General features: G+C 46.4%; 2 protein-coding genes and 4 non-coding genes across 10 annotated transcripts in view; 4 read left to right on the plus strand and 2 right to left on the minus strand.

The window, feature by feature from the left end:
* The first annotated feature begins 5,372 nt into the window (after positions 1-5,372).
* LOC120367514 (U4 spliceosomal RNA) lies at positions 5,373-5,514 on the plus strand. Its single transcript, XR_005581884.1, has one exon. It is a non-coding gene; the product is annotated as a U4 spliceosomal RNA (small nuclear RNA).
* Positions 5,515-6,931: 1,417 nt separating this feature from the next.
* On the plus strand, positions 6,932-134,513 carry XPO6 (exportin 6). 4 transcript variants are annotated; one of them, XM_074381896.1, is made up of 25 exons: positions 6,932-7,577; positions 54,932-55,022; positions 58,407-58,519; positions 59,318-59,515; positions 64,768-64,927; positions 68,033-68,110; positions 75,764-75,856; positions 77,974-78,427; positions 81,743-81,869; positions 88,263-88,372; positions 99,187-99,295; positions 100,505-100,594; positions 102,023-102,092; positions 106,632-106,791; positions 110,673-110,765; positions 115,056-115,200; positions 119,123-119,269; positions 120,182-120,371; positions 124,519-124,674; positions 125,803-125,917; positions 126,066-126,237; positions 127,503-127,664; positions 130,282-130,380; positions 130,540-130,770; positions 133,877-134,513. In XM_074381896.1, exons 1-25 carry the CDS (start codon positions 7,575-7,577, stop codon positions 133,976-133,978), a joined length of 3,468 nt encoding a protein of 1,155 aa, XP_074237997.1. In that variant the 5' UTR covers positions 6,932-7,574; the 3' UTR covers positions 133,979-134,513. The 4 variants fall into 4 exon arrangements, with proteins under 4 accessions (XP_074237997.1, XP_074237996.1, XP_003930273.1 ...); XM_074381895.1 differs by having other exon boundaries at positions 6,933-7,577; positions 100,502-100,594; XM_003930224.4 differs by lacking the exon at positions 75,764-75,856 and having other exon boundaries at positions 6,933-7,577; positions 100,502-100,594.
* On the minus strand, positions 9,824-9,884 carry LOC120367462 (U7 small nuclear RNA). The gene has a single exon (XR_005581845.1). It is a non-coding gene; the product is annotated as a U7 small nuclear RNA (small nuclear RNA).
* Positions 56,802-56,927, minus strand: LOC120367472 (small nucleolar RNA SNORA25). The gene has a single exon (XR_005581853.1). It is a non-coding gene; the product is annotated as a small nucleolar RNA SNORA25 (small nucleolar RNA).
* Positions 134,514-167,970: 33,457 nt separating the features above from the next.
* Positions 167,971-286,969, plus strand: part of GSG1L (GSG1 like) — a 274,849-nt gene continuing 155,850 nt past the window's right edge. The window contains exons 1-2 of one of the 2 annotated variants that reach the window (XM_039478188.2): positions 167,971-168,617; positions 270,648-270,695. In XM_039478188.2, coding sequence (XP_039334122.1) covers positions 168,272-168,617; positions 270,648-270,695 — 394 coding nt within the window. In that variant the 5' untranslated portion in view covers positions 167,971-168,271. The remainder of the gene's footprint in view (positions 168,618-270,647; positions 270,696-286,969) is intronic. The other variant, XM_039478187.2, reaches the window with a different exon arrangement.
* On the plus strand, positions 238,414-238,520 carry LOC120367431 (U6 spliceosomal RNA). The gene has a single exon (XR_005581821.2). It is a non-coding gene; the product is annotated as a U6 spliceosomal RNA (small nuclear RNA).

A 286,969-nucleotide genomic window follows, 5' to 3' on the forward strand; every position in this document is an offset into this window, starting at 1 on the left:
AAAAAAAAAGTCCTCTTGTCAACATTTATTTTTTTGAGACAGAGTCTTCCTCTGTCATTCAGGCTGGAGTGTGGTGGTGCAATCTTGGGTTACTGCAACCTCTACCTCCCAGGTTCAAGCAATTCTCCTGCCTCAGCCACCTGGGTAGCTGGGACTACAGGCACACACCACGATGCCTGGATGATTTTTGTATTTTTAGTAGAGATGGGGTTTGGCCATGCTGGCCAGGCTGGTCTCAAACTCCTGATCTCAAGTGATCCACCCACCTTGACCTCCCAAAGTGCTGGGATTACAGGTGTGAGCCACTGTGCCCAGCTCCCTTGTCAGTATTTTGAATCCTAATTTGAGTTTCCTGATAGAATCTGGCTGATGCAGGTACCTATCCAGCCAAGTAGGTACTAATATTATTCCCATTTTATGAATGAGGAAACTGAGGTCACAAAGAGTTTAAATGACTTGCTCAAGACCACACAGCAATTTAATGGGCTGAGTAAAGACTCATCCCAGAGAGTCTGGCTATAGAGCTGCAAAGGCCTTCAAAGGCCTTGAATGCCAGACTATGCAGATTATGTTCCCGTCCGTCATCTACAGAGGGTGCCAGACTCTCATCCTTTCTTCCTTCTGCGATCCTCACAGAGCATGGTGGGGCTCAGAGAGATCTTGGCTATGGAGGCCAGGCATGGTGGCTCACTCCTGTAATCCCAGCATTTTGGGAGGCTGAGGCAGGAGGATTACTTGAGCCCAGGAGTTTGAGACCAGCCTGGGTAACACAGGGAGACCCCCATCTCTACATTTAAAAATAAATAAATAGGCCGGGTGTGGTGGCTCGCGCCTGTAATCCTAGCACTTTGGGAGGCCGGGGTGGGTGAATCACCTGAGGTCAGGAGTTGAAGACCAGCCCAGCCATCAGGATGAAACCCTATCTTTATTAAAATAATAATAATAACAAAATAAAATAAAAATAAATAAATAAATTAGCTGGGTACAGTGACTGTAGTCCCAGCTACTTGGGAGGCTGAGGTGGGAGGATCACTTGATCCCAGGAGTTTGAGCTATGATTGAGCCACTGCACTCTGCAGCCTGGGTAACAGAGCAAGATCTTGTCCCAAAAAAAAAGGAGTGAGAGATCGAGAGATCGAGGGAGAGAGAGAGATAGAGATGTTGGCCATTGAAAGAGCTACTCTAGCCGGGTGCGGTGGCTCAAGCCTGTAATCCCAGCCCTTTGGGAGGCCGAGGCGGGTGGATCACGAAGTCAAGAGATCGAGACCATCCTGGTCAACATGGTGAAGCCCCGTCTCTATGAAAAATACAAAAAATTAGCTGGGCATGGTGGCGCGTGCCTGTAATCCCAGCTACTCAGGAGGCTGAGGCAGGAGAATTGCCTGAACCCAGGAGGCAGAGGTAGCGGTGAGCCGAGATCGCGCCATTGCACTCCAGCCTGGGTAACAAGAGCGAAACTCCGTCTCAAAAAAAAAAGAAAGAGCTACTCTAGAGCTTTGTGGCACATGTGACCCAAAATTAGCCAATCATGGCATCACATTCCCCAGGCCACAGTGACTGGTTTAGACCCAATCAAAGCCAAACCATTTGGTTTCCTATGACATTTCCTATGACATTTGTAGGAGATGCATATGCCCTCCTCTCCACCAGGCTTCAACCTGGAAGAAAGGAAAGCCTGGATACGCCAGGATCCATGCGGATAAATGACTCCCAGTCAAGGAAGCAGAACCAACAGAGAGAGAGAAACTGAATTCTGTGATATTCACACCCTGAATCCACCGTATCTGAAATTCATCTAAACCTTTGGATGGGGTTTTGCAAAACAATACATTCTTTTTTTCCCTTTGACCGTTAGAGTCCGAACTTCAGGGTCCCCACCTCGTTACTTGCAATGAAAGAGTCCAGACACAGTGGAAGACAGCTTGGAGTGGGAAAAGGAGTGAGGACTGCAGCAGCTGTGTGAACTTCTATTCATCCATCAAGACCCAGCCTGAAGGTCACCATCTTTGTTGCTTCCTTCTCATTTCCTCGTATACTTAGAAAGTCCATACACACCTCACAATGTACTGTAACTATTTGGGTGGCTCTTGCTAACCCAGGCAGTACACAATTTGCTTGACTTTGTTTTTTTTTTTGAGACAGAGTTTTGTTCTTGTTGCCCAGGCTGGAGTGCAATGGCGCGATCTCGGCTCATGGCAACCTCCGCCTCCCTGGTTCAAGCGATTCTTCTGCCTCCTGAGTAGCTGGGATTACAGGCATGTGCCACCATGCCCGGCTAATTTTGTATTTTTAGTAGAGATGGGGTTTCTCCACGTTGGTCAGGCTGGTCTCAAACTTCAGACCTCAGGTGATCCGCCCGCCTTGGCCTCCCAAAGTACTTCACTTTTAGTAAAGGGCCTGGCACAAAGCTAATACTAACTCACTGAGGGTTTGTTGAACGAATAAGTAAGTGCAAGAGATCAGGGCAGTAGCAATAGAAATAGGCAGGAGGAGATGGATGGGAGCCATCCCTGCAGTGCCAACTAAAAGTAATAGCAGCCTTAAATCTTTTTTTGGAATAAGACAGGCTTGTGATTAATATTAATAACAAAATGTTATTTAGTTGACTTGAACAAAATCCCTGGGGTCAAATTTATAATAGCTGTGACTTATCGCATGCCTCATGCACCAGGTGTTTTATGTACATTAAATTAAATCTTCACCCCAGCCTGTCAATGGAGCTGTGACGTGGTGACTCCACAGATCCAGTTTATTCTGAGGAATTGAAAGCAACTCCAGGGGATTCTGTAAGCAAATCACAGCAATTCCATCCTCCTTTGCTATGGCTAGATCAGGGAGGGGCAGGCCTAGGCCAATCAGGATCAACAGGGAAAGCTTCTTGACGTGAGAAAGGATGTAAGGAAAGATGCTCTTTTTTTTTTTTTGAGACGGAGTTTCGCTCTTGTTACCCAGGCTGGAGTGCAATGGCGCGATCTCGGCTCACCGCAACCTCCGCCTCCTGGGTTCAGGCAATTCTCCTGCCTCAGCCTCCTGAGTAGCTGGGATTACAGGCACGCGCCACCATGGCCAGCTAATTTTTTGTATTTTTTTTAGTAGAGACGAGGTTTCTCCATGTTGACCAGGATGGTCTCGATCTCTTGACCTTGTGATCCGCCCGCCTCGGCCTCCCAAAGTGCTGGGATTACAGGCTTGAGCCACCGCGCCCGGCCTAAGATGCTCTTTTTTTTTCCTTTTTTCTTTTTTTGAGACGGAGTCTCACTCTGTCACTTAGGCTGGAGTGCAATGGTGCAATCTTGGCTCACTGCAGCCTTCACTTCCCAGGTTCAAGCAATTCTCCTGCCTCAGCCTCCTGAGTAGCTGGGACTACAGGCGCCCACCACCACGCCCAGCTGATTTTTTTTTTGTGTGTGTGAGATGGAGTTTCACTCTTGTCGCCCATGCTGGAGTGCAATAGTGTGATCTTGGCTCACTGCAACCTCCACCTCCCAGGTTCAAGCGGCTCCATGCTCGGCTAATTTTTGTATTTTTAGTAGAGAAGGGGTTTCTCTATGTTGGCCAGGCTGGTTTCAAACTCCTGACCTCAAGTGATCCACCCACCTAGGCCTCCCAAAGTGTTGGAGTTATAGGAGTGAGCCACCGTGCCTGACCCAAAGGTGCTCTCTTTTGCTGGATTTGAACAGGGAATTTTGTGACCCTGGCTGTTCCTGGCACCCACCTTAACAAGCAGCCTGATAATGGAGAAGAGCAGAGCAAGATAATCCTGGAGGAATGGCCAGGTGCAGCGGCTCATGCCTATAATCCCAGCACTTTGGGAGGCCGAGGTGGTCAGATTACTTGAGTTCAGGAGTTGGAGACCAGCCTGGGAAAACATAGTGAGACATTGTCTTTGTTGAAAATTAAAAAAAAAAAAAAAAAAAAATCAGCTGCGTGTAGTGGCATATGCCTGTAGTCCCAGCTAATTGGGAGCTTGAGGTGGGAGGCTTGCTTGAGTTTGGGAGGTTGAGGCTGCAGTGAGCTATGATTGCACCATGCACTCTAGCATGGAGAACAGACTAAGATCTTGTCTCAAAAAAACAAAAAACAAACAAAAACCAGAACACTACACACAGAAAAAAGAAAAAGAAAATCCTAGAGAAATGGATCCAGCTCTCCCATTACACCCAGCTCGAAGCTAATCAATCTCTCTGGAGGTCCAGTTATGTGAATTATGTAACCCAAAGGCATACTTTCAAGTGAGTCAGTTGTATTTCTGCTATTTCCTTCAATTTTACAGTGAGGAAAACAAGACTTTGAGAGTCAATTACTCAAGATACCGTAGCTAGTAAAGTTAAGAGCTGGATTTCACTCCAAATGAGTCTCATCCCAAAGCTTTCGCTCATCCTAATAAACTGAGCCAAGAAAGTGACTTAGCTTCCGTTTTGATTCATCTGCTTACCTACTGAGATGGCTTCTCTTGTACATGCTGTTTCTACTGCCTAGAATGTTCTATGCCTCCTCCCTTTGCCTAGCAAACTCCTTCTTCTTTCAGGTCAAAGCTTAAATAAATGTCACTTCCTGACTTCCTCCCCATCCTAATCCGACAGATTATTTTAGATCCCTTGGCCTTATGAGTGTATAAACTATATTAAAGTTATAATAGATTGAATTTTTCCTTCATTGTTATCACAGCGATAACTGATCTATTACTATAATTTGTCTCTAAATTCCATGAGGACACGCATATATTTGTTTTGCTCAGCATTGAATCCTTGAAATAGTGATTGTCACTTAGTGGGCAACAATAAAGATTTGATAAAATAAATGTGCTTCAGGCCGGCACCATGGCTTATGCCTGTAATCCCAGCACTTTGGGAGGCCCAGGTGGGCACATCCTTCGAGGTCAGGAGTTCGAGAGTAGCCTGGCTAACATACGGTATCTAGACCTACAGCATCAGCTTCATTTAGGAGCTTTTTAGAAATGCAAATTATTCAGCCACATCTCAGACCTACTGGATGGGAAAGTTTATGAGTGGGGTGAGTAATCTTTGTTTTAACAGTCCTGGGTGTATTGATTCAGATCACACTGAGGTTTGAGAGAAAAGAAAAATAGCTCAGGGCAGTCTGAGTTACGTGAAGTATGCAAAATTTCTCAGGTCCACTGAAATTTGTGTCTGGGAGTTCAGGCACACTCCCACCTCCACATGCCTGGGGACAATTGTTTAAAGATATTTTCAGACTAGCTGCCTCCCCCATTTCCTTCAGGTTCCTGAAATTTGTGATACAAAGAACAGTGCATAGACAACAGCTTATGTTATTTTTCCCCCCACTTTCTCACCATTCCTATTCAACCTTATGTTATGCTGCTTCTTTTTTCCTTAAAAGCCCACTTGAGAAGCTTTGGGCAGTGGCAGTATCGTAGCCAATGAGGTTTATACGAGGCGCAATTATTGCTAATTGAAAACTTTTCCCAATACCCTGCCATGACAACTTGAAAATGTAGTCGGCACTGGCAATTTTTGACAGTCTCTACGGAGACTGAATTAAAACAAACAAACAAACACTCACTTGAGGACAGGCACGGTGGCTCACGCCTATAATCCCAGCACTTTGGGAGGCCGAGGCTGGCACATCACCTGAGGTCAGAAGTTCAAGACTAGCCTGGCCAATATGGTGAAACCCCATCTCTATAAAAATACAAAAATAAGCCTGGCATGATGGTGGGTGCCTGTAGTCAAGCTACAGGCAGGAGGCTGAGGCAGAATTGCTTGAACCGGGAGGCGAAGGTTGCAGTGAGCCGAGATTGCATCACCGTACTCCAGCCTGGGAGACAGAGCGAGACTGTCTCAAAAAAAACCCCAGAAAAACACCACACTCTAGCCTCGGCGACAGAGCAAGATCCTGTCTTAAAAACAAACAAACAAATAAAAACTCTATTTGTAGCTGCTGCTAATTGGAGCATATGTTCAGGGCAACTTGAATCTATGCTTCTGGTTGGCCATCCTCAAGCTTTGGGCTTGACTAAACGCTATACTTAATCCTATTTTCTCAATCTCGTTATTTAGGGTTGACAAGACCCACAGAGTTATATAGTTGCTCCAATATAGTTGCTCCAGTCTAGGTAGTACCCACACCTGCGGGCTCAGTCTCAGCTGTTTGGGGTAGTTTCCTGACTCTGTTTCTTAAAATTAGCACTTTCAGCCTGGCTGGATGACTCACACCTGTAATCCCAGCGCTTTGGGAGGCTAAGGGAAAATTGCTTGAGCTCTGGCGTCCCAGACCAGCCCAGGCATCACAGGGAGACCTCATCTCTGCAAAAAATAAAAATATTTAGCTGGGCATGGTGGTGCACCAGGAGGTTGGGGCTGCAGTGAGCCACGATTGCGCTACTGCACTCCAGCCTGGGCAACAGAGCAAGACCCTGTCCCTAAAAATAAAATAAAGATGAGCACTTTCACGAGTAGGTGGGTTGGAGGCTAGGAACAGGAATCTAATTCGTTCTCTGCCCCCTCAGCACTTTGACTATAGAAGTTTTATTTATTTTTCTCGTCCTAGCACCCACAGCAGCGCCTGGAATATAGTCAGGCTAATATAGTCCACTATATTCCAGTGGACTGCATGAATGTAAGCTCACGAGGCCGCGTAGCCCCACCCAGCCAACGCGACGCTCCGCACGTAAAGGACGCTCAGTAAAGCTTTGTGGAATGAATGGAGCGAAGGAAATGAAAGAGAAACCGCTCCTTTACTAAAATGGCAGCCCGGGCTCCCTTTACCAAGATGGCTGCCGGCCCGCGTGGACAGACGGGCGGTGGGCGCGGCCAGAGGGGGCGTGGCCAGAGGGCGCGTGGCCAGAGGGCGTGGCCAGTGGGAGCCGTCAGGTGCGGCCCCGCCCTCCCCCCCGCTCCCCCCGCTCCCCCCGCTCGCCGCGCTCGATTCCGGATTGGTCCGGTTCCAGCGCCGCAGACCGGCGGCCGCGCTGTGGGGCCGCCTGGCGCTCGCCACTTCCGGCGCGTTGGGGCTGTTGGTCGGGGGCGGCCGCGCGGTACTAGCGGGAGGCTCTGGGGCGGGCGCGAGCAGGGATGCTCTCGGGGGCGGCGGCCGCAGCCGTGTGGGCTGAGGCGGCGAGGACAGCGCGGGCCCCCGGGCCTCTCCCCTGAGCCGGCCGCCTGGGCCGCGCAGCCGAGGCCCCGTCAGCCTCCGCCCCTTCAGCCTCGGGGCCGGGCCCGCCGCCACCTCTGCCCGCGGAGGCCGGGGAGCCCCTGCCTGGGCCCGCAGCCTCCCCCGCGGGGGTCGGGCCCGGGCGGGGGTCCCGAGCCGCTGCCCTCCTCGCCGGCATCCGAGCCCCATTTCCTGCTTTTTCAGTTTCCTTGGGGAGGGGCGGGTGGGTCTGGATGAATTGTCTCAGGGGCCCCGGATGAGGCGACCCGGGTGGCCCTGCCCTTTTTAGAGGGTCCCCACGGGGCCCGGTGGGGAAGGGGTTGTCTTTGCACGGGCGGGGGACTTCCCGAGTCTGCCGGGACCATGACCTGAACTGTGCGAGCGGGACGTGTCCGAAGCCCAAGAACCAGCTCATCTGAGCCGCCCCCTCCCCGGCCAGCATGGTAAGTGGGATCGCAGCCCCTTCCCTCCTGGGGTGTCCTGCCGGAGGGGTGGGAATGGGCCCCGGGGCTGCTGAGCCATTGCTTTTCTCCCTATGGCGGGGAGAGGCGCGTGCCGAGCCTGGCCGGTGACACATGCGTGCAGAGTGTGCAGCCCCGGCCCTGCGCTCCCATCCCCCCAGGGGTGATGGCTCAGGCCTGGGAGGGCCCTGGGAGCACGGCAGGCACAACCCTGGCATCTGGTGTTTGCCTCCTGCAGCTCCTCCGGCAGTAACTATCGTTTATTGAGGGTTTACTACTTGCCAAGGCCCTGCCCGAAGTGATTGACGTGAAGTAGTATTTGATGATCACACCAACCCTCTGTTCGGAAGTGGGGAGACTGAGGCACGGAGTAATTAATTCCCCCGCTCAAGGTCAAGCGACTTTTAAGTAACAGAGTTAAGATTTGAACCTAGGCATTTCTAATACCTTTAGAGAGCTGGGTGATTGTAGGAGAAGCATCTGATCTAGCTGTAGCTTTATATAGGGGGAAACCGAGAGAAGGATTTACAGAGGTCCCTTGCACAGGTGATGGCAAAGTCAGGAATGGTGATCTTTTGACACCGAGGCTGCTGTTCTACAGACTCTGTCCTCTGCTGAAGATACCTTCCCCGTTTTCTAGCCCCATAGATACTTTCCGTACTCCCCAAAATGTGTGCACCCACATCTTTGTTAAGCATTTGTCTTTTTGTTCTTGTGTTTATTTCTGAGCCTTATCTGTCTATTGCGGTAGACACAGCTCCCTCAAAGACCAAATTGTCTGAACCCTTATCTGCCCCAGCTCTTGGCACATAGTAAGCCCTCGGTGAGTACTGGATCACCTCCAGGGGTGGAGCTGTTCTCCTCAGAGGTGTCACCCATTTTACTCTTGCCAAGTTAGTGCTGTAATAGAGAAAGGGACATAGCTACATCTTTTGTGACACAGACTTTAAGGCCTGTGGGATTTTCAAAACATTCAAGGGGCTCGTGGCTAGTGTGTAAGTCCTGAGCTATGGGGCTTACAGCCAGCTGGATAAAGCACATGGAATGCTGAGCAGCACTGTACAGTATATGCTATTTGTATAGTGTATGTATTTTATTTATTTATTTTTTTTGAGACAGAGTCTTGCTTTGTTTCCTAGGCTGGAGTGCAGTGGCATGTTCATGGCTCACTGCAGCCTTGACCTCCTAGGCTCAAGCAGTCCTCCCACCTTAGCCTCCCAAGTAGCTGGGACTACAGGTGCGTGCCACGATGCCTGGCCAATTTTTTTGTGGAGATGAGGTCTCACCATATTTCCCAGGCTGGTCTTGAACTCCTGAGCCCAAGTGATTTCCCCCCCACCCCCAGTCTCCCAAAGTGCTGGGATTACAGGTGTGAGCCACCATGCACAACTGAGTCTGCATATTTTAACATATATATGTACACAGTATGTATTGTGGCAGATCAGGTATCTTAGTTCCAATTTCCTCAACTATGAAATTTGGGGCTAGAAATTGTTTAAAGAATAATCTAGAGTTATGAGGTATAATATTTAGTGGCTGATGAAAGTAGCACTCATTTCTTCCTTCATTTATTCTTTCAGCATCCTTTTTTTTTTTTTGAGATGGAGTTCTTGTCACCCAGGCTGGAGTGCAGTGGTGCGAGCTCCGCTCACTGTAACCTCCGCCTCCCATGCTCAAGCAATTCTTCTGTCTCAGCCTCCTGAGTAGCTGGGACTACAGGCACATGCCACCACACACAGCTAATTTTTGTATTTTTTAATAGAGATGGGATTTTGCCATGTTGGCCAGGCTGGTCTCGAACTCCTGACCTCAGGTGATCCATCTGCCTTGACCTCCCAAAGTGTGAGGATTACAGGCCTGAGCCACAGTGCCCGGCCTTTTTTTTTTTTTTTTTTTTTTTTTGTGTGTGTGTTTTGTTCTTGTCACCCAGGCTAGAGTGCAGTGGTGTAGTCTCGGCTCACTGCAACCTCTGCCTCTTGGGTTCAAGTGATTCTCCTGCTTCAGCCTCTAGAGTAGCTGGGATGGCAGGCATGTACCACCATGCCTGGCTAATTTTTGTTTTTAGTAGAGACAGGGTTTCACCATGTTGGTTAGGCTGATCTCGAACTCCTGACCTCTAAGGATTTACTCACCTTGGTCTCCCAAAGTATTGGGATTGCAGGTGTGAGCCACCATGCCCGGCCTCAATATACTTTTAAATTATTTTATTTTATTTTATTTTATGTTTTTTGGCTTCCGGCCCAAACCAGAAATTCAGAAGAGACAGATTCTAAAAGAGCTGTAACACTTAAATTTTGTTTTTTAATTGTAAAATATACATAATTAAAATTTGCCAGTTTAACTGTTTTTAGGTATACAGTTCAGTGACATTAAGAGCATTCGTACTGTTGTGCAGTCATCACCACCATCCATCTCGGAAGGTTTTTCCCAAAACAACCTATACCCCTCTTTTCTCAGTTTCTCCCCCACCCCACTTTCCTTTCTATTTCTATGAATTTGGCTACTTTAGGTAGCTCATAGAAGTGGAATCCTGCAGTGTCTGACCTGTTGTGACTGGCTTATTTCACATGGCGCGGTGTTCTCTGGGTTCATCCGTGTCGTGGCATGTGTCAGAGCTTCCTTCCTTTTGAAGGCTGAATTCCATTGTGTGTATGTGCCACATTTCATTTATCCTTTCATCCATTAGTGGATACCTGGGTTGCTTCCAACCTTTGGCTATTGTGAATAATCCTGTTATGAATACAGGTGTACAAATCTTCCACGTGAATTTTCAGTAGCCACCATATACCAGGGCCTAGGACACGTACAGATGACCAAGGCCCACGTTCCTACCCTTGGGAAACTGAGAGCATTGCTTTAGGACCCTTGGACAGAATTTTGTTATTGACTGAGCTAGCCAAGCACACCTGTATTCAGGTTTCATTTTAATTGGCAGTCAGTAGAGCATCATGGGAATGACACCTTTGAGTAATGAATTGTAAAGTAGTTGGCTTCATGACCTCCATGTGCATTTTTTCTGAGGTACATTGCCAGTCAAAGTTTTTGTCACCTAGACCTCAGTAATTTAAGTACACAGTGGGTGGCCGTAGTTGATGTGAATAGGATTGTCCTTTTTGTGTCACTGACACAGTGGGTCATCGGTAGGTATCCCAGGGTCAGGGGCTTGCCTGGGGTAGGCCCTGTCCCCCAAAGGCAGGGAAACTGTTTCCTGGCTGGTGTCTTACAGGCGGAGGGTCTTTTCCTTGGGATCCCAGCTCTTTCTTTATTCCAGGAAATTATTTCCCCTCCATTTCTTACTGACTTAACATTTTTACTTTTAAGGGTGTTAACTGGCATAAATTTGAGCCTTTTTAATAAGACTTCAAAAAGAAGACTTTTTAAATCTTCAACTCTAGTAAGACTTGAAATTGGTGGAATGTAATAAAAACGACCACTTATTAAGCATCTTTGATGTAGTAGCTATTCTTCACTCACTGCTTTTTTTTTGAGACAGAATCTTCCTCTGTTGCCCAGGCTGGAGTGCAGTGGCGCGATCTTGGCTCACTACAACCTCCGCCTCCTCGGGTTCAAGAGATTCTCCAGGATTAGCCTCTCAAGTAGCTGGGATTACAGGTGCCTGCCACCTTGCCTGGTGAATTTTTTTTGGTATTTTTAGTAGAGACAGGGTTTTACCATGTTGGCCAGGCTGGTCTCAAACTCCTGACCTCAGATGATCCACCTGCCTTGGCCACCCAGAGTGCTGGTATTACAGGCGGGAGTCACTGCGCCTGGCCTACTTTTTCTCTTAGTCATTCAGTATCAGTAAACCCCACCAGTTCTGCTAGGTTCCACTATCGCTGTTCCTGCCAGCGGGGGAGATGGACAGACCTGCTCTAGGATTCCTAGTTGACAAGTGGAGTTGGCATTTAGACCCAAAGTGCTCTACTCCGGAGCCTGTGCTCTTTGGATGCAACCTCATGGGAAGGAGGCTCGGGAGAGTCCTCCACCTGTATTTTATTTAACTTAGAGACAGACAGTGGTGGGGCATAGGGAGTATGGGGAATTTTGTTTACACTAAACTCTTGGCCTTCACATTTAGAATCATTTAAAAAAGATTTGTAGTTGCAGTATAGAATGACAGGAAGAGCTAGCATACTATAACTAGATTTGATTCAATCAATTTTGATTGTATTCTCATGGGTTCTTTTATTTTTTGAGATGGAGTCTTACTCTGTCATCCAGTCTGGAGTACAGTGGCGCAATCTCAGCTCACTGCAACCTCCACCTTCCAGGTTCAAGCGATTCTCCTGCCTTAGCCTCCTGAGTAGCTGGGATTATAGGCACACGCCACCACACCTGGCTGATTTTTGTATTTTTAAGAGATGGGGTTTCACCATGTTGGTCAGGCTGGTCTTGAGCTCCTGACCTCGTGATCCGCCCACCTCACACTCCCAAAGTGCTGACCCATGGATTCTTAAGTGGTGTTAACATGTTAGAGGTTCCCATTACTTCACTGAGAAGTTGTTAGTGTTGAGTGAACTGTTACTTGATACGAAAATTGTGTGTAAAATTGAGTTTTTGCTTATATGCTAATGCATTTCTTTTTTAGTTGCTTAGAAATTGAATTGCCTACTAAGGTTTCTTATTTTTTTTTAATATCAACTACCATGAGTGCCCCCTGTAATGGAGGCAGAATCAGAACTTAAATTTGGCCTTTCACATGGCATGTCATTCACTTGTTCACCACAGCGTTGCATTATACCCGATGCTCTGAGAGGTACTAAGAAGACATGGGGTACAGGGAAATGGCAGGGAAACGTTCAGCAGTACCCAGCGGTTTTGTATGTCAGTCGCAGCATTAGAGATAGTCTGGAGAAAAAGTTACGTTTTGTTTTTTTATTTTTTATTTTTTGAGACAGAGTCTCTGTGTCGTCCAGGCTGAAGTGCAGTCTTGGCTCACTACAACCCCTACCTCTTGGGTTCAAGCAATTCTCCTGCCTCAGTCTCCTGAGTAGCTGGGATTACAGGAGCAAGCACCACTAAGCCCAGCTAATTTTTTTTTTTTTTTTGAGACGGAGTTTTACTCTTGTTGCCTAAGCTAGAGTACAGTGGCGTGATCTTTGCTCACCACAACCTCCGCCTCCTGGGTTCGAGCGATTCTCTTGCCTCAGCTTCCCAGGTAGCTAAGATTACAGGCATGTGCTGTCATGCCTGGTTAATTTTTTGTATTTTTAGTAGAAGTGTTTCTCCATGTTTGTCAGGCTGATCTCGAACTTCTGACTTCAGATGATCCACCCGCCTTGACCTCCCAAAGTACTGGGATTATAGGTATGAGCCACTGTGCCTGGCCAAAAGTTACATCTCAAGAAATGACTTGAATAGCTTCTGAAACAATTAGTACATGACATGGTTCAAATCACCTGATAAAACCAAAATATGGTCAGCAAAATTAATGTAGTATAAAGAAATAGGTAGATTAAGCCAGAGTTTTTTCAATTGGTTTTAATTTTTATTATTTATTTATTGAGACAGGGTGTTGCTCTTTTGCCCAGGCTGGAGTGCAATAGCAGAATCACAGCTCACAGCAGCCTTGACCTCGTGGTCTCAAGCAATCCTCCTACCTCAGCCTCCTTAGTAGCTGGGACTACAGGCCCATGCAACCATGCCCAGCTAATTTTTTATTTTTATTTTTATTTTTTGTAGAGAGTGGGAGTTGCTCTGTTGCCTGGCCTGGTCTTGGTCTTGAACTTCTGATTTCAAGCAGTCTTCCTACCTCAGCCTCCCAAAATGCTGTGATTACAGGCGTGAGCCACCACACCAGGCCAAATAACCATGAAATAATGTATTGACTTCCTGCTATGAAGTTTATAATCCTAGGTGCTGTGGTTACAATGTAACAACATAGTATGTGTATGTGTGTGTGCGTATACACACATATGGCTTCCTATATGCCAAGCATCTTACATCTATTAACCCATTTACTGTCCCAAACAGCTCCATGAGGTAGAGACAGTTTTTTTTTTTTTTTGAGTCAGAGTCTTATTTTGTTACCCACGCTGGAGTGCAGTGGTGTGATCTCGCCTTACTACAACCTCTACCTCCTGAGTTCAAGCGATTCTCCTGCCTCAGCCTCCTGAGTAGCTTGGACTACAGGTACGCACCACCATGCCTGGCTAATTTTTGTATTTTTAGTAGAGATGGGGTTTCACCATGTTGGCCAGGCTGGTCTTGAACTCTTGACCTCAGGTGATCCACCCGTCTCGGCTTCCTAAAGTGGTGAGATTATAGGTGTGAGCCACCGCGCCTGACCTAGAAGCAGTTTTTTTTTTTTTTTTTTTGAGACGGAGTTTCGCTCTTGTTACCCAGGCTGGAGTGCAATGGCGCGATCTCGGCTCACCGCAACCTCCGCCTCCTGGGTTCAGGCAATTCTCCTGCCTCAGCCTCCTGAGTAGCTGGGATTACAGGCACGCGCCACCATGCCCAGCTAATTTTTTGTATTTTTAGTAGAGACGGGGTTTCATCATGTTGACCAGGATGGTCTCGATCTCTTGACCTCGTGATCCACCTGCCTCGGCCTCCCAAAGTGCTGGGATTACAGGCTTGAGCCACCGCGCCCGGCCTAGAAGCAGTTTTTTTTTTTTTTTTTTTTTTGAGACAGAGTTTCGCTCTTGTTACCTAGGCTGGAGTGCAATGGCGCGATCTCGGCTCACCGCAACCTCCACCTCCTGGGTTCAGGCAATTCTGCTGCCTCAGCCTCCTGAGTAGCTGGGATTACAGGCACGCGCTGCCATGCCCAGCTAATTTTTTGTATTTTTAGTAGAGATGGGGTTTCACTATGTTGACCGGGATGGTCTCGATCTCTTGACCTTGTGATCCACCCGCCTCGGCCTCCCAAAGTGCTGGGATTACAGGCTTGAGCCACCGCGCCCGGCCTAGAAGCAGTTTTAATGTCACGTTTTATAGATGACATTCAGTGCACTGAGAGGTTAGGCAACTCCAAGGTCACACAGCGAGTTAGTGCTCATAAGTTACACTTCCAGGGTAATATTTAATACTGCCTCTGCCCTTTGGGAGTTGTTTAGTGGGGAAGGTAAGACAACATACTGTGAAAATGCAAGAGACTGTGATACAGATGATAGTAGAAGAATATATTGGTGCAAAGGACATTGGTACAAAGTTTGCATGGATACCGACCTGAGAGAGATTGGCTGAGGAGAAGAGTCCCGAAAGGCTTCTCAGAGGGAATATTTGAGTCTTGAAGGATGAGGAAGAGTTTGACACTTGGACAAAGAAAGGGCCTTCTAAGTACAAGTTTCTTGCAGATAGTTACAAAGATCAGATACATAGCAACAAAGATAATAGAAAATAATAGTTATGAAGCGAGAGCGAAGGAAATAATAAACGTTGGTTGAGTGTGTGAGACTTTCTAGGGCTGTGTATGGATTACCTACGAACATAGATACATGCTTTACACAAACATGGTATTTTTTATGTGAAACCTTTATTCCTACTTTCCTGGCCAGGTATTGCCCAATTTTTTTGTTTCCCTTTGCAACCAAACTCCAGGAAAGAGTGGTCTGTACCTGGTCTCTAATCACTTCTCTCATTGTTACTGTTTTTTGAGATAGGGTTTCGTTATTGTTGCCCAGGCTGGAGTGCAATGTTGCAATCTTGGCCCACCACAGCCTCGGCCTCCTGGGTTCAAGTGATTCTCCTGCCTCAGCCTCCTGAGTAGCTGGGATTACAGGCATGCGTCAGTGTACCCGGCTCATTTTGTATTTTTAGTGGAGATGGGCTTTCTCCATGTTGGTCAGGATGGTCTGGACCTCCCAACCTCAGGTGATTCGCCTGCCTCGGCCTCCCAAAGTATTGGGATTACAGGTGTGAGCCACTGTGCCCAGCCTACTTCTTTCATTATTTTTAGACACAGGATCTCTCTCTATCTCCTAGGCTGGAGTGAAGTGGAGCAACCATATCTCACAGCAGCTTCAAACTCCTGGGCTCAAGGGATCCCTCTGCCTCAGCCTTTCAAAATGCTGGGATTACAGGTGTGAGCCCCCAGGCCCGGCCTTATTCTGTCTCAATCTCACATATCAAGGTCCCCCCCAACAGTGTTGCTAAATCCAGTGGCTGGCTGTCAGTCCTCATCTTAGTGGATCTGTCAGTAGCATCAGACATGCTGAGCACCCTTTCTGCAGTTCAGTCTTTTGTCGCTTGGCCTCTGGGACACTAAGGTGTGCTCTTGGTTTTCCTCCTGTTGCGCTGGTTGTTTCTTCCTCATCTCATAGCCGGAACACTCTAGGCTTCGATTAGTGCTTTCTTCAGGATACCTGTAACCCAACATCTCTCTCTCCTCAGTTCCAGTTCTCCCGTCTCCAGCTGCCTGCTTGACGTCCAGGCTGGTTTGTGTGACAGGTTACATCTGCCCTCCTAGCTCGGCTCCTTTGGTTCTTGCTGGCTCTGTTGCAGCTCCCTTGGCCTCCTTATCTCTTCAGATCTTCTGGAGGTGTTCCTGCTCCAGGGCTTTGGCCTGGCTCCCTGCCTCTGCTTGGACCATGTTCTCCCTAAGAATGCTTGACTAAACCTTTAAGCTTCAAGAGTCACTTTCCCCTGGGGCCTACCCTTGCCACGCTGTTTAAAATGGTAATCCCACTTTAGCACTTCCAGTCCTCACATCCTGCTTTACTTCTTTTCATACAATTGTGTAACATTTTATGTATTCAGTGTTATTTATGAGGTCGGTCTTTTGTCGTCTCCTGCTAAAATGTTAACTAGGGAATCTCTCTTTTGTTTGTGTATTCCAAGAGTCTAGAACAGTTCTTGGCATAGGGGGCAATTAAATTGTGGTAGGGATGTTGTTGAGGTCTTGGGTGTTCAAAGGGAGCGTTAGGGAGGGAGTAAGCTAGGCTCCTAGGATGGATGGAAGTTTCAGAAGAGAAGGATGTGAAGAAGTAGCTGGAGAGAAAGCTGTCAGGGTAGTTTGTGGCTAGATGATGGAGGTTCTCCAGGACTATACTAGGGAGTTTGGCTTTCTTTCGTTGGATCGTTTTTCCTTAAAGGAAACTCAGTCTGTCTGGTGTGTGTAGGTTAGGTGAGGGGAACCAGATGCTACACCATGCCTTGTGGATGTGACAGGGCCTGTTCTTGCATGTGTAATTTGTAGTTGAGAGGAAGACCTGGGCAAGGGAGTAGTCACTTAAAACTGATTCCAGAGTTCAGAGATGAGAAAGAAGGAAAAGCACAAGCTGAATTTTGGAAGCCCATAAACTGGTGATTAGGAGTAGTAGAAAGTTTCAATCGGTTGGTGATTTGGATTTGGTAGGAATGGAAATGATAATAGGTAAACTGATAGGAACAGATGACAGGAGATGGGCCATGGCTGATAAAATATGGGATGGGCTGTCTCTGTAGGTAGATGAGCATTTGTGGCACTGTTGAGATGAAGGTAATTGGCCCTGGACAGAAGGATGCCAAAGACCGTAAGTGACTGTCAAACATGTCTGTCCAAGCCAAGGAAGGTGTGGTAGCACAGCCTATGCTGAAAGGTAGGAATTTCTGAAAGTGTAGTTGCTACTCCCCCTGCCTCTACTTTTTCAACCTCCCACCTCTCCTTTCCCCTGTCATTCATTCTACAACCCACTGCAGACTGACTTTTTTTTGAGATGCAGTCTTACTCTGTCTCCTGGGCTGGTGTGCAGTGGGGCAGTCATGTCTCACTGCAGCCTCTGTCTCCTGGGGCTCAGGCGATCCTCCCACCTCAGCCTCCTGAGTAGCTAGGACCTGCAGGTGTGCATCATCATGCCTGGCCAATTTTGTATTTTTTATAGATACGAGGTTTCACCATGTTGCTCAGGCTGGCCTTGAGCTCCTGGGCTCAAGTGATCCTCTGGCCTCAGCCTCCCAACGTGCTAGGATTACGGGTGTGAGCTACCGCACCTGGCCAGCAGACCGCCTTTTTGTTTTCACCACTTTTCAAGATGATGTAAACCTGTGTGTGCTGAACCCAGTATGAATGCATAGTTTCAGTCCTTAGGCCATCTGACCTCTGTGTGTGGCCTTTGGCAGCCACTGATCTCCTTTTCTTTTCATGAAACACTTCTTCTTGGCTCCCATGGCATCTATGATAGGACTTTCTGGGTTTAGCCTCCTGTGGCTTCAGCCATAACCCATGTACCAATGAAAACTAAACCTCCCTCACCAGCCTTAGATATCCAAAATGTCCTGACAACATCAAATTAAATGTGTCTTAAACCAAATCCATCATCTTCCTCTCAGGTTAGTGTCTCCTCTGCCATTCCCTGGTTCCATTAATAAACTCATTTACCAACTAGTCAAACGATGAACCTGAGTCATCTTTTTTTTTGAGATGGAGTTTTGCTCTTGTTACCCAGGCTGGAGTGCAATGGCGCGATCTCGGCTCACCACAACCTCCGCCTCCTGGGTTCAGGCAATTCTCCTGCCTCAGCCTCCTGAGTAGCTGGGATTACAGGCACGCGCCACCATGCCCAGCTAATTTTTTGTATTTTTAGTAGAGACAGGGTTTCACCATGTTGACCAGGATGGTCTCGATCTCTTGACCTTGTGATCCACCCGCCTCGGCCTCCCAAAGTGCTGGGATTACAGGCTTGAGCCACCGCGCCCAGCCGAACCGGAGTCATCTTTAACCTCCTCTTCTACACACCCCACAACCTGCTTCCAGACCTGTTGATGCTGCTGCTAACATGTCTGTGATCTGACCCTGACCTTTCCCTCCATTCCCTCGCCTTTGATCAGGCTGTCATTGTCTTTTGCTTTGATTGTTGCTGTCATGACCCGTCCTCTTCCTCCAGGTTCTGCGTCCCTCTGTCCATCTTCCGTATTGCTGAGCTGCCTCATAGAGCTCAGATGTTCTCGTGCCACGTCACCCCTAGTCATTCAGAGCAGAGGGTTCCCATTATTGTCAGAGACCGAGTTTTCATCATGGTAAAGTAACATGGGCCCTGAATTTTAAGTTTCACTTAAGGTCTTTCAGTACGGGTGAAGATGGTTTATTAAATACTTAAAGTGATTTATTTCGAGTAGCTTTGAAAGACTTCCCAAATTACGCCTTGTTCTCCAGCCACAGCAAACCACTTGTCATTCCCAGAACACTCAGTGCACTTTGATGCTTGTCTGCCTTTGCTCATGCCGTTCCCTCTGCTCCAGTGCCCTTTTCATTCTTGCAAATGAAACTTACCTGACATCTCAAGGTTATCATAAACAGTACCTCTCTGAGACTTCCCAGCTGCTAGTCTAACATAGGTCATCTTCTGTTATAGTTAGGTATTTTTTGGCTTTTATTATTTTGATTTATTTGTTTTTATTGTGTAAGAATGACAAGACTGGCCGGGCGCGGTGGCTCAAGCCTGTAATCCCAGCACTTTGGGAGGCCGAGGCGGGTGGATCACGAGGTCGAGAGATCGAGACCATCCTGGTCAACATGGTGAAACCCCGTCTCTACTAAAAAAATACAAAAAATTAGCTGGGCATGGTGGCTCGTGCCTGTAATCCCAGCTACTCAGGAGGCTGAGGCAGGAGAATTGCCTGAACCCAGGAGGCGGAGGTTGCGGTGAGCCGAGATCGTGCCATTGCACTCCAGCCTGGGTAACTAGAGCGAAACTCCGTCTAAAAAAAAAAAAAAAAAAGAATGACAAGACTACATTCTTATAGTAAGTGTCAGACAATTTAGAAATTTCAAGAGCAAAATGTAGAACTCTTGTCTCCTTCCTTGCTTCCTCCTCCTCCTTCCCACTCCAAGCCTGGGAGTGAAGAGGATTAGTTCTTTCTCTTTAGGAGCCCCTACCAGGGTACATCTTACTCTGCTTTGCCTCTCCAGTGCCTAGTAATCATCCAGCAGATATATGAGTAATTAAGAGTCAGGTGCAAAAATAAACCCAAGCAGGTCAAGGTGGGCCCTTGAGGTTAGTAAGTGATAGTAGTAGTATCTGGAGAGTGTGGTAAGATTGAAATAGAGTATGAATGCAGTCAACACCTTGTTTTTCCAAAATCCATGCAACCAGCAAGCTTATTTAACTGTATTTTTCCCCTGCGCGGGTGGAGATGGGCAGCAGGTGAGCAAGGGGAGTTGTTAGAACAAGTGCTGGGTGGGTGGTGTGCTTACTGGGGAGCCCCAAAGCTAATTGCTACTGGGAGAACCCCTGGGGGACAACGAGGAGTGGGAGTGGAGTGAGGTGAAGTCCTTGTGGACCTTAATCAAAAAAAGACACAGGGCGGAGAAGTGAGGGGTGAAAGAGGCTAATGGGAAGGGAAGGAAATGGGCATAGAGAAAAGGTCTGTGTTATGTTTCATCATTGAACTCTGTGCTAGTCATCGTTAAGGGGCCCTCATGCATGCAGTATAGGGTACTTCATTTAATCTCTTATAGCCACCCTGTCAGGTAGTATTACATTCCCGTTTTATAGTTGAGGAAGATAAGGACACTGAGGCCCAGGGAGGGTAATGCTAAGTAACTACTGTTATCTTCAGCTGGGCTAAGAAAATAAAAAACCACAAAAACAAATCAGAATTATCTAGTGAGTTGACAGAGGCAGGATTCAGTCCTAAGATTCCAACTCCAAGGTCCGTGTCTTTTCTAGGTCACCAGGTTTCTTCTTCTTCTTGTTCTTTTTTTTGGGGGGACATGATCTTACTCTGTTGCCCAGGCTGGAGGTGCAGTGGCACAGTCATGGCTCACTGTAGCCTTGACCTCCTGGGCTCAAGTGATCATCCTGCCTCAGCCTCCCTAGTAGCTGGGACTGTAAACATTCACCATCACACCCAGCTAATTTTTGTGTGTTTTGTAGAGATTGGGTTTTGCCCTGTTACCCAGGCTGAATTAGGTTTCTTCTTAAGCTTATGCACATATACATAGGCATATTTACCTAAAATGTAGCCAAGTGTGGTAGCTCACGCCTATAATCCCAGCCCTTTGGGAGGCCAAGGTGGGCAGATCACCCAAGGTTAGGAGTTCAAGACCAGCCTGGCCAACATGGTGAAACACCGTCTCTACAAAAGTACGAAAAAAATTAGCTGGGCATAATGGTGGGTGCCTATAATCCTGGCTCTTTGGGAGGCTGAGGCGGAAGAATCACTTGAACCTGGGAGGCGCGAAGGTTGCAGTGAGCCGAGATGGTGCCATTGCATTCCAATGGGGGCGAGAGAGCAAGACTCCATCTCAAAAAAAAAAAAAAAAAAAAAAAAAGGTAGTCCAATTGGGTATATTGTCCCAGGAAAAATGGTGAATCTGACCAGCTAGCCTTAAAACTTGCAAAAATTTGCCTTAGTAGAAGGGCCAGATGATAAAGGGCTGAAGATAATAAGAGAAAAACAATTGTCTCTGTGTATCCTATAATGTGATAGAATAGAAAAAGTATGACTTGGCCAGGCGTGGTGGCTCATGCCTGTAATCCCAGCCCTTTGGGAGGCTGAGGTGTGCGGATTGCCTGAGGTCAGGAGTTCGAGACCAGCCTGGCCGACACGGTGAAACCCTGTCTCTAATAAAAATATAAAAATTAGCCAGGTGTGGTGATGGACCACTGTAATTCAGTTACTCAGGAGGCTGAGGCAGGATAATCATTTGAACTTGCGAGGCGGAGTTTGCAGTGAGCCAAGATGGTGCCACTGCACTCCAGCCTGGGTGACAGAATGAGACTCTGTCTCAAAATAAATAAATAAAAAATATGACTTAAGGGCACAATAGTAGCTGGTCGATATTACAGGATATCAACAGAAAGGAAGATTACTTGATCTCTTTGAGTTTTAATTCAGGTAAGTCTATAGCTTAGCATATACAATAGGCTCATTTCCATTAGAGCAGCCTGCTGCTGTTTTATATGAAGGGTATAATGAAAAAGATCTCTGGTCTAGGGCTCTCTGAAAAGTTAAATATATTTTGTAATCCAACTGGAGCTGGAGCAAAAATCATTTGTTTCTAACTGGCTAATAATCAGACCTGAAAAGTTCTTTCTTTTCCCTCCCTCCCCTCCCTCCCTTTCTTCCCTTTCCTCCCTCCCTCCCTCCCTCCCTCCTTTTTTTTTTTTTTTTTGACAGTCTTGATCTTTTGCCAGGCTGGAGGGCAGTGGCATGATCTCGGCTCACTGCAACCTCTGTCTCCCAGATTCAAGCACTTCCCCTGCCTCAGCCTCCTGAGTAGCTGGGACAACAGGCGCAAGCCACCACGCCCAGCTAATTTTTTGTATTTTAGTAGAGATGGGGTTTCACCATGGCCAGGATGGTCTTCATATCCTGACCTCATGATCTACCCACCTTGGCCTCCCAAAGTGCTGGGATTATAGGCGTGAGCCCCACCTTCTTCTCTCTTTTCTGTTTTTGAGATAGAGTCTCCCTCTATTGCCCAGGCTAGAGTGCAGTGGCATGATCTTGGCTCACTGCAATCTCTGCCTCTGGTTTTAGCGATTCTCCTGCCTCAATCTCCTGAGTAGCTGGGATTACAGGTGTCCACTACCATGGCTGGCTAATTTTGTATTTTTAGTAGAGGTGAAGTTTTGCCATGTCAGCCAGGCTGGTCTCAAACTCCTGACCTCAAGTGATCTACCCACCTTGGCCTCCCAAAGTGCTGAGATTACAGGTGTAAGCCACTGCACCTGGCCGTTTTTTTTTTTTTTTAAAGAGACAGAGGCATGCTGGGCATGGTGGCTCATGCCTGTAATCCCAGCACTTTGGGAAGCCCAGGCAGCAGATCACCTGAAGTCAGGAGTTTGAGACTAGCCTAGTCAACATGGCAAAACTCCCTTTCTACTAAAAATAGAAAAATTAGCTGGGTGTGATTGTGGGGGCCTGTAATCCCAGCTACTTGGGAGGCTGAGACAGGACAATCACTTGAACCTGAGAGGCATAGGTTGCAGTGAGCCGAGATCACATCACTGTACTCCAGCCTGGGGGAAAAAAAAAAAAGAGACAGGGTCTCACTCAGTTTCCCAGGCTGGAGTAATTGGTGTGATCATAACTCACTGCAGCCTTGATCTTCTGGGCTCAAGTAATCCTCTTGTCTGGTTTGAGTTGTAGTTTGTAAAGAAGAAAAAAGAAAAAGAATTTTAAAAATTAAAAAAAAAAAGATCCTTTAGTCTCAGCCTCCCCAGTAGCTGGGACCACAGGCATGCACCACCATGCCTGGCTAATTTTTTAACTTTTTGTTAAGATCGGGGGGTCTCACTCTGTTGCTTGGACTGGCTCGAACTCATGGGTTCAAGCAGTCGTCCTGCCTTGGCCTCCGAAAGTGTTGAGATTTCAGGAATGAATCACTGTGCCTGTCCCTGGGAGTTCTTTATTTTAGAGTAACAAAATAATTGGATAATTATTATAACTTATCTGGATAATTTTTATAAAAGTGACATGTGCTCATTAAAAAAAAAGTAAGAAATGTCACAAGGTACAAAGAACGTGACAAAGAAATCACTCCACATTTTACTGTTCTTAACTGATTAACTTTATATAAACATTCCATATATCTTTGTGTCTATCCATAGAGGGAATGGATACCTAAAATAAGTACTTTTATTAAAAAAGTGATCATGCCAATTTTTTGATTGATTGATTGATTGATTTTGAGATGGAGGTGCGCTTTTGTCGCCCAGGCTGGAGTGCAATGGCGTGATCTCTGCTCACTGCAACCGCTGCCTCCCAGGTTCAAGTGATTCTCCTGCCTCAGCCTCCCTATTAGCTGGGATTATAGGTGGCTGCCACCACGCCTGGCTAATTATTTTGTATTTTTCATAGAGATGGAGTTTCACCGTGTTGGCCAGGCTGGTCTTGAACTCCTGATCTCAGGTGATCCATCCGCCTTGGCTTCCCAAAGCGCTGGGATTACAGTTGTGAACCAGCATGCCTGGTCTGGATCATGCTAGTTTTAAAATTAAAAAAAAAAAAAAATCAATGTATTACTCTGTGTGTGTGTGTGTGTGTGTGTGTGTGTGTGTGTGTGTGTGTGTGTTTAAACTTCATTTGGAAATAATTATATACTTACAGGAAGCTGCAAAACTAGTACAGAGTCCCATGCATCCTTCACCCATGCAGCCTTTACCCACATTCTTTGGGAAACTTGTATAGCTGTGTGCAATATCAAAACCAGGAAATAGACATAGACACAGTCAATTATTGACTAGACTGCAGACCTTACTTGAGTTTTCACCATTTTAAACATACATTCCTTTGTGTATGTAAGGTTTTATGCAGCTTATTATACTACAAGTTGAGTTATGAAAATACCACGTGGAGGCCGGGCGTGGTGGCTCAAGCCTGTAATCCCAGCACTTTGGGAGGCCGAGGCGGGTGGATCACGAGGTCAAGAGATCGAGACCATCCTGGTCAACGTGGTGAAACCCCGTCTCTACTAAAAATACAAAAAAGTAGCTGGGCATGGTGGCACATGCCTGTAATCCGAGCTATTCAGGAGGCTGAGGCAGGAGAATGCCTGAACCCAGGAGGCGGAGGTTGCAGTGAGCCGAGATTGTGCCATTGCACTCCAGCCTGGGTAACAAGAGCGAAACTCCATCTAAAAAAAAAAAAAAAAAAGAAAATACCATGTGGAACTGTCCTGTTGTCACAAAAGAACTCCCTCATGCTACCACCTCTTTGTATTTGTAGATACCCCTCCCTAGCAACTACTAATCTGCTTTCCATCTTTATAGTTTTGTCATTTTGAGAATGTTGTATAGATGTAATGTGTAGCATGTAACCACCTGAGATTGACATTTTTCGATAAGCACAATGCCCATGAGGCCCATCCATCTGACTTGAATATAGTAGCAGAAAAATAAACAAATGAAACTGAGAGGAATTGTGAAATTTCATTATGCTTCCGTAATTATTAGCTCCTTGTAAACCTGTGTAGACTAAGGAAAAAGATTGTGGAAAATGTTAAGAAGATGGCCTCTCTCTCTCTCTCTTTTTTTTTTTTTATTTTTTTTTTTAAAGACAAGATCTTACTCTGTTGTCTATGCTGGAGTACAGCAGCACAGTTTTGCCTTACTGCAGTCTTGGCCTCTCCAGCTCAGGCAGTTCTCCCACCTCAGTCTCCCAAGTAGCTGGACTACAGGCACACACCACCACACTCAGCTAATATTTTAATTTTTTTGTAGAGATGAAAGTCTCACCTTTTGCCTATAGGCTGGTCTCAAACTCCTAGGCTCAAGCCATCCTCCGACTCTTGGGAGCCTCCTCATCTGCCTCCTAAGCTCTTGGGATTACAGGTGTGAGCCACTGCCTGGCTGCATCATTTTATTAATAAATATGTGTGTATATTGCACACATATATATATATGTATATTTTTTGTTTTCTGAAGTGACTGAATTGAACCAAATATATTGCATATTTAAGTTTTAGGCAGTGTCAGTAAACTTCATAAAAGGAAAAATAAGAATTCTTTCCACTTCCTCCATTTCCTCGCTGATGATTATTTCACTTGTTTGTGGCTTAGAGCATTTATAGTCTCTTTTATAACCATAATTTCTGCAGTATTTAGTATTTTATATTTTAAAGGATTCATTGTTCTTTGGTTCTTTCGACTTCCATATTCTTTGATTCATCTTTCTGTTGGTTGGATTTAATTGTTCATTTTTAAAGAGAGTGGCTTACTTGGTGAAGTCAGAATGTCTGTCTGCCTTTCTATTTTTTTGAGATGGTCTCTCTCTGTCACCCAGGTTGGAGTGCAGTGGCATCATCTTGGCTCACTGCAACATTGGCCTCCCAGGTTCAAGTGATTCTTGTCCCTCAGCCTCCTGGGTAGCTGGGTTTACAGGCGTGCGCCACCACACCCGGCTAATTTTTGTATTTATAGTAGAGATGGGGTTTCGCCATGTTGGCCAGGCTGTGCCTTTATATTTTGAAAAACGTCTTGGCAAGGTATAACATTCTTGGATTGTACTCTCTTTCACTCTGATTTTATAGACACTGTTGTTCTATCTGGGATTGAGTATTCTGTTGATCCTTTTAATCCATTTAACATTGATTAGCTGGTAAATATTTTAACGAAAGAGTTTATGATTGCTGTATTCCCTGAATTATTGCATGTTTGAAAATGTCTGTGTGGTATCCTTTTCCGTAAATGGTAACCTGGCTGGGTATAATATTTATGTTTCATACATTCTTGGTTCCTAAGACTTCAATAGACATTTCTTCATTGTTTTCTGCCAGTGAATGATGTTGTGTTGAAAAGCCTGGTTAGCCTTATTTAGGTTAGAGTGCAGTGGCACGATAGCTGCTCTCTGAAAGGTGAAAGGTGAAAACGGCACCTCAAGAATTACATGTGGGTCAGGTGCAGGGCTCACACCTGTAATCCCAGCACTTTGGAAGGCTGAGGCAGGTGGATCACGAGGTCAAGAGATTGAGACCATCCTAGCCAACATGGTGAAACCCCCATCTCTACTAAAGATACAAAAATTAGATGAGTGTGGTTGCATGCACCTGTAGTCCCAGCTACTTGGGAGACTGAGGCAAGAGAATCGCTTGATCCTGGGAGGCAGAGGTTGCAGTGAGCCGAGATCGCACCACTGCACTCCAGCCTGGCAACAGAGTGAGACTCTGCCTCAATTAAAAAAAAAAAAAAAAAGAATTCCATGTGCAGTACTTTAGTTATGAGTGAAGTGGAACATCTTGTGATAATTTATTGCCATATATACTTTTTTCCTGTGTCAGCTGACCATTCTTGGTCCACTGATCCTTGTGCATTTTTCTGTTGGGTCAGTAAACGGTTTCTTTTCTTTCTTTCTTTCTTTCTTTTTTTTTTTTTTAAGTAATTTGGCAGAATAATTTTAGAATGTTGATGAAATTGATCAAGTTTGGAATAGCTTTCAAGTTTGGTTGAGCAGTTGCCGGATGAATCTCATGTAGCCAGTTTTAGTTAGAATAAGAGCACTAACATTTCAAGTGTACTAATACTGTGGGCTTGAATAAAATGATAGTCTTGGTGATGGGACTATGTAATCTGATAGTTTTCTAAGCCATCACACATTTACCTTTTGTTTGATGATCCATGTAATTAAGATGTATATTCAGGCCAGGCCTGGTGGCTCAGGCCTGTAGTCTCAGCACTTGTAGAGGCTGAGGTGGGAGGATTGCTTGAGCTTAGGAATTTGTGACTAGCCTAGGCAACGTGGTGAGACCCTGTCTGTACAAAAAATAAAAAAAAAATTAGCTGGGCATAGTGGCTCATGCCTGTAGTCCCGGCTACTCAGGAGGCTGGGGTGGGAGGATTACTTGAGCCTGGGAGGTAGAGGCTGTTGTGAATTGTGATCTCCAATCTGGGTGATAGAGCAAGACCGTCTCAAAAATAGAAAAGAAATAAAGTTGGATATTTCCCTACTTGGCTTCATGTTTATTTGTCATAATGTAATGTAAGAACCCTTTAGAAGTTCTTATAATATGAGAACCCTTAATTGTGGGTAAGCAATTCCACTGCCAGACAGTTGCGGGTGCTTCCTTGATGAAATGATTTCCTGGTAGTTGTGTTGGTTCTGCTTGTTAGGTTTATGAACCAGAGTGTGAATTTAGAATGTTTAAGGCTATTATGAAGTAGCTACATAGAAGATTCTGCCAGTCCACTTAGGGTTTCTCTAATTTTCCACTGAAATTCTCCTCGTGGCGGAGAGTCCATACTTGGTTAAAAGAACACACCTTGTAGATTCTGGATATTAGCCCTTTGGGGAGGGATAACATGGGGAGAAATGCCAGATATAGTATGCACCTAAAGTAAAAAAAAAAAACAACAAAAAAAAACCACACCTATCTTGGGGTTGTAGATCATAGATGCTCTCTGTAACCTGACGTTTCTTGGAAATCTTGGGTTGTACCTTAAACATTTATTGTTTAAAAATCAATGTATATTCCAACTATTCATCCATCTATCCTAACTGTTTGCCTGTCTTCACAAGAAAATGAAAGGTCCAGGAACATATGTTATGTTTGAGGAGCAGTGTGTAGTGTGGCCTTCGTCCCACTTTACTGTGGGGGTGATTGGTTCTTCCTTCTGGAACTCTCTGGACAGACAGTCGCACGCACTGCATAATGCTGCTTCAGTCAGTGAAGGACTGCTTATATGATAGTGAGCTCCTAAGATTATACTGCCGTATGTTTTGTTTTTTTGTATTTTTTGAGACCAGGGTCTCATTCATTCTGTTGCCCGGGCTGAGTACAATGGCACAGTAACGGCTTACTGCAACCTTGCACCTCCTGGGCTCAAGTGATCCACCTGCCTTAGCCTCTGGAGTACCAGGAACTACAGATGTCTGCCACCCTGCCCAGCTAATTCTTTAAAAGTTTTTTTGTGGAGACAGGATCTCACTATATTGCCCATGCTGGTCTTGAACTCCTAGGCTCAAGTGATCCACTTGCCTCAGACTCTGCCTCCCAAAGTGCTGGGATTTACAGGTGTGAGCCATTGCACTAGGCCTAATGCCATATTTTTACTGTACCTTTTCTACGTTTAGATCGTTGTGTTACAGATGCCTACAGTGTTTAGTACAGTAACATGCTGCACAGGTTTGTAGCCTAGGAGCAGTGGGCTATGCCATCTAGCTTGTGTGTTGTAGGCTCTCCTGTATAGGTTTGTGTGAGTTTGCTCTATGTTCTCACATGATGAAATTGCCTAATGATGTAGTTCTCAGAACTTTTATCCCAGTACAGCATGACTGACTGTACTTCACTGAGAAGTGCTGAAAAATCATATCCTGGTATATTTGTAAATGAGACTTTTTTTTTTTTTTTTTTTTTAGACAGAGTCTTACTCTGTCACCCAGGCTGGAGTACAGAGATTCTTGTGCCTCAAGCTCCAGAATAGCTGGGATTACAGGCATACACCACCACGCTCGGCTAACTTGAGGCCAGGAGTTAAAGACCAGCCTGGCTACCATGTTGCCTCCGACAGTGCCTGGCCTGTACATGAGACTTCTTATGAAGAGAAAAAACTTGAAGCCTTTTGAGAAAGCATCCCAGATACTTGGGAGGCTGAGGCCAGGAGTTCAAGACCAGCCTCATCAACGTAGCAAGAACCATCTCTGAAAAGAAAAAAGAAATCTAAGAAAATGATTTGGGAAATAGTAAAGAAAACCCCTTTTTATTTTTGTTTTTTTAGAGACAGAATCCCTGTCGCCCAGACTGGAGTACAATGGCGCCTTCTGAGCCCATTGCAACCTCCACTTCCCTGAGAACCTCCCTGTTTACACCTCAATAGTGAACAGATTGAAAGTAAAAGAGAGTTTTGATTTGACAGCTTTTATTGGGGTACTTGGTGGACCCTTGATATTTAACATTTGTGTTTTTGACTATTTGTTAGTAATTGTCAAAGCTTTTGATAAATAATTTGTGAATTTTAAAAAGATATAACTTGCATTGCCTTAAGTTCTCTGGACCAAGTCACTTAGCTGGCTTGTGAGTGGGCCCAGCTGAAAGCACTTCTTAAAACTGGGTGAGTGCTAGGCCTTTGCAAAAATTGCTGATTATTTAGAGAAAGTTGAAAGACACTTGTGAGTCAGTGTACCAGAATGTATGTACTTTATAATTCTTTTTTTTTTTTTTGTGAGATAGAGTCTTGCCCTGCCACCCAGGCTGGAGTGCAGTAGCACGATCTCAACTCACTGCAATCTCTCTTCCAGCCTCCCAAGTAGCTGGGATTACAGGTGCATGCCACCACGCCTGGCTAATTTTTATTCTTTTAGTAGATACGGGGTTTCCCTATGTGGACCAGGCTGGTCTTGAACTCCTGACCTAAGGTGGTCCGCCCATCTCGGCCTCCCAAAGTGCTGGAATTATAGGCATGAGCCACCGTGCCCAGCCTAGAATTCTTTTTTTTTTTTTTTAGATTTTGAGATGGAGTTTTGCTCTTGTTGCCTAGGCTGTAGTGCAATTGTGTGATCTTGGCTCAACTGCAACTTCCATCTATTGGGTTCAAGCAATTCTCCTGCCTCGGCTTCCCAAGTAACTGAGATTACAGGTGTGCATCACCATGCCCGGCTAATTTTTTTTTTTTTTTTTTGGTATCTTTAGTAGAGACGGGGTTTCACCATGCTGGCCAGTTTGGCCTCGAACTCCTGACCTTGAGATCTGCCCACCTCAGCCTCCCGAAGTGCTAGGATTACAGGTGTGAGCCACCACACTCAGCCTATAATTTTTTACTGAAATGGAAAGTCAAGAACCAGAGGAAGTGTTCTTGATGATTTTGGGGGATCACTTGCAACATAATTGAGAATTATCTGTCTACAGCTATTGAATATAATGATGGAAAGGAGTGAATAGAAATTCTGGAAGTTTCCAACCCTAGATGAGCTGTGCATGTCAGCAAATTTTTATAGTGTTGGGAGAGAAGTGCAGAAATAGAACCTTGTAAAGGTACAGTCGTACTTTACTTATCTTTAGTTTTTAGCACAAAGTCTCACTCTGTTGCCCCGGCTAGAGTACAGTGGCATGATAATAGTTAACTGTGACGTGGCACTCCTGATCTCAAGCCATTCTCCTGCTTCAGCCTCCTGAGTAGCTGGGACCGTAGGCACTTGCCACCATGCCTGGTTAATATTTGCTAATTTTTATGGTTTCTGGCTATGTTGCCTAGCTGGCTTTGAGCTTCTGACCTCAGAAGATCTTCTTGCCTTGGCCTCCCAAAGTGCTAGGCCTGAGCCACCACACTGGCCTAAGTCTCTGTCTTTCCCTGTTTCTCTCTCTCTCTTTTTTTGAGGTGGAGTCTTGCTCTGTTACCCAGGCTGGAATGCAGTGATGTGATCATAGCTCACTGTAACCTGGGTCTCCTGGGCTCAAGTGATCCTCACCACTGAGCCTCCCTGGTAGCTAGGACTATAGGCCCAGCTAGTTAAAAAAAATTTTTTTTTCATTTTTGGTAGAGATGAGGTCTTGCTGTGGTCTTGAACTCCCAACCCCAAGTCACCCTCCAGCCTCATCCTCCCAAAGTGCTAGGATTACAGGTGTGAACACTGTGTGCAGTGTATGAATTTTTATTTTTATTTTTTTGTGACACAGTCTGGCTCTGTTGCCCAGGCTAGAGTGGAGTGGTGTTATCACAGCTCACCGCAGCCTTAACTGCTGGGGCTCAAGTGATCCTCCCACCTCACCTCCTTAGCCGAATAGCTGAATTTACCATCATCGGATTCAACATTTTTATTTGCTTCCTTCTAGTCTTTTTTCCTATTTTCTTTTTAAATATGGTTGAGAGTACACTGTAAATGCACTTTTTCTTCTGCCTTTTCCACCTACTATAGGTACATGCCACCATACCCAGCTAATTTTTTGTAATTTTGGTAGAGATGGAGTTTCACCATGTTGCCCAGGCTAGTCTTGGGCTCCTGAGCTCAAGTGATCCACACTCCTCAGCCTCTCAGTGCGGGGATTACGGGCATGAGCCACCACACTCAGACTTAAAAAAAAAAAAGCCAGGCTGAGTACGGTGGCTCATGCCTGTAATCTCAGCATTTTGGGAGGCCAAGGTGGGCAGATCATGAGGTCAGGAGTTTGAGACCAGCCTGGCTAACGTAGCGAAACCCCTATCTTTACTAAAAATACAAAAATTAGCCTGGCGCAGTGGCAGACACCTGTAATTCCAGCTACTTGGGTGGCTGAGGCAGGAGAATTGCTTGAACCCAGCGGGCAGAGGTTGCAGTGAGTCAGATAACGCCACTGCACTCCAGCCTGGGTGACAGAGTGAGACTTTATTTAAAAAAAAAAAAGAAAAAAAAAAGTCTGGCAAAACTGGAGATTAGAGGCTTGTGTCAGGGACGGATTGATGACTATATTGGATTTCAAAGGAGATATAAGAAGATACAGCAGCAAGGTATGTTGGCTCACATCTGTAATCCCAGCACTTTGGGAGGCTAAGGCAAGAGGATTGCTCGAGCCTAGGAGTTCCACGTTACAGTCAGCTATGATCTTAGATACTTTGGAGCCTGAGGCAGGAGGATCACTTGAGCCCATGAGTTTGAGGCTGTAATGAGCTGTGTTCACGTCACTGAACTGTAGACTGGGCAACAGGGTGAGACTGTCTCAAAAAAGGGGAAAAAGATACGGGAAGTCTTTAGGCAGAGAATTTGCAGCATCAGATGGGGAAGCAGAAGGGTATTTTGAGCAGATGGAGCCACAGATACACATGGAAGGGTGAAATAGTTCAGTGTGCATAGGTCACATGATAAAGATGAATACTTTGAAAGGAGACTTCTTTTTTTTTTTTTTTGTTTTGAGACGGAGTTTCGCTCTTGTTACCCAGGCTGGAGTGTAATGGCGCGATCTTGGCTCACCGCAACCTCCGCCTCCTGGGTTCAGGCAATTCTCCTGCCTCAGCCTCCTGAGTAGCTGGGATTACAGGCACGCGCCACCATGCCCAGCTAATTTTTTGTATTTTAGTAGAGACGGGGTTTCACCATGTTGACCTGGATGGTCTCGATCTCTTGACCTCGTGATCCACCCGCCTCGGCCTCCCAAAGTGCTGGGATTACAGGCTTGAGCCACCGCGCCCGGCTGGAGGCTTCTTTTTTTAAATTTATTTTTTATTTTTTGAGACTGGTTCTCACTCTTTCACCCAGGCTGGAGTGCAGTGGCACAAACATAGGTCACTGTGGCTTCAACTTCCTGGGTTGAAGTGATCCTCTTGCCTCAGCTTCCCCTGTAGCTGGGACCACCTGTCCCATATAGGTGTGTGTCACTCCACCTCGCTGAAGAACAAGGCTTCTAATAGGTGGCATGGTGACTTCTGTGAAGGGAGTTGCTCCAGGAAAGGCTTTTTATTTTTTAGAGATGAAGTTTTGCTCTGGCGCCTAGGCCAGAGTGCAGTGATGCGATCTTGGCTCCCTGCAAACTCCTCCTCCCGAGTGCAAGTAATTCTTCTTCCTTAGCCTCCTGAGTAGTTGAGATTATAGTCCGTGTGCCACCACACCTGACTGATTTTTGTATTTTTAGTAGAGACGGGATTTCACCATGTTGGCCAGGCTGGTGTCGAACTCCTGACCTCATGATCCACCCACCTCAGCCTCCCAAAGTGCTGGGATTACAGGTGTGAGCCACTGCGCCTGCCCAGATTTATTTATTTTAAATATCAAAATTTGAGATAATACAAAACTTACAGAAGAGATGCAAAAATAGTACAGGGAGTTTTTGTATGCTCTTCTCCCATAGGGACTTATTAAAAAACAAAAAACAAAACTGCAGTTGCCAAGTCCTCCAGGCATTTGTGACCACCAATTTATTTTTTTAAAAATGTCTTCTTTTTTCCTTTTTTTTTTTTTTTTTATAAGAAAAAGAATAAAGAAGAGGAAGAAAGAGAAAGAGGAAGAGGGAGAGACGATGGGGGTATTGCTTTATTGCCCGGGCTAGAATGCAATCTAAATATGGGTATGCCTATAATTGTCCTGAATAATGGAGACATGAAAGAAAATGAGGGAAGAGAATAACAAACAAGGAGCCAACCAACATTTCGTTTAAACTTCTAAGTTGATATGATGTGGTACTGATAAGAGTGTATATCTTGTATATTTAAAGTGGAGAGTTCTATAAATGTTAATTACATTTACTTGTTCCAGATCTGAGTTCAAGTCCTGGATATCGTTGTTAATTTTCTGTCTCACTGATTTGTCTAATATTAATGTTGAAGTCTCCCACTATTATTATGTGGGAGTCTAAGTCTCTTTATAAGTCTTGTGTGTCTGCGTATTCCTTTATTGGGTGCGTATATATTTAGGATCTTTAGCTCTTCTTGTTGTTGCATTGATCCTTTTATCATTATATAATGTCCTTCTTTGCTTCTTTTGATCTTTGTTGCTTAATTGTAACTTCTGCTTTTTATTTATTTATTTTAGCTCTCTGTTTGGTTGGTAAATCCTTCTCCATCCCTTGTTTTGAGTCTTTGTGTATCCTTGAATGTGAGATGGGTCTGGATGCAGCATACTGATGGGTTTTAGTTTTTTATTCAAATTGCCTGTCTGTCTTTGGATTGGGGGATTTAGTCAATTTAAATTTAGAATTAATAATAATATATGTGAGTTTAATACTGCCGTTTAATGTTAGCTGGCTATTTTGCCCATTAGTGGATGTAAATTCTTCATTATATTGATGCTCTTTTTGATAATTTTTTTAGAAAGGCTGATACTGTTTGTTCCTTTCTATGTGTAGTGGTTCTTTCAGAAGCTCTTGTAAAGCAGGCCTGGTGGTGATGAAATCTCTGAGTGCTTGCTTATTCACAAAAAACTTTATTTTTCCTTCACTTGGGAAGCTTAGTTTGGCTGGATGTGAAATTCTGGGTTGAAAGTTCTTTTTTTTAAGGATGTTGAATATTGGCCCCCACTCTCTTCTGGCTTGTAGGGTTTCTGCTGAGAGATCTGCTGTAAGTCTGATAGGCTTCCCTTTGTGGGTAACCTGACCTTTCTCTCTGGCTGCCCTCAGTATTTTCTCCCTCATTTCAACCCTGGTGAATCTGACGATTATGTGCCTTGGAGTTGCTCTTCTTGAGGAATATCTCTGTGGTGTTCTCTGTATTACCTGGAGTTGAATATTATCCTGCCTTACTAGGTTGGGAAAATTTTCCTGAATAATATTCTGAAGCATATTTTCCAGCTTGGATTCATTCTCTTCGTCACATTCAGGTACACCTATCAAGCATAGATTAGGTCTTTTCACATAGTCCCATATTTCTTGGAGACTTTGCTCGTTCCTTTTTATCCTTTTTCCTCTAATCTTGTCTTCTTGTTTTATTTCATTGAGTTGGTCTTCGACCTCTGATATCCTTTCTTCTGCTTGATCAATTCGGCTGTTAAAACTTGTGCATACTTCACGAAGTTCTCCTATTGTGTTTTTCAGCTCCATCAATTCACTTATATTCCTCTCTAAATTGTGTATTCTTATTAACATTTCGTCAAATCTTTTTTCGAAGTTCTTAGTTGCTTTAGATTGGGTTGAAACAAGTTCTTTTAATTCACAGAAGTTTCTCATTATCCACATTTTGAAGCCTGCTTCTGTAATTGAAACACACTCGTTCTCCATCAAGCCTTGTTCCGTTGCTGATGATGAACTGTGATCCCCTGCTGAGGGAGAGGCGTAGTGATCTTGGGTATTCTCAGCCTTTTTTGGCTGTTTTCTTCCCTTCGTTATAAATTTATCCATCTGTGGTCTTTGTATTTACCGTCTTTGTAATTGGGTTTCTGAGTGGACGTCCGACTTATTGATTCTCAGCGCCGAAATCTGAGCAACCCACTGCGCCGACTAAATCAGCGGCGTTAAGATTGATGGTGCTTTTCTGACTCTGCACCAAGAACCGACGCCCTGAGGCGCCAGCAAAACCGCCTGGCCGGTCACAAGAGTCGCGCTGGCGACCCGTGGGGCTCCTATGCTGGGAATCTCCTGGTGGGTGAGCAACAAGAATTCATGTGAAGGTGTGGCGTCCTCTCATTCTTTGCGCTTTCACTGGGAGCTACAATCCCGAGCTGCTAGTGAGCCATCTTGGATCTCTCTCTTTCCTTTTTTCCTTTTTTAATTTTAAAATTATTATTATTTTTTTCTCATATCGGGATAGGATCTCACTATGTTGTCCAGGCTGGTTTCAAAAATCTCGACTCAAGCAATCCTCCTGCCTTGGCCTCCCAAAGTGCTGGGATTACAGGTGTGAGCCATTGCACCTGGCCTTGTGACCAATAATTTAGTTCAGTTTCTGTGTCTTCTTCATTTTAATACTGCTAGGCAATTAAAGTAGGTACTGATGCTACTGTAGAAACACAAAATCTTCTCTGCCACCTCTTGATTTTGCCTGGTTGTTATTATCTGGATTGTAAAAAGTGTTCTGAACTCTGTTGAATATTTGATAACCAAAGAAAATAAGAAATTACCACAACTGGATTTAATCTCTAATAACGTTTTGATTTGCTTCCTTCTAGTCTATTTTCCTATTTACTTTTTAAATATGGTTGAGATCACACCGTAAATGCACTTTTTTCTTCTGCCTTTTCTGCTTAAGTAGCTTTTCAAATCATTAAATATTTTATAAATATTTGCGGTGGCTTTATAATACTGCATTGCATGGATTCTTAAGCAGTTAGATTGTTCTGTTTTTTTTTTGCCATGGTAAATAATAATGTGATTCATGTCTTTGCAAAAAGCTTTTTATGTATTTTAGAAAATTGCCTTAGGATAGATTCCCAGAAAGGCCCAAGGACATGAGGTTTCTTTTCTTTTCTTTTTTTTTTTTTAAATAAACTTTTTATTTTAGAATTGTTTCAGATTTAGTCTGAACGGTTTTTTTTTTTTTTTTTTTTTTTTTTTAAAGAGTCTCACTGTGTTGCCCAGGCTGGAGTGCAGTGGTGGAATCTCGGCTCACCGCAATCTCCCATCTTCCTGGTTGAAGTGATTCTCCTGCCTCAGCTTCCCAAGTAGTTGAGACTACAGGTGCCTACCATCATGCCTGGCTAATTTTTTTGTTGTTGTATTTTTAGTAGAGACGGGGTTTCACTGTGTTGGCCAGGCTGGTCTTGAACTCCTGACCTCGTGATTTGCCCATCTCGGTCTCCCAAAGTGCTGGGATTATAGGCATGAGCGACCGCGCCCAGCCAAATCTGAACATTTTTAAGACTTTTTTCATATGTTTTCCAGTAAGATTACGCCAGTTTATTCTTCCCACCAGCTGTAGATAAATATACTCATCAACATTGGGTAATGTTAGGAAAATTGTCATTAATTAAGTAGATTAAATCATGGCTTCTTATTATTGTACCTCAGTGTCTTTTTCTGTGTGTTTATGTAGGAAACTTAACAAGTTAAATTTTATTTTTTGTCTGTTTATAGGAGGCAGATCAGATCCCTTAAGCTTATTTTATTTAGATATCCCCTACGTTTACATTAATGTATTAGAAATGGTGTCTTAACATATTTTTATTTTTTCCAGTCTTAATTTGGTTACTTTTCAAAAAGTTGTAGTAAAATACATACACTTTTTTTTTTTTTTGAGATAGTCTCTCTCTCTCTGTCACCCAGGCTGGAGTAGAGTGGCATGATCTTGGTTCATTGCAACCTCCACTTCCTGGGTTCAAGCGATTCTCCTGCCTCAGTCTCCCAAGAAGCTGGGATTGCAGGCATGAGCCATCAAGTCTGGCTAATTTTTGTTTTTATTAGGGACAGGGTTTCAGCATGTTGGCCAGGCTGGTCTTGAACTCCTGCCTGAAGTGATCTGCCTGCATTGGCCTTTAAATACTACATGTGTTAGTCTGTTTTGTATTGCTATAGTGAAATATTTGAGGCTGGGTAATTTGTAAAGGGAAAAGGTGTATTTGGCTCATGATTTTGGTGGCTGAAAGGTTCAGGGTTGGACATCTGGATTCAGGCTACTTCCACTCCTGTTGGATGGTGAAAGGGAATCAGTGTGCAGAGATCACAGGGTGAGAGAGGAAGAGTGAGAGGCAGAGAGGAGGCACTCGGCCCTTTTAAATAGCCAGCTCTCTTGGGAACTAGGAGAGTGAAAATTTACTTACCCTCACCCCCCACCCACCTAACTCCCTGCCAGGGAGGGCATTAATCTGTTCATCAGGGATCTACCCCCATGACCCAGACACCTCTCATTAGGCCCTGCTTTCAACATTGGGGATCAAATTTCGACATAAGGTTAGGTGGAGACAAACCACAGTGACATTAAGTACCTTCACCATGTTTTGCAAGAGGCCCCACTCTAGTTTCACACTTTTCATCACTCCCGAGGAAACCTGTCCCCATGAAGCAGTCAGTCCCTATTTCCCCCTTGCCCCAGTCCCTGGTGACCACAAATCTGTTTTCTATCTCATGAATTTGCTTGTTTTGGATATTTTATATAAATTAATCATACACTATCTGGTCCTTCCTTATCTTCTAATGCAGGCGTCCCCAAACTATCCGGCCCCACCGCCGCACTTCAGGAAGGGGCACCTCTTTCATTGGTGGTCAGTGAGAGGAGCACAGTATGTGGCGGCCCTCCAACGGTCTGAGGGACAGTGAACTGGCCCCCTGTGTAAAAAGTCTGGGGACGCCTGTTCTAATGCATAAAAACGGTGATGTAGATTAAGTAAAAATTGAATTGAATCTATATTTTGAGAATTGGTAATCCATCTAGGGGAACAGTCTTGAATTCAGTATATTTAATTGGCCAGGATGTCCCATGCACCAGCTGCTAGGGAGAAATAGTTCATAACAATAATTACTGTCAGTGGACAGAGTGCTATAGACCTTAGGGTAGGATGGAACCTACAATAGGGACAAAGATAGGAAAAGTATGGAAAGTATGGGGCTTGGAGTGTGAAAGCCAGTGAATGGCAGGCAGCACATTCCACGGTGGAATAAACAGGAAACTTCCTAGGGATTTACCTTTGGAGTGCAAGTTGGAGAACTTGCAAGTAAGTGCACATTCTTCTGTGTTACCAAAAAATAACCAGCCTCAACAGTGAATGAATAAGTTTGTGACAGTGTCTAGTACATAAGACCTTAGGAAATGTGTGGAGTTTTGCTTAACAGCAAGAGTGGTATTTGGGATGATAGGGATAAACAGAGATCCCCAGGCATCTCTTTCTCAATGTTGGCCATTTTCTTTTTTTCTGAAACGGAGTCTTGTTCTGTCTCCCAGGCTGGAGTGCAATGGCGCAATCTCAGCTCACTGCAACCTCCACCTCCTGGGTTCAAGCCATTCTCCTGCCTCAGTCTCCCAGGTATCTGGGACTATAGGCTCATGCCACCACACCTGGCTAATTTTTATATTTTTAGTAGAGATGAGGCTTCACCATGTTGGCCAGGCTGGTCTCTAACGCCTGGCCTCGAGAGATTTACCCGCCTCGGCCTCCCAAAGTGCTGGGATTACAGGTGTGAGCCACTGTGCCTGGCTGTGTTTGACTGGGATCTTGGAGTGTACAGAAATGTGTTTTAGGTGAGTGATTTTCATGGTTCCACATACATATATGTAGAGAGCTTATTCACGGTTTTTCTTAGTTTAGAAGGTATTCCACAGTGTGGATGTACCTTATTTAACCAGTCCTGCCTTGATAGAAATTTAAATTATCCGCAGTCTTTTGTTTTACAATCGGCATTGACACGAAGATCCTTAACACCTAAACTTTGGAGGAAAAATCACCAACAGCGTATTGCTGAGTGAAGTTGTCTTTGTGTTTGAGATTTGGTAAATACTTCTAACTTGTCTTCCATGGAGGTGGCACCAGCTGTTTTGCCATCACTGTATGAGAGTGAAAGATGTAATTTCAGTTAATTGTGGTGGGTGTCATGTTGAAGCCCAGAAGGAGTGAGGAGCTCTGAGGGGTGGGGATGGGGGGACTGCATTAGGCTTTGCTGAGGCGAGGACCTTTTCAAAGAGTCAAGAACATTCTATACAGGGGAAATGGTGTGTGTGTGAAGACATGGAACTGTGATGTGGAGGGAAAATTGTGAATTTGGGTTTGGCCGAGGCAGAGGATAGGTGGGTGGCTCTGGATGGTAAGGTGGGGACGGTAAGTCAGCTGGGTTAGGGTCAGGTGATGGAATCGTTTAATCACCCTTAGTGGTCAGGTAGCAAAGACCCTGGGCGGCAGTGGCAATGGGGCTCGAAGTTGAAAGATACTTGAGAAAGAATGTACAAACCAGTATTTTTAGCAGCCATTTATTACCCTCCAAAAACTTTCTAGACTTGATAGAACCAGAATCATAAAGCTGGGAAGGGCTTTAGTGTAGGGCTTTTCTTGTGCTCTGTAGGCCTACAGGGATTCTTGGAGGTGTCACAGGTACTAGGTTTGAGAGTACAGACAGGCATTCGAGACCCCCTCCTCCACCGTTAATAATTAAGCAGTTTCTCATTTAGTCCGCTTTATATGGTGAGGTTCTATGCAATATTTCTTTCTTTAAAAAAAAAAAAAGTTTTTGCTCCTAGAATCATGAGTCTAGTCCCAGACTCTTAAACTGTCCTGAACACAGATGGAGGCCTACGGGACACGTTGTCATTCTTACATTCTTCCTTTGCAGCAGTGAGAGGTGATTTGTATAAAAATGAAAGTGAAAAGGCATTTGGCATTCTTGAGATGTCTTTGAGCATTTAGGTGATTTTTTTATGTAGGATTTTTATTTTGTTCCTTCTTTTTTTAAGCTCATTGACTCACCAGTGAAATATTTAGTGAACTAGTTTTTGCTCATTTATGGATAAGGGTGCTAAGGGATTTACATCCATTGATGTCATTCTAACAACTACTTGGTGAGGGGGAGTACTGTTGAAGATTCATTTTGCAAGTGAAGAAACTTGAGAGGTTAGGTAATTTGCTCAGGGCCATGCAGATAAGTAATTAGGAAGTCATCATCAGATATGATCTCCCCTGACTCCACATCCTACACGCATTCCTAGGACCCGGGAATGCAACTACCTGTTGTGGGTGAAAGGGCCCAGGAAGAAGAAGGGTGTGAAGTTTCTGGTCATTCTTGGTTTTGTGCTAGTGCCTATAGAAGGTGCAGAGCTGGGAGACCTACTGAGTCACTTGTAGCAAAACAGGGTGAGAACCGTGGGAAGGGTGATGCGTGCTTGCTGTGTGGGGATGGAAGGCTCAGGGAAAACCACATATAGAGTCATCATCTTCACTATCCAGGGATGTGAGCAAGGCCAGGGTCCCTGGTCAAGTACGTGTTTCATTTCTCCTGTGCACCCTCTCCCTCCAGAAAGGCGCCATCTGCTTTCCTCCTGCTCATAGCCACCACTACCACTGTTTTGCCTTTCTAATCCAATGACTTGCCAGTGGGGAGAAGGGAGGGAACTGTCTGTAGTTGCAATATTGCAATATGGTTTTTTATATTGTACAAGTTACAGTTTTTGAGTGGAACCCAGGGCACATGAGAGTCCCTGGTTAGAGAGTTGCTTTGTAGCATCTTTTCCCTTTGTGGCTAGTCACGATTTGTGGGGATGGGAGGAGCATTGAGAACCTATTGGCCAGGAAGAGTCACTTCCTTCTGACACAGATCTCTGCTTTGCAGCGCCTTCACACTTCCTGCACAACGAAGTGCCCTCAGCTGCCACCCCGGGCATTGTTATCTATATTTACAGGGGTACTTAAGGACCCTTTGGCAATTGGCAATGATATTTTGAGAGCCTTTGAGGAATGTGACTGAACATGAATTTTAAAAAGTATAGAGGTGGCAGTAGGTGTATACAGAGGGACAAGCTGGTGGCAACATAGAGGGACTTTGCCTTTATAAAAGCAGACCCATACATGGAGTTTGCATAAGAAGAACTTACAGCTGGGCTCGGTGGCTCATGCCTGTAATCCCAGCACTTTGGGAGGCGGAGGCGGGTGGATCACGAGGTCAAGAGATCGAGACCATCCTGGTCAACATGGTGAAACCCCGTCTCTATTAAAAATACAAAAAATCAGCTGGGCATGCTAGTGCGTGCCTGTAATCCCAGCTACTCAGGAGGCTGAGGCAGGAGAACTGCCTGAACCCAGGAGGCGGAGGTTGCGGTGAGCCGAGATCGCGCCATTGCACTCCAGCCTGGGTAACAAGAGCGAAACTCCGTCTCAAAAAAAAAAAAAAAAAAAAAAAAAGAAGAACTTACAGTGAGGGAGAGATGACTGTATCAGCCAATGTGTGCACAGTGCTTTATAATCAACACACAGTGTGCACGCCTGATCGTATTCAATACCCAGAATGCTCCAGGAACTTGCAGGGTTTGCCCACAGTTCCACAGACTAGACTCAGTAGAGCCAGGACTGGCTCTAACCTGGTACTTTCTCTGCCTGTCGTGCTTGGCTGTGTCCCTCTCGGTGGCAGCACTGTTTCCCATTAGAGAAAACAGATAAATGATGATTTTCTCATTGCTTATGTGGAGGGTAACCTTCCTCTGTCCTCTCATTCTTGCTTAGCCTACATTCAGAGGGTTGTTGGCTGCACACCAGGTGGGAGCAGTATTGGGGAACATTCTTCTGGGCCTGTTTCCATCCTCTCATTTCTTCCTTTCCATAGAAGGTATTTATCTGATTGGTGCATGGGGGAGAGCGTCACTCCACTGGTCCACATCTACCAGGTGTGAGGTCACTGCATCAGAACACTGCCTGGCTTTGTGCTTGAACTCTCTCCTGTGCTTACACTTAAGAGAAGCCTGTCCTCAGCTGTGTCCCACCTTCCTTTTGTGGCTAGCACTATTCTTTGTTCCTAGGCCTGGAGGTGGGTGGCAAGGCCAAATAGAAATGGGAAAGGAGAGGCATTGCAGCTTTGCCAGTGGCAAATAGGATGGTAGACTTCAGTTTGCTCTTGGTTTCTTAAGACTTTATAGCTACTGGGTGGACCCTGGAGGGGGTGATTATGCTACCCCAGTTACCAATAGTAATGCAGTTTAGAGATTTTTACTTAAATCAAATAATGTTATATTACTTTTAAAATTTATTTTATTTTATTATTGTTATTTAAAGACGGGGGTTTCACCATGTTGGTCAGGATGGTCTTGAACTCACGACCATAGGTGATCTGCCCGCCTTGGCCTCCAAAGTGCTTGGATTACAGGCATGAGCCACCACACCTGGCCGGGATGTTAACTTGTTTAAAACGCCAAGTCTATTTGGGAATAATTCAGGATGAAGGTGGTGTAAGTTTTACAAAAGAGACCGGCTCTTAAATAGCACCAGTGATAATAGTAGCTGAAATGAAATTACTCACCTGAGCCGTAGGGTTAATCATCATGTTAGAATTGCAGCATGCTTTTATAGTGGTCTCTCAGTTTCATATTCATCCATTACCTGATGTCATCCAGTGCCAGGTAAGGCCAGCTCATTCATCATCCTTAAAACCCATGGTGCAGAACTCCTCTGTGCTTCCTCAAGGGGTGGAGGAGCTGTCACTGGGCAGGAGCTCTGGTGGCCTGCCTGTGTCTTAACTTGACCCACAGCTAGCTGACTTTGGGGGGATGCTTTCTCTGAGCTTCATTTTCCTCGTTGTAGAACAAGATTGCACTTGCTGTGCTCTGCGTTTTGTTTACTTCTGTCTTAAGATTCTGTGATCCTGTTTTAGGATTTCTTGGTAGCACGCCTTGTGTTAATGTGCTCAGTATCTTTCGAGTTTAATACTAGGCATGCTATAAACATCCATCCTCCTGGGTTATGTACCTGGGAAGGGGAAGCAGATGGGATTGTGAAGTGAGAGCCTATTCTTGGCTGTATTACTCATTTATTTTAGACAGTTTCTTGCAGAATAACTATTTTTATCATTTACTTTTTTGGCTGTTTAATTAAAGCCTTCTGGCTGGAATATAAATAAGTATATAAAATATATGTATTTTAGCTCCTAGAGGATATGGTTGTTGCCCAACCAGTAGATGCAAACATTTTAATGTCTAGGCTGTGTAACATTCTTTTTCAAAAACTATAGTGAAAATAAACCTGGCATCTGAAAGAATAATGCCCTTCCTATTGTATCCTTTTCTCAGTTTCTCTTTCCTATATGCCCAGCTAGCTGGGAGCAGCCAGGGGCAGGGTGGAGGGTACTGGCCAGTGGATGGTATTTTAAAAACTATTTATTTCAAAATGATTTCAAATGCACAGAAAGATTTTAAGGAATAAGTGATACAAAGATCTCTCATACCCTTTACCCAAAGTCACCTACTGTTAATATTTTGTCCCACTAACTATGATTTGCACATTCCCTCTCTATGTATAGACATACATACATATATGCATGTACATGCATGTACATTCACACACGTATTTTTTTCTGAAAAGTTTTAGAGTAAGTTGCGTTTGTCATGGTCCATGGCTCTATATCGTATATTTCTTAATAGGAGTAGTCTCCTACACGACTGCAGTACGGTGACCATCTTCAGTTAATAAAACATTGATTCAGTACTTTGATCTAAGCTACCACCTGTATTCCAGTTCTGTCAATTGCCTCAATCATGCATTTTACAGCATTTTTTTTCCCCTCCATTCCAGGATCAGTCCATGATCATATGCAGCATTTACTTGCCATGACTCTTTAATATTTAGATTTGTTGTTTAAAGTTATTGAAACTCGGCTAGGTATGCTGGCCCAGGCCTATAATCCCAGCACTTTGGGAGGCCGAGGTGGGTGGATTGCTTGAGGTCAGGAGTTCAAAACCAGCCTGGCCAATATGCTGAATGAAACCCCATCTCCACTAAAAATACAAAAAAAATTAGCTAGGCATGGTGGCAGGTGTGGTGGCAGGTACCTGTAATCCCAGCTACTTGGGAGGCTGAGGCATGAGAATCGATTGAACCCAGGAGGTGGAGATTGTAGGGAGGCAGAGGTTACACTGAGCTGAGATTGTGCCACTGCACTCCAGCCTGGGCGATAGAGCTAAACGCAGTCTCAAAAAAAATAAAATAAAATTTTGAAACCGGTGCACCTCTTCATTGGTAGCTGATTGGTGAGTCTTGTTTTTATGCGTCCTCCAATAGTATGTGGATGAGTTTTCCCGGCATGAAACGTACCATCCTCTGTATACAAAGATGTTTCCTCTAATTGGTCTCCATGGGGACAAAATATGCTGCTTCCACATTATCATTACCACAGTGAGACCAGTTGAACTTCCTGGCCCAGACGCCTGGCAGTCATCTTGCTTCTAACTCTTGGTCCTCAGCAGTAATCAGAGGAAGAGACAGACGATCTGACTGGGCACTTTGTGCAAACCCAAGAAATAATGGTGGAATGTTCTGCCATCAGTCAATTTTATGGTAGTTTTAAATTAAAGCAGAAAAGTGCTTTTTAATGACTAGAATTATGTTTAGATGCAGCCAGAGTGTATGTTTTAATCAAATATTAAATATGTGAAGATACTGTGCAAAGCTGTGTCTAGATCTAAGCTGCAGACAAGACAACAAGAAGCCTTTCTCATGCAAGGGGATAACTTTGTTCCAAGTGTATGTTAATAGAGGGGTGGGTACACCTGCTGGCCTTAGCAGTCCTGACATGCTGTGGTTGTCTGTTTCTTTGCTTCAGTAGAAGACGTTTTTTTCCCCCTGCAACTCTTGTACACAGTGTTTAGAATTTTACATCAACGTATATTTGTAGTCTGGTTTTCAATCTGCTTGGGCTACCCTGTCCCATCACAATCAGGCTAAGGAAAGGAACTCACATGGGTGTGTCTGGGGCTGAGATTCAGACTGGCTGCTCACTGGCTGTGTGTCTTTGAGTGAGTCATCAGGTGTCTCTGGGCTTCCCGATTGCCCTGCTGACTGCTAGACTGTGGAGGGTCAGTGGGCTTCACCACTTTTTTGTTTCGTTTTTCCTTTTTTTTTCTTGTTGTTTTTCTTTTTGTTGTTTTTCTCACCACTTTTTTAAAATAGAGAAATAAAGTGAGATTTCCACTTCAATATGATGTGCTTTTTTTTTTTTTTTTTTTTTTTTTTTTTTAAATTAAGTGTTGGCTGGGTGTCTTGGCTCATGTCTGTAATCCTAGCACCTTGGGAGAACGAGACAGGTAGATCACTTGAGCCCTGGCGTTTAAGACCAGCCTCGGCAACATGGCGAAAACCCAGTTCTAGAAAAAAATAGAAAAATCAACTGGGTGTGGTGGTGCACACCTGTGGTACCAGCTGCTTGGGAGGCTGAGGTAGATGGATAGCTTGAGGCTGGGAGATGCAGGTTACATCACTCTACTCCAGCCTGGGTGACAGAGCCTGAAAACAAAAGGAAAAGGAAAATAACTATGGGCTGAGATGTAAAAGAGCAGTAGTGATGGGAGGGAGAGGCGGAGGAAGCCTTGTTCTGAATGTTGTTCTCCTGACTGGGGCTTCCTTGATGTACTTTTCTATCTTTCTAGTTTTTTAGCCGAAGGACTTCAGGAGGGGGATAGGTAGATGTCACTCGCCTTGGTTCCCACGTATGTTATTTTAAGCTTAGTATTTCATCTTATGTGCAGGCCTACAGGTCAAAGTTTTTTTTTCGAAGCGGTGAAGGTTTAGGGAAGTGAGAGTGTTCCTCTGAGAGTTTAGACATCTATAGTAATCCTGTTAGCTTTCAGAGAAAGCTTACATGAGATTGAATATCTTTGCTAATGGCATGTGTTATAACACACCAGATATGTTTTGCATGCTTTTTAACTTTGGTTGGCAGCAGGGATAGAATCACTTTCCTTGGAAACCTTTATATACAAGCAAATAAGGTAATGACACTGTTCTAGATATGCCACTGGAATATTTGAATGGGACTTTGGGATACTAGTCCTCATTTTGTTGAGGTTTGGCATCAAGGAGGTCATGAATCTGAATATAGGAGGCCCACGTGATTCACTTCCTAGTAGATTATACAAATGTGGCTCTGGAAAAGGGTTACAAAAAGCTTGATAGAAATGTCTTTAAAAAATAGTTATTTTTGGCTGGGCATGGTGGCCCATGCCTGTAATCCCAGCTCTTTGAGAGGTTTAGGTGGGAGGATTGCTTGAGCCTGGGGGTTTCAAGACTAGCTTGGGCAATGTAGCAGGACCCCATCTTTATTTAAAAAAAAAATATATATATATATATGTATATAAAACATAGTCATTATCCCCCAATACTAATTTTGTAAAAAGATTATGTTTAGAGGGGGTTGTTTTATAGTCCATTAGGTAACATGCTACAGATTTAATCAGGATTTGAGGAACCATCTTCTAGCTGCCACAGCTTAGAGAAAAGCACCCTATTATCCACCTTCAGTCTCAGTGTTAGCAGTCTCCTGTTTTTCAACATAGATTGAGTCTGCTTGTGAACAAAAGTCTGCTTATGATCAGAGCCCTTAAAGGAGAAAATTTGAAGAGTCACATGTATCTTCAATTTGGAGGAATTACCAGTATTCTTGAGAAACTGAAAGTGATACCAATAGTTTTCTTGTTCCTTTTACTCTCTTGAATTTGGTCTTTAAAATAGTTGAGTGCCAGCCCATGGTGGATGTTGTAGAAAATACAAACATGCTATATAGAGCATCTTTCCAAACAGTTGATGTTCTGGTTTGAGAGAGAAGCCTAATATCTGTGACATATGAACAGTGACTTTCAGCCCATACTTCATGCCTGACATTGTGTTTACTATGTATTTTACATTTTCTTTAATTATCAGAATGACCCAATACGTTAGGTACTTTTACTGTCCCCGCTTGTGCACAGGAGGAAACAGTGACACATGAAATAACTAGGCCAAGATTGAGTTGCACATTTGGATTCGAACTTGAGGAATCTGACCTTAGAGCCCCCATTTTTAAACTATTTTGCCATTTTCTGAAATAACGAGAGAAAAGTACATGGGCAAAACTTTAATACTGATTACAAGACAAAGACAAAAATGAAAATGATGGGATCTATGCTGTAATCTGTGTAAGAAAATTTACGAAGGTTAAACTGTAAACTGCAGACTCAGGAGCAAATGCAGGTTGGGGCTAGGTACTCACTTATGAGACCATGAGTGTTCAGATTGGAGTGACAGCTTCCTGTGGCGAGTAATGATGAATCAGGCATGCTTTCCTTCTTAGCTTCTTAGTGAACTTCTTTGCTCTTCAAAACCCAAATCACCCCTGTGAAGCTTTCTTTCCTTCAAACAGAGTTAGTTCTCTCTTTGGTCTTCTGAGGCTGTTTATGCGTAGGCCAGGATTACAGCTAGGCCACCTTCTGTTCTTTAAATTTAGGGGCCGCCTTACTCATCTTTGTATCTCAAGGGCTTAATTTAAGCAATATCAGTAACTTAGTGAGTATTGAATTCTCATTTGTTCAACAAATAGCTGAATTGCTTAGTCACTCCAGATTTAAAGCTAGGTTTAGAATAATTGGAGCGGAAAATTAGTTGGGTGTGATGGCATGTGCCTGTAGTGCCAGCTTCTCAGGAGGCTGAGGTAGGGAGGATCATTTGAGCCCAGGAGTTCGCTGCAGTGAGCTGTGATTGTTCCACTGCACTCCAGCCTGGGGTGATACAGAAACACTCTGTCTCTTAAAAAAAAAAAAAAAAAAAAAAAAATTTAGGCTGAATATGGAGGCTCCTGCCTGTAATCCCAGGATTTTGGGACGCCAAAGTGGGAGGATTAATTGAAGTTAGGCATTCAACACCAACTGGGGCAACAGAACAAGACCCAGTCTCTAGAAAAATGAAAATAAAAATCAGCCAGGTGTGGTGGCATGTGCCTGTAGTCTCAGTTACTGGAAGCTGAGGCAGGAGGATTACTTGACCAGTTTGAGGCCTCAGTGAACTGTGATCATGCCACTGCTGCACTCTAGCCTGGCGACAGAGCGAGACCATGTCTTTAGCGCGCACACGCACGGATAATTGGGGCAGAAAAATCTGGTGGTAAAGTACAGGTTGGATTGGAATTGGAAAACCTGGCATGAAGGTGACCAGGTAAAAGCAATTATAATAATGTAGGCAGATGATTAGGGCTCTGTAGAAATAGTGGCGAGGGAAAAGGCACAAATCTGCGAAAGAGTGAAAAGCAGCAATTCCCAGACCTGATGACGTTTGCTGTGGGTATGGAGAATATAGGGAAGAATCAAAGGCGATTTCAAATTATATGATCCTTCCCCTTCTTCCGGTTTTTTATTTTTTATTTTTTAGGTGATTATGGGTCTCGGTTGACTTAGTAGGCCCTTAATAAGTGAGTCAATGGCATAGATCTCTGAACTGCTGACCTGTGAGAAGCACAGTAAATGGAGCAGATAGAGTCAAGGCAGGCACAGTTGCAAGCTTATCACCTTTGTAGATTTCAACAGTTTCTGGAACAGAAAACTTGGGTTTGTTTTAGATCTATGCAGAGCTCTCCAAGAGTACATTCTGAGCCAAGTTTAATTCGTCATCCTGCCCAAGCATTTGAATTTTAAGTCTGTGTGCCATTTGCTATTGAGGTGAGCCAAGTAACTCTTGGGGAAGCATAGTCTTATGGGGTGGTAATACCTGCCACCCTGGCAGCTCTGAAGACAAATAAGTGATGGTTCCTAGAAATCAGGAGCCTTATGCTCAGGCTGTTGTTACCTGCAGGCTTATATTGCCAGTCCCCAGAGCCATGGTTAATGCTGTAGAGCTAAAATGCAGTTTCTGAAAACATCAACCTGGATTTTAAAAATGAGGACTTTAAAACATTAAGTGTTTAAAATTGCAATATATGTATTTGCAGAGAAGCACATAAATAGTAAAGTTGATCATCTTTGTGTAACTAACAGTCAAAGAAATAGACTGTTGGCTGGGTGCAGTGGCTGATGCCTGTAATCCTGATGCTTTAGGAGGCCGAGGTGGGTGGATCACCTGAGGTTGGGAGTTCGAGATCAGCCTGACCAACGTGGAGAAACCCCATCTCTATTAAAAATACAAAATTAGCCAGGTGTGGTGGCACATGTCTGTAATACCAGCTACTGGGGAGGTTGAAGCAACAGAATCGCTTGAACTCAGGAGACAGAGGTTGCAGTGAGCCAAGATTGTGCCATTGCATTCTAGCCTGGGAAGAGCAAAACTCTGTCTCAAAAAAAGAAAAAAAAAAAAAAAAAGAAAAGAAAAAAGAAATAGACTATTACCAGAATCCCTCCTCCTCCAGGGTGTCTGATTATAACACCATAGATAAGTTTTACTTATTTAAAAATTTTTATTTTTATTTTTTTTTAAGAGACAAAGTTTTGCTCTGTTGCCTAGGCTAGAGTCCATTGGTGCAATTATACCTTATTGCAGCCTTGAACTCCTGGGCTCCAGTGATCCCCTTGCCTCAGTCTCCCGAGTAGCTGGGATTATAGGTATGTGCCTCTATGCCTGGCTTTTTTTTTTTAATTTTAAAGATTAAAGTGAATAATGAAAGGTTGTGTTTTGACTTCTTTCACTCTACATTGTGTTTGTGAGATTCATCTGCGTTGTTGCATGTAGCAATATTCATTCCTGTTGTCTTATAATATTCTCCTATATGAATAAGTCACTATTCATCCATTCCAGGGGTGATGGATATTTGGGTTCTTTTGACTTTTTGGTATTATGTATAGTAGTACTGTGAACATTTATGTATATTTTCATTTAGTATACAGGTAGAAATTTCTGTTGGGTGTATATCAAGGAGTAGAATTGCAGAGTTATCAGATATGCATATGTTTAGCTGTCAGACAGTTTTCCAGAGTGGTTGTACCAGTGTATACTCCCACCAGAAGTATATGCATGTTCCAGTTCAGCATCTTCATCAACACTTGTTACTGTCAATCTTTTAAATTTTAGCCATTCCGGCAGATATGTAGCGCTATTTTGTTTTAAATTTATATTTTCCTGATGAATAATGAGGCTGAACACTTAACTTATAGGCTTTTGAATACCCTCTAAGTAATTATTTGATCATCCAAAAAAAAAAGTTTTGTCTTTTTTTTTTTTTTTTTTTTTTTTTTTACTGATTTGTAAAAGTTATTTTATGCTCCAATGTGAGTTCCCTGTTAGTTTTCCATATTGCAGATAGCTCCCATTTTGTTGCTTTTTTTAAAACACTCTCCGTTGTGCCATCTGATGAACATTTCAGCTTATCGGTCTTTTCCTTTATGTTTAGTGGTTTATGTGTTCTGTTTAAGAAATTTTTGGCCGGGTGCGGTGGCTCAAGCCTGTAATCCCAGCACTTTGGGAGGCTGAGGCGGGTGGATCACAAGGTCAAGAGATCGAGACCATCCTGGTCAGCATGGTGAAACCCCGTCTCTACTAAAAATACAAAACATTAGCTGGGCATGGTGGTGCATGCCTGTAATCCCAGCTACTCAGGAGGCTGAGGCAGGAGAATTGCCTGAACCCAGGAGGCGGAGGTTGCGGTGAGCCGAGATCGCGCCATTGCACTCCAGCCTGGGTAACAAGAGTGAAACTCCGTCTCAAAAAAAAAAAAGAAATCTTTCCCTACCCCTAGATCATGAAGATATTCTGTATCTACAATTCAACTGGAAATTTTGTGTGTGAATGTGTTTCAGTAGTTTTTTGTTTTTGTTTTTTTTTTTTGAGACGGAGTTTTGGTCTTGTTACTGAGGCTGGAGTGCAATGGCACGATCTCGGCTTACCGCAACCTCCGTCTCCTAGGTTCAAGCAATTCTCCTGCCTCAGCCTCCCGAGTAGCTGGGACTACAGGTGTGTGCCACCATGCCCAGCTAATTTTTGTATTTTTAGTAGAGACGGGGTTTCACCATGTTGACCAGGATGGTCTCGATCTCTTGACCTTGTGATCCACCCATCTCGGCCTCCCAAAGTGCTGGGATTATAGGCGTGAGCCACCGTGCCTGGCGCGTATTTCAGTAGTTTTAAACTAATCTTACCTTTTCATAGTTTTTCAAGATCTGAGGCTTAAATCCCAAGCACAAGGTGGGTGGCAGTCACATCTATTTGTGTGTTCATCGTAAATCAGTGCAGTATAGGTGATAAAGTTTTTGAGTAGCCTTTGGGATTGGAAGCCTTGCCTCCCTATGACACAACGGCACTTGGTTTTTGTTTTATGTTCTTTGTCCCTTTCACTACTTGAAAGTGTAATCTGCTTGGAATATTACCTCTTCCTCACTTGCAATTAATTCCTTAACTCACCCCAGTCTACATTGTGGCTTCACCACTTGCTTGGAACAGCTGGCCAAGGTTCCAGTGGCTTTCTTGCCAGAAGAGAGCCAGGAAATTCTCCAGTATCCCTGAACCATTTGCAGGCCTTGAATGCGCCTTCCATGTCTTTCCTACCTCTGTTCTGATTGTGTGACCTTGGCAAATTCTCAGCCTCCTATTTTTTTACCCCCTATACATTTACATGGCTTCATTTTGAAATCTAGTCTGAAAAGCTCCGCTAGATGTGATTGGGACAAAGCCCTTAAACCTGAGGGCATGAGTCTCTAGTTTCAAAGTAGGCCTGACCACTTTTGTTGTTTTGCTTTGGTCTGTTTTCATTTTGTATCTAAGACCGAACAAAAATGAGAGCAGCATGGTGAAACCCCGTCTCTACTAAAAATACTAAAGTTAGCTGGGTGTGATGGCGCACGTCTGTAATCCCAGCTACTTGGGAGGCTGAGGCAGGAGAATCACTTGAACCTGGGAGGTAGTGGTTGCAGTGAGCCGAGATTGCACTGCTGCGCTCTAGCCTGATGAGAGAGCGAGACTGTCTCAAAAGAGAGCAGCCACAACTACAGATTAGATAATTTCTTACAGTTTATGTAGCAGTTTACATGGATCGCCTCATTTGATCCCATATCACTCTGTGAGGCAGGTATTATTGTTATAGTTATAGAAATGATTAAAAATGCAAACAGCACTTAATTTGTTCTTGTTGAGAAACAGCTAGTGATGCTCTGGATTAGGTTTTGGAGCTTCCATTTTCATGTAGCCATCGTTTAATGCGGAATGCACTGGGTTTTTTTTTTTTTTTTTGGAAGACGTGTGAAGTACAATAGTGAGAACGGGGGCAGGGGGAAGAGTAGAACAAGGAGTCACATCTGTGACTGACTGCAAACAGCCCATTGAGATAACTCACTGCCTTTGGACCAGTCTATCTGGGACTCTAAGGAGTATTTTGTCCTTCCCCTTTCTGCAGGAACCATTACTTCTTGGGTTGCGGCAGAGAGTAAAGGGTAGGTGGGACTGGGAATGGAGACAAGGTTGGATCCTTTTTTTTTTTTTTTGGGAGACGGAGTCTAGCTGTCGCCCAGGCTTGAGTGCAGTGGCATGATCTCTGCACACTGCAACCTCTGCCTCTCAGGTTCAAGTGATTCTCCTGCCTCAGCCTCCTGAGTAGGTAGAATTACAGGCACCCGCCACTATGCCCAGCTAATTTTAGTATTTTTAGTAGAGATGGGGTTTCACTGTTTTGGCCAGGCTAGTTTTGAACTCCTGACCTCGTGATCTGCCTGCCTCGGCCTCCCAAAGTGCTGGGATTCCAAGTGTGAGCCACTGTGCCCAGCCCAGAATTGGATTCTTTTTGGCTATTTTCAGGAACTTGCCAGCAATCATTTATTTCTCAAATCCCTTCCTCAAGAACTAGTACTAAATACATTTTGGTGGTTGATTGCCTGAGTGTGATAAACTTCAGTTTATTCCAGGATCTACTTTAAAATGATTCAGCACAAGAAATTGTGGAGAGAGATTATTTGCAGATGTGTCCTTAGTTTCCAGGAACACATTTTGGCTCCAGAAGAACTATTAATTTATTTTAACCTGCACTGTTTTTCTTGATTCTTCTGCATCTTCCCACAGCCTTTTTTATTTTAAATAGCAAACCCTTTTTTCAAATGAAATGGCATGCCAGACTCGATTTATGAAACAGACTATGGCGTTCTTTTATTTATGTACGTTCGTTTTAGAAGTTTGTATTTATAGCATTTATTTATAAAGTCAGTGAGAACAGTGAGGCTGTTTTGATCAACACAAACACTTGAAACAGATTTTAGAAGATTGCAGTCTTATTTTAGCTTCACTTTTAAGAATAGGCTTGGATTAAGAGGCTTGGATTTTATTTCTGGGTTTGAAAAAAATAGATAGTTTTTAATAAAACAGCTTGGCTTGCAAGCCAAGGATATTTTTTAGTTAAATCGGTATGGAAGTTTGAAAAAGGAGTAGGGGGTTAATCTTTATTCTAATATAAAGTTCAAGGAAGAAAGTACCTTTAACTTAGAAGCGCTAAAACTGTTGTACAATAATTGATTGTTCAGTGTGTCACAGTCCAGGTGTCATTGCAGAGCCATCATTCTGTGACCTCAGTGTGGGAGGTACAGATGTGCCTTGCACTGTGAGAACATGGCCCTGTGTTCTGTGTAGTGCATCTGCATGTGTTGGTTGGTATGCACACGCTTATGAATCAAGTCTGATTCAGCCTCTGTAATTGGTACTGAGAAGTGCTGGTTTTTCCACAGAGATGAAAAGTTTTTCAGTCTTCACAAGGTCAGTCACCTGATGGAGGTCTCTGGTTTATTACAGTTTGACATGTGACACATTTGAGTGTGGGCTTGTTGTTTTAAAATGCAGTTTTTGCAGTCAGCTCTCAGTCTATGGGTAATGGAGAAGATATGGGGAAGGGAGGTAGTTAGGAAGAAAGAAGTTAAGAGATAATTAAATAGGCCGGGCACGGTGGCTCAAGCCTGTAATCCCAGCACTTTGGGAGGCCGAGGCGGGTGGATCACGAGGTCAAGAGATCGAGACCATCCTGGTCAGCATGGTGAAACCCCGTCTCTACTAAAAATACAAAACATTAGCTGGGCATGGTGGTGCATGCCTGTAATCCCAGCTACTCAGGAGGCTGAGGCAGGAGAATTGCCTGAACCCAGGAGGCGGAGGTTGCGGTGAGCCGAGATCGCGCCATTGTACTCCAGCCTGGGTAACAAGAGTGAAACTCAGTCTCAAAAAAAAAAAAAAATAAATAAATAATCAGAACTGCTGCTGGCTCTTGCTTATTTCTGGGGTAGAATTATACCAGTGATGACTCAGAAATGGTTTGGGAATGGTTGCCTTTTTGCAAGCAGGTTGTGTGAAGGAGTGTTAACTCAAGGTCATGGCCAGGACTGACATCCCCCTACTTGAGTTAGAATAAAGGAATTGGGTTTTGGGGCTCCATATAGAACCTCAAAGGGAGAGGGTGAGCCCTGGGGGTCTTGGGCTCCTTCTCTCATTTCCAGCCTAAGCAGTTATGCTGAGAGTCTGGTTCTCACTGTGGGTCTGTGGTTTACAGGTGCTAATTTTGAATCCCTGTTTAGCTTCATTCTCAGCTGCACTTTAATCTCTGTTGGCTGCTCATGTGAGCTTGAGAATTGACTGTATGTATGACTCCTGCAGTGCCTTCAAAAGACCTCCAAAAATCCATGGTCAGATGCAGTGAGTGACTCCCATTTGTAGTGCCATTGCTTTGGGAGGCTGGGATAGGAGGATCGCTTGAGTCCAGGAATTCAAGGCTGTAGCAGTATGATCGCAGCACTGTACTCCAGCCTGGGCAACAGAGACCCTGTCTCTTAAAAAACATCTGTCCCCGGTCCCCCCAGAAAACCCCTGAGAGTCCATGAAGCAGTTTGATATAAGTGCTCTGAATCAAAATAGAGCAAATTATTCAGACACAGGGGAAATGTTTCAGGGATGGATAGTCTATGAGGAGCGCTTGCCTTTTGGAGTCTACCTACTCTGCCCATTCAGGAAGGGCCAGAGGCTGCTAATTTGCTTTCAACCATTATTCCAGAGTTGAATTTTGAATTTCCCCTTTCCTTAGGATACCTAGTTGCAAATCAGCTGCACAGTAGCATGAATTTATAGAGGATGCAACAGCATTGGGTTTCGAGCCAGCTGGGAAATTCCCTTCAGTTTTTCTGGTGTATACCATGCATTTGAAGAATGTTGAACCAAGATGTTTTGAGGAAGTAAATTGCTCTTGCTGTTGAATGTGATCTAGAAGGAACTGAGGAACAATGGAATTGAAGATGCAGTTTATTGATTTTTTTTTCTCCAAATTTCTTTGTTAGGCCTCTGAAGAAGCCTCTCTCAGGGCACTGGAAAGTCTGATGACAGAATTTTTTCACGATTGTACGACCAATGAAAGAAAACGTGAGATAGGTAAGTGGAGCATTGACTTGAAAGAGAGATTTATAAAGAGGAGGTCCCAGTAGGGAGGAAGGAGTTGTTCATAGCCGTGACTGGTCAAGTCTGCATGCTTTCCTCTTGAATTCTGCTCTTTTTGCTCTGGTTCTGCTGGCTGGTGGCTGGGGAGGTCTGTAAATCCAACTGCAAGGGCATAATGATGGGTTTTCTTTCCTTTGGTCAAGTAGAAATTTCCTTTGGTCAAGTGGAAACCCCTCCACTTGACCAAAGGAAAGGAAACTCATCACTGTGAATCTTAATTTCAGCAATGTTGTTGAGCTTTTGTATAAGAAGCCTGTCACTTTTTTTGGTTGGGGGTTGAGGGTGGGGTAGGACAGAGCTGTGTTGCCCAGGCTGGTCTTGAATTCCTGGCCTCAAGTGATCGTCCCGTCTCAGCTTCCTGAATAGCTGGGATTATAAGTGCCAGCCACTGCGCCTGGATGGTTATTTAAATAAAACCAACAACAACTTAGGAAAGTATAAAAATGAACATGTTCTGCAGTGCAGAGTTTTGATCTGAACCTAATAGTGCCTAGAAATCCCATAGTTGGTATTACTTTTGGGGGCTTCCCACTGCCTGGGCAATAGAGTGAGATCCTGTCTCCAAACTTTTTTTTTCTTTGAGACGAAATCTCGCTCTGTTGCCTAGGTCGGAGTACAGTAGGGTGATCTTGGCTCACTGCAACCTCTGCCTCCTGGGTTCAAGCGATTTTCCTGCCTCAGCCTCCTGTGTAGCTAAGATTACAGGCACCCACTACCATGCCCGGCTAATTTTTTGTATTTTTAGTAGAGGTGGGGTTCACCATGTTAGCCAGGTTGGTCTTGAACTCCTGACCTCAAGTGATCTGCCCGCCTGGGCGTCTCAGAGTGCTGGGATTACAGGTGTGAACCACCCTGACAGGCCATTAGTCTTTGATATTCTGACACTCTACTGTATTCTTTGAAGTCCTTTTTTAAGCTTATAATTGAAATGCTTTTGATTCTTTTAGTTTTTGATTTACAAATCAAATATTGCTCACCCTTCTATGTTCATGAATTGAACGTGAAACCTTCTGGACATGTTCATATGCTAATCTGATCTTAAAACAAACAAGTAGCCAAATGCTGCAGATGCCGAATTTGAGTGCAGGCTGGGGGAATCCTGGGGTTTGGTTCTATACAGTGGGTTTGTCTTAGTTCAGTTCTCTTTGTACCTCGTCATTGTAGCTTTATTTGAGTGTGTAGGCTTGGACCACTTATTGCTGCTTTTCTACGGTCTTAGGATAAACTTAGGCTTTTCCTAGTTTGGCAGAGAAAGAAAGGAAGCGTTTTCAAGGGGCTCCACTCACCCTCTAGCAAAGGTAAATCAGTGCTCTAGAAATTGATAGAGCTGTTAGCAGGAACCTCGAGACTGTGTGGTCACTATAGAGTGGAGGCAACAGAAGCATCAGGGAGGAGCATTGACTCACTTGGGGTCAGACTCAGTCTAGAACAGAGCCCAGAGTTCCTCCATTCCAGTCTGGTTTGACTTCACCTTTGGGGTTCACATAAACCTTTGCCTAATTATTAGGGCAGGCTGTTAGCTTCCTTTTATGGAATTGTAATTAACTTTTATTTTTATTCAAATAATATTTTTGACTGGGCATAGTGGCCCATGCCTGTAATCGCAGCACTTTGGGAAGTCAAGGTGGGTGAATCACTTGAGCCCAGGGGTTTGAAACCAGCCTGGGCAACAAAGCAAGACTCCATCTCTATAAAAAAAAGTTTCCCACCTTTTCTTATATCTCCTTAGGAAAACAGCACCCTTGAGTGCTACGGCATCCTATAGAGAACTTTAGTCTTTCATCATAGTGTTAAAAGCTCATGGTTTCATAGCCCCACGAGCCCTCTTTGGAATGATCTAAAATTAAGAGACTTAGATTTTTTTTTTATTTTTATTGTTTACTTTTTTTTTAATATATATTTTTTTAGAGATAAGGTCTTGCTGTGTCACTCAGGCTGGGGATAGTGGCATGATCATAGCTCATTGCAACCTCGGCCTCCTGGGCTGAAGCCTCAGGCACACCAAAGCATGTTCATTTTGACACTTTCTTGAGTTGTTGGGTTTTTTTCCCTTTAAATAGACATCTGGCCGTAGTGGCTCACGCTTGTAATCCTAGCTATTCAGGTGGCTGAGACAGGAGGATCACTTGAGGCCAGGTGTTAAAGAACAGCCTGGGCAACATAGCAAGGTCTCCTCCTGCCTCAGCCTCCTGAGTAACTAGGACTACAGGCATGTACCACCATGTCTAGTTAAGTGTTTCATTGTTTTATAGAGACAGGGTCTTGCAATGTTGCCTAGGCTGGTCTTTGAACTCCTGGCCTCAAGAAGTCCTCCTGCCTCAGCCCCTCAAAGTGCTGAGATTACAGATATGAGCCACTGTGCCTGGCCTTTTCATGGATTTTTAAATGAGACTGCTTCATTGCATGTAGCTTAAGTTGTAGGGAACTAGCAGAACAATGACTTGAGGATTAGAACAAGCTGCTATGTGTTCTGCTTTTCCAGAGGTTTTCTAGAATCTCTCAAGGGTGTGGGCCTTTGTACTTATACCCCTTTTTGGATTATATTTCTTGATCAGTGCAGCAGGTCAAGGTGACTAAGGGACAGCATGTCCAGAAACATGATGGTAGCCCCGTAATGCTTGCTGCCTTTTGGATTCTGGCTGATGCCTTCAGCAGCCTAAGGAGGAGGAAAATCGATTCTAACCAACGTGATGTGTGGACAGGGCCACTCTCTGCAACACTCGTCATCGTTGCTCTTGCCACAGGTTGATTCACTTTTTTGGTGGCGGTGTTTTAAAATAAAACCAATCCAAATGAAGAGTTAGCCTTTTTGAATTCTCTTGTATTTTTTCCTGTCTTATTTTTGTAGGGTTAGTCTTAATCTTTTCTTTTTCTGCCTTTCTAGCCATCATTTTGTGTGTGTGAACAATGAACTCCACTGAAGATTTGTAGAGGAATGGTGAGGCGCTAGAATGTAGCTCATATCCAGAGGAAGTCAGTTAGCTGGCAGTTTTAAGAAGATGGAATGGTACTCTGAACATTCCAGCCACACATTAGCGTAAATAAGAACTTCAGCAGTGAAAGTTTCTCTGCCTAGAGAAATATCCATAGCAAGGTTATTGGCTTTAGATGGCTGAAGACATTGTCAGTGTCCGTGGTCACCTAAGATGTCAAAAAAAAAAAAATTGTATGATTTATTGTATCTTGAAGAATCACTGGTTTTGACATCATTTACATTATATGCGGAGAGGCATGTTTCAATAATAATAAGACCGCCCAGCCTTGTCTTAATTTCATGTATTTTCATAGTTTTCTTTTGTTGCCGTTTAACTTTTCCAGAGGAGCTTCTTAATAACTTTGCCCAGCAAATAGGAGCCTGGAGATTCTGCCTGTACTTTCTCTCCAGCACTAGGAATGACTATGTAATGATGTACAGTTTAACAGTTTTTGAGGTAAGTTGTCAGTAATTTTATACTCTTCTGCAAAGGATTTTGTAGTTGTGTTGCCATATCATTGGCACCAGGCTGGAGTTGTCCTGTGCTGGGAGAGGGTAGCTCAGCTCCGGGACATTGTGCCACTTATGTAGCGGTCTGGTGTTTGGGGCACCTTCCATCTTCCACACTAGAAAGGTAAGAGGGATGGTTGACTTTAGGGTTAAGTAGGTAGGTCGTTTGTGGTAATATGGAACGATTCCCTGCCTATTATTGTTGGTAAGGGAAAGATAATTAAAGAAAAACATTTTAGGAGGAGAGATGATAACTGTAATACCATCATCCCCAACCACAAAACGTTTTATTTGTATCACCTCTCTTCCAATCCTTGTCTTCCGTGCACACCTTTAAAAAAATCTAACTATAATCACATTGCCCATGCTATTTTGTATTCTGCTTTTCCCCACTTAACTTTATCTTATATCCCCATATGTGATTATGACCTTTATTCACCAAGCCATTCTGTTGTTGAGCGTTGAAGTTGTTTCTGCCATTATATTTTGGTGGCCGTTAGAGACAGGGGTGTAAAAAAGTGTTTGCACATACACCTTTTTGTTTCTGTTACTTGGCAGTTCTTAGGAATGGGATTGTTGTGTCATAAGATTTGAATACTTTTATTGTTCTTATTGCTAAATTGCCCCAAACCTTTCTTTAAAAAGGAGTTCTTGTTTATTGAAGTGGTATAACTACTTTTGGAGTGAAAACCAGTTATTTTTGTGTATAGATTGCTAACTTAAAAGATGTATATTTGTTTTTCAGAATCTGATCAATAAAATGTGGCTTGGGGTCCCATCTCAGGATAAGATGGAAATCCGTAGCTGCCTGCCCAAACTCCTTTTGGCTCACCATAAAACCTTACCTTACTTTATACGGAACAAGCTCTGCAAAGTTATTGTTGATATTGGACGTCAGGATTGGCCCATGTTCTACCACGACTTTTTTACTAACATTTTACAGGTAAGGATATACTTAAGGAAACTTTATCCTGTAAATAGTTTGTTTGTTAAAATGCTTATTTCCTTGTGCTGAAGAGGACTTTAAAGATTAGCATTTTGGAACTGAAGTAGTGAGGTTATTGTAGGACAGATTGTTGCATTCACTTAACTTCGGATTTCTAAGGCATATTGTATCTTTGTGCAGTGAAGAAAGCGGCCGGCGGGTAGAGGGAAGACCTAATTTCTTTGTTAAACTCTTGTGCAATTCTGTTCAGCCAGGATTTGAAAGCCTGTTAGGTGCTGTATCAGATGTTGTGGGTACAAGGGTGAGATCTTCAGCAGTTTCAGAACTTAGTGGGGGAAATAGCTGTGCAAACAGTAATTATTCAACAATATGGTAATTATTGTGGAAGTATATGCAGAATGCTGTGGTAGCGTAGCATGTAGACCTGGTGGTGTTGGGCTGAGATGGGAGATGATGGAGTAGTAGAGCAAGGGGCTAGATTGATGGGCAGAGGCCAGTCCAGCAAGGGTTGGGTGGTTCCATTGTGCAATTCATAGTCCTTCCTAGGGAGCTAATGAAAAGTTTTGAGAAGGGAGAAAACATGGCTACATGTCTATGATGGAATGATGGCTAGTAGCTGGGGTCTGGATTGCAGAGGGATGAGGTGAGAAGGAAGGAGGCAGGATGAAGAGGATCTAAGCCAAAAGGAGACGACCTGGTAGGTGGAGGTGAGGCACTCAGGGGACAGGGGCAGGAGGCCAGTGACCCTAGGTGAGAGGGGACAGAAGGGAGGAACCTAGAATGACTTCTAGTTTTCTGGCTCAGATAGATTTTTCAGGCCAAGGTTGAAAGAAGGGGAATGAGTTTGGGCAGAAGATGGTGAATTCAGTTTGATAGAAAATGCATTTAAAATTTGTGTGTTCCTTCTGGGTAATAACTAGTGAGACATTAGGAAGTGTGGATCTGGGTTCAGGATTTAGAAGTCAGAAGGGAGTAGTTGGGACCTAAAAGCTATGAGGGGATACTATTGCTCATTTCCTGTGATGAAGTTGGAAACATTTTCATGTTATTGAGCTAGTCTTGGGTATGCAGGAAATGGGTATTATATACAGTTTATAGAAATAAAGTTCTTTGAAAATTGGTTATAGTCCCAGTCACTGTAGGATTTTCCAGAAAAATATCATCTTCTGATGTTCTGCCTGCTCTTCAAATAAACCATTTTAATGATGCAGCAATTAAAAAAGAATTCAGTATCCACAGTGCTTCTCTCAGATAGTCACTCAAAGGGGCACAAAAATTCTTCACTTAGTTTTGTTTTGTATAGTGTTTCATTAATCTAGAGATTTATGGGATTGTTACTGTAAAGGAGATTCATGTCTTTATTCAAATAGTCAACTGTTTGTTGAACACTAAGTACCTGAGGGGATATAGTAATGAACACACACCAAACTGCCTTCCTGGAGTTTATTATCTCAGGGCAGGGATGGGGGCATCAACAAACAATAAGCAGGTACACACTTGGTGGCATTTATAAGCATTATGATGAAAACTCAATCCAGGGAAGGGCAAAGAAACTAGCAGGGGGTTGTGTTTAGATGGCATGCTCGTAGAAGGCCTTGCTGGGACAGACATTTGAGCAGAGACCTGAGTAGGGGTGATGGGATGAACCATATAGGTATCTAGGGGAGCAGTATTTTGGGCAGAGAGAATAGCAAGTGCAGAGAACCTGAGGAATGGCAAGCAGGCCAGTAGCCCTGGACCTGGGGGCACGAGGCGGGAGACATTTTCCTGCTGTCTGTCCGATATACTTGCCTTCACTCCAAGTTGAGGGTGGTTATGGTAACTCTCTATGGCTCTCTTGAGTGGGAGCTAGGGAAGCCCACTGGAGACAGGAGAGACCAAGAGGGTTGGGAGTCTAAGTGCATCTTTTCCTGGGTTTGTTAGTGGTACGTCCTGTGACAAGAAGCGAGGGACCTTGAGACAGAGAGTCACAGGCTTGATGATAGCAGGTGTGGAGGAGCTACAGTTCCACCACTGGGATTGGTCCCTTTGAAGAAGAACAGGCTGTTTCCTGGCTACATCTGAAGTATAATTATTTGTAACAAATGAGGATTTGGAAGGGCGCTTTCAGGTGAAGGGTTACTGGAGGTTTAAAAAGATTAGTTGTCCTCTGTTCTCCACTGCCTCCCCCTTCTAACCCCTTCAGAAATGACTCCTGTGACTTCATTTAGCTTTCGTGACTTTGAAACACCATATAGTAGAAAGAGCCAGACTGTGAGGCAGCAGGTTTGAGTTCTGCACCCAACTTTGTGTAAAGTCATCTTTTTCTTTTCTTTTATTATATAGAGATAGAGTCTCACTATGTTGTCCAAGCTGGTCTTGACCTTTTGGCCTCAAGTGATCCTCCTGCCTTGGCCTCTCAAAGTGCCAGGATTATAGGTGTGAGCCACTGCCCCTAGCCTGAAGTCCTCTTTGATTTTAGCAACTCCTCCCACTTAAATAAACTTCTATTTCTTTCTTTGTAAAATGAGAGGGTTGGACTAAGCGATCTTTGAAACCCTTTCCAGTTGTGTTATGTCCTGCTTCTTAATTTATTCTTGTGGACTAGACAATGGCATATAAGCCTTGTCAAGAATGATCAGTGCTCAATTGCTGACATTTCTGTTAATAGAGTGGAGTCATCCCTTTGTATCTGTGGGGGATTGGTTCCAGGAACCCCTTGGATACCAAAATTCATGGATGCCGAAGTCCCTGATACAAAAAGGCATAGTTTGCATGTAACCTATCACATCCTTTTGTATAGGTTAAACCATCTCTAGATTACTTCTGATACCTAATACAATGTAAATGCTTTGTACATAGTTCTTATATGGAATTGTTTAGGGAATAATGACAAGAAAAAACTGTATATGTTTAGTATAGATATAGCTGTCCTTTCTTCTTTTTCCTGATTATGTTCTATCTGTGGTCGTTTGAACCCTTGGATACAGAACTCATGGATATGGAGAGCTAACTGTAAACTTTTTGTTCAGGTATTGGTAAGTAATTCCAAACTGGTTCTGGAACCAGTTTCACCATCACACGATCCTTTGAGTAAATCATCTAAAGAGTTTTTTCTTTTTTTTTTGGCTCATGATGTGTTTGCACTCTGGAGTGCATGGTTTTGTGGTTTTTGAACTCCGACAGTTTGTTGGGTGGTAGCTATGCAGTTTTTGTTATAATTGTAGTGATCACCATAACCAGATAGAGAGGGGTTGATTTGGGCTCCCCTCTGTGGGAGTGGGTTGGTTATACCCTTTCTAGGCTGCTGGAGAGGTAATCAAAATTGAAACTGACCCCTTTCCTTCCCACCTGCCTGCACATATGCCAGCACACACATGACACCAACAGTTCTAGAACCTGTTCTTTAAATTCCTGAAGTCTGCTGAGCAGAACCTGTGGTCACATTGTGCCTGGGGCCAGATACTTAAGGGGCAAGCAGCATAGGAGAGAATTGCTGTTTCTTTTATTGGGTTGTGTATGGAACCTTTTCAGAAGTTCACACTGGAAACCTGAACTTGTTCTTCAACCTACGGGAGCTTATTGCCTGTTAGATTGCAGAGATTACCTATGTTACAAGCTTAAATTATAGATGTGAAGACAGTAAAGGAAACACCATTTTAATAAAAAGCTTTCTGGGTACAAAGCTAATGAGAAGACAAATTAACACATTTTATCAAGCTCTTTTTCAAGTTAAGAATAGCTTTCTTTTTTCATCTGGCTTCTTGCCTGACCTTCTCCCCTTCCTCTAAATGGTAAGAGAAAGGAGAGCTTGCAGATAGATTTTCCATACTGTAGGGGGTATTTATTTCTGGAAAGCACAGCATTTCATATTTATAGGAGAGTGTATATTGCCAAATGGGATATTTGGCGTTGTGAATCATTTCCAGCTGAGAGAGTAAGAATGAGGACTGGAGGGGAAAATAGAGACTAAAGAGGTAGAGAGAAAGAAAGGAAAAGGAGGAAGTAATGGGAATCTTTTAGAATATAGACTGATGAGCCAAAGGTCTCCGAATGAAAGAGGTGCTTACCGAGGATCAATTCTATTTCATTGTGTAAAGAGAAATTTCCTGTCCCCTCTACGCTGCATTATTTGAGTTTAAGTCAGTGTTAGAAATAGTTGCAGTTTGTAGAAAACGAAAAGAAAAATTGTGGAGGATATACGAAGTTTTAGTGTTCAAGAGATCTGAATTTGTTTAGAGCATTTTAGGTAAATCATTCATTGCTGCTGGTTACCTAGTACAGCTTCTGAAGACACTTCAATTTACCTTAAATTCCCATTATTGAGTACTTGTCCTGCTCTTTAGGTATGAGCTTTTCCTTGCTCTGTGATAGGGAGAGTTATTTGTAAGGTAAAGGAATGTACCCTGCATTTCTTTTTTTTTTTTTTTGAGACAGAGTTTCACTCTTGTTACCCAGGCTGGAGTGCAATGGCGCGATCTCGGCTCACCCCAACCTCTGCCTCCTGGGTTCAGGCAATTCTCTTGCCTCAGCCTCCTGAGTAGCTGGGACTACAGGCATGCGCCACCATGCCCAGCTAATTTTTTTGTATTTTTAGTAGAGACGGGGTTTCACCATGTTGACCAGGATGGTCTCGATCTCTTGACCTCGTGATCCACCTGCCTCGGCCTCCCAAAGTGCTGGGATTGCAGGCTTGAGCCACCGCGCCCGGCCTTTTTTTTTTTTTTTTTTTTTTGAGACAGACAAAGTCTTGCTGTGTTGCCCAGGCTGGAGTACAGTGGTGCGATCTCGGCTCACTGCAACCTTTGCCTCCTGGGTTCAGGTGATCCTCTTGCCTCAGCCTCCGGAGTAGCTGGGATTACAGGTGCGTGCCACCATGCCCAGCTAATTTTTTTTGTATTTTTAGTAGAGATGGGGTTTCACCATGTTGGCCAGGCTGGTCTCAAACATCTAACCTCGTGATCCACCCACCTCGGCCTTCCAAAGTGCTGGGATTACAGGTGTGAGCCACTGCGCCCAGTCAAGAGCATTGTTTTCTAGATGTTTTTAAGTTCATGGTGTTAGAATTTTGTCCATAAAATATGATGGAATGTATTTTAAATGGTTAAAAAAAGGCTACCTAAATATCCTCTAAGTGAAGTTTCTAAAGTGTTGATATATGTTCATATAAGATTAAACACACACAGATGTTTCACAGCTTTAATGCTACTGAGTCCTCTTTGTACTTTATGAGTCCAACACTCTGCTCAGAATGTGCTTTTTCCTGGCAGTTGATCCAGTCCCCTGTGACAACCCCCCTTGGGCTGATCATGTTGAAGACAACTTCAGAAGAGCTGGCTTGTCCCCGTGAGGACCTCAGTGTGGCTCGGAAGGAGGAGTTGCGGAAGCTGCTACTGGACCAGGTGCAGACAGTGCTTGGGCTACTGACAGGTGAGCAGCGTGGTAGTGCCCAGAGATTGAGGTCTGCCCACAGATGCCCAGAGTTCAGGCCTTGGCACTCAGCAGTTTTGGGCAGTTGTTTGTGCTACTTCTGAGATAGCATGAAAATGGGAAGCTGCATTCCCAACATCTATAGCCCAGTGTCTAGCACACAGTAGGACCGTAAAATAGATTTGTACCTTATTTTCCTTGTAGTCTTTCACTAATTGCTCCTCCCTGTAACTGTGATCAATGAGGTAAGAGTCCAGGTCATAGGAGTATGCTTACAGTGCCGATCGCTACATGGTAAGTTAGGTGGGTGGCAAGCACTCTGTTTAAAATAATTTGAATTGAAGATCAGGAGAAGTTGGAGTAGGAGGATGTGAACATTTCCCATTCTGGGTAAGGAAGTGAGATGTGGTGTGGAGCCAGCCCCTTGTGCACTAGATTGTAGTTGTATGTAGCATTTTGTCTCTTCTGTTTGATGAGAGCCCCGTGACAAGGTGTAAAGGGTAAGAATAAACAGAAAGCAAACCACGACAGGAGACAGGAAGGAGGAGGAGAGGGGAGTACCTGGGTGCCGGGGGTGACCTCTCTGTGCTGCTGTGAGACCTATGTGCTAGGGAGGCATGTATGCAGTGCCCGGCCATGAGGCCCTGGGGGTGCTGGGAGCTTGGGCTTGCTAGGTGAGAGAATCTTGTAGTAAAAAGAAGTGTTTTTTTAATCTCTTAACTCCTCTATCCAGGCTTCTTCTTATATGTCTAGGAACTTTCTTTTTCATATCTCCAGTTTAGTGCTTGGTATGTGGTAGGCACTTAAAATTGGCTGAAAAAAAAAAAACATTGATTTAAAAAGTAAACTTGGGTTAGTGCAGTGGCTCATGCCTATAATCCCAGTGCTTTAGGAGGTTGAGGTAGGAGGATCACTTGAGCCCAGGAGTTTGAGACCAGACTATGCAACACATTGAGACCCCCATTTCTCAGTGGGGGAAAAATGTTAGCTGGGTGTGAGATGCAAGCTTATAGTCCCAGCTACTCAGGAGGCTAAAGCAGGAGGATTGCTTGAGCTCAGGAGTTTGAGGCTGCACTCCAGCCTCGGTGACAGAGGAGTGATACTCTTTTATTAAATCTTGATATCTGCTGCCCAAACCCTTCCCTAAAGCCCCAGGGGTAAACCTAATCCTTCGGAGTATTTACTCATTCAAAGCACTTTTTTCTTTTTCCTTTTTTTTTGAGCTAGGGTCTCTCTCTGTTGCCCAGGCTAGAGTGCAGTGATGGGAACACTGCTCAGTGCAGCCTCAGATTTTGGGGCCTAAGCTATCCTTCCACCTCAGCCTTCCAAGAAGTTGGGACTACAGGCATGTGGCACTGTGCCTGGCTAATTTTTGTATTTTTAGTAGACATAGAGTCTCCCTGTATTGCCCAGGCTGATCTCTAACTCTTAGGCTCAAGTGATCTCCTTTAGCCCCCGAAAGTGCTGAAACTACAGGCATGAGCCACTGTGCCTGGCTTCAAGCACATTTTTTGACACCCCAACTAAATGTTAAATTTTTAATGTTAGGGACTGTGTTTTATAACTCTGTGTTCTACTGTGCCTAGCAGTATATTAAATATTTTAAAAATTGAGATAAAATTCATCATTTTAAAATGCAGTATTGACTGGCTTTTCGTACATTCTTGAGGTCGTGCAACCTTCACCACTATCTAATTCCAGAACATTGTCATCACTCTAAAAAGAAGCCTCGTACTCATTAGCCGTACCCTCCATTCTCCTCTGCCCCAGTCCCTGGCATTCACTAATCTACTTAGTCTGTCTCTATGGATTTGCCTTTTTTGGAATTCTCATAAAAATGAAAGCATACAATATATGATCTTTTGTGTTTGGCTTCTTGCTTCTTTCACTTAGCATAATGCTTTCAATATTTATCCAGGTTTTAATATGAAAAATTTGAGAATAAGATATTTTCAGAAGTCTTTATGATCACCTTATGTTCCTGGTTCTGTAGGTACAAAGAGGAACAAAACACAGTTCCCACCCTTGGGTAATTTACTCTTGAGGGGGAAGAGACAAGTAAACAGTTAAAGGTGTTTTAAAAGCTATCATAGAGTCATGTTTTATGTACAGCAGTTCCTGGAGGAGGTGACAGCTGAATGGAATTTTGAGGGACAGGCACGTGGCGTGTAGTCTGGTGGTGGAAAGGTCAAGTTGAAATTGGGAGGAGGAGACCAGGTCGGAGGTTGAGGGAGACACATGTAGAAGTAACAGCAGATGGCTGAGCATAGTGAGGCCACGTCTGTGGGGTGGGCTGAATGCTGGCTCAGGTGAGGCTAGATGAGGCCAGCAGAGGCCAGGATTTCTGGCCTGTTTCCTGCATGAGGAACGAAAGAGGATTGGTAGCAGGTTTGTAGGGAACGAAAGTTGCGTTTGGGATATGCACGTAGTGTTGTCCAGGAAGCAGGTGGACATGCAGCCCTGTGATTATGTTGCCTTATTTCTGGGGCCCCCGTCATATGACGCAGAGCTTGGTGTATATAGTGAAGGTGAGTTTGGGCCAAGAATGAGAGACTTGAGAAGCTTCAGAATATATTTTCTTGAAGCCATGGCAGTGGATGAGTCACTCCAGCAGTGAGAGTGAAATGAGAGGAGAAGCAGGCCAGTAAGGGAACCTGGGGAAACATGCGTGTCTAAGTGACTCACGGGCAGAGAATGGAGGTAGCAGTGAAAGAGAGGGAATCGAGTTCAGAGAAACCAGAGAAAAGCCAGGAAAGAGTGGGGCTACGGGCTCAGAGAAGGGTTTAGGCTGTGGCCTGTAATCATCAAGGAGGATGGGGATTAAGTGACCGGTGAGTGGATGCAGCAACCAGGTGACTGGCAAAGAGCAGTGCTGGAGGCAACAGTGGGGAGAGGCCACACTGCAAGGCCACCGTGAAGCATTGGAGAGCCTAAAGATAGCTGTGAAGTCCAGAGGCACAGCCGCTAGCTGGAGGAGGACGTGGTCAAGAGAGGAATGTTCAAATACTGATGTTTGATCAAAGATATCAAGAAACTTTCTCTGAATCTGATTTTTATATACTGGACATTATTCCTCTTATAACTCTGTTTCTCTTTTCTTGGTAGGTATCTTGGAGACTGTCTGGGACAAACACAGTGTTACTGCTGCCACTCCACCACCATCCCCGACCTCAGGAGACAGTGGTATGGTCTGCCTGCCAGCCAAGGCATTCTTCTTTTTAAATGTAATTGGGGGCAGGTGCCGTCACTTGTATCTGTAGTCCTTGGTACTGAGGAGGCTGAGGTGGGAGGATCACTAGAGGCCAAGAGTTTGAGACGAACCTGGGCAACATAGAGTCCATCTCTATTTTTAAAAATCACATTAAAAAATAGTCCTTTTGTTCATCTGCCTCCCCACCCCCCCAAAAAAAAAGTCCTAGGTTGTTGCCCTCATTTTTTTCTTTTTCTCAGATGTCACGTCTATGTGCTTGTGCTGAGATTGGTGTGAGCCTTTGGGCTCGCACATCTGCTTTTCCTTCTGCAGGGGTGGCAGGAGGTGGGCAGCAGCCCGCAGGAGAGGACATAGAAATAGGAATGTTGAGTGCGTTCTTCCTCGTTGGACTCACGTTGGCCAAGCCAGAGTGGGGACCAGGATGCAGTAGTTAGCATTGAATCGACATTGCTTAGGAGTCATTTGGTAAAGCCAACTGTATTTGCAGAGGCTATTAAATAGTTTACTTGTTGCTATTGTTATGGCCCACAGTTATATTAATTAATATCTGCATCAAAATTCAGAGTGCAGTTCATCTAAAGATGACTACTTTCAAGAATGGGTGGAAAGAGGAAATTGCATCTGAACAGGAACTTTAGTTTCTAAATGCTGCTGTTTACACTAAATGATCACAAATGCTTTTCCAGCAGAGTACGTCCTGTGAATTGGCACATATTTCTTCCTCTACTGTAAAGGTTGATGTGGCTAATGAGAAATATTTCCACATCTTCTCCTTTACTTCGAGGAGATAGGCCATTGACGTCAGACATCTATAAGCCCAAGCTGTTTTATGTAGCCTGCTCTTAATATGTGGAAGTTGCCATTCTTGCAGAGTTACTCTAGAATTGGAAATATATCAGGAAGTTTTGAGGAGTGCTCTTAGTGCCCTAATTATTACAAATTTTCTTTATCTTACTTGGATTACAAATTATTAGCGGGCCATTTGTCTTACTGCTTAGATTAAAAAATAGAGTTCTAGAACACATTATGCGCTCATAGGAAATGGAACTTTGTATTTGGTGGCAAACCTTTATTCTTTAGATAGATATTTGAGGTGGCTTGGCAGATTTATATTTTGCGGTATCTGGATGATACCACAAAAGAAACATTTGGAAATGATTCAGAGGTTTGATTTTATGAGCGATTGAATACCTGGGAGTATCCACAGTTAAGTTTGTCATTTCATGTAAATTCTGTTTGCAAAGATTAGTTCTTTTTTTGAGACAAGATCTTCTCTGTTACCCAGACTGAAGTGCAATGGCGGTGATCACGACTCGCTGCAGCCTGGAATCCCTGGGCTCCAGCGATCCTCCGACATCTCAGCCTCCCAAGTAGCTGGGACCACACGTGTGCACCAACATGCCCAGCTAATTTTTGTGTTTTTTGTAGAGATGGGGTTTTGCTCTGTTGCCCAGGCTGGTCTCGAACTCTTGAGCTTAAGCGATCTGCCTGCCTCAGCCTTTCAAATTGCTGGGATTACAGGTGCGAGCCACCAAGATTAGTTCTTTGGAGTTAGATTTGTTTTAGACACTTGAATACTTGGTATGTAGTTTGTTAGTGGCAGCAGTTTATTGTAGAAGAAACTCTTGTTTGTGTTTCAAGTGGCTTCATCCAGAGAGGTTCTGAGCTAACTCAGTTTATACTTTGATAGGCTCTATTTTCTTAAGGCCACGTTGGGGAATGTCAGATAATACAAACCAGAAGTATGTGCTTACCTCTTTTATGTGTTGCCTAGGTTTTATGAGGCTGGGCGGAGTAAAATGTGAACTAACTTGACATTTGCATGGAACAAAACCCAAAATATAGTGCCTATTTCTTGAGAATTGCCTCTTAAAATTTTTTGAAGTGTTGGATTTTTGTATTTAAGAAATAACAAAATAAATTGAGCCTATGGGGCGCCCAGGGAGTTATGTAAGCTTTTAAGCTGGTGTACTTCCCCTTTAAAAAAAATTGCATGTTCATTTGTTAAAATATTTTTTTTTCTTTTTATGGTAATGTAAGTGAAGTCATTAGATCTTTGGACAGTGCTGATGATGTAATCATCATTCATTTTGATGCTTTTGCTCAACTGTCTTTGTGCACTTAAGACACAAAGTTAAGCAGTAAAGCTTCCAAAAAATTGTTTTGCTTTCTTGTCCATATCAGTTTTCTAGAGAAAATTTATTCTGAGAAACCGAAGGGCCCAGTGAAGCAAGCAAACGAACTCCTCAGCACACCCCAGCTCAGCCCCTTGCAGGACTTTCCCGCCCTGCCCTTCAGGTTTAGTAGCCCCCTGAGGCTTGTGGTTTCCTTTTCCCCATATACTTTCTTTTAATACTAGTTCCTGCAACAACTCCTGTCATAGCCTGGATGTAGAAAAAGGTTTAAAGGGGTATGTGTGGTTTATTTCTCAGCATACTTCCCCAGATTGTTCCCTGAACTCCTAAACCAGCTGCAGGAGTGGTCACTCACCTCATCAGACCAGACTGCTGTGAAACACGTGATGGGCCATCTCTTGCTTACAAACAAGGAAGCTTGCCAGGGGGTGCATCGCCAGTGAACAGAGTAGGCACGTGAACCCCTACCAGAACCCTAGAATTCCAAGTCTAGGTGCACGGTCATCGTCCTCGCTGTGCCTTCTTGGTTGCTCTCACCAGTTCTGTCCAGTTCCTTCCCCTGGTTTCGAGTCTTGGCCTTGCCACTTACTCTGTGACCTAGAGTGGGTCCTTTACTTTCTCTGACCACTGATGTCCTTGACTATAGAAAGAGAATAGCTTCCTCTGAGGATACATGAGGGAAGATGTGGACATTGCCCCTGACCTGCTGAGGCTGTCCTTCCTGCTGCACGTGTGCAGCCTCCTCATCTTCCTTTGTCTCCTCTCATCTTCACTTCTTTTTGCTTGGACCAATGGGAAAAAAAGTGCACAGAATGAGATCATGTGACTACAGCAATTCTGAGTTAGCTTTGATTGTTCTGCAGTAAAATGAAGGGACCATATCTTTCCCCCGCACATGGTAGGTAGTTTCAAATATAGATCTGTACATACATGATGATGAAAAATTCTTCAGGGTGAGGATATATTAGAGAGCATGAATTGAGGCCAGTACCTCCTACTTCCTCCCAAACTCTTAACAAATTGCATTATCTTCATGCGAATGTTTTCCTGTATTCCTGCCTATAGAAAGGTGGGACTTGGGAGGGTCACTTACGACTCCTGTGACCTTATTTTCTCCTCCAGGGGCTCCTTGAATAGAGTGTTCCCGCATTTTACTGGACCATGGCTGCAGGCAGTTCTATGGTTTGTCCTGCAGGGGATATTTTACAGTGTCTGGAGACATTTTGGTTAACACCACTGTAAAAGTGCTATTGGCATCTAGCGAGTGGAGGCCAGGGTGCTGCTAAACACCCCACGCCACATAGGTGACCAAAGAATGTTCTAGCCCCAGATGCCAGTAGAGCTGAGGTTGAGAAACCCTAAGTTGGTAAATATTCAATTTTGGAAAACACATGAAGTTTCCATAATTAAAAAGCTTTGCATGAAAGTTTATTACAGGGCTGGGTGTGGTGGCCAAGGCCTGTAAATCCCAGCACTTTGAGGGGCTGAGGCGAGAGGATCACTTGAACTTAGGAGTTTGGCAACTTCTGTGTTGCAGACACAGACACAGACACAGACACATACACAGACACAGACACATACACATACACATACACATACACATACACATATACATATAGGCATGGTGGCTCATGCCTGTAGTCCCAGTTACATCGGAGGGTGAGGTGGAAGGATCACTTGAGTCCAGGGGGTTGAGGCTGCAGTGAGCCGTAATTGCACCACTATACTCAAGCCTGGGTGACAGATCAAGACCCTGTCACCAAAAAAAAAAAAAAAAAAATGAAAAATACCCAACCATGTCTTCATTCCTTCTAAGTCAGTAAATGCACCAGAGTTGTCTACATAGCTCTGTGGGGATTAGTGCATATCACTGCCAGGTCACAGGTTTGTAATCAAGCTGTCCTCTTCCATAGAGAACTTGGTAAACCTGTCTTAGGTTTGCATTGGAAATGGCTGCCACATGAAGCAGTATCTGTTTTGTGGTGATTCCTTCTACCTTGATGACAGTGTAATTTTTGAAAAACACTTTTGTCATCCACTAAAATACCTTGACATACTTTAAGTAAAATCATTTTTATGGAGAAACAGCCTTTTAATAGGTTTTTCTCCCCAGCCCCAACCTTTTTAGGCAGACGAGTTGTGATATAGTTCTTAGCAGATGCTGACTTCCATGACCACGATCCTGCTACGTTCTTTCTTTGAGGACAGAAGTAATCACAGGTCATTCATATCCATCTTTTCACCTTTGCATAATCTTGTTCAGTCTTTGTCTACACATATTTGTCTTTCCACGCTTACAGTCATGGTATACATGTGCTATTTTACGTATGATTTTGGACCATACATATTTTTCTGTATTTATTTTCTCTCTTTTTTTTAATACAGAGGAGAACAATTAAGAGTATTTTTCTGTATTTAAATATTAGCTTTCTTATTGCTCATTTTTTCTGGTTGCATAATCTTTCCAGTGAACTTGCTTTTTGGAAGGGAGCACTGGTTTTGAGGCCAGACCCTAGTTTGGTTTCATTTCTACCTCATGCCAGCAGAGGCACTTGGGGAAACACTTGGTCTGTCTGTGCCTTAGTTATTTTAATGGTCTGCAAATATGGGTAACAATACCTGCCTTACAGTTGTGAGTATTAAATAAGACTGTGCATATAGTTTTCAGTGTAGGGTCAAGCAAATAATCACACAGCAGACTGCAGCTGTTACTGCTTTTGCTATAATTATTATTATGAATGTTTTGCTTTTTTCCCTTTTAGCAATCCGTTCTGGAAAGTCTTCTGAGCCACATACCAGGGACAGCTTTTAAATCTACTTTTCCTTTTTTTTTGACTCCTCATAAATCAACTTGATAAGTCCACTTTAAGAATGGAACTTAAACCCCTTGCTAATAAAATCACAAAATCCTCAGTATAATAGCAGGAGGATGTTGAGGCTGAGAAAGGCAAGCCAACTTATTCATGTTCATCCAGCGTTAGTATTGGGCCTCAGCTCTCAATAAGCCTAGGGACCCCTGGAAGTCCTCCGGACCCTTCTGGGGAGTCCCAAAAGCCAGGTTTGTGTTCATAAAAATACTAAGACATTGTTTGTCATTTTTATTCTCATTCTCTCATGAGTATATGAAGAAAAAAGTTAATTCCAGATTCCACATTGCAGTTAACCCATCAGAAATTACTGTTCATCAGATTTTAATCTAATATTATAGAATAGCCACAGTTATTTGAGAAGGTCACTAAAACCCGTTGTCCATCTGTGTGAAGCTGCATTTTCTTTACATCAGTGAAAAAAGTCTTTTGCAAAAGAGTGAAGGCAGAAGCAATTGGTAGAGTCTAGTTGTCTTTTAAACCAGGCACTAAAGATATTTCAAAAATATAAAAACAGTACTACTCCACTTTGGGAGGCCGAGGTGGGTGGATCACCTGAGGTCAGGAGTTTGAGACCAGCCAGACCAATGTGGAGAAACCCCATCTCTACTAAAAATACAAAATTAGCCAGGCATGTTGGTACAGCCATATAATTCCAGTTACTAGGGAGGGAGGTTGAGGCAGGAGAATCACTTGAACCCGGGGGGCGGGGGTTGCGGTGAGCCAAGATTGTGCCATTGCACTCCAGCCTGGGCAACAAGAGCAAAACTCCATCTCAAACAAAACAAAAAACAGTACTGTTCTTCTCAGTAATTATTTTTGGGTAAAATACAGCTTTTTTTTTTTTTTTTTCCCATTTAAATGTTATTTACGGTTACATGATAGCTTTATAATTAAATGAATTAAATATTGAAACATTTCCCAGCTTTAATTTTAATATGGCAAGTATCACTGGAAGTAACCCTCATGAGAGCTTTCTCTTTGGGATGCTTAGTAGTTTTTAAGAGTGAGGACTTCTGAAACCCAAACATTTGAGACCTACTGCTATAAAGTACAAAATAAAATGTAAATATTTTCCCCAATATCTCATATAGAAAGAACATCAAATGATCACTCCAGACATCTCTCCACAGAGATAAGACAGATTAAAAAGACAAAAATGGCATCCAATTTTATAGTTTTTGGTTTTATTAATGAATTTTAGTTTTACTTGAATTTTTTTTTTTTTTTTTGAGACAAGAGTCTCTCTCTGTCACGATCTTGGCTCACTGCAACCTCCGTCTCCTGGGTTCAAGCGATTCTCATGCCTTAACCTCCTGAGTAGCTGGGATTACGGGTGCTTGCCAGCATACCTGGCTAATTTTTTGTATTTTTAGTGGAGACAGGGTTTCACTGTGTTAGCCAGGATGGTCTCAATCGCCTGACCTCGTGATTCGCCCACCTTGACCTCCCAAAATGCTGGGATTACAGGCGTGAGCCACTGTGCCCGGCCCTTTTTTTTTGAGATGGAGTCTCACTCTGTCACCCAGGCTAGAATGCAGTGGCATGATCTCAGCTCACTGCAACCTCCGCCTCCTGGATTCAAGCAATTCTCCTGCCCCAGCTTCCTGAGTAGCTGGTATTACAGGCACGCACCACCGTGCCCAGCTAATATTTGTATTTTAGTAGAGATGGGGTGTCACCATGTTGTCCAGGATGGTGTGGACCTCCTGAGCTGAAGTGATCTGCCCACCTTGGCCTCCCAAAGTGCTGGGATTACAGGTATGAGCTACCACGCCCAGCCAGGATTTACGTAAATTTAACAGAAGGTATTAAACTTAAGGAACTGCTGACCTTGAGGTGCTTGTTCCACAAGAGATACTAATTTCTAAAAGATACCTATAAGGTTAAGAAAAAATTAAGAAAATCAATTTTGTGCGACATATTTTTATTTTATTTATTCCCTCCCCCCCCACCCCCCCACCATGTTTAATTTTAGACCATGTATTTTGGGACTTCTTGATTGAAAAAGACGGGAAAGTTAGCTAGTTCACCCTATTTAAGTCTTAGGTTTCTTTAGTCTTGAGTCTGTATGTAATATGATGCTGGTGCATCCTTTTGCTACAGCCTCTCCATTCCTTAATTCTTCATTTTGGTTTATCTCTATCTGTGTGGTTTCTTTGTGTAGTATCCTCGAGAAGAATTTGTGGAGTTATCTGAGGTTGCGTGTTTGAGAGAATGTCCCCAGGCTGTGAATGTTACTGTAGAGAAATCTGACGGAGATATTTTCTCCTTTGTATTTGTGCTTTTTCTGCCTACACTGCTTCCTCATTTTAAACATTCTTAGTATTGATCACTCTTTATCATTATTTTTTTTATTTTTTATTTTGGAACTGGATAAACCCTTTCATTTTGTAGAGTTATATCTTTATTTCAGGAAAATTTTCTTCTTGTTGTAGTTTTCTTTTTTTTTATAAAGACAGAGTCTTGCTCTGTCACCCAGGCTGGAGTACAGTGGTACAATCATAGCTCACTGCAGCCTTGACATCCCCAGGCTCAAGCGATCCTCCCACTTAAACCTCCTGAGTAGCAGGGACTACAGGGATGCACCACCATGCCTGGCTAATTTTTGTGTTTTTTGTAGAAATGCGGTCTTGCTATGTTGTCCAAGCTGGTTTTGAATTCCTGAGCTCAAGTGATCTGCCTGCCTCAGCCTCCAGAAATGCTGGGATCACAGGTGTGAGCCACTGTATCTGGCCTCTTGTTATAGTTTTAAATATTTTTCTTCTTTATATTTGTCTTCTCTAAAATAATTTTACAGCTTTTTTTTTTCCTGTTTCATTTTGTTTGATTTCCTTTAGTCTAGTGCTTTCAAAAATCAAGCAAGCATAAGAATCACTTGGAGCGCTTTGTAAGAACACAGATTCCTGGACCCCAACCCCTTTAGGCTCTGCTCCAGTAGGGCGTGGGTTGGGGCCTGATGATTTGTATTTCTGACGAGCTCCCTGATTACACTACTGGTACGGCTCCACAGAGTAGCCCCATGGTTCTCCAGTTTTGGGTTTTGGGGCGCCTGTACTCTTAAAACATTCCTGAGGTTCTTAAAATGCTTTGTAAGTTATATCTGTTGATAGAGAAACTGAGAAAATGTACAAATAGTCATTAATTTATTTAAAAATAACTGATGAAAACATTACATATTAACAGATAACATACTTTAATAAAAAATAACTACATTTTTCAAAGCAAACAGAAAAATTCACTGAGAAAAAGTGGTGGTGTTTTACAGTTTTGCAAATCTCTAACATGTGGCTTAGTGAAAGGGAGCTTCTGCATTTTATCTGTTGCAATATCCCATGTGATATAGCCTCTGTAAAGCTCCATTATACACTTGGAGATAATGAAAGTGAAAATGGAAAAGAACATCTTACTATTCCTTTAAAAATAGTTTTGAGTTTGTGGACACCCTTCCCTGTAGTCAACAGCCATTTTAATGTACCTAACATCTATCCGTTGTTTGATAACATGTTCTTGTAAAAACTTACAGTTTTGTGTCTATGTGTTTTAATATGTAAATGGTATGGTGAAACTACCATTCTGTTTTTTACTTTTAATTTAACTGTATCTTTTTAAGGTCTCTCCAAGCTGTTGCCCGTCTGTGCCTTAGTCCTCTGCTTCTGCTCGCTGTGTGATATGATATCTGCCTCTGCATTCCCTATCCTCTCCTGCCAGGGAGGAGGCCAGACTGCCTCCAGCTCTCCCCTTCACGCACCTCTGCCTGTCCCCTCGTGGACCAGTGTGAGGGTTGCGTAGGGAGCATACAAGGAGAATGGTCAGGCGAAAGGATATGTGAATGTTTAATAGGACCCCAGAGTGCCCGGTCCTCGTCAGAATGCCCCTCCTCCTTCAGCGCCTCATGAAGGTTCCTGCGTCCATTGTACTTGACATCCCACGTTCACCAACATTTTTTCAGACTCTTTTTAATTTGCTTTTTCTGATTACTAATGAATTTGAAATCTCTTCATATGCTTTAGAGTTTCTTTCTCTGAAAATTGTCTCTTCATATCAACTGCCTGTTTTTGTACTGGGGTTGTGTTTACTGATGTGCAGCATTTAAAAAATATATTTTTTAAATAAAATATGTTTTAGCTCTTAGTCCCTTTTGGTGTTAGAAATTGTGAATATCTTCCCACAGTCTGTTGTTTGCCTGGTAACTTTCCCTTAATATTTTTCATTGATTAGAAACTCTTAATTGTGACATTATATGCCTCAGTATTTTTTATTAAGGTTTTCATTTTGGTAGTTTAGTGAGTCTTTTTCTCTCGTTTCTTATATTTCAGATGCTTTTATATTTTCTTCTGTTAACTTTAAAGTTTTACCTTTGGTTTAAACCTTTAATTCATTTGGTGTCCAACTCTATATGTGGTGTTAGGGATTTTTATTTGTTTGTTTATTCATGTATCATGCTTTTCAAAAGCAAAGTCATGTTTTGGGGGAGCAGTAGCAAGGAAATAAAAACTTGAGTGGATGTGGGGTTTTGCAGCCAGAGAATAACCCATCTTCTCTTCCCTTATGTCTCCTGGGAAACTGCTGTTCTGCAAATCTCACTACAACTAAATTTAATTCAAAACACTAAAGATTATCTCCAGACCTCCCTCACTAAGAATCATAATCAATTATCTTATTTTTGCTCTACCGTTAAATTTTCCTAATTAGTATTTAACTTTAAGCATATAGATTATATTTTTTGATTTCATAGGTAACCAAACTGATTTTTTTTTTGAAGTAGAATTACTTAAAGTCATTTATAAGAGATTTGATACAGGAGAGCTTAAAAGCCTTTTTTATTTTCAGGTGACTTACTGAGTAACCTGTTGCAGAGTCCTAGTTCAGCCAAACTGTTGAATCAGCCAATTCCCATCCTTGATGTGGAGAGTGAGTATATCTGTTCCCTGGCCTTGGAGTGCCTGGCCCATCTCTTCAGTTGGATTCCTCTGTCTGCGAGCATCACCCCATCCCTCCTTACCACCATATTCCACTTTGCGCGATTTGGCTGTGATGTCCGGGCCAGAAAGATGGCATCAGTTAACGGCAGCAGCCAGAACTGTGTCTCGGGTCAGGAGCGCGGCCGGCTGGGGGTCTTGGCCATGTCCTGCATCAATGAACTCATGTCCAAGAACTGTGTGCCTATGGAATTCGAGGAGTATTTACTGCGTATGTTCCAGCAGACTTTCTACCTCCTGCAGAAAATCACCAAGGATAACAATGCCCACACAGTGAAGAGCAGGCTAGAAGAGCTCGATGAGAGGTAATGAAACCAGGCGTGGAGCCGGTGTGCCCAAAGAAAGGGCCCTGACTGTTTACCATGCTGTGCCGCATGGCATCTGTAATCCTCTTTGATTTCAGAATATGGGGCTCCTGGTGAGGAAGAGAAAGGTAGGTGTGTGCCAGTAAGTCTGAGATTAGCTGGAAGGGCTAGGGTGGTCAAGGGAAGTGACTGAGCTTGAAAAGGGCTTGTGCCTTGTGTAGGTTTGTTGTCTTTTCTCCCCATCCACCTCCTGTCCTCCCTTCTGCTCCTCTTGCCCCCTTTTCCTTACTATTTGCTTGCAGGTCTGAGGTGGTGCAGGGACTGAGACTGCTGCTCCTGCGTAGCCAAGAACAGGAGAAGAGGTCCGTGGAGGTACAGGAGTTATAACCGCCCTTTCTCACTTGGTGTCAGTTTTTACTGCTTGACTTTTCCCAAGTGAACATCCTGCAGGGTATAGGAATGTTGTTGTTATTATGAGTTTTACGCCAATGGCAAGTTTTCATTAAACAATAGGAGGGATGTTAATGTGTGTACAGGTTAATGTAGCACACGCCTGTATTCCTTTGTTACTGTCTTCTCGAGTGGAGCCTACAATGATCTACTTTTTTTTTTTTTAAAGCACTCTAAAAGATGACTCTAACACAGTACTGTGAGGCAGGGTTTCATTATTTATGTCTCTTGCAGATGAGGTCATTTATGTATCTTACAACTTTGGTTAATATGACACTACGGCTGTATGAAAACAAGGGAAGTTGGAAACTTAACGAATAATCAGACGGACTGTTTAGAGACTTTCAAGCAATAAATCATATCGAATTAGTAAATATTTACAGATAATGTGGCAGCAAAAGTTGCTGATATTCTACTCAATTTTCCTTGGATTGTCCTTTGTTATTAAGCTATACAGGATTAAGGTATTTCCTTTTCCTTAGAATAAATAGCAGAATATAAAGTCAAGTGCCTAAAATTAAAAGTTTTAGTGCTTTTTAAATTGGGCAGTTTTAGAAAATTTTTCTGAAATTAAAACACTGGTACATAAGATTATTTTGGCTTGGTTTTTGTAAAACTGTGATGTTTGTTTTGTATAATAACTCAGTCTGATATGATAATATGTTTTTAAAAATTATTTGATGATAGCTTTCTATATGAATTTAAAGGCATCCTTATTCACACTTTTCATATTCTATCTGTAGTTAAGAAAGGATGTATTACCTTCATATGTTTTGAATGATCTGTGTGTCTTATGTCAGTATCTCTTTATATGTTAATTAAAAAATCTAGTTGCTTGTATCAACCATCAAATATCAGTTGTTTTGACTTGAGTCATAATGTAGTTACAGATACTTTGTTGTGACTTCCATTTGGGTGATACAAAAATGTCATCATGGATTGTCTATGTATTGATGTTGTTACATGTAACTTTTGTGCTCTTGGTTTTACATTTTAATCCTGTGCTTCCTATTGCCCTGTGAAAGCTGAGAGGTGCCTGGGAGCAGAAAGGTGACATAAATAATGCTGTGTGCTTGCTTCCTGCCTTTGGGTCCCCTACCACTAATTCTGAACAGCTCAGTCCGTTCTCAGTTGTTTAGGAGCTGCTAACCACATCCTTGGCTTCTCTTTCCCTCTCCTGCCTTTCCCCGTAACTTTCTACTGTTCATTAGCACCTATACCAGAAGGTGGGCAAGGGAAAGAAAATGAGGTGAAATAAAATCTGTAGTTCTAGCTACTGAACAGCCTTGTTTGTATCTAAAAAAAAAATTGGGATACTAAAATAAAATTGAGATTGTTTTGTATTTTGCCCATGGCTTCTCTCTCTCTCTCTGTCTCTCTCTCTGTCTCTCTCTCTTTTTTAAATGGTGGTAGGGAATGGAGTGCACTTTCCTAAAGAAAAGTCAGCTGGCTGGTGACTTTGTCCATATAAAACCATCATGTAGTACATAAGCTAGTAAGGAAAGAGTTCCTACTTGAGTATTGGTAATTGATGACATCAGAGAGAAGTGTTGTTATATGTTACTGTTTCTAAAAACAGTTGATTTTAGTGCCTGTTTTACAAGTACTTGGCCCCATGATCCAAAGAGACAGCCATTCTTTTTATCAAAACAAATTAATACATAATTTTTAAAAAGCTGCAAATAAGCTTGGCCGTAAAGAGGTCAGAAGGCACCTGGCCACCCTCAGGGAGATAGGTCCCAGGAGCAACACGGGACGTTTTATTTCTGGGCCAGTTTTGCTTTTCTGAGTAGTGGTCTTCTCTCCTTTTATTATTTCACTTATCTCTGTTTTAAAAAATAGCTTTTGCAGTGATGAGTTTCAGAATTGCTTTTAGCTATTATTTCATTTTCAGCTAAGGCCTAGTATGTCTTTACCTTTTTGTGTTGGTCTCTGAAATGTGATTTGTGAGGTATAGCCATCTCATTTTCTAATCACCTTTTGGTATTTAGGGGCTTAAAATGACAGTTTCTGAAATGTGAGAGTGATGATGTGCTGTGTATTTAATAACAGAGATCTCTTATCCTTGCAGCTATGACCCACACTCTTCTGTGAAATGATTTTGTGAATACAAATGAGTTGGGGATTCACTGTGAAGTGAAAAGAAAGAGCACTGGATTGGGAGTGGATGATAGTCCCGTTCTGCCATGAGTTGGCTGAGTGACTTTGGGCCGGTCACTTTATCTCTCTGGGCTTCATCTGCAAAATGGAAGCATCAGACTAAAGTCCCTGAGGCTTGCCCAGCTCTAACAGCCTTCCTCCCTTATATCTGAAATCATTTTTAGAGAATTGGGATATGCTATGTTTAATTAGCACCAGGAACGAAAGAGGGGAAAATGGCCATTAGGTTGCAAGCCTGAATACATCTTACCTGGATGCCATGCCCTTTGTAGTCTGGTTTTGTTTTTGTGTCTTTAGCACCATTCATTTTAGTATTTTGGCCTCCTGGAAAGAAAACCAGCCTTGTAGACTTGCCAGATTGAAATGACACAGTGATCTGCCCATTAACTTTTTATCATCATTTCCTTTCACTTTAATTGGGTCACAACACAAATGACTTAGAAAATGTGAGCACACTAGATTATAAGAAGCCTTAGCAGACAGTGTCTGAGGATTAAAGTTGCTTTTCTGCTATGTTTCAGGTGGTTAATGGAATGAAGGGTTGCCTGTCCTGTAGGTAATTGTTGCAGGCCTTTATATTTTTGAAAGAAAATATATTACAAATTTGTATAGTTCTGTACTGAAAGAACTTTGGATTGAATTTAAGTTCTCTTCTAAGGAAGTAGCTGGTTTTCTTATCATTCCCTTTTGTCTTGTCTCATTTAGCTATATTGAGAAGTTTACCGACTTTCTTCGGCTCTTTGTGAGTGTTCATCTAAGAAGAATTGAGTCTTACTCCCAGTTCCCTGTGGTGGAGTTTTTGACACTTTTGTTCAAGTACACATTTCATCAGGTAAAGCACCAAAGCCATCCTTCCCTTCCAGAGAAAAGGTTTACCTTGTTACTCTCAGAAGAAAGAGCTTTTCTTTCAACTTGATTTTCCAAACATTAACATAGTGCTTATTCAGTGAAGAGTCACCGGTTTAATGCTCCTGACATCAGTGTGAAGTAGGTACTATTACCATTGTCCTCTCTGTTCTGCAGATAAAGAGACTGAGGCACAACGATTAACTTGTTTAGAGTCAGACAGTGTATTAAGTGGTGGAACCGGGATCTGAACCCAGAGTTGGGGCTCTTGACCACTATTACGTGAGCAAAGCAAAAGGCAGGAAAAGTCTGAAATCAAGGCCTTCAGTTTTGTGCTGTAACTATCACTGAAGCTTCCCTCAAGAAGATTGTATATAATGAAGCTCTGGAGAGTTAAGTTTTGGTAGTGTCCAGTTTTTTCTCCCCTTCAGCAAATGTTTTTTGAGCTCCTATTGTACTCCAGGAGCTAGACATATAACCTTCACAAACAAAGTCTTTGCCTGAATTGAGTTTACATTCTAGTGACTCAGTATTTTTATATATACACTTATATATAAAAATATATAAAATTATAGATGTGGCTTTATTGAGGTATAATTTTATATACGATAAAATTTCCTCATTGTAATTGTATAATTCAGTGATGTGCAGTGAATTCCTAAGAGCTGTCCAAGCAGCACCACAGTACAATTTTAGATATTTCGGTCACACCCTGAGCCTGTTAGTGTGTGTTTTTATTTTTTATTTTAGTTTTTAAAGTTTTTGGTAGAGACCAGGTCTTGCTATGTTGACCAGGCTGATTTTGAACACCTGGCCTCAAGCAAGCCTCCTGCCTGGGCCTCCTAAAATGCTGGGAATACAGGTGGGAGCTACCGTGCCCAGCCGTGTGTTAATAAGCTTTTTATTGAACTATGACACACGTACAGAAAAGTGCATAAATCTTATGGGTAGTTAGATGAATTTTCCCCAGATCGACATATGCATGTAACCATCACCTAAGTCAGGACATAGAATGTTGCCAGCACCCAGGAAATCTCCTCATGTCCTTTCCACTCACTTCCCTTCCTTTCTCCCCAGAAGTAACCCAGTCCTGATCTTACACCACAGATGACTTTCGCCTGTTTTAGAGCTTCTCAGAACGAAAGCACGTAGTGTCTGTTTTATCTGTTTTCTGTTGGACCTTGTGTTGGTGAGCCTCGCTGGCGTTGTGTGTGGCCGTAGTGTGTTGATTGCCAATGCTGCTGTAAGTTGTTGTCTGTAAGTCTACTTCCTTGCTGATTGGCTGCTTCCAGTGCCTGCTGATCTTGCAGTGAACATTCTTGTACATGCTTTTGGATGTACACAGATAGCTCTTTTTGTTGGTATGTACCAGGGATGAAACTAATGGGGTTACTGAGGACATTTGATTTTACAAGTGGCCTTTTTAAAAAACAAAAACAAAAACAAAAACTACCAGTGTTGTAGCTTAATGTGGCTAGAGGAGAGGAAAGGGCCTAGGCTAGGAGGGTTGGAGCAGGGGTTTGGTGTGAAAGCTGACCTTTCTCAAGGAAGATCTTGGCACATGAAAATAGAAGAGAACCAAGGGATCAGGATGAGTCAGTCCTGGGAGCAGGGGAGGGAGGGCCGAAACTTGAAGAAGCTCAGCGGTGTCAGGTAGAGGGGCAAGGGTGTGCAGGGCATGAGGAGCGCTGCGCCGAGCTCTCCAGTCCTCGGGAGTGTAGGAGGATGAGGATGTAGGGGAGAAGCATCAGAGGTGGGACAGTTTTGAGACATCCAGAGGAGTTTTAAAGGAGACCATGGAAAAGGAGGGTTTGAGAGAACATTGAGTGAGTGTTAAGTAGTGTAGCAGAAATGAGAGAGCTGAGGAGCCAGTTTGAGGTCAGAAACGGGAGTCTTGCTTAGGGGAGATGGAAGGACAATGTCTTAACATGTTTTTTACTCTCTGTGTAGTGGGGCCTTCTAGTGTAGAGAGCATAGAAGAAAGAGTGTTTTAAAGTAGTTCTGTCTTATGCCTGCTTCTTTGGATTTGGACCCAAAAGTTTTGTGTTTGAAAAGTTTTGTGTTTGAGGTCTGCTTATCTCTATTAGGCCTATGTCCTTGGAGAAATCTTAAAGTTCTTTAGATTTCAGTTTCCCTACCTAAGAAGATAGACTGCAATGGGCATCTTCAGGTCTTTCCCCTTGTTAATTTTTTGATTCTTTCACTAGACTCCTATGTGTTATTGAATTGAAAATGGTGGTTTTATATATTTATATATTGGGAAAGTAATTGGGGAAAAGCATACTCATGAAGCAAACCACAAGCTTCTTTCTTCCTCTCTGTACCTGGAATCGTCAGATGAGCTCCTTTCTGCCCTCCTGGTCTCTTGCATGAGGATCTGCCTTTCTGAGTGCATGCTGACCACCTGTGGGAGTAGGTGTGTCCTTGAGGTCCAGACAGAATCAGATTCTGAGCATTAGACAGAGGGACAGGAGCCTGAAAGGTGCACCGTCCCAGCTTACTGTGGGTAAACCAGGGCAGACAGCCCTTTGCTGGGGAGGTAGAGTGGCGAAAAGGTGGCAAGGTGCACTCTAGGAGCAAGGCCTGCTCGTACGGGAGGTCTTTGGAATCAGATTTAGGAATAAGTAGTTAAGTGATCCCAAGAGAGAGCTTTAAGTTCTCATCGGTTCAGTAACAAGTATGCTCTTACTCTATCACAGCTTTATTATCTGTGAGGTGGGAAAATAGGTCTTTCTCTCGTCTAGAGGGTTATGAGTATACTTACTTAATACTTTTGCCTTTTGTTTTTAACATTCACGAGTTTTAGTATAGTCATGCATCGCATCCCTTAATTGACAGGGATGTCTTCTGATGAATGTGTTGTTAGGTGATGTCATAATTGTGTGGACGTTATAGAGTGCACTTACACAAGCTGAGATCGGAGAGCCTACCGCACACATAGGCCGCAAACCTGTACGGTGTATTACTGCGTAGAGTACTACGCTACTACGCTACTGTGTTGAGTACTGTAGGCAGCTGTAACACAATGGTAGGTATTTGTATCTAAACATAGAAAAGGTAGAATAAAAATACAATGTTATCTTATTGGGCCACTGTCATGCATGCAGTCTGTTGTTGATCAAAATGTCATTATATGATACATCACTGTACTGATAAACATAATTCCGAAGAACAGTAATAAGACAGAAGATGCTGCTAATATCTTTTTTTAACCATTTCTCCTTTTCTGTTTCTTTTCCTGCATTTTTCTCTAACCTAAGCACCCTGCCACCATCGCCTCCAGCTAGCAGTGCTCAGCAGGTGTCTGCTGCCTCCTGCCTCACCTTGCTTACTGAGCCTCGTGGCTGGCTGTAAGCCTATATCTCTCTGTCTCAATGCTTCTAAGCTTCGTGCACCCTCATTACTTCCTTCTTGTTTATGTGTTTTTCATTTTGTCCCTTTTTCCTGAAACCCTGCCTGAGATGGTATATCCTGAGGGGAAGGGTGGCGTGATCTCAGCTCACTGCAACCTCCACCTTCTGGGATCTCAGCTCACTGCAACCTCTGCTTCCTGGGTTCAAGCGATCCTCCTGCCTCAGCCTCCTGAGTAGCTGGGATGATAGGCACTCGCCACCATGCCTGGCTAATGCTTTGTATTATTTGTAGAGATGGGGTTTTACCATGATGACCAGGCTGGTCTCAAACTCCTGACCTTACGTGATCCACTTGCCTCGGCCTCCCGAAGTGCTGGGATTATAGGCGTGAATCACTGTGCCTGGCCGAGGTCCACTTCCTATTTCTGATTTTGTTCCTTAATTGTCTTGTTACCTTGGGCAAGACATGACTTGACTTCTGAGCCTTGGTTTCTTTATCTGTAAAAGGGGAAGAAGCAAAATATTTGTCCACTTTCCAAGACTCTTGTGAAGATCACATAGAACAAGGCAAATGAAAACTAAACAGTGTAAACCACTTGGAAGATAAGAGTGACATCATTAGTTTCTTAAAGAAAACTGCCTGGATTTTCAGACATCGGTTAGCCCCAGAATCTGAAAAGTAAATTGGAGTCTGGGTTCATTTTAAGAATGGGTCTGTGAAGGTTTTGAAAAGTTAGGTGATTTCAAAAGTGGAGCCAGCCCATCATCTTTATGACTGAATGAACCATGTCTACACAACTATCAGAGGTCAGGTTATGGGCAGCGCACAAGCCCTCACAGTGGAGCCTGCAGGAATGGATGTGAAAGGTGGTGTTTCAAGTTATACAGGGGGTGTCTGCTCACCTTTTTCCCCAGCCTTGAGCCATACAGCAAATCCTCAGTTCATATGCATGAAGTCGACATGTATAAGTATAAAGTACTTTGATGGAGCCATAATGCTTGGATTTGTGTTGTAGCCTTTCTCAAAGGCACTTTCATGTGCATCTGAGGAGCTGTGCTCTTTTGAGGGGGTGGTGGATATTTTTAAACCAAGGAGGGACAACCTTGGTCACTGACTTGAGGGAAGCTCAGCAAATCGAAGCCAGGACGAGAGTGTGTCCCTTGGATGGGCAAGTCTAGTTGCTTGTCTGAGGAATACTCGTATCATTTTCTTTTTCTTTTTTGAGACAGGGTCTTGCTCTGTCACCCAGGCTGGAGTGCAGTGGTGTGATCACAGCTTACTGCAACCTCCACCTCCTGGGTTCAAGCGATTCTCCTGCCTCAGCCTCCCGAGTAGTTGGGATCACAAGTGTGCGTTGCCATGCCTGGCTGATTTTTGTATTTTTTGTAGAGATAGGGTTTATGCCACGTCGGCCAGGCTGGTCTCGAGATCCACCTGCCTTGGCCTCCCAAAGTGCTAGGATTAGAGGCGTGAGCCACTGTGTCTGGTGGCCATATCATTTCCATGTGGCTTCTTCTTTGTTTTTCCTGGTTATTCTCCTGGTTCACTTCATGTCATGGACACTCCTGATATTGCCAAGTATGAGGTAGAGACGGGACTTGGTCATTTTGTTTTCTGAAATTGAACCTGTCTAGTTCCAGAGCTACCTTTTGGGTTGTGAAGTTGGAGTTTGCCTGGCTTTTTAAGTCTGTCCCTTCTTCCCTCCCTCCCTCCCTCCCTCCCTCCCTCCCTCCCTCCTTCCTTTCCTTTCTTTCTTTTCAAAAATATATTTCAATTTTTTTATAAAATGTAGACACCAGCTCTCACTATATTGACTGGGGTGGTCTTGAACTCCTGGCCTCAAGCAGTCCACTCGCCTTGGGCTCTCATAGTGCTGGAATTATGGGCGTGAGCCACCGTGTCCAGCCAAGTTACACTTATTTTGTCTCAGACTGGCTTAGGTACAGAACTCTCACTGGACACCACTACCCAGTGTTCGTTATTTCTTGGGCACCTCGATACAGACCCTTGTGAAAATATGCCCTAGTATGCAAATATTAACTAAGTATACTCATATAAATGTCTAGATTTCCATGTGGATCAGAAATGGAAAGAAACTAATCCAAGAAGGTGATGGTATTTATTTTCTTATTTGATTTTGTCACCAAATATGTGGTCCAGTGAGGCAGCCACTAGCAAAACCAAAGGAATCTTGCAGGTAGTGAGCATCTGAATAGAGATATCAGGGTGGGGCCACAAGGTGAACGTGAATGCATGTAGGAAGGACTTAGCTGTTGGAGATTGTGGTGTTGCCTGGATTTTGCATGAACTAGAATGTTAAAGGCCTTGAGAAAGTTAACTAGTACAGTGGTCTTCATTGTATTACTAGGATCCCACAAAGACTTTTCACTTTGTTCCTCCACATTAGCACTTGGTTAGAGGTTGCTGTTAGCCAGTTTGACATCCCTGCTTTAGCAAATGGGATCATGCCCTGAGGGTCAGACTTAATGAGCTCATTTTCAGTCTGTTCTATAGGGAGACTGCAAGTGTTAACTTTCCTTGCATTCCAGTGTGTGAACCTGTCACCTTTGGAGCCACTGAAACTAAATTTTGGTTTTGTAATGGTTTGTAGTGGAAAGAGCATTGGCTGGGGGTAAAGGGACCTGCTTTTACCTCTGATCTTGAACAACTTATATCTCTGGATCTCAATTTCTTTCTCTCGAAAATAGATTTAAACTAGATGATATGTAAGAACCCTCTCCACCCATCTCAGATTTTAAGATAGGTTTTTCCTTGACTTATTTTACAACTCAGGTTGTCCCGGATAGTGTCTTGCTCATGATGTGTTCCATGGTACCCTTGTCTTGTTAGGTTCAGGAGGGCCCAATGATATAGACAGACTAAAAGCCACCAGTTTTGGTTACTGGGAAACTGGGGAATCTCGGCTTATGGTTTTATCATTCTGCTGGAATTAAACGCTGACTTGTGTTTCTAAGGAATAGTAGCATTAAATAATTTCATTGTCTGGATTTTTTTTGTACTATAGCCTACTCATGAAGGTTACTTCTCTTGTTTGGATATCTGGACGCTCTTTTTGGACTATCTGACAAGTAAAATTAAAAGTCGTCTTGGAGACAAGGAAGCAGTTCTCAACAGGTAAACTCCTCAAACACTGATAACTAGATGTGATCATTTCGGCAGTTACTCTAGTGGCCTAAGGGACAGCCATGCATCTGGACCTTTTCAGTGAAGCCGAGTCGTGTAAAATGTTAGGATAGGAAGGCCATTGAGCATTTCCTTTTTGTCTCTTTTAAGCATTTTATTAAGACTTTAAAAAAAATTTAGAAGGCATATATATTATTAATTTTTTACATTTTAGTGCTTTTGTGTTAATGTTCTTAATTTTTAAAAATAGCCCTTATTTTAGAGATACAGACTATTTATTGGATAAAATGATCTGACATCTGGGATTTGCTTAAATAACCCAGTGCGGGTAGAAGGGAAGTGGGTTGGTGTAGAGAAGAAACAGGTGGCCCATGTGTTGGTGATTGAAGTCAGAGTTAGTTGATAGGAACTTGGGGTTCATTATGTTCTTGCTCTATTTGCATGGGTTTGGAAATTTCCTAAATAAATTAATAAATACCTGGCATGAAAAAAGTGTTCATTTTTAAAGCTAGGAAAAGATACAGAAAAATGTAAGGAAGATAAGTTGTTCATAATCCCACACTTTAGAGATAATTGCTCTTGCACTTTTTATTGTATTTTTAAAAAACAGAGAATGGGGAATGGTTTGTTTTTTCCTCCTTCCGTTTCTCAAACCCATTTTTCTTGCTTGCAGGAAGAGAGTATATTTCCTGTACGATATGTTCTTTGTGCCACAGGGTGGGGAGAAGAGGACGGGAAGGTGGAGATTCAGCATGCCAGGAAGATAATGGCAGCATCCATGTCTGGGGAAAGTAAAAACAGCAGCTTTTCTTAGCAGAAACATGCCCGTCATATTCCCCGTAGGTGACTGCATTCCAGTCACACAGTGAGCAGGCAGTGATGAAGGAGGCAAAGAAGCTATATTTTACATTGTAGGATCAGGGTAGTTACCCAATAAACTAACCCTGATTCGTGTAAATCATATATTTATGCTATGAGATTACAAACTAGGTGACCTAGCCCTAGGTACTTTATCATACTTAAGAGAGTGCCAGCAGATTTTACTCGGTTATAGCTCCTGCTTCTTTGCACAGTATTCATAAGAGCAGTTTCAGCTTAGGTGGCCATTATGTTGTAAAACTTGCGCAGTGCATGAGGGAGGTTCTGTCGAGTGGAAACCATGACTGGGGATCTCACAGACTTATGTTTGGATCCTGGATTTGTAGTTCCTACTTAGGGTTACTTGGGTAAGGTACTTAGCCTGTGAAGCTTCTGTTTCCTCATTTGTAAAATGGGGGTGAAGATAATAGTTGTTGAGACATTAATTGAAATAATGAACTAACATATTTAGAATGCTTGGCACCCTGTTAAGTGTTTGGTTGGTGGTGGTGGTAGTGAATACTCCTTCCCCAGAAATGTACCAAATGGTGGGAGGTGGAGGGGAGAGACCACTGCAGAGGAAAGGTTGGACTGGAACTCCAAAGGCTTTTCCATTGCTGAAGTTGTATGAGTTTTAAAAATTTTAAATAGGACCTAAGTGTAGTAGTGTGCGCCTATAGTCCCAGTTACATGGGAGGCTGAGACAGGAGAATCACTTGAGCCCAGAAGCTCGAAACTGCTGTGTGCAGTAATCACGCTGTGGCTGGCTACTGCTCTCCAGCCTGAGAACATAGTGAGACTCTTGTGTCTGTTGGTACTAGTCACTGGTACCATTTGTCGAACTCTCTCTATTGAAAATTAAAATAAGCCGGGCGCGGTGGCTCAAGCCTGTAATCCCAGCACTTTGGGAGGCCGAGGCGGGTGGATCATGAGGTCAAGAGATCGAGACCATCCTTGTCAACATGGTGAAACCCCGTCTCTACTAAAAATACAAAAAATTAGCCGGGCATGGTGGCACGTGCCTGTAATCCCAGCTACTCAGGAGGCTGAGGCAGCAGAATTGCCTGAACCCAGGAGGCGGAGGTTGCGGTGAGCCGAGATCGCGCCATTGCACTCCAGCCTGGGTAACAAGAGCGGAACTCTGTCTCAAAAAAAAAAAAAAATAAAATAAAATAAAATAAAATAAATAAATATGCACATATTCTGTTGAGAATTTTATTTTCCAAGTTAAAACATTTGTTCTTTTGTTCCCAAACGTGGTTTTTGTTGTGCGACCCGCAGAGACCCTTCCCAAAGCAAATGAGAGCGAGGAGTTGTTAAGCCGAGTCCAGGTTTATTGGGGTTTGCGGGCAACTCGAGCGGGAGAGGGAAGAGCTGCACCCAGCAGCTGCCTGAGAGGGTTTTTATAGGGGCGGCGGCCTGTTTAGGCAAGGTGTTGTGAAGTGATTGGTGGCGGTTGGGCATGGGCGAAGGGGGAGTATTGTGGAGTGCAGGGATTGGCTTAGCTTTGGCGGACTAAGGTGGGGAGTACAGGTGAGGTGTTATGGAGTGATTGGTGGAGGTTAAACAAAGAAGAAGGAAGAGCCATGTGGCAAGAGGGGATGGGCTCCGGAGGCGGTCCGCTGGATGTGGGTCCCGGGCATGGGGAATGGGCCCTTTCTACCTAACATTTGTGATTGTGGAATAAGTTCCAGGTTGCTATGGTGTCAGGTCACATGTGATTATAGGTCATACGTTCATATATCAGAAATCGTATTACGTAACAGGAGGTCCTGTTTTTGGTGAAGTTGCCAACTTTAAGTAATTGGGTTTTTGAATGAGATTCTTGAAGAAAAAGTTACTTTTGCCAAAATATCTTTCTTGCATGCTAAATAATTATATCTTTTTGGTTCTGGAATGTGCCTAATTTTTCTGTATTTAGTGGTAGATATTTCTTCATATCTCACAAGCTTGTTGAGAGAATAAACTGAGGAAATGATTAATTTAAAATACTTTTTAAAAAACTACAAATGAGAGATGTGAGGAATATGGTCTGTTGAGAAAATATATACTAGCAGATTATTAGTATTAAACACACTCTTCTGCAGATCATTATACTAATAGAAGGAGCAGTGGTATAGAGAATTTAAATTCCTTTTTTTGCTTTAGGCCAGCTGTGTTACTTTTGGTCAAGTTATATGCTGATCACATTTCCTCTTGCAAAGTGGACATACTGAGTACCTCTCTTGCAGGATGGTTAGGATTCAAGGAAATCGTATGTGGAATACCTGGCACAGCATCTGGATGTATCAGGCGCTCAGTATATGGTCACAGTGACTGTGGTGGTGACTGTGGAGTTAGGTGGCATGACCCTGGACAGTCTAAAGGCCTCTAGCCCACCTGCAGATGTTTACCTGCCTGCCCGGGCATCTGTTATCTAATGGCACAGTTGTCAGTCATTCCGGCTGACCACTTTAAACACTAGGAATTTTTCTCATTGATCATGTGATTGTCATCGTAAGTGAGGTTTTCTAATTTTTCATGATTTATTCTTTTTGAAACATAACACTTACATATAATGCTTTTATGCCTTTGAAAAATAAAACATGGCCAAGGGCTGTGGCTCATTCCTGTAATCCCCAGCACTTTGCGAGGCTGAGGCATGAGGATGACTTGAGGGCAGGAGCTGGAGACCAGCCTGGCCAACATAATGAGACCCTGTCTCTACAAAAACTTAAAAAACAAATTAGCCAGACATGGTGGTATGCACCTGTGGTTCCAGCTCCTTGTGGGAACCAAGGTGGGAGGATCACTTGAGACCAGCCTGAGCAACATAGCAAGACTCTGTCTCTACAGAAAATAGAAAAAAATTAGTCACGTGTGGTGGTGCATGCCTGTAGTCCCGGCTACTTGGGAGGCTGAAGTAGGAGGACTGTTTGAGCCTAGAAGTTGGAAGCCACAGTGAGCTACGGTTATGCCCTTGCACTCCAACCTGGGCGACAGAGCAAGACCCTGTCTCTAAAATAAAATAAAACGACAACAACAACAACAGAAAACCCTCAAAGCTCCTCTGGTTTATGCTGTGAAGTAGTAACAGCCATCTGGGGAACTGCTGATCCTATCACATACCCGCTAGTGGTCTAGGACAGTAGACTACAAAGAACATGTGCTAGTCCACTGGGCTGCACAAAGAAAATATTTGAACTTCAGCTTATGATTTTTTTCTGTAACCCTTACATTATACATTTATACAATTGTGTGCTCAAAAGCGTTTAGATGAAAAGTTTTCACCACTCCAAGCTATGAGAGACCCTAATACATCAGAGATGTGCTGTTTTGTAGGAGTTGCTGCTGAAGAACACTGGCTTCTGTGGTTACCACATTTATGTTAATTAAGAGCATGAACATGTTATCCAGTGTTTGTCAACTGGTGAAATATGCGAGAGAGAAGTTGGGATATTCTGGAATCATATTTCAGAAGCAATTGATCTTGCAGGAAGTAGTCAAAAATATTTTCTTGGTGTCTTAAATGGGAAATGTAGGTGTGGTTAAGTCAGAAAGACAGCACTCATTTCCTGTCCCTTGTGGTTTAAAGGTTTTGCATCATTCATCACAACAAAGTGGTAACCATTGTAGGCCACAAATTTAGAAGCACAAATATACATAGATTTATTTTTGGTTCTAGAAGCTTGGAAATTGGAGCTCTCTGCATGTCCCCTTGGCTGGTCAGGAGTTTACTGTGGGGACTTGAGAGAGCCTGAGCCCCAGTGCCAGTGGGGTAAATGTTCTGTAGCTCACCCTGCAGAGCAGAATGGCTGATGGGGTAGGTCGTCCTGATCTGCATTTTGAGGTGGTGGCATGGAAAGGCTGGAGTTTCCTTTCCCTTTCCTCGTTGTGCTTTTGGATGATTGTGCCTTCCTCACAAGTTGTTGAGAAAGTGGGATGAATTGATGCATGTAAAGCACCTTGGTTGACAGTGGGTGCTCAGTAAATAAGCACTGGTTCACCTCCCCTTTCTCTCTCACTTCCGTCTCTTTGTGCTTGTCAATGTGAAGGGAGTCACCTGTGCAGAAACTTATTTTTACAGGAAGATGAAGAAACCTGAGTGTGTGAAGCAACCTAAAGTCATTGTGTCATGTTCTGTGAGCCTCTTTGTGACTAGATTTCTGGCAAGTGCTGGCCACAAACCAGCGTAGGGATTCCGGTGACATTAGATTGGACTGTAAACAAATGTGAGTGAGCGTGAGAAAAGCTGCTCCTCGCTTTTTGGAGTGGGTTAACCTGCCTAATGAAGAGGAAGAGCCACTGTTAACATGACATTGTGGTGCAATAAAAGGAGTGAACTAGGCTTAGATCAGAGCTCTAGCAGCTTTCTAGTTCCTGCTCTTGACTGCCCCACAGGGCAAGTGAATAGAGTTTCAGTTGCTTTATTGAGCTGAAAAAGCTATCCAGGAATCTGCTTCAATCCTTTGTATTTACTTGAATTGGAATTTTGTCTGTTTATCACCTGTGTGTTTTTTATTCATTTATTTGTTCATTTGTTCTTTATTCATATATATTTTATTGAGCACCTACTTTGTAGTTGCCTTAACATGTATAATTTTATTTAACTCTCAGAACTTGAGGCCTATAGTCTTATCTCTGTGGTGTATATAAGCATTTAATTTTGTAAATTTCCTTCTAAGCCCTGCTTTAGCTTTATCCTTCAAATTTTAATGTTACATTTTAATTTTTATTTGATTAAAATATTTTCTAATTTCTTTGGAGATTTCCTCTGTTTAGTTTCCAAATATTTGGGGATTTTCCATATACCGGTTTGTTATGTTTTCTAATTTAATTTGTACATGTTTTTATTTTTTAAATTTAAGATGGAGTCTAGCTCTATTGCCCAGACTGGAGTGCAATGGCATGATTTTGGTTCACTGCAACCTCCATCTCCTGGGGTCAAATGATTCTCCTGCCTCAGCCTCCCAAGTAGCTGGTAGTATAGATGGCTGCCACCACCCCTGGCTAATTTTTGTATTTTTGGTAGAGAGGGGGTTTTCCACCCTGTTGGCCAGGGGTCTGGAGCTCAGGTAATCTGCCTGCCTCAGCCTCCCAAAGTGCTGGGATTAGAGGCGTGAGCCACCATGCCCCAGCCTGTACATGTCATCTTTATCCTACTTGTTCTATCAGTTACGGAGAGAAGGGTGAATTCTCCAAAAATAATTTTGGATTTGTTTGTCTTCTTTTAAGTTGATCAGTTTTGCTTCATTTATTTTGAGACTCCGTTAGTTGCATACACATTTAGTTTTCCTTTCCAGTGTATCTATTGAATGTTGGACCACATTTCTTTTTGTGGGTTTTCTTGGTGGTTGCTCTGGGTATTACAGTATGTATACTTAACTTTTCACAGTCACATTTGACCACAAAGGTGATACGGAAACCTCACCACCATATAGATTAGAGTCCTTTAGCCTCTATTCTTTATATTGAGGTTTTACGTATACATACTTGGAAAACCCCACCAGACACGTACCCATCATTCATATTTTAGAGATGTTAAGAAGAAGGAAGTAGTCTATTAGATTTATGCAGACTTTTGCCATTTCTTTTGCTTTTCCAGGTTTCTTTCTCAGATTGTTTACCTTCTCTGTTAGTTAGCTTGGGCCACTGTAACAAAATACTACAGGCTGGCCTTAAACCACGGAAATTAATTTTCTCTTAGTTTTGGAGTCTAGAAGTTCCACATCAAGGTGCTGGCAGATTCTGTTTTTGTGAGCTGTCTTGGTGGCTGGCAGACACTGCCTTTTCTCTGAGTGCTCACGTGACCTTTCTTTTGTGCACGTGAGGAAAGGGAGGGAGAGAACCCTTGTGTCTCTTTGTCTTCTCAGAAGGGCAATAGTCCTATTGGATTAAGGCCCTACTCTTTGACCTCATGTAATTTTATTACCTTTTAATAGTCCCTGTCTTCAAATTCAGTCACATTGAGGGATAGGTTTCAACATATGAGTGAGTGGTTTTTGGGGAAGAGTCACACAATCCAGACCATAGAGGAACCTCATGGAGCACTGTTATTATGGCTTCTTTAGAGTCATGGATAATTCCAGCACCTCTGTCATCTGGAGGTTGGCATCTGTTGATTGTCTTTTCCTTGAGATTTAGGGTCTTTTTCGTGTAGCAAGTACTTTTTTGGATCCTTTTACCTATTTGTTCTACTGTTAGGCATGGCTTCCCTCTCCATCACCACCTTATGGTCAGAGATGGATGCTGGATGATGCTACAGACATCACAGCCATGATTCAGGCAGCAGGAATGAGATATGGGATAGGTTGGGCAAAAGAAGCTTTCTTTGAAGTCCCACCCAGTAGCTTCTTTTAGTCTGTCCTTGACCACCCCCATCTGCAGGGGAGATACAGTCTTTGAGTTGGCCCCAGTGCCCAGTGTTCTCTTCCTAAGGAAGGAGAGTAGGTATTGGCAGGCAACCAGAGTGTCTGCCACAGCCATAAACTTTCTCCACCTCCCCCATGACACTTTGGGAGATCAATGATCTATGTGTATGTTAGCCTGGTTCCTGCTTGGGTTTAATTTTCTAAGTGATACGGTTTTTTTTGAAGCAGAGTTGCCAATTGCCAGTTAAGATTTTAGGTCTAATTTAGGGTTACATTTGCATACAAAGTCTCTAAATTTTCTTTTAGCACAGCCAGACAATTTATAGATGACAGAATTCATCTGTCCTCTGGTCTGAAGTAGATTTTCTTTCCTAGCAGAATTGTGAAAATATTTTGGTCTGTCACAGCAATTTATAGCATGGAACTTCTGTAACTTTAGAAATGTGTGTCGTGAACAAAGGCAAAAACATAAACTTTAGGCCTAAATGTTTGATCTTACCTTTCTGTGAAGTGGGATTTTGATTTTATTGGGTGAATTTTCCCACACATGTCGCTGATTTTATTAGTGACTTTTTCCTGCCGTCATTCTTTCGTGGGTCCTGTTCCATTGCCAGTCTACTTCAGGGCTGGTGTGTGTTAGGTTGTTAGTTGTTTGCTCGCAGTGGGGGAGTCATTGCTGGATATGGGAAAGTAGGGAGTATCTCTGTCTCTAGTTAAGAAATAAGTAGTTGGGAGCCAAACAGTGGGTGCTCATGGACATAGGACGGCAACAACCGACCTGGAGACTGATGAGAGATGGAGGCGGGGAAGAGAGCAGGGCCTGGAAAGCTATTGGGTACTATGCTCAGTGCCTGGGTTATGAGATCAGTTGTACCTCAGACCTCAGCATCACACAGCATACTCCGGTAACCAGTCTGCACATGTATCCCCTGAATCTAACATAAAAGTTGAAATTATGTTAAAAAATAAGTAAATAAATATAAATGTCAATTTTAACATAGGTTAAATTCTTAAGTTAAAAAAGGAAAAAAAGATACTGTGGTCACCAAACTCTGAAGTGGGACAATCCAGGAGGATTTGTAAGTGGTCTGTAGGCTGAGTCTTATCACCTGGGTTGTACCTCATGAACTAAATGGACTATATTTGGTCTTGGCATTGGATATCTTTTAGCTTTGGTTATCATGTTGTCCCAGTACTCACCTGTATTAGATTGGGTGTTGTGTTAGTTAGAGTCTTGTCAGGAAATCAGAAATCATACTTAATTATTTGGACAGAAAATTCAGTGTAGGAAATTGATGAAATAAATATCAGAGGGAACACTGAGATAACACAGATGATAAGTACAGGAAGCGGCTCGACCCCTAGAGCTAGAAGTATGAAGGCAAGAAGCTAGGGCTGTTGAAATCTGTAAGATCAGAGAGGCTTGGTTCCTGAGCAACTAGGGTTCAGCTCTCTGAAAAGAGGGCACGGCTGCTGCAGGAGTTCAGAGGAGGGACCTTTTCGAACTGGGACCAGTCCTTTGAGGAGAGGGTGTTGCCTCTACCTCTGAGGGTGCACAATACTAGTTCTGGGAATGTGGAATGAAGCTGGAAACCAGAACCAGTTGCTGCTGCCAGGACGGCAAGCCCACAGGAAGAATGTAGTCGTTTCATCTCTCCTTCCTTCCAGTCTCCCTCCAGTGTCCCTGCTGGCAGAAGCTAACAGACTGAAACGAAGTGTCCTTTCAGTCTGAGCCCCAGCATCATAACTGTGGAGGGGAGATTGGCGTGGAGAGCTTACTAACCAGCAGTGGTGGTTTGCTCCTTAACCTGTCTTAGAAGCATTTCAGGATAAGCGAGTATTTAGATAACATGATTTGTTCTTGAAAATGAGCAGTTTGTTGGTCCTTGTGGCAGCGACTGTTGCTTTTAACTTGGTATCTTCTGAGTTAGGTTCTGATTACATGTGGGAAGTATCCAAACCTAGCACTCTGAGTGTTTCTTTAAGAAATTATTCTTAGACACAGATCAAAGGGTCACAGGTGCCCCAGGCTCTTTTCAGTTTCTACCTCTTCTTAAAATGGACTAAAGATTAGGTTTTGGGAGTTGGGTGGAGTGGGTTTAAAACCCCTTGGTGCCTGTCGCAGTGGCTCAGCCCTGTAATCCCAGCACTTTGGGAGGCTGAGCGAGGCAGATCATCTGAGGTCGGGAGTTCAAGACCAACCTGGCCAACATGGTGAAACCTCGTCTCTACGAAAGATACAAAAATTAGCGAAGTGTAGTGGCTGGCTCAAGCCAGTCATCCCAGCCACTCAGGAGGCTGAGGCATGAGAATTGCTTGAAACTGGAAGGTGGAGGTTGTAGTGAGCCAAGATGACACCATTGCACTCCAGCCTGATTGACAGAGTGAGACTCTGTCACCAAAAAAAAAAAACCAAAAAAAACCCAGTGGTGATTTATGTATAGAGAACATGATTTTGAATTAGGGAGCCCTAGGCTCAAAATAGCTTTGTGGCCTTGGGCAGTTTATTTAACTTCTGTTAATTGTTTCCTCATCAGAAAAGTATTGATAACATTTACCTCTCACAGCTGTTAAAAGCATGGAATCATTGAATTAGGTAATATTTATATGCAGTGCCTGTCATCCCCAGAGCAACTGCTAAGACAGTAACTTGAAAATACTTAGAAATAAGAAGGGACAGGCCAGGCATATTCTGTAATCCCAGCACTTTGGGAGGCCAAGGTAGGTGGGTCACCTGAGGTCCGGAGTTTGAGACCCAACATGGAGAAACCCTGTCTCTATTAAAAATACAAAATTAGCCATGCCTGGAATCACAGCTACTTGGGAGGCTGAGGCAGGAGAATTGCTTGAACCCAGGAGGTGGAGGTTGCGATGAGCTGAGATCACACCTCTTCACTCCAGCCTGGGCAACAAGAGCAAAACTCCCATTCAAAAAAAAAAAAAAAAGTGGGGGGGGAGGTGGGGTGGGGGGACAAGGGATTTAAAATGCAGTGCTAGAAAAACCTGTTTGACACAAAAGAAGACAGGAATGGAGGAATTGAGGAACATAAGTCATACAAAATAAATAGCAAAATGGCAGAAATGAGACCTTGCTTTTTAGTAATTATGTTACATTTAGTGGATTAGATTCTTCTGTTAAAAAAAGGCAGAGTATAGATTTTTAAAGCCACAGTCCAGTGACATGCTGTCTACAGGAGATCACTTGAGATTAAGATACAAATAGATTGAAAGTAAAAAGATGAAAAAAGATATTCTATGCAAAAAATAACCAAAGAAAGCTTGCATCACTATCCTAATAGCAGACAAAATATATACTTTAAGACAGAAATTATTGCCAGAGACAAAAAAGGACGTTATCTAAACAGTCTGTCAAGAAGATACATGTTGCCTGATACATTGTTACATAAATACCCCTGCTTCTGTTCCATGCATACACACACCTGCCAACCCGTAAACTCAAGCCTCAGGAATTTAGATGCTCTTTCCATGGTGATAACATGGACACCATTCCTTTTATAGCACAGGAGGCCTTTTCCAAATTCTAAGCTGAAAGCATCGTTTCACCTGATTGATGTTGAATTTCTCTTTGCCACACAGGTACGAAGATGCCCTGGTGCTCCTCCTCACAGAGGTGTTGAATCGAATCCAGTTCAGATACAACCAGGCCCAGCTGGAAGAGTTGGACGACGAGATTCTGGATGACGATGTAAATAGCATGCCCTGATTGATGAGTAGTCTCCTGGTTTGAGTTGTACATTTGAAATTTTTACTCTCCTTCCAGCCCCTTTTGGCTTAACTGTAAAAAATGTTTTACAGGCATTTTTATCTGTGTGCACTAGAGATACAAGTAGAGAAACCGTATGTACAATGAAAAGTGGTTTAGTGAGAACTCCGTATCCTGTCTGCCCTGCCTTGCACCCTCACTTCTGCTCCCCAACCTGGGCAGCAGTCAGACCCAGCTGGATGCTTGTGGAGACCGTTAGCAAGATTCTGAACCCATGAGGCTAGAATGAAAGGAAGTCTGTTTGGAGTATATTATGCAAACTTCTATTCTTTTAAAATCAGCCTTGAATTTATTGATGCTGATGTGCCCAACGTTAATAAGGAAAATGTCTTTAAGGAAACAATTCCAGTGTTTTTTGTTTTTGTTTTTTTTAAACCGTCATGCACTTTAAAGTTTTTTCAAATAACTGCTATTGTTCTCAAAGTAAGAGTGACTTTGGCATGGTCAAGAGCTTATGAGTGGTCGGTCATATTTGGGTTACAGAGATCCCTTTGCTTAGAGCCAGTTGGCCTGGGTTTGAAGCTCTGCAACCCGGGGCATGGAGGAGATTGGAGAGCTGGGTGTGGCATTTCTCTGAGCCTTCATGTCCTCATCTTCCAAAAGGGGAATGATGTGTCTTGCTTCTTAAATGTCAGCATGGATAAGAATCACTGCAACAGCTTGTTAAAGCAGATTCTGATTTTGGAGGCTTGGAGTGGGAACCACAGAATTTGCGTTTTTGACAGGCCCCTGGGGGTTGCTTTTGCTGGCTGGCCGTGGACCCCACTCTTAGTGGCATGGAGTCAGTCAGTTATGTGAGTAGGGACACAGTAGTGGACTGCGTCAACAAGGTGATGCGTGATTATTTCCAACAGATGATTTCACAGGTGGCTCTCCATCTCTGTATCCTATAACCTAAGGGGAAAATAGGTTATTCTGTGTGGATCATTTACTTTCTGAGGAAATAGTTTTTTATGAAATTAACTCATCGTTTTAAAATAATTCTAGCTTGGCTTTTTTATAGTACCAGATAACCTGGTTCTATCATTTTCCATTTCTTCAGAATTTTATGTCTGAGAGTGGACTTGAGGTTGGCAAGGGAGATGAGAGGATTCTGGGAGAGCTGATTTTCCTGTGCTTCCCCCACAGCAGCAGACGGAGTGGCAGCGGTACTTACGGCAGAGCTTGGAGGTGGTGGCCAAAGTGATGGAGCTCCTGCCCACGCACGCCTTCTCCACACTGGTAATGTGCTGTCTGGGGAGTGGAGAGTGGAGCATGGCTTGTTGACTCCTCTCTCTCTCCCTCTCTCCCCTTTTTCCCCCCCATATGTAATTTTTAAAAATAGAATAATAATTACCATAACTGAAGCTCAAACTGAACAAATGTTAACATTTTCACAAAATATTAAACCAATTTGTGGAACACTGTTTAGTCTTGGATATAACAGGAATTTGACTAAAGCCTTAATACTTTTATCGGTAGCTTGCAAGTGTCCAGGTTGAGCGGGAGCTGTTACTTAAAGATGTTACGTTGCTGAAAAGCTGGCCTTTGTAAAGCTTGCTCTTGGCAAATTGCTAGCTTTCTCTGCCTGTGTCCATACATGCTGGAATCTTTCGTTGTAAGGATTGATTCCCTTCCCTAAATGGTGCTTGTTATTCAAAGAGATTTCATTAGATTCCTCTCTTCTTCAAGGCAAAGCAGTTATTAGGGTCATCTTTCTTTCTTTTTTTTTTTTTTTTCAGACAGAGTATTGCTCTGTTGCCCAGGTTGAAGTATGTAGTGACACAATCTCGGCTCACTGCAACCTCTGCCTCCTGGGTGCAAGCAATTCTCCTGCCTCAGCCTCCTGAGTTGCTGGGACTACAGGTGTGTGCCACCGCACCTGGCTGATTTTGTGTATTTTCAGTAGAGACCAGATTTCACCACATTAGCCAGGATGGTTTCGATCTCCTGACCTTGTGATCCACCTGCCTTGGCCTCCCAAAGTGCTGGGAATACAGGTGTGAGCCACCGCGCCTGGCCACAGGGTCATCTTTCACATTGAATGACCCTGCTATACTTGTGTTCTCTCCTGGAAAGCTTCATTTTCTTTTGCCGTCACCTTTCTTAGGGGCTGTCGTGTTTGAATCTTATTGGTGAGTATAGCAGCTTGAGAAAGAAAGATGCAGCTCTGGTTATGATGGCCTGACTGTGACTTGAGCAAGGGAGCTGACTTCCAAATAATTTGGCCCGTCTTTTCATTTTGCCGTGTACTTTAATAAGGCATATCTGATATATTCTCTCAAGGGTGGAGGCTCCCTTGAATTTGAAGGGAGATATGGTCCCTTTTCAGAGTTTTAGAAGGTGTAGGTCATTTCAGGGTTTGATCTCTGTTAGGAATGTAATAGTCATACCATAGTGTCCTTTGCTTTAAAAAAAAAAAAAAGTCAAACTGATATGTTTCCTTTCTTATTCTGTGTATTCATTGGTGGTTTCAACTGTAGAAACTGTAGTGGGGGGGCACTAAAGAGGGGGTCATAGCTTTTTAGCTGCATTTAAAGGTTCCTAGAGAAAAGGTTTTGATTCTGTCCCTCGCCCCATAGGTGCTTGTGATGTTTTATTGTTCAAAATACTATTAAAACTTGGATTTATGACTTAAACATTTTTTTTTTGTTTTTTCTTTGTTTTTAGTTCCCAGTTCTTCAGGACAATTTAGAAGTTTATTTGGGATTACAGCAGTTTATAGTCACTTCAGGGTCAGGTAAACTGATTTTTATTTTCTAATTTAACCAAACATTCAAAAAACCACCGGACTGGTATTTCATTACTGCTGCTTTTGCTGTCGGAACATTATTTTTTCACTGCAGGCTTTCCACTGGCATCTCTCCCCACTTCTAAACAGGGAATGTTTTTAAAGGCTTATGATAAAAAGCAGCTGTTGGGGGAGCTAAAAGATGAGGTCCTGACAGTGTATTCTAAGGAGGTGTTTGTAAAAGAACTGATTTCGAGTAAAGAGATAGGACTTACTAAAAACCCTTTAGTATTTCCTATATCCTTTAGACCAGCAGGTGCACTAGGGAGAACATGGCCTTGTGCTTTCCTGTTTCCTGCTCACTCTAGAATCGGAAGGCCAGAGCGCAGCTGATGGCCTGTGATCCCCTTGGCCCCTGCACATGTTGTGAGTGGCCCTAGGGGCTCTGACCGGAGCTGGTTGGAAAGGCTTTTGGCTGCTGTTTACAGGCCCTGCTTGCTTAGGGTTTAGGGTTAGCTTTCTTTGTTATTTTGTTGATTAACAATAATAGTAATAGCTTCCATTTGCAGCTCTCGTTACCTGCCAGGCACTGTGTTATTGACTTACGTTATTTAATTCTCTCCGTTGTCCTGTGAAGTATAAGGGCTATTACTAGTTACGCCTATTTTATATAAGAGGAAATTGATGTTCAGAGATGTTAATTTACCCAGAGTCCCATGGCTTGTTGATACTAGTCGCATGATGGTGTAATAGGGAATGATAAAAAATTGAAATAACTAACATCTGACATTTATTTTTGTCAACTGAAAACACCAGTAACTGAAAGCCACATGTGTCCTCCCAGCCCCGTCAGCTGCTGTGCGCCACTTCCTTCACAGCGTGCTGCTTACGCGACCTGTCCCGGCCCTGGCATGCAGCCCCTGTGTTGGGTAACTGCTGTTTCAGCTCAGCACAGAGCTGCCCAGTGCGGAGCCCATCTCCTGGGCGACCTTATGATTCATGGCAGAGCCTCCATGGGAGCCTCTTTCCGAGGCTGCCCTTCTTGGTGGCCCTGTGACAGCTGGTTTCCATGACTATATAAGCTTCTAAATAATCTAGTGGGCCCCAGGAGGTTGATGGGACTTAGCATGACCTCAATGTAGGCCCTGGCTTTGTAGATAGGGTACGAACTTTAGATACTTTTCAAAACAAACACGCCTTTAGAATGTGCTGTCACCACTAATGAAAATCATTTGACTGTGCAGAAGTGCTACAGATGCTTCCAGAAGCCATTCTTGGGAATAATTGTGCCCAGGTGGTCTTCCCTTCAGGACCACTATTCAAATTAGAATGTACTCAGCACCCTGAAGACACTGTATTTGATCTATTAAAAAAATCGAGCAGGTGCTCTTTCCTCCCTGACATTGACCCTTCAGTGTCCTGTTTGCTGTTGTAGCTGACGCTTCTACATTCTGTTGCATCTGTCTTTAGGTGAAAGTCTGGTGAATCTGAAACCCTATTTCTGGGACATAGCTGATAATTCTGAGTTCCTCATCCTAGAAGGATAATCTGATTTATTTTTCCCTAAATGAAATACCGCATACCTGCTTTCACTAAACCCTATTGACTGGCAATTTCACAGAGCTTGGCTGTTCCAGATCATTTATACATCTCATCCTCAGCACTGATCCTTGGCTTCTACTCCAGTGGCAAAACGCTCAGGCCAGAGAAATGCTTATTTCCTGTTTTAAAACGAGCTCTCTCATCCATGACGAAGCATTCCCCAATTTTCGGTGGCTCAGAAGCCAAGTTTCCAGTGCAAAGGCTATTAACAAATGGAAACTCTGAGTACATTTTTCCCCCTGGTTCTCATAGCCATTTCCCCGCTCAAATAACCTCCATGCCACACCAGTCAGTCAGCCTTATCCCTCAACAGAAACCGTGCTCTCTTGTTCCCGACAGGCTCTGGCCTCTCCTTCATTTGCATTTACTTTCTCACCCAGTCTTTAATTCTCAAGTCTCTGCTGGAACCTGTGTAAACGGGCACCAGCCATGATTCTTGCCCACGCTTGGTGCAGTGACCGTGTATGACAATGGGATGCATATTTTGGCTGGCAGTGAGGCCTGCAGGGTGGTTACCCAGGCTGGAAGCCTCCCACTTTTCCTTCATCAGCGCATTTGGATTCAGAAGCTCCTGTGTGCGTCTCACTGTTTCCCCTCCTGCTGCTGTGCCTGCCTCCACTTCCCTGTCAAGACCAAGGCACAGCTTGTGTTGCTGGACCACATCGGCTGCTTTGTGCTGCTCTGGCTTCTGGCAGGTCATCCTTTTCTCTCTCTTTCTTTCCTACCTTATGTGGGTTAAGAGACCCTCATTAGTGATGTTCCCCTTGCGCCTCATTGATGTCGGTACATGGCCCCAAAACCTCCATTCTGTATTTGGCTTCTGCCACCCCTCATTGAGACAATATTTATCCTCTAAGTAACCCTTTAACTTTTCTGGCGACCCATGCAAACTTTCCTAATGGATTATTTTGTCTACAAAATACTATACAAGATTTTTAGTCTAAAATTGTCTCTTCTGCTTCGGTCCATTTATGATTTATGATTATGATTTCTTTGTTCTCTCAGAGGGAAATGTCTCAATGCTAATTTTTATACCTCCCTCCACCTCCCTCAACTTCTCAAAAAGAGAAGACTAGATTTTTTTTTTCCCCCAGGGCAGGGATTTGCCAAGGAGCTGTTCTCTGGATGTGGCTTAGGTCATATCTAGACAGCTTCAGATGACTTGGTTTATGGAAGATGGGACTTTGATGTGGCCCTGATATTTTGTGCCTCCAAACCTTTCAGCATTATTCTCATTTGAAGGTTCTACTTTGCAGATGTTCTGTGCTTTTGTGGGGAAATCTGAGCATTGGCTAGGCAGAAGAAAGTGTGGGTAGATCTGAACAGCCTATCACAGTGGGACGCCTGGCCTATCCCCTCAAGTTTAGTTGATGCCCTGCATGACTTCTGTGGTGGTGATACTAAGGTTTCTAGGCTGGAGGAGGGTGTCAAGTATAGAGATCTGGATTTGGGGTATTTAGTGCCCATGTGATTGTCTGTCTTGCAGATAGAGCAGGAAAGAACCAGTTATAATTTTGATGGACGTGGATCTTAGATGCACATATGTATGAAGTGGAACTGTATGGAATTGCAGTTTTGTTGGGTCAGAAGTGATCAAGTGTCAGCAGTTTCATATTATTCAAATTCACAGTTTAAAACACACACCCAGCACTTCCAAGCTCTTTTCCATCCTAGGTACTAGATGCTAGGTACCTATAGTTTTCATCTCAGGTATTGCTCTTTGCTAGACAAATTAGGACAAGTTGGGAGGGATCAGGATGGCAAGGATTCTCAGGAGGGTAACGGCGGGGAGGGAAGGGACCCAGGGCTGTATTTCAGCCAGGAGGAGATTTGGAAGGATGCCACCCCCATGTTCACATCTCCCCAGGACTGTCCTGCTGTCAGCAGGTTTTGGCGGGTTCTGTGTTCTACCCTCAAGGAGTGGACCAGGGATGATGATGAAGAACCACAGGGAGACATATTTTACCCGTGTTTCTTATCAAGTGGTCCAGAGACAGAAGGGCTCCCTTGAGCTCCCTAGCAGTCAGCTGAGACCCACTCCTACTGTGTCAGTGAGAAGGACTTGAATTAGACCTACAGGTCTCTGTTCCAGCCTGAAAATTCTTACTGTCTTTTGTGGACATTTGTGAAGAGAGGGATCCAAAAGCTAAGCAAGTGACTGAATTGAGGGAGGATATTTTTGTCCTTCATCTTCGCATCCTCCTTGCCCAGTTTGGAGAAGTCGCGTTGAAAAGTAAGGAAATTTCAGACTGTAGTAAGTCACTAGTTCTTTGTGATTTATAATTACAAATATTCAGTGATGTTCTGTAGCTTAGAGTGTTATATATAATAGTGACACTGAGGCTTAGGAGGGTCGTATGAGGTACCAAGCCTGGAAGAGGCAGGGAATCTGTGTGTTTGGAATCCGAATCCCATCTATTTCATACCGCGTCACCTCCCAGCCTTCAAGGATGGAGTGCTGAGTGCACCCCTGCTCTCTTAGCATGGGCAGGTCCTAACTGTTGGTCCATGGAGATTGCATTCTGAGATAGGGTGCTATTTAAAAGGCAACAGATTCGGAGTCACATGGATTTAGTGTAGAACACCGGCCTTGCCCTGGAAATGTGACACATGCTGGGTAAATTCCTGGCCCTCCCTGGGTGCACCTCCTTGTATGTAACAGTGATGGTGTGAGGACCTTACAGGGTCAAAAGGAATCCACGTTAGCACATCCCAGGCTGTCTGTCCCTCTTCCCCACTCTGCCTCCATCCCTGGCCTCTGGAGCACAAATGTTGTAGTGTTGGGTGGAGGCTGGGCCCAGTTTCCCTGCTCAGTACTGGGAAGCAGCTGGTGGGTTCCTTTGTTTTGAGGATTGGTTTTGCCACGTGCGGCTTGTTGGACGAGCTGTTACCTGTAGTTAAAGCGTGCTCTTCCTGTGAAAAACTGTCTGGGGTGTTGTGTTCCAGGACACAGGCTGAACATCACTGCGGAGAACGACTGCCGGCGGCTGCACTGCTCCCTGAGAGACTTGAGCTCCCTGCTGCAGGCTGTGGGCCGCCTGGCCGAGTACTTTATCGGGGATGTGTTTGCTGCACGGTTCAATGATGCCCTCACAGTCGTGGAGAGGTAGGCTGGCGGTTACCTTATGGAGCTGTTCCTTCTTCAGAGCTCCGTTTACCTTCTTGTGTGAGGGGCAGCATATTGCCAAATAGCTTCCGCTCTGGCCCCAGGTAAATCTAGGCTCTGCCACATACCAGCTGATATGGAGCAAGTTACTTAACCTCTCTGAACTTCAGGTCCCTCGTCTACAAAATGAAGTAGAAGTAGTTTCCTGTAGGTTTAGTGTGAGAATTAAATGAGATAAAGCACTTAGCCCTATGCCTAACATATAACAAAACACCCGATAAGCTATTTAAACTATTGTTTCTTTGAAGATCTTGTGTATAAATGTAAACACAGTATAGACCCAGGAGAAACCAGGGGAGGTCAGTCGTCATGTCTTTCCTCATAGGATAAAGGGACATTAAGAAAGCTCTACTGATAAGGAGTCAACTCCACTGTCCAAGTAGGCGGCTAGATGCCCAGGGTGGGGCTTTTTGTGGGTTTTCCAGTTGCATTAGGGCCTCGGGAGTGAAAGCTGGGTAGCCTCCACGTCTGGCCTGAAAGGTGGTTCCCAGCCTTTCACCACTGGGCTCCTTTTCTTCTCCTTCCTCCCGGGTCTCACACCAGGATTACAGCTGTGCTTGCTGAGGAGCACTTCATTCCACCCAGTCACCATCCCTCCTCCCTCTCTCCCTCAAAAAACCCAAGATGTAAGTGACAGGACATTTAGATCGTTTCAGGGCAACCGTTGAATTGGTTAGATCGAAACTGAGTAGGTGTGGATCCAGCCCAAAGCCAAGACATCTGATGCTTTGACTGGCTCAGCAGCCGCATCAGTGGTCATGTGCAGAGGGGAAATGAGCCTCAGGAGCCTGGGTGCATGCATGCTGGACTTCGCTGCTATGTCTTAGCTGACAAGCAGAGATAGCCAAGGGGCTGACATCCCTTAAAAGTCAGATTCATATTAGTAATAAAAGGAGTACACAGTAGTAGGATGTTTTCTGTGTTTTTACACACGTTCTTTCATTTTGTTCTGTACTTTGAGAGACAGGCATTGCCGTTTTATTTTTGAGTACATGGTGGCTCAGCGATGTGTGTGCCTTGCCTTGGTTCACACAATCCCTGAGAGGGAGGGTGGATTTTAACAGTTCCTGGGTCCACATGTTTTGCTCTTTCCAAACGCAGTGTTTCTGTTACCAGTCCGTTTCTCCTCTTCTTCCTATGCTGGGCCCATTTACACGGTGGTTTAACAGGGATAAGACATGTCTTTCTCTGAAATCTAAAGATAGGAAGTTCATTATTTGAATTTACTCTGTTAAGCAATATAGATATATCTGTCAATCATCTCAACTTTGTATTGAGATGATATCTCAAAGATCTGGAATCATTTGATAGGTCCATATATATACACATCTTTCTGCACAGCTTAGATTGCAAGCCCAGTGCTTAAACATACTTTCTATTAATATTTTGTCTTCATTTAGAATAAAATGTGAGAGAAAGCTCTTGTTATGACTACATGACCTTAATAACCAGTATGATTAGCAGTGTTTTCATTTATTGGTTGCATAAAACAATAAAAAGCTAATATTGAAACTGCTAAACATAGACACATTAAAAGATGTTTGGAAATCCATTTTTAGTGTACAACAGAATTTAGAGCTAAACACCAGGTACATATTGGAATATTGCTTTCTGATAATAACTGTTGTGACCACAAAGACTTCGTGGGACTTCAGGAACCTTAGTTCTTTTATCCTCACTTTCTTGACTGGCTGGAAATACTCTTTTCTCATTGCTCCCCAGCAATCAGTTTGTATTTGTAACAAGCTCCTTAGTTGATTGTTATGCTGGGACAGAGACAAACACTGCCTTCCCTGTCAGCTGCTCCCAGGTTTCCATGCAGAGTAGGCACAGAGAGAAACTAGCCAGGTCCTGAGGTTTTCCCCCTTCACTCAGAAAGGCATGTTTTTAAACTCAGGAATGGTGGCTCACCTGTAATCCCACTACTTTGGGAGGCTGAGGCGAGCAGACCGCTTGAGTCCGGGAGTTCATGACCAACCTGAGCAACTCTGTCTTTACTGAAAAGACAAAAAAAAAAAAATCTAGCCAGATATGGTGGCATTCATTTGCAGTCCCTGCTACTGGAGGGGGCGCTGAGGTGGGAGGATCGCTTGAGCCCCGGATGTTGAGGCTGCAGTGAGCCAAGACCACTGTCCTCCTCTGGCCTAGGTGACAGAGCAAGACCCTGTCTCCAAAAAAAAGGAGAGAAAGGAATGTCATTCTGTTTGTAATGAAAGAGACGTTTCCCATTTCCTACTAGATTGAGCTATTAGTTATTGTGTTTAATGCTCATTAGTATCCAGTGAGCCCTTGAGCAACCAATGGACTCAACAACTTGCTTCTGAAAGAATCGTACTTGAACATAAAACACCTCTGCCTATTCTAGAAACATTGGCTCCTCTCATCTCCCAGATTTTATCAAACATTTTCAAATTCGAAGAAAAGTTGAAAGAATTGTACAGGGAATACCCATATACCCACCACAGAGATTCTACAGTGGACAGTTTGCTGTATTTTATTATATATCTATCCATCTGAAACATTTCATTTTAGAAATGATTTTAAATAAAGGCTAAGATGGTTTTATCATTATAAATTTTATAGAAAAGCCCGTGTCATCCTATTTTGATAAACTGCCAAAAGATCAGGTCTGCTTTTTTTTTTTTTTTTGAGACGGAGTTTCGCTCTTGTTACCCAGGCTGGAGTGCAATGGCGCGATCTCGGCTCACCGCAACCTCCGCCTCCTGAGTTCAGGCAATTCTCCTGCCTCAGCCTCCTGAGTAGCTGGGATTACAGGCACATGCCACCACGCCCAGCTAATTTTTTGTATTTTTAGTAGAGACGGGGTTTCACCATGTTGACCAGGATGGTCTTGATCTCTTGACCTCGTGATCCACCCGCCTCGGCCTCCCAAAGTGCTGGGATTACAGGCTTGAGCCACCGCACCCGGCTTTTTTTTTTTTTTTTTTTTAAACAAAACAAAACACAAAAAACCCCACAAAAACCAGACAGGGTTTTGGTCTCACTGTGCTACCCAGGCTGGAGTGCAGTGGCATGATCCTGGCTTAGTTCATCCTCAACCTCCTGGGCTCAAGCAATCCTTCCATCTCAGCCTTTTCCGAGTAGCTGAGACTGTAGGCATATGCCACCACATCTGGATAAAATTTAAAAAGACAGGGTCTTACTGTGTTTTCCAGGCTGGTCTTGAATTCCTGGCCTCCAGTGATCCTCCCACCTTGGCATCCCAAAGTGCTGGGGTTACAGGCAACCACACCCTGCCTGCTTTTTAAAAACTATATTTTATCCTCCTCATTTATAAAAGCATTATGTATTCATTGTAGACAATTTGGAAATAAAGAAAAATAGAGGGAAGAATCATCAATAATCTACCCACTCCATCCTCCCCCTGAAACAAGTGGTACCAATAAGCATATTCTGGTGAAAATTCTTCCTGCCTTTATTCTGTTAATAAATGAACATTTATCATCTATTCTGTATATCTATTTAGTACAACCATGTTGGGTTTAAACCATCTTGATTATTTATCATTAAATATGCCTGTAAGCATTGTTTTTATTGGATACATTGCATTGTATTACATCCTCTGCATTGGAATTGTTTTCAAAATTTTTGACACCTTAAAGGTTTTAGTTAATGTGCTTTTATATAAATCTTTATGCATATCTCAGATTATTTCCTTGGCGTAAAATTGAAGGTCTGGTCTTGATTCTTTTTTATATACAGAAGAGTCTGCCCTTAGGCTCTTTGTTGGTGCCTGTCTGTTTTGTCATGTCTTGGTGCATAAGCTGAATGTTCTTGTTTACCTGCCTCTTTGCCAACAGGTTGGTCAAAGTCACTCTGTATGGATCTCAGATAAAACTGTACAACATTGAAACTGCTGTGCCATCAGTATTGAAACCTGACCTCATTGATGTGTAAGTCTAGAGTTTGATGTTTGTGCATTTTTAGGAAAGACCTTGCCCCCAATCTCGAACTGATTTTATTGAGGAAAGAAACAGTAGTGGCTGCTGTGAATGGGGAAAATCTCTTAAACTTCAAACCTGGAGAGATTTTTTTGACTGTATGTCTGGGGTGGAGAGGGTTGGAGAAAGTGGAATTAGGTAAGTGAGAGCTGGGATGGAGATTCTATGGAGTAGGCATTTCAGGAAGGAAGACTAGTACAGGCTGAGACAGTCGCCCAGGCAGGAGGTGAGTACTCCGTGTGGTGCAGGAAGAGACTGGATGGGTGTGTGGGACTAATGGGGAACACCTCAGATGCCATCAGTCTTTCCAGTGGATCATTGACTGAAACTGTAGGACACTGTAGGATACAGAAGAATGCTTGGGAACACGTTTGCTCAGAGATTCTGATTTTAGCGGAATGGCTTAAGGCTATAAGGCTCTGGTATTTGCATATTAAACAAGAACCTCAGGTTATTTTGAAGCAGGACATCTAGGGACCACACTCTCTACAGAAACTCTACAGATGACATGGGATGGTATTAGGAAAGTGACATATGGAAGGACAGGGACTGGAGATGGGGCAGTATCCCAGAGATTTCACTCCCCAGAAGGCTTGCTTTAGACTAGAGCAGGGGGCTGGAAAACTATGGCCTTTGCCAAATCTGGCTTACTGACTGCTTTTGTAAATAAAGCTTTATTGAAACACAGCTACATTCATTCATTTACATATGGTCTAGGACTGCTTTTGTACTACAGCAGCAGAGTGGAATAGTTGTGATAGAGCGTATATGTGCCTTGCAAATCCTAAAATATATACACGCCGGTTTTTACAGAAAAGGTCTGCTGACTCCTGCTGTAGAGCATTCTTGAGCTGCAGATTAGGTAAATGAGGGAAAGAGAATTTTCCTATGGTAGTTTTAAACTTTTAAAAAATATATTGCTTTCCTTTTTGACAATTTAGAGAAAGTTGTAAAGCGTCTCCCAAGAAAGATGCCAGTTTGCATATAAATACAACAACTTGTACACAATTTCAGGAGTTTCAGAGCCCCTCCTTTCAGCTTTGAGGAGCTCTACAGATGTGCTAGATTGACCAAAATTCTTACTCCTCAGGCTGACTTTGATGTCCTTTCTCCTTATTTTGGTATTTAGAACTTAAAGGGTTAACATGATTCTAAATACAAAATAAAATTTTAAATATAAAATACAAAATAACTGTGTGGTCACTATGAATTTCAAACTTTGAGTAACTATGTTTTCTTAGTTTAAAGTACTAGCGTATTTTCTTATCCAACTTCTTATTTTGAAAAAGTTAAAACCTATAGAAAATGGGAAAAAGTGCGACCAGGCGTGGTGGCTCACGCCTGTAATCCAACCACTTTGGAGGCCAAGGCGGGCGGATCCCCTGAGGTCGGGAGTTCAAGACCAGCCTAGCCAACATGGTGAAACCCCGTCTTTAAAAAAAAAAAAAAGAAAGAAAGAAAATGGGAAAAAGAGTAAATAAACACCCATGGACCTTCAGCCTAGAGTAATCAATGATAAATATTTTGCCACATTGGCTTTTGTTTCTTGTCCCCTCTCTACACACATGCACACAATATATGATGATGATTATTTTTTGCTGAGCCATTTGAAAACTGCACAGCTGGGCATGGTGGCTCATGCCTGTAATTCCAGCACTTTGGGGGGCTGAGGTGGGTGGATCACCTGAGGTCAGGAGTTTGAGTCCAGCCTAACCAACATGGTGAAACCCCGCCTCTACCAAAAAATACAAAAATTAGCCAGGCATGGTGGCCCTGGCCTGTAGTCCCAACTACTTGGGAGGCTGAGCAAAGAGAACCACTTGAACCTGGGAGGGGGAGGTTGCAGTGCGTTGAGACTGCTCTCCAGCCTGGGTGACAGAGTGAGACCCTGTCTCAAAAAAAAAAAAAAAAAGAAGAAAAAGAAAAGAAAGAAAATAAATTGCAGACAACATGTCACTGTACCTGTAAATCCTTCAGCCTAGAAATAAGTTCATTCAGCTTTATAACTGTGATAGCATTATCAGCCCTCAAATAATTTAATACATACAATAATGTCATCTCATATATAGTCCATATTCAGATTTCTTCAGTTGTTCCAGGAATGTTTTTATATCTTTTTTTTTCTTGGATATAAGGTCTAACATGAGCCACACATTAAGTGTATATCCTGTAATCTAGAACAGTTCACCCAGTTGTGTTTGTATGTCTGCATGTGCATGTGTGTATGAGAGTGACTGAGACCTTTTGCAGATCCAGACCTTAATTTCTTTTTAAAGCATATCCTACAATCTGGATTTGTCTAATTATTTTCCTTGTATTAGATTCAGTTTAAACATTTTTAGCAAGGTTTCTGCGTAGGCAATGATGTGCCTTTCCTCTTGCATCATGTCAAAGGCTGTTAATATCAAATTTCCCAATAATTGTTGATGCCGAGTTTGATTTTAAAATGGTGTCTAGGCTGGGCAGAGTGGCTTCTGTTTGTAATCCCAGCACTTCGGGAGGCCGAGGTGTGAAGATTGCTTGAGGCCAGGAGTTTGAGAGGAGCCTAGGCAACATACTGAGACCCTGTCCCTAGGGGAAAAAAAAAATTAGCCAGACACAGTGGTGCGTGCCTTTGGCCCCAGCCACGTAGGAGGCTGAGCCAGGAGGATTACTTGAGCCCAGGAGTTGGAGGCTGCAGTAAGCTATGATCATGCCACTGCACTCCTGCCTGGTCAACAGAGTGAGACCCTGTCTCAGCAACATAAATAAGTAAATAAAGTGGTATGTGCCTGTATTCGAATTCTGTCAACTGAAAGGCCATAGAAACAGTAAGACTCCAGTAGCAATCTTACCCCTTATCCCCAGGTCTTGGTTTCTCAGATCCATTCTCCAGAGTGCCTTGGAGAAAAAGCTCAAGTCTGGGGCAGGGTGGTGGTGGAAAATCTTGCCGAGTCTGCAAGTAAAGAAGTGCTCAGTGAATGCTGGGAGCGTGTGAAGAGGATGCAGGGGCCAGCTTGGAAGGGTTCTTCCAGGTATAATGAATTATACCAGTTTCAGTGAAAAGAATCTATGCATTCAAAGTGATGAACAGGCCAGGCCAGTTGCAGTGCCTCACGCCTGCGATCCCAGCCCTTTGGGTGGCTGAGGCAGGAGGATCACTTGAAGCCAGGAGTTTGAGACCAGCCCGGCCAACACAGTGAGATTCCCATCTCTACAAAAAATATTGAAAATTAGCCTGGCATGGTGGCATGTACCTGTAGTTCCAGCTACTTGGGAGGCTGTGGCAGGAGCCCAGGAGGTTGAGGCTGCAGTGAGTCATGATCGTGCCACTGCACTCCAGCCTGAGCAACAGAGCATGACCCTGTTTCAAATAAATAAACAAATAAACACAAACCCAAAGCAATTAACAAAAAAAGGATGAGAGAGAAGGGAAACCATTTTCTTAGAGAAGAATGCCAACTAATGAGCAGAAAAGGAAAGACAGAAAAATTACCAATTCACAACGACCAATGCGATACTGATTTAGGCAGGGATCTTTAATAGGTGCCCAGACCATGAAGAACAGTGTCTTTGTGCCACCTCATGGTAGTATCACCTTACAGCTTACTAATTACCAAAAGGTAGTTAATGTTTAGGTATGTTAGAAGGCCTGGTGTTTCGAAGCTCCGAGACAGCTGTTCTGCTTGCCTAAGATTGATTATCATATTTGATAAATTGCATACTTTTTGATGTATATTTTGTTGCATGTACGATGTAATCAGTACAGTCTTTGCTGAAACCAGGCATAGTCTCTGCCACTTCAGTTATCCCCTAGCCAGGTAGAATGTATGGTGCAATGGAAACTTAAAAATCTTGCATCAGAGCTGTTTTTAAAGCTGTCATGCCTGGTTGTTGTCTGCACTTTGGTCTGCAGCTATGAATGTTAAATTTGTACTAGTTCTGAAATCAACATGTGATCACTTAAGTTCTTTGATTTTGCTTTTATAATTTACCTTGCTCTTAGGTGAGCATGTGTCACAGAAAGATTAGAGCAGACATTTACTAACTGCCTCTGTGTTCTTGTCAGTGGTGGCAGTATTTAGATGATGAATATCTTAGTTTTTAGGCTCTACGTGAACAAGTAAATGATTTCTGTGCTGTTGCCCATGTCTTAGAACAGCCAGTGCAGTGGGTGCAATTCTTACCTCCTATGAAAATGAGTTGACTACTAATGTATTTTCACCTTAACCTTTAAAATCACGTCTTCTTTTCTTTCTGCAGGCATGCTCAGTCCCTGGCTGCGCTGCAGGCTTACTCTCACTGGTTAGCGCAGTATTGCAGTGAAGCTCACCGGCAGAACACGCAACAGTTTGTGACACTCATCTCTACTACCATGGATGCAATCACACCTCTAATCAGCACCAAGGTCTCGAAATAGCAAAGCCTACACCTTTTATCTAACTCTCTGTCTCTCCTTCTGTTCCTATACCCGTTTACTAGAAAATCTACATAGGACACAGAGTTAGACCCATAAATCTTTCCATGGTTATACAACTGCGTTATTTCATGTTCCCTCTCAGTTGTAGCCCACGTGCATTCTAATACAACTTTACTCTTTTAGTTCTCTAAGTTTCACAGGAATACATGTTCATTGTGAAAAAGTAAAATATCACTCAGATTTCCAGGCTAAAAAGTGTGATACTCCAGTCCGTTCCTCTGAAACATTTTCCTTCTGGCAGTAAGCGTGGTTGGGCATTTGGTTGTGCAGGCATACCTCGTTTTATTGCACCTCCCTTGATTGCGCTTTGCAGAGACTATGTTTTTTCCAAATTGAAGGCTTATGGCAACCCTGCATTCAGCAAATCTGTCAGCACCATTTTTTCAACAGCATTTGGTGCTTCCGTGTGTCACATTTTGTTAATTGTTAGAATATTTCAAACTTTTTCATTACTGTATCTTACAGTGATTTGGGATCAGTGATCTTTAATGTTACTATTGTAATTAAAAAAACCGAAGAAGGCAAACATGATTGATAAATATGTGTTCTGACCACCCCACTGACTGGAGGCTTCCCCATCTTACTGTGTTGAGGCCTCCCTACTCCCTGAGCCATTTAATAACCCTACAATGACCTCTGTGTATTCAAGTGAAAGGAGAAATCACATCTCTTACTTTAAATCAAAATCTAGAAATGATTAAGCTTAGTGAGGAAGGCATGTCAAAAGCCAGGACAGGCCAAAGGCTCTTGAGTAGGCCAAGTTGTGAATGCAAAGGAAAGTTCCTAGATTAAAAGTTCTGCTCCAGTGAACACAAGAGTGATGAGAAAGCAGAACAGCCTTGTTGCTGATATGGGGAATGTTTCAGTGCTTTGCATAGACCAAACCAGCCACAACATTCCTGTAAGCCAGAGCCAGATCCAGATGAGGCCCTTCAATTCTGTGAAGTCTGAGAGAGGGGAGGAAGCTACAGAAGAGAAGTTGGAAGCTAACACAGGTTGGTTCACGAGGTTTAAGGAAAGAAGCCATCTCCATAGCATAAAAATGCAGGGCGAAGCAGCAAGTGCTGATGGAGAAGCTGCAGCAAGTTCTCCAGAAGCTCTAGATAAGATCATTGATAAAGGTGGCTACACTAACCAACGGATTTTCATTGTCAATGAGACAGCTTTTCATTGGAAGAAGGTGCCATCTGGGACTTCCATAGCTAGAGAGGAGGAGTCAGTGCTTAGCCTCAGAGGACAGGCCAACTCTTTTGTCAGCGGGTAACTGCAGCTCTTGGAGCCAGTGCTCATGTGTCATTCTGAAAATCCTAGGGCCCTTAAGAATTATGCTGAATCTACTTGGCCTGTCTCTATAAATGGAGCAACAAAGCCTGAATGACAGCACCTGTGTTTACATCATGGTTTACTGAATATTTTAAGCTCATTATTGAGACCTGCTCAGAAACAAAGATTCCTTTTGAAACACTACTGCTGATTGGAATGCACCTGGTTACCTAAGGGCTCTGATGGAGATGTTCAGAGATACGAATGTTTCCATGCCTGCTAACACAACATCCATTCTTCAGTTCTCTAGCCCGTGGATCAAGGAGTAGTTTTGCCTTTCAGTTCTTATTATTTCAGAAATACATTTCATAAGGCAATAGCTGCCATAGATAGTGGTTCCTCCAATGGATCTAGGCAAGTAAATTGAAAACCTTCTGGGAAGGATTCACCATTCTAGATGCCATTAAGGACATTCTTGATTCACAGAAGCAGATCAAAATAACAGTGTTAATAGTAGTTTGGAAGAACCTGATTCCTACCCTCATGCATGACTTTGAGGGGTTTAGGACTTCAGTGGAGGAAGTAGCTGCAGATGCGGAAAGAACAAGAGAAGTAGAAGCGGACCCTGAAGATGGGGTGGAATTGCTGCAGTCTCGGGATCAAACAAACAGAAGAGGACTTGCTTCTTATACATGAGCAAAGAAAGTTGGTTTTTGAGATGGGGTCGACTGGTGAAGATGCTGTGAACATTGTTGAAATAACAACAGAGGATTAGAATAACACATACAGTTGATGAATAGCAGCAGGGTTTGAGAGGACTGAGTTCAACTTCTAAAGAAGTTCTGCTGTGGGCAGAATGCTGTGAAACAGCACCGCATGCTCCGGAGAAATATTTCATGAAAGGAAGTCCGTTGATGCAGCAAACTTCATTGTTGTCTTATTTTAAGGAATTGCCACACCTACCCCAACTTTGGACAACCAGCACCCCGTTCAGTCAGCAGGGATCACGTGATCTTCAAGGCAAGACCCTTCAGCAGCAAAAAGATTTCTGCTCTGAAGGCTCAGATGATTTTTAGCAATAAACTACTTTTTAATTAAGATAGGTACACTGTTTTCTTAGAAATTATGCTATTGCACACTTTATAAGCTACAGAATAGTGTAAACAAAACTTTCCTATGCATTGGGAAACAAAATAATGTGTGTGCCTAGCGTTCTTGCAATGTTTGCTTTATTGTGGTGGTCTGGGGCTGAACCTGCAGTGTCTCCGAGGTATGCCTGTATATCCTTCCAGACTTTTTTCTCTTTTTATGTAATAAGTAGTAAATAAGTTTGTAGACAGTTAGAGATATAGCTGCTTTTGCCTAACAGTATGCTTGGTTTTCCTTTACGTAATGTAGAGAAACTTCAGATTTTCAAAATGCCCAATGCTTCTCTTTCGTGGGGATGTAAAATAATTTCCCTATTGATAGAAATGAGCTCCTTTTATATCCATCTTACATGTGCCAGTGGGCCTGTAGAATAGGTTCCTGGAAGTGGAATTACTGAGTCAAAGGTTATATCCATGTAAAAACTGGACAGATTCTATTATGTTATCCTCCAGGTCTGACGATTTATATTACTAGAGCATATATGTGCTTATTCTTTGAATTTTTTCTTGTAGTTTTCGTCATATGTAGCATTTTATACATTTTAAACAATGTATTGTTTTAATAAGAACAATGTATTGCTTTCCATAAATTTATGTTGTACTTGTAACTTTATAAAAGAGTTCTATCCTATCAGGAGTATGTTTCCATTATTTTCCTAGCCATTGCTGAACTTCTAGGCTGCCTCCCTTAAGAAAAAAAAGGTCATTACAAAGAATTCTGAAATGCATGCATTCATGAATGTAGCTTTACCCTTTTGGGTAATCTTAGAGTAAGTGGAGATTCAGGGTTAAAGGTTAGGAATATTTTGTGGCTCTGAGAAATTATAGTGATTTTTTTTTTCCTAAGTAATTCTGCCTGTCCTGACTTTTTGGTGCTGTTTTTACCATAGTCCTACCTGCATTAGGTCTCATCTGTAACACGTTTTCTCCCTTGCTAATTTGAAAGTGACAGTGGTCATTGAACCAAATATTTGATAGGCATGCCGAAGGGAAAGCAGTAAGAGAAACTGGCCTGAGTGTTAAGGTACAGAAAGGTTCAGGGCTCAGGGAGATCTTGGCTCTGCTGGAGCAAGAGGAATGAGGTGAAGAATCCCAGGACTTGGATGACATGCCCAGGAGTGTGCCAGGGGGTGTGCTTTAATAGCTGATAGAGAGCCACTGGAGACTCTGAGCTGAGAAGTGCCTGAGTTCAAGGCTGCCTGTGATGGTGAAGGAGGAATGGGAGGAGGTGATAATGGCTTGCGGTAGGAGCTGTGGACATGACAGAGAAGATGGGCTTCTCTTGTCAGTCGTCATAGGAAAAATTCTTGAGCTAGATAAAGCCTAGGTGGTGTAATTCGGAAACCAAGAACCACACATAGCTTGTGGCTGCCTCAACAAAGTTCGAATCCCAGTCTCACGGGGATGTCGTGGACCGACGTGCCCTCTTCCCTCTACAGGTCCAAGACAAGTTGCTGCTATCTGCGTGCCACTTACTGGTCTCACTGGCCACCACCGTGCGGCCCGTCTTTCTGATCAGCATCCCTGCAGTGCAGAAAGTATTCAACAGAATCACTGATGCCTCTGCCCAGCGACTTGTCAATAAGGTGAGGCCCCAGAGCACCGGATCCCCAGGGCCGTGTGGCTAAGACCCATGAAAGCTGAGGAAGAAGAGTCTGGCCTTTGATTTTGTACTCAGAGCTTACAGGCCGTGCCAACATAGACAGATTTCTTATGTGTGTGGCACTGACACAGCCTCACTGATTCTCGTTGTGCCCATTCTAAGGCAGTCAGTGTGCTGATTCGGGCGTGGAAAAAAGCACCTCCCAGTGTGCAGAAAGGTTTTACTGCTTTGCAGCCTGGTAATTTTGGCCAGTGTTGCGAGTTCTCTTTGCATTCTTTCTGATTCAAACCAGTCTGCTTTTTGTTGTCACTGTTATGTGTGTGTTCTTTGGCGTTGAGAAGTGCTGGGCAAGGCTGTTTTCTTGGAATCCTGAAAGGAGGCTCGGTCTAGAAGTTTAAAAACCACCTAGCAGGAGGAGGGCAGGAGGGCTTGAAACAGGTACCTAAGAGCACCAGGATGTGAGTGCGTTGCTTCTGACCTGGTGCTAGGTCAGGGGGATTGTCAGGGAGTCTCCTGCAGCCCTGCTCTAAATAGCTACTCAGAGGACTCAGAAGCCACCATCTGAGTGATGCCTGAGATTCATTGTCTGCAATGTTACTTCTTTCTCTCTAATGCTTCAAGTATGCGATTAAGAGAGGAAACAAGAGCCCCAGGAATGGTGATTGAGGTTGGCGGTGGGTTATGCTAGACCTAGACATGGTGTTAATACTTCATTTCATTTTCCTCTGCAATTTGCCTTCCAGTTGGACCAAAGGCCCTGCCCAGGTTGTAAGAAATGAGCCTGGGGGCTGGGGCTCAAAAGTGCAGCCAGCGGGTACCAAAGGCTGTGTTGGGCATGCCACTTGCTGTCTTTGGCTCTTTGGTCTCTGATGGATTCCTCTGGGGTTTCTTGTAGGCCCAGGTGTTGGTGTGCCGAGCTCTCTCCAACATCCTGCTGCTTCCGTGGCCAAACCTGCCAGAGAATGAGCAGCAGTGGCCCGTGCGCTCCATCAACCACGCCAGCCTCATCTCTGCACTCTCCCGGGACTATCGCAACCTGAAGCCCAGTGCTGTTGCCCCACAGAGAAAGATGCCACTGGATGACAGTAAGTGACCCCTAGGCTGGGACAGCCAGGGAAGGAGGTAGGCAGGCAGTGAACTTCTTTGCTGCAGTTGAGATTCGCCCTGGAGGCTCCTGAGGTCATCGTTTTTGTCCACAGTCTCACAGAGGCTGAGCAGGAAGTCACACTCGGGGGTGGAATCCTGCTACCTATGGAATTCAGTTAAGCCAGCAGGTGGACCTATTTCCCGAATGCAGACTGTCCCTTCTCTTACTTAAAATGTAGAAAATGCTAGAGCCCTAAGAAAAAATGGAAGATACTGGTGATGGTGCCTTCCATTGATAAAATATACCGAAAGTGGTTATTGATCTATTTCAGATGCTTATGTGAGCAAGCAAGCAGTGGGAAAATGATGCGCTCAAGAACTGTCTTTGCAGATCGGTTTCAGCCTTTCTCCAAATACAGATACTACAGAGGTTTTGAACTAGCTTGGTTTCTTAAAAAAAAAATGGCATTTGAAGTTTGCTTGTTTATATTAAAGAAAGAGGGAGAAAAGTGAGTAAGGAGAACTCTGGCTTAAATGTAAGGCATCAGATTTCTTGGAAAAATCTCTCTGAAATAACAAATAGTACCGTTTTAAAAATCTCTTTTCACAAAAAGAAAATAATAGAACATTATTAGATGGTGCCATTTATAGAATGTCAGCAAAAATGCTTTGTGTAATGTCAGAAATAGTAATAAATACTCTTTTTAAAAAACACTGCTTTTATAACCAGGAAGATTAACATATGCATATTGTACAAATGTATTAAAATAGAATAATATAAAGAAGGAAAAAGTAACTCCTAAATCTGACTAGTTTTAACGTTTTAGAAAGTAACCATTTTACATGCTTTCTTCTTACTTTCCCTTTTCTGTTTTAAAATATGCTTCATGGTTATGTAGCTGGATGAGAGTAGCTGACATATTGAGGGTATACTCTGTACACCGGCACTTACCTTGGTGATCCATCATCAAGTCTCTGGCTATGCCAGCATTAGCTTTCAAAGTCTGGTGTTGTTCTGGCCTTGGTTCTAAGTATTTTTCAAAAAACATTATTTCATTCAGTTCTCACATCAGCCTTATGAGTTTGGTACTGTTATTATCTTGATTGATGATTAGCATGAGGAAGCTGAGGTCTGAAAGATTAAGGAACTTGTCCAGGGCTTGCATCTAGCTATTGTGGAGTCTTGCTTTATCATGTGTAATGGTCTCCTTTCCACACTTTATCTTGCATGGGAGTTATGTCGGTCTGCATGGGTGAGCATATGCTCAGTGGTAACAACCCCAAAAGTGAAGTGGCTTAATACAAGAAGAAAGAGGATTTGTTGCTGATACTGCATGTCCAGTTTGGGTCACGCAGGGTGGGGAGGTCACGTAATGACCCAGGCTGAGGAAGGCTTCATTTCAGTGTGTGCGCTCTGGAAGGATTGTGGTGAATTGCATAGTGGTTCTTAAACCTTTGCCCTACTTACTACTTCCACTTCTGTTTCCTTGGCCAGAGCCAGCTATATAGCCCTGGCTTAACTTATAGGGCAGGGAAGTGTGATGCCACCGTGTGCTGAAAGGATTTGCAGCGTAGTATATGGCTGACGTCTTCAGTGAACTCAAAGCTCACATTTGTGCTGACTGTGTGCAGGTGTTGGTTCTTAAAGCTTTTGCCTTTAAGAACTTTGTATACATTATTTCATGTAACTTTCGGTGTAATGCTGTGAGGTATGTCTTATCCTCTTTCTACAGTGTTGAATGAAGGTTGGAAAGTTTTATTTTTCCCATCTCTACTTTATATTTTGTTTCTCAAACCAACAGAATAGCCAAAGGAATAAGAAATGAGTAACTGCATCTCGTTCACTCAGATTCACTAATTGTGATTTTTTGCCAAGTTTGTGCTATCTTCTCTGCAACACACTTTCTTAAAACCCAGCTGTTTAAGCTGCAGATAATTGACACTTGGTCCCTGAATACTTAACCTTTGTATCTATACAGAACAAGATATTAAACATTGTTACAGGCATGTTATTTAACATGTAGCCACATTAACATTTTCCCCAGTTGTTACCAAATTGTGCTTTTTTTTGCTTTTAAAAAAAATCTAGGCTGTAATCTAGGATGGTTTCATTGTGTTTGGTTATTATATCTCTTTAGCCTCCTTGATACAGAAAGGCATCCCTGGTTTTTGTCCTTGATAACACTGGCCTTTGCAGTCTAGGCCTGTTTTCCTGTAGTATGTCTCATAGCCTTGTTTTGCCTGATTGTTTCCAGTAGGTTGTGGTGTAGTGGTGCGTGTTCGTTTTTGTGTTTCCTCTTGTATTACTTCTGTTTGTCCCATTCTTGGTGGTGCCCGGTCTGGGTGCCTGTTTGGAGCAGGGCCTGCCGGGCTGTCCTTTGGGAAGGTGCTTGGCAGGTGTAATTGCTCAGGACCATAGAGAAAGTGGGTGCGGTCAAGAGTTGGACTTGGGTCTGAATGGCTCCAGCTCCCGGGTTTTGTACCACTTTGCTGCATTGCCTCTTTCTGCTTGAAAACAACAACAACAACAACAAAAAGGTTTGTGATGGTTTTATAATGTCCTGTCCCATGGAAATAGAACAGTTACCTACCCATTCTCCTGTTATTACATACTTATAGTGCTTTCATTTTTTTACTTCTACATTTTTGTAAATACATCTATTGTCTTCGTTTCAATTTCCTTAAATGCCTGAGGTCAGCTTTTGGTCTCTTGACTGTTGGTTTTTCTCCCTAAACTGCTTCCCCTGTGGCCCATGCATTCTTGAGGAAGTGGCTGCCCTGAGAATGGTTTCCTGGCTTGGTAGAAGTCCGTGTGCTTGTTGTAGTTGTGGATGGCTCCCTGCTCAGCAGTGTGGGTGTGCCTTTCATTTACTCTCAGCGTCACTGTGACTGGGGAACCAGGCCTGTGGCGAGAAGCGTCTTCCTTCACTCTCAGCCCTGTGAGTGCAGTGATGTTCTCTATCCAGGTTTTCAGATGAGGCAGTGGTAGGGCCAGGCCACCCTCCATCTGCCTCCTGAGCATGTCTTTCTGCTGTACCCCCTCCTCAAAGCTGCCGCAGCCCCATAGAGGCTACTGGGCACTGAGGTTTGGGGGACCCAGAGAGTGCTGCCAGGTGGGGGCAGCTCTCAGCCCAGCTCTGGCTCAGCTTCTGGTGGAGCCAAGGTTGAGTGTGCTAGGCGCAGTCTGAGCCATGGGCGTCATCTTGGGGAGGCTGGTGGGAAACTCTGCGTCTTTAGGGGGTGACTCCACTCACACAGGAACGATGGCAGCATCCCCATCCTAGATTTTCTTTGACGGCTTGCAGACTGCTAGCATCGCTCAGAACCTTTTCTCTGATCCCCACTGCAGTGCTGCCTGGGTGAGGCTGTCGGCTCTCCCTAACGGATGAGGGTCCTGCCCACGCCATGTAGCCTTCGGGTCACCTGTGGTTCGTAGCTAGGGCGCTTTGACCTCTGGCCTGTTTGCTGCCCACTGCATCTGTTTTCCCTGTGTGCTATATGGGGTCAGAAGTTATCTCAGGTCACGGTAGTGTCAGCATTATGTATTGTCAATAACATCATAATAATTATATGTCTTATCAAGCTATAGGCCTAATAGGCTGAAGATGGATCAGGCAAGTTATTCCTGCACCCAGCACCATTACATGTGCATGGCAGGTGTTTGTGGGATTACTGGGCTGGAGTAATGTCCTGCTGAGGGACAAGGTTTGAGCTGCATGTGTCCATACTGGCCTGTGGTCATGACCGTATGACATTCATTTTCTCACCAGTCTATTCACCGTCTTTTAGATTTGATTAAATCCAAGGCACCCAACCTGGGGGTACATTTATTTATCTTTTTTCTTCTGTGGACTTGTTGCTGATGGCCAGAGGCAAAAGAGAGGCAAAAACCTGAACAAGCAGTCAGGCATCTTCTCCCCAACACACCCTCCAGGCATCTGGGGTCCTGGCAGAAATAATAGTAAAAACAACAACATAAAAAAGAGAGAAGAATTTATGTTTTAATCAAGAGACTATTCCTTTAGTGAGACTCTTTGTGATCATCTTCTTGGTACCTTTGCAAGTTTCCTCCCCTTCCCTCGTGTCTCCTCTTACCGTGCTTTCTCCTCAGACAGCTCATAACCTGCAACTCATCTTGATTCGCAGCCAAAGTGATTATCCACCAGACACTCAGCATCTTAGAAGATATCGTGGAGAATATTTCGGGGGAGTCCACCAAGTCTCGACAGATTTGCTACCAGTCACTGCAGGAATCCGTTCAGGTCTCCCTGGCCCTCTTTCCAGCTTTTATCCATCAGTCAGGTAGGAGCTGGCTCACTGGTGGGCGGTGCTAACAAGGCCTCACTGGTGGGCGGTGCTAACAAGGGTCAGAATGCCCGCTTAGATCTGAGAGCACACTGAGTCGGTGCAGGACAGGCCTTGAATTGCTCCATGCAAGGAAACCCAGTACTGAAGGGAAAGGGCAGTGATGTTTATTTGGGGAGTCTGGGGCCAAGACCCCATGGAAAAGTGAGCAGAGCCCTCCATATGGGCCTTGGTACGTGCGTCGTGTGGCATTGCAACACTTGAGGATGCTTGCCCTGCTGAACAGAAATGGATGAGAGAGTAATGGGGGCATCATACAAGAGGAGACAAGAGCTTTTTGGTTTAGTTCTTCTTATTTTGCGGCAAGGTGCATTTGCCAAGATCATTCCCGTTACCCTACTCTGTCACTGTCTCACTGTCAGTGACAGAGGGCCTCTTTAGCTCTGTGGATGTACCTGCCCAGCTGTCATGAGAGCATTATAGTAGTCTTGTCAGTTTACAAGAGAAATATCAAGCACTTCTCAGTCAGCAGATATTCATTGATTGCCTCTTGCAAGCAGATTGTGTGCAGTTAGAGCTGAAACACACTACACAAGATGATTGCTGAGATCTGGAAGTGAAACTGCACTAAATGTAACTGGTATTTTCTGCAATTAATCCAACTAATGGACCAGGGCCATGCACCCTAAATACACCTTCATTATCCACTTTCAGCCACTTAACCCCTGATCCAGCTGCAGGGATTATTAGTCATAGAGGGAAATGGCTGGAGCACTCAGGTGTTGACCCAGTTGAGTGGTTTCATCAGTGTGGGCACAAAGCGATCCCTCTCCAATGAAACTCTAACTGTCACTGGATGTCAGGCAGTGAGGGAGGTCCAAGATGCCCTTCATTTCCCGTAGTGAGCCACCAGGTGGAGGTTCCCTGTGCAAGAACTATTTTCTCAGCATGTTCCTAATCATTTCCACTTTCCGTCACTGGCACTGATGGTGTTGGGGAAATGTTTCCAGCAGGAAGCCGTAGAAAAAGCTGATAGGGCAGATTGCAGGAGCAGGTCGATGAAGCTCAGGAGTCTGGTTCTGACTAGGTGCAAGCCTCTGACGGTGTCTCTGTCCCTTTCCTCAGATGTGACTGATGAGATGCTGAGCTTCTTCCTCACTCTGTTTCGAGGCCTTAGAGTACAGATGGGCGTGCCTTTCACTGAGCAAATCATACAGACTTTCCTCAACATGTTTACCAGGTAACCACAGACCCACCACCCATGGTTTTCAGATTCAAGGGACAAAGTGTGGCTTTTGGCTCCCGTTCTGCACTTGCCACAAGCATGGGGTTTCATGCTGGCCCCCAGAGAAACGGGGTTGCTCACTGTGTGGCTCTCTCATTTGTAGAGAGCAGTTAGCCGAGAGCATCCTGCACGAGGGCAGCACCGGATGTCGGGTGGTAGAGAAGTTCCTGAAGATCCTGCAAGTGGTGGTCCAGGAGCCAGGCCAGGTGTTCAAGCCCTTTCTCCCCAGCATCATCGCCCTGTGCATGGAGCAGGTGTATCCCATCATTGCCGAGGTAGGGGCTCAGGCGATCATCTCTGTGGCCTCCCATCTCCAGATGGGGAAGGGAATGAGATTTCACAGAAAATGCATTGCGTTTTAAAGTTCATTTGTTAGTTTCATATGCTTAAGAAAGCCTTCAGCGTGGTACAGTCCTTTTATGTTGATCGAGTTCATCGGAGCTAGTCTGGTATAAGCATAGCAGTTATTCCACAGGGTCAGTTGCTAAGATCAGTTTCCTGTGGCAAATAATTTATACCTTTAAGTGACTCTGGTTTTCTACAGCAAACATTCTAACATATGTACTTTCCTATTAGAAACATTCATGGTCTCAAGGATACCAGACAAGTGCTTGGAACCATTCAGACAAACCTTTTATTGTTAGAGGAAAGCCCTTTGTCCTTCTTAGAAAACAAGCAGGCATGCAGCATGACAAGACCCAGAATAAGTATAGGTTTAAGTTCAGTTTTTGGTAACAGTCATATAAAAAAAGAGCTAACCTTTAACTGAACTGAGACTGGGACAGGTCTGGTTGCTGTGCATTACAAAACACTCTGGGCCTGTGAGGCTTCTGCTGTGGACACTTGTGGCCCCTGGTGTCTGTTTAATTTTAATCAAGGTTGAATTGAATATATGTGGGCCTTCTAATTTTGAATTCCACAGAAACATCTGGAATAAGGGATTGGGGAGTTGGAGTCAATGAGAAAACACTGCTAAGCCTGCCCCTTCTCCTCTACCTCCTCTCAGAGTCCCGGCTGCCAGGAAAGGAGACTGGCCCAGAGAGCCTGGTTCCGAAGTGCTCTTTAAACCCTCCTCTTCACTGGGGAGCAAAATCGCGTTAAGGCGTTGGGTCTGTCTCTAGCCTCTGTGGTTGTGTAACACCAACAGGTTAGCGCGGCAGCATTTTTTATCCTGGGAAAAGAAACAAGCAAGAAGATCTGACAGATCAAATAGAACAGAAAGTCTGTACTCCTAATTGTTCTTCCACTTGGTAGCTTTTTTCCTAGTGTGAAAGCTGAGTGCTCATGAGAAAAAAAGGGCCCTTGGCACTGACCCATGCGTTCTCTCTCAAATGTGGGCCCTGTCTCTGCTGAAGAACTTGCAGTGTGAACTGCTGACTCCAGGGGCTGGATGTCTTTTGCCCAGGCAGTGACAGGCATGCGGGTGGAATGTTAGCACTCAGCTTGCTGTCACCAGGCATCTCCTCGGCGTCTTTGCTGCCCCAGTCCCAGGCTGGAGTGGCTCCCCAGGCTGCAGGTCTGAGCGTCTGTGTCTTTGCAGCGCCCCTCTCCTGATGTGAAGGCCGAGCTGTTTGAACTCCTTTTCCGGACACTCCATCACAACTGGAGGTACTTCTTCAAGTCCACTGTGCTGGCCAGTGTCCAGAGGGGGATCGCCGAGGAGCAGATGGAGAATGAGCCCCAGTTCAGTGCCATCATGCAGGTAACAGGGGCAGGGAGGCTGCCAGGTGACTTCCTCTGACCTGGCCACTGCAACGAGTCCTGTCGTTGAAGCCCCACAGCCTCGGGTCTGAAGCTCAATTCTGCCTCTTAGTATTGATGAAGTGCATTACTTTCTTGGAGCCTCAGTTTCTTCATCTGTAAAGTGGAGCTAATATTGCCTGTGTCACAGGTTGTTGTGAGGTTAAATGAGATGACATACACAAAGTGCATGATACTTGGAGATGCTTGATAAACGTCAGTTCCACTGACCGTGTGGCATTGTTTCCCAAGTGTAAAGAGCCTGTCTGTGCCAGAGTCACCTGGGGCTTCCTTAGCAGGGAACTGCCTGAATAGGAGTCTCCGCAGGAGGTCTGTGGACCTGCGCTGTGGTTCTGACTCTGACCACACTGGGACAAACACTGCCCCACGAGGTAGCATTCACATTCAGGGCAGGCGCAATTGTCCATCTGAGAGAGAGCACTGTCTGAGGGCTGAGCACCCCTTGCTGTGGAAAACTGGGATGGCATCCCTTCGCCAGGATAGCCTGCCTGCTCTGTGACTGCTTCAGGTATGCTCCCAGGGTCTGCACTCCGGTGTCTGATGTTTTCTTCTGAGTCTCGGTTGCGGGGGAGTGGGTCTTTTTTTGTCTTTTCACTGCATGCTTTTCCATGGGGAAATGAGAGGGATTTTCACCCTCCCTCCAGCTCCCTGCTAGCACACAGCATGCACGTGGACATGCGCGCGCGCGCGCACACACACACACACACACACACACACACACTCACTCACTCTCTCACTGACTCTTGTGTTGAAATTCTTTTCAAGCACGTGCCCTAGCCCTGGCCTTTCCATCCCTGGTACCCAGCGAGGTCTCAGGTCTGCAGTACTTGAGTGTGTGCGCCCCACCTGTCTTTCTCTTGAACGCCGTCCTTGCCTGGAAGACTTCCTTGGCAGGTGGTGCCTGGTCCCCCACTGGGGGCTGGTGAAAGCCACTTTGGAGAATAGTTTCACAGTTTGGCAGTTTCTTATAAAGCTAAATGTGTAGTTCCTGTATGACCTAGCAATCTCACTTCTAAGTATTTTACCCAAGGTAAATGAAAGCATATGTTCACACAACCTGTACACAGATGTTTATAGAAGCTCTTTCATCCTTGCCAAAAACTGGAAAGAATTTGAGTGTCCAGCAGCTGAATGGATGAACAGGCTTGTGCGTGCCTCTAAGGGACTGGCACCGGCAGTAAGGAAGCGTGAATCTTTGGTACAGTCGGCAGCATAGATGAGTTTCACATGCATTCTGCCAGGTGAAAGAAGCTAGATCCCAAAGGCTGTGCACAGTAGGATTCCATGCCATTATATGACATTCTGGAAAAGGCAGAACAATAGGGACAGATAATGAACAGTGATTGCCTGGGGTTGGGGGTGTGAGGGGACGTTCCGGGTGGTCGAAGTGTCCTGTGTCTTGGTTGTGATGGTGGTGGCACTACTTCACAGGTAGGTCAGAATTCATAGAAAGATAAACCTCCGAAGTTTTACTCTGTTGCATTTCTATGGACCTAACTTGAACAGTGAGTAAGTGGAAACTGTTGGTTACCATGGAGATCTCATTCCTACTGCAGGGATTGGATTACAAGGTCCCCTCTGGCAGCTTAGGGGCCCAGGGACAGAATGACAAAGCAGTCGCCACTTATTTGTCGGGGTTTCCTGCAGACCACCGGCCGCCCCCACTGCAGCATGGTCACTTTCAGTTGGAGCAGGGTACTTTGCGTCGGTTTGCCGGGTGTTTCTTTTTGCCCCTGAACTAGTAACTTTTTTTTTTTTTTGAGATGAGTCTTTGCTCTGTTGTCCAGTGCAGTGGTAGGATCTTGGCTCACTGCAACTTCTGCCTCCTCAGTTCAAGTGATTCTCCTGCCTCAGCCTCCTGAGTAGCTGGGATTACAGGTGCCTGCGGCCACACCTGGCTAATTTTTGTATTTTTAGTAGAGATGGGGTTTTACCATGTTGGCCAGGTTAGTCTCGAACTCCCGACCTTCAGTGATTCACCCACCTTGACCTCCCAAAGTGCTGAGATTACAAGTGTGAGCTTCCGTGCCTGGACTGAACTAGTAACTTTTATACCCAGCAATTCCAAAGCGATTTAAAAATGCTTTGCTTAGCCCCCAGGCAGGGGCTTAAACTCCAAGTAGAGGCTCCCTGAAGGAGCCTCTAGGGGCTTGTGGCTTATGAGACATGGGGTGCAAGGAGGCGGGCAAGGGAGGGGTTTGCTTGGCTTGAGGGGAGGCAGGCAGGCAGGCAGGCTTCAGTGTCTGCTGAGATTGCTGAGGGATTTGACTAGAGGTGTGAGCTGCTTGCTTCACAGCCAGGTCCTGTGATGGGTTTCTAGATATTGGTTATAGAAGGTATATATAAGGCCATAATAAGAAGCAAGGCCTTGTGGGAGAGGCGTTAGCTCTGAGACTTAGGAGGAGCGTCCCAGAGGTCTGAGCTGCGGGCCAGAAGCATCAGGACAGCGGGTGCCCTGGCCCTGACGCTTGTTCTTCTGACATGGGGTAGATGTCACAGAAGCACTTGGTCTTGGGGAGTTTAAATGCAGTTTATAAAATGGTGGTCTTATTTCCTAGGCTTTTGGACAGTCTTTTCTCCAGCCTGACATCCACCTTTTTAAACAAAATCTCTTCTACTTGGAGACTCTCAACACCAAGCAGAAGCTGTACCACAAGGTAAGTGCCCCAGCTCTTGGAAAAATTCCTCCATCAGTGGTGTCATGGCCTGTATCCCACCCTCAGTCCACTCACCGGAGAGTGTGACAGAAAGTGGATGAGAGCCGGGATGGGGCCCTGGGGGCCCAGCTGCCGCTCACCCGGTCTCTCTGCCTGCAGAAGATCTTCCGGACCGCCATGCTGTTCCAGTTTGTGAACGTGCTGCTCCAGGTCCTGGTCCACAAGTCCCACGATCTTCTGCAGGAGGAGATCGGCATCGCCATCTACAACATGGCCTCTGTCGACTTTGATGGCTTCTTTGCCGCCTTCCTCCCAGAGTTCCTGACCAGCTGCGATGGTGTGGATGCCAACCAGAAAAGCGTGCTGGGCCGGAATTTCAAGATGGATCGAGTGAGGAGGGAAAGGGGCTGGGCTAAGAGGAGGGCAGAGTGGGCGCTCAAGCCTGGAACCTGTGCAGCAAGGAGGGGCACGTTGGGGCCTCTGGGTGTGGTCTGCGCCCATCCTGCAGCTTGACGGCGGCTCTCGAGCTACCTGCTGACCCGGTGCTGTGGCGGCTGGATTGAGGGGCACAGCCCTTTCCCCAGTCTTGGTGTCTCAGCCATGGAGGCCCTGAGTTCCTGGCCCTGCAGCCCCTCCATTTCTCTTGGCATCTTTGTTCATACCCAGGACCCTGCCATTCTCCCTCCTGGGTGACGAGTCCCAGTGGGGCCAGCATTGGAGTGTGCCCAGGCTTGCATTCAGGCTGAGATGGTTGGTGCTTGGGAGCTGCACTTCTGGGTCCCCAGAGTTAGAAGTGGGACCCAGTGAGACCACCTGGCCTGTCTTGGGATCTTTCCAGACTGGCCCCAGCTCAGCTTGGGCTGACTTGCTGCCAGGTCCTGGGAGGAGCCCTAGTACTCACCTTCTTGTCCCACTGCTGCCACCTGTGCAGGGACTGTCAGGTGGGCTGTCCCCACCTGTGGAGCACAGGTGAGAGGCCATCTTTTGCTGGAGCCTGAAGGTGCCTGGGGCTTCCTTCCCCAATGGGGGCTAGCCTGTTCTCTTCCTGTGTCAGGTGGCCAGGCTTCTCTCTTGCCTGATAGGCTCTTCTGGGAACTTATCCTTGTACCACTTTATACTTGATGAAATGAGGAGAAGAAATCATTTTCTCCCTGGTCCTCCTGGGGTTCTTGACCTGAGTCCTCTGGGAAGCAGCTTGTCCACGGCTCCACCGTAGTGCTCAGACCCATGCACTGCTCTCTCACTGGCATGAACCGGCCGCCTGTTTCCTCATTTGCCACGTGTGGCAGGGGAGCTTTTGCTTAGACTCATCCTCCTCTCCTTTGTCTTGGGATCTTCTTTCCTTGGTGCCTGTTCTCCCCTAAGCCTTTTCCAGTTCACCTGGGTAATTTTTTTTCCTTTTCCTAGAGGCCAGATCTTCATACGTAATGATCAGCTTCTAATGACATCAGTATCAGTCAACTCTTTGATTTAAAGCTGTGGTTTCAAAATCTAGTTATAGGCTGGGTGCAGTGGCTCATGTCTATAATGTCAGCACTTTGGAAGGCCAAGGCAGCATATCACTTGAGCTTAGGGCTTTGAGACCAGCCTGATCAATGGCAAAACCCCGTCTCTACTAAAAATACAAAAAATTAGCCAGGTCTGGTGGCGCACGCCTGTAATCCCAGCTACTCTGGAGGCTGAAGCACGAGAATCTCTTGAACCTGGGAGGTAGAGGTTGCAGTGAGCAGAGATTGTGCCACTGCATTCCAGCCTGGGTGACAGAGCAGGACTCTGTCTTTAAAAAAAAAAAAAAAAAAAAAAAAATCTAGTTATATATCAGAAGCACCCGAGGTGCTTATTAAAAATAGAGAAACAGACTTCTCTGTGTTCTACCCAGGAAATTCTGGTTTGGCATTTGGGAGCCACTGATTTACATCCCTTAGTTGGTTTTTTGAGGGTGAAATAAAAGAATCACCACCTTCCATTCATTCATTCACTGTGTGTTTGAAGCCAGCTGCTTCTAAGCTCTTGGCCAGGAGCTAGGGCACCAGTCACAGCCTTCAAGTCTTTCATGGTAGACAGGCCAATACAGTACCCTTTGTGGACCACACTGTGCCAAGCATGAGACATGTCCTGGCTCGAGGAAGCCTTCCAACAAGCCTCTGAAGTGTAGGTCCTGTTACTCCCCCATTTCACAGATGGCCTGGGCTCAGAAAGGTGAGCAGTTAACAGAACTTGCAAGCGGTAGAGCCAGGAAGCAGCAGGCAGACCTGGGTGTTGCAGCCCCAGAGCCTGCACGCACTTCCCAGAAGCAGAGAGCTGCTGGGACCGGGAAATAGGAGGCATCTGCGCAGCCTTGGGGAAGAGGCAGGCTTTGAATGGAGTTCTGGAAGAGGAATAGCGGTTGGGCAGGAAAGTGAGCTTGGCCCCGCCTGGCTCTGCCAGTGCTTGCTGGGCCTATCTGACTCCGCGCCGGGACCTACATGGCAGGCATTCAACATGCCACACTGAAAAGCAGGGGTTCGCCGTCTGCATGGCAGCAGAGGTCAGGGCCTCACTGCCTGTCCAGGGCTTTGCATGGCTCACTTTATGCCCAGCGGGGCAGGCCCCAAGACCATGTGCGCTGCTGCTTGGGGCAGCCTGGAGCCCTGTGGGTAAGGATTCTACAGACATCGCTGGGTGTGCATGTCACCTTGAGGGGCCGTGGTGAAGGAGAGGGCTGTCATCGCAGCCCTGCCTGTGTTCCAGGGCCCAGACTCAGGAGCAAGTGTGATGGCCCCAGTCTGGGCCATCCCCTTCCCCTTCCCTTCTGTGTGAGCTGGGGCCAGCCTCTTCATGGTGCAGTGCTTTGATCTTCCTGTCCTTAGACTCTGGTTGTGGTAGGGCCTGTGGCAGGCTCATGGTGAGGCGAGTTGATGTCTGTATGTTGATTGCAGCAGTGTCTGGCACCTGGGGGGTCCTAGGGAGGTATTCCTCTTGTTCCTTTTTTCCCACAGCACCTTGCACAGAGCCTCTGCGACACACAGTACAGCAATGAATAGAAGTGTGAGGGACTCCATGTTTGGGTCCCCTTACACGAACACTCCCTTTGTGGAAGCCATCTTTCTCTCTCCTGGATTTTCCCTCTGGGGTCCTCTTCCACACTCTCTCGTGGAAGCCTGCCTTCCCCTCCTAAACTCCATCTCTCTCTGTTCCCTTCCACTCAGTGTGGAAGCTGCTTTTCTCTCCTGGATTCCATCTTTCTGGATTCTCTCACTCAGTGTGAGAGTTAGCTGTTTCTTTCTCTTTTCTTTTCCTTTTCTCTCTCTCTCTAAATAAATAAATCACTTTCTACAAGCAAACAAACAAACAAAAAAGAAGCGTTGAGTTTTAGAAAGTGCTCCCATGTCTTCAGTGTACGCTCTGAGATGGAAGTAGCCGTTGTCTTCAGTGTACGCTCTGAGATGGGGTCTGGTGGGTGGTGACCTGTTGTGTTGGGTGGGTGATGGGCTGCAGCTATGCCCCTGCCTTCCAGGACCTGCCTTCCTTCACCCAGAACGTGCACAGGCTGGTCAACGATCTGCGCTACTACAGACTCTGCAATGACAGCCTGCCTCCTGGCACTGTGAAGCTCTAGGCTCGGCCTGCTACCGCCCGGGGACACGGACTTCTGCTGCTGCCACCTGCGCCAACCCTACCTTCTACCACACACGTCTCCCAGATGGGCCTCGGTTACACCCCTTGGTTTCTCCTGCCCCAAGCAGCGCCGCCTGCCTCTGCTGCTCCTCCACATCTTGCCGCCGCCCAGCAGAGCTGGCTTCCGGGTCCACTGAGCACTGGACATGCTCCCAGGGCATGTGGCCAGGTACCAGGAGGCACCGGGAAATCCCATGGGGTGGCCCATGCAGACCAGGAGCATGTCAGTCATGGGGCAGAATCGCCAAGGACAGTGCCACCTTCTCACCATTCCAGCCAAGGAGAGATGTGATGTCGGAACTGTTGTGGTACTTCCATCAAGCCTCCCCCGCCCCAATTGCCTTGAGGTCTCTGCTCTTTGTCAGAGATTTACAAAGACTCATGTTTTTGTTGTTTTCTCATCATTCCATTGTGATACTAAGAAACTAAGACGCTTAATGAAAAGAAATAAAATGCTTATGTTGTTGTTCTAGAAACCCTAGCTGGAGCTGCTTACTACTCACAGCCTCCTTGAGGCCAGGCTCCTGGCAAGGGGCATTCTGGTGGGAACGCAGGCAGCGTGGCTCGGAGTGTGCCGACTCCTGGCGCCTCCCACCCTCTTCATGGTGTCTTCCTGACTGCTCTTACTGAGCGCCAGCGGTTGGCTAGGTGGTGGAGGGAGGCTGGAGTCCAGGACGGGGATCTCACCGACAGTTGACCTGGTGGTGGTGGAGGCTGGAGTCCAGGCCACCTGACTCCTGTGGCACCCACTTCCCCTACCGCCCCGCTCCCCCTATCCCCCGCAGTGTGGGAAGTATGGGCTCTGCCTCCCCCACCTCCTGGGGAATAGATAACTTCCCACAATGCCTAGCAGGACCTGGCCCACCGAGGCCTGAAGTCTTATTGGAAGACAGGGAGGTAGGGCTGGTGATGGTTTACCTGGGTGAGAATAGAGGTTGCAGAGGGAGGGAGGAGGGTGGGGATGGGTGGGATTTAGGGCTCTATGTGGTGTCTGGGAGCTGGGACTTTGCTCAGACGTTCATGTGTGGAAGTGGCACTTGGAATTGAATTGTCCAGAATCTGGAACCAGCAGCTCCTCCTGTGCTAGGTGTCATGATGACCAGGCAGGCACAACTTGGGTAGTTGCTGATGTGGACTACGGCACCTGGCAGGGACATTGGCTCACCTGGACGTGAGGGCGGGCGTTGACTGACTTGATGCCAGGCTTGAGGAAGCAGGAGCTGTGGGCTGATGTCTGTTTCTGAGACTTCCATAGGAATCGTGTTGGGGGTGGGGGCTGGGCCGGGGTGAGCAGGGCGTGCATGATGTGTGCTTGTGTGGCAGGCCCTTGCTCCCTGTCAATCACAGCTTCCCAGCTGTGGCGAGCCCTGCTCCAGAGTTCAGAAAGGAGAGAATCCAAATGCCGATTGCTCTTCTGCAGAGAGGAATTAGCATCCAATTATACCTGGGCTATAAATACCACCTTACCTGCCTGCTAGGGAAGGCCAGGAGTGCTGTCTGTGCCTGAAGAGTGTGAAGGGGCTTTTCCCCCTGGAGATGGAGGGGTTGAAGGGATGGGATTTGTTGCCTGCCAATCCCACCCTTGAACAGAAGAACACAGGCAGGACTTCGGAGGATAGAGGAAAGGACCATGGGGAGTAAGCTGGGCTGGCGTGGAGTATTTTATTTTATTTTATTTTTTGGAGACCAGGTCTCACTCTATCACCCAGGTTGGAGTGTGGTGGTGCAATCACGACTCACTGCGGTCTTCACTCACAGCTCTTAGTGATCCTCCCACCTCAGCCTCTCAGTAGCTGGGACGACAGATGCACACCACCATGCCTGGCTGGTTTTGTTTATTTTTTGTAAAGACAGGATCTTACTGTGTTGCCCAGGCTGGTCGCAAACTCCTGGGCTCAAGCGATTCTGCCTCGGCCTCCCAAAGTGCTGGGATTACAGGCTTGTGAGACACCATGCCTGGCCAACTGTAAGATGTTCATTCCAGGACTGATACCATGGCCCAGGGGTGTGGGTTATAGTGAGCCCCCATTTCTTAGAGGTGTGCAAGTTGGTCTTTGACCTGACTTGGTTCTTTTATTATTTATTTATTTACTTTTTGAGACGGAGTCTTGCTCTGTCGCCCAGGCTGGAGTGCAGTGGCACTATCTAGGCTCGCTGCAGTCTCCGCCTCCTGGATTCAAATGATTCTCCTGCCTCAGTCTCCCAAGTAGCTGGAATTAAAGGCACCCACCACCACACCTAGCTAATTTTTGTATTTTTAGTAGAGACTGGGTTTTACCATATTGGCCTTCTGGTCTGAACTCCTGATCTCAAGTGATCACTGGCCTTGGCCTCCCCAAGTGCTGGGATTACAGGTGTGGGCCACGGCACCTGGCTCTTTGATTCTTACCTGCAGTGTCCCACATGGGGCCCGGCACCGAGCAGGCTTAGGAAGCGTGGGTGGAATTGAGTGTTCAGGTCCTAGACACATCCAGGAAGTATCTTTCCCCATTTTGAGGATGGGGATGGGGAAAGGACAGCACAGGGTAAGAGTGGGCCTTTGGGGCCGGGCACCATGGCTCACACCTGTAATCCCAGTACTTTGAGAGGCTGAGGCGGGAGGATCGCTTGAGTCCAGCAGTTCAACATGGGGCAACATGGTGAGATTTCTCTACCATAATAATAATTTAAGGAAAGAAAAAAAAGAGTGGGGCTTTGTATCATTCTCGGATTGGGGCAGATAATGGCAGGCGCTCTCAAGAAGGCTTTTTCCTGCTGCCTTTGAGTGTGAGGCGGCTCTTCTGTCTCCATTCGGGTGCCCATGTCCCGCTTTTCTTTTGACTTGTGTCATTTACGTCTGCCAAGAGTGCAGCCACCGGCTTTGGGACGAGATCAGATGAAACCTTCATCTTGCCAATTTCCAGCATTTTCTTCCACTTCCCACCGTTGGCCTCATGTGGTGGAGGGTTGAATGGTTTTTTAACAGCACGTAGTTTTCTCCTGACTATAGAATGTTTGTTGTAGAGTATATGAAATGTGCAGAAAACTCTGAAGCAAAACACACAAAAAAATCATCTAATCCCACTGCCCAGAGAAAAACACTTTTAATATTTCGGTGTATTGTCTTTTGAGATTACCCTATATGCGTGTAAATATGGTTTTCTTTTCTTTTGAAAATTGAACTCCTGCTGTTGTTCTATTTTATTTTTATTAAAAAAAAAGAAAAGATGTTTTTAAAAACAGAGATAGGGTCTAGCTGTGTTGCCCAACCTGGTCTTGAACTCCTATGCTCAAGTGATACTCTAGCCTCAGCCTCCCAAAGTGCTGGGATTACAGGTGTGAGCCACCACGCCTGACCTGATATTCTACTAGTATCTAATGCTATCACTGATGACGCAGTGATCATCCTGGTATGTAAATCTATGTGTTTGTCTTGATTGTTTCCATAAGCTGGAATCCTGCATGTGAAATTGCTGGGTCAGATGTGTCTGAGGCTTATATGGATATTTCTTGGGGCCTGGTTTCTTTTTTTTTTTTTTTTTTGAGACGGAGTTTCGCTCTTGTTACCCAGGCTGGAGTGTAATGGCGCGATCTCGGCTCACCGCAACCTCCGCCTCCTGGGTTCAAGCAATTCTCCTGCCTCAGCCTCCTGAGTAGCTGGGATTACAGGCACGTGCCACCATGCCCAGCTAATTTTTTTGTATCTTTAGTAGAGACGGGGTTTCACCATGTTGACCAGGATGGTCTCGATCTCTTGACCTCGTGATCCACCCGCCTCGGCCTCCCAAAGTGCTGGGATTACAGGCTTGAGCCACCGCGCCCGGCGGGACCTGGTTTCTATTCTGAAGGAGGAGAAATATTAGACTTAGGAGTTGCAAACCTGTTCAGTGAGGCTCCATGGGAACATGACCAAATCAGCCCCTGGTGGTTAGTGGCCTAACCAGGCCTGCCCCCTTGTCCCAGTGTCCCTCTTCAGGGTGAGACCTCTGCAGGGGAGTGGAGACCAGGAGAGGAAGGTGGCTGGCAGCTCTAGCTGGCTCCTTGGGCCTGGGTAGAAAAGCCATGATTGATGGCCATTTATTAATAACCATTATTTGCTGAATTCTCCCAGCCTGGTGCTGGGCTTCAGGCGAAGGACTCCTTTCCACTGCAAATGCAGCAGCTGGTTCCTTAGGAGGAGCCAACTCTGAGATGGGCAATGCGTTCTGTGCATGGGGGATTTTGGTGACCGTGGTTTGATCACTGTGGCTCATCTCCGAGACCAGCCCTTGGGAAAAGCAGGGGCGCTGCCCTGAAATGACTCTGGCTGCCCCATCAACTCCCCTCCTTCCCCACCCCTCCAAAGCCTCCAACCCCCCTCCTTCTCCCCGACCCCTCCAAAGCCTCCTCCCCCAACCTCTCTGAAGCCCTCCTCTGTGAGGTGCTGCTGAGCGCCCCTTCCTCCTCGCCACCCCGCAGCACCTGTGTCCCCTCTTGTCCCAGGAACCGTGGCATTGCCCCTACCACTATGAGAACCTGCAGGCAGTGGGGGGTTCTATGTCCCGAGCCCCCAGTGTAGGACCTGGCTCAGCGGGTGCCAAAAAATCCTTATGTGCAGGATGAGTTTTTCAGATTTATCCAAATGGGTTTTTCCTCATGGAAGAGGCCTGGAGCCCCGCTGAGGCATCTAACTAATTTCCAACATAATGAAACTGCGTCCTTGGTGTCTGCTCCAAATGCTGTCGCCTTACCTTGCTGGGCTCCTTAGGGAAAAGCACTTAAGCGAAAGGCTCTTCAATGAAGAATTTCTGCAGCTCAAGGACTCCCTTTTCCGCCCTTCCCTCTCTGTATCATTTGAAAGCATCTTTTAAAAGCCTTGTTAATTAATTGTCTCAGGTCTTGGAGGTGTTGAGTGCCGGGAAGCATCGATAGCAGGCTGGGTTGTGCGGCCTCCTTGGGTGGGCAGAGAGCTTCGTGGTACTGGACTTGGTGCTGGCTGGAGCCTGACTTGGAGCCCCCAGGGGCCTTTGAAGGGTGGCAGAAACTTCCTCTGGGTCAGTCAGGTACCAGGGGGTGGGTTGGAAAGATAATTATTTCAACGAAACAGCCAAGAGATCCACAGACCTGACATAGGCAGCAGGCATTTTGGCAACAGGTAGATTTTTTTTCAGACACTTGGGTTTCAGCCGGGAGCGGTGGCTCATGCCTGTAATCCCAGTACTTTGGGAGGCCCAGGTGGGTGGATCACCTGACGTCAGGAGTTCAAGACCAGCCTGGCCAATGATGAAACCCCGTCTCTACTAAAAAATACAAAAATTGGCATGGTGGCGTGGGCGCCTGTCATCCCAGCTACTCCAGAAGGTGAGACAGGAGAATCACTTAAACCCAGGGGGTGGAGGTTGCAGTGAGCCAAGATTGCGCCACTGCACTCCAGCCTGGGTGAGAGTGAGACTCTGTCTCAAAAAAAAAGACACTCAGGTTTTTAATTTTTCCCCCTTCTCTTTTATTTTATTTTTTTGAGACAGGGTCTTGCTCTGTTGTGCAAGCTGGAGTGCAGTAGTGCAGTCATAGCTCACTGTAACCTTCATCTCCTGGGTTCAGGCAATCCTCATGCCTCGGCCTCCGCAAATGCGGCGATTACAGGTGTGAGCCAATGCGCCCTGCCCCTCCCTTCTCTATATAATAAAGAAATTACTATTTGCAGATAAAAAGACTCACCTAAACCATATGGTAACATCTCAGTGGGTGGCTTTCAGACCTATCCTTGCATTTGTGTGTGTTGGCCCATCTGTACACCTCTGACTTTCAGTGGGAATATCATATTACTACCTGCCAGGGTTCTGTCCCCTGAGGCACACACTACACTTTTTGGTGGGTCTCACGGCCCCTAGAGACCCCAGCTGTCTGTGGCGGTTTGAATCTAAGCCCTGGACTGAGGCCACTCAGGTCGAAGTGGCCTCTGTGGAGCGGGTGGCCGTCTGGGGCCCCTCTGACGCACGTGGGTGTCCGGCACTACCGTTGGTGGCTGAGGCCAGAGACAGAGCCTGTTGTCAGGGCAGTCCCTGAGGATGGGGATTCCCCAATTAGCAGAGGCTGCAGCCTGCCCATGCTGCCTCCCCCAGCCCGTCCCCAGAAGCCACGCTGGAGTTGATTCCCGAGCTCCCGAGTCTCAGCGACCTTGCTTCCAGCCTCTGAAGGGCACTCGAGGAAGAGTGATTGAGACTCTGGGGACGGACGTGCATAGCATCTCAATCTCTCTTCAACGAGCCTGCCCGGGGAGGGCCGCACATGCAGCTTTTATGACGTTAATGATCTGTACCGCGGCATTTCCAAATCTGGTTCCCCCTCTCTTGCCGCAAGAGGAGACCAGCAGGGGCCTTCCTTCTGGAGACACACATCCACCCGCTTAGGATTCCCTGCCTTCTGAGCAAATGCTTACCGATGAGGAAATTGAGGCACAGAGAGGGTTAGTGACCCGTCCAAGGCCACACAGCAAATCTCCAGCAAAACTGGGATCCAACTGCAGGCCTGGCTTCAGAGCCAGCGCTCTCTGAGCTCAACCTCCTCCCAGCCGCTCTGGGGACACCAACACCACTACACGCTCCTCGGGTTTTGGGGCTGGAAATTCCCCGTGCTCACATCTGTTACTCATAACTGGCACACTCAGATGGCCCAAGGAGGCAGCACCCGGCCACTGTTGCCATTGAGGCACAAGGACATGGAGGCCCAGAGATTCTGTGACTCACTCGGGGTCACACAGCTGGAAGGTGGCAGGGCGGGAGTTTAAACCAGGTCCAAAGGATTACCAATGCTGCCTTTTCCTCCGTCCCCAGCCAGGGTCGATGTGGCTGCGCTGTCCATTTTACTACCTCGTGAAAGGCCTGCAGGGGGCGCTGTCAGGCTTTTGCAGCGCTGCTGGAGGAGCTCCAGAGCCAGGGCGTGGCTGCGGCAGAGCGGAAGCTGAGAAGGTGGAGTCTGAGTCTCTTTGGGACCCAGATTCCCCATGTCTGCCAGGTTCCTTCCCTTTCCCGGGTCACGTCTTGTCTCAGGGCATAGAGGGGCCAATGCACAGAAGAGCCGACCGGCTTCCTGGAGCACCACGGCTCCGGGCCCACCAGGGTCGGCTTCCCCTGTGACTTTGAGAGCTGCTTGCAGAATCCAGTTTGCAGGTGACTCAGGAGGGGCTGTGCTCCCGGCACTCTGCTCTGTCCCGGATGCAAGGTCCCTGGGTTTCTATGTGGCTAGAGGCTATGGCTTTGAACCGTCCTTGAGGGGTTAACAAGAATCACATGCCAGGTTCTCGGCAGAAATAGAATTAAGCATGGATCCGGCTGCACTTTGTAACCAGAAGTCACAAAAGTCACCTAGCATTAGATACCCTGGCATCCCCATTGCTCCAACGTTAGAATCATAAGGCTTTTGTTTAAGAATGACTTGGCCTGGGTGGTAGCTCACATCTATAATCCCAACACTTTGGGAGGCCTGGGCAGGAGGATCACGGGAAGCCAGGAGTTTGAGACCAGCCTAGGCAACGTAGTAAGACCCCATCTAGATAAAAAGTGGAAAAATTAGCTGAGCATGGTGTGGGCCTGTAGTCCCAGATACTCGAGGCTGAGGCAGGAGGATCTCTTGAGCCTGGGAATTTGAGGCTGCAGCTATGCTTGCGCCACTGCATACAGCCTGAGCGACAGAGAAGACCCTGTCTGTAAAAAACAAAACAAAACGAAGGTTGCTTACGTGATTACAGCTTCCCGCTGGAGATGGCAAAGCACATATGACCTTGCCATCCCACCCTCAGCTCCGGGCCACATCTCAGGCATCACTCAATCTTTTGGTCTTCACCAGACATATCCAGAGGTGTGACAGGTAGTGAATCCAGATCTAGGCATGAGGCACGGTTCTGCCTTCTAGGAAGGAAAGGGAGGGTCAGCTAGGGCCAGGTGCTTTTTACATGAATATAACTCTGTGTGTGTGTGTGTGTGTGTGTGTGTGGTCTGTGTGTGCCTGTATGTGTATGCATGTATGTATGTGCACACGTGTGTGCAGTGTGTGTGCATGTGTGAGAGTGTGTGGTGTGAGGGATGTTTGTGAGTGTGGGGGTATGTGTGTATGTGTGTGTGCTGTGAGGGGTGTGTGTGTATATATGTGTGTTTGTGTGTGGTGTGTGTATATGGTGTGAGGGGTGTGTATGTATGTCAGTGTATGTGTGGTGTGTGTATATGTGGGGTATGTGTGTGTGCATGTGTGTGTGAGTGTATGTGGGGTGTTGGTGTAAGGTGATTGACAAAATGCGCTCTTTGACCTGACTCGGATGCACACAAAATGTGTGCTTTTTTTCTTTTTCTTTCTCTTTTTTTCTTTTTGAGACAGAGTCTCGCTCTGTCACCCAGGCTGGAATGCAGTGACACAATCTCAGCTCAATGCAAACTCTGCCTCTCAGGTTGAAGTGATTCTCCTCCCTCAGCCTCCTGTGTAGCTGCGGATACAGGCATCTGCCACCACACCCAGCTAATTTTTGTATTTTTAATAGAGATGGGGTTTCCCCATGTTGGCCAAGCTGGTCTCGAACTCTGGACCTCAGGTGATCCACCCACCTTGGCCTCCCAAAGTGCTAGGATTACAGGCGTGAGCCACCGCACCCAGCCTGTTTCTATAACTGATCTCATTTTGCTCTGGAAAACTGATGGCAGGAAAAATATTTAAAAAAACGTTTTGCCAGCTAAGCAGAACCGATTCTCTCCAGATTTAAGACAGCATCTTCTGGATAAAATATTCCGTTAAAGGACACACTTCAGACAGGCTTTGTGCAAATTTCAAAAGGTGCCTTTTCCTCTAGGCAGCTGGGGCAGCTCTGTACCAGGTGAGGGTCAAGATTTCTGGTGCCCTCGCCGTTCTCAGCCAGGCCTTGTTGAACAGTGAACAACCTGCCTAGCTGGCCATGGTGGCTTAGTCGACCTCTCCAAGGAAACTGTCTCATCTCAAGAGATCTCCCTTGCCCCACATCCCTTCTCCTTTTTCCAAGGTGGCTTCAGGGGAGGCAGCTTATGTGTCTGGGGTTGCGGGAGGGACCTCCAGCCCTTGTTTAGGATTTTAGTCCTCAGATCCAAAGGCCACTCTCAGATGGTCCTGGCTCCCCAGGACTGAATATCTAGTGTGGCCCCCATCCTGCATCCAAGGCCAAGCATGTCTGCAGGCCACAGCCTCAGCCTCTGTGACATCTGGTCTTTGCAGCTTGCACCAGGACACGGTAGGGTGAAATATGAATGAAAGTTGTCATGGGTGCCGGAAGCCCCCCACCTTGCCCGTCAGCAGGGTAGAAAATCAGAGTGCATGGCCTTTGGCCTGAAGGCTGCTGGTGCCATGGAAGGCAAGTCCTGCAAAGGAGTCCTGGGTTTAGGGAGGGCTTTGGGGGTCTGCTGACTCCTGCTGGCCCTCTGCAGTCGACCCCAGCGTGCAGGCACCCAAGGCTGCCTGGGGGCTGGGACTGGGGGACACCTGGTTGGTGTGGGGCAGCTTTGTCAGGGAGGGGCTGAGCAGGGTAGCCCCTGCCTTCTCATACCTCCCAGTGTGGGCTGGGTGGGCCGAGGGACTACCTGGTGCCCACCCCCTGTCTATGTGCCCTGCTGCCTAGGGCAGGCCTGGGTGGCCCAGGGATCTCAGTCTCAGCTTTCTGGAACCAGACTTTATACCCCGGCCAGGTGACTTTGCCCTGCTGCCCTGGCCTGGGAAAATCTCAGCGCCTCCAGCCCAACCACCCAGTGAGGGTTACAGGGCTTTTCTTCCCACCCTCAACCACCCACTGGGGGCCCAGCTCGCACTGCCCTTCCAGATAACTCTGGGGAGGCCATGGCCTTTGAAAAGAGAGTTGTGGCCAGGTGCAGTGGCGCACACCTGTAATCCCAGCACTTTGGGAGGCTGTGACAGAAGGATTACTTGAGGCCAGGAGTGGAAGATCAGCCTGGGCAACATAGTGAAACTCCATCTGTGCCAGAAAAAAAAAAAAAAGCCTGATGTCGGACACATTGGCACTGAGATCTTGGGCTCATGACTTATGACCTAGGGCCACGGTCACTGACCATCTCTGAACCTCAGTTTCCTCGTCTGGAAAGTGGGAGTCATTGTGGAAATAGGCCAGAAAGAGCCAGCCTGTGTCATTATTCAAATATCTATGTGGATTATTTTGATAGGAATTTTAAGCAATAATTGAAAACAGCAGTACAAAGCTGTTTTCTCCAGCCCCCTGATGTGGCCCAGCTGCCCCGCCTGCCCCATTTGGAAGGGGGTGTCTGCCCTTCCCTGCAGCTGCCCGTGCTGAGGCTTTCCATGCCCCTCCTCCAGAGTCAGGAGGCCTAAGTGGCTGTCAGCTCCTCTGGCCCACGAAGGGAATGGCAGACAGGCAGTGGCTCAGAGGCTGCGTGCCAACGCGACCGGCCTGGTGCGGGTTGCGCCCAACAGATTTGCCAATCTTCCACGGCAGCTCTGGTGGTGGAGAGTGTTTTATGGGGTCAGGGACCCTCCTTGAATGTGAAAACAGGACCATCCGCTGGCCCTTCTGAGCTCCTCCAAAGCCTTCTGCTGTTGCAGAAACGTCGCTTGCTCTTCCATCTGGGCTAGGCTGCGTTTCTGTTCTTCCCAACTGTCCTCTCTCTTTCTTCTGTCTGTTTCGATAAAGCCCCTTCCACAAGCTCTGGGAGGCAGCCAGGAGGGCGGGGACCTTGTGTTGGGATCCCGGCACTGTGTCCTACCCCCTACGTGACCTCGTGCAAGTCACCTCAGTGTCCTCATCAAAATCATGGTAAGTATTTTGGTATTTTTGTCAAACTAGTAGGTATAAATAACCTCTTTTTTTTTGAGACAGGGTCTGACTCTGTTGCCCAGGAGAAAGCACAATCATAGCTCACTGCAGCCCTGACTTCCTGGGCTCAGGCAATCCTCCTCGCTTAGCCCCTTAAGGAAGTGGGACTACAGATGTGTGCCATCACACCTGGCTAACTTTTTGTAGAGATGGGGTCTTGCTATGTTGCCCAGGCTGGTCTCGAACTCCTGGCCTCAAGCGATCCTTCTGTCTCAGCCTCCCAAAGTGCTGGGATTACAGGCGTGAGCCACCTTGCCATAAATAACCTTCTAAAGGAAAAGCCAAACTTTTCTCTCTCTCCTCTCACACTCAACACAGAACATGTCTAAGAGATGTGGGGATTTCTCCTCATCAGCAAGCAGCTCTCCAGTGGACACACTGAGTGTCCTCTAGTTCCATTCAATTCTGACAGTGTCTACCCGAAGTTAGCCTGAGATCCCACAGAATGAGGCCTCCGTCCCACGGGACTGCCCCCCGCTTCTGAGACCAGTCACAACCCCAGTTTGTTTTACCTGCACGTCTGACCAACAGGCTGTAAATCAGCAGGTTCCCACAAGCCCCACCTCGGATTTGATAGATCTAGAGCAGCTCACAGAACTCAGGGAGACACGTCAGCCGTTCGTTGTGAGGGATATGACAAAAGCTGGGGGTGAACAGCCAGGTGGCAGGGGTGTGCAGGGCTGGGCTTGCGGGCCGGGGCGCGGGGCTTCCATGGCTCTCTGGGGACGCCATCCTCCAGGAACCTCCACGTGTTCAGCAACCAGGAAGCCCTTCCAAACCCTGTCCTTCTGGGTTTTTATGGCGACTTCATTACATAGGCATGATTGATTACACCACTGGACATGGGTGAACCACCTCACCTTCAGCCCCTCTCCCCTCCCCAGAGGTCCAACCTTCTAATCACGTGGTTGGTTCTCCTGGCAACCAGTCCCCATCCTGAGGCTATCTAGGGACCCATAAATAGTCCCCTCGTTAGAACAAAAGATGCTGCTATGGCTGAGGCATTCCAAGGGATTTAGGAGTTCTGGGTCAGGCCGGGCACGGTGGCTCATGCCTGTAATCCCAGTACTTTGGGAGGCTGAGGCAGCAGATCACGAGGTCAAGAGATCGAGACCATCCTGGCCAGCATGGTGAAACCCCGTCTCTACTAAAAGTACAAAAGTTAGCTGGGCGTGGTGGCATGCACCTGTAGTCTCAGCTACTCAGGAGGCGGAGGCAGGAGAATCACCGGAACCTGGGAGGCGGAGGTTGCAGTGAGCCAAGATGGCACCATTGCACTGCAGCCTGGTGACAGAGTGAGACTCCATCTCAAAAAAAAAAAAAAAGGAGTTCTGGGTCAAAAAACCAGGGTCAAAGACTGAATATTAGGCCAGGCTTAGTGGCTCATAGCTGTAATCCCAGCTACTTGGGAGGCTGAGGTGGGAGGATTGCTTGAACTCAGGAGTTTCAGACCAGCCTGGGCAACTTAGTGAAACCCCATCTTTACTAAAAATAAAATTAGTCAGGCATGGTTGTGCACATGCCGGTAGTCCCAGCTACTCCAGAGGCTGAGTTGGGAGGATCACTTGAGCCCAGGAGTTAGAGGCTGCAGTGAGCCATGTTTCCACCACTACATTCCAGCCTGAGCGGCAGAGCAAGATGCTATCTCAAAACCAACAAACAAAAAACCCCAAATATTCAACAAAAGATTCCCATTAACCCCATCTACAAGGGTTTTATGTAAGAATCCGCAGCAGAGACTAAATATAGATTTCTTACTTTATATCACAGTAAGAAAGATATTTTACAATATCCCACACCTCCTTTTTCTAAAGGAAGTCAATTATAAGAGTTCCAAGTTAGGGTTTTTTTTTTCTTTTTGCTAGAGATAGGGTCTCACTCTGTTGCTCAGGCTGGAGAGCAGTGGTGAGATTATAGCTTACTGCAGCCTCCACCTCCTAAGCTCAGGTGATCCTCCTGCCTCAGCCTCCTGAGCAGCTGGGGCTACGGGTGTACACCACCAGGCCCGGCTAATTTCCTTTTTGTAGAGACAGGTTCTTGCTATGTTGCTCAGGCTGATCTGGAACTCCTGGACTTAAGCGATCTGCTGGCCTTGGTCTCCCTAAGTGTTGGGATTACAGGCGTGAACCGCCACGTCCTGGTCCCACAAGTTAGAATTGTTGAAGAAATTAAATGAGACTGTCCACTGGAAGCATGGGTACATTAAAACAACAACAACAGCAGCAAAACCTTAGTAAGAATCAGCCCTTCTTATGATATGATGATGGACCTGGAATCCTATCCCTTCAATCTATGGCACCCAAGAGCCCCTTAACTACGGCACCCATAACTCTTCTGCCTCTGGTTCACCCATCTGCAGCCGCCCAGGTCTCCCTGCTATTCCTCACACGGGACCACATGCTTCCACCTGGGGTCTCTGCACCTGCTGCTGCCTCCCCCAATGCCCTGTGGCTCCCTCATTCCCCTGAGGGACTCACAGGCTCATCCCCCTTGGGTGTCCACAAAGTAAAATGCACACAGCAACCCCCTTCCCCTCTCCATTCTCCTGGCACAGCTCTGGTTTTTTTTCATGGTGCTTATCAACGCTGGACTTGCTTTTTTTTTTTTTTTTTTTTGAGTGGAGAGGTTATCATTAGTATCCCTTCAAAAGAATGGAAGTGGCCAGGCGCAGAGGCTCACGCCTGGAATCTCAGCACTTAGGGAGGCAGAGGCAGGTGGATCACTTGAGGTTAGGATTTTGAGACCAGCCTGGCTAACATGGTGAAACCCCACCTCTACTAAAAATGCAAAACAATTAGCTGGACATGGTGGCTTGTGCCTGTCGTCCCAGCTACTCAGGAGGCTGAGGCAGGAGAATTGCTTGAGCCTGGGAGGTGGAGGTTGCAGTAAGCTGAGGTTGCACCACTGCACTCCAGCCTGGGTAACAGAGTGAGACTCCATCACGAACAAAAGAATGGAAGCTTATATGGCCTGGGCAACATAGCCAGATGCATCTGTATAAAAATATACAAAAATTAGGCGGGCATGATAGTGCACCTCCCAGCTACTTGGGTGGCTGAGGTGGGAGGATTGCTTGAGCCCAAGAGTTCGAGACCAGCCTGAGCAACATGGTAAGATCACGTCTCTACAAAAAAATTTAAAAATTAGCTGGGGGTATGGTGGCATGTACCTTCCAAACTCCCAGCTCCTCGGGAGGCTGAGGTGGGAGGATCGCTTGAGCCCAGGAGTTTGAGGCTGCAGAGAGCTAGGATTGCACTGCTGCAGTCCAGCCTGGGCAATAGAGCAAGATCCTATCTCAAAAATAACAATAAAGAAAACATTACAAAAGAAACTTCTAGAAGGCAAGAAACCACTTACAGGGTGCCCTGCCCCAAAAGATACATCCACATCCCAGAACCTGTGGATATGACCTTATTTGGAAAAAGCGTCCTATCCATGGGGCCCTAAACCCTATGACAAGTGTCCTGAGAGACACACAGAGGAAAGGCACCTCACAGAGGAGGCTAGGCAGGGACTGGGGGAGCGGCCAGGAGGGGTGCTCGTGGCCCCCAGAGGCTGGGAAAGGCAGGGCCGGATTCTCACCTGGAGCCTCCAGAGGGAGGTAGCTCTGGCGGTCTCTTGGTTTCTGACTTCAGGCCTTCAGAACTGCGAGCGGATAAATTCTGTTGTCCTAAGTCACTGACGGAAATCTGTTTCGGCAGCCCTAGGAAACGAATCCACTGCGGTGTGGCACACACCCAGGCAGGGACTGGAATGTAGCAGAGCCAGCAGCAGCCAACATTCTCTGGAAAGAGCCAGATAGAAACTATTTGAGGCTTTGCAGCCCGTCGTCTCTATCTCAAACGCTCAACTCTGCCCCCGCAGTGTGAACTGCAGCCGCGAATGACGCTAACGAACGGGCGTGGCTGTGTTCCGATAAAACTTTATGAACGCCAGAATTTCAATTTCATGTAATTTTCATGTGTCACTGCATTTATTATTATTTATTTATTTATGAGACACAGTCTTGCTCTGTCCACCAGGCTGGAGTGCAGGGGGCCGATCTCAGCTCACTGCAACCTCCGTCTCCCAGGTTTAAGCGATTCTCCTGCCTCAGCCTTCCAAGTAGCTGGCATTACAGGTGCGTGCCACCACACCTGGCTAATTTTTTTTTTTTTTTTTTTTTTTTTTTTTTTTTTTTTTTTTTTGTAGAGATGGGGTTTCACCATGTTGGCCAGGCTGATCTTGAACTCCTGACCTCAAGTGATCCGCCCACCTTGGCTTTCCAAAGTGCTGGGATTACAGGCATGAGCCACCACGCCCAGCCAATATGATTTTTATTTTGACTTTTTTCAACCTCTTTTTTTTTTTTTTTTTTTTTTTTTTTTGAGTCAGAGTCTCACATCGTTGTCTGGGCTGGAATGCAATGGCTCAATCTTGGCTCACTGCAACCTATGTCTCCCGGGTTCAAGCGATTCTCTGCTTCAGCCTCCCGGGTAGTTGGGATTACAGGCGCCTGTCACCAGGCCCGGCTAATTTTTTTGTATTTTTTTTTAGTAGAGACTGGGTTTCACTATGTTGGCCAGGTTGGTCTTGAACTTCTGTCCTTGTGATCTGCCCACCTCGGCCTCCCAAAGTGCTGGGATTACAGGCGTGAGCCACTGTGCCTGGCCTTAACCACTTTAAAATGTAAAAGCCATTCTTAGCGTGTGGGTCGGACAAAGGCAGGTGGTGGTGGGGTTTGGCCCAGGGGCTGTAGTTTGCTGCCTGGTCCAGCAGATGCTCCGTATTTGTTGAAGGATTGAAGGAACATTAGAGGTGACAGCTGGATGCTCCGGTCAAATGGCCCAGAGACTGCCATGAAGCCACTTGCAACAAAATCCCTGAGAATTAAAGTCGGTTTGACGTAAACTGCTGAAGGCAGCTGCCTCACCCCAAGATCTTCAGCCACAGAGGGCAGGGCCGAGAGGTCACCCAGGTGCCTGGCTTGGGGGTTGTTCCCAGAACGTCATCGCTGGTCAGCGTCCTGGTGCTGAAGTGACAGAGGAGACCGGGGAAGGCGCCGGGTGCTCGCTCACCACACTGCAGGTGTTCAGCTGCTCAGTGAGGATGGGTCCTCGGAGTGGGATCTGCGTGCAGAGCTGGAGCACAGTGGAGCTGAAATCCTAATCCAGGGGTGGAAAACTCCAGTGACTTCTAGGACTAGGCCAGTAATACAGATGAGCAAAGGAGGTCTGATTTAAGACAACAGGGAATGATGGGGGCTCTGGCAAAGAGGGGAGCCCACTTTCTATTTAAAGCAATTACTCAGGCTTGGCACTGTGGCCCATGCCAGTAATCCCAGCATTTTGGGAGGCCGAGGTGGGAGGATCATTAAACCAGGAGTTCAAGACCAGCTTGGGCGACATAATGAGACCCCATTTCTAGAAAAATAAAATTGAAAAAAAATTATCTAGGCACAGTGGCAAGTATCTGACATTCCAGCTACTTGGGAGACTGAGGCAGGAAGACTGCTTGAGTCCAGGAGGTTGGGGCTGCAGTGAGCTGTGATCGCACCACTGCACTCCAGTGTGGGTGAAACAGCAAGACCCTGTCTAGAAAAAAAAAAAAAAAAAAAAAAAAAGATAATTATTCAGTTTCAGCCAATCCTGCCAGGTGGGAATGCAGGCCCCATGCCAACAGATTTCTAGATCATTCTTGAGAAGCTGTGGAATTCACTTGTTTGTATGAAATCTCCTGATTTAAAATCTTGGCTCAGCCACACGCGATGGTTCACACCTGTAATCCCAGAACTTTGTGAGGCCGAGGTGGGCGGATCACCTGAGGTCGGGAGTTCAAGACCAGCGTGACCAACATGGAGAAACCCTATCTCTACTAAAAATACAAAATTAGCTGGACGTGGTGGCACATGCCTGTAATCCCAGCTACTCAGGAGGCTGAGGCAGAAGAATTGCTTGAACCCGGGAGACGGAGGTTTCGGTGAGCCGAGATCGTGCCATTGCCCTCCAGCCTGGGTAACAAGAGCGAAACTCCATCTCAAAAACAAACAAAAACACCAAAAAAACCCCAACTTGTCTCAAATAATAATACAAAGTCATGCCAGGAATTTTCTGCATGTTAAGTGGATATTGGAATGCCTTCTTACAGAGAGCTCAGAGAGGCTAAGCTACCTTACCAACAGCACACAGCTCAGATATGCCAAACCGGGTGTGGGTGACTTCACCGCTGCGTTCCAGGTGGTGGCTTTTTGTAGCCTGATTCACTGAGTGAAGAGGGAGAGGCTCAGAGGGTCTCTCTTCATTCAGATTTGGGCCCCAGACAAGACTCAGAAACTGCTACTATTTGGCCAGGCTTGGCGGCTCATGCCTGTAATCCCAGCACTTTGGGAGGCTGACGTGGAAGGATCGCTTGAGCTCAGGAGTTTGAGACTTAGCCGGGGAAACATAGCGAGACCTTGTCTCTACAAAACATAAAAAAATTAGCTGGGCATGGTGGTACATGCCTGTAGTCCCAGCTCCTCGGGAGGCAGAGACAAGAATCACTTGAGTCAGAAGTTTCAGCAAGCCAAGATCACGCTACTGCACTCTAGCCTGGGCAACAGAGTGAGACCCTGTCTTTATAAAAAACCAAACGCAACTACTGCTCACTGGCCTTTTTGAAAACAGTGGTGTTCAGAAAATGGATATGGTGACCATGCCATAATGCATATGGTGTAGCATTTAAACACACACGTACTAAAGAAGATTTTTTTTTTGAGATGGAGTCTTGTTACCCGGGCTGGAGTGCAGTAGTGTGATCTTGGCTTGCTGAAACTTCTGACTCCTAGGTTCAAGCGATTCTTGAGTCTCAGCCTCCTGAGTAGCTGGGATTACAGATGCACGTCACCAAGACCGACGAATTTTTGTATTTTTAGTAGAGACAGCATTGGCCAGGCTGGTCTTGAACTCCTGACCTCAAGTGGTCCACTCTCCTCAGCCTCCCAAAGTGCTGGGATCATAGGCATGAGCCACTGCGCCCGTCCTAAAGAAGATATTAACACTACAACTTACCCTTTCTTTGAGAACAGTGGCAATATTATGATCATTATGAGTACGGTTGTGATTTGATCACTACTACGCACCTCAGAACTCCCTTCCACATCCAACACCCCACACCCCGCACCCAGGAAATAAATCGGTTTTAACCATCCAGCTGCTAGACCATGCCTCTCCCACCCTACCCCTACTCCACCTGCCCCCCACCCCCCAAGCCTCCCCACCAACCATCTGGTCCAGCCCTGCCTAGCCCGGCCATGCCATCTGGTAGACCTTGCTGGCTACCAGCACAAAGGGCTGGTGTTCCCTGTCACCTTCAGTCACATGGGCATTAGGAAGGGCGTATTCAGGTTCCTGGAGGGACAAAACCATGCGGGACCCTCCCTGGTCTATGAAGTGAGTGTGGGCACACACTCATGTCTGATGGAAATGGCTGTCATGTTTGCGAAGGAGGTGGCTTTTTTGTGAAGGAATCTTGGGAAATGGATGTTGCCACCATGCCTGCATTCTTTTTTTGTTTGTTTTGTTTTTGATTTTGTTTTGAGTGGGAATCTCACTCTGTCGCCCAAGCTGGAGTGCAGTGGTGCAATTTCAGCTCACTACAACCTCCACCTCCTGGATTCAAGCAATTCTCCTGCCTCAGCCTCCTGAGCGGCTGGGACTACAGGCAGCTTCCACCACACCTGGCTAATTTTTGTATTTTCAGTAGAAACAGGGTTTTGCCTTGGTGGCCGGGCTGGTCTCGATCTCCTGACCTCAAGTGATCTGCCACCTTGGCCTCCCAAAGTGCTGGGATTACAGGCGTGAGTGACCATGCCCGGCCCATGTCTGCATTCTTAATGGACTTGGAAAGCACTCTGCATGCAGGCAGTGGCCCAGCCAGCCCCTTCTGCAAATCCCTCTGTCTGCCCCTCTCATTTCACAATTCCATCAGAACTGGTGGCTGCTGGTGAAGAAGGATTTGCTCTTAATGAGCCTGCCTTGTTTTCTTAGCGCTGACAAACTATATAGCCCTTAATAAAAGTTTCATGACTCAATTTAGCATGGGAGGTACGTAATTCCAGCCCCTCCTGCCCTGAAATCAAAGATTGCCTCTGAACTTTGGTCCCAGGGGCATGCCTGGGTTTGACACAAGAGCTGTCTTCCGGGGCATCGCCCGCTGAGATTCACCAGGGGTCGGTGGGCGGAAGGCGCCACCTCCAGGAAGGCCTCCAGCTGCTGCCTCCTCCTGCCCTCTTGTGGCTGACACTGGTCATCCTGGCTGTTCCGCTTTGCCCTGGTCACCCCTGGTAGCAGGTTGTTTGCAGAGTCAGCCAACCCCAGCTCTCCCTCTCATCCCACCAGCCCTTTGCAAATGCTCATCTCATCAAGAGGTGGGGTCTGTTTTCCCCTTTCCTAAATCTGGATCTAGTTGGCTGTGCCGGTATAATGTGGCAGAGGTGATTCCATGTGAGTGCCCAGGAGGGCGCTGGGGAGGCCTCGCAGATCCCACTTTTGCCTCCTTATTTTTATGGATTGATTGACTGAGCCAGAGTCTCGCTCTGTTGCCCAGCTTAAGTGCAGTGGTGCGATCATGGCTCACTGCAGCCTCCACTTCCCAGGCTGAAGCAATCCTCCCACCTCAGCCTCCCAAGCAGCTGAGACTACTGGCACATGCCACCACACCTGGCTAATTGTTGTTGTTGTTGTAATTGTTGTTGAGACAGGGTCTCCTTATGTTTCCCAGGCTGATCCTGACCTCATGGGCTCAAGCGATCCTCCCACCTCAGCCTCCTAAAATGCTGGGATTATAGGTGTGAGCCATGGCACCCGGCTCCACTTTCGCCTCCTTGGACCCCAGCACTGCTGTGCAAAAAGAAAGCCCTTAGGCCAGGCATGGTGGCTCACGTCTGTAATCCCAGCACTTTGGGACGCTGAGGTGAGTGTATCACCTGAGGTCAGGAGTTCGAGACCAGCCTGGCCACCATGATGAAATCCCGTCTCCACAAAAATACAAAAATTAGCCAGGTATGATGGCAGGTGTCTGTAATCCCAGCTACCCAGGAGGCTAAGGCAGGAGAATCACTTGAACGTGAGTGACGGAGGTTGCAGTGAGCCGAGATCATGTCATTGCACTCAGCCTGGGGGACAGAGTGAGACTTTGTCTCAAAAACAAAACAAAAAAGAAGCCCTATCCAGCTTACCGGAGGGCGGATGTCCCATGGGGAGAACTGAGGCACCCTGACCAGCAGCCGGCACCAGCTGCCAGATCCTCAGGTGAGGTCATGACCTCACAGCCTCAGAAGAGCCATCGGGAGACTGCTGTGCACAAATGACCCCAGGACAGAGGAGCAGGACTGTCACCTTCCAGCCCACAGAAGAAGCAGGAGGAACTGTAACAGCCACTTTAAGCCCCTCAGTTCTGGAAATTTGTTAAGTAGCAATAGACAATTGTTATAGCCATGTCTTTTGCAGTCCCAGCTGTGACATTTGGGTGGGAGTGACCCCTCAGCTCCAGGCGTAGGTCCTGACTGGTGTAGAGAAATGGGTGTCACTGCCGTGCAGTCAGAGCGCCTCATCCTTCCTGTCCACAGTGAGGTGCCAGGAACCATTTGCCCCTCTGTTGTCTGAGAAAGATGAGGTGGTGTGAGGACGTGAGGTCAGGAATCCTGGCAGCTGTTTTGTACCACATGGGACCTCCATGTGGAGCCAGAGGACAAAGGGATGAAGTTAACACAGGAGAAAGTAAGTCAGGAGGCCGGAGAAGACCCTGGTCTTTGACAGCTTTGAGATGCTAGACCCAGCCCTACCCTCAGCAAGAGCTCTCGCTGCGTGTTTCACTTACATAAACACATGACCGCTCTTTAGGTGGCTTCAGCCAGCCCTAAATGACACAGCTCTCTCCAAGGCATGGCACAAGCATATGCATGAATATATTTATAGATTTTCTTTTGTTTTTTTGAGACAAGGTCTTACTCTGTCATCTAGGCTGGAGTGCAGTGGCGCCTTCCTAGCTCACTGCAGCCTCGACCTCCCAGGCTTAAGTGATCCTCCCACCTGAGCCTCCCGAGCAGCTGGGACTATAATTGTGTGCCACCACACCTGGGGTATTTTTATTTTTGTAGAGATGGGGTTTTGCCACATTGCCCAGGCTGGCCTCAAACTCCTGGGCTCAAGTGATCCTCCCATCTCAGCCTCCTGAGTAGCTAGGACTGCAGGCTTGTGCCACCACAGCCGGCTCTGTGATGCTATTTTTTTTTTTTTTTTTTTTTTTTTTTTGAGACGGAGTTTCGCTCTTGTTACCCAGGCTGGAGTGCAATGGCGCGGTCTCGGCTCACCGCAACCTCCGCCTCCTGGGTTCAGGCAATTCTCCTGCCTCAGCCTCCTGAGTAGCTGGGATTACAGGCACGCGCCACCATGCCCAGCTAATTTTTTGTATTTTTAGTAGAGACGGGGTTTCACCATGTTGACCACGATGGTCTCGATCTCTGGACCTCGTGATCCATCTGCCTTGGTCTCCCAAAGTGCTGGGATTACAGGCATGAGCCACCGCGCCTGGCCTTCTGTGATGCTATTTACCGAAGAAGATCCCAAGCTCACAGTGCAGCCGGATGTTTTTGCGAGTCCCAGCTCTTTCTTCCCCCTTCCCCATCACATAGCGTGTATTTTGTTAAAGTTTAACACAGTGGACACATTTGGTCATTCCTGCTCCTTTTGATTTGTTTTGTCTTTTTTCTTTTTCTTTTTTTTTTTTTTAAGAGATAGTGTCTGGCTATGTTGCCCAGGCTGGTCTTGAACTCCTGGGCTCAAGTGATCTTCCCACCTCAGCTTCTCACAGTGCTGGGATTACAGACATGAGCCACTGCACCTGGCCCATTTCAGCTCTTCATTCTTTTTCAGCTCTCTTGATCCCATACACTTTGTTTTCAAAGAAGCTTTGGGGGCTCTTCCTTTTTTTTTTTTTTTTTTTTGAGATGGAGTCTTGCTCTGTCGCCCAGGCTGGAGTGCAGTGGCGTGATCTTGGCTCACTGCAACCTCCGCCTCCTGGGTTCAAGCGATTCTCCTGCCTGAGCCTCCTAAGTAGCAAGGACTGCAGGCGCACATCACCACGCCCAGCTGATTTTTTGTATTTTAATAGAGACCGGGTTTCACTGTCTTGGCCAGCCTGGTCTCGATTTCTTGACCTTGTGATCTGCCTGCCTTGGCCTCCCAAAAGCTTTGGAGGTTCTGATAAGAGATGTCTCCAGCTCACTTCTCTTCATCTTGCTGGCATCCTGGCCTGGCCGAGCTGGATGCCTGGGTCCACCTGTAATGCCCACCTGCTTCTTACCTCCATGAGGACAGTGCCATGCACAGGTGGGCAAGGAGAGGGCTCATGAGAGAAATAATTAGAACACAGATGCCCACTGTATCAGTCAGCTTTTGCTACAAAATGCTTCCTAACCCATGACCCCACACGTCACTCTAAAGCAACACTCATTTATTCTCATGGTGGGTTGATTGGTTGACTGACCTGGGCTGGACTTGGCTGGGCTCAGCCATGTGACTGTGGGTAAGCTGGGAAGGAATTCTTCAAGGCCATCCTTGTCCTGGGGCTAGTGGGACGGCCCAGGTGTGTTCTTATGCGCCATCAGCCTCATATGACGGGCAAAGCAAGTCACATGGCGATGGCTGGAGTGAAGAGGCAGGGACCCAGGCCCTGTCCAGCATGGAAGGGCTCTTGCAAAGTCGCTTGACAAAGGGCAGCCAGACACAGGGAGGGACACAGACCTGGGGCCAGCGACCTGACTGGCCATAGCCACACATCAAGATGGTGGTGCCCAATCTCTCCCCACCACCCTGGGAGCGTCGGAGCCAGAACAAACAGCCAAGGTGGAAAGGTCACAAAGTCAGTGGGGTCCCAGCTACTTGGGAGGCCAAGGCAGGAGGATCGCTTGAGCCCAGGAGGGGGAGGCTGCAGTGAGCTAACATCACATCAGTGCACTCCAGCCTGGGTAACAGAGAAAGACCCTACCTCAAATACAAAACCCCACTGACTTCCCCAAAGCCTCCAGGAAGACAGGCTTCTCCTCCTCCCAGGGCTGACGTCTCTCCACCGCAAGGCCACATTCCCAGGCAGACAGGAGAGGCCTCCCTGAGTCACAAACACCCACCTCATTGATTCTGACCGTTTTACAGTGAGGTGCAACGAGATAGCTGCACCCGAGGTACTCCTGAGCTTGCAGCCGTAGTGCAATCCCTTTGATTTCCTGCCCAGATCCTCCCTGTCCTGTGCAAGCCCCAGCCAAGTCCCTTCCTAGGTCAGCTCCCTCCAGAGTGCTGCTCAGGAGACGGGCATTCTTCTGATATCCTTAGCCCAGGAGGACCCACCGGGCTACCCCTCAGCTGGTGCTGGGCTTGCCTCACTCTCGGGGAGGCCCCAGTGGGCTGCTTCCTCCGCCTCCTCCTATTTCTTTGTCTCCATGATTCCCTGACTTTACCTCTTTTAACAAAGCTCTTCTAATGTAATATATTTGTTTTGTGGTCAAAAACTCGCAGTACAGGTTGGGCGCAGTAGCTCATGCCTGTAATCCCAGCACTTTGGGAGACTGAGGTGAGAGAATCACTTGAGGCCAGGAGTTTGAAACCAGCGTGGGCAACACAGCGAGACCCTGTCTCTACCAAAAAATATTTTAAAAGTAGCTGAGTGCGGTGGCATGCACCTGTCACCCACCTACTCCAGAGGCTGGGGTGGGAGGATCACTTGGACCTAGGAGTTGGAGGCTGCAGTGAGCTATGATCGCACCACTGCACTCCGCCTGGGCAACAGAGCAAGACCTTGTCTTTCAAAAAAACTAAACAAAGCTGGTTGCGGTGGCTCGTTCCTGTAATCCCAGCACTTTGGGAGGCTGAGGTGGGCAGATTACCTGAGGTCAGGGTTTCAAGACTAGCCTGGACATCATGGTGAAACCCCCAACTCTACTACAAATACAAAAATTAGCTGGGCATGGTGGGACATGCCTGTAATCCCAGCTACTTGGGAGGCTGAGGCAGGAGAATTGCTTGAATCTGGGAGGCGGAGGTTGCAGTGAGCTGAGATCTCATGTGGAACTGTGAGCCATTAAACCTCTTTCCTTTATAAATTACCCAGTCTCAGGCATGTCTTTATCAGCAGCGTGAGAACAGACTAATACCCCATGCTGTACCCTCTGTCCCATCAGCAGTGTCCTTTTTGACAGTATCATCTGTCACAGTCATAATAATGTTCTGAAAAGGCTTTCCAGTTGACCTCTCCCAGTTCTGCCACGTCTGTGCCTCTGTTTCCTCATCTGTCAGACAGGACTGGAATTATACCTGCTTCACAGGGTTGCTTGTGGATGTAATGAGTTAATGTGCGTGAGTCTGCTTACAACAGTGCCTGACACAAAATCAGGATCTTTTTTTTTCTTTTGAGACAAGGTCTGGCTTTATCACCCAGGCTGTAGTGTAGTGGCACGATCTTGGCTCACTGCAACCTCCTTCTCCCAGCTCCAGTGATTCTCCCACCTCAGCCTCCCAAGTAGCTGGGGCCACCATGCACCACCACGCCTGGCTAATTTTTGTTGTACTTTTCGTCAAGATAGGGTTTCACCACATTGCCCAGGCTGGTCTCGAACTCTTTACCTCAAGTGATCCACCCACCTCAGCCTCCCAAGATGCTGGGATTGCGGGTGTGAGCCACTATGACCGACCCAGAATCAGGACTTGCTATTGTTGTTTACGATTATTATTTATAAATTACTCTTAAAAACATGACTTTCCTAGAAAACTCTTCGATGACACTTCGTTATGAGATGGAGAATGACCGTGAGGTGACTCAGAACAGCTGCTGAGCCTGAGCTGAGCCTGAAGATGAGTTTCACAATTTTCTTTTATGAAAAGACACATGCCTTCATTTGCTGGCGTCTTCTGGGGGTGACATGTGACGGTCAGCTATTTGTCCCCCTCCAAAGAAAGCACATGATCTGCCCCCTCTAGAGGAAGGTGATTTTTAAACAATGAATGAGTGCTTTTTGAGAGACACTCACGTTCTGGAAAGAGCACTTTGAAAGCAGATGTTTGGAAATGTTTCCATTGTTATCAGCTTTTATTGCCAAAAAGCAAAGAAAGTGTGTTTCCTTTTAAAAACTCTTCACGTCTGCACACTTGAAGAACTGGGAAACAGAAAATTCTGGCCAATTTCAAAATCTTTCAAAAGAAAACTTGTAGGAAGTTTTGAATCCATTCATTACAAATCTGCAAATACCAATTTTCTGAATTCTTTTCAAGACAAAACGAGGGATATCCAGGAAGATGGATGCATACAGTACTAGTCAATTTCACCAAAACATAGTTTCCTATTTGGTGAATGGGATTAAAATATGAGTATTGATATTAATAGTTAGAAAGCACAGCATGTGGTGTTTCTTCCATTTGAACTTACAAATCTTTGTGAGGTACTGTTTTCGGCTCTAACAGCCACTCAAACCAAGTATGGACATCACCTCCACAGAATGAGATCTTCGGGTCACCACAGCACATAGCATTAACCTAAGCTTTCCAAAAAATGGAAAAGCAGAGTCAACTGCATTGCCATCAGTAAAAGAACATTTGGAATGCTCAAATGAAAGCCAAAAGGATTGTTGTACTGCTAGCAAATAAAATAAAAACATTTCTTTCTTTTTTTTCTTTTTGACATGGAGTGTTGCTCTGTTGCCCAGGCTGGAGTGCAATGGTGTCATCTCGGCTCACTGCAACCTCTGCCTCCTGGGTTCAAGTGATTCTCCTGCTTCAGCCTCCTGAGTGGCTGGGACTACAGGTGCATGCCACCACGCCTGGCTAAATTTTGTATTTTTTTTAGTAGAGACAGGGTTTCACCATGTTGGCCAGAATGATCTCGATTTCTTGACCTTGTGATCTGCCTGCTTTAGCCTCCCAAGTTGCTGGGATTACAGGCATAAGCCACCTAGCCTCGCCTAAAATAAAAATAATTCCAAGTAGTGTTTATTTAATCTTTATGCCCTCCTTTAAGAATTCCTAGTTTTTATACAGGTCGAGCATCCCAAATTTGAAAAGCCAAAATCAGAAATGCTCCAAAATCCAAAACATTTTGAGTGCTGATATGATGCTCATTGGAAATGCTCATTGGAGCATTTTGAGGCCAGGGTGGGCCGATCACTTGAGGTCAGGACTTTGAGACCAGTCTGGCCAACATGGTGAAACCCCGTCTCTACCAAAAATACAAAGATTACCTGGGCATGGTGGCCTGCATCTGTAATCCCAGCTACTCAGGAGGCTGAGGCAGGAGAATCGCTTTAACCCAGGAGTCGGAGGTTGCAGAGAGCCGCGATTGAGCCACTGTACTCTAGCCTGGGTGACAGAGCAAGACTCCGTCTCAAAACAACAACAATAACAAAATATTTATGGATTTGGGATGCACAATTGGTGAGTAGAAAGCAGATCTTCCGACATCCGAAAAAGTCAGAAATTTGGTCCCAAGCTCTTTGGATAAGGGATACTTTATGCTTTGTGTACAGCACATAAAACATTATGTAATTCACTGTGTGCATCATTGTGTAATTTACAAATGCTCCTGCCCAGTTGGAGATCTCTGCTCTTAATAACTTCACTGAATCCCAAGTCCCTCATCGAGGCAATTGTCTTGGTAGTGGACGGATGTGCTTACTGGTCTAGGTGATCAAAACCGGCGGCCCCAATCTTGGCCGCTAGAGGGCAGCAGAGGGAAGCAAAACCAAAGCGTTGAAGCCGGCTCCGGGAAAACAGCCCCCGAAGGGCTGGGCCAGCAGACAACTTACAATGTCTCCTTTCTCCCCAACCTTCCTCGCTCTCCCTGCTCAGGACTGGAGTAAAATAAGCCACGGCAGCCCCCGAGGACTGAGAAAAATCGCACCGAGGGTGGGGAATGAGGAAGGGAGTCAGTGACCCTCCAAGGCTCATTTTGAGTGGTGGGGCTTTAACCTGAACGCTGGATTTATCTGAAGATGACACAGAGCTGGCCCATGACAGGTAGAGGGGACCCCGGGTGGCCCCGGACTCTGGCCGCCATCCTGATGCTGCTTGAGCCTGTTTCTCCAGCTGAGGTCTAGTAAGAATTCCATAAGGGTCGATTTCACCGTATCCCTTTGACCGAAGTGCATGGTATACAGTTGGTGCCAAATCAATGTGTGCAGACTCTTCTGACCGAGGAGTAATTCTGCCTCGTCTCATTTGTTACTGCTCCATCCCACCCAGGCCTATCTGTGACCTGTCGCTCATTTTCCTCCTGCCCTGGGTGTCGGAGTCGGGGCTGGTTTGCAGGTTGCTGTCTCTGTCTCTGAGAGCGTTTGCTGGCGGATGTACTGAGCTCTCGTGTGGCGGGTTTTTGGCTTGATTCTTCGAGAACGCAGCTGGGGAACAAGTGTGAGGTTACTTCTCATGGCTCAGAGCAGGCTTCAGTTCTTGGCATGGACCATGTGTGAGCCTCCTAACACATTCCCACAACGCCTCACCTCCCATCCAACCATCCGCGGGTCCCCAGAGCTGCCTTCCAGAAACACAGCGTCGTGCGTCTGCTCCAGCCGTCCCTGGATCCTCGTCACTGGCGGAGTGAGATCAAAGCTCCTGGGCCCATCTTGAAGGCCCTGGGATAGGAGCCTCCCCATCCCTCAGCCCTCCAAGCAGCTTCTGTCTAAGTGCCCCATGCTTCTGTCACACAGGCTTTGTGCGATGGATGGAGCCTCTCTGAGCAGCTTCAGTTTCCTCGTCTATGAAATGGACACAACTAACCCCTTGAGGATTGAGAATGAGAGACGGGGGACCATGTATGGAAATGCGCTCCCGTGCTGAGGACATACCACACGTGTTGGTGCCCTCTTCGCTCCCCCCCATTTCACAGATGAGGAAACTGAGGGTCTGATTTGGGAAGAGATCCAAAAAACACGCAGCCCAGATGCGGCAGAGCCAGGATGAACACTCAGAGCTTCTCAGTTCTTTCCGAAAATTAATTACTTTTTAACTTTATAATTGACACATAATAATTGCTATCTATTTCTGGGGTGCAGCACGATGTTTCAATGTACAGGCGTATATTATATAACAATCCCTCATCAGCGAGGGCCCCCCAGTAGATCTTTTCTTTGTTCTCCTGCATAGATGACCACCTATACACTTGGGGAGAATTTATCAACTGCTTCCTTGTTTATTATTATTATTAAAGGCCGGCTCAGTTTGTCATCCAAGCTGGAGTGCAGTGGCATGATCATAGCTCACTGCAACCTCCACTTCCCAGGCTCAGCGAGCCTTCCACCTCAGCCTCCCGAGTAGCTGGGATGACAGACATGTGCCACCATGCTTGGCTAACTTTTTGTGTTTTTTGTAGAGGCAGGGGGTCTCACTATCTTGCTCAGGCTGGTCTTGAACTCCTGGGCTCAAGCAATTCACCTGTTTTGGCTGTCCAAATTGCCAGGATGACAGGAGTGAGCCACGGTGCCGCCCCTTGTTTATTATTGTCTCCCCTTCTAGAATGTAAGCCCCGTGAAGGCATAGACCTGGCCTGTCTGTTCCCTGAATGCCCAGCACAGAGCAGGAAGCTGCTCAACACTTGAATAGACAAGAGCTACAGCGATTTCAAAGAACACACAGGGAGCTCCAGCTGATCACATTCTAATGAAGCTGGTTGCTTTCATCTCTGGAGAATCTACCCCCTGGGATGTTTTTGATTGCACAGAGCTAGAGGGCCTTCCCTCCCCTGGGAATGGTGGCCCTGAGCCTCAAACAGCCTGGTAAACATACCAGCACTGTGAGGCCGGCTTTCCCCAGAAACCCAGAGTGACGGGTTAGCCAGGGGAGTAAAGTGGGCATTGGGCTTGTGTACCTCGGGAGTCGATGTTTAAAAAACCTCCCTGATAATTGGAAATTGGCTAATCTCTTGCTATAATTAGGAGAGCCTGGAGGCTGGGAATGTTCTGTTTTCCCAAGCTCTGTTTTGAAGGTTTAGGAACCAGGAAGTGACTTAGGAAGCCCAGAAGCTAGCGAGTGACTTTGTAGCCACGGACTCCAAGGAAATGTTGAACGTGAAATGCACTCGGGACACGTCCCTTCAAAGCAGATTCATGTTTCCTGAAAAGCAGGAATTTCATTATTAATAGCAACAGTTTTTCTGATAAATTTTGTTGAGTAAAAAACCACAAGCCAGGGGCACACCATCATACCTAGCTAATTTAAATTTTTTTTATAGAGACAGGATCTTACTTTTTTGCCCCGGCTGGTCTCCAATTCCTGGCCTCAAGCGATCCTCCTGCCTCAGCCTCCCAAAGTCCTGGGATTATAGGCAGGAGCCATCATAGATTCTTACGTGAACTCTCATGATTCTGGAATGTTGGCAACTGATAAAAATTGAACACGCTGTAGAGGCCAACTCCATCTAGGCCGAACAAAATAGTCTTAAGGGCCAGATTTGGTCTGCATGTGTCAAGTGGGGTGAGCTGGAGGGGTTCCCAGGCACGTGGGGGAGACAGGTGTGGAAACAGACATTACAGATCAGAGTGATTCATGATTTTGAAGATCAGAGGAGGGGTGACCGGCTGCCAGCATGTGGGCTGGAGATCAGGGAGGCTTCTGCAGCAGCATGGGACTGGCACATGCCCTGAAAGGCACACAGAGAAAGGAGGGCAGGGATGTTCCGGGAGAGGGAAGGATGTGTGTGGAGGCTTGGCTTCGGTTTGAGCACCAGGTGACCTGACACTACACAATCACTGCTGCAGCTGGGGTAGCACAGGAGCAGGCGAACGGGCTGGAGACGTGAGCAGGAGCCAGGCACCGGGACCCGGAGGGGTGAATTCAGGCACTGAGCCGGCAGTGGGAGCACTGGGGCAGGGGTAGGCAGAGGTGTGTGGGGCTGGTCTCTCTGGAGGCAGGTGCAGGGTTGGGGTGACCAAGGGACAGCATGGGGACAGGAGGCTACTGTGGGGCCTTGGCCAGTGGCAGTGAGCCAGACAGGAGGGAGCCAGGCACCTAGGCTCACATTTCCAGCCTCCTAAACAAATCCCGCTACGTTTCCCTGTAAACACTTCCCTCCATGCCCAAGGTAATTCTAACAATATTACTATTTGGGATAAAAATCCCCACGGCGATTTAAGGGGTTTGCCGATGACTTTGGATGTGCTTCAGAAGGCCGTGTAGACACCTGAAGTGGTCCCTTCGGGGGTGTAACCTCCACTCCACCACCTTATCTTCAGCTTGAGAGAAAGGCCCAGCACAAAGTCAGCCAGAATTTTGGATTTTCCCTCTGCCCCACAGGTCTGCTTCGATCTCAGCCAAAAGCAACTCCGTCCCTGTGGGAACTCCTGCCAAACCACATCGGAGTCGTATTTCCCTGTGTTCCACCCGTGAGCAAATCCTGCTGGATCTGCCTTTATTTCACTTTGTTTTTTTTCGAGACAGGGTCTCACTATTGCCTAGGCTGGAGTGCTGTGGTTCGATCACAGCTCACCGCGGCATTGAACCTCCTAGCTCAAGTGATCCTCCTGCCTCAGCCTCCCAAGTAGCTGAGACTACAGGCATGCGCCACCACATTCAGTTAATTTGTAATTTTTTTTGTAGAGACAGGGTCTCACTATGTTGCCCAGGCCAGTTTTGAACTCCTGGACTCAAGTGATCCTCCCTCCTTGGCCTCCCAAAGTGCTGAGATTAAAGGCGTGAGCCACTGTGCCCAGCCTGGAGCTGCCTTTAAAGCTGACCCAGAACCTCCACCGGCCCTGTCCCCACACTTGTCGGAATCCCTGGGCTCATGCACTGGAATCCACTCGCCAGCCTCTGTGTGGTCTCTCTGCCTACACCGTTCTTTACATAGTAGCCCATGTGGTCCTGTTAGACATGAAACCAGACATGGGTCCCCTCTGCCAGACCCTCCGCCGGCCGGCGCCTACCTTGCTCTGAGCGAACACCCAAGACCCCTGGTGTGGCCTCTGCATTCCTTTGTGATCTGTCCCCTCTCCTAGCACCTCCCACCCCTTTTTCCCTCCCCTACCCTTTTCTCACTCAGCTCCAGTCACACCGTGTTCTCGGTTATTCTCCAATGGGCTGGACAGGCTCTTGCCTCAAGGCTTTTGCACTGGCCATCGCCCTGCCTGAAATGTCATTCCCCTGGGTGCTCCAGTGTCACCTCCTCAGTGAGGCCTTCCTCAAAGCCATCCCCACCTGGATCCCTCCGTGCTGAATTGTTCTCCCTGGCTTTCACCCCTGCACACTCAGCAATGTTCTTTCTTTTTTTCTTTTTGAGACAAAGTCTCAGCCGGGCGCGGTGGCTCACGCCTGTAATCCCAGCACTTTGGGAGGCCGAGGCGGGTGGATCACGAGGTCGAGAGATCGAGACCATCCTGGTCAACATGGTGAAACCCCGTCTCTACTGAAAATACAAAAAAATTAGCTGGGCATGGTGGCACGTGCCTGTAGTCCCAGCTACTAGGGAGGCGGAGTTAGGAGAATTGCCTGAACCCAGGAGTCGGAGGTTGCGGTGAGCCGAGATCGCGCCATTGCACTCCAGCCTGGGTAACAAGAGCGAAACTCCGTCTCAAAAAAAAAAAAAAAAAAAAAAGAGACAAAGTCTCTCTCGCTCTGTTACCTAGGCTGGAGTGCAGTGGCGTGATCTTGGCTCACTGCAACCTCTGCCTCCTGGGTTCAAGTGATTCTCCTGCCTCAGCCTCCTGAGTAGCTGGGGTTACAGGTGTGCACCACCACACCTGGCTAATTTTTGTATTTTTAGTAGAGACGGGGTTTCACCATGTTGGCCAGGCTGGTATTAAACTCTTGACCTCAGGTCATCTGCCCGCCTCAGCCTCCCAAAGTTCTGGGAGATGTTCTTTCTTGTGAACTTTGTTCACATTCTGTTTTCTCCTGAGTGCTGAGCATTTCGTGGGTGGCTCAGCGAGTGGAGGAGCATCTTAGGTGGAAATTCCACATCCCTCCATGTGTCCTCTGGTATTTCTTGAGAGAGCATGGTTCCTGAGACATATCTCACCTGGGCTCTCCTGGCTTTGAATGTGCAGGACGGGGTTCCCAGCTATAGGTCACTGAGCCCTGCTCACATGCACACCAACCACAGCCTCGAGTCCAGAGAAGTATCCTGTTGAGCACACATTGAGGAACTGGTTTTCAATGGTGCACATTCATGATGAATGTTGCATGCCCATTAAAAGTGCGATTGGAGGCTGGGTTTGGTGGATTACCCCTGTAATCCCAGTATTTTGGGAGGCCAAGGCAGGTGGATCACTTGAGGTCAGGAGTTTGAGACAAGCCTGACCAACATGGCGAAAAGTCATCTCTAATAAGAATACAACAAGTAGCTAGGCATGGTGGCGAGCGCCTGTAATTCCAGCAACTCGAGAGGCCGAGGCATGAGAATCGCTTGAACCTAGAAGGTGGAGGTTGGACTGCGTGGAGTGAGACGCACCACTGCACTCCAGCCAGGGCAGCAGAGCGAGACTCCATCTCGAAAATAAATAAATACATAAATAAAAAATAAAAGTGCTACTGGATTCTTTATAGCTATTTGGCAACGATGTATTTTCTCTGTCAACCAATACTCTCAATGCCACCATTTTTACATGGATGTCCTCTCTTTCAACATAGTTGGGAATCTTTGCCTAGTGCCAGAAAAGGGCTCTAAAAGCAAGTCTGGAGACCTCTGGCTATCCTTCATGACTGTTCTTACCAGGGACATTGCCCACCACGCTTTCCTCTCACCTACCCCCAGGCAGAGTAGCAGCAGCTGACGGTGAGCACCGGCTCACCCACAGGAGTAAGGCAATTTATAATCGGTTAACCTTGAATTCTGCAAGCCCTGCCACTCGGCAAGCTGGGGGTTGTAGGCGCAGTTCTCAGCTTGGGCAGAATTCAAATGAGCTCTTGCAATCAACATGCAATTAATTGTTGCACACCCTGAGCATCTGGGCAGTAAGCGTTGTGCAGCGCGAACGGAGTTCAGGGAGTGCTGTCATCTCAGAGCAGAGGTGGGGACAGGGGTGCACAGAGTTCCCACACCACACAAGAGAGCCCGAAGAGGTTTGTCTGAGTTTGGTCAACTGATCTTGGTTCAGATGTTACTAACAGTGAATTATTAACATTTATTGAGTCTACTGTGTTTCAAATGCTTTTTGCAGGCGTGATCTCATTACAGCAGCCCACTGTGATCTACCTTGAATGGGGTGGAGGTCCCTCCCTTTTTTATAGTTATGGAAATTGAGGCTCAGAGAGGGTAAGTGAATCGTTCAAAGCCACACAGCTAGTCAAGCCCTAGATTTGCTTGATCCCAAAATCAGTATGTTGACCACCCTGCCCCCACTCCAGTCTTGAAGATTCTACTCACATTCATGTGTACATGTCAGCAGGGTTGGCAGCCCCTGTAGGGAACCGCTGCCCGGAGGGCATGGGCCCTCCTAGGGTTCTGCTGTTTGTAACCTCAGGTGGGCACAGCGGGCTGTCTGGGGTACCCCTTTGCCACTCTTCAGTCGCATGCCAACGGTTGGGAGCCCAGATGACAGTTTCATCCTTGGAGGGGAGCTCCTCCCAGATGCTGGAGGTGACACCCAGGAGATAGAAAAACGTTTCAAACCCTATAACCCCGCACTCCAGGAGGGTCGCCTCCTGACAGGTCCTGCTATCCATGTCCAGCATGGGGTGTCTCGCATGGGGGGTCTCGCAGCTTCCTGGCTGTGGGAAGCCCTCTAGGCTTTGCTGTTTATACCCTTTGGAAAACTGGTTTCTCAGGGTCTGGTGCGGGGCTCCTTTTGGGGACCCCCTTTTGGGGCAGGGTCCGTGTCCCTCTTGGGGAGCCCCAGCAGGCTCTGCCCTTGTCTCCTAGGGCAGGGCCTCTCTGGGTCTCATGAGATGCCCACTCCCGGCGGGTTTCCTCGCTCCAGGTCTCCGTGGGAATCTTTTCTCACGAGAGTCTTGCCTGGGATTCTCCCTGCGTCTCAGACCCTCACCCCGGCGCGGGTTTCTTTAGGGGGCGTCCCTCCACTCCCAGGACCCCGCCCTCGCCCGGCGTGGGGCGCCCCCTCTCCCCGTGCGGGCGGGCGCCGGAACAGTGTCGCTGGCCGCCTGCAGGTGTCTCCCCACGGAGGGGCGCGCGTCCCTGCGCCGTGGCCGCTGCCAGGCGCCAGCGGCTCCTCGCCGAGGTACACTCGCGCTCCGGGCTCCGGGCGCGCCGGAGCCGCTCCGCCGCCGCCGCCGCCCGCCCGCGCGCCCCCCGCGCTGCGCCCCCACCCCGGGGTTGGGGGGGGGCATGGGCCCGCGCAGCGTCCGTCGCCGCCGATCGCAGGCGCCCGAGCCCCGGGGCGCGGCGGGCAGCGGCCGCTGACGCGGGGCGCCGGCTGCCAACTTCGCGCGCGGAGCTTCCCCGGCGGTGCGGTCCCGTCCCGGCGGCGCGGGCGGCATGAAGACGAGCCGCCGCGGCCGAGCGCTCCTGGCCGTGGCCCTGAACCTGCTGGCGCTGCTGTTCGCCACCACCGCCTTCCTCACCACGCACTGGTGCCAGGGCACGCAGCGGGTCCCCAAGCCCGGCTGCGGCCAGGGCGGGCGCGCCAACTGCCCCAACTCCGGCGCCAACGCCACGGCCAACGGCACCGCCGCCCCCGCCGCCGCCGCCGCCGCCACCGCCGCGGGGAACGGCCCCCCTGGCGGCGCGCTCTACAGCTGGGAGACCGGCGACGACCGCTTCCTCTTCAGGAATTTCCACACCGGCATCTGGTACTCGTGCGAGGAGGAGCTCGGCGGGCTTGGTGAGTGCGTGCGGGCGACGGCGAGCTCGGCTCCGGCTCCCCCGGGGCGGCGCGGCCACCGAGGCCCGAGCCCCGGACCCGCGCGCCCTCCTCCCGCCGCCTCGGCCCAGCTCCCCGCGCTCCGCCGGGCTGGGTCGACGTTCCGGGGCTGGGAGCGCGCGCGGTTCCGGGGCCGGGGGCCAGCGCAGGGGACTTGCGGGACGCCCCGGCGTGTAGAGGTGAGGGGCAGAGCTCCTGGCCCCTGCGGACGCCCGGCGGCTTTGGGGACGCTGCCGCGCCCGGGAAGGCGCCAGCCCCAGCTGCCGGTCGGAGGGGCGCGCGCTGCTTTCCGCGCCTGAACTCCTCCCCACGCTCGCCCCCTCCTCCTTTTTTCGCGGGGCACTAGATGCCCCCACCCATCCCGGGGCGCCCCTGGAAGTGGGGGTGATGCGGGGACTCCTGCTACCACCCGTCCCTCCCGCCGCAGATCCACAGACCCAGGAGCCGAGCCGGGGATCATTCATCCTTTCACCCCCACCGCCAACCCGCGCCCAACCTCCAAGACGGGAGTGGGGAGTGGGGGAGTCCCGCGGGCTCCCGGGGAGCCGCACGCGCCCAGAGGCACCCCCATTGCCAGACGCCAGGGAGCCCTCTGTGTTCCGGCCCCCTCCCGGGAGAGGCAGGCTGGGGAACTGGGGACAGCTGGAAGAACTCCGGGTCGGGGAGTCCAGGAGGGCTTAGTTTAGCACAGATCAGGTTCGATGGGGGCCTGACTTTTCAGAAGGCAGATCGAACTGTGCCCGTTGCCTGAACCCCTCCTCTACCCTCCAGAGGCAGCCGGGGCTGGAGTGCGTGTTTTGGAGGCAGACAGCCACACTGTGGCAGGGCTCAGGGGACGGCTGCCCGACAGCCGATTGTGCCACCACCGCGGGTAGAGCTGGGGTGTCTTGGAGCGGGTGTCCAGGCGTGGGCACCCTCCTGAGTGAACTGACCTCTTTCTCCAAGGTTAAAAGTCCCCCCTGTGTGCCTAGCTCTTCAGTGTGGACACCATATATGTGTGTGCTCAAGGGTAGGGGAGAGCAGACATCCAACCTTAGTTTGCCTTAAATAAGCCAGTGGCCTAAGTGGGTTAGAGGGCAGAGGGAGGAAGCTGTGAAGCCTCCCAGTGAGGAGCTCCACGCCTTTGCACAGGCTGCTGCCTCTGCCTGGAATGCCCTTCCCCGCCCCACCTCTTTCTTTAGGGGCTCCTGGTCAGTTTCACTGGGACTCTCCCACCTGCCTTTCCAGTCAGGACACTGGGCAGAAACACCCTTGTGAACTCCCGGCTGGAAAGAGGGCCTCTGTCTTTGGATCTCACCGCTGCCTTTACCTCCCTGCCACACCTGGCACTGTCTGACATTTTCTGGGGCCTGTTTTTGGTGGCTAGCTTATTGAGCTCTCTTCCCATGGGATGTCACTCTGTGAGGGCCGGCACGGTTGGTCTTGTTCACTGCCGCCTCTGAGTAATGTCTAGCGCATAGTAGGTCTTCGATAAACATTTGCAGGGTGCATACTGGATGGCACCTTGGGACGATGAACTGGAGGTTTCCTGGGGTGCTGCCTCCTCTGTCTTACTTCTGGGGGTACCTGACCAAACTTTTCTGTGACTTGAGCTGGGCTGGCCATTTGTCAGAGATGCATGGTGTTTGAAGAGAAACCTGGCCCTGATTGGTTTCACCCGGTCAGACTCACTTCTGGTTTACACTCAAGATGCGAATGTTTACTGTGGGATGCAATTAAAATTATTAACTTCAAAAGGCATCTTGGCCAAAACTCCCTGCCTTCCTAACCCCTCACACGCAGGCCTCATAACACCTTGTTGTCAGGAACATGTGCCCTTTGAAGTAGACATCTTGCTACGGTACATCTTTCTCCAAGTTCAAGGTGTTTCCAAGGTTCAGGAGACCCAGTCCTGGGCACATGCCACCTCTGCCTCTCTTCCTTCCTGAAAAGACAGCAGCATGTCTCCGGCACCGGCATGGTCCTATCTCTTTCTCTGTGGAGTGTCCTGGTCCATGCTGGTCAGCTGAGCCTCTTAATTGCTTGAAGTCTCTCTTGGCTGCTCTCTGAAGGTCACGGTCCCAGGACTTGCTCAGTTATTTCCCTGTAGTTTATCCACGCCTTGAGTTGGGATATTTATGTTTTGTTAAAACTTATTAATTGAAAAATATTTAAAAAGCCATGTTAGCTAACATTTATTGAGCCTTTAACGTGCACCAGGTCCTGTTGAAACTTCTCACCTCCTGAATCTTGTGGAATCCTGGCCACTACCTTGGAGGCAGACGCTCCTAGGGTGCTTGCTTTTTCAGATGAGGAACTTGAGTCTCAAAGGGGATTCTGGCAAGGGAGCTCGAATTGTCTTCTCAGGGACAGAAAGTAATCAGAGTAAAGGGATCGGGGAAGAGAATAGTGCATTTGAAGGGTCAGGGAAGGTGGCATTTTGGTGGGGGCGGTGCTCAGTTCAGACCCTCACTCTCAATACTCTGTTAGCTAGAAATGAGGATGGTTAATTTGTTGGGTAAATAAAAGAAACCCACGGTTTCCTCTCGGCCACTGTGGGCTGGAGACCATCCCTCCCCCAAAATCACAATTTTCCTCTCTGAGAGCTTGGAAAATAGTTATCAGCTTGTCAGTGCTGGTGAGAAATCTGGAAATCAGAGCCAGCTGGGGTGGCTTCTGCAGCTGATCCTACAGTGCCAAAATCCAGCATTCTCCTCCGCTGTGGTCCTGAAAGGGTGATAGCAAGTCCCCAGCCTCAAACTTTTGTTGCCATGACAACCTTTCTTCTGGTTTCTGTGACCATTTTATATTTTTACTGGAAGAGGAAAAAACACCCCAATAGCCCCCTGAACAAAATCCTGCCTCCCCCACTCCCATACATCAAAGCTAAACTTCCTTCTCTCCCTTCCATGAAACTATAGCAAAGCTTTCTTCCCTTCTTTACGTTTCACGTGCACCCAAATGCAAACACCAACCAAGAGATCCTCACCGCTCCGTGAGAAGGAGCTGCTAAATGTTCCTTCCTCTCCAATGCCTGTTCGCCTGTTCGGTCATTCCTTTCTATGCTCAGAAAACCCTCTCCCTACTCGGGCAGCCACAGGGAAATGTAATAAGCCCTTTTTCCCACATTAAAAATCTACAGCGTTCACAAAGAAAACTGCAGCCTGCCCTAAACAGACACACTTTCACCAGACCCAGCACAAAGAGACCTTTTCTCCTTGCTCCAAGAAGATCACCCGCGTCCTTCCACAAACAGAAAGGGAAGCGTGGCCTCGACACAGAGTCACCCCAAGCCCTTCACACGAATTGGATATCTCTTCTGGTTGAGATGCTGGGGAGGGGTGGCGCGGGGAGCAGACGCAGGCATCGTCCTGGTGGGTGGGGTGGGGGTGGCTGCAGAGAGGCCTGGGGGAGGGGAGAATGAAGGTGTGGGGCGGGGGTGATGGTGGGGCAGGTGGGAGCTCTGGCCGGCTGGGAGCACAGGTGACATCCACACGCGTTGGACATCACCCTGTATGCTTTTGAGCTGCAGGAAAGGGGTGGCTTGGGAAGACTGGGGGGAGGTGGAGGGGTCTTGAGGGACTTGCCAGGCTGGCAGGAGGGAGGTGGGATTGGAGAGAGGAGAGCGAGACCAGTCCCAGGGCTGGGTGATGATGGGGTGGATGTGAAGCCAGAAGACTCATGCGGGACCCAGGCTGGGAGCCAACACGCCCCACACCTCGGTGGCTCTACTCGCAGTCCCAGAGATGTTGGGGAAGGAAGGAGCATATTTCCTTCAGACTCAAAAACACTCTCTTCCCTGCAGAACCTGGTGGAAGTTCAAAGCTCGGCTCTGCCTCTTACTAGCACGTGGCTTCAGGCGGGAGCCTCCCTGGGCTACTGCATAGGTGGGGATCAGAGCAGCTAGTACCCACCCAAGGTGTGAGGATTCAGTCACCTCTGTGTTGCTGCCACCGTGGTCTGAGTCACCCAGAGCCAGCCACGTCTCCCATGGACTTCTGCAGCTACCTCTCCGCCTCTGCCATCACCCGTACTCCCCAGTTCATTCTGCACCCAGCATCCGAGTCATTGTTAGTCAGATGCAGGGCATGGCACCTCCGACCGCCCTCTTGTCACTCAGAGTCAAGTCCCCAGCTAGCCTTCCCTGTACCTCTCTTGTCTTCCTTTCTTTTGAACAGAGATCCCCAGATCTCCTGCCCAGTCCCCTAAATTATGCTGCTACAGGGTCACAAGGATGAGGACCCCTGTGATGTCCCCAACCAGAGATATGTTAGTGTCATATTAGACGGGTTTCATGTTGGGAACATCTGATGGACAAAGATTTGGATGGTGGAAGGCATTGCTGTAACTCCTTGACACATTTTTGCTTGTTTGTTTGTTTTTGAGACAGGGTCTTCCTCTGTCACCCAGGCTGGCATGCAGTGTTGTGAGCATAGCTCACTGCAGCCTCCACCTCCTGGGCTCAGGCCATCCTCCCGCCTCAGCCTCCTGAGTAGTTGGGACCACAGGTGCACACCACCACACCCAGCTAATTTTTGTATTTTTTGTACAGGCGGGGTTTCACTAGCCAAGTCACCCCTTTCCTGAGACCAGGATGGTCTCAAACTCCTGGGCTCACGAGATTTGATTGCCTCGGCCTCCCAAAGTGCTGGGATTACAGGCATAAGCCGTCACACCTGGCCTGACAAGTGTTACTTCCTTTCATCCACGTACTAGCCGTATGAGGTGGGTGCCCTGGTTACTCTCATTTCCCAGACGAGTAAACAGAGGCACAGAGAGGTGAAGTGAGTTGCCCAAGGTCACACAGCTAGTAAGCGGCAAAGCTGGGATGTGCACCCGGCAGAAGGCTCCGGAGCCTGGCTCTTGCCTGCTGTGCTGTGCCGCCCCCACCAGTCTCCCCAGTCCGGTTCACTCAGGCTCCCGGGGCTTCCCGAACAAGGCTCGTTGGGCAGAGCACTGCATCTGGAGTCACGAGCACTGGGTTCAGCTCCAGGCTCTGATGCCAACTTGCTAAGTGGCTTTGGAGAAATCACCCTCCATTTCTCCCTCGCCTTTTCTTTCCTCATGTGTAAAATGGAGGTTTTGTTGGGTGTTCTGTGTGAATGACGGAGGTGACAGAGACCTGCCCTGTGACGCTTCACAGGGTTTGGGCCCAGATGGTCTGGGTTGCAGTCCTCACACCACTGTGGGCTGCTGTGTGACCTTGGGTAGGAGTCTACCCTCTCTGGGCCTGAGGATGATCATATCCGCCCCACAATAGCATCTTCGGAGTTGATCCGATGACGTGGTCCCAGCACTCCTGTGGCCACAGCCAGCACTCGGTCAACGGGCCTTGCTACCATCTGACCCTCGAGTCTGAGGCTGCAGACAGGTGGCCCGCATGTCACATCTCAACGATGTAGCTGTTTTGTTTGGCCCTGCAGTGTTCACGGTGCCTTTGAGTAAGTCTCCAACATTTGAATATGGAGGGCACGTCATAGAGACATCTGGATTTATGGCTTTTCTTGAAAACCTTGCAGATGGAGTCTGTACTCCCAATGGCAGTGAGTGGAGCTGCCCCTTAGGGGAGTCCACGGTCCCCCCCCCCAACTATTCTGCCCTCAGTTTACCTGAATTGCAGCCCTTCCCTTCCAGGGACTCAAGCCTCCAAACCTCAGTGTCCTGTCCCACACCCGGTCCACTGGTCCATCCTGCCAGCGGGTCACTCAGAACCCAGTCTGTCCGACCTCGCTCTGCAGCTGCCCCTGCTCCTGGCTTTGACTTCATGCTCCATTCTCCACCCAGTGGCCAGAGGACTCCCTGTTCCATCTGACCTGGATCTCCCCCGTTCTCCGCTCTGGATCCTGCCTCAGTCAGTCACAGTCCAGTGCCTTCCAAGGACTGCCAGGCCCGCCACAGCCTTTCTTACTACCCTGCTGCTCTCCGTCCCCACAGTCACTATTCTCCAGGCTGTTCCTGGCATCCCAGGAACTCTTGCCCAAGACATCCCTGAGCAAAGTCTCTGCTCAAATGTCCTCCTGTCTGTGAAGCCTTCCTGGACTGCCCCACTGAAATCAGCCACTTCGCCACCCGCCAGCACTCCCGCACGCTCCTGATGTCCCCACTGCTCTGATTCTGGCGGCACCCACTATGCGTCACACCAGTTTTTCTCTCTCGCCCATCCCCCTGCTGGGACGCTGGCTCCCTGAGGACAAGCCTTGTCCCGATCACATCATGCTGCCCCCAGAGCCTAGATGAGCTGGCATTTCAGTGCCATAGGGTTCGGTGTGGCAGCTCGTCTAGGTTTGGGGAGGCAGCAGTGTGTGACAGGGACCAAGTATTCAGGAGGCACTCAGGGATTTGGAATGTACTGGGGCTTTGGGGGTGCCTCGGGCTCTCTACTCCGTGCCTGTCATGCCCGTGGACTTCAGATGTTCTTTTCTTCCCTGCTCCCTCTCTTGGTTTGTTTCCCAGGAGAGGCGCTTGGTGGGATCCTGTGGGGAGCTCACGGTCACTCCCCTGTGTTTAAATTCTGAAATGCCAGACTCAGAGCTGTCTTGTAAGGATGCAACAGCCTCAGGCTTCTGCTGCCTTTGGGATGGTGTGGGTTAAGCTCTTTTGGTCCCAAGTGAGGGAAGCAAACTTAACCCCAGATGAGAATAAAAGGGGAATAGGCTGGGCATGGTGGCTCATGTCTGTAATCTCAGCACTTTGGGAGGCTGAGGCGGGCGGATCACCTGAGGTCTGGAAATCGAGACCAGCATGGTCAACATGGTAAAACCCTGTCTGTACTAAAAATACAAAAGTTAGCCGGGTGGTGGCGGGCACCTGTAGTCCCAGCTACTTGGGAGGCTGAGACAGGATAATCACTTGAACCTGGAACGTGGAGGTTGCAGTGAGCTGAGATTGTGCCACTGCACTTCAAACCAGGTGACAGAGCGAAACTCTGCCTAAAAAAAAAAAAAAAAAAAAAAAAAAAAGAAGACTGAAAAAGGAGTTTATTAGAACAATGCTAGCTGGGTGCAATGGCTCATGCCTGTAATCCCAGCACTTTGGGAGGCTGGGGACAGAGGATCCCTTGAGGAGTTCAAGACCAGCCTGAGCAACATAGCAAGATCCTATCTCTACAAAAAAATAAAAAATTAGCCAGGTGTGGTGGTGTGTGCCTATAAGTCCCAGCTACTCAGGGGGCTGAGGTGGGAGGATTGCTTGAGCCCAGGAGTTCGAGGCTGTAGTGAGCTATGATCACACCACTGCATTCAGCCCAGGCAACAGAGGGAGACCCTGTCTCAAAAATAAATGGAAATAAAAATAGAATAATGCTACAGCTCACAGAGTCCATCACCACCCCTCAGAGGTCAGAGCCACGGCCACTGAGCTCCTGGAGGCTGGTCCTTCCCTCAGATCCAGAGCCACCAATTAAAATCCCCCAGGGGCCAGGCTGGAAATCTGTGAGAGCGAGGTGAGGAAGGTGTGGGGGCCTGTGGGGGCTGGGCAATCGCTGCTAGGTTCCAGAAGGCATTCGCACTGCAGGAGGGGGCTCATGGGATGCCTACTGGTCCATTTTTGTTCAAAACTCCTGGTTTTTATATGACATCTCTTGATTGTTCACATTTGGGAATGAATCTATTTTTTTAATTTTTAATTTTTATTTTTTTGTAGAGACAGGGTCTTGCTATGTTGCCCAGGCTGGAGTGCAGTGGCTATTCACAGGCGCGATCCCACTACTGATGAGCACGGGAGTTTTGACCTGCTCCATTTCCGACCTGGGCTGGTTCACCCCTCCTTAGGCAACCTGGTGGTCCCCCGCTCCCGGGAGGTCACCATATTGATGCTGAACTTAGTGTGGACACCTGATTGGCATAGCGCACTACAGCCCAGAACTCCTGGGCTCAAGTGATCCTCCAGCCTCAGCCTCCCGAGTAGCTGGGACTACAGGCACGTGCCACTGCGCCCAGCTATTTTTTTAAAAGATATCTGATCTGCAGGTTAAAATCAAACCCTTTTGAGGTGTGGGTAGACCCATGTCCCATCAATTTGCAACTTTTAGGCCAGAGTTTTGCGCTTGACAGAACTGAGTTCCCAGCCCCCAATTGTTTTATTTTTATGTAAAAATATTCGTTATAATAATATTTTATTATTATTTTTTGAAATGGAGTTTCACTCTGTCGCCCCGGCTGGAGTGCAATGGTGCAATCGCGGATCATTGCAAGTGATCTGGGGTTCAGGCGATTCTCCTGCGTCAGCCTCCCAAGTAGCTGGGATTACAGGATTGCATCACCATGCTGGGCTAATTTTTGTATTTGTAGTAGAGACAGACTTTCGCCATGTTGGACGGGCTGGTCTCGAACTCCTGGCCTCAGGTGATCCATCTGCCTCGGCCTCCCAAAGTGTGGGCGATGTGGGCAAGGTATGGAAGAGGACCCGGCCCTGAGCTTGGCTGGAGGAGGCAGGGTCCCCTCTCAGGGACCGTTATTCTTTCCCGATGGTGCGGACTGGGGATGGGAGGTGACGGGGGTTGCGAAGGGTGGAGCCCGTGCTCAGCTTCTGGAAGCAGAGCCGAGGTGGGTGTTTGGGCTAGGGCTTGGCGAGGGTAGTGGCTGTGGTAGCCTCGTCCCATGTCCCGGCCTCCCGGAGTGTGGGTCAGAGATAGCCACAGGGGAGGAGGGGAGGAGGAGGGCAGGAGACAGAGACAGTGGGAGGACTGGGGGGTGACAGACACAGGGTGGTGGCATGCACAGAATCTGAGAGGGATGCAGAGGGAGGCTTTGAGGGGACTGAGAGGGAGTGACCAGCAGAGAGACAGGCAGACACATACAGAGGGAGGGAGCAAGGAGAGACACAGAGACACAGATATGAGGCGACACAGAGGGAGACCAAGGCACACGCACTGTGCTGGGTGCACACCCAACCAGAGAGGCAGAGAGCAGCAACGAGACAGAAACAGACAGAGAAGGGAGAAATACGTGGGCCGAGAAAGAGACACACGTGTGTGCACACACGCATGATGCACAGACACACACATGAGCATGTGCGATTATGCACAAGGAGGAGCGTGCCCAAGAAGCTGGAGCAGAGAGAGGCGATCGAGGGGAGCCTGAAATAGCCAGGGGAGGCGGCAGGAGCACACGTGGCCCTTCCCACCTCCCCTCGCTCTTTTCCAGGAGGCCCCGCAGGGGAAGTGACTCTTAGAGGCCTCATCCCTAGGGGAGTGGCTGCGCCTGATCCAGGCGGACGGGGGAGGCCAGACCCTCCCTCATCTGTCTTTGCCCTCCCGTCCCCCTCTCTCCCCGCATCGGCGGCAGTGGGTGGGCGCAGTGTCTGGAGGATGGGGACTTCGTTTCATCACTGACGCCTCTCCAGACTGCCCAGATAATAATGATACACTAATAATAACAACAAGAAGAAGTCTTATGTAAAGTGTGACTAGAAGAATACAAACATCTTAGGAAAACGGTGCAGTTTCTATTAGTCACTCACCCTCGAAGCAAATGTGGCATGTGGGAAGCGGTATCTCCCCACATCAACTTGATCGCCTCTGCCTCCTCTGGACACATTTGTGGGGCGTCTGCCTCCCTTTGTCTGTGTGCGCATGTCCTCCTTTCTCTCTGGGTCTCTCCATCCTGGTTTCTCTACAGGGGGTCCTCTTCTGGAATAGGGGACGGGAGGCTGAAATCCCCACTCCTCCAGCCCCTTGGATGCCACTGGCCACACTGTCTGCCCCCCTCTGCCAGTCTTGTCCCAGGAGGCCCCACCTGGCTCCAGCCCCACCTTGGGGGAGATCTTCTGGGTGGTCTTAGAGGGGCCATAGAGGAGGAAGACCCTCTCCAGAACACAGTTGGGTGGGGTGGGGGGACAGAAGAATTGGACACCAGTCACTGTGTCCCTGCTTGGTGAATCTCTCCAGGTGGGGGTCTCAGGCATCTCAGAGTAACCCGTTCCTACTCAGTCATCTCTTTTCCGCCCTCCTCAACCCGGGCAGGCTGGGCTATGCCACTGCAGCAATCTGCAGACGTGGGAGGTCGCCGATCTCTTGCTCCCGTGCCACGTGCATAGCAAGTCAGCAGGGGGCTCTATTTCACGCTGACCTCACTGGGGGCCTGGATAAAGGATGCTCTGTCTCTGGGTTTCCATGGCTGTCAGACAGGAATCGCCATCCTGCTCACATCTCATTGGCCAAAGCAAATCACATGGCCATGTCCACCCCTTCAAGGGCTGGAGAATTTCAGTCCTACCATGTGCCTAGAAAGCAGAGAGCTGGGGCCGGCAGGTGGCACGCACTTAGGGAGGCTGAGGTGGGAGGATTGGTTGAGGCCAGGAGTTCGAGATGAGCCTGGACAACATAGCGAGACCCAATCTCTAAAAAATTTAAAAAATAATAAAAAAAGAAAGTAGAAACCAGCGGACATTGATGACATGTTGAACACCGGCGGCACAGATGACTTCCCCACCCTCACCCCTGCCCCTCTCTCAGCCCCATCTCACCAAATGACAGCTCCATCTTTTCCAATTCTCAGACAAAAGACACTGGAGTTGTCTTTGACTCCTCTCTCTCTCTCCTCACAGACACAAGCACACACGCATCCTTACACAGCTCATTTAATCTATCAGCAAATCCTGCTGACTCTTTTCCCAAACACATCCAGAATGCCACCATTTCTCCCCGTCTCCTCCGCCCCCGGGTCTGAGCCTGCGCCATCTGTGGCCTGTACCACTCACTGGTCATTCTGCTTCTGTGGGTCCCCCACCGTGCTGAGCAATCTTACTGCACACTGCTGGAGTCCCTCTGCTCAGACCCTCCAATGGCTCCCATGTCATTCCCGGTAAAGCCAATGTCCTCCCAGTGGCTACAAGACCCGCCATCACCTGCCCCGTTACTCTCTGCCCGTCTTCCGTGTTACTCTTCCTCGCTGTCTCTGTTGCACACACACCTCCAGGCATGCTCCTGCCCCAGGGCCTTTGCACATACAGTTCCCTTAGCCTGAAACTCTTTCTCCAGATTTCCACTCCGTCACTTCCCTCAAACGTTCCTTGTGAATGAGGTCTTCCTTGGCCATCCTATTTAAAGCCACAGCCACCTCCCCACCTTATTCCACTACACAGTTGTGTTTTTTTTTTTTTTTTTTTTTTTTCTGTAACACTTCTCCATACCTGACACGCTGCCAATTGCTGGATGTACCTCGATGCCTCAGTGATGTGCAACCCACGCTTTGAGAATCCCTGTCTGAGAATCAACTCTTTGTTTTATGAACAAGGAAACGGAAGTCCCTGCAGGGAAAGACCCTTTTCCAAACCATCCCCTAGTCGCTGGCAGAGCTGGCACCAGAACCTGGAGTCCCGCTTCCTAGTTGCTGATCTTTGACTATCCCTTAGGGTTCTGCTAGACCTTGGCCTTCAGTTTTATGATTTATGCCCTATTGGTCAGAATAGCTGTTATTCAAAAAATGCCTACCCAAATTTCTTGGGACTGGTAGATAATGAACACTTGGGATGACTCCAAAGCAGAGGCTACAAATTCTCAGTCCTTCTTTTATTCATTTTCATGAACACCTGCTACGTCCTAGGCCTTGTCTAGGTGCAGGGGGCTGTAGCAGGAAAGGAGACGGATGAGGGTTTTAGTTTCTTTCTTTCTTTTTTTTTTTGAGAAAATGAATAAAGAAGAGGAAGAAAGAGAAAGAGGAAGAGGGAGAGAGAATGGGGGTATTGCTTTGCTGCCCGGGCTAGAATGCAGTCTAAATATGGGTATGCCTATAATTGTCCTTAATAATGGAGACATGAAAGAAAATGAGGGAAGAGAGTAACAAACAAGGAGCCAACCAACATTTCGTTTAAACTTCTAAGTTGATATGATGTGGTACTGATAAGAGTGTATGTTTTGTGTAAAGTGGAGAGTTCTATAAATGTTAATTACGTTTACTTGTTCCAGATCTGAGTTCAAGTCCTGGATATCGTTGTTAATTTTCTTTCTCATTGATCTGTCTAATATTAATGTTGAAGTCTCCCACTATTATTGTGTGGGAGTCTAAGTCTCTTTATAAGTCTTGTATGTCTGGGTATTCCTGTATTGGGTGCATGTATATTTAGGATCTTTAGCTCTTCTTGTTGTTGCATTGATCCTTTTATCATTATATAATGTCCTTCTTTGCTTCTTTTGATCTTTGTTGCTTTAAAGACTATTTTATCAGAGGCAAAAATTGTAACTTCTGCTTTTTATTTATTTATTTTTGCTCTCTGGTTGGTTGGTAAGTCTCTCTCCATCCTTTGTTTTGAGTCTTTGTGTATCCTTGAATGTGAGATGGGTCTGGATGCAGCATACCGATGGGTTTTAGTTTTTTGTCCAAATTGCCTGTCTTTGAATTGAGGAATTTAGTCAATTTAAATTTAGAATTAATAATGATATATGTGAGTTTAATACTGTCATTTAATATTAGCTGGCTATTTTGCCCATTAGTTGATGTAAATTCTTCATTGTATTGATGTTCTTTACTTTTTGGTATTTTTTAGAAAGGCCGATACTGTTTGTTCCTTTCTATGTGTAGTGGTTCTTTCAGAAGCTCTTGTAAAGCAGGCCTGGTGATGATGAATTCTCTGAGTGCTTGCTTGTTCGCAAAAAACTTTATTTTACCTTCACTTATGAAGCTTAGTTTGGCTGGATGTGAAATTCTTGGTTGAAAGTTCTTTTCTTTAAGAATGTTGAATATTGGTCCCCACTCTCTTCTGGCTTGTAGGGTTTCTGCTGAGAGATCTGCTGTGAGTCTAATAGGCTTCCCTTTGTGGGTAACCTGACCTTTCTCTCTGGCTGCCCTTAGTATTTTCTCCTTCATTTCAACCCTGGTGAATCTGACGATTATGTGCCTTGGAGTTGCTCTTCTTGAGGAATATCTTTGTGGTGTTCTCTGTATTACCTGGAGTTGAATATTATCCTGCCTTACTAAGTTGGGAAAATTTTCCTGAATAATATTCTGAAGCATATTTTCCACTTGGATTCATTCTCTTCGTCACATTCAGGTACACCTATCAAGCGTAGATTAGGTCTTTTCACATAGTCCCATATTTCTTGGAGACTTTGCTTGTTCCTTTTTATCCTTTTTTCTCTAATCTTGTCTTCTTGTTTTATTTCATTGAGTTGGTCTTCGACCTCTGATATCCTTTCTTCTGCTTGATCAATTCGGCTGTTAAAACTTGTGCATACTTCACGTAGTTCTCGTATTGTGTTTTTCAGTTCCATCAATTCACTTATTTTCCTCTCTAAATTTTGTATTCTTGTTGACATTTTGTCAAACATTTTTTCAAAGTTCTTAGTTTCTTTAGATTGTGTTTGAACAAGTTCTTTTAATTCACAGAAGTTTCTTATTATCCACCTTTTGAAGCCTGCTTCTGTAATTGGAACACACTCGTTCTCCATCAAGCCTTGTTTCGTTGCTGATGAGGAACTGGGATCCCCTGCTGAGGGAGAGGCGTTCTGATCTTGGGCATTCTCAGCCTTTTTTGGCTGTTTTCTTCCCTTCATTGTAGATGTATCCATCTGTGGTCTTTATAATTACCGTCTTTGTAATTGGGTTTCTGAGTGGACGTCCAACTTATTGATTCTCAGCGCCGAAATCTGAGCAACCCACTGCGCCGACTCAATCAGCGGCGTTAAGATTGACGGTGCTTTTCTGACTCTGCACCAAGAACCGACGCTCCGAGGCGCCGGCAAAACCGCCTCGCCGGTCACAAGAGTCGCGCTGGCGACCCGTGGGGCTCCTCCGCTGGGAATCTCCTGGTGCGTGAGCAACAAGAATTCATGTGAAGGTGTGGCGTCCTCTCGTTCTTTGCGTTTTCAGTGGGAGCTACAATCCCGAGCTGTTAGTGATCAGCCATCTTGGATCTCTCTGAGAGTTTTAGTTTCATGGAGCTTCCATTCCAGAGAAGAAAGACAGGCGACAAGAGGAGGTTTCTTCATTTGTGCGTGTAACCTAAATTTATCAAGCCCTTCCTAAGGCCATTGTGGATTCAGTAGAAGAGAAAGCAGACAGTCCGTCTTCATGGAGCTTGCCTTCTGGAGGAGACAGGCAATGAGAACAGATACAATGGTGACGGTGGCTTAGATGGCACCAGCTGCAGACCAGAAATGACCCCTGGAACTCAAGGGATCTGGAAGCAGTTGGGCTCCTCGGAGTGAGTGAAGGCTAATAGGCTGTTGACTGCGTAAGCCAGTAAGTAACCTCTTTGTGACTTTTGAAGCCTGCTTTACAGTTTTCCTCTAATGGCGATGGTGGAATTCTGAGACCTAAGGTCACCTTTCCATATACCAAACCCAAACCCTTACCTGCTGGCCGAGGTGTTCCAACCATTGAAGTATTTTCCAGGATCCCTAGCTCAGTCTTTAAAGATCTAGCCTTTCAGCTGGATGCAGTGGCTCATGCCTTCTATCCCAGCCCTTTGGGAGGCTGAGACAGGAGGATTTCTTGAGGTGAGATGTTCAAGACCAAAATAGCAAGACCCCATCTCTACAAAAAAACATTAGCCACGTGTAGTGGTGTGCACCTGTAGTCCTAGCTACTGGGGAGGCTGAGATGGGAGGATCGCTTGAGCCCAGGAGTTCTCGGCTGCAGTGAGCTGTGATTGCACCACTGCCCTTCAGCCTGGGTGAGAGTAAGACATTGATTCTTAAAAAAAAAAAAAAAAAAAAAAAAAAAAAAAAAAAAAAAAAAAAAAGATTTGCTTTCCTTTGTAATGAGAAATTATTTGGAAGGATTTTCTGGAAGTTGTCTTGCCTCCTTTGGCATCATTCAGTCATTAATTCATTCATCACATCTATTAAGCATCTACTGTGTCCTAGGCCCTCTGCCAGGTTTACTAGATGAAATTGACAAATAAGGTTCCTGCCCACAAAGAGCTTCCATTCCAGTGGAGAGAGAGAAAATGAATAAGTTAAACCATAGATAAATCGATGACTTCATATAGAGATATAGTGCTTTGAATTCCATGAAACAGTCATGAGGTAGCTCTTGAGGGTAGAGCTTTGGATCCAGTGTTGGGGAGACTTCTTTGACAAGGTGACATCTGAACTGAGGCCTAAACGACTGTAAGAGAGCAGCCATAGAGTTCTTGGGGAAGAAGAGGGGAGCATTCTAAGCAGAATAAGTTAGTCCTTGGTGACGAGTCACTTTAGTTTTCTACTTCTTTTTTTCTTTTCTTTTTTTTTTTTTTTGAGACAAAGTCTTACTCTGTCACCCAGGCTGGAGTGCAGTGGTGCAATCACAGCTCACTGCAGTCTTGAACCTTTCAGGCTCAATTGATCCTCCCATCTCAGACTCCCACGTACCTGAGACTACAGGCTTGTGTCACCATGCCCGCCTAATTTAATTTTTTTTTTTTTTTTTGTAGAGGTGGGGTCTTGCTATGTTGCTCAGGCTGGCCTTGAACTTCTGGGCTCAAGTGATCCTCCTGCCTTGGCCTCCCAAAATGTTGGGTTTACAGGTGTGAGCTACCAAACGTGGTCCAGTTTTTTACTTCTAAGTCAATTTTTAGTGAGTTGTCTTTTCTCAGAAAATCATTTCTTCAAGAGTTGCAAATGTATTTGCATAAAATTTAGCATAGTATTTTAGTTATTTAGCATAGCATTCCTTTTAAAAGAAATTGAAAGGAATTTTAATAAGAATTAAAAGGAATTTAAAAGGATTTAAAGAAAAAGCCTCTCTTTGATGAGTTTCCTTTTCTCTTTACTGCTCCTGTGTATTTTGTGGTTTTTCTTCTCTTTCTAACAATTTTGTCTTGCTCAAGTCTACCGAGGGTGATATGGGTGCTGGTAAAAATTGCTTTCCAGACCTCCAAAAAGTGCTGACTGGCTTGAAACCTTTACATGGGACCTATATTGAGACCGCACATCCCGTAGGCCCCAGGGCTGATTTGTTCTAGCCTTCTCCCTTTTTTTCTCTAGCCCAGATTATGCCAGCTTGGCTGCTTTATTGCCCCCTCTTCCATATTTTTTTTTTAAAAAGGATCATTACACTTGTATTTATTGATTCTGTTTGTTTAAATTTTCTGATGCATCCTAGTTTTCTTTTGTCTGACTTTTCTGAGGTAATGTTTGCAAGTTTTTATGTTGGAAACTTTGTTTTTTCATAGTTAAAAATTATGAATTCATTTAATGCTATGAGTTTGCCTCTGAGTACAGCTTTAGCCATATCATATGAGGGTAGTACTTTAAAGTGCAGTGCTTTCTTTGAGATGATTTTCTAAAAATTATGCAATTACAATTCTGTCTCTAAAAGTTCAGAAATTTTGATTGTTTTACTTCATTGATCCAAGAATAATTTAGAAGAGCATTAAAAATGTCCCAGTACAGGCCAGGTGCAGTGGCTCATGCCTGTGATCCCTGCACTTTGGGAGGCTGAGGTGGGAGGATCACTTGAATCCAGGAGTTAGAGACCAGCCTGGGCAACATAATGAGACTCCATCTATTAAAAAAATGCCTTGTCTTATTTGCTTAAAATGCCTTGCCTTATTAGTTTAATTTTTTTGTCATTAATTTCTAATTTACTGAATGATAGAGAAAGTAGCCTATGCAATTTCTGCCTAAAAATTTTTTTCATAAATGTTTTATTTGAAAAAGCAGGTATATTCCCTGTGTACAGTTTAAAGCAGTTTTATAGCTAGTATGATTTAAGTGCTTTATATTGTTATACATATTTTTTGAGACAGAATCTTGCTCTGTTACCCAGGCTGGAGTGCAGTGGTGCCACCATGGCTCACTGTAGCTTCAACTTCCTGGGTTCAAGTGATCCCTCCATTTCAGCCTCCTGAGTAGCTGGGACTACAGGTGCATGTTACAGCATCTGGCTAATTAAAAAAATTTTTTTTTTTGTAGAGAGGGGGGTCTCACTCTGTTGTCCAGGTTGGTCTCAAACTATTGGCCTCAAGCAATCCTCCCACATCAGCCTCCCAAAGTGCAAGGATTACAAGCATGAGCCACTGTGCACGGTCTCTAAATTGTTGTTTATTTAACTTGACTTTCTTTATCTGCCAAAAGCTGGATGAGGTAGGTTAATCTCTTTCTCTTCAATAGGGTTCTTTCCATTTTTTACTTGAATTTCTGGTAGTTTTTGTTTTCATAAAATAAAGTTTGAGCCTATGTTATTCATCACAAGGAGATTCCTGACAGTTATATTTTCATTGTGGAATTGTGGATTTTATCTTTCCTCAAGATAAAATGGTTATTTTCCCCCAGTGAATGCTTTTTACTTTGCATTCTACTTTTTCATATTTTAATATTGCTATCTCTGCTTTCTTTTTTTTTTTGTATTCCCTTGATATATCTCTCAGTAGACTTTTTATTTTAACTTTTCCATGTCTTTTTGTTAGGTGAATATCTGGTAAGAACACAGAGTTAGCTTTATTTACTTATCTTTTGGTACAACCCCAGAGTCTTAACCAAATAACATTTATTTCTATAACAAACACCTTTGGTCTCACTTCTTTCTTTTTGTTAAATGCTTCCAATTCTAGTTGTTGTTTTTGAAATGTTTTTGTTGTTGTTTTTTTTTTAATCCTTTACTAAATAGATTAGGTTTTTCTTTTTTTTTTTTTTTTTTTTTTTGAGACGGAGTTTCGCTCTTGTTACCCAGGCTGGAGTGCAATGGCGCGATCTCGGCTCACCGCAACCTCCGCCTCCTGGGTTCAGGCAATTCTGCCTCAGCCTCCTGAGTAGCTGGGATTACAGGCACGCGCCACCATGCCCAGCTAATTTTTTGTATTTTTAGTGGAGACGGGGTTTCACCATGTTGACCAGGATGGTCTCGATCTCTTGACCTCATGATCCACCCGCCTCGGCCTCCCAAAGTGCTGGGATTACAGGCTTGAGCCACCGCGCCTGGCCTGCTTTTTTTTTCTTTACTAATGATTGAAAAAGCATACGTACTGATGTTAATTCTATTGTTAACACTTGGTCTTCTATTTCTGTTATAATTATGAAGAACAAGACAGCATCTATTGCATCTTCCCTGGTAGGATGAGAAAATTAATTGCTCTTGAATTCTGTTTTTTGTTCATACGCGTCACAATCATTGCAACCTAATTCTGGTCTTAACTGGTTTCACGGCTAATTGCAACACCCTTTCGTCATGTTCCTTATTTTTATTCATATGGTTGCTGGTTGGCTTTGAACGCTAGATACGATGGTCTGTGGGCTGGTCGCCATCTATGTGCCAGGTCCAATGATGGAAGCTGGATTCAGTGAAGAGGATGACTAGGTTCCTGTCCTCATGGAACTTCCAGTTGTGTGTGTGTGCTCACATGTGTGTGCACATGTGCATGATATACAAAGTAGTAAATTTTTCCCTCTCTGGGCAGGTGGCATCTGAGCGAGACTTGAAGACTGAGAGGAAGTCTTCAGGTGAGCAGAGGAAACCGTGTCCCGGCAGAGGACATGGTACCTGCAAGGGCTTTGCGCAGGGAAAGAGCGAGGCGAGTTTGAGGAATGGGGACAAGCCTGGTGTGCCGGAGTGCACTGAGCCAGAGAGCCAGGGACTGGTGATGTGGATGGAAGCAGAGACGGCCATGAACAGTGGACTTGCTCCTCAATGCACGTGGCACACTCCTCAGTGCTTGTTTTCTTAGCAGTATCTCTCCACGGCCTATTGATGTGGATGACCTTGTGGCTGGGCACAGACCCCACAGGTTTAAACCCTTCCCCTCGATATCCTGAGGGCAGCTCTCCTTGCGTTCTGGCATCTGGTGATGAGGAAGCGACGTCTGAGGTTGGCGCCAAGTTTTGTTCCTTTGTGGGCAAATCTTCCTAGAAGATTTTCCCCATTCATCTTCAAAACAGAGAATTTCATGATGGAATATGTAAATATTGGGTCTTTAATTTTTATTTAATTTTTATTCTTTTTGAGACAGAGTCTTTCTCTGTCACCCAGGCTGGAGTGCAGTGGCTCCATCTCAGCTCACTGCAACCCCCACCTCCCAGTTCAAGCGATTCTCCTGCTTCAGGCTCCCGAGTAGCTGGGATTACAGGCATGCACCACCATACCCAGTTAATTTTTGCGTTTTGAGTAGAGACAGGGTTTCACCATGTTGGCCAGACTGGACCCGAACTTCTGAACTCAGGCAATCCACCTGCCTCAGCTTCCCCCAAATGTTGGAGTTTTAAATGACCTAGTACCTGTTGAGATCAGCTTAGGAAGACTTGATTGTATTTATGATTATATTATTATTTGAGATGGAATTTCGTTCTTGTTGCCCAGGCTGGAGTGCAATGGTGCGGTCTCAGCTCACTGCAACCTCTCTGCCTCCTAGGCTCAAGTAATCCTCTCGCCACAGCCCTCCAAGTAGCTGAGACTACAGAAGTGTGCCACCACGCCCATCTAATTTCAGTATTTTTTGTAGAGACAGGGTTTCACCACGTTGCCAGGCTGGTTTTGAACTCCTGGTCTCAAGTGATCCACCTGCCCCGGCCTCCCAAAGGGCTGGGATTACAGGCATGAGCCGCCGCATCCAGCCAATACATTTTATTTTTAAAGCAGTTTTAGGTTCACAGCAAAATGGAGCATAGAGTATCGACAGACCCCATATCCCCACTTTGGTCACACATGTATAGCCTCCCCATTACCAGCACCTCCCACCAGAATGGTGCATTGCTAACAACTGACGAGCCTTCACTGGCATGTCACTGCGACCATCACCTAGAGTCCATAGTTGACATGATGTTCACTCATAGCGTTGCACATTCTGTGGGCTTGGATGAACGTGTAAGACACGGGCCCCCCATTGTACTGTCAGACAGAGTCATTTCACCACCCCGAAAAATTCCCCCATGCTCTGCCTTCTTGTTCTTTCTTTCCCCCAAACTCCTGGCAACCCCTGACCCTTTTACCATCTCCATGGTTTTGCCTTTTCCAAAAACTCTCCTAGAGTTGGAATCATACAGGATGTAGACTTTTCAGACTGGCCTTTTCACTAAGCAATATGCATTTGTGGCCAAGCACCGTGGCTCATGCCTAAAATCCCAGCACTTTGGGAGGCCGAGGTGGACGGATCACCTGAGGTCAGGAGTTCGAGACCAACCTGGCCAACATGGTGAAACCCCATCCCTGCTAAAAATACAAAATTAGCCGGGCATGGTGGCACACCCATGTAATCCTGGCTACCTGGGAGGCTGAGGCAGGAGAATCATTTGAACCTGGGAAGCGGAGGTTGCAGTGAGCTGAGATCGCGCCACTGCACTCCAGCCTGGTCGACAGTTGATAGCTTATTTCCTTTAGTGCTGAATACTATGTACCATCTTCTGGATATACTGTGCTTTATCCATGCACCTACTGAAGGGCATCTCGTTTGCTTCTAAGTTTTGGCAATTATGAACCAAGCTGCTAAAAACACGTATGTGCAGCTTTTTATTTGGGCATAAGTTTTTAACTTCAGCTAACTACGAAGGAGCACAGTTTTGGGGTGGTACAATAAGGGTATATTTAGTTTTGCAAGAAGCTGCGGAACCGCCTTCCTTCCTTCCTTCCTTCCTTCCTTCCTTCCTTCCTTCCTTCCTTCCTTCCTTCCTTCCTTCCTTCCTTCCTTCTCTCTGTCTCTCTCTTTCTTTCTTTCTTGCTGTGTTGCCCAGGCTGGTCTCAAATCCCTGTGCTCTAGCCATCCCCCTGTTCTGGCCTCCCAAAGTGCTTGCATTACAGGCGTATGCACCACGCCTGGCTACTTTGTGTGTTTTTAGTAGAGATGGGGTTGTTCCACATTGTCCAGGTTGGTCTGGAACTCCTGAGCTCAGAGAATCCACCTGCCTTGGCTTCCTAAAAATGTTGGGTTTTTAAATTGACCTCAACAGTGAGGTCAGCTTAGGAAGACTTACTTGTATTATAATTTTTGATGATATTGCATCATTTTTGTTATTTAATACAGTTTTTTTTTAAGGCAGAATCTCACTCTCCATTTTTGTTATTTAATACAGTTTTTTTTTTTTTTTTTTTTTTTTTTTTTTTTTTTTTTTTTTTTTTTAAGGCAGAATCTCACTCTCTTGCCCAGGCACAATCATGGTTTACTGCAGCCTTGACTTCCTGGGCTCAAGCAATCCTCCCACCTCAGCCTCCTGAGTAGCTGGGACTACAGGTGTGTGCCACCATGCCTGGCTAATTTTGTATTTTTTATAGAGATGGGGTCTCACCATGCTGCCTGGGCTGGTCTTGAACTCCCGGCTCAAGCAAACTTCCTGCTTTGGTCTCCCAAAGTGCTGATATTACAGGCATGCCTCTGCACCTGACCCAAACTGTCTTTCTTTTCTTTTTCTTTTTTTTTTTTTTTTTTGAGACAGAGTCTCGCTTTGTTGCCAGGTGCCAGGCTGGAGGGCAGTGGCGCAATCTCCTCTTATCGCAACCTCGGCCGCTGTGTGTCAAGCGATTCTCCTGCCTAGCCTCCCGAGTAGCTGGGACTACAGGTGCGCGCCACTGCGCCCAGCTAATTTTTGTACTTTTTAGTAGAGACGGGGTTTCACCGTGTTGGCCAGGGTGATCTCAGTCTCTTGACCTTGTAATCCGCCCACCTCGGCCTCCCAAAGTGCTGGGATTGCAGGTGTGAGCCACCGCGCCCGGCCCCAAACTGTCTTTCAAAGTGGCCGCACCGGTTTTCACTCCCTGGCACTGAGGGAGGGCTCCTGCGGCCCCACGTGCTTGCCGGCACTCGATGTTGTCAGTGTTCTGGGTTTTACATTTTAGTGTGCATTTCTCCTATTCCAGTTCCTGCTATTTCATACCATCCATCCAGGCTATCCATCTTCAGGGACACTGCTTATTTATGGAATTGCTTTCTGTCCTCTGACCTCTACGTCTCCCGTTTTCTCTGTCATAATTCTCATGTCCCTTTTATCCCCTTCTTTTGTATTCCAAAATAGTTTAGAAAGTTCGTCCTCCAGCTGCTGGTGCCTCTGAATGTTCGACAGAGGACTCTGAGCCTCAAACCTTTTATACTTTTCTATGCTCGTGATCAAAGCTCTGCTCGACCAGCTTTGAGAAGGCCTTTGCCTGGCCTGAGAGATCTTGTCCTTGCCTTCTGCCCTCTGGGCTCCAGCCTGGCTTCTGTTTGGTCTTCTAAAGGACAGCAAAGGAGGCACTTTGACCGGAGCCAGAGAAGGCTCTAGGCCCTGGTTCCAGCTCCATCTCAGAAAAGACACAGAAAAGAAAGAAACATTCTCTCTGCCCCTAGTGTTGTACCTAATTATGTCCATGACTCATATCAAAATACCTCGTCTTTGGCAGGGAATTAACTTTCTGGAGCTCGGTGCCACTAACACTCTACATTGTTGATTCAATTTTCCGTAGGATTGAGTCTGCTCCTTGTGGCTTCAAATGTGCATTTTAGCTCCGCGTTTGCATTTTTAGCTCCTTTTCAGCCCGTGCTTTCCCCATTTGGCTTCCACTTCACCTAGCCTGCCTTCCTGGCAGCTCTCCTTGGCTAAATCTGTTGTCTGATCTTCCGATCTGCCAAGTCTTCGTGATAGAGTTTATATTTTCTTAGGGACGCAAACACATGCTTTCGTGAATGATTGTGTATTTCCTCTAACAAGCACATCTCAAAGACCCGCTTTTATTGTCTACCTTGAGGATATCCTTCCTCTTTTTCAGGTGGTGGAATAGTCCCCAGTGTCTTATTTGCAATGATTTCCCCTTTTCTTTTCTGTACGGAAAGATCTCTTTGGGGCTACCCTTTGCTCATAAACAGGGTCAGTGGTGGGTTCTCGTTGATACTTCTCACCTTTCACCTGGTTGCAATGCAGTCCTCCTGACATATCTTCCACGGTACTGCTGGTTAACATTGATGTTATTAAATGGATTTCTCTGCTGTCGGGATTTACTTCCATTTTATTACTTTATTCTTTTGAGATGGAGTTTTGCTCTGTCGCCCAGGCTGGATTGCAGTGGCGTGATCTTGGCTCACTGCAACCTCTGCTCCCCGAGTTCAAAGACTTCTTCTTCTTCTTCTTCTTTTTTTTTTTTTTTTTTTTTTGAGATGGAGTCTTGCTGTGTCACCCAGGCTGGAGTGCAATGGCACAATCTCAGCTCACTGCAATCTCCGCCTCCCAGGTTCAAGCAATTCTCTGCCTCAGCCTCCCGAGTAGCTGGGATTACAGGCACCTGCCACTACACCCAGCTAATATTTGTATTTTTAGTATGTACAGGGTTTCATCATCTTGGCCAGGCTAGTCTTGAACTTCTGACTTTGTGATCCACCGTCCTCAGCCTCCCAAAGTGCTGGGATTACAGAGGTGAACCACCATGCTCAGCAGTTCAAGCAATTCTTCTGCTTTAGCCTCCCGAGCAGCTGGGATTATAGGCATGTACCACCATGCCTCACTAATTTTTATATTTTTAGTAGAGATGCCATTTCACCATGTTGGTCAGGCTGGTCTCAAACTCCTGACCTCAGGGGATCCACCGGTCTCGGCCTCCCAAAGTGCTGGGATTACAGGCATGAGCCACTGTGCCCAGTGCATTTTATGACTTTATTAGCTGGAGACAGGATCTCTTTCTTACCTCTTGGTGACATGAGCATGGAGGAAAAAAAAGACCTGCATATTACTTGAAGGATGCCTGTAGTTCCTTTCATAACAGAAATGGTGAACGTAAAACCACAATTCCCAGCATCCACTGTTCCCACATTTCTCCACGGCTTTGCCCAGTTTTGCTTTGCACCTCAAGATCTTGAGTGGATGGAAGCCAGGGGGATGAGTGATTCTGGATTGATTCTCTCAGAAACTTCCAGCCATTCAACATCTGTGGTGCCCAGCGAGGGCACGTGGCTGAGATGGTAAGTGAATGTGCCTTGCATCTTGAGTTGCAAAGGGTCTAGTGACATAAATGCCAACCAGCAGTGACGCTGGTGCCATGAAAGGAAGAATCAAACAGCAACCCAGTGAAAAGAGAAGATTCAGAGAACCCACCTGCTCTATTGATGAGTAAATGCTAGACCTGGGGAGACCTGTTAGGTTTGGATAAATAGGAGGGAAGAGTGTGGTAGACAATGTCACTGAGTTTAGAATCAAAAAGTTGTGAGTAGAATTGTGGTCTGCTTATTCATTCATTGAGTCGTTCATTCACTCATTCACTCCACCACTGCTACTCAGCTCTGGATATACAGTAGAATTATATCAGGCACTTTATCCTGATACAGCATCTTTTTTTTTTCTTTTTGAGAGAGGGTCTCACTTTGTCATCCATGCCTGTAATCCCAGCAGTTTGGGAGGCCTAGGTGGGTGGATCATGAGGTCAGAAGTTTGAGACCAGCCTGGTCGATATGGTGAAACCCCGTTTCTACTAAAATTACAAAAATTAGCCAGACGTGGTGTTGCATGTCTGTAGTCCCAGCTACTCAGGAGGCTGAGGCAGGAGAATCGCTTGAACCCAGGAGGCAGAGGTTGCAGTGACCTGAGCAACAGAATGAGACTCTGTCTCAAAAGGGAAAAAAAAAAAAAAACACCCAAAAAACCAACTAAACATCTTAGGGGTTGATGTGAGATTGAGAGGACACAGAGCTGTGGTCCCCACCATAGTGCTTCTCACAGGCTCAGTGCACAGCACACATTTGCCACTGTGGGGTCTGCATACAGCCCTCAGAATGCAGAGATGGTCTGTGATAGGGACACTGGATGGAAAAGTAGTGTTTGGCTGAATCTGAACTGATTCTAGGAGGCGCCCTGGTGGTCAGTCAGCACTGCCCTACCTGGGGCAGGGATTCGAGGCCCCAGAGCCACCTGCAAGTCCCCCCACCTGCCTGATGCCCAGAGGGGCCAGAGTCCAGTGGAGGGAAGGCTCTTAGGCTTGGGGGTTCTAAGAGCATCTTCATGTCCTGAGGGTCTCTTCTTAGGTTCCTGGAAGGGCATCTGTGCTTGACATTTCATTCATTCATTCATTTATTAGAATTTTTTGAGTGCATACTGTATGCCAGGCACCGTTTTTTTTTGTTATTATTATTATTGATATTGAGAATACAGTAGTGAACAAGATGGGGTCTCTACTCTTACGAATTCATAATTTGGGGGGAGAGGTGGTGAGGCAACAGAGAAGCAAATAAGATGGTTTTAGAATTTAAGAATGACAATGAAAGAAAGAAAAGAAAAGTGATAGGATGGAGAGTGATTGAGAAGAGGGGAGGCTCTGGGAAGGTGACATTTCTCTTGAGAACTGAATGTCAAAAAGGAGCCTCCCTGTGGAGACCTGGGGAAAGAGCCTCAGGCAGAGGGCGTGGCGAGTGCAAAGGTCCTGGGATGGGAGAGGGACCTGAAGGGAGGTGTGAATTGCTGGGTCCAGTTAGGAGGTGGCTGTAGTGGTCCACGCAGGAGATGATGGCAGCCGGAGCCATGGTGATGGGGGTGAAGAAGGGTGATGGGATCAGCGAGTGTTTTGCAGGAAGAAAGGACAGGACTATGATGAAGCCAGCGGAGGAAGGAGAGGAGTCAGGGCTCACCCTTAGGGTTTTGGCTCCAGAAGCTGGTGGGTGATGCCATTTACTGATATGGAGAAAAATGGGGAGGGGGCGGGGGAATAGGTTTACAGAGAAAATCAGGAATTTTGTTTTTGGACATATGAAGGTGTAAATACTCATGTTGACTTCTGATCTGCTGTTGACCCAGGAAAGAAGCCCAAACTATTGTGTGTGTGTGTGTGTGCATGTGTGTGTGCATGTATGCATGTGTCTGTGTGCATATGTGTGTATCTGTATGTATGTAAATGTGTATGTGTGAGTGTGTGCATATGTGCATGTGTGGAGGTGTATGTGGGCAGGTATGCATAGGTGTGCATATCTGTGTGTGTACGTGAACATGTGTGTATGTGTGTGCACAGATGTGTGTAGCGTATGTGCATGTATACATCCATGTATGCATGTACATGTGAGTGTGCACATGTGTGCTTGTGTGCACATATCTGCCTGTGTGTGCATGTGTGTGCATGCCTGTGTGTGTGTGTGCTTGCATGTGTGTGTGAATATGTGTGGTTGTGTTCTGCTGAGGAATTCTCAACTTTGGCCCTGTTAACATTTTGTGCCTGATCATTCTTTTTGTGGGGGTGGAAGGTCGATCCTGTGCATTGTAGAGTTTTTAGAAGTCTTCATGGCTTCTACCAACTAGATGCCAGTAGCACCCATGAATGTCTCCGGCCACTGCCAAATATCTCTTGGGAGACAAAATTGCTCCAGGTTGAGAACTAACATGCAACCTTTACAGGAACGTTTACCACATCGTAGGGTGGAATCGAACGTACACATCACAGGTACCAGCACTGCTCCCTTCCTTACCTGTGGTCGACATCCTCAACTGATCACATTGTTCTTCTACAAATCTCAGGTGCACCCTCAGAATCCTTCCTAACACAGGTGATCAGTAGCCATTATCAATGACTAGGATTGGCCTTTAGGTGAAACCCACTTATTCTCTCTTTGCTAAGGTTAGAAAAAGATCCTAGAATGACCTCTGCAGCCCCCACACCAATTTGCAGTGAAATCCTAGAGGGCAACTTTTACACATCTGTGCCTCAGTATCCCTATGTGATGATGAAAACACCCGAACTGCTCTCTGTGGATCCGACGGAGCCTTAAGTGGGAGGATCAATGAGATAATCTCAGTAACTCAATTTGAGTTTTTGAAGGTGGGCAGAATGTTACAGAAATGTGCAGCGGGATCATTATCTCATGGGATGCCATGAAGGTGAATCTGTAAATAATTAGAAAACATTTAGCTGGTATAACGTGCCAGCTTTAATCATGGCATCATGAAAAAGGAAGGCTCTCGGAAGCGGGCGGGCAGGTTGCAAGGCCCGACAGTCAGCTCTCTCTGGCTATCGCCAGGAGGAGGGATGGTGATGCTTGAGGTTACGGTAATCTGTGTGTGATGTTTCGTTCAGGCTCAGGGTAACCATGGAGACAGACTCCCCCCCTTCTCTCTGTATCACCAATTCCACACTCCTGTGCATATGTATACACTGCACATGCACATCCTCACTGCCCTCATCCCAGCTTTTTCTCAAGTGGAGAGGAGGGAGGATCCAGGGGAGAGCCTCCAGAGGGGCAGCCTCAAGGCCACTGGACTCTGGGGTTGCGGGTTCAGGTCCTGCCTCTTCCCCTTCCTTAGCACGATCCTGGATTTGTCATGTCTCCTCTGGGAGCCTCAGTTTCTTAATCTGTAAAATGAAGTTAAAGTACTTTTTCCCCAGCAGGGTTATTGGGGTGGATCAAATTCTAGGCTAGATGCAGTAGCGCATGCCTGTAGTTCCAGCTACTTGGGAAGCTGAGGTGGGAGGATCACTTGAGCCAAGTAGTTAGAGACCATCCTGGGCAAGAGAGCAAGATCCTGTCTCTGAAACAAAACACAGCAACAAAATAAAATTTATCAGCAGTGATTCTTTCTATGAGCTCCAAAATACTCCAGAACATGTCCTAACTTCTTGTTTTCTTAAAATGGACCTCAGGAATTTAGAACTGCAGTAATCAAAATCTTTAGCTACAATGACAACAAAAAACCATCCAAAACAATGAAACAAAACCCTAGAGTTGTGATACTCTCTCACCCAGGTCACTGGGGCTTCACTGTGCTTTAGTTGCATATTTAATAAGAGCCCCTGGAGCAGCACTGAGTGCCTGGTCCGGGGCCAGCCAGCCTGGGCTTGGATCTCAGTCCAGCCTCCCTGGATGGGGAACTGCAAGTTAGACAACTGCTCCATGCCTCAGCTCCTCATCTGTAAGTTGGGATAATAATTTTTTAAATTGCATTTTAGGTTTTGGGGTACATGTGAAGAACATGCAAGTTGTTGCATAGGTACACACATGGCAGCGAGATTTGCTGCCTTCCTCCCCTTCACCTATATCTGGCATTTCTCCCCATGCTCTCTCTCCCCAACTCCTCATCCCCCGCTGTCCCTCCCCTATTTCCCCCCAACAGACCCCAGTGTGTAGTGCTCCCCTCCCTGTGTCCATCCATGTGTTCTCATTGTTCAACACCCGCCTATGAGTGAGAACATGCGGTGTTTGATTTTCTGTTCTTCTGTCAGTTTGCTGAGAATGATGGTTTCTAGGTTCATCCATGTCCCTACAAAGGACACGAACTCATCGTTTTTGATGGCTGCGTAATATTCCATGGTGTATATGTACCACATTTTCCCTATCCAGTCTATCATCGATGGACACTTGGGTTGGTTCCAGGTCTTTGCTATTGTAAACAGTGCTGCAATGAACATTCGTGTGCATGTGTCCTTATAGTAGAACGATTTATAATCCTTTGGATATATACCCAGTAATGGGATTGCTGGGTCAAGTGGGATTTCTATTTTTAGGTCCTTGAGGAATCGCCACACTGTCTTCCACAATGGTTGAATTAATTTACACTCCCATCAACAGTGTAAAAGTGTCCCTATTTCTCCACATCCTCTCCAGCATTTGTTGTCTCCAGATTTTTTAATGATCGCCATTCTATTGGTGTGAGATGGTATCTCAATGTAGTTTTGATTTGCATTTCTCTAATTACCAGTGATGATGAGCATTTTTTTCATATGTTTGTTGGCCTCCTGTATGTCTTCTTTTGTAAAATGTCTGTTCATATCCTTTGCCCACTTTTGAATGGGTTTGTTTTTTTCTTGTAAATCTGTTTTAGTTCTTTGTAAATTCTGGATATCAGCCATTTGTCAGATGGGTAGACTGCAAAAATTTTTTCCCATTCTGTTGGTTGCCGATTCACTCTAATGACTGTTTCTTTTGCTGTGCAGAAGCTGTGGAGTTTGATTAGGTCCCATTTGTCTATTTGGGCTTTTGTTGCCAATGCTTTTGGTGTTTTGGTCATGAAGTCCTTGCCTATGCCTATGTCCTGAATGGTTTTGCCTAGATTTTCTTCTAGAGTTTTTATGGTGTAGGTCTTATGTTTAAGTCTTTAATCCATCTGGAGTTAATTTAGTGTAAGGTGTCAGGAAGGGGTCCAGTTTCTGCTTTCTGCACATGGCTAGCCAGTTTTCCCAACACCATTTATTAAACAGGGAATCCTTTCCCCATTGCTTGTTTTTGTCAGGTTTGTCAAAGATCGGATGGTTGTAGATATGTTGTGTTGCCTCCGAGGCCTCTGTTCTGTTCCATTGGTCTATATCTCTGTTTTGGTACCAGTACCATGCTGTTTTGGTTACTGTAGCCTTGTAATATAGTTTGAAGTCTGGTAGTGTGATGCCTCCCACTTTGTTCTTTTCTCTTAGAATTGACTTGGCTATGCGGGCTCTTTTTTGTTTCCATATGAAGTTTAAGGTGGTTTTTTCCAGTTCTGTGAAGAAGGTCATTGGTAGCTTGATGGGGATAGCATTGAATCTGTAAATTACTTTGGGCAGTGTGGCCATTTTCATGATATTGATTCTTCCTAACCATGAACATGGAGTGTTTCTCCACCTGTTTGTGTCCTCGCTTACTTCGCTGAGCAGTGGTTTGTAGTTCTCCTTAAAGAGGTCCTTTACGTTCCTTGTTAGTTGTATTCCTAGGTATTTTATTCTCTTTGTAGCAATTGTGAGTGGCAGTTCATTCTTAATTTGGCTCTCTTTAAGTCTGTTATTGGTGTATAGGAATGCTTGTGATTTTTGCACATCGATTTTGTATCCTGAGACTTTGCTGAAGTTGCTTATCAGTTTCAGGAGATTTTGGGCTGAGATGATGGGATCTTCTAGATATACAATCATGTCATCTGCAAATAGAGACAATTTGACTTCCTCTTTTCCTATTTGAATACTCTTTATTTCTTTTTCTTGCCTAATTGTTCTGGCTACAACTTCCAGTACTATACCGAATAGGAGTGGTGAGAGGGGGCATCCTTGTCTAGTGCCAGATTTCAAAGAGAATGCTTCCAGTTTTTGCCCATTCAGTATGATATTGGCTGTTGGTTTGTCATAAATAGCTTTTATTATTTTGAGATACGTTTCATCAATACCTAGTTTATTGAGGGTTTTTAGCATAAAGAGCTGTTGAATTTTGTCAAAGGCCTTCTCTGCATCAATTGAGATAATCATGTGGTTTTTGTCTTTGATTCTGTTTATGTGGTGAATTACGTTTATAGACTTGCATATGTTGAACCAGCCTTGCATCCCCGGGACGAAGCCTACTTGATCATGGTGGATAAGCTTTTTGATATGCTGTTGCAATCGGTTTGCCAGTATTTTATTGAAGATTTTTGCATCTGTTTATCATGGATATTGGCCTGAAGTTTTGTTTTCTTGCTGAGTCTCTGCTGGGTTTTGGTATATCGTCAAAATTGAAAGAGCTAGAGGAGCAAGATAAAAAAAATCTCAAAACCTAGCAGAAGACAAGAAATAACTAAGATCAGAGCAGAACTGAAGGAAATAGACACACAAAAAACTCTTCAAAAAACAATAAATCCAGGAGCTGGTTTTTCGAAAAGACCAATAAAATAGGCCACTAGCCAGATTAATGAAAAAGAAAAGAGAAAATAATCAAATAGATGCAATAAAAAACGATTAAGGGGCTATCACCACAGATTCCACAGAAATCCAAACCATCATCAGAGATTATTACAAGCAACTCTATGCACATAAACTAGTAAACCTGGAAGAAACGGATAAATTCCTGGACACTTGCATCCTCCCAAGCCTAAACCAGGAAGAAGTTGAAACCCTGAACAGACCAATAACAAGGTCTGAAGTTGAGGCTGCAATTAAGAGCCTACCACCCAAAAAAAGCCCAGGTCCAGATGGGTTCACAGCCGAATTCTACCAGACATACAAAGAGGAGCTGGTACCATTTCTTCAGAAACTATTCCAAATAATCCAAAAAGAGGGACTCCTTCCCAAATCATTTTATGAGACCAACATCATCCTGATACCAAAACCCGGTGGGATAATAATTGTACCTACCGCAGAGAGATCTGAAGCCCATGGTGAGTAGCTCTCCTTGGTGCTGATGAGATTACATTTACTCCATGAGCTACAAGAGGTATTGGGGCCCTTGGATCTAACGTGTAGATATCAGGCAGTCATGGGAGGGCTTAGGGTTCAGAGAAGTGGGGAGAGGCTGGAGGTGGCTGCATCCCAAAAGAGGAAATATTAGATGGAAAAACGTACCTTGCGATACTTAGGTCTAAAGAGGAACAAACAGGATCTAAGGGGTAAGTCCAGACACTTGTGAGAAACCCCACCAGACTTTGGTCCATTGTAATTTGATAGAAGAATAGGGATTGGCTCATATTAAAGAAACATGTGGGTTTTTATGTTATTATTATTATTACATTGTTGCTGCTGCTATTGTTGTTACTGTTATTTTGTATCAATAGTGCAAAGTGGTTTCCCAAAACCAGACCATGACCTACATAGAAGTACATCAATAGAAACATGATAAACAGCATGTAGGAAGTGACATCACTCTCTTCTCTGCCCTAGGAGGGGCTCACCTGAAACATTTGTGTTCCATTCTGGGTGGCCTCCATTAATGGGGACATTCATGAGCTGGAATGGGTCTTCTGGAGGGGAAGAAGTTTCTCCACAAGGAAACTGAGGCTGTGTTTTCTTCATCCACTAATGGCTTGTGATTCTAAGAATTAAGAAAGATACAAAGATAAGTTTGCAAGGCTGGGCGAGATGGCTCACACCTGTGATCCCAGCAGTTTGGGAGGCCAAGGTGGGTGGATCACTTGAGGCCAGGAGTTCAAGACCATCCTGGCCAACATGGCAAAACCCCATCTCTACTAAAGCTTTTAGTGGACACGGTGGCACATGCTTGTAATCCCAGCTATTCAGAGGCTGAGGCACGAGAATGGCTTGAACCAGGGAGGTGGAGTTTGTCGTGGGCCAAAATTGCACCATTGCACTCGAGCCTGGGCAACAGGGCAAGACTCTGTCTCAAAAACAAAACAAAACAAAACAAAACAAAACAAAACAAAACAAAACAAAACCAAACCCTGAAAACCAATACAACGACAACAATAAAACAAAGATAAATTTGTCCCTGTGAAGTGCACAGTCTTCCGGCGAGCATAAACTAGGCACATGTGGGAAATGTAGTTTCTGGCTGCAGAAAGAAGCATTTTAAGGAAATGCTTAAGGAAAGAGAACAGGAGTGGGAGTAGCCTGGGGGCATTTGGGAGCTGTGTTGAAATGCAGCAGGGTGTCTGTAGAGAAAATTGTCCTGACATCTCCTAGGTGACCCCAGAGTCACCATCGGAGGGAGACGGTGATGGAGAGGTCTTACAGAAGAAAGCTCAGCTCAAGCCGGATCTGGCTGTTTGGCTGCTACCCGATGGGCCCTAGTAGGTGGACCCCTACTAAGGCTGAGAAGAGAGACCGCCACCTCCCTCATGCTATATATAATGCTTCTGTTGATGTAACTCTAGGTCCCATTCTGGTTTTGGGAAACCACTTTTCACTATTGATATAAAATAGCAGTGGGTCTCCCAGTTTCAAGATGACCCTAAAACTAGGATTTGAGAACTTGCATTTGAGCAGTTGATTTGGGATTCCAGGAAGTCCTGGTGAAGGAGGGGACAGTGAAATGAGAAAGAAGAGGCAGTTTGTCCCACGGCAACATGGAATCCCAGGGGAAGGCTCTAGGAGACAGTGAGGAGCACACCCGAGCTGTCCCCCCGACCAGGGAGGGAACTGGAGTCTTTCTCCACCAACTCCCATCCACCACTGGTTGAGGGCGTCATTCACTTCCAGCCTGCCTTGGGTACTGGGTGGGCACATGCCGGGGGCCGAGAAAGCTCTCGCAGAGGGAGTCGTAGGAGCTTGCAGCGAGGAGCCTGTGGCCTTTAGGGGACTGGCAGGTACCAGGGGCCTCAGGTGGCTTCAGGAGGTGGCAGTGAGTTTCCCGATACAGGGTTATGTAAGTGGCCTGCCTGCATGACCGTGTGGTGGGGAGCCAGGCGAGTCTACTCTGGGTGGCAGAGAATCTTTAAACCATTTTGTACGTGTTGCCCACTTGAGAGATGATGTAATCCCCGGCCTTGTCATCCCACGGATGATTTGGGGAGTTTGCGTGTGGGTGGATGTGGGGGAAGAATAACTTTTTTCAAGCTGTTTTTTCCCCTCCTAAATCACCCACTCTAGCCTCACTCGGGCTAATTCTAAATAGAGGGGCCCACTCAGAGGCTCAGCTTTTGGTCAGAAGTACCCAGTTTGCTGATCCAATGAATCCCACATGGATTAACGGTGTTTTCCTGAGGGACTGGGGTCTGGAAGCAGGGAAGTGGCCCCGTAAGCCAGGAGAACTGCTGTCATCCCGGCTTTGTCCTTTACGAGCTGTGGAATGTCAGACGGGTCACTTTCCCCGGGGTGGTAGCAGCACAGACTTCCCATCTGTGCAATGAGGGGTTGGATGAGGAAATCTCTGGTTCTTAAGCTGTCATTTGCAGCCTCCGGAAAACTTTGAGTAAGACTTGAAAGCAATTTATGACTTGAGCTGCTGTTAAGCTGCAAAGACCCCTGTGTGGAAATCGGGGCTGTTATCATGATGGAGTACTTAAGGCAGCAAAGTGCTTCCCGATATTTTATTAATTAAGCATGGTCCCAGCAAAGCCCCCACTGCCTGCTCTTGTGACGGCACACACATGTGCTATAAAATCAGATGAGTCTATGCGAGGGATGAGTGTCACTAAGTCATGCTACGAAAAGCTAGCAGTCAGGATTCCCATGAGAGAAAGATCCTCACCTATTTTATTTTAATTTAAAAAGCACTGTAAAGCCCATTTAATGTGCAAATACTTTAAAAAATATATAGCTGAGGATGAGTGTGGTGGTTCACACCTGGAATCCCAGCACTGAGGTGGGAGGATTGCTTGAGCCCAGGAATTTGAGGTTACATGATCACACCACTGCATTCCAGCCTGGGAGACAGAGCAAGAACCTGTCTCTAAATAATAATAATAATAATAATAATAATAATAAAATACGGCTGCAATTAGTGAGTACATGGGGTGGGTAGAGATGCTGTTTATATGCCAGGCACTCCGCTCTCTGTTGTACCAATGGACAAGCTGCCAGTCAGAGAAGTTAAGTAATTTGCTAGTATAGTGGTTCTCAACTGGGGGCGACTCCCCTGCACCGTCACCCAAGGGACATTTGTCAATATCTGGAGACGTTTTTGTTTGTCATGACTGGAGTGGGGGCATTACAGGCAGCCAGTGGGCAGAGGCCCCGATGCTGCCAGTCCTCCGACGGTGCACAGGATGGCTCTCCTATAACTCGGAAATGATCCAGCCCTGAATGTCCGTGGTGTGGAGGCTGAGGAGCCAGATCAGCTCTGTGCTCCCTGAGTCCTAACCTTGGCCTCTCTCCCCTGCCTGTGTCGCCACCTCAAGTCCAGTGTGGGCGCCCTGTGAGCCTTGGTCTCCAATCTCTAAGATAGGCTGAGATACTGCCAACATTTGTGTGTGTGTGTGTGTCTGTGTGTGTGTGTGTCTGTGTCTGTGTGTGTGTATGTCTGTGTGTGTCTGTGTGTGTGTCTGTGTGTGCGTGTGTGTGTCTGTGTGTGTGTGTGTCTGTGTCTGTGTGTGTGTATGTCTGTGTGTGTATGTCTGTGTGTGCGTGTGTCTGTGTGTGTGTGTCTGTGTGTGTCTGTGTGTGTGTGTGTCTGTGTCTGTGTGTGTGTATGTCTGTGTGTGTATGTCTGTGTGTGCGTGTGTCTGTGTGTGTGTGTCTGTGTGTGTCTGTGTGTGTGTGTGTCTGTGTCTGTGTGTGTGTATGTCTGTGTGTGTATGTCTGTGTGTGCGTGTGTCTGTGTGTGTGTGTCTGTGTGTGTCTGTGTGTGTGTGTGTCTGTGTCTGTGTGTGTGTATGTCTGTGTGTGTATGTCTGTGTGTGCGTGTGTCTGTGTGTGTCTGTGTGTGTCTGTGTGTGCGTGTGTGTGTGTGTCTGTGTGTGTCCGTGTGTGTCTGTGTGTGCGTGTGTCTGTGTGTGTCTGTGTGTGTGTCTGTGTGTGTGTCTGTGTGTGTGTGTCTGTGTGTGTGTCTGTGTGTGTGTGCGTGTGTGTGTGTCTGTGTATGTCTGTGTGTGTGTGCGTGTGTGTGTGTGTGTCTGTGTGTGTGTCTGTGTGTGCGTGTGTGTGTGTGTCTGTGTGTGCGTGTGTGTGTGTCTGTGTGTGTATGTCTGTGTGTGTGTGTGTGTGTGTGTCTGTGTGTGTGTGTGTGTGTGTGCGTGTGTGTGTGTGTATATGTCTGTGTGTGTGTGTGTGTCTGTGTGTGTGTGTCTGTGTGTGCGTGTGTGTGTGTGTGTGTTGTGGACGCCCTTAAAGAGTGGAGGGGAGCCAGGGAACTTCTCTCTTCAACAGTTTTCCACTTTCCACTGTGCTGTTTTCTCTTCTTAATATACTCTGTTGTAGTCTGTTTTCATTAATTATCCTCATAAACATTTCTCTCCATTTCCATGATCATAATAAAGATCAATATTAATGGCTTCATACTACTGCATCCTAACCACAAAGCACTATTTCCCGAATAATTCTTGGTTTGCTGGACATTGATTTTATCTCTTTGTTTCCTTATAGTTTAATACACAATGATAATTTTCTTGAATAGAGTGTTTTTGTTTGTTGCATGAACTCTTTGGGAGAATTCCCCAGGAGGATTTTTCTCTCTTTCCCTTTTGCTTTTACTCCCTTTCCCATCTTTCCTCCACCCCTTCCTACCTTTCTTCTTTCTTTTTCATTTGATTTAATTAATTTTTTGGAATAATAATATAGGAACCTGGTTTAAAAGTCAAAGGCAGTAAAAAAAAATCTCATTCTGAGTCACCCACTTCCCCTCCCAGGGGCAACCACTGGTGGCATTTTCAAGAATTCACCTGTTAAAGTATTCATTTTAAAAAAATAAATGGCATCACACTCTATCTACTGTTTTACTCCGGGGAGTGTGGAAGGGCAGCTGAGCTCCTTCAGATGGGGATGACAGAGAAGGCTTCTCTGAGGAGGTGACCCTTGAGTTATCTAGAGGATGGTAAGAGAGGGAAGAAGTGGTCCAGGAAGAAGGAGTGGCAGGTGCAAAGGCCCTGGGGTAGGATGCAGGTTTGAAGAACTCCATGGGGGCAGATTGGGCCACTGTAGAAGAGAGGTCAGATTGCTAGGGAGAGACCCTGCTGTGCAGAACCTCATTGGCTGTGGTATAAAATTTGGACTTTATTCTAAATACACTGGGATGCCTTTTGAGGACTTTTAAGCAGGGAGGTGACAGGACGTGGCTTGCATTTAACAAGACAGCATTCTGATTGAGGAGTGGGGAGTTGTGGATGGAGGCAGGCAGAAATTGAAGGGTTAACAGGTCAGGGACCAGGTGAGATGCCGGTGCCTTGGCCTTGTGGGGAGATAGAACTAGATGGACTCAGGATGTCGTTTGAAGGAAGAGCCAATAGGATCTGCTGACAAATTGAACATGGAATGAGGGAGGAAAAGGCATTTTGGACAACTCTTAGATTTTTGGCCTGAAGAGATGGTTGTACCCATTACTGAGATGGAGAAGACTGAGGTGGGAAGAGATTTTTCTTTCTTTATTTTGTGGAAGGAAAGAGATTTTAAACTCAGGCCCAGTGGGTTATGTTTGTTCTGCCTGTGTGGCAGCCAGAGGCAATGTCAAGTAGACAGGGAGACAGCAACATATCTCCCACAGCCCCGAAGTGTGATCAGGCTGGAGACATCGAGGGAGAAGCCGCCAGCCCGGGACGGGCTGAGACGCTTGGAAGAGCACGTCGTGCATACATCAGCCTATGAATCTATTTATACCACTCTAACGACACCAGCTTGTGTGTTGTCATTCGTGTTTGTTATTTATTTTGTAATTTTCTAATTTTCAAAAGCAAACATGGCCATAGTGAATGGAAAGAAATTGTGCAGCTGCTTGTATTCGGATCCTAGAGACTTTCTTACTTATCTTAGTGGCTTTACTTAATCTGAGGTGAGAATCCAAGTCTGACGGATACCAAAATTAAGAAAAAGAGCTTTCTGGGTTTCTCATCACGTTCTTGCCTCTCCAGCTATTTCTGCCCCGAAAGTCAGAGGTGCTCACTGGAGAGGAACCTTCCAGTAAAAAAGACGGAGCTGTCTTTTCTCTTCCATGTCTTCTGAATACCCAAGAGATGTGGTTCCCCTGTGATCTTGCTATAAAGAATTCTGGTTGCTTTTTCAAGATAAGTCCTAATTTTCTCCACTTCTAGATTATTTTCCTTTCAGTGGGGTTATAATTCCTTGTTGGAGCCCCAGGGTATGTATTTTTCCCCTCTGCCATCAAGGCAAGGAATTAGGAAACGCATGATCTCCACGGAGTGGCTGCTTTCAGGCCCCTGGCATGGAGTTCGTCTGTCAGAAACAGCTCTATGCTCATTCAGAAAGCGAATCTTGTATTTAAGTTAACGTTTATATAAGGGAGCATTAACTAATTTAGCTAACAGATATTTATGGAGTGCTATCCATGTGCTGGGGTCAGAACTGAGCCTGTCTCTCAGCTTGCCACAGAGAATCTGGGAACTTAAAGTATTTGAAAATTCTAGGTCTCCTCTGTGTTCAAGCCTCTCATTAATGGACAAATGGGCACATTCATTTATAACCTCAGGGCACCTCAAGCTCTTGGACAGCCTGCTTTGGGAAAGTAAACAGGTGAGGGCAAATAATAACGTTCCTAGTCTCAGCATCCCATCCCATTCCCATCCCAACATATCCCATCTCATGCCCATCCCAACTCAGCCCATCCAATCCCGTTCCATCCTATCCTAGCCTATCCGATCCCATCCCATCCCATCCCATCCATCCCATCTCATCTTATCCCATCCCATCTTGCCCCACCCCACCCCGCCCCATCCCATCTTATCCTATTCTATTCCATCCCATCCATCCATTCCATCTCATCTTATCCCACCCCACCCCACCCAACTCATCTTATCCTCGTTTCACCCCACCCCACCCCATCCCATCCCATCCCATCTTATCTTATCTTATCCTATTCTATCCCATCCCATCCATCCATCCCATCTCATCTCATCCCACCCCATCATCTCATCCCAAACCATCCCATCCCATTCCATCTCAACCCATCCTATCTCATTCCATCCCACCTTATCCCAACCTATCCCAATCCATCTCATCTCAACCAATCCCAACCCATCTGAACCCATCCCAACCCATCCCTCCCATCCCATCCCAACCCATCCCATCTCAACCCATCTCAACCCATCCCATCCCATCCCATCCCATCCTATCCCATCCCATCCCATCCTACCCCATCCTATCCCAGCCCACCCCCTTCCATCCTATCCCTATGGTCCTGAGTTCCTGGTCTGGGCATTGGGATATAAAAATGAATTGAGAAATTTATTTGGCTGCAAGTAACAGAATCCAGCTCAAACCAGCACAAGCAAAAAGGCACATTTCTACTGGCTCATGTGAAGAAAAAGGTAGCAGGACTTCAGACCCAGCTGGATCCCAGCGCTCATATGACATCAGCAGGTTCAGTATCTCTCTCGACTTCCAATTGTCATTTCTGTCTCCTCTTTCCCCCTCCTTTCCCTCACTTTCTCAGAGGTCTGTGTCCTTTGTTGGTTTCACTCTCTGGAGGTCTTCTTCATGTAGTGGCCCCAGCCGCTCCAGGTTTATATCCACCGAGTTTGGCACCAGTAAAAGTCCCCAGAGGGCTCTCATTAGCTGGATCCATTGCTATCCTTATGCCTGCCACTGAGGCATGAGGAATGTGGTGCTCTGATAGGCTAAGCTTGGGTCAGCTGCTTACTTCTGGAGCTGGGGATGGGGTCAGCCTCAACAGATATTCACAGACTGAGCTGCTGGTTCCCCAAAGGAGAATCAAAGTGCGGTTACCAGACAAGGGGAGGGGGTTGCTGGTAGGCAGAACCACAGAAGAGCATCCTCTCTATCTTCCGTCAAAAAGCTTCTTCCTACCTCTGTGCCTTTTACAGGCATTTCCCTTCTGAAGTGGCCCTTGTCTGGTCCTCCTGGAAAATTCCTTCTTTCTCTTCCTTCAGGGTTGCTGGAGTTCCCTCCATCTGCAATATTTCATCCCATGAGCCAGCATGTCTGCCATGTCTGTGCATGCTGTGTGCATGTGTGCATACACACACACACACACACACACACACACACACACACATTATCCTTGTGGTTTGAAAGTGCTGTGTAGTTGGTATCCAGTACCAGAGTAAAATCCTGACTCAGCAAGTGTTGCATCCTAAGGTGCATTTAGATTTCATTGCCCATCCATTATCCATCCATCTTTCATTCACCCATTGTATGTCCATCACCCATGAATCCATCATTCTTCCATCTGTCCATGACCACTCATCCATTTATCCATCCATCTACCCATCATCCACCCACCCGTCCATTCACCCATCATTCACCCATGCATCCAACCATCCCTCCATCCCTCCATCCCTCCATCCCTCCATCCCTCCATACACCTGTGTATCTACACATCCAGCCATCCATTTATCCATCATCCATCCATCTAACAAATATTTGCTGATGCCTCTGCTATGCCAGATGGATTAGAAGATCCCTGCCCTGGAGAGCAGAACATAATGAGAGAGACAGACGCAAAAACAAAGGTAATTCAGAACGATACAAGCGATCCCATCTCAGTCTGGCATCAGCAGTTTACTCCATGCTGCTGATCCCACTTATAAATAATGCACTTACACTCACATAATGAAAACGGCAACAGTTCACATTTGTTCAGTTCTTTACCCAGCACTTTCTCATTTGTTTCTTAGGACCCTTCTTTGGGGGTAGGTGTTATTATCTCTGTTTCTCAGATGATGAAACTGAGGCCCAGAGAAGGCAGGGAACAGTTCAAGGGCCCTTACCTTGACCACAGTGGAGAAGGTACTCAGATATGGGTCTCAGACACAGCTCCTGAACTGTGTCAGGCAAGGTGCATTCCGTAGGTCAAGGATCTGTTCATCAGCTGACGTGGATCCCTTGGTGCTCTGCCATCCATCACCCTCCAAAATGAACCTGGGCTGGGAGAGGCTGGCTGGCTACTGGTCACCGCTGCAGCCTCTGAGAGCCCCTTGAAGCCCAGGCCTCCCCTTGTCTAGCCACTGCCTTTGTGGCTGCAGGGGACCACAGCACTGTGGAGAGAGGCAGTTCCTACCTAAGCCTGGGTGCGTAGCACAGAGCTTGAGGAAAGGGCATATTAGGTCCCCTCCAGATAATATGATCTGCCCTGAGCCTGAGGCTGGCTCTCTCTTTGTTCAAAAGAGAGATTAGCAAGTGCTATAGAGGCGTTAACAACATATCAGCACCAAGCTGAGACGTTCTCCTTGGTATTAATGGAAGGACAGGAGGAACATTAAAAAGGGAATAATTTCTTTTCTCTGATAGTTAAAAGCCGGGACTCTGAAGCAACACTGTCCAGGATTTAAATTCTTGGCCATACCATGAGTGCTAAGTCTTATTAGTATTACTTGTATTGTTACTGTGGACAGAGTTGAAAAGTCACAAGCAGAATGAGGCAGGGGTAAAGAGTTTACACTCGGGAATCAAAGGCCTGGGTTCCAATCCTGGCTTTGTCACCTCTTACTTTTGTCAATTGCGAGTGACTTGATCTCTGCAAAGCCTGATTTATTCATCTTGAAGATTGGGATGAAAATAATAAAAATAGTCAACACTAGCGATTATTTTATACATACCTGGCACTGGTCTAGGTACTTCTCATGTAATAACTCCCTTGGCCTTCACAGTCCATCAACTGCATTGGATAGTTAAGGAAACTGAGGCAGCTTGAAGTTCAGTAGCTTGCCCAAAGCCCCACAGCCAATCACAGATGAAGGTGGGATTTGAGCCCAGGGCAATCTGACTCCTGGGCTTGTGATAGGATTAGGAAAGACTCACAAAATGACACATGTATGTAACCAGCCAAATGCCTGGCACATAGCTTGGTAAAATAAATAGAGGTGATGCTGCTGCTGAGGCCTTAGGTCTCAGCTCTGTGGCTGAGGCTGGAGTGCAGTGGTACAATCACGGCTCATTGCAGCCTTGACCTCCAGACTCAAGCAATCCTCCCACCTTAGCCCCCCAAGTAGTTGGGACCATGCCTGGCTTATTTTTGTTACTTTTGTAGAGACAGGGTCTCAGTATGATGCTCAGGCTGGTCTTGAACTTCTGAGCTCAAGTGTTCCTCCCACCTTGTCCTCCCAAAGTGCTGGGATTTGGACTTGAGCCATGGTGCCTGGCCAAGACTTCTACTAACGATGGAAACCCTGCTAGTTTAAGCAAGGTTAAGAAAATCATCTACTGCGAACTATGAAGTCTAGGTGGTGTCAGGTTCACCTGAACACAGATGCCCCAAAATATCACCAAATGCTTTTTGATTCCTTAGACTCTATTCCATTTAAAATTTAAAATTCAGTTCTTCATTTGTACCAGTCCCATTTCACACGTGACTAGTGCCCACCGCATTGGACAGTGCAGAACATTTCTACCAGATTGCACCGTGCTGCTGGCTATGGAAATTCACTAGGCCCCTCATAAGCCCTGCACTGAAACCCCACCGACCTTGCAACCCTAGAGGGAAGCGAGCTGCTTTCCCATACTTCCGGAGAAAAGGCTCAGGGGAGGCTCTCATTGGCCTGATTTATATCACGTGTCTATTCCTGAACCAATCACCATGGCCTGCAGCGTGTGAATGGAGTACTCTGATTGGCTGGCTTAGATCATGTGCCTGCCTCATTGGTGGGATGGTTAGGCCCGCCCAGAGCACATGGCATATGTTTCCAGAATAGGGGAGAGAAGAGGATGAAGAGTGAAAGATAACATAATGTGATGGATGGTTATTATTAATTTCCCCCTCCACCATTGCTGTGTGTACCTGAAGGGGCGTGTATTGTCCACTCCTGATGACTTACTATTATTATTATTTTTGAGACATTGTCTCATTCTGTCACCCAGCATGGGGTGCAGTGGTGCAATCTTGACTTACTATAACCTCCGCCTCCTGGGTTCAAATCATTCTTCTGCCTCAGCCTCCGAGTAGCTGGGATTGCAGGCGGGCACCACCATACCTGGCTAATTGTCGTATTTTTAGTAGAGACGGGGTTTCACCATGTGGGCCAGGCCAGTCTCGATCTCCCAGCCTCAAGTGATCTGCCTGCCTCAGCCTCCCAAAGTGCTGGGATTACAGGTGTGAACCACCATGCCCGGCCTCACTCTTGATGTCTTTGAATTTAGTCGTGTGCCTTGCTTTGATTATTGACTGTGAGCAGATGGGACGCACACGGTATCTGAGCACAGTGAGGCTCTGCCCTGTCATGATGATGGGATGCCTCCGACAGTGGGTGTTCCTTCTGCCTGGTCCCAGAACGGGAAGGGATGGGCCCGGTGTAACCTAGACCAGCCAAGCCCAGCAGAGCCCCCGCAAGCTGCGTCCAGCCTGCTGCTCTCACGTGATAAGAACAAGTAAATGCTTGGTATTGAGAGCCACTGAGAGGTTAGCACTCTGTTGTGGCAGCAGAAGCCAACCCACGCACACCCTGATCCTCTTCCCTGAGTCCTGTCCTGCTTCCTGCTCTAGTCCACCTTGGTCTTCAGCTGAGGTCCCTCGCTAGTGTGTGGTAGGTCCGCAGCAGAATCAGACTCCAGTGAAGAGCAGACTCGGGCTGGAGTAGAAGAGCTCATGACATTTCTCAAGGCGCTCCTCTCCTGATTCCTCTTAAGCTCACCGCTGTTCATTCAGTCATGCACAGTGACTGAACTCCTGTGATATGCCGGGCGCTGAAACTGTGAGATCTTGCAAAACCCAGCCCCTGCCTTCAAGGTGCCCCCGGCCTGTGGGGAGAGACACGGGTGAGCAGGTAGTGAAGGCACGGCAGGTCCAGGGATCTGGCAAACCCAGGCCCAGGACTAGCTGGGAGTTTGGCTTCCTGAATATTGGCTTTGGACCCAGAGCCATGATGAGTTTCTTTAAAAATGACCCTGGGCTAGAAGCGCAATCCCAGCCACGCAGGTCATCTGGCAAGGCCAGAGGATTCTGGAGATTCTCCTGGTAGCAAGGAGCTGTCTTCCCCAAGCTCATTATCTTCCACCCAGTGCTTGCTGTGGCATTTCTCTGCCTGGACTCCGGGTCACATTTCACTTCTGTTCCAGTCCCTAGGGCCATCAGGATGACAGGCGCATCAGGCCCAACTGTCAGCCCTCTTCTGTCCCAACACACTATTCTGACTTCAGACCTTGCCAGTCCCAATTATAAAAGAACAGGGAGGGGATGGGGTCCCCGCTCCTTCATAGGGTCCCAGGCAAAAGCCCATCTCTCTCTCTTTCTTGCTCATTTATTCGTGAATTTATGTGACATACATTGAAAGCCAATTATGTCTTGCAGATGGGGCGGGCAGGGGTGACCATAGATGATTAAGATACAGTCAGCCCTTCTAGCCTGGGCTGGGCAGTGTGGGGGCCTGCGGAGCTAGGGAGGGTTGAGCAGGGCTTGGGAGGATGGTGAAATTGATCCAGCAGTGAGCATCTTAGGCAGAAAGAACAGCACAAGGAAAGGCCTGAAGGCTGAAAGCAGGATTTGAACGCGGCCTTTTGGAGGTGGGGGTGCATGTCCCCTTATGTCTGCTCCTCCTTAGACAAGATGGCAGGGCCCCAGTCCAGGGTTGCTGTTTGGAGACTTCAGGCTCCCCAAAACTCCTGGCCCTAGCTGCTGGCCAGGCCAAGTGGCTCCCTCATCTCCCTTTCCTACACACACACTCCTGGTGACATGGCTTGCTATGCACATCTCCCGGGCAGGTGCAGGACATCGCAACCCTTGGTTCATCCGCTCTTCCCAGAGCCTCAGCCTTTCTGGTGCAGGCTACTGCTGAGCCACGAGGCATCCCTCGCCATCTGGCAAGGCTGGCTTTTAGAACCGCGGACTGGGGCTTTCTCCTGGTTCTGCATAGGAGCTCTTACCACAGCAGTGGTCAGCATGGCCTGAGCCCCCAGGTGGGAAATAAATCAGATGGCTGTGATCATAACACTCCCATTTCTTGAGCGCCGGTTATATGCTGGGCACTTTTAGGGCTGCCGCAGCACACAGGGAACTTTGGTAAATGTAAGCACGCCTCCCGCTCTGAGCATGGAGGATGGGCTTGATGCAGCCCTGCTCCGCCTCAGCTAAGCGCCCTCGTTCACGCACAACCTGAAGAGCTGTCATTGGCAGCCCCGGGCCTTTCTAGTCAATATCTCATTTAATCCTCACAACAGCACTCTGAGGTAGGCAGGCGTGTTCTGTTTTTACTTCTCCTTTACAGTCAAGAAAACAGAATCTCTGCGTGCTTCAGACACTTGTTTAAGGTCACCTGGCTGGCAAGTGTGGGAGCACTTCATCCCAGACATCTCTGAGGGTAACTTCTGCCCTTGTTGCCGTATTTCACCCTCTCCTGCCCTCAGCAGCGAGGGCCACCTTTCTGATGGGCTCTTTAGCTAATTTCCCAGCAATTCTCCCCTGCTGTTCCGGGGCCTGTTATCTTTCATTATTGCATTTTGTAGCTTCCTAGATTGTTTTATATTTTGCTCCCAGTGGCTCGTTGCTTGGGAGCAGCTGAGAACCCGGCAGTGGCCCCGCTCTAAATGCGTCGTGTCAGATGCAAGTTTATCTAATTTATGATCGGAGTTGGCGGCAGCACCTTGTCGATTCCATTTCGAGCTAATTTCCTCCGCGATGATTTCCATGGAGGTGGTGGGCTACTTACCTCCCAGGATCTCTGCCAGCCCCAGAGCTGGGCTCCATGTGTCTCACCTGGTTGTGAACCCTGGGGACATCAGATTGCTCTCAGCCCCATGGAAGGGGTTATTTATGGCATTTCTCAGGAGCACGTGGTGGTAAAGGAGCAAAACCTCATATCTTGGCAAGATCTTGGGTTTGGAGGCAAAAGTTTGTAATTCAAGTCCTATTGCTGTCCCTCCCTCCCTCCCTCTCTCTTTCCCTCCCTCCCTCCCCCCCTCCCTTCCTTCTTCCTACTTTCTTCCCTTCCTGCTTTCCTCCCTCCCTCCCTTCCTCTGTTCTTCCCTTTCTCCCTTCCTTCCTTTCTTTTTACAGGGTCTCATTCTGCCACTCAGGCTAGAGTGTGGTGGTGCGATCACAGCTCACTGCACCCTCCAACTCCTGGGCTCAAATGTTCCTCCCACCTCAGCCTCCTGAGTAGCTGGGACTACAGACATGCACCCCCGCACCTGGCTAGTATTTAAAACTTTTTCTTTTTGTAGAGATGGGGTCGACCTAGGAGGTCGAGGCTGCGGTGAGCTGTGATCACGCCACTGCACTCCAGCCTGGGTGACAGAATGTGACCCTGTCTCCTAAAAACAAAAACATGTATGCAGAAAGGTGCATTTAAAAAGATGATTTACAAGTTGATGATTTATCCCTTGAACCTCATGTAATAATCTCTAAGGTCAAAAATAGGACATTGCCACTACCACAGCAACTCCTCTCATAGTCCTACCAATGCCCCCTACTCCCACCTGTACCCTGAGTTGTATCCACTATCCTGGCATTATTATAATGGTCAATTCCTTGACTTGTTTTCTAATTTTGCCACCAAAGCCTAAAACCCTAAACACATTATATAGCATATTTTTTCCTGTTTGGTTTTGTATTCGAATTAACTGAATCACAATGCATTCTGTTGCTGTGACTTCCAAGGCTAGGTCACAAAAGGCATTGCAACTTCTGGCTGAGTCTTTTGGATTGCTAGCTATAGGGAAGTCAGCCACCATGCTGTGAGGATGCTCAAGCAGCCCCATGTTGAGGCTTATGGGGAGAGGTCCCAACCCCAACTGGGCTATATCCTGGTGTCTTGCTTAACATAGCTTTGTGAGACTTATGCCTGTCATTGCTGTTGTGTAGTGTTTTTGGGGACATAAATGTGAATGTAAATGACTAGAAAAAAAAGGTCTAGAAAGGTATCCACTGAAGTGATGAGGTCAGTTTGGGAGAGGAGCCCAGAGGTAGGGGTGGAAGAGTTCTAAGGAGATTTAGGGGTCTTATCTATTATCTGAATTTTTCTGAAGTAGAAATGCATTGATGCATTATTTGGCTGATTAAATTTTAAGAGAAAGAATAAAATGGAGAAACTAAGACCTATCTGCTGGAGTTGTTGGAAGGACAGAATGCGTGAATGTAGGTAAAACCTGGAGCCCAGAGTAGGCACTGTTAGAGGGAGATGAATACAGGTGAACACAAACCAAATGTCTTTTGGAAGTAGCTACAGGAACACTATAGTGGAGTGGTCAGCTGCTCTGGATTGGACAATCTGTGTTCAAATCTGGGCTCCACTGCTTACCAGTGGTGTGACCTTAGTTAGGCAAATGATTTAACTTCTGTCTCCCTCCCTGAGTTTTACCAACCAGATTAGTTATCACTTGCCACCTGAGAAGTCTCAATGTGTATCCCCACTCAAATCTCATATTGAAATGTAATCCCAGCATTAGAGTTGGGGCCTGGTGGGAAGTGACTGGATCATGGGGGTGGATTTCTCATGAATGGTTTAGCTCCATTCCCCCTTGGCACTGTCTTCAAGATACTGAGTGAGTTCTGGTGAGATTTGGTTGTTTAAAAGTGTGTGTGGCACGCTTCTCCTCCCTCTTTCTCTTCCTCTGACCATGTGATGTACTTGCATCCCCTTTGCCGTCCACCATGATTGTAAGTTTCCTCAGGCCTCCCCAGAAGCCAAGCAGCTGCTTCCATCATGCTTCCTGCACAGCCTGCAGAACCATGAACCAATTAAACTTGTTTCCTTTATAAATTACCCAGTCTCAGGTATCTCTTTACAGCAATGTGAGAATGGACTAATTCAGCACCTAACAAATCATCTGCAAACTTGGTGGCTTAAAACAGCAATGATTGCTGATTATCTTTCACTGTTTCTATAGGTCAGGAATTTGGGAGTAGTTTGGTTGGAAGTTCTGGGTTGGGGTCTCTCAGGAGGCCACAGCAGGTGTGAGTTGAAGCTGTAGTCATCTGAGACTTTGGTGCTGGGGAATCCTCCGAGGGGTCTCACTCACATGGCTGCCTGGCTAGTTAGCTCCTTTCCGCATGAGCCTCACACGGATCTGCTTGAGCGTCCTTACAACATGGCGGTTGGCTTCCCCCAGAGCCAGCAATGCAAAAGTCCTAGCAAGAAGTTGCAGTGCCTTTTGTGACCTAGCCTTGGAAGTTACACAATGATACTTTGGCAGTTCTGTTGGTCACACAAGTCATCCCTGATTCAATGTGACGGAGGTGCAAAAGGGCAGGCAGACCAGGAGATGAGGCTTACCAGGGGTCATATTGGCTGGCTGCAACATCCCCTCTGAAATAGGGACAAGAGTACCCACTTCACAGGGTTTTTGTGAGGATTAAGTAAATCAATCTGTGTAAAGGTACTCAGAACAATGGTTGGCACATGGCAAACTTCAGACGAGCACTAGTTATCATTATTATTTCAGAAATGCTGCCAGTCACATCCCCTTCATGCATTCTTCTGGGTATTACTTTACTGCCTAATTTTGCAAATGTAGATTGGTTCTCAGGTTCCCTGGAACGACACCCCTTATAACAATGATCATGAATAGCAGCGCTTTGGAGTAAGCGCCAGAACTGTTTGAGCCACCGCACAAAGACGGCACCCTGCATAGCCATTTTGCATGTCTGCTTCACTGCGTGGACTGAGTCGCCGATGCCCAGCAAGACAGTAGGGCCGATTTTGATCTCTTTGGGAATAGGCATTGAGTCTTTGACTTCAATCGCTCGCCACATCAATGCCTCCGTGCGAACGAAGGCATTGATGCGAGAGTAGACTTGTTACTTTCAACCACAGAAAGGAAACTTGACCATCTTCAGTGCTTTAGTCCAAGGATCCGAAACTCAAGTGCCTACAAGGCCAGACAGGTGACCCAAATTTGGGAAGTGGCCAAGGGTATGAAGACCCAGGTGAGCATGTTGATAGAGCAGCAGCTGACCCTCAGCCTTGGTGATGGAGAAACGAGAGGGAGTGGTAGGGACTGTGGCAAACAGGAGCGCACGTGCCCTGTCTCTGGGGCCACTGTCTTCTAAGTGCCAGTGAGTCATTGTTTGCAAGACTGTGGTCCAGCGTGGCCTAAATTTCCACTCCCTTCTCTGCTTTGCTGCTGTGGTCCACCATTACGGTGACCCTTTGGATGCTTGATGCTGGAGCTGTCCTGTAACTTGCAACCAGGTGTTATCAGAAAGGGGTCCCAATCCAGACCCCAAGAGAGGGTTCTTGGATCTCGTGCAAGAAAGAATTTGAGGTGAAGCCATAGAACGTGAAAGCAAGTTTGTTAAGAAAGTAAAAGAATAAAAGAATGGCTACTCCATAGGAGTCAAAGAATGAGTACTCCAGTGGGTATTCATGAACACTTATTCGTGAGTTTTCTGGGAAAGGGGTGGGCAATTCCTGGAACTGAGGGTTCCTCCCCCTTTTAGACCATTTAGGGTCACTTCTGGGCCTTGCCATGGCATCTTCGAACTGTCACGGCGCTGATGGGAGTGTCTCTTAGCATGCTAATGCATTATAATTAGCATATTATGAGCAGTCAGGATGACCAGAGGTCACTTTCATGGCCATCTTGGTTTTGGTGGGATTTGGCTGACTTCTTTACTGCAAGCTGTTTTATCAGCAGGGTCTTTGGGCAGTTCTGTTGGTCACACAAGTCATCCCCAATTCAGCGTGACAGAGGACTGCAAAAGGGCGGGCCGACCAGAAGATGAGGCTCACCAAGGGGTCTAGGGGCTGGCTGCAACACCCCCTCTGAAACAGGGACAGGAGTACCCACTTCAAAGGGTTCTTGTGAGGATTAAGTAAATCAATCCATGTACAGGTACTTAGAACAATGGTTGGTGCATGGCAAACTTCAGACAAGCACGTTATTATTATTATTTCAGAAATGCTGCCAGCCGTATCCCCTTCATGCATTCTTCTGGGTAGTGCTTTACTGCCTAATTTGGGAGGATGGAATGCATTAATGTAGGTAAAACCTGGAGTCCAGAGTAGGCACTGTTAGAGAGAGATGAATACAGGTGAACACAAACCTACTTCTTTGGAAGTGGCCATAGGAGCACTATAGTAGAGTGATCAGCTGATCCGGATTGGATAGTCTGTGTTCAAATCCTGGCTCCACTGCTTACCAGTAGTGTGACCTTGGGCAAATGATTTAACTTCTTCACTTGTGCTGACCTCCCATCTCATCCTGTGACTTAGAATGCCTGACTTCCCGGGAATGCAGCCCAGTAGGTCTCAGCCTCATTTTCCCCAGCTCTTATTCAAGATGGAGTTGCTGCGGTTCAAAGGTCTCTGAGACAGGGTGTACAGTGGCTCATGGCCACCTCGCCCAGCTTCTCCCTTTCCTATAAACCTTTAGCCTGGAGGGCTCATCTCACACCAGAGTTCCACCAGGACGGATCACAGCAGTGGGGAGCATTTGCTGATTTCCTTCATCAGAGAATTGTCCACTGATCGGCACCACAAACTGCTTCACTCTGTACAGGTCACAGCTGGTTTTGGGGATCAAAGGCAGTTCAGAGAATCCCTCAAGCCTCTATAGAGGAAACAGACATTTTCTCAACACTTCGTTTGGGGGCAGCATGGTATGGGCTTTCGTTTCTAGGCAAAGTGGGATCTGGGTTATTTGACAGATCTGAGGACATCAACAGTGGGACAGATGTGTCTAACTTAGCTGGGGGCAGGTGAGGTGGCATCATGGTTTCCTGCACAATGGCCATTCCCTCTTCTTTCTTGTTATTCTTCCTTGGCTACCTGACAAGGAGACTGAAAAGGGAAGCTACTTTCCTACCTTCCCTTGAAGCTAAGCAGTGGTTTAGTGACCCAGTTCTGACCAATGCAATGTAAGCAGGACTCCGCTGGGGGGTTGGGAGACATATTTTTCCTCCTGATTGAAGGATGTGGGGGCATATGAGTGAAGTCTTTCTCACCGTCCTGAATGCTTCCTATTTCCTGCATTTGGAAGTGGTTGGATAAGGATGTGATGTCTGAAGCTATAGCAGCCGTCTTGTGACTCTAGGAGAAGTCTCAGAGAATTGCAGGCTTAGATTCCCAATGTTGCTGAGAAACTGAATCAACCTTTAGCTACCTACTTCCAGCCTTCTTGTTATGAGACAGAATTGAATGCCTTTATTATTTAAGCCACTGTTAGGTTTTTATTGCAGCCAAAACTTGCATTGCTAATGTGACAGGAAGTGTTTGAACAGCATGTTCTCTGAGGATATGGGGTAGGAAATTGGGTGCCCCTTAAATACCGATAAGGGCTCGAATTTTGTTATGCTGGCTCTATCCTATTTCTGGGGCCATTTTCTATTTTTTAAATCTCTAAATTTACAAAAAGTAAGGCCAGGCGCGGTGGCTCATGCCTGTAATCCCAGCACTTTGGGAGGCCGAGGCGAGAGGATCTCGAGGTCAAGAGAGCGAGACCATCCTGGCCAACGTGGTGAAGCCCTGTCTCTACTAAAAATACAAAAATCAGCTGGGCATGGTGGCTCACACCTGTAGTTCCAGCTACTCGGGAGGCTGAGGCAGGAAAATCGCTTGAACCTGGGAGGTAGAGGTTGCAGCGAGCTGAGATCGCCCCACTGCACTCCAGCCTGGCAACAGAGCAAGACTCCGTCTCAAAAAGAAATACATAAATAAAAATAAATAAATGAAACACAAAAAAGTGAAATATATCCCTTATACAAAAGAATGTTTAAAACCTATCTGTATAGTGTAAAGAATAATAAAATACCCATGCACTCACCATCTAAAGATCAGAACATTACCAAATCTTAGACACTCCTTGTGTGCCTCTCTCCTCACACCTGTCTCTCCCCAAAGTTAACCAGTATCCTTAATTTTGCACGAATCACTTTCTGCCATTCCTTATAGTTTTCACGCCCACATATTCCTAAACATTATGATGTTTGACTTTGCCTGTCCTTCAATTTCATCTAAACACATGCAGACTCTACACATTGTTTTGTAAGTTGCTTCTTTTGCAGTGTTGCATGGCATGTTTTTGAGCTTATGCACGTTGATGTGTGCAGGAGTGGATCCGTTATTTCCACAGCTGTGTAGTTTTTTGTTATAAGGCTCGCTTGCAGGCTGTGTATTTCTTCTGCAGTTGACAGACAGTTGAGATGTCTCCAATTCTTTTGCCATCACCAACCCGTCTGCTGTAAACATTCTTGTCCATGGCTCAGGGTTTCATGGGAAAGAGCTCCCCTAGGATACCTTTAAATGGAGTTGCTGGATCCCAGGGATGCAAGCGTTAGGTAATGCCAAGAAGTTTTCCCAAGTGATTGCACCTATTTATTCTCACAGTAGTGGCTGAATGTCCATGTTGCCCACATCCTTGCTGACATTTGGTCCTGGGTGTGTTCTGTTCTGAATGTCCCTCTGTCCCTGCCAAGTGGACCTCTGACCTTTGAAGATGCTTTCCCCATGTGTCATTACATATCAGCCTCCATACTTCTTCAAATGCTTACCCTGGAATGACGCTGGGGTCCTGAAATAAGGCCATTTCTCAGTCCTGGTCTTTATCTTTGGGTTCAACGGATTCTGGAGTTTCCACTAAGGAGAAAGAAACCAACTTGTTATTCTCAGACATCAGAACTGCACCTGATTTGATTCACAAGACCATGGGAACTTTTCCTGAAGGTCAGCATCCAATCTTTCTCCCTCCGTTCTCTCTGCCTGTGCATTTTGAATAATCAACTCTAAAGGCGGAGGCAAGATCTGAGATTCTCAGACTTGCACATTGTGGGGAGATGTGCACGCTGTGGACATTTATGATGCAGGCAAACGGATTTGGAAGGAGGTGAGAGGACTCTTGGGGCTCCAATGGTGGACCTTGGACAGATCCCTCAAACTCTCCGAGAGTCAAACTCCCCTTCTATTAAAATGCGGATGACACTAGCAGCTAATTGTGCAGAGAGGGGGTGAATAATCATTTAGCACACTGCCGACATGCAGTAAGTTCTCAATAAATGTCAGCAGCTACTTTTAGTAGCAGTTCTCATCTGCATAGTGTTTTGGTGGGGTTGAGAAAGGTTCCAGGCATTACTGCCAACATCCCATACGTGCATTCCTATATAACCTCATGATCTGTAAAGTCGTGTGCTAATAAGAAAGAGGCTTATGAGAAAAATAGAGTTGGGGTAGATGACCCCAAACCTAGGGGAGCTTGCAACAAGTTCCAAACCACAGCGCCAACAAAATCAGTAAGAATCTTTAAAAATCTGAGCACAGGCAAATCCTTGAGGGTATTTGCACCCAGCCACGCAATCAAATGTTTCAGTCTTCAGCCCTCAGCATTTGCTTCCTCCTCAGAGACGTAGTTTCAGGAGGGCATTTGCTTCTAATTGGAATCATTTTTATTGACAGGAAAACTATGTTTGGGGCCAGATGTGATGACTCATGCCTGTAATCCCAGCACCTTGGGAGGCTGAGGTGGGTGGATCACCTGAGGTCAGGAATTCAAGACCAACCTGGTCAACATGCTGAAACCCATCTCTGCTAAAAATACAAAAATTACAGCCGGGCGCGGTGGCTCAAGCCTGTAATCCCAGCACTTTGGGAGGCCGAGGCGGGCGGATCACAAGGTCAAGAGATCGAGACCATCCTGGTCAACATGGTGAAACCCCGTCTCTACTAAAAATACAAAAAATTAGCTGGGCATGGTGGCGCATGCCTGTAATCCCAGCTACTCAGGAGGCTGAGGCAGGAGAATTGCCTGAACCCAGGAGGCGGAGGTTGCGGTGAGCCGAGATCGCGCCATTGTACTCCAGCCTGGGTAACAAGAGCGAAACTCTGTCTCACAAAAAAAAAAAAAAAAAAAAAAAAAAAAAAATTAGCCAGGCATGGTGGCATGTGCCTATAATCCCAGCTACTCGGGAGGCTGAGACATAAGAATCACTTGAACCGGGAAGGTGGCGGCTCCAGTGAGCCGAGATTGCGCCACTACACCCCAGCCTGGGTGACAGAATGAGACGCTTTCTCAAACAAACAAAAACAAAAACAAAAAACTGTGATTGAAGGTGTAGCCTTTGCCATTAGTCTATTGTTTCAGCAGAGGTGGGAAGGACTTTGTAGCTTCTCCATCTAAATTTGCCATGTCCCCAGATTATACAGCCCAGTGGCAGCAGAGAGGTTCTTGAAGCCAGGAATCCAGCTACCACTGCTACCAAGGTGGTACCAGTGGCAATGCTGTGGACTTTTCAGTTCTTCAAGTCTTGTTAAGGATATTTCTTTAATGGTGCTTGTTCCTGACTGCTTGAAAATATTAATGTGCTGGAGAAAATCATGTATGGACACACTTTCCTCATTATTTCAACATCCTTCCTCTACATACTAATCATGAATGAGGTAACCTGGGTCAAAGGAACCTGCCTTATAGCAGGATAGACTGTGCCCTCTAAGAGTCTTTCAGCACTGATGTTTGACAATGAGGGTTGGCAAATTGCAGACAAATCCATGGTCCTTTATTTTTTGAGACAGGGTCTTGCTCTGTCGCCCAGGCTAGAGTTCAGTGGTGTGATCACTGCTCACTACAGCCCTGAATTCCTGGGCCGAAGTGATCTTTCCACCTCAGCCTTCTGAGTAACTGGGACTACAGATATATACCAACATGACTGGCTAATTAAATTTTTTTTTATAGAGGGGTCTTGCTATGTTGCCCAGTCTGGCCCCAAACTCCTGGCATCAAGCAATCCTCTGTCTCAGCCTCCCAGAGTGCTGGGATGACAGGTGTGAGCTGCTGTGCCCAGCCTCATCCCACATTAGATATGGTGTCACCCAGGCCTTCATGGTTTAGCTATGTTTTGGCCCAAGGAGGTCAAATTTCCTGGTTCCTTGCCCAGGCAAAGAAGGCACACTCTCTGCCTCTAAGGCTTTGGTCTCTGGGAAACCACTGAGCTCAGATGAAACTAACTGGAAATTGATTTCAAAAACTTCAACAGTGGACTCTGTCCCAGCCATATGGGACTCCAAGGACTAGTAGTTACACCAGTGCCTCCTCTCAAAGCTCATGACCTGGCTGGGGTAGAGCAGGGTCTGGGTTAGTACTCAGAGCAGCTCCTTTCCCGAGAGGGCAAGACAAGCATATTTCTCACTTGCTTTAGAAATGCAAGAATGTTTTATTATACCACATAAGCATTCATTGCCAAAAGATACAGCAGCCCCGTGGGGCAAACGAGGCTGGGCATGGTGGCTCACATCTGTAATTCCAGCACTTTGGAAGACCGAGGTGGGAGGATTGTCTGAGCCTACAAGTTCAAGACCAGCCTGGACAATATAGTGAGACCCCCCATCCCTACCAAAAAAAAAAAAAAAAAAAAAAGCATGGCTGTAGTCCCAGCTACTTGGGAGGCTGAGGTGGGAGTATTGCTTGAGGCCAGGAGTTGGAGGTTACAGTGAGCTTTGATTGTCCCAGTGCACTCCAGCCTGGGTGACAGAGCGAGATCCCGTCTCTTTAAAAAAAAAGAAAATAAAAAAAGTGAAAACTAAGAAAATGACTCCCCTTTCCATATGCTTATCCCCACTCTTCAGTTTAGTCTGTATTTTTCCAGCTGTTTTCTCCATTATCAACCACGTACCTATGTAGAGATGGAAGCAGAGAGGTACAATTCTACCCTCTGCTTTCTCCCCATGACAACAGAACTGAGGCGTTTTCTCATTTCTGCACATGTGGATCTGCCTGTGCTCTTTAATAACTGTTTGTTAGCATGTCCTCCCATGGATACACCTTTATTTATTCGGAACACATACTTCCTTTCAGCTTAGTGCAAATGCTATCTTCCTCCAGGAAATCTTCCTTGATTCTTTTAGCACAAAATGTTCACTTCCTGCTCCAAACTCCTAGGTCCCTGTCCCTTTCTCAGGGCTTAGATGAGTCAGGGTAAGGCTATGCTGCTGTAACAAAGAGGTCCCGCAATATGGAGGCTTGAAGAACAGAGAGGCTGTTTCTCTCTTAGGTCATAGTCCTGGTTAGTGGGGCAGCTATGCCCCTGCCAGTCATTCCAGGAGCCAGGCTGCTTCCAAGTCATTGCTCTGTATGTCCTAGGAACTCTTGGCCTCAAGCAATCCTCCCATCTTGGCCTCCCAAAGCACTGGGATTACCCCAATCATTGTGTGGCTGAAGTGAGCCATGCAGGAAGCCAGGAGATGACTGATATCTTCACCTTGACATAGACTGTGCATTCACAAGCCATTTGTAAGAGCTTTGCATGGCTGTTCCCCCTGCCTGGGACATCTGGGTGTCTGCAATACCATGGAAGAAGAGAAACCAGCTTTGCTGGACAATCCCTAGTGTTTGCTATTATACAAACCTTGATACCTTAACGTGGTGCTTGTGATCCTCATGCTTTGGGATTGGAAATGCTGAGAGAGCAGGACACAGGGCTGGTCCATCTTCAGATCTTCTTTCTATGTCCTTTGCAGCACCTGGCACGTGGTCTGTGCCTGGGGAATGCCAAGCCCATGTGTGGAAATACAGTCACCAAATCAGAGGGTGGTGGGCAACAGGGTCTAGTAACATTTCCTATGTGCTGAGTACTGTTCCAGGCTTTGAAGATCCAAAGCATAGTTGCTCTGTGCCCCCCCAAACATCGTCTTCATGATTCTTTGGCATTTCTGGAAAAGGAGATTCTCTTCCCGTGGCAGGGCCTTTGCACATGCCACCTCTTCCTCCTGACACCCACCTCCCTCTGCCCGCCAGGGCTCCTCACTTGCCCGGCTGGCTTCTACTGTATGACTCTCCATAAAGGTCACCTCAAAAGAACTTCCTCTGCCCCCTGTCCCAGACTAGGTGGGATCTCTCCATTAATTAATTATCCATACGTGTATTATATTTCTCCCTTATCAGTTTTTTTTTTTTTTTTTTTTTTTGAGATGGAGTCTCACCCTGTTGCCCAGGTTGGAGTGCAGTGGCGCGATCTTGGCTCACTGCAACTTGTGCTTCCTGGGTTCAAGCAATTCTCCTGCCTCAGCCTCCCAAGTAGCTGGGATTACAGGCACATGCCACCATGCCTGGCTAATTTTTTGTATCTTTAGTAGAGATAGGGTTTCACTATGTTAGCCAGGCTGGTCTCAAACTCCTGTTGCCCAGGCTGGAGTGCAATGGTGCAATCTTGGCTCACTGCAACCTCTGCCTCCTGGGTTCAAGTGATTCTCCTGCTTCAGCCTCCCAAGTAGCTGAGATTACAGGCATGCGCTATCAAGCCCGGCTAATTTTTTTGTATTTAGTGGAGATGGGGTTTCACCATGTTGGTCAGGCTTGCCTTTAACTTCTGACCTCAGGTGATCCACCCACCTCAGCCTCCCAAAATGCTGGATTACAGGCATGACTCACTGGGCCCGGCCACTTGTAAATTTTATCAATTGCATTGAAGTGACATTTTTTTTTTGAGAGGTCTTGCTCTGTTGCCCAGGCTGGATGGAGTGCAGTGGCATGATCATGACTCACTGCAGCCTGAACTCTTGGGCTTAAGTGATCCTCCCACCTCAGCCTCCTGACTAGCTGGGACTACAGGTGCATGCAGCCACCCTGGCTAATTTCAATTTATTAAAAATTTTTTTTTCATAGAGACAGGGTCTTGCTGTGTAGGTGAGGCTGATCTGACCTAGAACTCTTGGCCTTGAGCGATCCTCCCATCTTGGCCTCCCAAAGCACTAGAATTACAGGCATAAGCCACCACGCCCAGCCAGAAGTATCTTTTTTTGTGTGTAAAATTTCATTTCAGGTCGATCTGCACTCTAAGTGTGTAAGCTCCATGATGACAGGTACGGCTTTGTGCGCTCAGTGCCTAGCAGAATGCCTGGCCCAGTAGGCATTCTGTCTACATGTGTTAAATATATAATCGATATTGTAACCAGTTCACCCCGGATGAGAAAATGGAGGCTCAGAGAAGTTGAGTAACTAGCCTAAGATCACACAGCAAGTGAGTTTCAGCACTGGGGCTTTGGGGCTGCCTCCAGAGCTGCTGTTTCCCAGGCTAATGCAATCAGAACACCACATGATATGTGCCATAACAGGGTATTAATAGGATGTGTTTAAGGGGTGGTAGGAGGGCAGAGGGGGGCGTGACTGACTCAGCCTGGCTGCCTGGAGGAAGCGGTGACCTTAGGGGCTCAGAAACTGTGGGGCGTTTGGAGCAGCTGTAGCAACTGAGTGGGAGTATGAAATCTGAGACCAGAGCAGAACTGGTTGTGAAGCCTCGGCTTGGTGTTGTCAGGGAGTCTGGACTTAGTTAAGCTGAGGGAAACTCTCAGAGTTTGTAAGCAGGGGAGTGAAACGATCTGGTGGGTTCTGTTGAGAACATCACCCTAGGTCAGGGTTGCAAGCTGACGGCTGCTGGCTGGCAGAGTTGGCTGTGCTCGCTGGGAATCCGAAAATGGAATCTGTGGCCAACTGCATTAGTTAGAAGTTAAGTCCAACTGCTGAGCCAAATACCCAAAATTACAGCTGCTTAAGCGAAATAGAAGCTTTCTGTGCTCTCTCCCATAAAAGTCTGAACGAACCAGGAATCTCAGCCTCACTTCAGGGGCCCGGGATCTCTCTAGACAGTCGCTCTGCCATCCCCAAGGTGCTGCCCTCATCCCCATGGTCCTTGGTGGCCGTGAGGGCACAGCAGGAGAAGGCAGACGGGCACTGGGGCCAAAGAGCAGTCTCTCCCACTTCAAACTTGAACAACCAGGAGATTCCATCCAAAAGCCAGGGTCTGGCTTCTCCTGGATGACAGGAAGGCTCTGGCAGGACTGGAGCACACATGGCCACGACGGACTCGAGCTGGACGGCGTCTGTCTCTTTCGGACACGCCCATGTTCTCCCGTTCTCCGCAGTCTTCGCCGCTCCCTTTCCTCCCTGACCGCTGAGGCAGTGTGTGCATTGCCCATTCTCTTACAGCAGCTTCTTTGCTCAGTTTCATCACCCCATGATCCACAAAGCATGTGATGTCACAGCCCCCAGCCCAGCGCGCAGGATGTCACGCAGGCGGCTCAGCTGGGAGGCGCGCTTGGGCAGGGGAGCTGGCACGAGGCAGGACTGGCAAGGGCCAGGCCCGGCCCAGGCTCCGTTTGAGAACAACCCTTCCTTCCTTCATCCTGCTGAGCGCAGTTCCAAGAACTGCCTCTGTCTCTAAAACTTGTAGACTCTCCAGGGAAAAACCTTGTTGGAAATCAGGGTGGAGTTCTTTTCCAGACAGTCATCTGGGCATGTGTATAGCGCTGCCTTTCATTCTCCTGGGAGCTCTTGGGTCATCCACAGCGTGCAGCCTGCCCGGCAGAGCCCTGGTGACCTGGCACAGCCCCGGCGACCTGGCACAGCCCCGATGACCCGGCAGAGTCCCCCTCAGCCTTACCCTCAGGCTCCCAGGCCCGCTTGACTACCCCAGAAAAGCCGAGGCTGGCACAGGGGAGACATCGTGTGACCCGGGATGCTGATCAGACTTCCTGTCAGGGGCAGTTGCGGGCGGCGGCATTGAAATTTTGCAGTCACCTTTCTGTGGGAGTTCTAGATGACATGCTCCCCTCTCCTGCTCCCCAGCAGTTGCCAAGGAATGATTTCCGGTGGAGGGATGTTTGGTAGCATCTTTATCCATTATTCCTGACCCCTGGCCTCCATCACGGAGACTGCCAGGCAGGAGGAGGAAGGGATGATTTCTCCTGTCGGGGACATATGTGAATGAGTTTACTGGCCCTGGGGAGCAAAGGAGTTTGCTTCCAGTGGGTGCAGGTCTCATGGAGATGGAAAGTCCCTGTGGGCTGGAAATGGCCTTGGCATGGTGGCACCTCCAGATTGAACAGAACTTTATGGTCTGCAAATAGCTCTCCAGTAGGAGTCCAATCTAATTTTTTATTTCGGACCTGCACCCATCAGCAGGGAGCCTCTATGCCTCCCTTAGGGACTAGGTGCGTTTTAGCAAAATCCCCCCCAGAGGACTGTCTCCGGGACTCAAGCCTTCCCTAACCCTAACCTGCCTCTGCATTTGGGATCTGGGTTTCTAGTGGTTGACTCCCTCCTGAATAGGGTTAGTGTCAAGATAAGATGCTGCCCCTTCTCGGGTTTCCATAGTGACAAATCCCTCTCAAAGAGCGTCTGAGGATTTAGCTGACTTTACTGAAGATCCGTGGGAGGCTCCATCGCAGAGTGCAGGTGACATGGTGCATCTGGCATCTGCCTGGCCCCTCTTCCTTCTACCTGGGTGTCCCAAGGAGTGCCCGATGTCTCTTCCTCATGCATGCAAAGCCGCTTCCCTCTCCCCAGAAGCCTTTCCTGTTGGCAGCTGATATTCAACCTTGCAAGCGTGTGTGTGTGTGTTTGTGTGTGTGCATGAGCACATTGGGGCATTCGCCTTCTGCACTAAAGCTCTTGTCAAAACATTTTTCTCCACAAAGTCATTTCTGTCCTCAAGAGGAATTCTGGTGCCAGCAGCTAGGATGAGACAGTTTCTTCACTTGTTACGTGGCTAACAGCTCTGAAGTGGGCTGTAGCAGTTAAGTCACCATCCCCATTTTACAGATGAGGAAACTGAGACTCAGAGAGGCGCAGTGACTCCCTCAGGGTTGCCCACCGTGGGATTCCATTCTAGGCTTGCCGACCCACGGCCAGTGCCCTTTCCACTGCATCCCTGCCTCATGGAAGCCTCTTTGCTGGAGTTTGGTCCCGAGTTTGCTTCCATGGTGAGCCTTGCCTGGCAGGGCCAGAGACTGGGGGTAATGACAAAGCATGTATTTACTCATTCACCAAACAGGTAATGAGCCCACGCCCTGTGCTAGGCACCGGATACCAGGGAATCAGTGGTGAGTGAGACAGGGACCCTGCCCTCATGGAGCTGATGGTCCAGTGAGGAATCAGATGAGCACGCACACACGTGCATCTGTTCCCACGGGCAGGCGTGAGTGTCACTGAGACAAATGCATCAGGGTCTGGGGTAAGGGCATGCCGGGGCAGGGCTGCTGTTTTATCATGGGGGGAGGTCAGGAAGGCCGCTTTGAGGGAGCAAGCTTCAAAGGTATCTGGGGTAACAGAGCAAGCAGCTGCAATGTGTGAGTGTAAACAGTGTTTGGTGTGAGCGGGGAGCTTAAGTCAGGTGTGTCTGTCATACAGGGTATGCCTAAGCTGTTACTGCTGTCAGTTGCATCTGTCATACACCAGGGTCCTCAGATTACCACAAACTCGGTGGTTTAAGACACCACACATTTAGGCTGGGGTGCAGTGGCTCAAGCCTGTCGTCCCAGTACTTTGGAAGGCTGAGGCGGGTGGATCCCTTGAGCCCAAGAGTTTGAGATCAGCTTGGACAACACAGAGAGACCTCCATCTCTACACGTAGTTTAAAAAAATTAGCCGGGTGTGGGGGTGCACACCTGTGGTCCCAGATACTTAGGAGGCTGAGGTGGGAGGATCGCCTGAGTCCAGGAATTGAGGTGGCAGTGAACTGCGATGGCACCACTGCACTCCAGCCTCGGTGACAGGGCAAGACCCTGTCTCAGAACAAACTAACCACACACACATGCACGTATATTCTCCCACAGTCCTGGAGGTCAGCAGTCTAAAATGAAGGCATCCACAGGAGTGCACTCCTGGGGACTTCACGGGGGAGGTGTCCTTGCCTTTTCCACTCTCTAGATGCCAGGTATACTCCTTCCCTTGTATCCTCTCCATCCTCAAAGCCTGTAGCTCCCACCTCTGGTTTCATATCACATCATCTTTTTTTGATTCTGCGGCTTCTCACTTATAAGGACCCTGGTGATTACGTTGGACTCACCTGGATAATCCTGGCTAATCTCCCCAGCTCTTGATCCTTATCTTCATCACTCAGCCGAGTCCCTTTTACCATGTAAAGTAAGATATCACAGATTCTGAGGATTAGGACGCGAACCTGGTGGCAGGGGCATTACTCACTGTCTGACAGTCGGGGTGCCCTCTGGAGTGGTGGAGGGGCCTGCGACTCCCTTATCTCCCTGGGGGCCCTCGGTGTCTCCCTGACTGGGCGCAGATAGCCTCTTGCTTTTCTGTCTGCTTTTAGATGTTGTGCCAATGGCAAAGACCAGTGTGAGGGTCCCTCTCCTGTTCCTGAGGTGGTCCTCCAGTTGGGCCGGCCTCTCCGTGGTGGCTAGGGCAGCTCACTGCCCCTAGGAGGCACTGGTGTCCACCTGGTCTCCCAACAGAGGGCTTGGTCGACCAGATCGCCCGCTCCCATTTGCCTGGCATTTTCAGAGTGTATTCGTTTTCTGTGGCTGCTGTAACACATGACCTCACAAACGTAGTGGTTTAAAACAGCATAGATTTATTATCTTACAGTTCTGCAAGCCAGAATCCAGGACAGTCTCACCCACCTAAAATCAAGGTGTCATGAGCCAGGCACAGTGACCCACGCCTGTAATCCCAGCACTTTGGGAGGTTGAGGTGGGCAGATCATTTGAGGTGAGGAGTTCGAGACTAGCCTGGCCAACATGGTGAGACCCTGTCTCTGCTAAAAATACAAAAACTAGCCAGGTGTGGTGTTGCGTGCCTGTAATCCCAGCCACTTGGGAGGCTGAGGCATGAGAATCGCTTGAACCCGGGAGGCAGAGGTTGCAGAGCTGAGATTGTGCCTCTGCACTCCAGCCTGGGCGACAGAGTGAGACTCTGTCTCAAATAAATAAAATAAAGTAAGATCAAGGTGTTGGCAGGCTGTGCTTTGTTCCAGAGCCTCTAGGGGTGAATCTATTTTTTGCTCATTCTGATTGTTGGCAGAATTCAGTTCCTCCAGATGGTAGGACGGAGGTCCCTGCTTTCTTGCTGGCTGTAAATGAAGGGCTGTTCTTATCTTCTGGAGGTCACCCTGTTCCTTGGCTGGGGACCCCCCTACCCGGCTTCTCCATCTTCAGAGCCAGCAACAGCGGGTTGAGTTTTTCTCACCTGGCGTCTCCCTCTCTTCCTGCAGTTCGGGAATGTTCTCTGCTATTATGGGCTCATGATGACATTGGGTCCACTTGGGTAACGGATAATCTCCCCATTTCAAGGGATGCAACCTTAATTATACCTTCAAAGTCCCTTCTGTTTTGTAAAATAACATATTTACAGCTTCCAAAGATTAAAGCACGGACATTTTAGGGGGTCATGATTCTGCCTAAATGTACCAAATAGTAACGGTAACACTGACAATGTGATTAACACTCACTAAGTCTTTACTGCCTGCCCAGCTCCATGCCTGGTAGCTCCCTGACTCCTTGGAAAGACCTCTGAGGAAGGTACTATTATTATGCCTATTTTAGGAATGGGAAACCAAAGGCACAGAGAGGTTAAGAGATGTGACAGGTTGAATTATGTCCCCCCATTCATAACCCCCAGTGCCTCAGAATGCGACCTTATTTGGAGGAAAGTTTTTTTTTGTTTGTTTTTTGTTGAGACAAAGTCTCGCTCTGTCCCCAGGTTGGACAGTGGTACGATCTCGGCTCACTGCAACCCCTGCCTTGTGGGTTCAAATGATTCTCCTGCCTCAGCTTCCTAAATAGGTGGGACTACAGGCGTCCGCCACCACGCCTGGCTATTTATTTTTTTATTTTTAGTAGAGAGGGATTTTCACTATGTTGGCCAGGATGGTCTCGATCTCTTGACCTCGAGTTCCTCTCGCCTCAGCCTCCCAAAGTGCTGGGATTACAGGTGTGAGCCACCGCTCCCAGCCGAAGTGCATTTTTTATAGATGTAATCAAGTTAAAATAAAGTATTTTGGGTGGGCCCTAATCCAAAACGGTGGATGTCCTCCTAAAATGGGGAAATGCAGAAATGCAAACATGTACAGGGAGAATGCCATGTGGATGGGAAGACGGCTTCTACAAGTCAGGGAGAGAGGCCGGGCTATAATCCCTGCACTGCGAGAGGTCGAGGTGGGCAGATCACTTTAGGTCAGGAGTTCAAGACCAGCCTGACCAACATGGTGAAACCCCGTCTCTACTAAAAATTATAAAATTAGCCAGGGTTGATGGTGTATGCCCGTAATCCCAGCTACTTGGGAGGCTGAGGTGGGAGAATCGCTTGAACCCAGGAGGTGGAGTTTGCAGTGAGCTGAGATTGCACCATTCTACTCCAGCCTGGGTAACAAGCATGAAACTGTCTCAAAAAAACAAAAACAAAGGAGAGAGGCCGGGAACAGATCCTTCCTGCATAGCCCTCAGAAGGAGGCAGCTCTACTAATGTTGATTTTGGAACTCCAGCTTCCAGTAACTGTCTGGTGTTCGGGCCACCTGTTTGTGGTGCTTTTTTTTTTTTTTTTTTTTTTTTTTTTTTTTTTTTTTTGAGACGGAGTTTCGCTCTTGTTACCCAGGCTGGAGTGCAATGGCGCGATCTCGGCTCACCGCAACCTCCGCCTCCTGGGATCAGGCAATTCTCCTGCCTCAGCCTCCTGAGTAGCTGGAATTACAGGCACGTGCCACCATGCCCAGCTAATTTTTTGTATTTTTAGTAGAGACGGGGTTTCACCATGTTGACCAGGATGGTCTCGATCTCTTGACTTTATGATCCACCCGCCTCGGCCTCCCAAAGTGCTGGGATTACAGGCTTGAGCCACCGCGCCCGGCCTGTGGTGCTTTTTACGGCAGTCCTGGCAGACTAGTAAATGTAACTTGCCATTAGTTGCAGCAGCTGGGTTTGAGTCCAGGCAGTCCTCATTCTTTTGCTCTCTGGCTGTTTCTGTCACATCTGTCTCCATCTCTCTCCATTTTGGTCTCTTTGTCTCTGATATACTGTGCTTTGATTTTTTTCCTTATCTTTTATTTTTATTTATTTTTTGAGGCAGGGTCTTGCTTTGTTGCCCAGGCTGGAGTACAGTGGTGCGGTCATACTAACTGCAGCCTCTACCTCCTGGGCTCAAGCGATCCTCCTGCCTCAGCCTCCCAAGTAGTTGGGATTACAGGCACACGCCACCACGCTTGGTTAATTTTTGAGGTTTTTTTTTTTTTTTTTTTTTTTTTTTTTTTTTTTTTTTTTTTTTGTGGAGATGGTCTTTTTATGGTTCCCTGGCTGGTCTCAAACTCATGACCTCAGGCAGTCCTCCTGCCTCGGCCTCCCAAAGCCTTAGGATTATAGGTGCAAGCCACCATGCCCAGCCTCCTTTGTTCCCGCCACCCCACCCCCCCACAACCGCCCCCCGCCCGAGGATAGCTCTCTGCCCACTCTCCTCTTCTCTCTTCTCCTGCTTTTGGCTCTCTGGGTTTCCGTCCTTCCCTCCTCCTGGCCCTCGGCTCCTGCTGAAACAGGAACCCACCCACCCCCGCCACCATCTCCTCCCTCTCAGTTCTCTCATCTCCCTCCAGCCACTGTTCCCCCCAGGACTCCCCTTTGCAATTTTAAACTGCCGATAGACCGAGGCCCAGATGCCAGCATCCCTGGATGCCCACACCGGCTGTTCTTGGGGCCTTGGCAGCAAGCGAGCAGCCAGCACCGAGGAGAGTGGGCAGAGAGCTATCCTCTCTGAGAGCGGAGGCCTCTGAGCTGCAGGAGGGGCCAAGCGCAGCCCCTACCAACCACCCCGTTGGCTCTCTCCTGCCCCCTCCACCCTGCTCTTGCACACAGACGCCTCAGGCTGAGTGGCCATCAGCCCAGCGGCCCCGTGAGGCCTGGTGAGCACGTGATACTCGCCGTGGGCCCCAGCAGCTGTGTCGCCCGTGTCTCCCTGCCCCGCTGACTTGTGTTTTTCTGCTCCTGGTTCCTGGCTTCAAGCTTTTCGAGCAGTCTTCCTGCCCTGCAGATCCCAGCCTCCATCTTTCTGGGTTTGGCCTTTTCCCTTTGTTGCCCCTGCTTCTGGGGTCCTGTTGCCCTGAGTGGGAAACGCCCTACACCCTAAGCTCTGAGCAACTCTGTGGTCTGGCCAGCCCTGGCCCCCCTGGTTGAGTTGTGGGTGGGGACTGAGATGGAGACAGGAATGGAGGAAGTCAGGGAAGGCTGCCAGAGGGAATTCTGGGGAACACTGGGAAGAAGACACTTTGGAGAGACCTGCCCAGCCCAGTCCTCCTCCTCTGGCGGCTTCCCTACCATCAGTCATGGCCATGCTGGCAGCCATGTTTTCCTGCAAGGCCATGACCTACCCAGCCATGCTGATTGGACACTTGAGCTGGACATGTGACCTGGGCTGGACCAATTGGCTTCTCTGTCCTGGGAGTTTGGAGGACTCTGGGAGGTGGATTGGCCTCTGTAGGGCTGGACACAGGGACAAGGGGTGGAGTGTTTGAGGGAGGCAAGCCTGTGTTCAGAGGAGCAGAGAGGGGCTGAGACAGCCAGAGAGAGGTTGTCCAGCTCCCACGGCTCCCCTCTCCTGCAGCCCCTGCTCCTGGGTTCAATGAGATGCCCTTGTATCCTTCTGTGCTAACAAGAGTCTATGCTCAAGCTCCTGCGAGTGGGTTCTGTCTTTTGCAGTCACCCAGCCTCCAGATAGAGCTTTTAAGAATGCAAATCAGATCACAGTGCTCATCTTCCTGGTGCCTTCAGTGGCTTCCCAGAGCTGCAGCATTGCTCCTTAAGGCTGCCCCAGCACGAGGCTAAGCAACCTGGCCCTGGCTCCTCCCATTGCCCCAGAACGCCTTCACAACAGCCTCACTGCTGTTCCTCCAGCACTCCAAGTTCATTCCTGCCCCAGGGCCTTTGTACTTGCTGTGTCTTTTGCCTGGGATGCTTTCCCCAGAATCTTTTCTTTTTAATTTTTTTTTTTTTTTTTGAGACGTGGTCTTGCTCTGTCACCCAGACTAGAGTGCAGGGGTACAAATACAGCTCACTCCAGCCTCCACCTCCTAGGCTCAGGCCATCCGCCTGCCTTAGCCTCCTGAGTAGCTGGGACTATGGGCATATGTCACCATGCTTGGCTAATTTTTAAAATTTTTGTAGAGATGGGATCTTGTCATGTTGCCCATGGTGGTCTTGAACTCCTGGGCTCAAGCGATCTTTCCATGTTGGACTCCCACAGTGCTAGGATTACAAGCTTGAGCCACAACACCTGGCCACTCCCTGGATCTTTACATGGCCAGCTTGTCCTCATCAGGTTTCAGCTGGAATGTCCTCTCTTGGAGAAAAGGCCCTGATCAGCCTATCAGAGAAGCCTGGCTCGCTCTGTCATTCCATCACACAGCATCCTGTTTTGTTTTATTCAGGGCGCATATCACCATCTGTTGTTTATTTATTTGTTGACTTGTTTACATCTGCTTCCCCTGCTGGAATGAGAACATCACGTCTTGCGCACCACTGAATCCTCAGTGCTTCCAACACAGCCTGGCACGTAGTAGGTGCTTAATGAGTATTTGTTGATTGAATGCAAAAATGAGGCAAGATGACCCAGAGTTAGACTGCCAGGAGTCTGGTGGGGTTTGCTGGAAGAGAGTTAAAGGACCCATCTCATTCTCCCCACACGGGAGCCCTACTCTTGCCTATACATAGGCTGCTCTCCCTTGGTAGAAGACAGTTCTGTAGGTTACTAAGTGGCGAGTGGAAACCAGGCTGCCAGGCTGCAGGAAGTGGTGATTGTCGCCGAGGTGACTCAGTTCTGCCTGGGCCAACCTTGGGCCCCCTTGCGGGCAGATACACACTCTATCCACTGGACCAGTGTCTGTTCTTTCTCTCGAGGACTCCAAGATGACCTCTCAAGGAGGAGGCCCGCTTGTCCTATAGCTTTTCAGTAAGGGGCTATGATTCACATGCCCCAAGATTGGAGGCTTTGACCTGGGAGAGGGCCTCTGGTCTAAAAACAAGCCCTGTTTTGGGTAAGCTGGCAGAGGAGATGATTTCATGTGAGGGTAAATTGCCTTTCGTCTGCCTCTCTCTGATTTGTTTTTGAAAATTCATTGTATTTATTAGATATGCCATCACACAATGGTCCCTTGACATATTTCATGCTGTAAAGAGACAGCTCTGCCATCAAGCTGTACGCTGTAGCTGACAACACCGGGTCTTTCGTGCACACTCACGCACACACTTCCACGTGGGCACACGCTGTTGTCAAGCACACAGACGTCACAGGCTGGTGGGAGCAGCCTTGGGATGAAAGACCCAGGCTGGCGTTGGCTATACCTCTCCTCCCCTTCCTTGAAAAATGATGGCAAGTCTGCATTGTCTGTGTGAATCAGGAAAGAGGCAGCCTGGACAGATAAAGTCCAGGATCCCAGTTGCTTCCCTGCAAACAGAAACGGCTAACCAGCCACTGGTTTTGAGGGATGGGAGTTCAGCAAACTTTTCTTTTCCTTTCTTATCTGCTGGTGGAGGTACTAATGAGTAGAACGAAACCCACAGAGGGTGGGGGAAGCAGAAAGCCTGAGCGATCCACTCCCTGAATAATCAGCCCTGAATAATTGAGAATTGACTTGCAATTGCAATTGTCTCAGTGTGGAGATGCTGACGCTGGAAGACGAAGAACAGGCGAGAAGAATGGTGGGGTTTGGAAAGAGGGTGTGGACTCTGGACTGATTCCAGGCAAAGCAATGGGGGGTCGAGGGGATATTTTTAATTACAATTTTAAACTCCAAGGGCAAAGGGCTGATGCTGCTGGGGGAAGGTTGCGAGGTTGCGGGAGGCGGAGAGGAGAGACATATCCAGGAAGGAGAGTATTTCTTTCCAGACTGTAAACAACCACCAAATAACCCCCAGGAATGACACTCTGAGAGCGTCTGTGGGAAGCTTAGAGAGCTGCTTGTCCTGCAAGAGATATTGGTTTTGTTCAAGCTTCAGCTGATGCTCGCTTAAAAAAAACAGATTCCTTTTCCTCTCTTGCACCAATCTGGAGGGGAAAATCAGCACGTAACATCTGCCTCATGTCATCGTTTAGATGCTTGTGAATAAAAGGATTCTGGCAAGACTAAGCAAATAGTAAAATGCAAGACCCAGCCAACTCCTGATTAGCTCTTGGTGGATTATCTGCTGGGGGATGATCCAGATGGAATGTCCCATGCAGGGTGAAGTCCTCCTTGCCATTGCACCCCTCTGTGGCCTAACTTTTGAGCGCACAGAATGTTAGATGTGAGTAATGGTTAAGGGCTGGGTCTATGCAGGCAGACGGATCTGAGTTTGAACTTGTCTCCTACACACTGTAGCTAAAAGGACATGGGCAGTGTCTCCATTCCTCTGAACCTCTGTTCCTTCCACTGTACGACGAGGAAGATGGTGATTCCAGCTGTGACTCTATGCTTATCAGTAGCCTTGAGTTCCTCTGCATTTCCCAGAGTCCTTTGCACTTGGAATGGCCATGTGACTAGCCTGGCCAATGGGATAAGAGTGGAAGTGATGGATGTCACTTCTGGGCTGCAGTGGACAAATATACTGTGTGCCCTCCCTCTATTTTCTCTCCCTCATTTGTGGTGCAGCTACACCATAGAAGGAGCCTGGATCCCTGAGTTACTTCATGGATATGAATCATTCAGGAGAGGCAGCTAAGAAAGAATCTTTAAGATTTTGAGATGTTTGTAATAGCAGCTAGTATTAACTACCCAAATGAATACAGTCGTGTTCCCTTGAGAGGTATTGTGAAGAATTAAGTGAGGGAGGCAGAGCTTATAAGAGCTTAGCTAAGTGTTCAATATAGAAAATGTTCAATATAGAAAATATAGAAAATGTTCTATATTTTGGCATATAGAAAATGTTCAATAAATATTAGGTATAAGTATTAATTTATTTATGCTGCAAATATTTATAGCCTTCCCATCATGGGCCAGACATGTGAACTAACAACAGATGCATAAAATCATACTCTGGATTATGTATTAAATATTGTGCTCCATGGTAAAATAAAAAGAACTTGGTAATTCATTCCATCAGTGATGATGATGACGATGATGATTTTTGTTTTGAGACAGAGTCTCGCTCTGTCGCCCAGGCTGGAGTGCAGTGGTGTGATCTCAGCTCACTGCAACCCTTGAAACCTCCCGGGTTCAAGTGATTCTCATGCCTCAGTCTCCTGAGTAGCTGGGATTACAGGCACGCACCACCACACACCACTGATTTTTGTATTTTTAGTAGAGATGGGGTTTCACCACGTTGGTCAGGCTGATCTTAAATTCCTGCCTTCAAGGGATTTGCCCATCTCAGCCTCCCAAAGTGCTGGGATTACAGGTGTGATCCACCGTCTCTTGCCCAATCATTGATTATTAAATATTAAACCCTATTACGCTCCAGGCATTGTGATAAAAGGTGGGGACCTGTGGTTGAATATACTCATTTTCACTCTTTAAATTGCTTGCTGGCTGCTGAGAGATATACAAGTAAACATACAATTCAAATGCCAAGTGACATGTGTTATATAGATAGACTTTTTCAAAGTGCTGGCAGTGTCACTAACTCTGTTTGGGGAAATCAGAGAGGGCTTCATGGAGGAAGGGCTTTTGAGTTCAGCTTTGAAGGTCTGAGTAGAATTTGGGCAGATGAGAAAGCATTTCAGGTGGAGGGACTGGTCCATAGTCATGAAGCCTTGTGTTTTTGTTTAAAAAATTATTTATTGATTTATATTTTAGGGACAAGGTCTCATGCTATTGTTCAGTCTGGAGGGCAGTGGTGCGATTACAGCTCACTGCAACCTTGAACTGGGCTTAAACGATCCTCCTGCCTCAGCCTCCCGAGTAGCTGGGACTACAGGCTCATGCCACCACCCTCAGCTAATTTTTAAATTTTTGTAGAGATGGGGTCTTACTATGTTGCCTAGGCTGACCTCAAGCTCCCGGCCTCAAGCAATCCTCCTGCCTCAGCCTCCCAAAATGCTGAGATTACAGGCAGGAGCTACCGCACCTGGCAAGGTCTTGTGTTTGATGAGATGTGACAGGTGCTTTGGTAGCTGGGGATATAGGGTACCTGTGGTCAGTAGAATAATGCCGCCCACTCCAAAGATGTCCACATCAGTGCTTGCTCTGGCAGCACATACACTAAGATTGGAACGATACAGAGCGGGTGAGCATGGCCTCTGTGCTAGGATAACATACGAATTCATGAAGCGTTCTATATTTTTTCCATTATTCTAAGTGAAGTCACCCTGGAATGGAGAACCGGACTCCGTATGTTCTCACTTATGAATGGGAGCCAAGCTGTGGGTATGCAGAGGCACATAGAGTGGTCCAGTGGACACGGGAAACTCAGAAGTGGAGAGTGGCTGGGTGCGGTGGCTCAAGCCTGTGATCCAAGCACTTTGGGAGGCTGAGGTGGGCAGATTACCTGACGTCAGGAATTCAGGATCAGCTTGGCCAACATGGTGAAACCCCGTCTCTACTAAAAAATACAAAAATTGGCTGGGTGTGGTGGTGCATGCCTGTAATCTCAGTTACTCAGGAGGCTGAGGCACGAGACTCGATTGAGCCTGGGAGGCAGAAGCCGCAGTGAGCTGAGATTGAGCCACTGCACTCCAGCCTGGATGACAGAGTGAGACTCTGTCTCAAAAAAAAAAAATAATAATAATAAAGATTTTGTATTGTTTTAGCCAATACAAATGTACAAATGTTTGTGTAAATTTGGTACAGCAGCAATGGAGAATGAATAGAACGTCAGATGGATAATGTCAAGAGACCACACTAGACCAAAGGGCCAGAGTTGTGTAGACTTATTCTGGATGAGCAGTGGGTGTCCAACTTCAGTAAGGTCCCCACTTTTCCATGTACTACTAATATTAATTAATAATTACATTCTGAGAGAGAGCGAACAGCCTTGTTCATTTTAATGGGTGTGATCTTTCCATAAATTGAATACATGTTTCTTATTTAATTAATGAAAATTTAGGTTATTTCCAGTCCTTTGCTATTAAAATAAGGTTGCAATGAATGATTTTGACCTTGTGTAATTTTTCACACGGGTAAGATGAGTTCCAAGAAATGGAATTGTTGGGTCACAGAGAATATGCATCTTAAGAAGCCTTCATTTTTCATAAACGCTCGAGGGCATGATTCTGGTGAAAGCTAAAGGCAATCGGGGGTTCCTGAGCAGAATTCAGATACGGGTTCTACAAGTATTCCTGTGGCTGATGGTGTAGAGGGAGACCAGAGGAGAGGCTGAGGCAGTGGACCTGGAGAGAAATGCGTGTGAGTGACAGAGAGAGAGAGGGCACTGTTTAGGACCGGCTTGGTATGGGTGAGTTTCTAGTGTGCGTTTTTACTTAAAAAAGTTGAGTTTCTGGTGTGTGCTTTTACTTAAAAAAACTTTTTATTTTTTAAATTTTTTTTAGATATGGGGACTCACTATGTTGCCAAGGCTGGTCTCAAACTCCTGGGCTCAAATGATCCTCCTGCCTTGGCCTCCCACAGTGCTAGGATTACAGGCGTGAGCCACTGTGCCTGGCTGTGTGTGTGTGTGTGTGTGTGTGTGTGTGTGTGTGTGTGAATCAGTACAGGAACTTCCTAAGACCATGAGAAGTCTTTCTTCAGTGGCCCTGGGTTTGAGAGCCTGCTGGGGGCAGGTGCGGTACATGCCTGTAATCCCAGCTATTCGGGAGGCTGAGGTGGGAGAACTGCTTGAGGCCAGGAGTTCAAGAGCCACTGGGACTGGTGTCCCTCACGAAAAGTGAGGCTCCCCTGGTGTTCACGTGTCAGGCCTGAATTCCACTCTCCATTCCCTTTTGCCTGGCCCTTTTCACCTCCCGGGAGATAATTAACTTTGTGGTTTTGCAGGGGAGGGGGTTAGAAGTATATCCCTATGGTCTTTAAACAAGATTTTTCTGGTATTAGATTGCTTCTCAGAAATATGTGGTGACTACAGGTCTTACTGCCTCTGACTTCCTGATTTTTGGTGCTTACAGGATTCTTACAGCATCAGTGTGTTACAATTACACTACCTGCAATTTTTTTATTTTGGTTATTTGTTTAAATAGATTCTTTACCCACCATGGAATTTTATTATGACTTCTCCATTCTTGGGTTTATTTTGATTCTTCCTTGGTGAGCTGGATTTCAAGTCAGCTAGCTTTTTAAAGAATGGTTCATGGTACCAGGTGTGGTGGCTCACGCCTGTAATCCCAGCACTTTGGGAGGCCAAGGTGGGTGGATCACAAGGTCAAGGGATCGAGACCATCCTGGCCAACAATGTGAAATCCCATCTCTACCAAAAATACAAAAATTAGCTGGGTATGGTGGCGGGCGCCTGTAGTTCCAGCTACTCAGGAGGCTGAGGGAGGAGAATCGCTTGAACCCGGAAGGCGGAGGTTGTAGTGAGCTGAGATTGCACCACTGCACTCCCTCCTGGCAACAGAGTGATACTCCATCTAAAAAAACAATGGATACTATATTCTCCAAGGGTGTTGATGTCTGAGACTGTCAGCCTGCTGCCTTTACACTTGAATGTGCAGTTCATATCTTTGCAGCCTTGCTGGGATTATGTTAGTGAGTCTCCCCTGAGGAGAGCTCTAGGCCTGTTTCTCTGATTCTTCTCGAGGTTGGGTTGAGACTCAGTGCTGCTTGGGCTGCCTGGTGATCCCCTGAGCTTGGGGATGCTGTATGCGGATCATGAATAGAAAATAACATAATTCTGAGTGAGAAACTTTGGCAGCCAATTTCAGGGCAGCCGGCCAGAAGATTATCTCTCTTCCTTGTGTGTTTGGGATATTTCTAACTCTAAAAATATCCATGGCTGCTGTGTACAGCTGCACAGGCTGTGCACTGCACGATTCCAGGGAACGTTGTTCCTATAAACCACAATGTGAATGGTGCTCTGTTGTGTGCAAGGTGGTGGCCCTGTGACCTCTCAGCCTGGAGTGGGCCTAGAAGCAGAGAATTCTTTTATCTGAGTGTTTCCAGACGTTGCTTATTTTCATATCACTGAGGCAGAAGCCACCACAAACAAACCTCTTGAACACCGAACAGGGAAGGAAGTAGTGATTTATTTGGCCGGGAGCTGCGACAGGTGAAAATGCCTTAACTACCGAGAAAAAGAAAATCCTTGTGCTTTAAAAGTCTTACAGTTCTAGAAATTACGTGTGAAGCGGTCTTGATCCATGAAGTAGGCGTGAGGTACATGACTAGGTGGGGGTTTGATCATGTTTAAGCAAAAACAGTGCCTTCTGGAAAGATTCCTCCATACCATGCCTGCTACCTATAGGGGTGTGATTAAGGGTGGTGCCCGGGTCTTTCTATTTAAATGCAATGTAGAAGTCTAGGGGGAAGGGCTTTTAGAAGCTTAAGAGGATTAAGGGTCTCCTTCCTCATCACCTTTGCTAATTTATTTCTAGTTACGTATTCGTCTTCTATTACAATTTTTTTGCTCTATATTGTCTCACCATCTTCTTACAAAAATGAAGGTAAAAGGGGAACTTTAGATCAAAATTAGGAGTGGAAAAACAGTACAACTCACCAAAATAGAAGAAATATATATGTATGTGTGCGTGTGTGTGTGTGTCTGTGCGGGCACGTGTGTGCACATATGAGCATAAAAGAAAAGCAATGCCATCGAACTCGAGCTAGATGCTGTGGTCTTTTTTTCTCTTTGTGAAACAGGAAGTATTAGGAAGTAATATCAGCAAGAGTTAGAGCAATGTTAAAGACAGGCTAGCACAAAACTGTCGTTTCCTGTTGGAAGTCATCTGAAGGCTTGGAAGGGAATTAGAGGGAGAATTGTTCTCTATGACACGATTTGGTGTAGTTTAATGCCATGTCCCTCCACCGTTCTGAACCCCCTAGGGACTTGAGAAAACACTGGCCCAGCCCCATCCTCCATCAGCTGCTTGAATATCTTGGCAACATCTCCACATGGTGGTTCAAGTCTTTCTCCTATCCTTATGTTATAGTTTCGCCAATGTACCACAATGTAGCAGTCTCTCGTTGTGAGGTATCGCCTGGAGTTCTTTGTCTCACAACCAAGAGAATTAAGGAGCGGGGACACAAAGCGTGAGGTTGGAGTGAACGTTTAACAAACAAAAGAAGAAAGCTCTCCTCTGTAGAAGGGGCCTGAAAGAGGGTTGCCGTTTTTACAGTTGAATGCAAAGGCTTTTCGAAGAGATGGATGAGGGCCGGGTGTCTCATTTGCATAAGGTGTGAATTTCTGGTACTCCACCCCATCCCCCTAGTGCGCATGCGGGTCCTTAGCTTGAGTTACTCCATATTGCTTTGTCTCCCTTACTGTGCATGTGTCAGGGGACAGATTTTCCCCTTGTGGGCCTGTTCGGGCAAGTTACCTGTGTAGTCTTTCTTATCTGTGCAGCTGTGGGCATGTCTCAGGCAAGCTCCCATGTGCAAGTTTCCTTATCTGTACCTGCCGGCTGTTCTTTTGTTTGAAATAATTAAATGAAGGGCCCATCCTAACTGCCTGCCTGACCAGCCTCTTCCCTTTCTCCTCTCTCATTTACACCATTGCAAAGTTTAATGCCATTGCAAAGGGGCTTTTTTTTTTGAGGCTGGGTCGTTCTTTGTATTGGGCGGAGTCCTACTCCTTGGAGCTGTTGAGCCTGTTTCTGCTCTCTGGAGTGCAGCAGAATAGATAAAATCCATCCTACAAGTTGCATTCCTCCAAATGTGATTGAAAGTGGGGACTCTGGGCCAGGCACGGTGACTCTCACCTGTAATCCCAGCACTTTGGGAGGCTGAGGCTGGCAGAGTACCTGAGTTCAGGAGTTTGAGACCAGCTTCGGCAACATGGTGAAATCCTGTCTTTACTAAAAATACAAAAAATTGGCTGGGCATGGTGGTGTGTGCCTATAGTCCCAGCTACTTGGGAGGCTGAGGCAGGAGAATCACTTGAGCCTGGGAGGCGGAGGTTGCAGTGAGCCGAGATCTCACCATTGCACTCTGGCCTAGATGACAGAGAGAGACTCGGTCTTAACAAAAAAAAAAAAAAAAAAAGAAAAGAAAAGAAAAGAAAGTGTAAACTCTGGAGTTAGAGTGCTTGGGTTGGAATATCCTGACTCAGGTATAAAACCTCACTGTACTTCTGTTTCTTCATTCAAAAATGGGCATAACAATAGTACCTCTTTCATATAGTTATTATGAGAATTAGACACATGGACATTTCAATAGCTCCTGGCACATAATAAGTTCTCAAGAAACATTAGCTGTTATTATTTTCTGTAGGCAGGGACTGTAGGGACCTCATCCTCTCATACCTTCTTGTAGATTATAAGGTGGAGGATGTGGGTCCCAACTTCAGCTTAATATCTGATTCATGATGAGATCTCAAGTCACCCAAGGCCCTCCCTGGGCCTTGGTTTCTCTATCTGGAAACTGAGGGTGGTGGACTCCGTGATCCCTAAATTCCTGCTTCCGTCTCTAGCAGAGCTGGATAATTGTATGTCAAGGGAGGACAGAAGAACTGTGTTTTGCAGTGAGCAGGCCTATGCAAACCGATCCTCAAAGGCTGAGGGAGCTGAGATGCCAGAGAATAAGGCTCACGAATCCAGCTTCTTGGAAAAAAAAAAAATCAGTAGGAACTTACTAACCGAAATGCTGTATCTGGTGGCCGAGAGACAGGGGATCCCTGCACCCAACCTCCAGAAAATATCTTTTTTTTTTTTTTGAGATGGAGTTTCACTCTTGTTGCCCAGGCTGGATTGCAGTGGTGTGATCTCAGCTCACTGCAACTTCAGCCTCACGGGTTCAAGTGATCTGCCTGCCTCAGCCTCCCGAGTAAATGGGATTACAGACACATACTACCATACCTGACTATTTTTTTTTTTTTTTAGTAGGGTTTCACCGTGTTGGCCAAGCTGGTCTCGAACTGACTTCAGGTGATCGATTGCCTTGACCTTCCAAAGTGCTAGGATTACAGGCATGAATCACCGTGCCCAATCTGAAATATCCTTTATCTAGCAAGCCTTTAGGGTAAAGCATGCATAGCTGGTCACACTTCAGGCTTTCTTGTGAAACTCATGACCCCTAGGGAGGTTAGATAAACATCTTGATGAGGGGTTCTCTATGCCACAGGCATTGCTTAAAAACATTGCTGCAGGAGTCAAACATCCATCATCATGGGGTGTCGCTTCAGGATGGCGTCACTCTTGCCATGCAACAGGCTGTTTTCCTACACTCCACCCCTGGAAACTCGCCCTTGCAATCTCACTTACCCACCTCTCCTGGGACAGTCCCTGGGTCTAGAGGGAGGACGCTTGATGTGGTATAGCTTCATCAGCAGTGTGTTGGCAATAAGAAATAGATTGGGCCCAGTAGGATTCCAAATGAAGAAGATTCACAACCTTTGTTGAATAATCCCTAGTCTTCAGAATACCATGATTTTGGTTTTCTCAGAAGTAAAACAGTGAGAGATACATGGCATTCATAATTTAAATAGTAGAAATATAGGCCAGGCACAGTGGCTCATGCCGTTAATCTCAGCACTTTGGGAGGCTGAGGTGTGTGGATAACCTGAGGTCAGGAGTTGGAGACCAGCCTGACCAACATGGCAAAACCACGTCCCTACTAAAAATACAAAAGTTAGCTGGGTGTGGTGGTGCATGCCTGTAATCCCAGTTACTCAGGAGGCTGAGGCAGGAGAATCGCTTGAACTAGGGGGCAGAGGTTGCAGTGAGCCAAGATCTTGCATTGCACTCCAGCCAGGGCAACAGAATGAGACTCTGTCTCAAAAAAAAAAAAAAAAAAAGAAAAAGAAAGAAAGGAAAAGAAAAAAGAAATATAATGCACACAAATACTACAATCAAAAAGAGAATTTGTATGCCAGAATGAAAAGAAAAAAGAGAACCTATTCCATCAGGGAGCAAACTACAACCATCACAAAGAAAATTAAAACTCAGTACTCCGTTCTTTAGAGACTTCTTGCAGCCAGGAAATGATTCAGGATTCAGTCCAAATTGTAGGCAAATAATAAAAGCTCAGAAACAATGGTCAAGGCTGGTATCTAATAACACATGTGTCATAGTTTTCTTCTGAAAGGTATTTCTGTCTCTAATTTCCCTTTTCTACCAAAGAAAAATCATAATGAAACCCAGTTTATCTGCAAAATAAGTTTTAGCCTGACTATACTTGGCCCTATTATTTGCATCAAGTGGAGCAAGACTAGCGATTGACCACGTAGACTCTTTGTAAGTTGGATTTACTAGAATGTGCATAAGGAATTTTGGACGAGACTTGTAAAGGTCTGGATTTAGGAAGCCAAGTCACGGATTTGGCACCAAAATGTACCTGAAATGCCTATATGAATTGGGTGAATTCTTCTGTTCTTGAGGTTCCCCAAATATCTTGAGGTTCCTGGACCTGCTAGAAAGTGACATTCTTTATTTCTCACAGGTCTGGAATCTTGGAGGGCACCATAAGACAAGGAACTAGGGCCAGTCTTTCCAGGGGACCTTTTATTGTCTCCATCAAGTCAACCTCAATTCCTTAAAGCAGAATGGTCATATCTAAAAATATGCCATCCTAGTCAAAACCTTGGCATAATAACCAGTATCTCCAATGTGTCCTGTGGCGAAAGAATACACATTCTTAGTGAATGTATGTTAATAACCACATGGCAATAAAATAAGCATATTCATGAACAGTTTCCAATTACGGAGAAATTAGATAGAGAGAAAAATAAATGTCTCAGTTTTACTCACCAGTGTATACTTTGCCCAATTACTGTCGCTATAAATAGCTCAAAAGAAAAAAAAATTTTTTTTGACTCTCAAAAAGAAAACATAAAAATAAACAGCAGTGGTTCAAACAAAAGTCATAAAAGTGATTTCAGCCCTTTACTAGGTCAGGCACATGTGATTAATTCTTTTTCTGTTTGATGTTGTGTTAGCAATCTTCATAAACACATCGGCTAATTAAGAGCTCTGGAGGTTCCTAGTAGCCTAACGGTATCATCTCCAAAGTGATCAGAAACCTGTTATTCAGGATGACTTGTCAGGGTCCTTTCTATGAATTTCCTCAAAGACACAGTCCTTTAGGGTCTGCAGAAAGCTTTAGGAAAAGAATCCGAATAAAGCAATTAACTGCATATACCAAGACATATCAGACCTTAGAAATTACCTATAATTTTGGAACACATATTAATAATACATTTATATAAATACAACTCAAAGAAAGTTAAACACCATTTCTCATTTCACAATGTTTCCCATATTATATATCTATATATATCTATGTATATATTAGACTGAGTCTCACCCTGTTGCCCAGGCTGGAGTGCAGTGGTGTGATCTTGGCTCACTGCAACCTCCATCTCCTGGGTTCAAGCAATTCTTGTGCCTCAGCCTCTCAAGTAGCTGGGACTACAGGCGTGTGCCACCATGCCTGGTTAATTTTTATAGTTATAGTAGAGATGGGGTTTCAACATACCAGCCAGGCTGGTCTCGAACTCCTGACTTCAGGTGATCTGCCGGCCTTGGCCTCCCAAAGTGCTGGGATTACACGTGTAAGCCTTTATGCTTAGCTCATAGAATTCTAACATAACAAATAAGACAAAAATTTCTCTCTTGGTTTTTCAGGGACTCTATTTGTTATGTCCAAGTTAGTTTGGGTCAAGAAGAGCTTAAGGTTAGGATTTGAAATTTGCTTTCAGGAAGTATGTCAAATATCAAAGATTTAAAACCTTGATACCAAAGTAAGGGAGTTTTAAAACACTTTATCAAAATAGGATCCTGGGTAACTGCAAAATAATAATCATTTAGCCAAAGTGATAACTCGAAAATTGCAAAAAGCAAAAACCTTTACTCCTTGATAGAGAGACCTAATAAAGACAGCATGAAACTGTCTCTCCTTCTTTTGTCTTAAATTGCAGTTGATTCAAAAGGTAAACAAAAATTTTTATCTCTTATTAATACGACATAAATTATTGTTTAAAAAAGAAAATGGAAATTTACTTTTATATTAGGGTATTATCAATGCAAAAGCTAATTTTAATAAAACCTTATAAACAAATCCATCCAATTTCAGTCAGCTTTGGACTACACAGATAAGATTCCCACAAATCCTTTATAACTGCTTAAAAGATTTTTTTCTACTTTTTCCTTACCTCAACTTCTAGATTCATTTAGTTTTATCTGTACCATTTCTCCCTCGTTTTGAAACAACCTTTAAATAACCTCTAAACTAGAAAAAATTACGTTTCCTTCAGCAAAAACCACATCTTCACAAATGTTAATAACATTTCTTCACCTAAAATACATTCTGCTTTCTTTATATACCCTGTATATAAAATTGTTTCTCTTATATCTATCTCTTAAAATTATATAATTTTAACTCTTAGTAACCTTAATTTCCAGTGAAAAACCCAGGAAGTAAGTAATTTTGAACTGTCTTGTATCCGTACTTATAGATGAAAACCATTTCATTATTTTTTAGAAAGATGCTGCCTTAATTTTTTCATTTATTAACAGATATATCTATATTTAGCTTTTCTATACCATCTAAAATAAGATGCCAAAGTATATAAATTTAAGCTTGCATTTAAAAGTTAACGTTCCACTATTTTACCTAGAAATGACTCAGACACTTTCCGATGATCTGTTACTTCATTTAAGGTGACATGACTTTAAGGTATGAAATTACTGAAAGGAATTTGAAACTATGACACAGGTATGCTTTCTAATGTTTTGCCCCATTACTCTGGGTCCCAAGTCCCCACATGGTACCCAGGGACGGCAGTGAAAGGAAGGGCTTATCTGTGTCCAGAATTTACACACCAACTGTTAAGCTCAGGACAGAAGACAGAGCTGTGAAGATAATGACCCTTCCCAGCACAGCCAGAGGACACAGCAGGGGCAGGGAGACCTCCACACTCGTCCCCAGGCCTCACCATGGTTGTTGAGTTATAGTCTAGAATCAAGCGGCTCTGAGACATAAATTCACAGACAGGAGTAACAGTTTTATAACCTTAAAACATCCAGCAGAGATAGCCTAAACCCATCTGACCATAGACCCAGGCAAAAGTGTCTGCATTATTTTTAATACTGATAATTCTGAAGGCATTTCTATTTTATTTTACGAACAGTTTCTTTTTTTGATGGAGTTCATGCTTGTCACTCAGGCTGGAGTGCACTGGTGCAATCTCGGCTCACCACAACCTCTGCCTCCTGGGTTCAAATGATTCTCCTGCCTCAGCCTCCCGAGTAGCTAGAATTACTGGCACCTGCCACCACGCCCAGCTAATTTTTGTATTTTTAGTAGAGACAGGGTTTCACCGTGTTGGCCAGGTTGGTCTTGAACCCCTCACTTCAGGTGATCCACCCGCGTTGGCCTCTCAAAGTGCTGGGATTACAGGTGTGAGCCGCTGCGCACAGCCTGAGACCAATTTCATGTAGATGGTTAGCTTCTAAGTTAGTCTCCATCTTCCAACTGAATCACTGAGCTCAGAGTGGAGCCCCTTAGCAAATAGGACCAGAGAAGGATTTGCAGCTTCCAGGGTCTCATACTTAGAAATGTGGAAAGCAGGTGCAGCTGGAAGGCAGCACACTTAGGTCTCCCCAAATCAAGGTCCCATTTTTATACTGGATCCTTGGTCCCCCCAAAGAAAGAAGCATGACGAACAGTGCAAAGGACGGTGTACCCCACTGCAAGGACATCCCCCCAAGGCTGGTGGGCAACCCCATGCCACTAACTCATTTTGTGATCAGCCCATTCCCCACGGGAGTCTTATCCCTCGGTCTCAAGTGTTTCCAGCCTCTAGATATCTAAATCATACTTTTCTTTCTTTCTTTTTTTGAGGCGGAGTCTCGTTCTGTCACCCAGGCTGGAGTGCAGTGGTGCGGTCTCAGCTCACTGCAACCTCCACCTTCCGAGTTCAAGTGACTCTCATTCTCCTGCCTCAGCCTCCCAAGTAGCTGGAATTACATGCACGTACCACTACGTCTGGCTAATTTTTGTATTTTCAGTAGAGATGGGGTTTCACCATATTTTCCAGGCTGGTCTTGAGCTCCTGGCCTTAAGAGATCTACCTGCCTCAGCCTCCCAAAGTGCTGGGACTACAGGCATGAGCCATCGTGCCTGGCCAAATCACACTTTTCTTAGCTAAACATGCAAAGAAATAAGTCGCCTCCCTGCAGCAATAACACTCATTGTAAACACTGTCAACCACCCCCCAAAATGGCAGCCCTCATCAGTTACTTGTCAGCCACGGCACACGCAAAGTCGTATTCTGTCACAGTACTAAGTAATCCCTGGTACTCCCAAAAGCCTAAGCGATCAGGGAAATCAGTGCAAAAAAGTAGAGGTTTAGACCCCAGAGAAACCTTCCAATGACTCTTGGAACTCCACCAGGAAGGCAGAAGCCCCCCAAAAGGGGGTGAGTGGCACCTTTTCCTGTGTTCCTCAAGGAGTTGTGTTAGTTTATGTTGCTATAATTAAATAGCTGAGACTGTTTTTTTTTTTTTTTTTTTTTTTGAGATGCAATTTTGCTCTGTTGTCCAGGCTGGAGTGCAATGGCATGATCTCGGCTCACCACAACCTCTGCCTCCTGGGTCCAAGTGATTCTCCTGCCTCAGCCTCCCTAGTAGCTGGGATTGCAGGCATGTGCCACCACGTCCGGCTAACTTTGTATTTTTAGTAGACGGGATTTCACCGTGTTGGTCAGGCCAATCTCAAACGCCTGACTGACCTCAGGTGATCTGCCCATCTTGGCCTCCCAAAGTGCTGGGATTATAGGCGTGAGCCACCGTGCCCAGCCAAGACTGGGTAATTTACAAAGACAAAGGTTTATTTGGCTCATGCTTCTACAGGCTATACGGAAAGCATTGTGTTAGCTTCTGCTTCTGGTGAGAACACAGGCAGCTTCCAATCATGGCGGATGGTGCAGGGGAAGCCAGCGTGGCCCATGGTAAGAGAGGGAGCAAGAGAAAGAGGGGAGGAGGTACGGGCTTATTTTAAACAACCAGCTCTTGAGTGAACTAATGGCAAGAAGTCCCTCATTACCACGAGGATGGCACCAAGCCATTCGTGAGGAATCTAGCTCCATGACCCAGACACCTGCCATCAGTCCCCACCTTCATCAGTGGAGGTCACATTTCAACCTGAGATTTGGAGGAGACAAATACCTAGACTCTATCAGGGTCTCAGGGGCACAGGAAGTCTCCTCTAGATTCATTCACGTAGCATCAAAGATGGCAAAAGGAAGGAGGAAGGAAATGAAAGAGCAAGAGCAAAAATCACACTAACAAAACCCAGGCACAGGGGCTCATGCCTGTAATCCCAGTATTCAGGGAGGCTGGGGTGGGAAGATCGCTTGAGGCCAGGAGTTTGAGACCATCTTGGCCAACATGGCAAAACCCCATCTCTACAAGAAATACAAAAATTAGCTGGGTGTGGTGGCATGTGCCTGTAGTCCCGGCTGCTCCGCAGACCAAGGCAGGAGGGTACTTTGCTCCTGGGAGGTACTTTGCTGCAGTGAGCCATGATCGTGCCACTGCACACAAGCCTAAGTGACAGAGCGAGATGCTGTCTCAAAAAAAAAAAAAAAAAAAAAAAAGGAAAAAAAATCAAAATTATACCAACAAGTAAGACACCAAACAGAGGGATCAAACATAATTTTTAAAAAGGTGTTTCAGTTAACTGAAAAAAATGCCAGAAACAGAATAAAGGCCCTTCCCCATCCTGAAAAAAATTATGGCCTGAATATTAGCTTTTAATTAAGCTGACTTCTGATTGTAGAGCTCTAAAAAAAAAAAAAAAAACGTTCTTTCCAATTATAATTCTGCCTCAAGCCATTTTACTTTTGCATCCGTTGCTAGCTGGACTTCTGTCATCCAACGGGCAGCCCACAGAAGCGCTGATACTGGCATTTTTGGGGCATCCTCATACTCATGTCGTGATCCAAAGGTGTCCAAAAGGTGACTGCACTGCTCCACGTAGAAGTGGCTGGGTACCCTGGGATGTCCCCCATGGAGGCTTCATTTCCTCTGTCCGTTTCTTGGTCTCTCAGCTCCTGGCTGTATTGCTACATGTTCTACAGTGAGCAGTCCATGCAAACCCACCTCCAAGGGCAGAGGAAGCTGGATAATTTACAAAGAAGAAAGGTTTATTTGGCTCATGCTTCTACAGGCTATATGGTTATAGAAAGGCTGACAAAGCCTGTTTCTCAGAGAGAAACATTCATAGGGACTTACGAACAGAAGTGGTGTCTTGAGGCCATGCAACAGTGGATTTCCGCACTGACCTCCAAAAACTATCATTTTGCTAGCAAACTTTTAGGATAAAACATGCATAGCTGGTCACACCTCAGACTTTCTTGCAAAACTCATGACCACTGAGGATGCTAGTAAGCTTCTTGATGAAGGTTATCTATGCTATGGGCATTGTTTCTCTGTGAGGGGTTATTTATGCCACAGATGTTGTTTAAAGATCTTACTGCAGGAGAGAAACATTGGTCATCATGGCAACTTTACTTCAAGATGGCGTCACTCTTGCCATGCTACAGCTGTTTTCTTGCAAGCTGAGATGCAGATAATTGTGGGCCACGGTCTCACAGTGTCATAGTATGCCTCCAAAAAACTCCCTAATATCTCTGCCCCCTGCCATTTTGATTCTCTTTCGAAGAATGCTCTTGAAGAATGAGATAGGACAACTGAGGAGGGAGGATCGCTTGAGCCTAGGAGTTTGAGACCAGCCTGGGTAACATAGTGAGACCTCATCTCTATATTTAGAAAAACGCCGGGCGCGGTGGCTCACGCCTGTAATCCCAGCACTTCGGGAGTCCGAGGTGGGTGGATCACGACATCAGGAGTTCAAGACTAGCCTGACCAATGTGGTGAAACCCTGTTTCTACTGAAAATACAAAAATTAGCTGGGCATGGTGGCATGCACCTGTAATCCCAGCTACTCAGGGGGCTGAGGCAGGAGAATTGCTTGAACCTGGGAAACGGAAGTTGTAGTGAGCCAAGATCACACTACTGTACTCCAGCCTGGGCAACAGAGTGAGACAGAGTGTTTTGTTTTGTTTTGTTTTTTAAGGTCGGGGGGCAGAAATAAGACTAAGGTATGGGGAAAATTATTTGCCTTGCTTTAAACCAAACCAATCATATGGGATGACATTAAAAACCATCCCAATTCTTTTATTTATCAAGCTTCCCTGAAGCTGAGTCATTGTCCTGCACCACATGCTTCACATGTATTACCTCATTTATCTCCAGCTGCCCTATGCAAAGGGCAGCACTAGCTGCTGTAACAAGTGAACCCTGAAATGTCAATGGAGTTAACAGAAGAAGTACATTTTCTTTTATTATTTTTCTTTTTTTTTTTTTTTGAGACAGGGTCTTGCTCTGTCCCCCAGGCTGGAATGAAGTGACATGATCACGGCTCACTGCAGCCTCAAACTCCAGGGCTCAAGTGATCCTCCTGCCTTAGCCTCCTGAGTAGCTGGGACTACAGGCATGCACCACCATGCCCAGCTAATTTTTGTATTTTCAGTAGAAACAGGGTTTCACCATGTTGTCCAGGCTGGTCTCAAACTCCCGTACTCAAGTGATCCTCCTGCCTCATCCTCTCAAAGTGCTGGGATTACAGGTGTGAACCACTGTGTTCAGCTAGCAATAGGAGTTTGTTTCCTGCTCATGTAACATGTCAGTACAGGTGGTCCTGGAGGATGGCAGTTCTACTCTACATAGGGTTTTGGGATGATACGGTTTTGTAATTTGTCCTCTCCAAATCTCATGTTGAAATGTGGTCCCCATGTTGGAGGTGGGGGCAGGTAGGAGGTGTTTGGGTCATGGGAGTGAATCCCTTATGAATGACTTGGTGCCCTGCCCACAGCAATGAGTTCATGCAAGATCCGGTTGTTAAAGAAACTGGGAACTCCTCCCTCTCCTCTCGCTCTCACTCTCACCATGTGATACGCCTACTCCCCCTTCACCTTCCAACATGAATAAAAGCTTCCTGAGGCCTCACCAGAAGCAGAGCAGATGCTGATACCATGCTTGGACAGTGTGCAGAGCCATGAGCCAAATAAACCTCGTTCTCTATAGATTACCCCGTTTCAGGTATTCCTTTACAGCAATACAAAATGGACGAACCCAGGGGACTAGCAACTTCCAAACTGTAGTTCTACCATTTCGTGGAGTCTTAGAGCCCTTTGCATGTAGGTGGAAGAAGAAAGAGACGGTACACCCATGTCATAAGAGCCCACCCCAGGAAGTGCCCCACTTCACACACACACACCCCCTATTGGTGGGAACTAGTCACGTGACCCACAGGTTACAGGATCCCACTGGGATGCAAGGGATGCTGGGAAATCTTGTACCTGGCTGGGCTGAGTGCAATGGCACAGTCATAGCTCACTGCAGTCTTTAACTCCTGGGCTCAAGCAGTCCTCCCACCACAGCCTTTTGAGTTGCTAGGGATACAGGTACGTATCACCACATTAGCTCATTTTTAATTTTTTTTTTTTTTTTTTTTTTTTTTTGAGACAGTCTCGCTCTGTCACCAGGCTGGAGTGCAGTGGCATGATCTCGGCTCACTGCAACCTCCGCCCCTCAGCTTCAAGCAACTCTCCTGCCTCAGCCTCCCAAGTAGCTGGGACTACAGGCATGAGTCACCATGCTCAGCTAATTTTTGTATTTTATTTTATTTTTTTTAGTAGAGACGGGGTTTCACCATGTTAGCCAGGGTGATCTCGATCTTTGAACCTCGTGATCTGCCTGCCTCAGTCTCCCAAAGTGCTGGGATTACAGGTGTGAGCCATTGCACTTGGCCCATTTTTAATTCAGGGCAGCTACTTCTTAGCCATAACTCCACACTACCAAAGCAGAAGTATCCACCAAACTTCTTTTGGTGGATACTACCTTATGTGGTAGAGGTGACAATTATACCCATATTACAGATGTGGAAACTAAGACCTAGAGAGTCTGACCCCTGGGTCACGGAGCTGCTACGTGGCAGAGCTGGGACTTGAACTCAGGACTCCGTGAGTTTAAATCTCTTACATTTATTTACTATAATTCTAATTTTAGATAAGCGTTTGGCTTCTTAGCTTTAGCATTCTTGAGAACAAAATTCTTCTCTTGATTTATCCAAGATGCCCTGATGCCCAAGCAACATATCTCTGGAAGCCACGGTGTTGCATTCACGATGCCAGGCGGGGCTTTAGTCTTCAGTATTTCATCCACTTGTAGAAACGATTATCCCCAGAAAGTTGACCTGCATTTTGGGCTCCTGCCAGAAATCAAGGCATGGTACCATCTGTAAGAGATAAATAAATCAAAATATCATCAGCAGAGAAGTGTGTGCCATCTGCTGCCCCGTCAGTTGAACTGGCAGAGGCCTCCAGAGAATCCAAGGAAGTGCTTGCCAAGGCTCTGCCGCCAGCACGGATAGCCAGGGGAGAAGCTTCACACAAGATCTGTTGGCATTTTTTCCCCTAGCTGAATTCCTTGAATCTAGCCCAGCAAAGGTGTATGAACTCTTGCCCTTGCCTAACAGTGAAAATCATTTCCCATTGGCTGAATTTGTTGGGGGACCAGGACTGATTCTCCTCTGCCCACCCAGCAAGCTGAAATCACCAGCTATAAAGAAAATTGACTGTGCACCTGCCAAAAAGCTTCGCTGCTTGTGGAATCTGGGTCTCAGAACCAGAATCAAACTTTGAACCAGCCAGATTGGAGTCTGCTTCGCTGGACGTGTCTGGAAGGCTGCTGGGTTCTCCTGCCACGTGTGGGGTCTCTGGAGGGCGTGTGGGACTTCCCTTAGAAGGAATGAATTTTACTAGGACCTGCCTACTCTGTTAAGATGTGCTACAGAGGAGTAGCCAGACCGAAGGCTCTGTGCCAAGCTGTCTTGATTGGAATCCTGGCTCCACCACTAACTGTGTGGTGTTAGACAAGCGATTCACTCAATCTCTCTCTGCCTCAGTTTCTTTTTTATTTTTCCTTCTTTTTTTTTTTTTTTTGAGATAGAGTCTCACTCTATTGCCTATGCTAGAGTGCAGTGGCCTGATCTCAGCTCACTGCTACATCCGACTCCCAGGTTCAAGCGGTTCTTCTGCCTCAGCCTCCCAAGTAACTGGAATTACAGGTACGTGCCATCGTGCCTGGCTAATTTTGTATTTTTAGTAGAGATAGTGTTTCACCATGTTGGCCAGGCTGGTCTTGAACTCCTGAACTCAAGTGATCCACTTGCCTCAGCCTCCCAAAGTGCTGGGATTATAGGTGTGAGCCATCGTGCCCAGCCAGCCTCAGTTTCTTCATCTGTAAAATGGGCACTGTCATAGGAGCTGCCTCATAGGCTGTCATGCAAATTAGCAACTGATGCACGTGCAGCACTTAGAACACACGTTGGTGTGTGCGTGATGCATGTCAGCACGTGTTAGTGGTTGGCTGACTTTGTGAAACTGGTGCTACTGCCTCTCTCTGTTGATCCTGCCTTCCTCACCTCTCCCCACCTCCTGACTCCGTGGAAGCCTCAGCAGCACCATCTGGCAGGTTATGGAATTAAGTCACGATCCTCAGACCCAGCATCCGGAGATTCAGCCAAGGATGCTGGGCTCCTCGGTGACCCCCTCCTCCCATCTCGCTGCCCACATCTCTGCTGCCAAACAAGACCTGGGCGTCCAGTGTCCATGCCAAGGGTAACTTGGCAGATTCTCAATGCTCTGCACACCTTCTGCCAGCATTGGGCATCTGCCTCTGGCCACCCCCCTTGATTTTGCCTGTGGCCCTGCCAGGTCCCCCCCACCTGCTCAGGCTGAAGTTGCAGAATTACAGCCTCCTGCTTCTGGCTTGGGAAGACGCCTGGGCTCTCCTTGGGAGGAGTGGCATGTGTCTCTAACTTAGGATACAGGGAAGGAATTTTTTTAAAGCACTTATGTATGGAGCCAAGCACAGGGCAGGCATTTTCACACACTCTCTTCCATCTTAATTCTCTCTCTCTCTCTCTCTCTCTCTCTTTTTTTTGAGACAGAATCTCACTCTGCCGCCCAGGCTGGAGTGCAATGGGATGATCTTGGTGGCTCACTGCAACCTCCACCTCCCAGGTTCAAGTGATTCTCTTGCCTCAGCCTCTTGAATAGCTGTGATTATAGGCACTTGCCACCACGCCTGGCTAATTTTTGTGTTTTTAGTAGAGACGGGGTTTCACCATGTTGGCCAGGCTGGTCTCGAACTCCTGACCTCAGATGATCCACCCATCTCAACCTCTCAAAGTGCTGGGATTACAGGCGTGAGCCACCGCATCTGGCTTTTCTTTTTAAAAAATGGAGTCTTGCTATGTTGTCTAGTCTGGACTCAAATGAGTCTCCTGCCTCAGCCTCTCCAGTAGCTGAAACTACCAGCATGAGCCACCATGCCTGGCTTGTTTGAATCTTTTTTGCAAGCTTGAAAGGAAGGTGCTCTGATTTCCATCTGGCAAGCAAAGAAAAGGCTTAGAGAGGTGAAGCCACTCACCTCATAGCCAAGTGTGGCTATGAGGGGGCAGAGGATGGATTTGAACTCATGTCCCGTGGCTTCTGAGCCTAGACACCTCCCTGTGCTGGAGCCTCCAGACCTGTGATGAATGATGTTGAGGGTGTGAGTGTCAAAACATAGAGCAGATGTTGCCTGAATTAAATCCTAACTGAAGACGTCTTGTTTTATACCAATGACCTTATTTAGCCTTCCTGGCAACCCCAGAAGGCTGGAATGGTCAATCTCAATAGCAAACAACATGAAAAAAGAACCCAATCAAATAAATTAAAAAAAAAAAATTTACTCCCAGTCCCACAGCTAGCAGGTGGCACAGTGGGGATTTGATTTTTTTTTTTTTTTTTTTTTTTTTTTTTTTTTTTTTTTGCGACAGAGTCTCGCTCTGTCACCCAGTCTGGAGTGCAGTGGCACCATCTTGGCTCACTGCAGCCTCTGCCTCTGCCTCCTGGGTTCAAGCAATTCTCCTGCCTCAGCCTCCCAAGTAGCTGGGATTACAGGTGCGTGCCACCACGCCGGCTAATTTTTGTATTTTTAGTAGAGACAGGGTTTCGCTATGTTGACCAGGCTGGTCTCGAAGTCCTGACCTCATGATCCACCCGCCTTGGCCTCCCACGGTGCTGGGATTACAGGCATGAGCCATCGTGCCCAGGTGGCACAATGAGGATTTGAATTTGGATCTGTGTGAAGCCAGAGCCCCGCTTTTTGCCGGGGAGCACCCCCTGCCCGGCTTCCTGGTGACTCTGGTGCACCCCGCGCCTCTCCTTTGCCTTCACACGGGAGCTTCTTTCTCAATTAGAGCGGACCCAGAGGAGGAGACTTGGGGTGGAATTCCTGGAATCAGGCCTGAGTGGTGAGCCAGAGTGAGGCAGCTGTGACCTGACCAGTTCTCTCCGTGGTGGATTCCTGGAAGCCTCATTTCTGCTGAGCGCCTGTGCCAGGCTCTGTTTCATGACAGTCTCGATGTGCCTGCTGACAAGCTCAAGCTGCTGGACTGAGGGCAATGTCTGAGTGACGCCCCCCTCCAACCTCAGCTCAGCCAGAGCCCCTGGAGACAGTGACTCAGAGGGGTTAGCAGTGAGGGGAAGTCAGGGCCTCCTGGATTTTCTGTTTGCTTCTCATGCTGCAAAAAGCCAGCTGCCTCATAAGGTGAGGCCACAGGTTCTGGGAAGAAATGACCTTCCATTTGTCTTTTCTGAACAGGTGAACACACCCCTGAAAACATATTTTAGGTCCAATTCTGGGATTTGTTTCAAAATAACCTCATGGCAGTAGGGACAGTGGGGTGTAGAGGTGACAAGACTGGACTTGAGTTGACAGGTATTGAAGCCGGGATGGTGACATGGGGCTTTATGTCCTCGTCTCTCTACTTTTGTAAAAGATGGAAATTTCCCATAATAAATAAAATGTTTAGAAAAAGATATTTTGGAAATAACCTGTTCAGGCCATGGAATGCCTTCTGTAATGTGTCCTTGTCCCCCCCACCCTTTTTTTTTGAGGCAGGGTCTCACTCTGTTGCCCAGGCTGGAGTGCAGTGGCGCGATCTCGGCTCACTGCAACTGCTACCTCCCAGATTCCAGCGATTCTCATGCCTCAGCCTTCTGAGTAGCTGGGACTGCAGGTGCACGCTGCCATGCCAAGCTATGTTTTTGTATTTTTAGTAGAGATGGGATTTGACCATGTTGATCTTGAACTCCTGACCTCAAGTGATCTGCCCACCTTGGCCTCCCAAAGTGCTGGGATTTCAGGCATGAGCCACCGCACTTGTCCTGTCCTTGTTCCATTTCTGACCAAGTCAGTGCCTTGCATGATAACAGCCTTGGAAAGACAAAGATCTGAGGCCAGATCCTGATTCTGCCCCATAGTGGCTGTATAGCCTTGGGTAAGTCACTCCGCCTCTGTGAGCCTTAGTTTTCTCATCTGTAAAATGGGAATGGATTCAGATCTCATGCCATTGCTGTGATCGATGCCAAGTCCTTTGCATGGGGCTTGTCCCGAATTTTCTTTCAGGTTGTAGGATCCTGGTTCTAAGGCGACATGACAAACTCGAGCCTGGGGTGGGATCTGCCTCCCAAGGTTGGCTTAGCAGAGGGGCCAAGCAGTGCTCACGGTGGCACGGGACAATATAATGAGCGATATTGCAATCAAACACTTGCGAAATTTACAGTGGGGCAAACGTTTCTTCCGCATGGAGCAAGTGGTTGGTGACCAAGGCAGGCTTCGTGGTGGGAGGACGGGGTGGACATTTCAAGCTGGATCTTGAAGGTGGGGAAGTAGTTGAGACTTAGAGAAATGGAGAGAGAGAAGATGTTGAGATTAAGAGAGAAGCAAGAGGCCGGGCGCGGTGGCTCAAGCCTGTAATCCCAGCACTTTGGGAGGCCGAGGCGGGTGGATCACGAGGTCAAGAGATCGAGACCATCCTGGTCAACGTGGTGAAACCCCGTCTCTACTAAAATTACTAAAAATTAGCTGGGCATGGTGGCGCGTGCCTGTAATCCCAGCTACTCAGGAGGCTGAGGCAGGAGAATTGCTTGAACCCAGGAGGCGGAGGTTGTGGTGAGCTGAGATCGCGCCATTGCACTCCAGCCTGGGTAACAAGAGCGAAACTCTGTCTCAAACAAAACAAAACAAAACAAAACAAAAAAAACCCAGAGAGAGAAGCAAGAACAGAGACCTAGTGGTGGGAAAAGGCCAAGTGTAGATGTGATGGCTGAGGTGACCTCCTGATTTCCAAGTCTGCTGCCTCGTGGCAGGTGTGAGGCTCCATGTGGCTGCCCCATGGCTGCTGTTGAAGCCCCCAGCTCTTTCTCTGCTGGTGTAGACATCCGTTTCTGTCTCTTCTGTCTTAGATGGCTCCTAAGATTCAATTTCTGTCTCACTGTGGCCACATCTTCTGGATTCTGTAGGGTAGCACCCCACTTTGATGGGATGCTTGAGAAAGACGATTTATGAAGTGCTTTTCATTGCCTCATTCCACGATCATATCAGCAGCACCGATCACTGCTCCAGGCTTTGAGGTTGCAATAGCAAACCAGACATACATGGTCACAAAACTTCTAGTTGTTGCTAAAAATATGTGGCCTCTGTGTTGCAGAGATATTGTCTGGACATTATTATTGCTATTACTTTTGAGATGGAGTTTCATTCTTATCACCCAGGCTGGAGTGGGATGGCATGATCTCGGCTTACTGCAGCCTCTGCCTCCAGGGTTCAAGTGATTCTCCTGCCTCAGCCTCCTGAGTAGACGGGATTACAGTTGTGTGCCATCGTGCCTGGCTAATTTTTGTATTTTTAGTAGAGACAGGGTTTCACCATGTTGGCCAGGCTGGTCTCGAACTCCTGACCTCAGGTGATCTGTCCACCTCAGCCTCCCAAAGTGCTGAGATTATAGGCATGAGCCACTGTGCCCAGCCTGACTGGGCATTATTTAGAAGAGTCAGGGAACATCATTTTTTTGGCAAGAGAATTACTGATATATACACTTTAACATGAGAATGGAAGCTCTGTGAGGGCAGGGATTTTGTCTGTGTGGTTTGCTGCTGTATCTCCAGCACCTAAAACCAGGACTGGCACATAGTAGGTGCTTAATAAATGTGAATATAAAACATTGACATTGGTAACTTAAGAAAAGTGTACTTTTAGAGATGGAGATTAATTCAGACACCTTCAGATATCACTGCTTGACATTGTGATTTTGATTCCTAAGATGGAGAGATAGAATATGAATTCTTAGCTGGGCATGGTGGCTCACACCTGTAATTCTAGCACTTTGGGAGGCCAAGGCAGGCAGATCACAAGGTCAGGAGTTTGAGACCAGCCTGGCCAATATGTCGAAACCCTGTCTCTACTAAAAATACAAAAATCAGCCAGGTGAGGTGGTAGGTACCTGCAGTCCCAGCCACTCAGGAGGCTGAGGCAGGAGGATCACTTGAACCTGGGAGGCGGAGGTTGCAGTGAGCCGAGATTGCACCACTGCACTCCAGCCTGGGCGACAGAGCACAATTCCATCTCAAAAAAAAAAAAAAAAAAAAAAAAAAAAAAAAGATTTAGGGCATGCAACTTGGTCTAAACTGTGGTTAAGTCCACAGTGCTCACAGAACTACTGTAAATAGATCCCACAGCAGAGGAAAGGTTCCTTGCACATCCTATAGAGGACACAGGAACTAAACAAGTCAACAAATACATACCCAGGACAATTTCAGAGCATGATGGTGGTCTCACGATGGAAGCAAAGCACCACAGGTGCAGGCATGAGCGTGATAGGGTGAGGAGGGGGTGAGGATCACCTTAGGTAGGGCGGCGTGCCAGCTCTTCTCCGTCCACCCATCCACGTCCGTTCCCTGCCCTTCTCTGTGCCCTAGGAACTACCTGGACTCTGTGCCCATTGATTTTGGCCAACAGGAGGAATCTACAGGGAATCAAGAGGGCAGAAGGAGAGAAAGATTAGGGCATTCCCTTCTCTCTCATCTTGTTCTCTCCCTGTTGAGGTCTTGACAGTGACTACATTTCTCTAAGGAGCGGCTCTCAAAGTGTGGTTCCCAGACCGGCAGCATCAGCATCCCCTGGGAACTCGTTAGAAAGACCGATTCTGAAGTCCCCGCCCAGAGGTGCTTAAGCTCTGATGCTGAGGCTTGTTAGGTTCGACTGCAGCTCCTGGCAGCATCTCCTCCTCTACGGCTTCACTTCTTCCAGGCTCCTTCCCCTCCCTGCCCTATCAGACCTGGGTTTCCCATGGTTACCAGCCCCTCCAGCCTGTCCACACCGCCATAAATAATTTTTTCACTCCTCGGTCTTCAATGAGCCCCTTGGAGGTGCCATCTGTTTCCTATAGGGACCCTGCCTGCCCAGATGGCTACCATGTCAGTTCATCCCCATCTAGACAGGGTACACCCTCTCCCGGTCACTGAGCCCCCATAGGCGCGCCTCAGTCATTGCTGGTCATCGAGATGGCTTGAGTTGGTGACCTTGAGTTGAGGCTGGGATTTAAGTTCTGTCTGTGTGCCCTATGGTGTGCAATGGTGAGGGCAATCACGCAGGAGGCTTCTCTTTAGGCTGTGGTGGGTATGAACCATGCACTGTCACTTCTTCTAGCCAAAGACTCCCCTATTAATGTATTCCTCTAGACCCACTAGGATAGAACTCTGAGCTTCTACTCCCAGGGAGAGCCAGAAATTTCATCTCCTGTTTTTGAGATTTCCTGTTAGCCCTGGGTTGTATGAGGTTTTCAGATCATTTGACAGAACACTCCGATCTTTGCCTACCTTCCCCTCCCCCCACAGCTGGAGGTTTTCTGGCCCCGTGGGTGCCATGGGACCCTCACTGAGTGCAAAATTTTGGCTGCACTAATAACCTCTGACCCCAAAGTCCAGCTTTCCCGTGACGTTTTTTTCTTGAAGAAAGGAACGTCCAGCTTTCCCTTGACATTTCGCCTTCAAGAAAAACATCTTTTAGGGTGCTGTGGATCCCCAAACATCTTCTCCCCTCGGAATCTGCTGGTCCGCCTTTCCTTCTGCATGAATCCCCTCTGCTGTCCCCTCCCTGAAGCAGGAAGACATCACTCTCTTCTGGGAATACAAGGGGCATTTAAGGCGTCTCCTTCCTGGGGCAGGAGATGCCAGCTCCATTCACCTTGGCTATCTTAGCAGCTCAAAGGGAATCAGATGGGGAGGGCCTAACGGGAGAAAGGGCATCTTCAAGAGGCAAAAATGAGGCTGTTTTCAGGCAACATCGATGGGCATGGAAGAGACAATGGAAGGCACAGGGCCATGACCCAGCAGGGACCCACCAAGTTGTCCAGAGCATTCCTGCAGCTGCCACAGGCATCCTGGACTCCCACCTCCTGAGTTGTCCCAGCCGTACCTCCTGGTGGCTGACAACAAGCCCTACCAACTACCCTTTAATATGCATTATAGGAACACCAGCATTGGTGATCTTCATGTTTTATAGGTAGGGAAACTGAGGCATCAAAGGTTCGTGTTGATGTTACACATGAAGTAAGTGATGGAGACAGGCTGCTCCCAGTGGGGAGCTCCGAACCAGTGCATGACCCCAGCCATGTGCTAGTCTCTGATGGTACCTGCGTGTCACTCCTGTCTCCCACAGTTAGGCTGCAGAGGACCATGTCTTATGTTTCCTCTGACCCCCATGTAGGTGAGAGTGATGATGACGAAAGCCATCTCTTAAGCACCCATTCTTTTTTCTTTTTGAGACAGAGTCTCCCTCTGTCGCTCAGGCTGAGTGCAGTGGCACAGTCTTGGCTCACTGCAACCTCTGCCTCCAGGGTTCCAGTGATTCTCCTGCCTCAACCTCCTGAGTAGCTGGGATTATAGCCTCCACCATGCCTGGCTAAGTTTTGTCTTTTTAGTAGAGACGGGGTTTCACCATGTTGGCCAGGCTGGTCTTGAACTCCTGACCTCAGGTGATCCGCCCACCTTGGCTTCCCAAAGTGCTGGGATTACAGGTGTGAGCCACCACACCCAGCCCCAGGAACCCACTCTTTTCCAGGCACTGCATCTAAGCTCTTTGCCCATGTTGAGTCTTCACAAGACCCCATACAGATGCTGTGCCCATTTCACCAAGAAGGAAATAAAGGCACAGAAAGATGGGACTCACATGTCAGGAGGTGACAGAGCCAGCATTTGCACCCAACTCTGCTGATTCCAGAGCTCAGACCCCTGACCACTGAGCTATTCTGCCCCATTAACGCGGTCCCCCGAAGGAGTGCCGTTGTATGAGCCATCGCTAAAATGACTCACTGTTGTTTTCCTAATGTTGAAAGGATATTTTTAATAAGTCAGATTGGAGTGTGAGTCTTACCCTGAGTGCACATTAAAATCACCTGGGACCTTTTAAACCTCTACTGACATATGGGCCCCACCCTGACCAATTAAATCAGAATCTCTGTGAGTGAGGCCTGGGTTTCACGTTTCCAGGGTTGAGAACCATTTAATTTGGTTGACCTAATAGGATTTGTCCCAGCTTTCAAGTTCCGTGGCTCACGAAAGGTATGCTGCCATCAGGTGGCAGTAGCATGCCACAGCTCTACCATCTAATTGTCAAGCCTCAGTCTGAAGCGTGCGTGATTGAGAGATACGTGCACCTGTCTTAGGTTTTACGCCCAGAATAAATCCCTTAACTAAACATATAAACTTACTCGTCACTGATTCTGATATTTTATGGGTCCCTTCTAAAAGCGGCAAGCCAATATGGTGCCATTTAATACCTTCCTCATTAATCCTTAGATAATCTTTATCACAGAGACTAGGGATTTGGAGGAAACATCTCTTCTGTGTGTGAATTTCAGCTGTTAGACTTCTGGCCATGGAAGTATCCTGTCTTCCTCATGTCATTTCTATGACTTTTCCTTAAACCTCAGCTTTGACCTGCCTGGGCAGCGTGGGCTGAGTTTGATAATCGCTGCTTAAACATCTTTGTTAGCCTTGTCCATGTAGCAGAAATAGAAATGTGAGAGCAATTTATTTTAGCCCCTCATGGATTTTCTCTGTCTCCACGGAGGTATATTCTCAGGGGATTTCTTTCAGGACCCCGCCCCCAACCCAGCTGTCCATGGTGGGAGCATTCGGTTCTAGTAGGAAATCCTGACATAGCAATGGGAAGATTTTTATCCTGACATAGCAGCTGACAGAGAGCTGGGAAGATTTTGGGGTGTGGAGTTTGGAGTCTACAGACCTGGGTTGAGTCTTGCTCCATTTCCCCCTGGCTGTATGGTCTTAGGCAAGTCACTGAATGTTCAGACCCTCAGTTTGCTTGTCTTGAAAATGGAGATTCTCATTGAAGTTTGTTGTGGGACCAAAGAGAAGGCAAATACCCTTTCATGATAAAGCCAATCAACAAACTAGAAATGGAAGGAAACTTCCTCAACCTGACAAAGGGCATATATAAAAAACCCACAGCTAACCACAATTTTTATGGTTCAAAAATGAATGCATCCACTCCAAGATCAGAGACAAGATGAGAATGTCCAATCTTACCACTTCTATTTAGTATTATATTGGAGGTTTTAGCCAAAGCAGTTAGGTAAGAAAAATAAATAGAAGAGATCAAGATTGGAAAGGAAGAAGTAAAATGATCTCAATTCACAGATGACATGATTCTGTATATAGCAAGTTCTAAGAATCCACTAAAACTATTAGAATCAATAAATGAGCGCAGCAAGATTGCAGTTTACAAGATCAATATACTGTATTCAATTATATTCCCATATACTGGCAATGAACAATCTAAAAATGCAATTTAGAAAACAATTCCACTCATAATAGCATCAAAAATAATAAAATAGGAAGAAATTTAACAAAATAAGTGTGAAACCTATATTCTGAAAACTACAAAACATTGTTGAAAGAAATTTGAATCCATCTAAGTAAATGGAAAGGCATCCCATGTTCATGGATTTGAAGATTTAATATTTTAAGATAGCAATACTTCCCAAATAGGTCCCCTTACAGATTCAAGTTGTTCCCCTTTCAAAATTCCAACTTGCTTTTTTGAATACATTCACACAGTGATCCTAAAAGTCATATGAAATGCAAGAGACCAAGAATAGACAAAGTGATCTTTAAAAAAAAGGCCAAAGTTGAAGAACCCACACTTCTCGATTTCAAAACTTACTTCAAAGCTATAGTAATCAAGATAGTGTAGTGCTGGTATAAGGAGAGACATATAGTTTAGTGGAATAGAACTAAGAGTATAAAATAAACCCTTGCACTTACAGTCAATTAATTTTTGGCAAGAGTTCCAGGACAATTCAATGGAGAAAGAATAGTTTTTCAACAAATGCTTCTGAGACAACTGAATATCCATGCGCAAATGAATAAAGCTGGACCCCTTTTATATACCATACACATAAATCAACTCTAAACGGATAAGGGACATAAATAGAAGAGTTAAAATTACCAAAGTCTTAGGAAAGAGAATAAGAGTGAATCTTCATGATCTTGGACTAAGCAAAGCCTTCTTAGATATGACACTAGTCCAGGTGTGGTGGTTCATAGCTGTAATCTCAGCATTTTAGGAGGGTGAGGCAGGAGGATCACTTGAGCCCAAGAGTTTGAGATAGCCTGGGCAACATAGTGAGACCCCATCTCTATTTTTAAATTAACAACAACAAGAAAAAAGATATGACAACAAAAGCACAAGCAACAAAAGAAAAATAGATAAATTGAGAATCATTAAAACTAAAAACTTTTCTGCTTCAAAGGATGCCATCAAGAAAGTAAAAAGTCAAGTCACACAGTGGGAGAAAATATTTACAAGTCAGATATCTGATAAGGGACTTGTATGCAGAATATATAAAGAACTCACCACCTATAATAAAAGGACAGATGACACAATTAAAAAATGGGCAAAGGGTCTGAGAAGATATTTCTGCAGAGAAGATATAGAAATGGCCAATCAGCACATGAAAAGATGCTAAACGTCATTATTCATCAAGAAATTGCAAATTAAAACCACAGTGAGATTCCGCATGGCACTGGCAAGGATGCTTCTCATAAAAAAAAAAAAAGATGAACAATAGCAAGTGTTGGTGAAGATGTGGAGAACTGGAACCCTCACATGTTGCTGATGGGACCGTAGAATGGTGCACATGCTTTGGAAAAAATTGTAGCAGTTTCTCAGAATGTTAAACATAGAGTTACCATGTGACCCAGCAATTCTATTCCTGGGTATAGATGCAAGAGAAACAAAAACTTGTCCACCACAAAATTTGTACATGAACGTTCATAAATAACCAACAGGTGGAAACATATTGAAACATCCATTATCTGATAAGTTGATAAATAAAGGGTGGTATATCCACATAACATAATATTATTCTGTGATATAAATAAATACATTACTAACATAGGCTGTAAAGGTGGTTGGTCCTTGAACACGTTATTCTGAATAAAAGAGGGCAGTCACCAAATATTCTTGTATGATTGTATTGGATGATCCTATGATTCCATTTATGTGAAATGATATCTCACATATTGTATGATCCCATTGTGTGTATTCTGATTCTGTTTATATGAATCATGTAATCTTGTATGATTCCATTTACATGAAATGCCCAGACTAGGTGAATCTATAGAGACAGAAAATTGATGAGCTCTTCCCTAGGGCTGGAAGGGTTGGGGAAAGTGAGTGGCTGCTAATAGGTATGGGTTTCTTTTCAGGGTGATGAAAATGTTTTAAAATTGATTGTAGTGATGGTCACACAACCCTGTGAATACACTAACAGTATACTAAAAACCACTGAATCGTACACTATATTTTATTTATTTATTATTTATTATTTATTTATTTTGAGACTGAGTCGCACCCTATCACCCAGGCTGGAGCGCAGTGGCGTGATCTCGGCTCACTGCAACCTCTGCCTCCTGGGTTCAAGTGATCCTCCTGTCTCAGCCTCCCGAGTAGCTGGGATTACAGGTGTGTGCCACTGTGCCCAGCTAATTTTTGTATTTTTAGTGGAGATGGGGTTTCTCCATATTGGCCAGGCTGGTTGGTCTTGAACTCCTAACCTCGGGTGATCTACCCGCCTTGGCCACCCAAAGTGTTGGGATTACAGGCATGAGCCAGCATGCCCAGCCAAATTGCATACTTTAAACATATGAATTGCATAGCATGTGAATTGTATCTCAATAAAATTGTTAAAGAAAAGTCAAAATCCCCAGCACATAAGTGTTAAATATTATTGAGTGCCCAGTTGTTGGTGAGAGCTGGGATCCGGCTGCAGGAGGCCGGCATCTTCCTCAGGCTCAGGAGGCACAGAGCAGAGGACCCAGAATACTTCAATAAAAATCTTGGGCCCATGAAAATGTTTTAGGGCCAGGCCTGGTGGATCATGCTGTCATCTCAGCACTTTGGGAAGCTGAGGCGGGAGAATTGCTTGAGCTCAGGAATCTGAGAACAGCCTGGGCGACAGTGAGATCCCATCTCTACAAAAAAAATTTTTTTTAAGTAGCCAGATGTGGTGGTGTGTGCCTGTGGTCTCAGCTACTCAGGAGGTTGAGGCAGGAGGATCACTTGAACCCAGGAGTTCAAGGCTGCAGTGAGCGATGATTGGGCCACTGCACTCCAGCCCGGGCAACAGAGCAAGACTTCTTTCTAAAAATAAAAATAAATAAATAAACAAAAAAGAAAGAAAATTAATTTATTTTAAAATCAGATGAAAATATAAACTTTTAGGTGAACAAAATGCTTAATACTTAACATATTCATCTTGATGCCAATGTGGTGGTGTTTAAAATAGAATTCTTCTTATTTATTTTTATTTTTATTTTTATTTTTGAGATGGAGTTCTGCTCTGTCACCCAGGCTGGAGCGCAGTGGCGTGATCTCGGCTCACTGCAACCTCTGCCTCCCGGGTTCAAGCGATTCTCCTGCCTCAGCTTCCTGAGTAGCTGAGACTACAGGTGCCTGCCACCACACCCAGCTAATTTTTGTATTTTTAGTAGAGACAGGGTTTCATTATGTTGATCAGGCTGATCTCGAACTCCTGACCTAGTGATATGCCCGCCTCAGCCTCCCAAAATGCTGGGATTACAGGCGTGAGCCACTGCGCCCGGCCTTTTATTGTGTTTTTAAGTTTAAGAAGGGCTCCTAATAGGTAAAAGTGTGTGAGGCCAACCAATATTTTAATGCGGCCTTGGGTGTTGGTCTGAATTTGGCCATTATGTCTCCTCCATTCCAGCATTTTAACATTACAGAAAGTTTAAAACAATTCATCCAAAAATCTATCCACTCAAAACAACACTGTTTATTTTATTTTATTTATTTGAGACGGAGTCTCGCTCTGTTGCCCAGGCTGGAGTACAGTGTCGTGATCTCAACTCACTGCAACCTCTGCCTCCCAGGTTCAAATGATTCTCCTGTCTCAGCCTCCCAAGTAGCTGGGACTACAGGCATGTGTCACCACGCCCGGCCCAAAACATAATTTTAAAATAAGTTTTAAATTAAATTAAATTTTATTTAAATTTAAATTTTTTGGCAGGACGCAGTGGCCCACGCCTGTAATCCCAGCACTTTGGGAGGCCGAGGCGGATCACTTGAGGTTGGGAGTTCGACACCAGCCTGGCCCACATGGAGAAACCCCATCTCTACTAAAAATACAAAAAATAGCTGGGCATGGTGGTGGGTTCCTGTAATCCCACCTACTCAGGAGGCTGGGGCAGGAGAATTGCTTGAACTCAGGAGGCGGAGGTTGTGGTGAGCCAAGATTGCACTCTAACCTGGGTGACAGAGTGAGACTTTGTCTCAAATACAGTACGATACAATACAATATTTAATTTTTGTGGATACATAGTAGGTGTATATATTTATGGGGTACATGAGATGTTTTGACACCGGCAAACAATCCAATTAGACTCCTTTAGCTATTTAAAAATGTACAGTTATTATTGACTACAATACCCTGTCGTGCTAGTGAATAGTAGGTCTTATTCATTCTTTCTGTTTATTTTTTTTGTACCTATTAAGCATCCCCACTCCCCCCTCCGTCCTCTACTACCCTTCCCAGCCTCTGGTAACCATCCTTCTACTCTCTCTGTCTGTGAATTCAATTGATTTGTTTTTTAGATCCCACAAATAAGTGAGAACATGCAAAGTTTGTCTTTCTGTGCCTGGCTTCTTTCACTTAACATAATGACCTCCAGTTCCATCCATGCTGTTGCCAATGACAGCATCTCATTCTTTTTCATGGCTGAATGGTACTTCGTTGTGTTTATGCCCCACATTTTCTTTATCCATTCATCTGGTGTTGACGGCTAGGATGCTTCCAAATCTCTTGGCTCTTGTGGATAGTGCTGCAATAAATATCATAATTTGTAATTAATTAATCAATTTTTATTTAGGAAGGGGCTCATCAAGGCGAAATGGCCGAAGGCCTTCCAATGCCTCACTGTGGCTGTGGATGCCGATCTGAACATTAAATTTCCCTCTAGCCTTTGAGGAAGCAATGTAACATTCAAGAAAGTTTAAAGCAATTTGTTCAAAATCCATCCACTCTAGCACATGACTTTCTTTTCTTTCTTTAAAATCCTCCCTTCCAGTTCTTGGCCCTCAGCACATTCTGCTTCAGTGAGTTACCATCTCAGTGCCACTGACTTGTACCCGAGACTCACACACGCAAAGGCAGGCTCAGAGGGTGACCGCGGGCCCCATAGAAAACCCAGGTGCTGTGAGAGCTACGACAGCAGGAGTATGTTCCAGGCGGGGAACAGCGTGTGCAAAGCCATGGCGGGAGGCTGCACAGAGGTGGAGCAGGAACGGGAGCAGAGGGAGAGGGGAGCGGGTGGGCAGACCCGTCATGGCCTGGGTCTACGTTCTGGGTCCCATGCCTACGTTCTGGGTCCACGTAGGCAATTCGAACTTTCCCCTTTGGGAAGTCATCAAAGAGTTTCCAACAGGAGTAAGCTCTGTGTGTGTGTGTGTGTGTGTGTGTGTGTGTGTGTGTGTGTGTGTGTGTTGAGCGTGATCAGAGCTGTGTTTTGCAAAGATCCCTCCAGGCATAGCCTGGAGAATGAATTGGAGAGGGGCCAGAGTGGAGGCCTGGGGAGGCCAGCGAGGAGGAGTGTGGATTCCAGGGGGAGGCTGTGGAAAGGGACCCAGTTGCTATGGCGGAGGTAGAAGAAGTGGGCCTGGATGGATGGGGTCAGGCGGGGCGAGAGTTGGTGGTTCTGCCATCCACATTTCTGGGGTGTTGGGCGTCTAGGAATCAGGGCAGGAGAAAGAGGCCACTGGGCTTCTGTCAGAGCCACTGGCTTGCTCCAGGGCTCATGGGACAGGGGCAGGCAGACCGCGGGAGCCCATGTACCCTCTCGCATTCTGAAAACCTTTTTTTTCTTTTCAAAGGTGAAAAATGTCGCAGCTTCATTGACCTGGCCCCGGCGTCGGAGAAAGGTGAGTGTGGCCCCAGCTCAGCTGTGGCAGCTCCGCCCTCTCTGGGGACATCTTTCCTGCTCCCCAAAGCCCTGTGATAGCGCCTCCTTCAGCACCTCTGGCCAACAGGGCCCTGGAAGCCAGACACCCTGTTGCAAAGCCCTGAGTGTCCTGGGCTCTCAGTAGAGTGGGACAGGCTGGTGGAGGGGACTGTGTGTCCTCCCTGTCTGATGGAGGAGTCCTCAGTGCCTCCGCCCTTCCATTCCTTCCAGTGCGCTCTGGGACTGACTGTGGGAGGGATGATGGGAGTGTGGACATTGGGTTCAGGCAAGATCGGTGTTGGAGTTTGTCTCCAGCTGTAGGATTTGACCTTGGGGCAAGGAAGCCAGGCACCTGGCCTCTGTCATGGCACAGGTGTGGGGAGAGCCAGTCAGACTGGATGATGCCATGCAGAGAGGGCTCACTGGTGTTCAGGGCCCGACAGCAGAGGCTCTGAGCCCACAGAGATGTTCAGAGCTGTGTAAGGCAGTGACTGGATGATCCAGAGCAGGCCACGGCTTGAGTGGAGGGTTAGCGGTCAGGATTAGGTCTAGCTGCAAGTAATAGTGACCCCAAAGATCTGATTTCAATGGAGAAATTTATCTCCTTTACACAAGTTTGAAAGTAGGCAATCCAAGGTGGCTCTGCTCCATGAAGTCCTCAGGATCCTGGCCCCTGCCGCCCTCCCTGTTGTTCCACAGCCTTTCTCTTCATGGTCTAAAATGGCTGCCAGAGCACCAGCTGTTGCATCTGCATTCCAGGCAGCAGGATGTAGGAAGGGCAAACCCTAAGGTTCCCAGAAGTTACCCCACAACACCTGCATACATCTCCTTGACCAGAACTAGTTACACGGTCACACCCAGCTGGAAGGGAGGCTGGGAAGTGTGGTCTTTATCCTGGGCAATGCTGTGTCTAGCTGGAAGTGAGAGGTTTTGTTATGATGGAAGAACACGAAAATGGACAGTGGAGAGACCACAGGGACATGGGGGAGCATGGCTGCCTCCCCACCTGCCTACCCCCTGCCACCCAAGAGAAAGGCTGCCAAGAGAGAAACATGGATGCATGGCTCCTCAGGTAGCCTGGAGATTAGGAGGGGGCTCTGGGCTTAGAAGTCAGGGGAGGGGAAACTGAGGCAGAAGGGCACCATGTGTCATGGAGGTTGTTTTGCAGACACCATCTCCCTGGAGTGCTCTAGTCAAGTAGCAGCTGGTGAGGTTGAGGGGCAAGAGACAGGGAACCCACAGGGCCCTCAGTTCCCAGACAGTGACAAGGACTCCCTCAACCCCACCCAGCATGCTCTTGGTAGTCAGGACTGCCTCCTCCGTTTCCTGTGTCCTGTTTAATGACCACATGTGGCCATCTCCAAAGCATTTGGCTGGGCCGCTCAAGCCACAGCTTCCAAGTTGGAATCACTGGGAAACATGGTGAGGCAGCCAAGGCGTGGCTGAGGAGTTGTTGAGCAGTTACTGTGTGCCGGATACGGGGGCAAGCACATTAGAAGCCTCGACTGAGAAACCTCCCCACACCCCCGTGAGGAAGGGGCTGCCCATCTCACTCCCACCTGACAGATGAGGAAACCGAAGCTTAGGGAGATTAAGTCACTGAAGTCTCACACCTTATGAGGGGCAGAGCCAGGTGAAATCCAGGCCCGTGCTTGACACCTCTCCGTTGTCGGCAGCCCTCTGGGATGTACATCCCATCATTCCCAAGGCCTTGGAGCTCTGAGTCAAATTTGCTCCACAACTGGCTTCCAGGAAGCAGGGCCTGTGTGTGTGCACATGTGTGTGTGCGTGTGTCACGGGCGAGGGCGAGGGTGCGTGTGCACAAGCGGCTGCTCCTTTGAGTGTGCGTGCGTACCTGTGGATGAGCGGGGTGAGCGTGTGTGAACGCGGGCATGAGGCGTACGCGTGCGCACACAGAGTGCAGGTGCCTCGTGTGCCCATGTGCGCCTAGGGTGCGCACACACGGGTTGTGTCCTGGCATGAGTGCATGTGTGGATGTGAGCACGTGTGTGTGTGTGCGTCTCTGTGTACGGTGGCAGGTGGGTGGCCTGTGACCCTCCCAGAAAGCGTCAGGTCTTTATTTTGCTTCTTTTATAAGAGCCCCAGAGAGGTTGTATCGTTGTGTTTTACTGGCCTTGTGGTTTTACTTTTAAGGTTTGGCAGCCACACTGAGAACCTTCTAGCTTGTGCATATAAAAATGTTTACAAGGAGGCTGAATGGGCTGGGTTTGCCACTGAGGGGCTGAGCGATTCTCATGCACTCGCTGTCTCTCAAACACTGTAGCTCTCGCTTGGGATCGGCAGGGTTTGGTCCAAGGCAGCCCGTGTGGCCTCTCCCCATATATCCGGGTCCAGCCCTTCCAGTAGACACCCACAGTAACGTGGCACCCTCAGACCCATCCGTTTTCTCCCTGCACACACAGCTTCTCTATTTCACAGAGGAGCCCGAGGGCAGCGAGATGACCGACTTGTTCCCAGCCACACTGGGAGTGCAGGGTTGGATGTCTGCACCCAGCTGTGTTCTCACCCAAGGGATACTCTTTCCCCATGTTATGGCTCCTGCATCAGCTCCCTCTGGGACCTCCCTCCTGGTGTCCTTCTGGTCCTCCACATATGATAATCACGACACTGTCACTGACTGGCCTTCACAGAGTACTGACTGTGTAGCAGGTGCATCTGAGAACTTTGCACACATTTCCTCACCTGTAAAATCCCCATTTTACAGGTGAGGAAACTGAGGCACGGGGCAATCATACAGCTGGGAAGTGGGGGAATTGGAGTTTGAACCTGAACAGGCTGGCTCTGAAATGCCTTGTTCTCCTGCTAAAAAGCTGAGGGCATCTGAGGCCTGGGGGATACCCATCCCCCTTCGTCGGCTGAGGTCCAGTGGGTGCTTCCTTCCTGCCTGTGGCTCCTCCCCCCTGGCACACCACCCACACCCGTTTCAAGATTTCAAGGCCCTTCTCAAATGGCACTTCCTCATTCCCGTTTTCTCCAATGCCCTCTTGTCCCTGCTTACCTGCCCTCTCCCTCCTGGCAAAATATTTGTCCGTCATCAGCTTCTTAACACAGCATCACGCATTTTTGTTTCCCTGACTATTCTAGTTTTGTGTTTTCACGTGGCAAATGTCTTTTTTGTTTTATGCTAGCCTAAGCTACAGCCATTGCTTATCTGGATTCCTGCCACGATCTTGTAAGTGGTTGCCTCCTTTCATTCTTGCCCCATGGTTTCCCTGGTATCCCGAAAGATCTTTATGTCTTATTTTGAGATGGGGTCTTGCTCTGTTGCCCAATCTGCAGTGCCCAATCTGTAGCTCACTGCAGCCTCTAACTCTTGGACTCAAGCAATCCTTCTGCCTCAGGCTCCCGAGTAGCTGGGACTAAAGGTGTGAGCTACCACGCCCCATGCCTGATGCCCAAATGATCACTTTTTTCCCTTCCTTCCTTCCTTCCCTCCCTCCCGCCCTTTTTCTTTCCTTTTTTCTTTCTTTCTTTCTTTTCTCTTTCTTTCTTTCTTTCCTTTCTTCCTTTTTCTTTCTCTCTCTCTCTTTCCCTCCATCTTTCTCTCCCTCCCTCCCTTCCTTCCTCTCTTCCTCTTTGTCTTTTGAGACAGTTTCACTCTGTTGCCCAGGCTGGAGTGCAGTGGCGCGATCTTGGCTCACTGCAACCTCCACCTCCCGGGTTCAAGCGATTCTCCTGCCTCAGCCTCCTGAGTAGCTGGGATTACAGGTGTGCACCACCATGCCTGGCTAATTGTTTTTTTTTTTTTTGTATTATTAGTAGACATGGGGTTTCGTCATGTTGGCCAGGCTGGTCTCGAGCTCCTGACCTCAAGTGACCCTCCCACCTTGGCCTTCTAAAGTTCTGAGATTACAGTTGTGGTCCACCATGCCCAGCCCCAAATGATCTTTTTAAATCGTATGTCATATCCTGTGGCTCCCTTGTTTAAAACACTCCCGTGCCTTCCCTCTCACTCGGTGTCCTCACTGTGGCCTACAAGGTCCTGTGTGACCCGCCTTGTACCTAGGATGTCATCTCCTGCCATGTTTGCCCCTGACTCCCACACCTCAGCTCTCCAAAATCTGTGCTGCTCCTTGAATCAGCCACGCTGGCGTGTGCCTCAGGGCCTTTGCGCCATCTGTTCCCAGCTCCTGAACACAGTCCCGTCAGTTCTCTGCATGGCTGGTCCCTTCTCATTGTTCGGGGTTTGGTCGAAACGTGGCCTCTTCCGGGAGGCCTTCCCGGAAGAGCCTCTATGGTCCTCCCGCTCCTCCCGCCAAGCCCCTCTCCATCCCCTTCGCTTGTTTTCTTTCTTCTTTTGAGACAGAGTCTCACTCTGTCACCCAGGCTGGAGCGCAGTAGTGCAATCTCGGCTCACTGCAACCTCCACCTCCCGGGTTAAGCAGTTCTCCTGCCTCAGCCTCCCCAGTAGCTGGGATTACAGGCGCTCACCACCACACACAGCTAATTTTTGTATTTTTAATAGAGACACGGTTTCACCATGTTGGCCTGGCTGGTCTCGAACTCCTGACCTCAGATGATCCACCTGCCTCGGCATCCCAAAGTGCTGGGATTACAGGCATGAGCCACAGCACCCGGCCTCCCTTCACTTGTTTAATTGCCTTCACATCACTTATTCCTCTGTGCAATCACATTATTTATCAAGTGGCTACTTGACCAGTGATCATTTCTCCTAATAGACTGTCAGCTCCATGAGGGCAGGGACTTGTGCTTAGGATTTACCATATCCCCAGTGCTTAGAGCAATGCCTGGCATGAGAAGGTGCTCCAAAATGCTTGTTGAATGAATGAAAAGTGAATCTTGATTCTAAATGTTATTATTATTGTTATTTTTTGAGATGGACTTTCACTCTTGTTGCCCAGGCTGAAGTGGAATGGCGCGATCTCAGCTCACTGCAGCCTCCACCTCCCAGGTTCAAGCGATGCTTCCGCCTCAGCCTCCTGAGTAGCTGGGATTACAGGCATGCACCTCCACGCTTGTTTACTTTTTTGTATTTTTAGTAGAGACGGGGTTTCTCCATGTCGATCAGGTTGGTCTCGAACAACTGACCTCAGGTGATCTGCCCCACCTTGGCCTCTCAAAGTGCTGGGATTACAGGCATGAGCCACTGTGCCCGGCCAATTCTAAATGTTATTATGAAGGACAGGAAAAACCAAAGTGTTTTTCCTAATGTCACACTCTATTCAACACACTTCCAACGCCAGATGCTTGGGGGTTCCCTCCCATACACCAAGCTGGTCTCTGGTGGGTACCAGCTGGGTATCTTCTAATTCAGTTGAATTCTGACATTCTACCTGGAGGTATCATCCACTCCTGCGGGTTAAGGGCTTAGTCCCACAGGACTGACCCCCACTTCCAATGCCAATTGCAAATCGCAGGTTGTGACCTGTGCTACTGGCCAATTGACTATAAATTGGGGTTTCCACGACCCCCACTCCTTGGTTCAGTATATTTGCTGGGGGCGCTCAAAGAACTCAGGGAAACAGTTTACTTATGTTTACTGGTTTGTGACGGAGGAAGCAGATGAACAGCCAGATGGGAGAGATGTGTGGACAAGGTGGGGTTGTGGAAGGGGCGTGGAGCTCCCATGCCTTCTCTGGCACCTTCGTGAGTTCATCTACCCAGCAGCCCCCTGATTCCCACTCTTTGGGTTTTATGGAGACTTCCTTATACAGAAATGATTGATTACATCACTGGCCACTGATGTCAACTCAACCTTTAGCCTCTCTCTTCTTCCTGGAGATTGTGGGTGGGCCTGAGAGTCCCAACCCCCTAATTCTGCCTGTGCACCCTGTTTTTCTTTCTTTCTTTTTTTTTTTTTTTTTGAGACAGGGCGTCACTCCCAGGCTAAGGCTGGAGTGCAGCGGCGCCATCACAGCGCATGGCAGCCTCGGCTTTCCAGAGTCAGGTGTTTCTCCCACCTCAGCCTCCCAGCAGTAGCTGGGACTACAGGCGTGTGCTACCATGCCTGGTGAATTTTTTGTATTTTTTGGAGAGACAGGGTTTTGCCATGTTGCCCAGGCTGATCTCAAACCCCTGGACTCAAGCAGTCCTCCGGCCTCAGCCTCCCAAAGTGTTGGGATTACCGGCGTGAGCCACTGCGCCTGGGTAAGTACACCCCATCCTGAAGCTACCTAGGAAACCCCAACCACCAGCCATCTCATTAGCACACGTAAGGCGCTCTCATTAATCCAGAGGTTTCAAGGGTTTTAGCAGCTGTTTGCCAGGAACCATGAGACCACATATATATGGTTTGTTTGTTTGTTTTTTTGAGATGGAGTCTCACTTTTGTTTCTTGTTGCCCAGACTGGAGAGCAGTGGCAAGATCTCGGCTCACTGCAACCTCCACCTCCCAAGTTCAAACAATTCTCCTGCCTCAGCCTTCCGAGTAGCTGGGATCACAGGCACCCACCACCACACCCTGCTAATTTTTGTATATTTAGTAGAGATGGGGTTTTACCAAATTGGTCAGGCTGGTCTCGAACTCCTGACCTGAGGTGATCTGCCCACCTCTGCCTCCCAAAGTGCTGGGATTACCAGAGTGAGCCACTGCACCCGGCCTGTGACCGAAATAGTTTGAATGTGTGTTCCCTCCAAATCTCCTGTTGAAATGTGACCTTCACTGCTGGAGGTGGGGCCAGTGGGAAGCGTTTGGGTTATGCGGGTGGCTTGGTGCCGTCCCCTAGGTAATGAGTTCTCACTGCATTTGTTCACACTGGAGCTGGTTGTTTAAAAGAGTATGGCACCTCCTCCCCTCTCTTTCTCACACTCTCTCTCTCTCCATGTGACATGCCTGCTCCCCCACATCTTTCACCATGAGTAAAAGCTTCCTGAAGCCTCACCAGAAGCCAAGCAGGTGCTGGCACCATGCTTGTACAGCCTGCAAGAACTGTGAGCCAAATAAACCTCTTTCTACAAATCACCCAGCCTCAGGTACTTCTAGCAATGCAACATGCACTATCACATATTGACACGCATTTAAACCAGGCTCTCTAGATGATCCAGACAAACGTTTAAAATGTGCTTGTGCATTTAAACCTTTGTTTGGATCAGAACTGCACTTGAGCGTTCTGTATCATATTGTAGCTGAATAACAGTGACGTGTGCACGTCTCTCTCTGCCTCACAAGCTCTGGGCCCTTGGTGGGTAGCAAAGTTTCTTATTTACCTCTGTGCCTCCAAGTCCTAGCCCAGCACTGGAGTACCACTGGCAAGACAGTATAATTATCACTCTAAAAAAGGTCTGTACAGCAGATTGTGCCAGGCAGAGAAGAAGAAATGGATCAAAGATGCCCGAGCAACTTACGAAGATAAAATGTATGAAAGCAGATCAACAGCAATGCCTCCAAGTTGCGAACTTTTTTTTTTCTTTGAGGTGGAGTCTCGCTCTGTTGCCCAGGCTGGAATGCAGTGGCATGATCTTGGCTCACTGCAACCTCTGCTTCCCAGATTCAAGTGATTCTCCTGCCTCAGCCTCCTGAGTAGCTGGGACTGCAGGCGTGCACCACCACACTCAGGTGTTTTGTATTTTTAGTACAGAATACAAAATATGGGTTTTGCCATGATGGTTAAGCTGGTCTTGAACTCCTGACCTCAGGTGATCACCACCTTGGCCTCCCAAAGTGGTGGGATTACAGGTGTGAGCCACTGCTCCCAGCTGATGTTGTGAGCTTGATACTAAGTTTCTCATACTTCCTTGTCTTTCTCTTTAAGGTGTCCTTTGTCTCTTAAAACCTCAGTCATTTATTCACTAGGGCAAGAGTCTCCTATCAAATAATTGCGACCCACAGGATGATCTTAAAACTTGGTGCATTCATTGGTCAGTGAGACCCACAATAATGTTATGTAATGAACCATCACACAACTCAGTAGCATTCACGAAGTTCTTTTTTTTTTTTTTTTTTTTGCTTACGTGTCTGTGGTCTTTCTTGGGTTTAGCTAGGGTAGAAAGGCTTGGTTCCAGGATATAGGCTGGGCTCAATCTGCCCCACTTGTGTCTGTTCAGGTAGAGAGGATAGCCTACTAAAGAGCCTGGTTTAAATGCATGTCAATACATGATAGTCCATGTTGCATTGCTATAAGTACCTGAGGCTGGGTAAGTGATAAATAAAGAGGTTTATTTGGCTCACAGTTCTTGCAGGCTGTACAAGCATGGCGCCAGCATCTGCTTGGCTTCTGGTGAGGCTTCAGGAAGCCTTTACTCATGGTGAAAGATGTGGGGGAGCAGGCATGTCACATGGCAAGAGAGAGAGAGTGATAAAGAGAGGGGAGGAGGTGGCAGGTTCTTAAACAAGTTTGGTGGAGCTTTTTTCATGGTAATGACAGAAATGCAAGATGGGGAGCCAATTGCACAAGCATATTTTAAACCTTTGTTTGGATCATATCCGCAAACATACCATTCATTGGCCACAGCCAGTCCCATGGCCAAGTCCAGTATCAATGGGGCAAGACGTATACAACTCACATGGAGGTATGGGTAGAATGTTTGGTGTGAATGTCTGCTGATCAGTAATTTAAGTGACCACACATGGACCTGACCACAGGTCTCAAGGATGGCTGGCTGCTGGAATCAGCCTGGCTGGATTTCTGGTCATGAGTGTGAGACTCATTAATTTGCTTGTCCAGGTCTCCTCTGGTCATTGTCAGTATCTTTATTTCTCCCAAAGCGACCTAAATATTTGAGTATTTATTTATTTATTTTTTCTTTTCTATTTAAAATTTTATATGTCCAATGCCCACTCGGAGAGTATTTATTTATAACCTGGTTAGCATCAGACTGCTAAATGGTCTAGTACTTCTTTCTGCTCTGCGATCAAAGAACTATTTTATGTGCACAGCCTTTGGCCAACTTGCTGGTTAAAAATAATTAACTATTAATTGTCATGAAAACTTCCAGAGTAGCCAACTAGCATTAAACTTTCTAGTTTCAAAAGGAAGCTGTTCATCCTTTTTGAAAGTGATTGGCAAACATGTAAACGTTCTCTCGATGTCTTCAAAGACAACTGGCTCATCATAATAACCCTCCCTCCTTTTTCCTTTCCCTTTCCCCTTCCCCTCCCCCTCCCCTTCCCTTCCCCTTCCTTCCTCTCCCTTCCCCTCCCTTCTCCTCCCCTTCATTCCCCTCCCCTCCCCTTCCCTCCCTTTTTCCTTCCCCTTCTCCTTCCCTTCTTTTCCTATGGAGTCTTTTGACCCCCAACCCCATTCTGACTCAATGATTATCTAGGGCTGTTATTCTGGAAGCCCCTTTTACCACTATTTTGAAGTTGCCTCCCCTCTCTCATGATGAGTCCACTGCTCCCTGAATCCCAGGTAGTCTTTCCGGGTTAATTCCTCATTTTGGGGAAAAAATGTCTTCCAGTAACTTCCTGAGAAAGAGAGCATGGTTGAGACCCTTCATATCTCATGTTGTTTTTATTCCTCCGTCACCCTTGACTAGATGTTTTGCTGGGCATAAAATTTTAGGTTGGAAAGAATTTTCCCACAAAATTTGGAAAGTATTGGCTGCTCCCTTGTCTTCCAGCCTCCAGTGTTGTTGAGAAGTTCAATGTTATTCTGATTCTTTTGTGTGATTTGATTTTTTCCCCTGTCTGGAAGCTTTTAATATCTTATTTTCTGTTCTCATGTTTTATTTTCCATTTGCATTTTTATTTATTCCTCAGATATTATTCAATTTTTATCTTTCAATCCGTCTACTTTTAAACTTTCTACAGTCATAGTTTTAATTTTAAGAGCTTTTTCTTGCTATAGGAACGTTCTTTTTTATAGTCTCCTGCTTTTGTTTTATGGACAAAATATCTTCTCTTATTTCTCTGAGGACATTAATTTTTTTTAAGTTTGCTTCTGTACCCTTTAATGTCTCTGTTTCTTCCTAGTTTCTTTGACTATTTTATTTTAATTATGACCCCTGTCTTTTATATTGTTTTTATGAAACATCTGATGTTCATTTTTTTTTTTTTTTTGAGATGGAGTTTCACTCTTGTTGTCCAGGCTGGAGTGCGATGGCATGATCTCAGCTCACTGCAACCTCTGCCTCCCGGGTTCAAGTGATTCTCCTGCCTCAGCCTCCTGAGTAGCTGGGATTACAGGCATGCACCACCACGCCCAGCTAATTTTTTTTTTTTGTATTTTTAGTAGAGACGAGGTTTCACCGTGTTGACCAGGATGGTCTCGATCTCGTGTGATCCACCCGCCTCGGCCTCCCAAAGTGCTGGGATTACAGGCTTGAGTCTCCAGTGCTTTAATAAACTCGGCTACCAGCATTCTGGGAATCAAATAGGGAGTGGGGGCCTGGGGGGTGTCTCAGTGGCACATATGTAGACTTTCACTTAATTCTTGGTGTTCAGTATGAAGCTTAGCTGGGCCTGGTGCCTCTCTCTATTCCAAAGATTTTCTGAAGTTTCCTCTGTGGCTTCCTCCATGCAAGGAGTCAATTCCCGGCCTTCTCCGATCTGCTAGGTCATTAACTGCCTAGCCATGAAGTTTCTAGCTTTTAAAATGTTGCTGCCATCTTTTGTTTCTGTTATCTCCTCTCTTGTAAAGTCTTACTTATGACTTTCTTTCTCCTCAACTGTAGTGAGTGGTGCTGTTGAAAGAGCAGAGATTAGCCTTTGGTTGAGCCATAAGTTCAAACCCAGGTTTGACTTTGTAAATCCAAGTCTCTCTCCTGAGCACAAGAGTCCACCTCCAGCTGCCTCCTTGGACACCTCCTCCTGAGGGCCCCCGGAGACTGCAAACTCAGCTGGTCTGCAACAGAAAACACTTGACCCTTCTTCATCCGTTGTCCTGTCTTCACCATTGTCTGCTCTGATTCCCAAGCCAGGAACCAGAAGGTCATCCTCAACTCTTTCCGAATTCAATTATTTGACAAGTTCAGTTGCTTTTGTCTCAGAAATATCTTTGTCTGTTCGTTTGTTTTTTGAGATGGGATCTTGCTCTGTCGCCTAGGCTGGCGTGCAGTGGTGCGATCTTGGCTCACTGTGGCCTCTGTCTCCCGGCTTCCAGCCATTCTCCTGCCTCAGCCTCCCGAGGAGTTGGGACTACAGGTGTACACCACCATGACTGGCTAATTTTTGTATTTTTAGTAGAGACGGGATTTTACCGTACTGGCCAGGCTGGTCTTGAACTTCTGGCCTCAAGTGATCTGCCCGCTTCGGCCTCCCAAAGTGCTGGGATTACAAGCCTGAGCCATCATGCACAGCCTGTCTCCTAAATATCTTTTGCATCTGTCCTTCTTCTCTATCTCTACTGCCACAGCCTCTTTCTGCTTCTCATCACATCCCTCCTGCCATGACGATAATCTCTCAGTTGGCCTCCCAGACTCTGGTCTGTGCTGCCTAAAATCCATTCCTCAATGCCCATCCACACACATAATGGAATACTACACAGCAGCAAAAATAAACAAGGTACAGCCAGGCATGGTGGCTCACACCTGTTATCCTAGTGCTTTGGGAGGCCAAAGTGGGAAGATTGCTTGAGGCCAGGAACTTGAGACCACCTTGGGCAACACAGAAAGACCCTGTTTCTACAAAAAAATTTTAAAATTAGCCCAGTGTAGTGGCACATACCTTTACCCCCAGCTACTTGGGAGGCTGAGGCAGGAGGATCACTTGAGCCCAGGAGATGGAGGCTGCAGTGAGCTATAGTCATGCTGTACTCCAGACTGGATGACAGAGTGAGACCCTGTCTCTCAAAGAAAAAGAAAGAAAGAAAGAAAAACGAATAGGACTGCTCATGACGTGGATGTTAAGTAAAAGAAGCCACATTCAAAAGAATGCATTCCATATGATTCCGTCCATGGAAAACTGGAAAATACAGAAGCTGCATCTGTATTGTTAGAAGTCACGGCAGTGGTGGCACTTGCAGAGACGGTGTCACTGAAAGGGAACTCACAGAGGGCTTGGCAGCTGGCAGCGTTCTGTCTCATGATCTGAGGGCTAATTATGTGTATGTGTTCAGTTTAATGGAAGTTCACCAAGCTGCACACTTAGGATATATGCACTCTTCTGTATGTGTGTTATATACGTTGTTAAAAGGCAAGAAAAATATTTCCTATGCCGATTTCCAAATTATTTTTCTAAAATGAAAATCAAGTTACATCAGGCTCCTGCTGAAAACCTCTGCATGGCACTCAAAACCTGGCATTCATGACCCGTCACTGTCTAGTTCTTGTCTGCCTTTTTAACCCCTGCCTCCTACAATCTCTGACATGAATCCTGTGTTTCAGTCCTAATTCCCTGCACACATCCATTTCCCCCAAACTCTCCATTACCTCTCATGCCTCTGTGCCCTTGCATATGCTCTTCCCTCTGCCTGACTTGCCTTTACAACCTCTTGTTTGCCTTGCAACTTACAGTCTCCCTTCAAAACCCAGCTTAGAAATGATCCCTTGTGAAAAGCCATCCCTAAACCCCAGGGGAACCTAATTACAGTGACTGGTCCTATGAGCACGGATCATGCTGTGTTGCGGTGACCTCCCCCAACGGGCTGGGCACTCCCTCAAGACAAGCACTGCATCTTGTCTTTCTCTTTGGCTCCTGTGTCCCAGAGGGGGTTAGTACAGAGCAAGAATTTAGTAAAGGTTTGTTGAATAAATAAATGAATGATTGAATGAATGAATGAATGAATGAGCCATGTTATAGATACTGGGCAGCCCATTTGGGCTTAGAAACCTGGATCTGACTCCTGAAGCTGTGAGCTCCTCTGATCCACCTGGGTTGAGCTCTGTTTTAAGTCGTCCCTGCTCCCTGCCCCTGTTTCCCGGTGAGCTGGGATTTCTGGCAGCCACCAGCCAGCAATTTTTGTGAAATAATCTCCAAAGCTTGTAGGTTTCATTTGTTTAATATTTCAGGGATGTGTAACAATGTGGTTGGCTCCACGGCCACACTCCTGAGTCTTGTATGAGTCATTTCTCACTTCAGTTCCTATAATAGGCTCTTGTTGGTTCCCTCAACCTCTCTGTTCTCCGCCTGAAATCGATTTACAATTCTGCTGCTCACTTAATTTATTTAGTGCATTTTATTGATTTATGTCATAGAACTGAAACATGCATAGATCAGAGCGTGCTGAGCAGGGAGGGGAGCCCTTCTCCACAGCTGCCCAAACTGACATCTGAGCTAAAAACAGGTTAACCTGCTGGCTGCAGCCGGAACCTGCCAGGTGGCTGGAGCATCTTTGTGGTTGAGAGTTAATCCCAAAGGCACTTTACACCCCTGGCTCTCTGGGGAGCCCTCCATCAACCTTCACGAGCCAACTCAACAGTCCTGCCTCCACAAGGTCCTCCCTCATCCCCAGACTGCATCAATTACTCTCACTCGGTGCTCCCTAGGGACTGGGTACCTCCTGGTGGTCCAAGGTGCAGAAACATGGAAGCTGTAATTCTCTCCATTTCAAAGAGACAGACATTTCAAGACACAGCGAGACAGGGTAGTGGTCATACTCCATTACTCCTGCTCACCTGCCATTCCCAGATAGTACGGAGATAATCCTGCCAGCCCTCCGATCCGGGCTGGGAACTGTCCACCATCTGAATGGCCTTACCCCTTTGCGGAGCTCTGGATTCTTCCTATGATTGCCTGGCCATAGTCAATCAACTTACAACAGAGACCGGCTCACCTGATGCCAGTTAATTCTCGGAGGCAGGGAACCTCGCTTTCAGGAGTAGGCTGCAGTGACCTTCGTCCACCTTGCCTTGGGCCAGTAGTCAGTATCCCTTGATGCAAGGGTATGTGTCAGGAACTAGGGCAGGGAGGAGAACCAGCCCTAATCTCACTGTGTTCTTGAAGAGCTCATCTTCCAGTGGGGGAGGCAGATGAGGGGATCCAGAGTCACGATCTGTGAGGGGAGACAGAAGGCTGCCGTATGATGCCAGTCTAGGAAGCCTGAGTGAGGAGCGCCATGTTGGACGTGTCTTGAAGGTAGGGCAGAATTCCTTCTCGTGCATGATGGGTGTCAGAGGAAGTCACGGTAGAACGAACAGCCAGAGGAAAGGGCAGAACTGAGTGTCTCAGTGCTGAGAACCTGGCAGGTGGTCAGTGGACATAGCTGAGTGACTGAAGGGTGGAAGGAAGGGAGAGCCCAGAGAGGTCAGCTGCTTTGCTCAAGGTCACACAGCAGATTTAGGTCAGAGTTAGGCTCACCCTCCAGGCTCCTGAGGTTTTCAAGCCAGCCCCGCCACCCTCCCTGCCTTCCCAGCCGTCCCTTGAGACCCATTTGCTCGAGAAATACACCTGGCCCTCCCACCTCCTTAATTCTCAAGTGCTGGGTCTGCCACTTTCTTTTCTGAATGTCTGGGTTCCTCTAATTACGTGCTCTTATTAAAGGTGATTAAGTCCTTAAGCCTGGTGGAAGATTGCTCCTGGAGATCACAACATGTAATAATTGCTTTAGTTGCTCTAATTTCAGTTATTCAAGATTATCTTTCCAGGTAATTAGGTATCTGGGCAGTCTCACCTGCTCGCTCTTCCACGGGGCATCGTGTTAACCCCAAACAGTGGCCAGCCTTCATGTTTCGGAATTGGAAACAGTTTATCCATGGCGAGTAGGCTCTGTTAAGGGTAAACAGTGGTAACTTAAATCTCGAAATGGCTGTGGTCTTAGCATGCTTTGCTGTGAGAAATGATGATGTAACTCACAGGCTCACAATCTGTACTGGTCTATATGAATGGCGTAGGGTTGGGCAGTGAACATCCTGTACAACCGTATGAGGCGGCCACGGAGTCACAGGTACGGTTAAAGGAGACAACTTCACCGTACACGTCTAGACTTGCACCTCATTGCTAAACCACCCTGCCTGTGTTATGCTGGGAATCTGTAACCCTGTGCGGTCATGCTTCCTTTTTATTTTTTAGAGACAGGATCTCATATCGTCCAGGCTGGAGTGCAGTGGTACAATCGTAGCTCACTGTAACCTCCAACTTCTGGGCTCAAGCGATCCTCCTGGCTCAGCCTCCTGAGTAGCTGGGACTATAGGCTTCGTGCCACTGCATGTGGCTACTGTCTTAAGAAATTCTAATAATCTTTCAATGACGGGCCCTGCGTTTTCATTTCACACTGCTTTCCCGATCTCGTCCGTGTGCCATACCTGCCCCTATATTGCTGTTCATTTACTATTTCTGTTCACATTCATTCTCTGAAAAAGTCTAATTGTTTCGGTCTCATTCTGAGCAGTAATATCTGTCAACCCATAGTTTTGTATGCCTGTTTATTTTTTTTTAAATTAATAATAATAATAATGATAGATTAGGGGCAGAGCCTCAAGCCCATAAGCCCAGCACTTTGGAAGGCCAAAATAGGAGGATTGCTTGAGCCCAGGAGTTAGAGACCAGTCTGGGCAGCAGAGCAAGACCCCTGTCTCTACAAAAAAATTAAAAAAAGGAGTCTGACCCTCTGAAGGCTGAAGTGGGAGGATCACCTGAGTCCAGAGGTAGAGGCTGTAGTGAGCCATGATTGAGCTACCACATTCCAGTCTGGGTAATAGAGTGAGAACTTTTCTAAAATAATAATAATAATAGTAATAGTAATAGGCCAGTGCAGTGGCTCACACCTGTAATCCCGGCACTCTGGGAGGTCAAGGTGGGTGAATCGTCTGAGGTCAGAAGTTTGAGACCAGCCTGGCCAATATGATGGAACCATGTCAAAATACAAAATTAGCTGGGCGTGGTGGTGGGCCCAGCCACTTGGGAGACTGAGGCAGGAGAATCGCTTGAACTCGGGAGGCAGAGGTTTAAGTGAGCCAAGGTTGCGCCACTGCACTCCAGCCTGGGCGGCAGAGTGAGATCGTGTCTCAAAACAATAGTGATACTAATAATACTAATACTAATACCAAAACGTTATTTCTGTTTTAGCAACATGCCAGTCCCCCTTGATTCTCCAACTTGAAGAGGTTGTGCTGTCATTACACTAGGTTACGGATGGGGAAACTGAGGTCCAGGAAGCTTACGTCATCTTGTCCAGCCAAGATCATTTGCATTGTAAGCGGCAGCGGCTTCAAAGCTGGGTAGGGGCTGCAGAGTCCTGTGCTTTGCCATGCTACTTCCTGCTCCCAGCTGAACTAATAAAATAGAAAGCCCCCCCCCGCCCCCGCCCAGCAAGGCTCGCGTGGGGCAGCAGTGAAATCCAGTGAAAGGAAAGGGCGAGGCAGGTGTCGGCCAGGTAGGACTGGGGAGGAAGAAAGGGCCATCACACCACATAAGTGACACGGGATTCTCTGAGGCCCTCCAGCCTCAGCAACCTCCTC

This window comes from Saimiri boliviensis, chromosome 12, assembly GCF_048565385.1.
Source record: "Saimiri boliviensis isolate mSaiBol1 chromosome 12, mSaiBol1.pri, whole genome shotgun sequence".
Classification (NCBI taxonomy): Eukaryota; Metazoa; Chordata; class Mammalia; order Primates; family Cebidae; genus Saimiri; species Saimiri boliviensis.

Bases quoted from the DNA above. Each gene is read 5' to 3' on its own strand.
- XPO6 (XM_074381895.1), top strand. The intron at 115,201-119,122 runs GTCTCGAAATAG...TTCCCTCTACAG, and splicing joins CACCTCTAATCAGCACCAAG to GTCCAAGACAAGTTGCTGCT. The intron at 119,270-120,181 runs GTGAGGCCCCAG...GGTTTCTTGTAG, and splicing joins CCCAGCGACTTGTCAATAAG to GCCCAGGTGTTGGTGTGCCG.